At 36.9% G+C, this 288,358-nt stretch overlaps 1 protein-coding gene across 1 annotated transcript; it reads right to left on the reverse strand.

Moving 5' to 3' along the window:
* Nucleotides 1–1,913: 1,913 nt before the first annotated feature.
* Fbn2 (fibrillin 2) lies at nucleotides 1,914–242,478 on the reverse strand. Its single transcript, XM_074076622.1, has 65 exons — nucleotides 241,571–242,478; nucleotides 240,639–240,721; nucleotides 235,837–235,935; nucleotides 233,231–233,326; nucleotides 226,937–227,032; nucleotides 176,357–176,554; nucleotides 163,657–163,782; nucleotides 128,291–128,416; nucleotides 117,656–117,808; nucleotides 116,255–116,488; nucleotides 115,203–115,340; nucleotides 107,121–107,240; nucleotides 106,111–106,236; nucleotides 105,158–105,280; nucleotides 103,608–103,730; nucleotides 96,644–96,796; nucleotides 94,378–94,431; nucleotides 92,651–92,776; nucleotides 90,058–90,183; nucleotides 85,412–85,531; nucleotides 79,590–79,727; nucleotides 78,957–79,007; nucleotides 78,387–78,512; nucleotides 75,038–75,265; nucleotides 74,570–74,695; nucleotides 71,493–71,621; nucleotides 70,604–70,729; nucleotides 68,604–68,729; nucleotides 68,055–68,177; nucleotides 67,778–67,903; nucleotides 67,319–67,444; nucleotides 65,494–65,616; nucleotides 62,983–63,105; nucleotides 61,330–61,455; nucleotides 58,284–58,406; nucleotides 57,582–57,704; nucleotides 49,700–49,861; nucleotides 48,933–49,001; nucleotides 48,361–48,486; nucleotides 47,194–47,319; nucleotides 46,453–46,605; nucleotides 44,169–44,237; nucleotides 43,215–43,340; nucleotides 42,661–42,786; nucleotides 42,089–42,214; nucleotides 40,293–40,409; nucleotides 38,747–38,875; nucleotides 38,224–38,343; nucleotides 35,590–35,715; nucleotides 33,709–33,861; nucleotides 32,863–32,928; nucleotides 32,486–32,611; nucleotides 31,797–31,916; nucleotides 30,705–30,827; nucleotides 30,099–30,230; nucleotides 21,024–21,149; nucleotides 19,510–19,716; nucleotides 18,484–18,609; nucleotides 16,574–16,696; nucleotides 14,597–14,713; nucleotides 13,414–13,542; nucleotides 11,553–11,672; nucleotides 7,501–7,732; nucleotides 5,786–5,957; nucleotides 1,914–3,866 (listed from the first exon to the last, which is right to left on the reverse strand). Exons 1-65 carry the CDS (start codon nucleotides 241,822–241,824, stop codon nucleotides 3,492–3,494), a joined length of 8,739 nt encoding a protein of 2,912 aa, XP_073932723.1. The 5' UTR covers nucleotides 241,825–242,478; the 3' UTR covers nucleotides 1,914–3,491.
* Nucleotides 242,479–288,358: the final 45,880 nt, after the last annotated feature.

The raw sequence follows: 288,358 nt of genomic DNA on the forward strand, positions 1-288,358 counted from the left end.
AATGTGAGTAGAAGGAGTTAATGTCATTTGAAGACTATTATTATTATTAATACATGTAGACACTGGATTTGGTTTATATTTCAGGGCTTACACTATACTTTACTCTCTGTAAGGTTTTCTATAACTTAGCTAAGGTAATTTTTGAGACAACTGTGAAGTGGCAATGAGAAAGTGGTTCAGAAAACATCACCAGCAGACAGACAGATCAGAAAGACATAAATTAATCATTGTTATCTGTGTTTTTAAAAATAAGAGTCAAAATTAAGCTACTAGAGGTACTTGAGAAGGTTCCTACTGGGAAGTGCTTCTTGAAGTGGTCATTTTCTTCTATTACTTCTTTCATACTCTTTTGTGTAACACTCCTAATGGCTTTTTAATTTTTTGCAATTATATAAAGTATTTTTTATTATTGTGCTGGGGGTTCATTGTGGCATTTACAAAAGTTCTTACAACATATCAAATATATCATAGTTGAATTCACCCCCTCCACCATTCTCCTTTATCCCCCCATTCCTGCAAGTTTCAACAGGTCCCATTTTCCCATATAGTTGTATACACAGTATTTGCACCATATTCACCCTCCTACACCCTTTTCCCACACCCTCCTCCCTCCTACTGGCACCAAACCCCCAGACAGGACTTGTTCTGCCTTCCTATTCTCTGTTTTTCTGAAAAAAAAAAAAGACATTTTTGTTTGCTTAAGATAGCTATACCGGGTTTCCCTTGTGACATTTCCATGTATAAATGTATTGTAGCCTGACTTGGTTCATCTCTATTTTTCTCCTTTCTACCTTAGTCACTTTTATGGTGATTTCAATAGGTTTAAGATTCTATATGCATTCTGTATAGGAAGTACATCAACCATATTTACATTTTTTACTTCCTTCTTTTACCCTCCTTTTCCTGTTAGTGACCTCCCCTTAGCCTGGCCTCTTTTACATAACATTGTTGTATATGTATTACATATGTCTATACTCCACATATGAGAGAAAACATGCCTAATGGCTTTTAAAAATCTTCAGTATCACGCACCCAATGGCTGGAGTCTCAAGCTTTCTCATGAGCAGGTTAAAGTTAAACTAAGTGTTGTTGCTCAATGTTCAAAGCTAGAGTGGAGTTTGGTTCCAGGTAATTTCATATTACAATGCTCAAGCTGTACCATTAACAGAGGCCAGATGAAGCTGAGGATGCATGTTAACTTTTAAAGAATGCCCGCAAGCAAATACTTTTATTTCACGCAGCTAATTTCTGATTGGAAAGAACAGCATTAAGATCAGTCATAATATTTCCTTTTCTTATTCCTTGGATGAAAAATTTAAGCACACAAATTCTTAAATCATGTATTGAATTAACTTGTAAGACTTGGAAAGGCTTTTGTGTTTAACATGAGGAGAGCTCATGTTAAATAACTTGTTAAATCTGTTCACCTCTCCACTGAGTAAAATAGACAGAGATAAGAAATTTTCCATTGTTTTTGGTGAAGAAGCCATTTGGATTAGGTATGCCTGCTATTCTTTTGCTTTAAAACTTGGGTTCAGGAAAATTTCTACCTCAAAGAAAGAAGGCTCTCTAAAAGAATGCTTCCATGAATGCTATCGAGTGCTCTAAACACTCCCACAAATGTGTGTCCCTGTGGAAGAAGTGAAGAAATTCTTTGAGGTCACTAGGAAGCTGGGTCCCAGAAAGCTTAGTTTACACAGAAGCGAGCATCTCGCTGCATTGCCCAGGTCCTTCTATTTGAATGCAACTTTGAGTGGAATGAATGCTCTGGTTACTTTGTTCCTCATACTTGACAATATTCCTTTACTTTCCTGTTAATATGCCTTGCTCTTCATCTGTCACATTAATACATGTCCCAGTGAGCAAAGACCGCCAGCACCTCCCACAAATGCAACAGGGGTTGTAGTCTCACAAAACTTTCAGCCAGAAAACTACCCCAAAATAAGCTTTATTGCAAGAAAAGTGTCATATTTGATACACAGACCTACAAAAACAAACAAAATCAAAAAACTGTAAGTTTTTCCTCACAAACACTTGATTACAAATTTACACTGTTTCTCTCTCTCTCTCTTTTTTAAAGCTATTAAAAGCAAAACAAAACAAAAAGCCCAAAACACTGGATACAACTGGCTACGAATCTTTGGTCAACACAGGTATGTGAGAGGAACAACCGGGAGTCTGTGTGTGCTTTGGCCATTTCACGTATGAGCTTTGGTCACCGGTCCAGGGTCAGGTTCTTGAGTAGAGAAGAACACGGGGATGTACTTTTATTAGCACCTCCTGGTATGATATAATTTTAAATGACTAAAGCAAACTAAACATCAATTCATTGTACAAACATCTTTCATACACAATAAGCTATGATAAAACGAGGCATATGGTATATAACTACAGTATTAATGAAAATTCTAAAAAAAATGGATTTTAAAAAACAACAACAACATATATTCCTTGGCTGCAATGCATGATTTGTTTGCACATATGGCAATCCTGAAATAGCTTGAACATAATAAATGCACCATTAATCTAAGACAGCACCAAACACCACAGAACGCCAGGTGTTCCTAACTCAAAGGAACGGCAGTTCTTCAGCTGCCTACGGGACCACAAGTATACAGCACACCCTGGATAGGAACAAGGGGTTGTGGGTAGCACATGTGGGTCCTTGAGGTTATGAGAAGGAGATACAGTACAGTTTGGCCTGCAACGCTAATGGTCTCACAAGCAGTCAAGGTATTTTGCTACAGTGGTTGCGCTTCATCTTCCCTTGCCTGGTATATCTGGCGATGTGAAATATTGTCACAATGAGCTGCTCTGGCTTTGATCTCCTTTATGAAGGATCTAACAACATCCGTGTCTTTTAAATTACGATTACACTGCCCATTCAGCTCTTGGAGGCTTTCTTTAAAATAGTCAGGTGGGTACCAGTTGGACGACTGGCAGAAAACCAAAGGAAACATCTCTTGGATCTATTGAAAAATTTTAAAAGCACCTCTAAAAGAAATAGCTCAAATTTATAAATCTAAAGAAAAACAAGCGAGTTTCCCTTTTTGTTTACATAGTTTGTTCATTTCTCCATATATTACTGCATTAAAAATAAATAAACATCTATATTTTTTTAATTAGCAACTATAGCAAAATACCCAAAGTGTGACAGACTGCTAACAGGAAAAAAAAAAGCTCACATTATTTTTGTGCATTTTAGTGCCATATGCTGATCTCTTGAACATTTAGGTTTTTTTTTTAATATATTTAAAAATGAAGTTATATAAAAAATACAGTAACTACGGTTGCCTTTGTACTCAAATCTTTGGCCACACAGAGCCTAAATTATCCCTCCCTGTGAGGGTCAACATTCCAAAGTCTGAGACAGGGAGGAAAGAAACAAAAGTCATCTTTTTTTTCCTCTATGAAATTAGTCATTGATTTTCCAAATGCTTCTGAAAGCTGCCTGTCCTGGGATTTGAGCCTGGAACCAAGTCTGTCAAGGGTTAATATAGCTGAATCTGCAGCCTCATTCTGAGAGCCTCCCCGAGCTCCCCTAGGAGGTAGTCATCCTCATTGCTCTCTTCCAGTTTCTTAAGCTCCTTCTTCCTGTAGAGTGGGATGCTCGTGATTTCCAGTGTGTACATGCCAGGGATGAGCTTCTTCTTGGCTGTGTGCAGGTAGCTGAGGCCGTTCCTCTGGTGGATTCGGAAGATGCCATCATCATTCCCCTGGGAGATGACATAGCGAATGTGGTTGTTGAGGGGCTCAATGGCAGGCATGAGTTCCAGGATGTGCTCTTTGGAGCCAAGGCCAGAGAGGTTGAACTTCATGTTCACGGGGCTGTCCATGTCCACACTTTCTAGGCTGATCTGTTCAACCTGGGGAAGAGCGGGGAAGCACTTGGGATAAGTTTCAACAGCACCAGCAGGGGACAAGAAAGGGATTTATGGCCGGGGGCTACAGCCACAAGGACAGGTTGTGGCTTCCTTCTCCCTTTTCTGCACTGGTAGTGGCTGTGAAAGAGGCTATTGTAAATTCCTGACAGCCTGGAGGAAAGGTCTGTTCCACAGAGGGTGCCCTGTAAACCTTTACACTTCTCAGCCTTAACTCGGTCATTAAAGTTACAGTGCTGAGACTACAAAGGCCTTCACATTTCAAGGACTTCTTTTTTTTTTTTTTTTGATGATGAATAGCATATTTTTATTTATTTATTTTTTGATGAATAGCATATTTTTATGGGATAGTATGCTTATATGATAATTTAAAAAAAAAAGTTTAGGAAATGAATGTAATTTTTTTTCCCCTGGCGTCAAAATGAGAAATGTTACTGTTGTCTGCACCCACAGGAATCTCTGCGTTGAAGACTCTGCTCCATTTTGTACGGAACTGAAACGATGAGCGAGTTCACAGAGCGAGGGATCTGCAGGGTGCTCAGGGCTCCAGTTTGAACCAGCTTTGGTGAAAGTCAGTGAGGCAGCGCCCAGATAATCTAGTCTGACTTGGTCAGAGGGGTGGGAAGTGTAAGAACGCTGTTTAGGTAAGATAGGTCAAAAATCCTAATGCTTGGAAAGGGCACCTGCTAAGTACCGACAAGGTGACAGTGCCCATCAGTGTGCAGGCAGAATGATGTTCCATATACTACAAGGGGAATGTTATATAAACAGAGTGTCTAGACTTGTAATTTTGGGGACTTGATGAATAGTTACTTGTCATAGCAAAGTATCAGTTGGACACCTCAGTGTATTTAAAGTTAATGTAACACTGGCTTATTATTTTAAAACAGAATCAGTTTTTTTTTTTTTTTTTTTTTTGGGCTAAAGAAGTCTGGTTGAATAGATAAGGGAAAGTTTCTCAGGCCCAAAACTGAAGCAAGTTGACAATTTACCCTGTCAATTAGTTGGTGACTAGGTTTTTTTTTTTTTGGTGGAGGACTTTCTCAGTAGTATTAACTGAAAAGAGTGGTGACAGATGACCTCATGCTGTCTCTGATTGTTGATTGTTGGGGAAATGACCAGTATTGCTAACAACTAGTAGGGACCGAACATGTGTGAAGGATATGCCAGGCACCTACATGTTCAAACTCATTAACCCCACCATCAACCTTCAAAATTGAGTAATTTTGTTCTCATTTTTCAGGTGAAGAAACTGAGGAAGAGAGAGGTTAAGTAAACATGCCTGTATAACACAGGTAATTAAGTAGGGAAGGTCCAAGGTAGTCTGTGGGCCTCAGTCGCTTTAACCACTTTGCTAAAATGCTATTAAGAGTGAGGAAAACACCAGAAGCAGGAAATTCTGCTTCAGTTTCTTACAAAATGAAGTTATTTGAAGACAAAATTTTTATGGCAGGAACAACTAATAAATAAGTCACCGAATATGAGAGCTACTGAAAATTAAAATCAGCCTAATCTGTTATACATATATATGTATACATGCATTTATATAGCTATATATATAAAAGAATGGGAAAAACTCAAAATAATTTAATTTTTGAAGTCATTTCAAAAATAATTATTTTCTAAATGGACATCTTATGCCTTCTGGCACAAATCAAAAACTAAAACAAAAGAAAATGATCTGAAATTGTGAATCTTAAAAGTCTTTTCCCCAGGTCTTTGTGTTCTGAGCTATCAATTCAGTTAATTTTAATTTATTGCCTTCCCCATATCGGGTCCCTTAATTTACCCATGAAATTCCCAGATGGGTTTAAGTATACTGAGGCTGACGCTACTAAGCTGCAATGTATGCATGACTTCACGTGGATAAACTTTTGGGGCAAAACAGAGTGAGGTCCTCTCACCTCTGTGGGCTCAGGGTGGTGGACGCTCCTCTTCTGCCTGCCCTCTTTCTTGGTGTAGCCATTGATTTTGCACTCGTAGCATGCTTCCGGGGACAGAGCATTTTCCTCATCTACCTCTGTGTCCAGTGGCAGGTGCTGCCCTTTGTTGAATCCCATTCCTGAGACACAGTGGCTAAATACAGGAAGCAAAGTATTGTTAGACATTATCATCGACGGGACATTTTTCCAGTGGTAGAGCAGACATTTCAGGATGTGGACCCAACAAAGCAAACGCTAAGCTCATAGCCATAAAAACCTAATACTCTTTGCAGCTCTTTCCTTTGACACTCAATATACGAGCCTTCTTCTTGTTTTGAAACAGCAAAATTCTTCTGAGGGTGAGTCCTGGGCTTCCCCAGTTTTCAAACCTAATGAGACGGAAGACCTGTGAGTAGTTTACTCAGAAAGTAAGAACCGACGTGAATTTCCAAAGTGAATGCCAAGAGGTTTCCTTGCTTCATAAGCCTGAAGCTTGTGCTGGAAAAAAGTTCCCTGCTTTAAGAACTGAGATTTCCGAATTCCTGTGTTGGTTAGTGAAGCAGTCGATGAAAAAGGGGATAACTGATTAAGGTACAATATATTCACGGGTGAAATACCAGGGCAAAACCCCACTGAACAATGAACAGATAAACAATGGACAGGTCCTGTTAACGGGAGGATACTAGTGGGAGGGGAAGGATGAATGGGGATGTACTTTATACACATGCTCGGAGATAGAACATTAAAACCTGCAGAAATCATTTGAAGAAGGGGGAAGGGAGATGAGGGAAAGTATGGTGGGGATGAACCTAACCAAGGTGCATTGTAAGCACATATGGAAATGTCACAATGAAACCCCCTGAATGACTAGGATATGCTAACAAAAATGTTTTTAAAAAGTCAATAAATTGGCTCTAAGTGACCTTGGTCTAGACTCAGCTTTTTGTGTTAGTGTGCTTATATACCAACTGTGGACAAAGTGGTCCTATGCCCCTCAGTGCCTGCCTCACACACTGCTCCTTCCCAGGAAGATGACTTTGACTTCTAAATCCCCGTCTTTTATGCTACAGAGCACTGCTGTTTTGAAGGAAGGATGCAAAAGGCCAGAACTCACCCACAAGTGACAAGACTTCAGAAAGTGCAATTGGCTGAAGGAAAGCCAGCCTTGTGGACATGGGCCACACTGAGCAGTGCCTGACAATTAGGACCACGCACTGGGCAACGTAAAAAGCACAGAAACAGAGAAAGAGACAAACTCTGCTTTCAGGGACTACTGGGCTAGCACCTGCCAAAATTTATGGAAGAATTTGGGGCAGTGCCATTTCCACTTCTACCTTTCAACCCAGGTAGCTATGGCAACATCGGAGTTGCATTTTTAAACATGTGCTTGTCTCTGGCTTTGGGTCTGAATGAATCAATTTTGGCCATTACCAGGGGGCAAACAGGGACATCTGTATTAAACATTGAGTCTTAGGCTCACCAAAAAGGAGATAATCCTGTATCACACACACAGTCTGTGGGCCTTCTTGGGGACTTATTCCTGTACCTTAACAGCACAGGTCAACACTTTCACCTCTTGGGCTTTTACACACAGTATTCTTCTCCCTGCAGTGGTAGGCAGCTGAACTCACTGAAAGGAGGAATGGCTTCCCTGTGGGGCTGTATTTCTTGTTGGAAAGGCTAACAGGGAGGCTTACCCCTGTCCTACTCTGTAGTATCCAGGTGGGCAACCACAGAGGTAGCCGCCTTCTGTGTTGGAGCAGCCGTAATTGCATGGGTTCTTGGAGGATGAACACTCGTTCACGTCGTGGCAGGCACTGGAGAACTGGTCAAAGGAGAACCCTGAGGGGCAGGCACACTTGTAACTCCCTAGGGTGTTGTAGCAGGAAGCAGAGCCACAGGCACTGGGGTTGGAGCATTCATTCTCATCTGTTAAGACAAATAAGGAAACTGTTACACAGGGAAGAAGAGCAGGAGTCTCAAAGTACCCATGATTTTATGGGGGAGTTTAGTCCACAATCACATTTATTGTTTTTACTATTAAGGTCTATTTACAAAGCATAGGAAATTTAAAAAATCTCCCAAATTGTGACTTTAAGGTTTTATAAAAACCCTTGCACTGTCTTTTTATATACTGCTTGTGCTGATTTTGAATATGTGGGCAGTCCTTGGGGATAGATATTTGCAGTTTGCCTAATGAATAATTCTTTTATTCTCTTAACAAAAGATTATTTCAAAAACCTCTATATATCTCAGGCAAATCCAGAGAGAGTAGATTAGTAGTTGTCAGGGGCTAGGAGGGGGTGGGAGGAAGGAGAAATGGGTAATGATGGCTATTAGGTATAGGGCTTCTTTTCGGGGGAAGGAGGTAATGAGAATATTCTGGAGCTAGTAATATTCACAGTTGTACACTCTTATGAGAATAAACTAAAAAACCATTTAACTGTAAAAGGATGAATTTGTATGGTATGTGAATTACATTGCAATTTAAAAATGTCTATCTGTATTTGTATCCATTCCTCTAGCGATTCCCCACACCATCATTACTTATGGAAAGCATATATATGAAAATTTTAAACCCTTAAATGAAAACAATGGGAACAAATACTGCTAGATCTACTGAACTAACAACCGAGTACAATTTGAACTGCTTGAGAACCCATTCGATTCCAACTGTGTGTTTGGAGAGAAGTCTGCACCTAGCTATCAGCCAACACATGGTTCTTCCTAGCTGCAGGAGGAAGCCTGTACGATAAATGCCTGACAGCAGGATAATTACAGGTTATACTTTCGGTTGCTGTTATCACAAATTCAAAGCCTGACTGTGCTTTTAACTCTGGAGATGAGAATTTTGTTCTTAGCTGTCTGGCTGATATATAGTATGTGGTTTGACTCCCTTGGGCTTTGTTATAATCTAAATTTCACCCTGGGCACAAATCACATCTGTTCCACAGAATTCTTTCAATTCTTGTGACAGCATATGGAGCACAGAGTGTCTGTTTACTTGTCATATATTAATATGACAAGAGCATATTTCAGCCCATGTGGGGAAACAAGCCATTTGCAAGTAGGTGTGTGCAGGCAGCTCAAAGGCTAGGACAGAGGGAAGGAAGGATGTGCGGTAGCTCTGGGGATTATGCTAGATGCAGATGGGGTCTCGGCAAAGAGGCCCCTCGGACAGGAAATTAAACTTCATTAAGTACAGGACAGAGGTTACTGAAAGGGTAGATGTCGTCGTTAAGCACATTTTATATCATGAGTATAGTTTCAGAATTATATGAGATTCTAAATGTGGACCTTGTAGTCACTGAATACAAAAAATGCTCTATTACCTAATATGTGAAAACTCTTAGCCTTTATTACATGGGGAGAAAATATATATAAATTCTCAGTAACTTGGCTACATGTGACATGAATAACCACAATTTTATTTCTATATACAAAAGACTTGGAATTCTTCCACAAAGTTTCATCTGCTTTTATAATTAGATCTGGCAGTCATATGTAGTATTTCTTTCCTAACAGGGAATTTAAATTAGATTATGATTTAATGACATGATTCCACCATGAATAAATTCAGACATTGCGTTAGGTAGAAGCATTACCAGACAAAACCAAGTAATTGAATAAATTGTATTTAAACATACCAATAATAAGAATATTTTAAATATGTTAATATTTTTGCAAGCACCGTGATATACCTCATATTTATATGCTATAAATGCTTAGCATGGTAAAATTTTATGACCTTAACTAAATACGGTCTTGTTTGAGATGTACTTTGAATTGAATCAAGCCTTGCTAAGCAATGCCTGCGTTATTTTGGAAAGTCTATAGAAAGACTTGGAAGTTACAAGCACTAAATAACAAAGGGTTTGCATATTAAGAAATAATTTTTTCCTTATAGGCAAATGTTAATAATATTCACACATTTTCAATTTTGAATAATTATAATGCTTGTAAATAGTTGAGAATGCTGCCTACATCTATAAAATCTATGTACCAGAAGGTTAAAAACTCACTGTGTTAACTGGTTGGAAACATATTAAAAGTGTTAGTTTGAATTGAAAGTTTATTTTTTCAATATTAACACTTTCAAAGAACTTTTAATTTTTTTGAGTTGCTGGTAGTACTAGTAACAATACAGATTTACAGTTTTGATCATTTCCTAGGAGACTCGGGTAAATGTGTCTGAAATACTTTACATTTTCCCATCAATTGTTGGAATGACTACAGATGCACATACTAGTAGGCACAGATAAAAATGTTTGTGATGTTTCAGTTTGCATTTATCAAATTTCATATTCCTTTGTTAAGTTGTTGCTTTTATTAGTTTTCTGATGGGTTATTTCACTCTATTTCTGCCACATATTTGAGTTAAAACTCCATGTTATGTAGATTCAAGGCAAAGAAGGCAGAGATTTTATTAGAAACCAGTTGGATTCCTTAACCATGCATAGAAGAATCTAGAACTTTTTGAAATAAATCCCTGCTGTGTCAGTCCATGGGCCTGCTGCTTAGAGACAGTCATTGAAGAGCAAGCGTGCAAGCTCACAATTAACACTTGGACTCTGCTTTTTTGTTTTTTTAAAGAGAGGGATTCACTGTGTGGCCTACGCTGGCTTCAAACTCATGATCCTTGGCCTCAGGCTCCTGAGTGCTGTAATTACATGTACCACTATGCTCAGCTTATCTTTAACTTTTTGGTCACTAATTCGTTTCTGCATTTCCTCCCACAAGTATATATCCGTGGTATGACAAAGCATCTGCCTTTGACCAGGCATAAAGCCAACATATAGCTAAAAACTTCACAGGGCTAGTTTGCCTCCTTTGAAATGTATCATGATTTTCTTCTCAGTTCACTACACTGTCATTAGAAATTTCTTTTGAGAAGACCGCAAAGGATAAAATCAGAGTCGTTCGCTTAGTGGCTATATGGTACTATATTTGAATAATGTATTGAGTAATTTTAATCATTACAGGGAAACAGGAAGCATTGTGCCATTCTCTGCAGGACCACTGTTCCCCTTCTGCTTAGCAATGCAGGCTTCCAGCATCAAGACGTGCTGGATGGTGTGTTGATGAAGTACACTTAAATGCAGCCAAGAAATCAGGCATATGCTATGGAAGTCAGCTGGCTACTCAAGTAGAATAATGTTCTCTTTGATGAATTTTTCCTTAAAAAGAGGATCTTCATGATTATTACCAATGCAAGGAACAGAGCTGATGTCCATGTATTTTATTTTATAGCACTTCTGTCTGGAGTTGTCAGTAGTATTTGATATGATTAGTTACCTTTTCTACCTTGAAAACAGGAGAGCACAGATGGACTGTTCCCATTAAGCTGACTGCCTTTAGACTTGTAAGAAGGGAATGGATGCATAATCCTTTAAATCCAAAATCTGAAACTATCAAATTACTGATAAAAACAGCTGACCTTGACAAATGAAGATGATGACTGTCGATATTATCTTCAGAAATTTAAAACTACATCTAGTAGAAATTTAATGATAAAACCACAAGTTGAGTTACCTTTAGGTACTTAAAAACATTTTTTTAATTACAGGTATTTTCAAACATACACAAGTACAGAGCAGACTGCATTTCCGTGCATCAGTCTTAAGTAGTGGTTTGTAAGTTCTAGAGTTCAAAGGCTATATGGAAAGCTCAGCTTTTATTATTTGTTCCATTTTATGCAGAGGTAACTTAAGGTGAGAAGAGCAGGTGCTGTGTAACCAGGAGCACTCACCAACACACTGGTTCCACTGGTAGTGCTGAACATATCCTTGTGGGCAGCCGCACCTGTAGCCTCCCAGGATGTTCTGGCAGCCATGCTGGCATCTGTGGTTTCCATCACATTCATCAACATCTGTGAAAACAATCCCGGAAAATTCTTTATGTCTCCTTTCCTCTACTGTTCTTAAATGCATTCCAAATACAACCTTCAGGGGAACATATAAATAAGACATGGCACACAGGGAGGCTGTGATTTTCTCCCAAGTCACATGGTTACTACTGATGGTGCAGAGTGGCTGTGAGATAAGAACCCACCTCATTGTTATGCTCTTTCACCAGACGTCAGTGCCCTGAATAACAGTTTAATTTCAGTAAATCAAATGTAGCAATGACAAATGTTGTGCATTTTGTACTGATTAACTGCAAATGGCATGATTTATGTGGTAAATCATATAAATATATATACATATATATATATTTGCATGATATATTTCGGTAGATTCAAAAGTGACTCATATATAATCCTCATTTTGGGGAAGAGACAAGCACTACAGGTACCTAAAAAGAATAATGGTACTGTAGGCAAACGCTTTTTTTACCATTCAAGATTAATTAGATGCAAATTCCTTTTAAGTATTTGAATACATTATTTTTAGACAAGATGTGGTATTTTATACATATGGAATAATTTCTTTGTTCATATATGCATACCCTTTTGAAAAGACAACTAAGGCTTTGAAATCTGCCCAAAAAGAGTGAAATAAAATCGGCATGTCTGATGTGTGTGTAACAAATTTACATGGATAATTAACAAATGGTATTTTGTGTGCATGGTCATGAGCTCAACTCACACATGGAAAGCAGATGTAGGTGCAGAATTCTTTCAATGTCTCCATGATTTCAAATATAAAATATTAAAACTGAAAATTCTAAAATAAAAAATTCTGACTAAAAATAAGACATTATGTGAATATATACACACATATATATATATAAAGTCCTGTAATTCTTATAAAGAGCACATTAATACTTTGACTATGTTTCTAGAACTCAAAATCATGTATTTGTAGGAATAATTATTGAAAAGGATAACTAAATCAATAAAAGCATAAATTGCAATACTGTATAAAATGTAAAGGCATCTATATGCTCTCATATTCCTGGACTTGTGTGGTTTGTAGCAGACACCAATCCTAAAACACTTGTTTTATCTGCACCAGCAACTGCAGTGTAAACACTGAAGACCTGTATGAAAATTTACTGACTACAGGCAGATTCTTATTTTGTTCTTGCCTAAATGTTCTTTGGACTTTAAAAGAGGAAATACCTATTGTGGGGAAGACTATAGGAAATGCTCACTGCAGAAAAAGAGAGTGGGGCAGGAGTGTTGGTCAATGTAAAATAGAGTTAGCCATGAGTTTTCCCCAGGGCATTCAAAACATTTCTCTAATTCTCCATGGAAATAAGTCTTCTTTTACACTGAACTTTTACACATTTAAGAATCATATCACAAAAGCCCAATTATCATTATTATTTTCTGGTACATTTGCCCACTACGCTAGACCATGTTCGGCACAGAGTTTCTTTTCAACTCAATTTTTTTTTTAGATCAATGATTAAGTAAATAACTTGTTGATTTTAAAAGTTAATTTGTAATTGCAGAATTTTTGTTTCTAGTTTTCCTCTGTCCCCAAATGATATTTGAAAATTTATGAACAAAAGTCAATTGCTAAATTCTATTTTGTTAAGAAACTCCTTTTCTTTTTTTGAGATGATCTAAATTACTCATTTATATTTATATTTATATACATATATATTTAACTTATATATATGTTACTGTTAGAAGATTAAGGATTTTTGAGCAACTTACTCACCTTCACAGTTCAGTCCAGTGGCGTCAAGGGAGAATCCTCTTTGACATTCACAGCTGAAACTTCCTGGGGTGTTCTGGCAGATCCCCTTTGCGCCACAAAGCGAAGGCTGAGAGCCACATTCATTGTTGTCTAGAAAGTGCCAAGAAGGAGGGGGTCAGGTTTCTCAGTATCATTACATGAATTACATTTCACTACATGAAATAAACCTAAGTATAGAAGCCTACGTTTTCATTATGTGGAAACATCCTGCTAAAGGAGTTTAAGGCAGCATTCAATGTCACAGTAAAGGCAAAGTGCTAAGAAGAAGTATATTTCTAAGGGCTGAAAATAGAACATATTCTAGAGTGACTGAAGACCTAGCTCTAGATAATACAGACTGAAAGTCATATTAATATGTGTTTAACACAAGAAAAGGGGAGAGCACATACAGGAGATATAGAAATAAGTAGAAAATCCAAAACATGAAAGCGTTTGATGTCCCCACTCCAGAAGCGCTAATACAGAAACCTTAAAGCTACAGAGGTTATCATGAGAAGGGGATCAGTAACCAGGGCAAAGATCAGTTAGAGATGAATCAACTTGGGTCATAACACGTGTACACGAAAGCAATGCTAGGAATATTTCTGTATAGCTATCCTCAACTCAACTAGCAAATACTCTTTGTCTTCCGTATTAGGCTTGTCTCTTTTCTTCAACAAAACTAGTGATAAAGGCAGAACAGGACCTGCCTAAAACTGAGGAGGGGAGGAGGGGAAGAGTGGGGGAGGGGGGGAGGGTGGAGAAATGACCCAAACAATGTATGCACATGTGAATAAATGAACAACAACAACAACAACAAAAGATAAAAAAAAAAAAGCCCACTGTGGTCACTAGCAGTTTCCAAATTACTAAAAGCCTTTAATCATATTTTATCTGAACACCACATGACTGTTCTTAGGATGTGAGACAAAGACATTGCTCAAAAAGCATCTGCTGTGTGAATGCTTGGACCATATAGACCTTTTTTCCTTTGGATATTGTTCTAATGAAAAAAATGTATTATTAACAACTTCTTTAGATCACTAATTATAAGGTATTGACTGTAAATATGAGTGTGAAGACATGGTTTAGCTATCATTTTAAATACAACTTTTATGTACCTACCAAGAGTCTGTAAAATTTCCTCATTGTAATTTTGTCTTACCAATGCAAGCTGTGTGATGCTGGGTGAAACCAGGCGGACATTTACAGGTAAACCCCCCCAGGGTGTTGGCACAGAGGAATTGGCAGTTGTGCTGCTTGGTTTGACATTCATCGAGGTCTGAAATTAAAAAGAAGCCCATGGAAACCAGAGCAAAGTTACCTGGTTATGCATCCTTTCTCACAGACTCACAGGAGGTATGCATGTGTCACTGGCACACTTTGTCTAGGTCTTTGCTGGGATCTTTGTTTGCTTTCATATGCATATGATAAGTATGGTGCATGCTTAATAGCATAAATACTATGGGCTACTAGGAGAGGATGGCAAAGGGGGATGCCTAATAAAGATTTCTTAAAATAAGGAACTGAATGGCTAAAACGGCAAGATTCCATTAACTACTCTCAAAGCTAACATCCAAAAGTCATACTTCTCATACTTAATGTGATTTAGTACATGACTAGTCACTTTTTATTAAGGGAGATATTAAATAAAAATAAAGCAGAATCTGAAAATTGATGAAGATCCTAACAAAAACATCTGATCAGATTTTTCAGAACCAAATAAAAACACCATCACTAATATCAGAGGAAGCAAAACCATAACGTCTATAAATTTAGTCATAAATGATATTAATTGTTTGGACTCTTCTAACAGAAAGCCCAAAGTAGATTTTGGTTTGACTGACAGTTACTTTAGGAAAATATATTTAAAATAAGTTTACACATAAGATGTAGGCAAGACTGCATCTTAAAAACTTTAGTTGCATTCATTTAATAAACATGGTTACAAAATGAAATTTACCCCGACCAGTTCTCTAAACAGGTTCAAGAAAATACCAGCTTGCTATTAGTTTATTTATTTTTGTATGTCATGGAAATAAAACCTCATTTTACTGAGATTCTGCATTTAAAAAATTGTCTCAGTCCATTAAGTTCATACTTAGAAGGTTTCTTTTTTTTTTTTTTTTTTTATTCAATTCTTTTATTTCCTTCAATAAAGGTTTGTAGTATAGAAACACTGCACTAATGTGCACACATCCTGGCAAAAGAGCCACATTAAATCTTTATATTGTTCCAGTTTTACAATCTGTACCACCAAAGTAAACACAATTATTAAAAATTTAACTGAATAAAATATTTGTTTATTCCACTCCTAAGTATAACCTAGATGTTATGCTCACATGTTAGAAGAAATATATTTTTAACTAGTGAAAAAAAATACTGCTATTTGGTTAATGAAGGCCAAAGAAAGCAACACCATATTTCAATTATAGGTATATTAGTACATTGGAAAATATGTCTTTATTTTGCCCTATTTTAAGGTCTCTAAGTTTTTATAAAGTTTTAAAGAGTTTTTTGAGACATAATTCCTATTTAAAGTATACAGTCAGTGGTTTTTAATGTATTCACAGAGATGTACAATTGTCAGTCCAACCTAATTTACAACATTCTGTCACCCAAATGTACCTGCCAATTAGCAGTCACTCTCCACTTCCCTAACAAGAAGGTTTCTTATATAATCAAATTTGTGAGTAGAATACTGAATCTAGTTTAATAAGTCAATTTAGCGTAACAATTACTTTTAATACTACTTAAAGAAAAAATTTACACACTCATTTTCATTTTTATGTAGGGAATGTGTAATAAAGACAGATTAGGGCAAGGAAATCTTAGGTAAGCAACAAGAAAAAAATCATATTCTAATCTTTTGTTTCAACTCTTCCCTTACCACCATTTTCTGTTTAATTTTATTTTTAAGCATTTGTGCTGTTTGCTCTAAGAAGCAAATTATTGTGACTTTGTGTTTTACTTCTCTCTGTCTCCTACATCTGGTACAGTTGGCTATGAGTGATGAAACAGTCACGTAGAAGCCACATTTTAATGAAGGTGACACCCATGGTATGGTCCTTGGTAACTTAGTACCTGAATCTGACAGAAGAGAGATAAATGGGGTCACAGTTGCCTGAGCCTCTTCTCTTACCTTTGCATGTCTTTCCATCCTCTTGCAGGACGTACCCCCGTGGACAGGAGCACTGGTAACTCCCCTCCGTGTTCTTGCAGATGAAGTTGCATGGTTTTGGGGACTGGGAACATTCATCGAGGTCTAAGTAAAAGTGATGTGAAGATTAAAATACTGTTTTAAAAAAAACAACCAGCCTCTCTCCTCCCTCCGTATTCTAAGCTCATTACTTTTTGCTTTTCCTCTACAACTTAAAATGGAATACAGCCAGAGAGCAATGGTGCCCACAACATTTTTTTCTAAAGTAACATAGATCATGTAGATCCATCAGTGGATTTGGGATAAATATAATGTCTAGAAAACTTCCTGGTTCAAAAAAAATCCACTAAGTTCTTTAAATTAATGTATGCTGGAAATCATAAACTTAAAAGAGTATCTTGAGAGAGGTACTTCTTGGCACAAGGATGTGGTAGAAGTTCTCTTAATCTCTTTAGCTAAAGCTCCCTAGAGTCTTGTGTGGGATAATAGATATGCCAAATGGAATCTCCCCTCTAGACCCAGTTCTTGCCCAGGACCATCTTGCCCTCAGGCCTAGGAAGGTGACTCTGCAGACTGCATCAGTGTGCTCTCTTGTTCCGTGTCTCCAGCAGGAATGGACTCTGGCTGGCTGAATTATTGGACCAGCTCCTCTCAATGCAGCCTCGGAGCACAACTTCCTCCTTCTGGGTTCCAATCACCTCCCCCTTTTCTTTATTCCCAGGGGTGGTACAGCCTCAGTGTACATCGCTATCTCTTGTGGCCTCTGCACACTCTGCCCAAGCCTTTATAGACAGTCTTCTTGTTAGGCCTTCTTTGAACTGTCCTCATTGGAATGTACCACGTCATTTCAGCTAGTACTGTGCTGACAGCAGACACTGTCCACCTCCTCCACAGAACACATTGGGTTGATGCCCACAGGATGCAGACAGCTCACGATTGACAGCCCATTCCCTGTTCCTGCACCTAGTGAGTCGAATGCTTACGAAGAGTCAGTTTGGTTTTCTTAACTATTTTATGCCTTAGCTTTGTTATTGAAATAGGTAATTTAATGGACAGCATACAAGCTGGTGAAATATGGAGAAAATATTTTTTCTATAATAAAACCTAAGTTAAATACTTTGAAAAGACTCAATAAAGGCCAGTCCCCTCCCTCCCAATTGTCACCGAATAGAGTGAAACAATAAAAAAATTAAACAAGGAAAATAAATTGGAAAATAGTCAAAGGATTCTGTATTGAGACTGCTTTGCAAGTAGAAATTTTAGATGATGCTTAATTGTTACACTTTATGCAAAATCAGTGAAAATGCCTTGTTTATACACACAAACATACAGAGTCACAATAAAAGCACCTTTTCTTCACTAAAAGAATGAGAAATATGCATTTATAAATTTCAAATTAAAGTATAAAATATTGGAGATACATTTTGTAATATTAATGTTTCTTTGATCGAATAGACATTTTTTAAATGAACTGAACAAGTCTCTGTCCCATACAATTAGAACTGTATTATTAAGAACCACATAATGGCTGGCCATGGTGACACATGCCTGTGATACCAGCTACATGGGAGGCCATAGGAGGAGGATGGCCATAGTACAAGGATGGCCCCAGGACAAAATGGGAGACCTTACCTGAAAAATAACTAAAACAAAACAGGCTGGAGGTGTGGTTCAAGTAGTATAGCACCCACCTAGCAAGCATGAGTCCCCAAGTTCAAATCCTGTACCACCAAAAGACAAAATAAAGCCCACAAAACACACAACATTGAGAGGAGAAGCATCATTTTAAGAAAATGTATATTCCAAAGCTCTACAATAAAGACTATGCTGACAGTAAATGACTTGTAGGAAACAGTAGTAGACAAACTCCATTCCCAGCTGCCTCGTCTTACCTACACAAGATGTTCCGCTGATGTCGGAGGTGTAGCCAACCTTGCAGAAGCATCGGAAGGAGCCCATGGTATTGATGCACTGGCCATTGGTGCAGAGGTTTGGCATTACCTTACATTCATCAATATCTGTGGACCAAAGACAAAAAATATAAAGTGAAGCAAAGTTAATTCAAGTGAAAAATGACTAGGGACAAAGAAATTATGGTACTGAGATAACTAAGAGCAATTATTTATAGGTGCTCTGGGGTACCTTTCCATTATTCAAGGAATGCCAATGTAGAGGGAAAGAAAAAATAATCTAAAGTGATGAGGAGACATAAGCAAAACAGACCCGTGGTGAATGTCCTTTTTGCAATCTATGTATGAAATCTTTTTTGTGTGTGTGGTCTAGAAAGCTGTCGTTGCTTTGAAGTTCAATTTGTGATAATTTCCCACAGTTTGGCATCAAATTTACATTCACATTAGACTCTGAAAAACTGCTTGTGTTATCAGTCTTGCAAAGGATAGAGAATATGGGTAGCAATGTTCTTTTTTTAGAACAGTAGTCGGTTGTACAAAAAAATGGAAGCCACTAGTCAATTATGAGACTTGCTAGTTTGGGACCATGTTGCAAACAGAATAAAATCCTACACATTCAAATAAGCACTATTTACTCAAATAAGGCAAGTATAGTTTAGAGGTTTTAACACAGCCTTTGGGATCAGATAGACTTAATCTATTGCTGGGTCCACCATCTTTAAAAGAGTGTGTTCTTGAAAACATTGTTTACTGTTACCTTAGTTTCCTGCTTTGGTGTCTTCATCTGTTAAAACAGGAATAATAAAATCTAACTCTTACGCTTGATATGAAGAATAAATCTTTTATAATTTCTAAAGCATTAGCCAAGAGTACTCTTTTGATTCATACATACAAACACACATACACATATGGGTATTTTCACTGTAAGTATCACTTTTCCACATTTCCTTCAAATGAACTTGAATTAATGAAATTCACTGTTTTGATAAAGTGCATGAAGTTCCTTACCTCTTCCATCAGTGGTGTATCCTGGGCCATGAGGACATATCTTTTTGTATTGGGCAGTTCCAGGAAGTGGGCAGAGCTCACACTGGTGTCCCCAGCCTCGCCCACCATCACAGCAGCATTCTGACTTTGTGACAAGATTGCGACTGCTGGATGCCATCTGACACATTGTTTGCAATACTTCTGCAAAGCAGAGTCCCTGTCGATTGTCTGAAATGGCAAGTAGTAAGAATCAAGGCCTGGGAACAGATACTTCATTATCTTGGCTTTCAAATGAAATAGACAATTGGTGCTTTTGTTCTTAGCAATAATTTTTTTTACAGGGTAAGTATTCTTTTATATAAAGAGTCTACAATTAAAGTTTACAAAGTTTTGTTTGCAGTTACGTTCACATAGTGCTTTCACTACATACAGTTTATTGAATTTATTAAAACAGTGATACATGCGTTTCCCCCTTCAGATCAAGTGATGATGATGACTAAATGGTAATTTTGTCACCATTCCTATAGAAACTAAATGAGCGGAAAGTCATAATAAATTATTTCCCCTTAAATAAGCAAACAAGTGCCAGGATTTGCTTTTGAATAGCAAATTCTAGACTATGTTCTGAGGTTGGTATTTTATTCAATTAATTTCTGATATTTTCTACATCAAAAAGACTGGTCAAACATTTGAACTCAGTAGATTTTTTTTTTTTAGTATAAGTAAAGAGATTCCTGATGTAAATTGGGAAAGTCTTCAATATGGTTTTACAAACCATATTGAAATATGGTTATAAACTATCCTAGTGAAATATGAGCAGAAAATTACACTTTTCTTATAGGTTATTATTAGTAAAGATCTACATTGGAGACAATACACAAAATATATTGTCGCAACTAAAAACTTCCTGTGATTTGATGCAGCTGACATCATGTTGAGAGATGAAATACACTCTCTTTATGCCACGCCACATCAAGGGATGGGCCAAACAGCTTACTGCTCTCCTTTCTGTGTTTGCTTTAAATTTTACTCTACCATACGTATACAGCTGCCATAATTAACTGTAATGGTTACAGTGTATGCATTTAGCATCCATATAATGTCTGCAATAAATGTTTTCCACAAGAAAATATTCTGTAAACCTTTCACTGTTATCACAATATAAAATTAACCTACATCGTATTTCCGTAATGCAGCATTTACTTTGCATTAATATTAGCAGAGCTTACTTCACATTGCAAATATTTTCTTTAGGAATTAAATCATCCCCTGATGTAAGTCTTACTAAAGTCTTATTTTCCACAGGGCTTAATTTATCTTAATTTTGGAAAGCCTATTTAAGGTTGTTATTTACATTACATGTAGATGTTCAGACGAGACACACATGTACAAATACTTCATTTTACTAGATGTGTAACCATTAGGAAGTGGTATGTAGATTACTTGCATTGGAGGATATATGTGGAACTCTGTGATGACATCATAAAACAGATGCTTTATTTACCATGCCAAATACAATTCATGTATCAACTTACCAAGGCACTCAGTGCCTGAGGAACTTGACTGGAATCCTTCATTGCACTCACACCTATAACTTCCAATAATGTTAACACAACGCCCATTTTCACAGATTCCTGGCTTGGTCCTGCATTCATTTTCATCTTTAGAAAACAAACAATATGGAGTTTGTAAGATTACAACTTCCAAGCTGTCTTCTAATGGGTTATATCTTATTTAAAATTTCATGATGGAATTAAAAATGGTCACATGTAGATATTAATTTGTCTTTATTTTTATCTCATCGTTTCAGGTGGTTCTTTCTTAACAGAGTATTTTCTTCCCACTGAACCCTTGTCAGGGAGGGATGGAATTTCACATAGAGTTGAAAAATTGGCCTCCAGAAGGGACGGACTTGCCCCAAGACAACAGACAAGGAGGGGAAGAACTTTGGGGTAAGAGGGTGTCAGTGTATGTGACAGGAGAGAAAAGACCAGGGGCAGAGAGATGGAGGATGTTGAGTAAGGATGATGAGGAGGGAAAGGCTTCACGAGTCAAGGATATGGGACAAGCCCCAAGATTGGCTTTGAGTAAGATCAGAGGAGGAGTTGTGGTCCCTGATGGCAGTTTATGGCAGAGGAAACTGAGATAGCACTGCGCTTTTGGCTGGTGATAAATAAATCTATTAGAACAAAGTTGTTTTATAAAAATTCCCTGTATCTTCACTTACCCTGTTAGATATTTCATAAATTTTATCTCATGTTTTTTTCCCCCAAAGCTATGTTAGGAATGCAAGGGACCTCATAAAAATTTTGTTTTCTTGATAAATTGTTCCTTTCATCTTTATACTTTTTAAGCTTTTAGCCTTTAATTTCCTGACATTTTTCCCCACATGCTTTCTTTTCACTAGCATTTGCCTTGAGTATCTTGTTGCATTTTTTTTATTTTCAACTTACCTCATATTTTGATTTAGGTACATTTCTTGTAAAAAGCATCTAGGCTGAATTTTAGAAGAATTTAAAAACACATTCATCTTTTAACCAGCAATTTCAACTATTTACATCTATCCTGATTTGATTCTTACCTGCCACTCCATGTTTTATGTTTACTTGGCTGCTTCCCCTTTTCTTAGCATTTCTGAGTCAATCTGGTTTCCTATGCTTCCCCTTGTCCCCAGCTCATGTTTGGAAATCACAATGTTCTTTGTATTTTTCTAGTGGTAACCATTAAATAATTTCAACATGCGCTTTTAATGCATATTTTCCTACCAGTGCCAACAGTATCTGTTTCAAAGCTTCCGGCCATAATGAAGGTCTTGGCGTGGATTCACTTCTCTCTGCTGGCGCCAACCGCCATGTTAATGTGATCTAGAAATGTTGACTTACTGTATTTGTAATGTTCCATCAGCATCTATTTGAACTAAATATAATGAAGTTTATTGGCTTATTAGCTCACCACTGCTTTAGAAGTATTATTACTTTCTCTTGGATTATTTTTTTACAAAACACTTTAGCATACACTTTGGTAACTGTTTTAGAGAGGGTATGATGTGAGTGCAAATAAATTCCAAAATGCATTTCTGACGTCTTGTTTTAAGTGTTCTCATACTTAAATTGATTTGATATAGAATTTTAATTCAAAATTATTTTCCCATTGAATATTTTGAACATATTGCTCTGTTGTTTTCTTTTACCCAGTGTTACTGTTCCTTGGTAGAAAAAAAATGCTTTTTCTCTCTGGAAGTTTTAAGAATTTTTACTTTTTTTTTAAGTGTTCGAAATTCACCATGATGTGTCTTGGTATGGATAGTGTGGGTATCTTTTCCCTTTTAGGATAAAAGAAACACTTGTCACTAAAATTTAAAAGTATACACAACTAAGGAGCTAAGTTATAAAAAATCATCTAGTTTACTATTTCTAGGATGTGAGGGTACAAGGTGTGCCATCATGATTGCGTCCCTTCTGTAATGTCATTCTACTGTTATTTTCATTTATACTTTGTCTCAATTATTATTTTTTTTAAAAAAGCGTTCTTGCTGGATATACTGGTTGAGCTCTGAAGTATAATAACTTGAAAGATAACTTGATATGTCTCAAATTCTTTGATTACTTTTGCTTCACGGCCAACCACTGACATGAACTACTGAGAGAAGTTGAAAAAAAAAAAAAGCTTAAGTTTTTCCTTGTTGAAATTTGTAACTTAAATAGGGTATGTCTTGGTGTGATGTTGTACCACCTGTGGAAATTTGATTTCCAGCATCCACTGTCATTAGTTTCTGGACCACACTGGGATTGTCAATTACTGACATTTTCACTATCAACTGATCTTGCCTGTGCTCACCTACCTCTACATCTGTGCTTAATCCAGTGTTGCACAACAGGCTAGAAGAAAATGCTACCATTTTAATTCATGATTCAAGTCTCCAGTGGGTATGTAGTCCTCCCCCAGCAATCCTACTACATTCCCTAGTATGTTCACGTTCCCATTTTCTAAAATGACTTCCATAGCTTTGAGACATGTCAGCCATCATCCTGCCATGAGCTGCCTGCCCATGCCTCACTTTCAGCCTTTTGTCTCTTTCCAACTGTTGAAGCATTGTTGGTTTTCCTCAAAGGCCAGCCCTGACCTTGCACTCTGGATTGCTTTTCAAGATTTCACAAATCTCCCATTTCAAGGAATTATCTCCTTGGCATACATTCTGTAGTAACTTCCAACTTATACAACATTCTCTGAGATGTACATGACTCTTCCAGTTACTGCCACATTTCTTTACTCCCCTCTAGGAAAATACTTCTTGAAAGAAGGATCTAAGCCTGTCACTTCCACTTTGTCATCTCTGTTTCTTTCCTTAACTTATATACTCTATCTGTCCACTGAAATTCCTGAAAAGGTCACCAAATCTTATTGCTACTTCCTTGTCTGTATTGGACTCTTCCTGTCACGGACTCTTACTGTCAGTAACACTATACAAAAGTTACTGCTCCCTAACCACTTGAATAATCTGTTCTTCTAATTCTCAAGACACCACACTGACCTGGAACTTCCTATATTAGAGCACACAGATCTCAGCTACTTCTCCTCTTCCTTCTTTTTCTTCTTTTTTTAACCCTCTATGATCTCTCTCCTAGTGTTCTCATCAAGCTTATGATTTTTTTAAACACTATGTATTTGTCAGTAATTTAAATCTCTGGCTCATAAATACATCTATCTACATGGTAGCACCACTTGGAAAGCTAATACCTATGTGACACTTCACATTCTCAAAGGGAACTTTTATTTTTTTCCTTTCCCTCCCCTCCCTCCTTCCCTTTCTTTTCCTTTCCTCCCTGCCTCCCCCCCACCACACTTTCTTTTCTTGAGATAGGGTCTTGCTATTTTTCCATATTTGCCTGGAACTTGAAATCCTCTTCCCTCACCTTCCTGATGCTGGAATTACAGGTGTGCACCACCACCACATTCAAGTAGAACTTTTACCCTTTTGTGCTCGCTCCAAAGTGAATGTGGTTCTTCAAGTCTTTTCCATATCAGTTAATAGTTGCATCTTCCAATAAGTTATTAAGAAAAACCCTACTCAACGTTTATACCTCTTTTCATTCATCCACCATATGGTCAACCCTCCAGCAATTCCATCTGGTGATAGTCTACAACATGTGTTCTGGCTCTGTGCTCTTCACTCTTTTCCACACTACTATGGCTCTAATCTGAGCCTCTCATTTGAATTATTTTTAAATAGCCACCTGAACGGTATCATTGCTTGTACCTCAATAAAGACAGTGAGAGATGCATAAAATGTAAATTATGCAATTACATTAACTATTATTTAACTGAAATTTTACTATCTGCAAAGCATTGCTCTAAGGATTTTACACAAATGCTTTAATTTAAACATGCCAATGATTCAATGCGATAAGTGTTCTCATTATTTCTATTTGTTTTTACATAAGGAATTTGAGGCACATACTTAACTCAACTTGCCCAAGTCAGAGCTAGTAAGACATGCAACTAGATTTCTCATCTCCACAATCCACCTCCAGGGTCCACACTGAATCACTCTGCCATATGCCCTCAGCATAAAACCAGACTTCACTGTGGATGTGACGCCCTGTCAACCTTTGGGCTTTCCCTTCGTGCCACTCTCCTGCACAAACCAGCTGTGCTGGCTTTCATTTCTACCATAGAGGCTCTCTTTTGCTATTACCGTATTTTTCCTTTCTAGGTCACAGCTCCCGTATCACCTTGTAACAGAAGCTGTCCTTAAAACAGATTCTGAAGTAGCTCCCACGCAATCATGAAATCTTATTTTTCTTATAAGGCTTGCCACTGTACAAAATTATCATGTTGATTTCTTTCTTTCTTTTCCACTTTTTTTTCAGTCCTGGGATTTGAACTCAGGGCCTCGCACTTTCTAGGCAGGTGCTCTATCACTTAAGCCATGCCCCCAGTCTTGGTTTATTTCTTTATTCGTTTGATGCCTGCTTCTCACAGACCAGGACGCAACTGCTGAGAGGGAGGCACTTCTCCTTCAACCTTATTATTGTATCCCCATCACCACAAACAATGTAGGTGTTTAATCAATATAACTCAATCAATGAGAGACTGCGATGTGTTCTCTTAAATATGGATTTAAGTATGTTTATAAGAATTTCTTTCACAAATAAATATATTGGGATATTTTTCTGTCTTGTTTAGTTTTCTTTATGGGAGGAGGACTTCATTTATACACATATTGCAGATTTGTCATTCACTTCTATCATCTTATTGATCCCCTTTCCATATTCACATTTGTGTTTATGTTTTCCATCATTTCTACTTTTTTTTTTTTTGGCAGTACTCAGGTCTTCATGCTTGATATGTGGGTGCTCTACCACATGAGCCACGCCTACAGACCATTTCGACTTTTTATTATTTCTGATGTGACAATGTGACTTGAATTTCTGTGGCAGGTTTATTTCTCTGAGTTTTGCTAGATCATCATTCCTTTATACACACATATATATATTTTTTCTTCTCCTTTTCAACCTCTTCTATCTAACTTTTTATTTAATGATGTTTATTGCAAGTTTTTTTTTTTTTTTCCCCTAAGCTGGATACTGGTGGCTCAAACCTATAATCCTGGATATCTGGGAGGCTGAGATCAGGAGGAACACGGTTCCAGGTCAGCTTGGGCAAAAGTTCACAAGCCCCACATCATCCTACAGCTGGGCACAGGGGTATGTATGGTGGTATGCACCTTTCCAGCCATGGAGAGAAGCCTAAAGTAGGAATATCGCAGTCTAGCCAGTTTGGGCAAAAAGCAAGACCCTCTCTCCAAAATCACCAGATCAAAAAGGGCTGGAGGTGCGGCTCAAGCAGTAGAGAGCCTGCCTAGCAAGTACAAAGCCCTGAATTTAAATCCCAGTACTGCAAAAAAATTTTTTTTAAAAGTGTTTTTTCTAAATCCTCTGTCTTCTGAGGTGGTTGAATCTGTTTTATTTTCTTTTTTATCTGTTTCTCTACTATGTATAATTTAATTGAAGACTTGTATAAGCTATTCATCTTTGAATAATTTTCTCCAGTTCAGATACTTGTTGGAAAATGGCCTAGCAGGTCACAGTGCTGAACTGGTCCTAATCTATGGTTTCAATTCACATTTTTTGTGCAAACACTTTCTCAGCAATTCTGCCATGCTTTCTGTCCTTGCAGCATTACATGCAGGCTTGCAGAAAAGTCAGGAGGTAAGTGTGGCTCTGATTAAAGTTCTTTAAGTCTTAGAATGTCTACGGTTGTGTCTTTCCCTTTTCTCCTTCCTGCCTTACCTTTAGAAGCCTCCATATTTCGATGAGTTTGTGGATCATCAAACAGCATGCCTCCAGCTTCTCTTTCATTTCCCCTTCTCTTGAAAGCTGGGTCTCTATAAAAACACTCCTTCTCTCATTCACCTGTGTCTCTAATCTTCTAATCAAAGATTGCTGACTAGACTTTATAAAATTGGGACAGTCTGCCAAAGTCTAGAAAAGAATATGCTTGGAACATCTGCTTTTGTTTGAAATTTTACATTGTTTGAAAGATGTTCTTCAAAGTTTACAGTTGTGACCATTTCTTTAAATCAAGACAGTCCAGTACTCTGCCTTCCCAATATATTTCTAACATCTTCAAGGTTTGAGAGGGAGATGAAAAAAGACCTTTATCAGCTTTGAAAAAAACCCCCTTCTTTTCCCTTAATTACATTTCAAAAATGTTAGTGGGTCCCAAAGGTATTCATTCAGTTGGCATTTTCATTAAAATTTAATGGTCTTGGTATAATTTTCCACTTGTTAGATATCTTTCTTCATTTATTTGTTTAAGAAATACTGGGTTATAATACATTTCATAGAGACGCTCCCATCTCTGATTAAGTTTACAGTTTTCTTTGTAGAGGTTTCAGATTCCCTGCATAATTTCCTTAGCTTGTAATATTTTAATTGTTTATTGTAATTGACTGTTTTTGAGTAATTTTGTTGGATTCCAATTTCATATGCTTAGCATTTTCATTATTTTATTGTGCCTGTTCTCTTTAATCCTGACATTTGTAAGCACATTTTATTTGTAATAATATTTTGCTATTTTTGTGGAATTTTTAATTGTGAAACATATGTGCATAAAATGAAACTTTTCTACAAAAAGGGGTGTTTAATAGAAGTTTCAGTTATCAGCACGGTATAACGAAAAAGGATGGAATATCAATTCCAGAACTTCCATTTTTTTCTTTTTGAGACAGGGTCTGGCTATGCAGCCCCCACCCCACCCAATCCTAGAAGTTGAAGTTGCCCTGCCTCAGTACTTCCCCTCCTGAGTACTGGAATTATAGGCACGGAGTAACAAACCTGGCCTTAGAACCTAACCCGTGTCTTTTATAGTGCCTTTATTTTTTAAAAAATGAGAACTACAAATGTAAAATGCCTCCCTGGATCTTCCTTTGAGGAGGTAAGTTTATAGGACCTAGAATATTAGGGCTAGAGCAGACAGCTCTCTCCCCAACTCCTTGTTTCAATTATTCAGACTAGATTTCTCACTGTTCATAGTGTGGAAACTGAGGAAAGGAGGACTAAATCACTTTCAAGTCATCTAGCTCATTTATGGTAGTCCCACCCAGACACCTGGGATTTTAATTTCTTGAATCACAACCCCTGCCCTCTTTTCCCAGAAAACACACATAAAAAGGTATTTGCATTATAATAAAAAATTCAATTAATTACAAATACTAGAAAATTTTCATGCATATACAGTAAAACATATTTCTAGGTATTTTAGCCAGATACAATCGGTACTTGCACGAATAAATTTTAAAAAGAGAAAAGTAAATGAAAATGTGTCACATGTAATAAAAAGGCAGGATGGCTAGAAATGTCAATTTCCTCCATTCCATACATGTTAGCATTTGGCCCTGTGCTAGGTTTTGAGACACACATATTATGACTTATGAGTCTAGGTTAATTTCCTGAGGTGACAGATTTCAGAAGAATAGTGCTTTTGAAAAAAATCACTGCATAACTAAATGGTGAATGTAGGACTCTTTTTCACTTTACTAAGCAGTGCATTTGAATGAAGTACTTAACAAGTCAAAATAAACTATGTGCTATAGTTTGAAGGTTGAATGACCCCCAAAGGTCCATATGCTAAAGGCTTGGTCCTCAGGGTAGTGCTACTGGGAGGCAGTGGGACCTTTGTGAGGTACAGCCTGGTGAGGAGGCTCTGAGATGTGCTCCCAAAGGGGATTTCTGGCCCCTTCTTTTCATTGTTTCCTGAGCTATAAGGTGAGTGGTTTTGCCATGACATGCATTCTTGCCATCATGTGTTGACTAAACTCAGGCTCCAAACTATGGGGCCACTGATCACAGCCTGGAACCTCCAGAACTATGAACCAAATAAGCCTTTTCTATTTGTATTTCATTATAATGCCAGGAAGCCGACTAACACATTATGAAATTCACTCATAATTTTCATTGGTTGTTGCATACCTTTTAAAATTAATTTTACATTACACATGTAGTTTAGGAATTCATTCTTTTTTTTTTTTTTTAAAGATTAAAACTGACAACATTAAGTCACTCTAGATTAGTAACTTCTAATCTTAATGTCTTCCCTGGAGGTTAATCCCTTCTACAAATTGGGGTTTCACTTTTTAAACTTTTTCCTGCATATTTACTTGTTTGCACATGAACCTGCAGAAAACATATGCTATTATTTATAATTTCTTTAAAATATGACACATTGTTTATACTGTCTTGTTACAGTATGTTTAGTTATTTCTGTATCAATATATGCACACATTCATCTTACTTCTTTTTACTGCTGTGTATTTCTTTGCATGAATATTCCAGTTTAACTATTCTAGTATGGACATTTAGGTGGTTTCATTTTTCTTCTTTGTTACTACAAACAGCATTGATATGTACATTCTTGTATTTCTTCTCCTGTGGTAGATTCATTTTTTTTTAAGAAGCTTTACTGGGTTATAATTTTGCATGCCATAAAATTCATGCATTTTAAATGTATAATTCAATGGTTTTCAATAAATTACAGTGTTGTGCAACTACCACCACAAAGCAATTCTAGAACATTTGCATTTCCCAAAGGGATCTCCAAGTGTCCACTTGCTGCTACTCCCCATTCTGAGTCTTTATAAATTCATTTTTAAGGATCTTGTTCTTATTTTGATATATATTTTTTTAAAATAGGAAATTGTTAGTAAACTGCAGATGTTTCTCTAAAAATACCTGCAATTTCCTAGGTACGAGAGGCCAGGAAAGAAATAGGAGTTCATCACTTAATGGAGGGGAGGTCATCTGTTCTTAGGTTGATTTTGTCACATGAGCAGAGGTGTTTCAAGGACCATTTCTATGCTTCTATGTTTAATGGTTTAGCTTTTCAGACTCAGGATGATGATGACAAAAAAGGGTAGCACAATCACCACTGCACCATCCCGAGCCTAGTGTTTTGGCATGGGTCCTAACTTGGATGACAGCTAGTTAGAGCACAGCTTTGACACAGCTGGACAAATAGCTGGCCTGAGTTAAGAAGGTTTGGGAAGAGTGCCACACACTTGGCTTGGAGTCAGGGCATTACCTAAGCAGCCACCATCCCTGAGCGCTTACCTACACAGCCTTCTCCATCAGGCCTGCGGGCCATTCCAGGCGGACAGATGCACATGAAGGTGCCGATCAGATTCTTACACACCATGCCTCTCGATTCACAGTCATGCAGCCCCTCAGCACACTCATCCAGGTCTATAAAAACATTTTTAATAGAAACAAAACGAACAAACATAGGAAAACCTCTGAAGCAAGCTATACTTTAGTAATTTTAAGTCATGTCTTTGGTTGTCTAGCTTTTCACATGTTATTTTGTGGTGTGACAGAGAAAGGAGGAGCCCAGTCTTTTTCAACGGTTGGCCATATTCCAGATACATAACAGTTTCAGCATTGGTCCTAATGGTAAGTTCAGGGACAGGCAATCTTTTGCCTTAATAAGAATCCAAGAGTGTGATAACAGTGGGCTCCCTCAACCTATCCTCACACCTTTGACCTAACTGTGCACATCATCAGGTATCTTGTTATCCAGCTATGGAAATCTACTAGAAAAATACTGTCATATTTCCTTTCTAAGACCCTGTAAGAAGCCAGCTGAGAAGTATAAAAGCATTAAAAGATGGTCCTTCATGGCAAAGAAAGTTCTAAATACTCCACTGCCTGTGGTCTTACCTTTACACATCTTTTGGTCTTCCCTGAGGGCATAGCCAATCGGGCATGTGCATTCATAGGATCCAAAGGTGTTCATGCACCGGAAAGCACATAGCAGTGGATTCTGGGCACATTCGTTGATATCTGATCAAAGAAATGGACAGGCATGTGCTTAGCCTATGGCTCTAATTATTTGTTAAAGAAACACTCAGGTATTTATCTTGTGGTCATACAGAAAACAGTAAGAAAATAAAACTTCCGCTTCTGATACACAGAATTTGATTTCTAGAAAACTCATCTCTCCAGTAAATAACTGCTAGAAATGCTGGGAAAAGCCAAAACTACCTGAAGTTGTTAGTGGTGAGTTGAAACTCAGAGCAAACAACTAGCAAGGAGTAATATCCACATTCATTTTTTTCTGAAGTTACTTTGCAGGTGACCATTGTCCTGGCAGCGATAGCACCTGATATCTAAGTCTCTAGTAGAAACTTCCTGAGATTCTGTCCAGAAGAATCAACAGGGAGAACCTGGGGGCAACCAAAGATGCCTAAGAGTGAGGAAAACAGGAAAGGACAGTGCCAGGGAAGAGGGATGCTCTTCTTTTTTTTTTTCTCATATACTCAGCCAGACTGGGTAACTGTACTGTGCACACGTGGGGCAAATCAAGGATGCTATCCACTAAAGCTTCAACAGCACAGCTGCAATCTGAGCCATTACCCTCCACAGTCCTGGGTATCTGCTATTGTGTCTAACCAAGCAAACTGCCTGCTAAGACAAGAACATCAACATTCTGCAGAGTAATACAACGGATTCTGGATTGTATCATACGTAATATCTACACTATAAATTCAAAGTTAATGAATGTACTGAAAAGCCAATCTCAAGGGAAAGGAAAAATCAAAGATGTCAATGTAGAAAGGACCCAGATGCTAGAATTGTCAGACCAGGGTTCAGAGCAGTTCATTGTAACTGTGTTCACTGAGGTAAAGGAACGTATATTTATGATGAATATGGATCATCAGCAGAATATCAGAATGGGGTAAAAGAATGGAACATTTAAAAACTCACTTTATATATGAACGAGAAATAATGCCTAAGACACAGATTACTTGCCTTCGCAATTCATCATGGGCCCTGGCTCAAAGCCTTCATTGCAATTGCATTCAAAACTCCCAATGACATTGGTGCATGTACCATTTCCACAAGGGTTGCCAATTGAACACTCATCAGTATCTGAAAAAGAGCAAGAAAGTGCCACAAAGCTTGGAGAAATTTTAGTGTAAAAGAAACATGCTCAGGAAGACCCACACAGGTCTGCAAGTGTTTCTAGGATCTATGAAGGGCACACTGATCCTTGCACTCTCTCCCCTTCATCCCCAGCTTTGGCTAGCTGGCATTCATGCAGTACAGAGGATCCTGGAGGATTAGTGTGCAATGCTCTGGTGACTCCCAAATGGCCATGCTTTCCCTAAATCCAAAAGAGGAATGATGTCCTCTGCAGCAAGAGCAGGTGTGGAAAGACATAAAGTAAAATGGATCTCACTCCTAATTAGAGGTTTTGGCAATTGTAAGTCTCTAGGGATGTTTGGTTGAAGACAGAGGTTCAGTTATTCTTTCCATGTTAACATAAACCAGGTCCGACTGGAAAATGTAGGATAGGTGAAGAAAGAAATGTTACATTACTTACTCTGGTTTTCTAATCCCACCACCACCCAGGATAACTGAGAGATCTTTTCTGAATAGTCTGAGTATGAGAAATAAGGTAGCAATTTCGAATTGTGTAATGTGGAGCCAATACTCACCCACACATCGCACTCCAGTATAATCAAGGTTGTAGCCCATTGGACATTCACATCGAAAAGATCCATCGGTGTTGATACACTGACCATTTGAGCAAATGCCTGGGCTCTCAAGACACTCATTGACATCTACAATATAAAACTTCCCATGAACCTCTTCATACAAATAGATATGCCAATATTGTTCATATCGAATCAAAATAGATTAATGAAACATGTCAGAGAAATATGTATTTCATACATTGTGATATGATCTTGTACATGCAATACTTGTGACACATAAATATTGTGTATGTACATTCAATATACTGTGTGTAGCATGGTAAAATTAGCAAGATTAATAAAATGTGACTACAGGAATGAAATATATGAAAGCACACCTTCACGGGTATCATGAAGACTAGGGACAGTCCCATGGCCATATGGACACAGATCCTGAAATGCAACTACAGAGAAATGCAGAAGTGTTCCATTAATGAAGAGTACCAAATACCAGAGAACTTAAGAACAAATTAACAGTAGACATGAAATTGTACTCAGTTACTTTTCTTCTGAAAAGCTAAGAAAATCTTTTATTTTCAAGATTTATCTCAAAACCAATATTCAGCATATTTATTTAATTTTCTTGCTTGAATATCTTTTATTTATTGGCATATAATACCTGTATGGGGGATACATTATGACATTTATATACGTGCTTACAACGTATCTTAAGTAGATTCCTCCCTGCCATCATTCTGCTTCATCCCCTTCCCCTTTCTCTTAGAACAATTTCAACAGGTTTTATATTTTCATACATGTATATAAAATACATCCATCATATTTGCCCTCCTTCACTCTCTCCACTTACCCTCCCCCCCCACTGATAATTACCTCAGTACAGGACCTGTTTTACCTTCCCGTCCTTAATTTTTTAAAGTGTATGTTGATTATTCAAGGGGGTTACATGTCATTATTTCACACATGCATGTATTGTACTTTAATCAGATCACCCCCTGTCTATTACTTACTCTTTCTCTATCGCCCTGCTCCCCTATTGTTCAACAGCTTACCGTATATTACATTATACTCTCTTCATACATGGATGCATTGCTAAGTGCTCACTGAACCATTAAAACTTATACATGGGGCAGAAATGTCACCCTCAACATATTCATAGACCGTGTCAAACTGACTCTGTAAACATTCAAACAGTGATGCAAAGGTGCTCACATCATTATTCTTACCTTCATCATCTTTGGGGCACAGCTCACAGGGGTCTCCCCAGCCTTCTCCAGGCATCTTACTGCAGCAGCACTTTGCTTTTGTGGTATTAAAAGCTTTGGGTACAGAACACTTTCCATTTTCAAAATTTGTGAAGCAGAAACTCTGGCGAGTGTCTAATCAAGAAAGTGAATGAAACAGCTCCTTACTAGTCATTTAAACAGGAGGAATAATTTGTATATGACTGTGTTCCTGACAGAGTATTTCTCACAGGCAGAATACATGACACAGATTAGATTCATAGTTAACAGACAGGCCTGGAAATCCTCAGTTGTTCATTTTCATTTATTGAATGAAATTAACCACATGATTTTATTCAATTATTTAAACCATTTAAAACATTTTTATAATGTACTTAGGAAATTTGAGAAATTATGCTCAGAATCAAAATAATTCCTATTCAGTAAATTAAATCACATCAGAAGCAACTCATGTATCAATATACAAAAACTAAAAACAACAAGAAACTACCTAAAAACAAAGTAAAAATGTTGAACCAGGTTAGCAATTTTTCTCTTAGTATAAAGTTAAAAAAAATTACAGGTAGTGTTAATATTGAAAGTACCTTAAAAGTTGTCCATTGGCTATACTTTTGAGACCTCAATTGTGGAGACTGGATTATGAGAAGCCTATGAGAACTGGATATAAGCACAACTGTGACCAGTGTTCTGTGGGCTGAGTTTGGCACAGCCCTAGCTGCAGAAAAGGGCAGGAATAAGATGCAGAGCAGCTGCTTTTCCTAAGATGTTTATGTCAAATAATCTGTAGGCTGAGATTTGGCACAGCCTCAGCTGCAGAAGAGAGCAAGAAAGCAAGATGCAGCTCAGCTGCTTTTCCTAAGTTGTTTAAAGCAGGTTTCTCCTGTTACAATGTTATGCTCCTCCTTGAGAACTGCTGCTCCACCCTCTTTATCACTGGGTATAAAAGACTCACTGAAGGAGGATGTGAGACTTTTGGCTTTTGAATGAAGGGAGGCTTTTTGCCATGGGAGGCTTTGGAAGGGAAAAGGATTGCTGAAGGGAAAATGAATTGCTGAAGGAAAAATGCTGGAGGGAGATTGCTGAAGGGGGAAAATGAATGGCTGAAGGGAAATTGCTGAAGGATTGCTGAAGGGAAAAGAATTGCTGAAGGAGAATTGCTAAAGGGGAACTGCTAGCAAGTCTGAGGGCTGAGATTTTAAGAACACTAAAGAGAACATGGGACAGTGCAAGTCTGAGCACCAAGGCTCTAAGAAAGCTAAAGAGAGAACATGGGACAGTACAAGTCAGGGGGCAAAGTCTTTAAGAGAGATTATGCTAAAGAAAAGCTACGAGAAAATATGGGACAGAGTGAGTCTAAGGAAATAGACTTTAAAGAACAGAAAAGAAGACTTTAAAAGCAAGATTTTAAGGAAAGACTTCAGAAGCAAGATTTTAAAGAACTGTAAAGGAGTAAGGCCTTAAATAATTCCCCATCTGAGTGCGCAACACACCTGACCCCAACTTTCTGTCTGTCTGTCTATCCTGTGTCCTTTCTGCATCTCTTGTAGCTACCAGTTAGCCCCAGTTAGATTCAGTAATAACAAGAGAGCAAGAAAAAGCCCAGTTCACTCTATTTTCATTTTAATTTATTTTTTTGCAGTACTGGTGTTTGAACTCAGCACCTCATGCTTGCTAGGGAGGCACTCTGCCACTTAAGCCATGCCTCCATTCTGAGACCTCTATTTTTAAATCACAGATGATAGATTTACTACAGACATGTACATTCACATGACAAACTGACAAACACTAGTGTGATTGTCATTTACCATCCACCTCCAGGGCTTCTAAGGGTGAGTTATGGCACAGAAGTCACTCCACACTTACCAAAACATCTCCGTCCATTGTCAGACAACACAAAGCCAGGGGGGCAGATGCACTGGAAGCCCCCAGGTGTATTGGTGCAGGAACCAAAAAGGCAAATGTTGGGATCTTCATCACATTCATTTATATCTGCAGAACAGTGGAAGAATGTTTTAATTTAGTCAAATCAATGCACTGTTCAATATCTGAAAATATATATTCATCTGTATAACGAATGTCTGCTAGCTTAACACAGAATAAGCCATCTCGTTACTTATGTGGTTAACTTACAGTTTTAAAATGAACTATTCTTGCTTCAGAAGTCAAAGATTATATCCAATTCCAACCAACTCTGTACCAGAGATCCAAGTCCATCTCTGGCTCTTGCACTTGATCTCTGGAGGTGTATGTCCAGCAGCCTATCTGACACGAACAACTCAGCATCTCACAGACTCAATGTGACCCCGTACATTCTACTCACTGGTCCCCTTCCATGGTGCCTCCCTCTGTAATCCAATGGTGATCCTGAAGTCACCCTACTTCTCCCCCTGACCTCTTAATGCCCATAGGAAAGCAGTATGCGGACTGGCAATTCTACCCCTTAGTACTTTCCAACCTGTCATCAGTTGCCACCTGGACCATGGTAGTCTCTTAACTGGACTTCCATATATTTTCTCTCATCTTCTCTTCATATTGCCACCAGAGTTGCCTTTTAAAAACATGTATCTGGTGATATTTGATAATTTGTGCTTATGGAAGATACACCATGAGAAGGTTATCATCAAATAAAGATACCTTCCCAGTGATTTTTGGCCATTTATTCATCAGAAACATTTATTTAATGGGTTATTGTAGCTAAATGGATAATTATTATGTCTCTGGGCACATCAAATGTGAGCTCCCTGATGACATGACATAGTGCTCTCGTTCACGTCGTGCCCTCAGCTCCTAGCATGGTTTTGGGCACATATTCTCAATTTACGCTTGCAGAATTTTAATGAATGAGCCATATCACATACCATCTAAAAACCTGAAAAAGCAAAAACTCAGGCAATGTCTCCACACTACCGTCAGGCTGCGGGACTAAGTTCAGTCTTCTAAGCCAGTGTTGCCCATATTTTAAACAGCCTTTTCTGTTCTCTTGCATCATTGATTAGTAAATTCCCACCCAACAGTTAAGAGTGATCCAGAATGCCACCCACCCTTTGTGATGGGCTTCCCTGGCATGCCACCCTCTCACAACTACCTAATACAGTATTTGTCACATTGCCTCTTAAGGATGCCTATACAAAATGTGTTTTCTCACAAAATATGTCTCTCCAATTAGGTAAGAAGTTTCCTGAAGGAAAAGACTGTATTTTCATATTTCTAGCACCTGCAAAGGTGCCACATGTTCACTTTTTCAGATGCACATAAGTTGCATGATTAACAATGATTTAAAAAAGGAATTTTAATCCCTAAAATTTAATAAACTGTTAACTAAATCATGGATGCAGGTACTTTCATCAAGACAAAAAGCCAAGACTGTGACACAAAGTAGCATACTCATTTCTCTTTCCATCCTTAATGACTAACATACTGTTAGTGTTCCATACAGAGATGAACCATGGCACAAGGAAGAATCAAGATTAAATATGATAAGAAAAGTGGTGGACAGATAGGATCTTCAACACTTCAAGAAACTTCTTACTAAGATGATTCTAGTATGATTATTATTTTAAATATTGAATAAATATTAAATAAATATTAAATATTGATAATCTTATATTAAGCTACGAAGATCAGAATGACTAGGGATATCCATAATATCTAATTATATGGCCTGAAACATAATTAGGTTCTATGAAGTAAATGACTTCTTTCATTTTATAACTCCTTTGAGTGTAAACAGCAGAGCTATGTCTTTAGATGGAATCTTGCCAAGGGTGGTAGAATTAAACCCCGCCCCCCCAAAAAAAAACCCAGATCACTCAAAGGCAAAAAATCCTTAGCAATTCTCTTAGATTAGAAAACCACACTCATATTCTGGTGCTGCTGAATTTCAACAAGGCTGTAAAAAATAATTTGTATAAAAGTGAAATAAAATGAACTGTAAAAAGGTCAGCCTTCATCATGTCCACCAGACAATTCTGGGACCAACTTTTGATGTGGTTTACAGTGTTCGTGTGTGCTGGAAGAGTTTCAACTGCAAAACATCTGTTATGACAAATGGATTAATATTTTCTGTTTTGACATGAGGCCTTCCCACGGAAAAAAATGTCTCAACGGAATTGTCAAGATTTTTCTGCTTCACATTTCTAGGACCCTAGACACCTTTAATAACTGTTTTAAAATTGGGTGCCAAAGATTACAGTTTTTGTAGACACTCTTTAAATTCAGTCGAAAGTCTGTTGACATTTGGAAAAAAGATTAGCAAATGATGAAAATTCCTTGACTAGCATAAGATTTCTGTTAATGAAAAGCCCTACATCTCTAAGTTTTTTATTCCTACCACTCTACCATCAAGTCATTTCTGATGGTTCAATAAAACAGATGCAGGCAGCTTTATGCTTAATTCCTTAGGTCAGCAAGCTTAAAGGGGCTGAGACTCAATGTATTTCCACAGAGTCTTATATTGCACAACTTGTGGACTGCACAGTGAATGAAGGTGAGCCTTACCAATGCAGTTCTCACTTCTTACTTCGTACCCTGGGGGACAGATGCATCTGAAAGATCCTTCCAAATTCTGACAGGTCCCAGGAGAACAGGAGCCAGGAAGGGCAACACACTCATTAGTATCTTTAGAGAGAAAGAGGGGAGAAAATAATTTAAACAAGAGATAACCATTGCACAAATTCATCTGAATGATATTAACATGATTTCAACTCCAGCCTTCTGGTCCACTGGGTCTCCATGGCCAAGTATTTCCTGAGATTCCTCTGACTTCTTGGATATCTCTTATTTGGTAAGTTGCTAATTCTCTCGATTTGTTTCCTGGGCCTACTTTTATTGAGACATGGATAGCTCCAAGCTCTGTTTCCAATAAAAACACTGCCTCAGCTCTCAACAGTTGGCTAATACCTTAGACCAAAATTTCCCCATCCCAGGTTATCTTGGTGATGTGAATGACTTCCTAAGTGTTTGTGTAGAGATTCACATTATTACACAAAACTCCACAAAGACAATTCATTTAGATTCTTACCTATACAGTTTTTGCCATCTGGAGTAAGTTCATAACCTTCGTTACATAAACACTTGAAAGAGCCAATTTCATTAAAACACCGTCCGTTTCTGCACACTTGACCAAAAAAGGAGCTGCACTCATCTATGTCTGAAAGCAAACAGGAGTTAGTTTTTTAGACAGAGCTCTTAACCATACAGCATTTCACTAGATGAAACTTAAAACATACTTATTGGCACACATTTATAAAACCTTACACAAAATTCCTCAGCAGCACAGAAAAATGATAATCCTATCATATGGATTATATAACAATAAGGTCACACAAATCTCCACCGGATTTCAACTACAGGGTGTATTTTTTTGTCCTAATGTAACTCATAAATTTGCAACCAGATAAAAGTTGAAGGTCTATAAGATGATGCTTCCGCATTTATTCCAATTGAAAAAATATTTATTTTCCCAGAGGCAAGGGGAATACATGGGATTTAATGTAATTGGCTAGTCTGCAGATCTTTTACCTGGAGATAATGACAGTATTAGAGAACAAAGTGAATATATTAAATACAGAAAAATCAACTTTATTAAGCTCTAGAGTTGCTGACATAGTAAAGATTTTCTTTTCAGTTAAGGATTGGATTCATTACATTTGAGTAATTTCCTGGATGATTTAAAGACAGTACTTTGATCAGAGCTTTGGCCGTGTCTCTCAGTTTTCCCTTCCTGTACATGGAGTCTGAAGAACTATAGTCAAGAAGATATGAGTTGAAGAAAGTGCCCAATTAGCTGCAAAACGTTTTCACAATTGCAGAATTTTGAGAAATAAGTTAAACATTGGGTTAAATCAGGAGGTGGGGTTGAGCTGTGATGGTCCCATAATGGTAGAAAAAAACTTGAATTACTTCCACATACCTTGGCATGTTATGGTGTATGTGGTGAACAAGGAATACACATTTGTTGTCATTTTTCTGATTATTTCTTCCACCCACTTCAGAACCCTCTCTCACTCACTAATCCATCCCTATGTTACACTGGCATGTTATGTGAGCCAAAGGCTAAAATCCTGAACTATGCATCAGAGACATCTAAAAACCTAGACACAATCAACTATTTTTGTGGGAAAAGGCAACCAAGCCTCAAAAGCTGAGGGAAAAGGAAATTCCAAGACACAGACATGTTTTTAAATGGGAGGCTGCTGGTATCTGAATGGAAGTCAAGAATGGACATGTATGAGATACTTGTAATAATACTGAAACAATAAAGAATCTTTCCAATCTTATTTACAGAACAAAAATAACCCAAACCATAAATCAGCCCCAATATGTACCAGCATCTGAATGGACTTTTGCCCTGACTCAATTGGTTCAATGACAAAAGTGCTCAAAACCAACACAGGCTCTTGTGATTTAGGCCCATAAATAGGTTCCGTTAACTAGAAATCTGTCAGTGATGGTGAGTATCTTCTAGCATGAATCTTCAATTTTAATAACAAAATTTGTTCTAGGTCTTTGGTTTTATTTATTCTTTTATTTTAGTATATGGTAGAGAAACAAAATAAAGGACTTACCTAGGCAATCATTATTATGAGTGAGCTCGAATCCTGGGTAGCACAGGCAGTTGTAGGATCCCACGGTGTTTTTACATGTTCCATTTCCGCACGGATGTCGCTCACACTCATCGACATCTAAAAAGAAGCAATGGCTCCAAATAATTCAACTCTTACTAGAAAAAAAAGGCTTCTGACTTTTTGCATTTTTTACCAACTACTAAGTTACTTAGATTTTTCCAAGCACAGTACTAGGGACCCATATTCATTTGAAGAAAAGAAGTATGAGGTAAAGGAAAATAAAAATTACAAAATTATGAGAAACACATCAGCACATACAATGCTTAGAACTATCTGAAGCAAATATCCCCTTGGCAGAGAGGTTTTAATGAACACATCTGAGATTAATTGTAAGTAAACTGAAATTATGAAATAGTAAGACAATTTGTTCTATTAAGTACTGTACATACTTGCCCAGAAATTTATATACCTTAATTTGATCAGGAAAACAAAGGTGAACTTGAGCTTTAATTTTATGAAGTAGTGGAATCCAAATTGGAGTTTATTCAGAATTCAGTATTATTAACCTCCCAAAACACTGAAGTAAGAAAATACTTAGAAAGGTCATCCATCAGACAAGCAAGCACTCTCTGGACTGTGAGTTCTAGGCTGCTGTAACTCTGTGGTACAGAGTGAAGGCACTGACTATTCTTTAGGAAGGAAACTCAAATGTAAAGGAGGTCTGATCGAGGAGCCTGACGCTTTCCATAGAAGAATTGGGAACAGAAGGAGAGATCGGAGCAGATTTTCCCCATATCGTTTTCTGTATCATAAATCCTACATATTTTTTTGTAAATCATATTTCCCAGGGAGCATACAAGGAGAATCACATGGAAGTCCATGCAGATGGGACCAGTGTCTGTTTGTTCCTTTGCACAAGCTATCAGCTAGAGAATCCCCCTCTCTTTATGGGAGAGTCTGTAGTGGTGAGGGGGCAGTTTTAGGAGGTCATGTGCACATGTCAGAGGCAGTCTCCACATCCTCCTTGTAGCATGTCACGAAGGAAAGCAATTCTGCAGCACTGAAACCTGATTTCAATACTCAACCTGGACAGTACCTTGACTACTAAAAGAGTCAGTGCACAACCCTAGCTTTTCCCACACTGCAAACAAGCTAATTATAAATAGCCAAGTTTTAAATTTAACTTTCCTCCTCCAAGTGCAAAACACAGAGATGGTACTCCTTGGCAACTGCTGACATTCGATTTCCGGAGTTTCGTTTGGTCCCAGCCTCAAGGCACCCAGTCCATCTGCCTTTGCAAACTTAGGAATCATCAGCTCAGGGCTGCTTCTTGAATGTGACTGTCACTTGAGTGGCCATTATGGTAGCTACTGGTGGTTTTTAAAGAGTTGGGCTGTATTTGCTTCTACAATTATTTTAGGAGATAAAACACAAAGGCTGAATCTTAAATTATTCAATAATATATGCAAAAAGTGAGCGTGTATTCATATATGCTAATACTGTGACTCTTACTGCTCCCTTTCCTTCCCAATTGCTATCTGGATGGGGAGCACAGAAGGGTCAGGGGCAGCTGGTGTTGTGGTGAGTCCCAGGGTGCACATGAATGTCTTCTGGGGGGAAAGCCCTAGAATCACTGAACTGAAGAACACACTGTGGCATGTCCCTGCTTGCAAAGTTTGCACAGAATAAAGGCTTAAGTAGAGGCATAGGCATTGCTGATAGCATTATAATGGAACCATCAAATATCCTTTGGTCTCAAGCCAACTTCATTCCCTGGAACTGAATGTCCTTCTTACCCATGCACATGGTCTGGTCGTGAGAGGCCTTGAAGCCATTGTGGCAGATGCACTGGTAACTTCCTTGCAAGTCAACACACAGGCCATGACTGCAAACATTAGGAATTTCTAAACATTCGTTGCGATCTGAAACGACAGCAACAAAAAAGTGAAACACATGTTACACGTATCTGATTTTTATTAAGATTCCTTCATTTTTCACAGATGCGTTTCTCTAACCTGCTATTAATTATTACAGACAGGCTGAAAATGAACCATAACAATAGTTAAATCAAAATAAGTAAGGCTTTCAACTATCCAAGCCTCAGTTTTCAATCATGCAATTTTTAAGGTTGATTGGTATCTCAAGGATACTTTTTAACCCAGGGAAATTCACTGACAGGACCTCTTTTCTTAACAAAATAATTTAAAAGTTATGGTGAAATAGGTTCACTATAAATGAATAGATTGAGTTAGACAATCTTTTGAAAAACATTCTTGAAGATGTATTTTGGGTAGGAAAGCCTAGACTCCCTTTCAATGTAGGAAATCTAAACAATTCTGTGCTCAGTGAAAGTCAGTCTGTCGCTTACCTACACAGGCCCCGTTGGGCGAAAGCTTGAAGCCCGTGGCACATTCGCAGCGGTAACTGCCTGGGCTGTTGATGCAGTCTGCGTTTCGCTGGCAGAGGTTGTCACCATTGCTGCATTCGTCAATGTCTGAAAGAGCAAAATGACTCCTTTTTAAAGTCTTTTGTTATTGTTTTAGGGTTATACTTGCTTCACCACTTTGATGATCTTAATTAACTACAGAAGGCCAGGTGTGGTGGTGTATGCCTGTAATCTCTGTTATTTGGGAGGCAGAGGTAGGCAGATCACTGTCTGAAGCTGGCCTGGACAAAAGCACCAGACGTCGTCTATAAAACAAACTAAGTGCAGAAAGGACGGTGGGCATGGCAAAAGTGATAAGAGTGCTTGCCCTCAAGCAAGAGGCCCTAAGTCCACTCCTCAGTACTGCCAAATAGAGAAAAAAAGAAAAAAAAAAACTGCAGAAGAATTAGTATAAAAAAAAAAGGAGGACAGTCTAAAAACTACTTATGTATACCAAACTCTTTTTGAATGAAGGGATAATATATTATTCAGATTACCTTCACAGACCAAGAGCAGATCATTGTAACTGAATCCCGTGGGACATTCACAGCGGAAACTGCCGATTTGGTTAATGCACACGCCGTTTGCACAAATGCCTGGAATCTCTTTACATTCATCAATGTCTGAAATCGAACAGATTTGGTAAAATATATGTGGTTCTACTTAATGTGTTTACCATATAACCTCAAACAATTGCTATGTATATCCTGGAATGGGAATATACATTTGGTGTTACAAAAATCAAATACATATTGGCATAAATGGTTTTGTGGTTTTATGAAGACATAGAGACCATAAAACAGATTAGTGCCTCTAAGCAGCAGGGGGAAATTGATGGGGCTGATAAAATAAACCAAGTGATGTTAGGGTTAATGTGGCAAATCAGCTTCTTAGGGAATCTAGCAAACCTTTGAGCTGTATGTCAGGACACCCAAATTGCTGCCGTTTATCCGATGAAGAGACCTATGTTCCCTTTATTTTATATTCTGCTACATATATATTAAATAATGGAGACTTAAAAGTATAGTGCTTTAATGAGGACTTAAAATTAGATTGTTTACTACCTTGAGGAAGAAAAGTAGAGTGAGCAATAGAAAGTATATTCAGAAGGAAGTAATTTATATGAAATAGTAATTATGCAAATTCACAATTAGATGAATAGAAAGGCATAATATAAAATCTATTATGTACCTTGAAGATAGTAATGAGCAGTTGAAATAAACTGGATTATTTAAGTCATGCAACATAATACCCATGACAAGGAAAACTTGTGTTTTTCATGATATGCGTGAAATCTTGAGATGGTCACATAACTATCAAAACTCAGTCACCAGGCCACACTGACGGAAAATGCCATTAACACTTCCTGTTAATAATCCACTTTCTTGAGTGGATTTTTGTAAAATGTGTCATATATACATGTATGCACACACAATGGGGAAAAAACTCACCAACAGCTTTTCCTGTGTGAATGTCAAAGGTGAATCCAGGAATATTTCCACATATGGCTTTAAAATCAGCTTTAAAATGTGAACAAAAGAATGCACTCTTAACATTCTCAAACTCATTCAAGCTAACATTTCCATATTATTATTTTCACAAACAAATGCATTTTATATTATTTGCAACCAGACATTTTAATTTCAATTACATTTACTTGATAGCAATGCCAGCTTATACAGAGTAGACTTCTCCACCAGTATTGCTTTGTCCACCATTAACTAGTTCTGCCCATTTTCCTGAAAATGACATAATTTCATTCTTCTTTATGGCTAAGTAATACTCCACTGTGTATATATACCATATCTTCTTTATGCATTCATTCATTGATGGGTACCTAGGTTGATTCCATAGCTTGGCTACTGTGAATACTGGCACGATTAACACAGGTGTGTGGGGATCTCTATCGTGTACTGACTTGGATAGGTACATCCCTAGGAGTGTTATGGCTGGATCATATAGCAGTTCTACTTTTAATTTTTTGAGGGACCTCCATACTGATTTTCATAGTGGCTGTACAAATTTACATTCCCACCAATTGTGTATAAGGGTTCTTTTTTCTCTGCATCCTCACCAGCACTTTTTTTTTTCTTGATGATTGCCATTCTTACTGGGGAAAGATGGGATCTCAATGCAGTTTCGATTTCTCTGATAGCTAGGGATGTTGAATTTTCTCATGTAGTTATTGGCCATTTGTACTTTTTTGTTTGACAGTCATCTACTCAGTTTCATTGATTGGATTATTTGCTTTTTTCTGCTTAGTTTTTTCAGTTCTTTATATGGTCTAGATATTGATCTCCTGTTGGATGAATATCTGGCAAAGACATTCTCCCATCCCATAAACTATCTATTTGCTCTGGTAATCATTTTTTGGGGTGAAAAAAAATTTAAATTTTGATGCAATCCCATTTTTCTTTTCTTTTCTTTTTTTTTTTTTTTTTTGCTGTAGTGGGAGTTGAACTTTGGGCTTTGTGCTTGCTAGGCAGGCACTCCACCACTTGAGCCACTCTCCAGCCCTTTGTCAATTTTCTGAGCTACTGGAATGTTATTCAAAAAGTCGTTGCCTATGTCCTATGTTCAAGGGCTTTCCCTATGTTTTCGTCTAGTAGTTTCAAAGTTTCAGGTATTACATTAAGGTGTTTGATACATTTTGAATTGATTTTGGTACAGGGTGAGAGACAGGGATCTAGTTTCAGTCTTCTACGTGTGGATATCCCGCTTTCCCAGCATCATTTGTTGAAGACGCTGTCTTTTTTCCAATGCGTGTTGCTGGCTACAGGTGAATGGATTTACTTCTGGGTTCTCTAGTCTAACTATGGAGTTTTAAAATTGAGAATTGTAAAAATGTTTTTACTTAATTTTGTGGAACACTACTGTGGCAAGACAGGCTAAGAAAATATATTTGGTGAGTTTGAGCCACTAAAAAAGGCCCATGTGCCACTTTTCAACACTCCTGTCTTTACATTAATTTCATCATCACATTAATTGAAACATTTAAATACACACAAGTAATATTTGGTAACAAATGTGTAAACACTTTGTTCTTTGTGCTGCTGTTCAACCCTTAATATCTACAGCTATTAAAAACCGCCACTCTCTTGGTCATAAAAGAACCCAAGTAGGCAAAAATTTTAAATAGTTTTTGCTTTTTTCTCTATGATCTTTCACTTTTTCTTTCAAAGAATTTGTGCCTGTGAAAAAAATAATATCCTGAAAAGGTAAATTCTATTTGTACCTAAAAATTTCATGTAAGTCTGAAGGATAGGATGCATAAAGAATACATTGACAGTAAGTTGTTTTTATGTAAAATTTGCTCATCAAATACATTTTTTTTACAAAATGTTCAAGAATGAACAAAAAAAACACCGTTGAATTTGATGGCTATTAAATTATCTGATCAAAATACATACCTTCCATATCTAACACAGTGACATACATCAGTTCCTCCATAAATATTTGTTTGATGAATAAATCAGTAAGTGACTAGCATGGTTTAAGGACTGATGCTATAAACTCTAACTCTAGCAATGGAGCCTATATTCAAGATTTGAAGGCTTACTCAACACATGTCTCAGAAATTAGTGTATGACTCCAAAGGTCACTTGAGAAACTAAACCATATGATGCTCCTAGGCATCTTCAGAACAGAGCACATCTGGCTTTAGTACACATTGACTTGTACTCTGCTGTCATGCATATGTGTGTGTTGCTGACCCAGCCTGAGCTGCGTGCTTACCTGTTCCTGGTGTTGGGCATGGTTCACAAGGTTTGTTCCAGGCTTTGCCAACATTGTATGTGCAACAGCACATCCTCTTTGTCACATTAAAAGGCAACTCATTCTCACAAGTGGTTCCATTATAGCTTCGGTAACAAAAGCTTTTTCTCATGTCTATGTGAAGAAAAAGAAGTCAGCTTCCTAATCATATGGGCAAGCAGTTAATAAGAAGTCCACACACCTGTACACATCAAACGTTCTTGATTAGAAGGACTCTGGAAAATTTCTCTGTCATTTGCATGTATCTTAAAATAACTCTGTAGAGAAATCATTTTTAGATTAACATCTCTCCTGTTTCTATTTTTGTTTGGCACTTTCCTGTTTTTAGATAAGAAATTTCATTTATGATTTTCTTGGGAAACAATGTTAACATATATATTTATTTCTCTACTTTTCAATTGTTTTCAACAATTACTTATCTAAATAAAAAAGCTTTAAGTATTAAACTTTAAATAGTCTCTTGGTTGTAAAATAAGTGCAATTTATATAAATGAAGAATTAGATCTATCTAAGATATGTAACTGCAACATTTAATAAATTCTACAGAGGTACACAGGTCAGAAACTTGAGACACTGTCAGCAGTTTATTATGACATTCTGAAATACTTCATCATTCAGGAAGATTTAATCTCCAAACCTTCTGAACAATAATTTTGAGAAAGTGGAATACATATGAGGTCACCAATGGTGACATTTACTTACCCATGCAGTTGTGGCCTCCATTGACCTGCATGTATTCAGGAGGACAAATACACGTGTAATTTCCCAGGGTGTTGTAGCAGGTCCCAGGTCCACACACGCCAGGATGTGCAAAACACTCATCAATATCTAGAATAGGCAAGAATACCTATGACTTAATAAAGCTATCTTTTGATGAGTTTTTATAATTTAGCTTACTAAACAAAAGATTGTGATTCCCTAGTTCCATATGTGTACAAAATTGAGAAATAAAGAAAACATCCTCAAAATATGCATTTATATGACACAGGTATCTTTCTTCAAAAGAACAAAAAAATTCTATTACTTAAAATATGTAAATCCTGAAAAGAAATCATTCTTAAGTGGCAAAAAATAATGTACCTGGCAACTAACTCCTTCTCTCTCTCTGTGTATAAGTCTACTTTCCTCTTACACCATTTAAATTAAGTTTTAATTCCAACTTTAAACTGAATGCAGTCTTGTTCTTTGTAGTGCTTTCAAATTGGTGTCTGTTCAGAGATTCTAGAAGCAGTGTAGCTGCTAGTTATTTTCCTTATTAAATTAGATTTCTTTCAGAAGCATCTAAAATGTTCCAAAAGAAAAGTTGTAACAAATAATTGTTATATATGTTACTTTTTTTTTTTTAAATGTTCATTCATTCCACAAATATATTAAAACTGTAGTGTAGGCTAGAACTTGCAGTGGTAAAGATGGATGAGATGTGGTCCCAGCCTCGGGAAATCCCTAGTTTAGAGTTGAGACAGATCCTTATAAGTGTAATTAAATGCCATGGCATAAGTGAGGCGACTGAAACCAAAAAGGATCCGCACAACCTTCATCATATCCAATATTTAGAAACTGTTGACAAACATTAACTTAACAGGTAGATTTAAGCCCACCTATTTTTCCTACGCAAAATGTAATTCCATCAACATTTATATTTTCATACTACCCCATTTTATATTGAATTAACTCTCTTATTCATAAAAATAATAGTAAATTATAGCAAATAAACTATAAACTCATCTGTCATCATAGACACTGGCAACACTGAGATGAAATGAAGATACTCTGAACAGTCTCAACAGATCCTTTGACAGAAGTTTGGGATAGGCTGTTTCCCCAGCCATGAGAATCACTCTGTGGTAAAGAGCACAACCATCACCTCACCTTCGCAGATGCGGGTTTCCTCGCTGAGGTAGTAGCCCTGTGGGCACTCGCACTGGAAGCTTCCAAAAGTGTTGATGCAGTTTCCACCTTGGCAGAGGCCTGGTAACTCCTGGCACTCGTCAATGTCTACAAAAGGAGGGGCAGTTCATTTACAACGAACACCATCGTGAAAGACAAGAGTTAGTGTCAGAGCTTTCAAATGCCTGATCTTCTAAGATCTGTGGACTTTCATGCATCTAAATGAATGCCCTTAGGCATGGTTTATTCTAACAATGTTTTTTCTTGGCTTTGTCATAGAACTGCACCATCTTATGAAAAGAGTGACAATAGTAAGAGGGGGGATGAATTAAGCTGGGGGACAATGGTAAACAGAGTTCCTCTACAACATCCTTGCAATGAATCATTACTTCTTGAGAATGGAGTTACTTAACAATCTAGTGATTAATTGCTCATCTGCAATTTTGCTAAATCATCTTGGTGAGATTGCTCCATGCTAGCTTTTGTACTGGCCTTTCTCTAAAATAAATTCCTTACCTTATTCAAGTCTAGGTGACAAACAGCAATGAGCTTACCTTCTAAGATGATTGTGATGGGGTTAGGCCTAAAGCCTTCCCCTCCAGGACACAGGGTGTAATATTCAGCTACAAAACAATGGAAGAGAAGAGGTTGATACCTGTGTGTGAGTGGCTGAGACAACAAGCAAGCCTTTAGCTAATTCCCAGCATAAGGGGGGGTCTACATTTCCCTTAGTGCACATTCAAATACATGTGTAGCAATATACATTACACTTTACTCCAAAAAGGATCATTACTTCATTGACGGTATGCATAACGGAATAACAAGCCACTTGTTTTCAAAGAAAAAAACTACCTCGCAAACAATTCACATCACAGTTTTTTTTGGCTAGTAAATACAAATGGAAAGGCTCTACAGTACAAAGGTTTGGGCTCATGTGTGTATTAGAACATGTTTCAATTTAAGGTAGTCCATGACTGACTTCAGAAATACAGCCCACCTATGAATCTGAACTAATAACCTCTGAGAAGAACCAGGAATGGCCTTCATGCATGATACCGTGGAGAACTGATATCATTCCTACTGGACTGTGGATAAATTAACCTCCCCCCCAACCCATACATCATTGAAAACAATAGGAAGATAAGAACTCAAATTCCTTTTCTATAAAACACTCTTGGCTGGTTTCAGCATAGTCACTGAAGTTGATTTCTTTTTCATTTTTCCTCCAATACCTCCTCTGCACCCCAGCCCAAGGATAAAATGTCAACTTGTTTCTAGATCCCAGAGTTTGTTCCCTTCCTTTTCTCAGCTCCATACTTACTGCTATTGACAGGGGGGCAAGTCTCACAGGGGTTTCCCCAGGCCTTCCCCAGGGAGCAGCAGCAGGAGGAACGACTGACACCAACCCCAATCTCCGTGTTGCAAGACAGACTTCCATCTCCTCGAGGACCAAACTTCAGGTAGCAGTTGCCCACGCGGTTGTCTGCAGGAAAAGATGATTAAAATTCCCCTTGCTATGGTGCTCCCAAGAGAAAAGATACTGAAAGGATGAAATTAAAAATTTTGAGCAAAGGTATGAAAGGTTCATTTTAATTCTTAGTATTCTCTGCAGTGTTGGAAGAGTGTTTTGCTTGCCTGGAGTCAGAACATTTCTAATGATGAGGTGAAGACAGGAAAACTGTCAGAAAGGCTGTAACACTTTTATACTGTAGCTTCATCGAGGAGGAGGTAAAATTGGGTTTGTAAACATCCCTCAAGACATTGAGAATCTACCTTTTCCTCAGTCTGAAGAAAAAAAACCCCACTCCCTGTTTCGTCTCAGGGAGCTTCGTCTCAGAGGAGAGCCTTCCTTGTGGAGAGCTTATGTCCCAACTGCAGCAACAAGGATACACTTCTCCCTTTTATGACAATCCTAAAGGCTGGACCAGACCCGAGGCACTGAAATTGCCGGTTAAATGGAAAAACCAGGAGGCCCCCGGGCCACCAGTCGCTGGCACCCAGAAGGCTTGGGAAGACGCGGACCAGGTGAGCTTCGCGGTACGCGGTACTCCCACAGACAACCCTGGGCCAGAGCAGCATAGCCCCCTTGACAGACCAACCTCCACCAGGGGAAAAAAGAGAAACTGAGTAATAAGCAATAAGAGCAATAAAGACACGCGGAAAAGAGGGTGGGACGACTGAGCGCCAAAGATTGTGGGAAGGGAATCCTTCCCGGGACTGTAAATAAACAAGCCGGCCTGGCCAGAGAGGCTCCGGCAGGAGTGGGGTTGCGCGCCCAGCAACCAGGAGCGGGAAAGCTTGTGAGAGTGGTGGAGGGAGGAAAATTCCACAGGAGAGAGGGGAAGACACACTTCCCACATGAGCTGTAAATAAACACGCAGACCTGAGAAAGCGGGTGCAGTGTCACCTCCCCAGTGTGCTTGGAAAGGGGAAAGCTTGTAGCAGAGGCTCGCGCACAGGAGAAATCTGAGTAAACAAAGCCTGCAGGGCCAGGTGAGTGCTAAGCTCACCCCAGAGATCTGCATAAATAACGCCTCCAGCAACAGCAGGCTGACAGCAGCAGGCAGGCAAGCAACAGCTGCAGATACCATTCACAGAACTGTCTCCAGACTTTTTTTTTTCATTGTCTCCCTACCTTTGATGAGAGAACAACCGAATTACACCTGCAAGCTGAAAAACTTACTGAAACTGTATTGCATTTGAACTTGGGACACTTGGGGTTTTTTTTGTGCGTGTGTGTGTAGTTTTGTTCTACTTTATGCGTCCCCTTTGATGAGACAACTACAGAACAACATCTAAGGCACCATCTCCAGGACTGGAGACTGAAACGGACACCCAAATTATTAAGACTGAAACTTCATTGCATTTGAACTTGGAGGTTTTTTGGTTTTTTAAAATTTTCTATTTTTTCATTTTATTTTAATACATTTTTATATATAGATTTTTCTTTCATTTACTTATTTTTTATTGTTATTCTTATCTTTATTTTTTTGTTTTTGATTTTTAATCTCTGTCTCTCTAATGTCTGTTCAGTTTACTGTCAATTAGTACACTAACACTCCCTGTTTATACCTTTGAAACTTTCCTGTCTGATTCCTTGTTCTGTTTTGTCCTTCCAGTCTGTGTATTTGTTTTTCCCATTTCTTTAACTTCTTGCTTTCCATCTCAGCTCACCCTTCCATTCTAAATATTACCATTGTTATTATTACAAGCTAGAAAATACTTAATTGCACACAGTACAGGGACAGTAACAACACCAAAGACAATGACAGGAAGACAGAAAAAACAGGGAAACCCGTTTCCCCACAGCAAAAAATTAATACAGGAACCAGAGGGGAATGAAGAAACAGGTACTCAGATCGAAGTGCAAGCGAAGGGAATGCGAAATATACTCAACAAAATAATAACGGAAAATTTCCCAAATCTAGAAAAAGATATTCCCATACAGATGCAAGAGGCCTCCAGGACACCAAACAGACCAGATCAAAATAGAACTACCCCACGACATATCATCATTAAAACAACAAGTTCAGAAACTAAGGAAAGAATATTGAAGGCTGTAAGAGAGAAAAAATAAGTAACATACAAAGGTAAACCCATCAAAATCACAGCAGACTTCTCAACAGAAACATTAAAAGCAAGAAGAGCGTGAGGTGAGATCTTCCGGGCACTGAATGAAAATAACTTCAACCTCAGGATACTCTACCCAGCAAAGCTATCATTCAAAATAGATGGAGCAATAAAAGTCTTCCATGATAAGCAGAAACTAAAACAATATGTGAACACAAAGCCAGCACTACAAAAGATTCTGCAAGGGATTCTGCACACAGAGTGTGAAACCCAACTTAACCATGAAAAGACAAGCAACACCAAACCACAGGAAAAGAAAAAGCAAAGACAGTAGAGAGTAACCTCAACTTAGGTACACACAATCAAACCTTCAAACAACTAAGACAACTAAATGACAAGAATCACCACATACCTATCAGTACTAACGCTTAATGTTAATGGACTTAATTCACCCATCAAAAGGCACCACTTGATGAAATGGATTAAAAAGGAATATCCAACAATTTGTTGCTTACAGGAGACCCATCTCACCGACAGAAATAAGCATAGGCTTAGGATGAAAGGCTGGAAGAAGATTTACCAATACAATGGCCCCCCAAAACAGGCAGGAGTAGCAATACTTATCTCAGACAAAGTAGACTTCAAACCTACATTGATCAAACGAGATAAAGAAGGACATTCCATACTAATAAAAGGGGAAATAGACCAAAAGGAAACAATAATTATCAACCTGTATGCACCCAATGTCAATGCACCCAATTTCATCAAACATACCCTGAAAGACCTAAAAGCATATATTAACTCCAACACAGTGGTTGTGGGAGACTTTAACACCCCAATATCATCAATAGATAGGTCATCCAAACAAAAAATCAATAAAGAAATCCTAGATCTAAAATATACAAAAGATCAAATGGACCTAGTTGATGTCTACAGAACATTTCATCCAACTTCTACACAATATACGTTCTTCTCAGCAGCCCATGGAACCTTCTCCAAAATAGATCATATCCTAGGGCACAAAGCAAGCCTCAGCAAATATAAGAAAATAGAAATTATACCGTGCATACTATCTGATCACAATGCAGTAAAAGTAGAACTCAACAACAAAAGTAAAGACAAAAAACATGCAAACAGCTGGAAACTAAATAACTCATTACTTAATGAAGAATGGATCATTGATGAAATAAAAGAGGAAATTAAAAAGTTCCTGGAAGTCAATGAAAATGAAAACACAACCTACCGGAACCTATGGGACACAGCTAAGGCAGTCCTGACAGGAACGTTTATAGCCATGAGTGCATATATTAAAAAGACTGAAAGATCCCAAATCAATGACTTAATGATACATCTCAAACTCCTAGAAAAACAAGAACAAGCAAATCCCAAAACAAACAGAAGGAGAGAAATAATAAAAATAAGAGCTGAAATCAACGAAATACAAACCAAAAAAACCATACAAAGAATTAATGAAACAAAAAGTTGGCTCTTTGAAAAAATAAACAAGATCGATAGACCCCTGGAAAACCTGACTAAAATGAGGAGAGAAAAAACCCAAATTAGTAGAATCAGGAATGCAAAAGGGGAGATAACAACGAACACCATGGAAGTCCAGGAAATCATCAGAGACTACTTTGAGAACCTATATTTAAATACATTTGAAAATCTTAAAGAAATGGACAGATTTCTAGATACATATGATCATCCAAAACTGAACCAAGAGGAAATTAATCACCTGAATAGACCTATAACACAAAATGAAATTGAAGCAGCAATCAAGAGTCTCCCCAAAAAGAAAAGTCCAAGACCTGATGGATTCTCTGCTGAGTTCTATCAGACCTTTAAAGAAGAACTGATACCAACCTTCCTTAAACTGTTCCACGAAATAGAAAGGGAAGGAAAACTGCCAAACACATTTTATGAAGCCAGTATTACACTTATCCCAAAACCAGGCAAAGACACCTCCAAAAAGGAGAACTATAGGCCAATCTCCTTAATGAACATTGATGCAAAAATCCTCAACAAAATAATGGCAAACCAAATTCAACAACACATCAAAAAGATTATTCACCACGACCAAGTAGGCTTCGTCCCAGGGATGCGGGGGTGGTTCAACATACGAATATTGATAAACGTAATAAACCACATTAACAGAAGCAAAGACAAAAACCACTTGATCATCTCAATAGATGCAGAAAAAGCCTTTGATAAGATCCAACACCATTTCATGATAAAAGCTCTAAGAAAACTAGGAATAGAAGGAAAGTACCTCAACATTATAAAAGCTATATATGACAAACTTACAGCCAGCATTATACTCAATGGAGAAAAACTGAAACCATTCCCTCTAAAATCAGGAACCAGACAAGGAAGCCCACTATCCCCACTACTATTCAACATAGTACTGGAATTCCTAGCCAGAGCAATTAGGCAAGAAGAAGGAATAAACGGAATACAAATAGGTAAAGAAACTGTCAAAATATCCCTATTTACAGGTGACATGATCCTATTCCTTAAATACCCAAAAAACTCTACTCAGAAGCTTCTAGACATCATCAATAGCTAGAGCAAGGTAGCAGGATATAAAATCAACATAGAAAAATCATTAGCATTTCTATACACTAATAATGAGCAAACAGAAAAATAATACATGAAAATAATTCCATTTACAATAGCCTGAAAAAAAATCAAATACCTAGGTGTAAACCTAACAAAAGATGTGAAAGACCTCTATAAGGAAAACTATACACTTCTGAAGAAAGAGATTGAGGAAGACTATAGAAAGTGGAGAGATCTCCCATGCTCATGGATTGGTAGAATCAACATAGTAAAAATGTCGATACTCCCAAAAGTAATCTACATGTTTAATGCAATTCCCATCAAAATTCCAATGACATTCATTAAAGAGATTGAAAAATCTACTGTTAAATTTATATGGAAACACAAGAGGCCACGAATAGCCAAGGCAATACTCAGTCAAAAGAACAATGCAGGAGGTATCACAATACCTGACTTCAAACTATATTACAAAGCAGTAGCAATAAAAATAGCATGGTACTGGCACAAAAACAGACATGAAGACCAGTGGAACAGAATAGAGGACCCAGATATGAAGCCACACAACTATAACCAACTTGTCTTTGACAAAGGAGCTAAAAATATACGATGGAGAAATAGCAGCCTCTTCAACAAAAACTGCTGGGAAAACTGGTTAGCAGTCTGCAAAAAACTGAAAGTAGATTCATGTATATCACCGTATACCAAGATTAACTCAAAATGGATCAAGGATCTTAATATCAGACCACAGACTCTAAAGTTGATACAGGAAAGAGTAGGAAATACTCTGGAGTTAGTAGGTATAGGTAAGAACTTTCTCAACGAAACCCCAGCAGCACAGCAACTAAGAGATAGCATAGATAAATGGGACCTCATACAGCTAAAAAGCTTCTGTTCATCAAAAGAAATGGTCTCTAAACTGAAGAGAACACCCACAGAGTGGGAGAAAATATTTGCCAACTATACATCAGACAAAGGACTGATAACCAGAATATACAGGGAACTTAAAAAACTAAATTCTCCCCAAACTAATGAACCAATAAAGAAATGGGCAAGTGAACTAAACAGAACTTTCTCAAAAGAAGAAATTCAAATGGCCAAAAAACACATGAAAAAATGCTCACCATCTGTAGCAATAAAGGAAATGCAAATTAAAATCATGCTAAGATTCCACCTGACCCCTGTTAGAATAGTGGGGACAAAGGAACCCTCTTACACTGTTGGTGGGAATGTAAACTAGTACAACCAATCTGGAAAAAAATTTGGAGGCTACTTAAAAAGCTAGACATTGATCTACCATTTGATCCAGCAATACCACTCTTGGGGATATACCCAAAAGACTGTGACACAGGTTACTCAGAGGCACCTGCACACCCATGTTTATTGCGGCACTATTCACAATAGCCAAGTTATGGAAACAGCCAAGATGCCCCACCACTGACGAATGGATTAAGAAAATGTGGTATCTAGACACAATGGAATTTTATGCAGCCATGAAGAAGAACGAAATGTTATCATTCTCTGGTAAATGGATGGAATTGGACAACATCATTCTGAGTGAGGTTAGCCTGGCCCAAAAGACCAAAAATCGTATGTTCTCTCTCATATGTGGACATTAGATCAAGGGCAAACACAACAAGGGGATTGGACTTTGAGCACATGATAAAAGCAAGAGCACACAAGGGAGAGGTGAGGATAGGTAAGGCACCTAAAAAATTAGCTAGCATTTGTTGCCCTTAACTCAGAGAAACTAAAGCAGACACCTTAAAAGCAACTGAGGCCAATAGGAAAAGGGGACCAGGAACTAGAGAAAAGGGTAGATGAAAAAGAATTAACCTAGAAGGTAACACCCACGCACAGGAAATCAATGTGAGTCAACTCCCTGTATAGCTATCCTTATCTCAACCAGCAAAAACCCTTGTTCCTTCCTATTATTGCTTATACTCTCTCTTCAACAAAATTAGAAATAAGGGCAAAATAGTTTCTGCTGTGTATTGAGGGGGTTGGGGCAGGGGGGGTGAAATGACCCAAGCCTTATATGCACATATTAATAAAAAAAAAAAGAATCAGTTAGGCTTTCTTATTGTTTTATATCTTTTTCTCATTTTTTCATTTTGTGTTTGTTGCTGAATCTTGAATGCAGAGGCGAGTTAACTCGTGGTCCTTCCTGTATTAGATCTGAATTTATTCATCCTTCCTTCCTCTCTGCCTTTTTCTCTCTTTTGTCCTTACTCTCTCTTCCCATCCCTCTTACTTTACTTTGATCCTCCAAACACACTTAATGTTATTAGCTCTAATATGTGTTCTTGCGAAAATACTTTTAATATGTTCATTTTTAATTTTAAATAATGGTGTTTTTGTTCATACACCTCATTTTTATAACCTTTCCTTATTATATGTGCTTTGAGAAAATCCTGTCTATAAAAGAAAAAAAAATGAATTATGATAGCTCAAAAAAAAAAAATCCTGTCTATGAACTCCATGGTCCCCCACTGCCTCTTCTGAAAAAATGTATTCACTTTGCAACCACTGTTTCTGAATCTGTATCATCATAAGCAACACTACACTGAGTATCTTATTCACATCTGTATATGGGTATGTGCATTAATATATTTGGCATATAAAATGAGGTGAGAACTGCTGGCTCATAGTTTGCACATATTTAGCCTTTGATAAAAGTAGCATTGTCATTTAACGTTTGCGTCCAATGGACCCCTTTATGTTTTTAAGAAGTTCAAAAAAAGAATTTACAGGAAAGTAAAATATCAACAACCTTTTTGTAAGAAAAGGTTCTTGTAGTGAGAATTCTTTTAGTAAGAATTTAGTCATAGCTAACTCACATTTCTGTTCCATATTTTGTTGATTTTGAAGATAGTATACCCAAAATGGTCCTCTGAATGCAACTAGTTGCTTTTCAGCTGTCATTCATAAACTTGGAATAATCTAGAGTTTTTAAAGGGATTATTTTCTTTTAAAATTACCTGCAGCAAACATTTACTATAGTTCATTACCAAGAGAGTTGGTAATATTCAACTCAATACAATTCTGTTTGTTCATTTCACATAGTTTTAACTTACCAACACAACCCACGCCAGTGGGGTTCAGCTGAAAATCAGGTGGGCAGTTACACTCATAGCGACCAGGTGTGTTGACACACAGCCCATTGACACAGTTTATGGGATCTGCACACTCATCGATATCTAGAAGCATTTAAAATGCCCATGTTAACAACTTCATTTAACGCATATTTCTGGCCCAAACAATTAGGTGGATTTTTTTCAAGTCAGTGAAGACCATTAGGATGGAGTCAGCACAATGAAAAAAGAACTTAAATTTCTCTATGTATCTAAAACAGCTTCCACAGATCAAGCCTGTGGGATTTATATCAAGACATTTTTTTAAAATTGTTGCGGGTATACCAAAAGGCATTTAACACAGTTAAATATCAATTAAATAAATGTTACAATTCTGAGGAAGAAAAAACTGTCACAATTTGCTTAACTGAAATTATATATATACATATATACATCAAAATATATGCACATATACATAGCTACACAAAAGTGCTTTATTAGTTTCATCAGATATTTAAGTTGGCTATATAAAAATGGATCAATTTCATAGTAAAAAACAAATGTATCAGAATGTAATGTTCTTTTTGAGAAAAATGCATCGTCCAGTACATAGATAACTAAGCAGAAATTTGAGGGCTTTTTACATTTCGCACAGAGTATTCATTTCAAGTAAGAGAACACAATCAAACCCTCAAGTGGCCATACCTGTACAGTTCCCTCCTGTTCTGTCCAATTCGTAACCATCATCACAGATACAGTGAAACATCCCAGGCAAGTTATTACATGTTCCAAAGACACAAATATTTTGGAAGGAGCATTCATCAATATCTGAAGATTTAAAAAATTTATTGTTTATAAAAACATTTAAAAATTTTCATTTAATGTATAAAACTAATGGTGTTTTCTAACTCCCTGGATGTTTATAAGCAGTAAAAGTTTTTCCTTTTCTTTGGCTAGTATAAATGGAAAGCAGCTAATGTTTATTCATGGAACTAAGCTATAAAAGAACTATCATTTTCTTGCTACATAAGCATCCTATGTTTTTTGTGGTAGTGAGGACCAAGCCCAGGGCTTTGTGTATCTTATGCATGTGCTTTACCACTGAGCTTTACTCTTAGACCTCTGTGTCTTATATTTTAACTGTCTAGGGTTGTAATATACTTAAACTAAGAAGTGGTGACTTAAGGCATAAAAAATATAAAAGTTAAACATAAATATGATGGATGGTATGAACTTGTTCAAAGTACATTGTACACATGTATGAAGTTATCAAATGAAATCCCCTCACATTATTTATGTATGCTAATTCAAAAATAAAATAAAATTTTAAAAACCACGAACATAACACAGGAGTCAAATTGTTAGATAAAATTAAAAACAAAACCAATATCCTAATAAATTAGTGTAGATGTTTTATGATTGGTAACTTAAAATATAAAAATATATGATAATTTAAAAGTATTAATGATATCATTAAAACTATTTAAGTTTAACTTTTAAACTGCTTCTTTTCTACTTTGCAATCTGATCTGTTATCACAAAAACAGAAAGAATTCTGTTTCTAATACCATATAATAAGATGGTTCAGTGTTAGCACATTCTCATACGTTTCATTAAAATATCCCTGTTAAAATCTGAAATTCAGGTTGGGCATAATGACTAATACCTGTAAATCCTAGACTGGAAGGACTGCAATTTGAGGCCTGATGGAGCATAAAGTGAGAACTTATCTCCAAAATAACCAACATAAAAAGGGGTGGTGGGGGAGGGTCATAGCTTAAGTGGTGGAGAACCTGCCTAGCAAGCAGGAGGCCTAAGTTCAACTCCCAATAGCCCCCCCGCTCCCAAAAGAAGACATCTGAAATTCAATCTATGGAACTTTTTCATAAGGATTTAGGTTAACAAATGTGAAGTTATTGTTCCTTATTCATGAAAATGAAGGCATACATGTGTATGTACAGCCCTATAGAAAAAGGGGCTTAGATTTATAATGAGATGAGAAGTCATCAAGGAATTAAATTCCTAAATTCAATAGAAACTGTGGATGAATGAGACTTGTGGAAGACAGAACACACAAAAATAAGAAGAAACAGGTAGAATCGCCATTTTGGTATCTTAAATGCTGGTGTTCAGTGGAGCAGAGTGCCTATGTGAGGGTAAGTTACTCATGTGCCATCCTCAGTTGATCTGGCAATGGGAGGGATTTCTCCCCATAGTAGTGACCTGAGAAAACAAGCAAGTGAGGGAATACAGTGAGCAGCAACTCTTCAATGCCACATGGCGGGAGGGTCTGGGAAGAAGTTTTGGAAGAGCTTATGCCACAGTTAAAGGAACAAATTTATGGAAGGGAAATTCTGTCTAGGTATAAAGAACTCATGCTGGCCTCAGTGTTTGGCTACTGCTTGCTTGCTCCTTGTCCAGGTCCTTGCCAAGCTGACGTTGATGATAAATCAAGCAATTCCCTATTGACATTGACTCATATTTTCTACTAATTGGCTTCAGAACTTAGAAGAAGTCAGGGCTGGGGAAAAAAATGAAGCACAGTCTAGTTATCTTGTATAAAATGGATTAGATTCTACTCACTCTAGGTCAACGTAGAAGCAAGAATACCCTCAGTGTCGAATGGGCCTACTTTTCAGCCCCCTTCCTCTTATTCAATCCATATTGGTGGATATTTATGAAAACCTCACGGTGTTTTAGGTGCACATTTTTCTTTACAGCCACTTTGCTTGTTAGAGCAGAGTTAGGTTTTACTTTGAGCCTCCCCAGCTTGTACAGTCTGTGATGTACATGCTAATATTTGCCATTCCTGTTCATGTGATTAGGTACTAGAACAGAAAAGACTGTCATCTGTTTTCATTTGGTTACCTTTGCCCAGCAATTAGCCCGAGTTTATTTTTTCCTTGTTTTTATTTGTTTTGAGGCAGGGTCCCACTATGCAGACTAGGCTGGCCTTGAACTTGTGATTCTCCTGCCTCTGCCTCCTGAGTGCTGAGATTATGGGCACATACCATCACACTTCACTGAGTTTCCAGTATTTTTATAAGTTTTCTGTTTAAGCTCTACGTCATATAGATTGTTTTTACTCTTTTTCTTTCCTTTATATTGTACTCCTTATAACATAACACTTCTAAGGCCCAAACCATATGTAATGGGAATTGAGTCTAATTTGAAGGAAAAGTCCAAGTTCTTTTTCTTGGAAAGATATCACGCTAGACACAAAGTCCCAATTCTAGGAAAGGGGGCTGACGTCATAACTCAGAAGGAGACATTACTCTTCAGCAGAGGTGAAATTCTTAATGAATCCCCTGATGAGGCTTCCAGCCCCAGACATACAGACAGCAAACTCATGCATGAAGGCAAATGCCAAAAACGAGCTACTTTAGATTGTGATAAATATAATAAATAGTGGTGATTTGGGTAGGTAGTAGATCAGATTTTATAAGTTGAATAGTTTTGCCACATGTCATTCATTTAATAATAAAAAGGGAAAAAAAATGGTTAAAAAAAAAAAAGAATAAGCCAAGCTTCCAACTATTGGCTCTTGGCCAGGAAAACTTCATAAGAAGATGAAAGCTGTCTTCATCATTATTCATTCCACAAAATAATCCACGCTTAAATGAATGACTTTTATATGTGTAGCCTGTGCTGTGTATTCTGCTTCCAGGTGGAGCCCGTTCCAGCCCTTTTTGTGGTTTCATTTGCTGTAGTTGATCCAACTTGAAAATGAGTTGGAATGCTGGTGACCCACCTTGGCAGGATCTGCTGTCTGAGGCTGGAGTGAAGCCCATCTCACACTCGCAGCGATATGCACCCGGGACATTCAGGCACTGACCGTTTTCACAGAGATTTACGTTTTCTGCACACTCATCAACATCTGTGGAAGAAGTAAATTACATCTCTATTAAGTTCCAAGTTTCATGACACATTTTTTTCCTTGCTCCTAAACTAAATCAATTTTACCAGCTTGACGTGGTGCTCACTAACATGAAACAAATGAATCACATTCACCTAAATAAGGGAAAACAATCTGATAGCATAGCAAGGTGTTTAGCCTGCACCCTAACAATCAATCATGACATGATTAATGCAGATGTCTCTCACTTTTGTCTTAGTTTTCTTTAATGCCAATTTGATGTGACAGTATTATAAAAACATCATAGAGATAACCTAGAACATTGGAATCAATCGTTAGAAGATGCTTATTCATCTGAAAACATTATAAGCAAATTTATGCCTTCCTTTGTCCAAGTACTTTAAAGAAAATTAGAGACACTACAATTTTATAAAACTATTCCCATCTTAATTATGCAAACAGGCATTACTCATAGACCTTAAAGATGATCTATTTAATCCTATAAAGCAAAAAAGGGCAGAAATCAGTGTTTATTGAGGGCCACACAGTGTGCCAGTTGCCTGCCATGCATTTTTCATTGAGTTCATTGGTCTTGTGTGAGGTTCAGAGGAGGAAAACCTGAGGCTGAGAGCAGCCAAGGGAGCTGTGAGAGTCATGCTGAGCTAGTTGTGTTGGCTGAGCCCTGCTCTGACTACAGATGTGTTTGACACCAAAGTCATGCTCTTTCCTCGATACCACAGTGTGCAGAATGGCCAGGAAAGATGCTTACAAGGCTTAAAAGAAAATGATAAAATTAAATGAGCATGTTTTTCTGAAAGAGGCATCTGAAAAGGATGAGTCTGCATTTTTATATTAATTAGGAAAAATTTAGTGTATTTTTAAATGATTAAAGTGTGTACTAAAATTCAACTGAGAAGCTCTTACCTTATCAAGTGAAAATTACCAATTTGTTTTTGTTCAGCAAGATGATCTAGTCTTATATATGTGTATAATGAGACAATGTTTTATCCTTCAGGTATGTGGAAGAAATAGAAGCTAAATATCAGCTAATATTATGAAAACGTTTTAAGTTCTCTACTTGTATCATTTTGCTTAATCCTTTCAAAACTTCCTGATAAGCTACTTAAACTTCAATAAATGCATGAAATAGCAGTGATTGTACAGATCATAATCCTATGTTAAAAAGATGAATACTTTCCCCTTATCTTCCATTTATTGATTGCCCTGGCAGTAAGCAGCACAGACAAGATTTCAATCCAGGTGGCCTCATCTACACAAAATCTCCTTTTTTACCATTATCTTATGAAGCAGGATGAAGGAGTACACGACAGTAATAAATGGCATTATCTTAAAACTTCCACTAATATTTTGGAAGATCAACTCAGGCTTTTGTGTTCAATGTAAGAGAAAGATGCACATTCACTTGCAGGTCAAGCATAAAAAGAGTGGCAGTTATTTTAGTCTTTTTTAACTACAGCTTTCTTCAAATAAGTATACATAGTATTCCATGACAGCCACATCAGCACACACCTCAAGGCTGTCACTCACCTGAGCAGGTAAAGCCATCTCCAGTGAAACCTTCAGAGCAGGCACACCGGTATGAGCCTGGGGTATTTACACACTGAGCATTGATGCTGCACTGGTGGGTTCCATTAGAACATTCGTCCAGATCTGAATGCCAAGGGAATACAGCAACAAAGATCAGACATGAAAATGGAACATTTAAACACCCAGGATGCTTCTGCCATGCCTTAATTTAAATGTGAACCTGCCAAATGTAATGTGCTTTTTAGTTTATCCACAGCACCAACTCCTTAAGCTCTCAGACCCATAATCCAAAACGTCCATGCCACAAATGTGGTCCAAATGTATGAATTCAAGTGTTTTGAGAATACAAAGAAAACCAGTGTTAGAGTTCATTCTGATGTCTACTGAGGCTGAATTTTATTGCTGGTTCCCTTATCACTGAAAAAAGGATCAATTTTAAAGACACTACTGAATTTCAGAGCAGGAAAACTGGCATAGAGTTTTCAAGATTTTGTACAGGTAAGGAAACTGGGATATGATTCTTGACTTCATGCAGTCCATAGTCAAGAGGAAAAGGCAGATGTTAAGTACAGAAAAAATATTTTTATATGCACCATAAAAGAAATTACAAAGGGGCAATGATAGAACAAAAAGGGCACTGAATCTGGACTGCAGGAATAAGGAAGGACCTAGTGAGAAGGTAATTTTTAATCAATTTTCCAACCCAAAGAATGAGGAAGAGTTAGCTTACTGAACAGAAGTGGGGAAAGCTATTTCTTGCAGAAAGAATAGCATATACAGACATACAGGAGAAACACCTGCTGTGACCAAGACATTAAAGGAGGTCAGAGCGGCAGGAGACAGAGGGTGGTGGAAGATGAAGTGACAAAGATAGCAGAGGCATATGGTAAGGCCTTGTAAGCTATGGAGAGAAAGCTGGGGTTTGCCCTAAGATGCTAATTATGAAAAGATCTGTGGTTTAGGTTTCCTTCTGTTCCTATGTGATGAACAGGTTGCAAGAGGACCAGAGAGAGAATGAACAAACACATAAGGGTTCATTTTTAGTACCAAGAGATAGATAGAAATAGAGGAGATAGAGGTAGAGAACAAGACTGCTGATTGGTTTAGACTAGGCAGGGGAATGAAGATGGAAGGGACAGGATGGATTAGAATGACAGTGGGAGCACAGATTCCTGGACATTGTAATATCTCTTATATTGGAGGCAGGCAGTCTTGGAATGAATGGCTGGCCAGACTGACAGATGGAAAAGAAACAGATAAAATGGACGCTAAAAGACAGAAAACAGGAGACATAAGGAACCAGAGAAATGGGAATGAGGACATGGCTGGAAAGTTATTAAGATGAATGCTACAGAGATGGCTAGACTAGAAGTAGGTTGCTCATAAAATTAATGAAGCTATCATAGGATGTTACGTAGCAAAGTTATTTGGCAACTGTGATAATGTCCATTCTATAGTGGCTTGTAAACATGTGACAGGTGTAAAACAGATGGATAGGAAAGTATACTCAAATTAACTTACACTAATAGTATGTAAGAGATGGTAAGGCTGTTTTTAATCCTTACTGCAGGCTTATCAGATTTTAGTGAGAAATCATCACAGGGAGGTCAGTTCAGCTGGCTTTTCTATTTTAAATTGACCTGGATAATTCTTACCAGTTGGAAAAATGCTTTATTGTCAAGGGGTGTAAAACACTGAGCATTATTAAACAGCACTGTGAATGACACCAAGGGTATAATCCATTCCTGGCCACACAGCGTAGAAGACTTATAATCAGACTCCAGCTTGAGGACCTGGGAAGACATCCTTCCCCACTCTCCCTTCTTCAAATCTGGCCTCTTGGAATCCAAAACAACACTCAGATTTGTCTCTAAGAAGAATTCTGTTTTCCAGTGAGCTGATATTAATTGCTAACTATAGGCTTGAGTCCATAGTGAGAAAGTCTTTCCATTTCCTCCATTTATTTCACTTTGTTGTGTTTATTTTTATTTACTTTATTTTGGTTTTGGTGGTACTGGGGTTTGGACTCAGGGCCTTACACTTGCTGGGCAGGCATTTTACCACTTGAGCCACACCCCAGCCTCCTCCCTCTGTTCTACTTTATTTTTTGGATAGGTTCTCACATTTTTGTGCAAGGCTGGCCTTAGACCTTGATCCTCCTACTTATGCTTCCCTATAGTTGTGGACCACTATGCCTGGCTGTCACTAGGTTTTAAATCTCACTGATTACTCTATAAAAAGAGTGGAAAAACATTAGTCATTTTCTATCATACAGCTGTTTGGATCACTGGTTGCATGTGAAATACTTTTTTTTACTGAACACAATATATGAAAAAGCAGATGCCAAGGTATCCTGTTGTAATTTGACCTTTAAGGCTAACAGAAACTCTTAGGCAGAAGACATCCTTTGAGTTACAAGAGGATAATGGAAAGTGGAGAGCATGTGGGAGAACAACTGTGCAGAGAAGAGAAGAGCCTTCAGGAATGCATGCCGCTCCTCAGCAAACTCACCAATACATTTGATGCCATTCCCCACCCAGCCTTCTCTGCAGCTACACTTGAAGCTTCCTGGGATGTTCAGACAAGAGGCGTGCATGTCACAGTTGTGGGCACCAATTTCACACTCGTCCACATCTGAGAAACCAGAGTTAATATCAAAGAGATAAAACACAAGCTAATTAATTCTACTTCCAAGTATATTTTTAAAAAGGTAAAAGGTTAAATACAGAGCAACACAGAGAAAACATTAACATCACTTTTGTTTTGAACTTTTTAGACTCCAATAAGATATGAGGATCATGGCTCACACCAAGCAAACCCTTCCCTAGGAGAAATTATCAGACCCTTCTTGGTAGGAATGAGCTGACGCAGGGGTTGTCTCTGCAGGTGTGAGTGCAAAGGCCCAGACAAAACAAAATGGAGAGGACATCAGAGTCTAAGCGTGAAGAGGAAAACAGACTCTGCTATTCCCTTCTACATGTTTTCATGAAGATAAAAACAAGCCTGACTTTTCAATGAGAAAGTAGTTATTCATTCTCTTTAAAGTTATATAATGATTTATCTTTTAAAAAAATCAACTGTAATTTTTACTTACAGAGTTTTTGTAAGCTATCATTTAGGTGTGTATTTTTGTTTTTTATATTTATTTAAGAATATTTAATATTCCTTAGGGAATGGCCAGATGCTTTTACCAGTATTGTGTGTATGTGCATATATATATTACATATATACAATTGTATGTCACACACAGGACCACATACCACCTAACAACAACCTGGTCAATGGCAGACCCTATGGATGACAGTGGTCCCATAAAATGACATAGCCTAATGATGCAGCTGGTAACAAAGTTATCTTAGTTTGTATCCTCATACTCTATTGTCTATTGCCCAATGACACATTTCTCAGAATGTACCCCAATTATAAAGCAATGCATGATTGTGTGTGTGTATTTTGCAGATTTGGTTCTGCAAAGCTTTCTAGAATGTGAGCACCTTTCTGTTCAGTTTACTGATTCCACGTTCCAGCTTCTGAAATGACACATGCACACACTGCTGGCTTCCTTTCACCTCTGCTAGTGAGTCAACATGATCATTAGAGCCACTCTCATGACCTGCCCGTTTCCTGGAGGGAAAGCTTAAAGCTTGCTTGCAGCCTAAGCCTCACTGCCTACTTGGAGCAAAATACCATACAGGGCTCTTATACTGAGAATTGAGAAGCATCTAGCCCAAACCTTGACCTTGGCACTTTCTGGTCCTACTTGTATGCAAAGGGTTAAAATCAATTACTGAAGAAAAGAAAAGAGATAAAGTGAACAAAGAAAGTAGAGAGAGAAACCTGAAAAGGACAACTGAGCTAAGAGAAGAGAAGACGAAAGCAATGAAAAGTGAAGAATAAAGAAGGGAAGAAAAATGGGGGTAAGGAAGAGTGGGAAAGTGTCTAAACAGAACTTAAGACTAATCTTTTCAACTGCAAGAGCACATGACAACTGAGATCTGTCCAGGTCTTTCGGTAATTCTTTATGCCTTCGCTGGGGCAGCAGTCAGGCTACAAAAGTAAATGCCACTGCAAGAGCCACCAGAAGCCTGGCAGCAGCAGATTCTGCCCTATTGCCTTCCTTTGTGTTTGGACCCTCAGCCAGGTCTGGGGTGGGTGGTCAGGCAGTGGGTACAACAGAGATGAGCCAAATATATCAAATAGGCTTCAGGTCAGTCATTACACACACAGTCACAGCCTGGCTGTGGGAAATGGTCTAAAAGAGGCAAGGGAATGATGATGCTGGATTGACCTTTGAACCTAACAAGCTGAAACCTAGAGGACAAAGCTTGAATCCTACCTGTGCATCCCGTGGTTCCTTTCTTCACTGAATATCCCAGCTGGCAGTGGCAAATGAAGGATCCCTTGGTGTTCTCACATTCCCCGAACATGCAGATGTTCGAATTTAAGTCACACTCATTCACATCTAGAAAATTCATTTTCAAGATGTTGGTTAGCATGTGTTCATCATTGTAATTTAAAAGCTATTTTTTAACCGAACAGCAGAAGACTGAAATCCACATTATTCAATATTAAAATATAATCCACTTGCAAGACCAGTATTACAGAAAAATATACTATTTGTCTTTAAGAATTTTTTTCCAATAAGTTTTCCTTTTTCAGATCTTACTGCTTTAGTAAAATGGCTCTACTTTTTAAAGGAACAACTGGAAAACCCTTTCTCTTTTCATGTTTGTGTGTGTGAATTTGGGTGTGCATCTGTGTGAGTAAGGATTGGTCCCCTGCTTAAGACACCCACCAATGCATGTTTTCATGTCCATCGAAGCCATGAAGCCATCATAACAGAGACAGCGATACTCTCCAGGAATGTTGGTACATTGGCCACCGTCACAGATATCAGGATTGTTTTCACATTCATCAATATCTGGTGACACAAAGTTAATATCAAAGAAAACCAAATAAACAAGATGTCTTTCACCAGTCTCAAATATATTTTCTCCATTCAGTTCTATTCTACAATCTCTCATGCCACATTTGTAAGATCAAATTATTTCTGTGTGTTTTCTTTTCTGTACCTGCACAGGATCTCCCATCTGGCATCAGGGCATAACCTTCACTGCAGCTGCATTCGTAGCTTCCTTCTGAATTGGTGCACTGGGTGTCACAGCCGCCATTCATTATCATACACTCATCAATATCTGTGAAAACAACACTGCAAATATATTCTGTGCCAGGTCTACTTCCTTAAATTTTTTCTCCTTTTTAAACAGATATAAGTAACTTTAGATTTTTCTCCCTACTATTTGTAATGGCTTAGCACTAGTCTTCCATTAATCTTTCTTAGCTCTTTTTCACTTCCTTTTAGATAGCATTCCATTGATCTTTAGTACTTGAAGATTAAAGAACTCAGAAATACAGTAACTATGGCATTCAGAGCATTTTCTACAATAAGACCAATGACTTCCCTGGAAAACCTACAGACTGTGGCACCCTGGAATTCTGTCCCCATTCTTAGATTCATTTTTAGGACAAAGAAATCCCATAGACTTTCACAGATATTGACTGCCAAAATTTTTTTAGATGATATGAGAGCTATGAGTTATAGACCTGCTTGGTCCCCTCACCTGTACAGCCCTGGCGGTCTGGCGTGGCCTGGTATCCAGGATTGCAAGAACACTGATAGGTTCCAATCATGTTCACACATTTTCCATTCCTACAGAGATTGTCACTCAAGGAGCACTCGTTAATATCTACAAAAGATAAACAGAATTGATGCTTTATGTACAAGCCAAACCACTAAAACCACCAAGAAAGGTATTCACTGGAGCAAAGTTCTCCAAAGGGGTGTGTGTACTTCAGGGGAAGTAAGATATCTAGGGTGTTTTAAGAAAATGCTGGAATCTCTACATCTATTTATTTCTAACTACAATATAGCTATATAGTAGAATTTCTACAATTATGGAGCTGTTCTCTAGCTATGCTGGCTAATATATAGCCACAGGTGCTACTGAGTCCTCAAAACAGGGATAGTGTTAACTATGGAAATTTTACTGTTATTTAATTTTCATGAAAATTACACAGCCATATGTGATTAGTAATTACCATTAGACCACACAAATACAGCACATGCCAGAAATGAAGCTTAGTACTATCTAATTTGTGAATTTACTGTGACATGCTTGCCTGGTCTTCATTAGCTGGTCAAATGTTGTCTGCTTAAACTATCTTCAGGGAAGATGCTGGTTCCAGAAAACAGAGGCATGACAGTAAGACCTACACTTGTTTATTTGTTATCATCATGTGTCTGGATATGTAGATCGACAGATTATATTGTTTATTTTAAAATAAAGTAACCCTCATAAAAAGGGCAGGCGCCTTAAAAAACTTAGGCAAAGAGATGTGGAATAAATTAGTACTAACATTGCAATCACAAAAGAACAGCAAGAAAATGGTACAGTGACCCACTGCTTTTTTGCAAGCTACTTGTCGGACACAGTATCAGTTAAAAACAATGACAACAGACAGTAATCAGATGTAACAGGAAAGTCATTCTGGCTTCTCAAAATTACCAAGAAGAGTATGCAATATGGACTTATGCTTATGATCAATAAATATGTATTTTATGTTGTATAGAAATATACTTTATATTATACATTGTACCTTTAGGGGGTACTTTTTCAGCTATGAGATCCATGAAAATTAAGTAACAAAATAAATGGAACTTGGAACAGATTCCTGAATCACTATATCACAATATGTCCAACCATGAATAAATGTTCTGTAATTACCAGTGTGGAAAAGGTTTTATACTACTCTTAAAGTAAAAAAAAAATTTAAAAGTTTTTAATTCATCCTTTTAAAATGTCTGTTTTAATTGCTTAAGATTCACCTCATATATTAGCACAGCAATATATATGGCTTGTAAGAAAATACATGTGTATTGGAGAGGTGTGCTCAAATTATTTCTAAAATAGAGTATGTAATTTAATCTGATTTATTTGCTTTGAGTTTCAAGAATGAGTCCCCATGAAGAAAATATTTTATGGCCACATCAAAGTTTGAAAGCCAGCACAATGGAACACAGTGAACTCTGAGGGTGTCTTTGCATTTATGAAAACAATGGAATGTTCAAAGACCAGCCCTTAGTGCCCTTCTGCCCCCCTGACATCCCTACTGAGCTCAAGGCCAGGGAAGAGACCATATCACATATGAGTAGAGTTGTGAGCAGACACAGGGTATAGGGAAGGCTCTGTCTGAGTGGATAAGCAAGATGTTGGGCACAGGATGCACAGTGCACATGTGGACAACCAGGGAGCAGTCCTGAGCAGCTTACCCCTTCATCCTGCCCGGAGGGTGGGACTACATGGCCTTGCACAGAGTCCTTCACACAGGGACCAGTAATTGTGCTTGCAAAGAAGAGGAGGCTAACCAGATTAATACCAGCTCATTAATATATGGTAGAAGTGCCCTGTGAACACAGCCTGAATCCAGATGGAGGAAATCCAAATGTCCAGCTTATAATAAGATAGATTTCATGTGCCCCAGAGCAAAACAGTTGTAGGAAGTGAGTCCTAATCTTTACCCATTGTCCCCCCCGGGATTATGTGCTGAGGAGACAACTCACCCACACAGTCCTCGCGTGATGGTGATAGCTCGTGTCCCAGTGGGCAGTCACACTGAAAGCTGCCCTCAGTGTTCACACAGGTGCCACCCCTACAAAGGAGAGGGTTACGTTCACATTCGTCAATGTCTGAAAGGTAAAAACGTGAGAGCCATTAAAGAACTCTGAGGAAAAAACATACACACATACAGCATGGGAGAAAATATTATCTGGGGTAAGCGTGTGACTCCCAATGCAAGAGATACGCTTAATCAGAGATGAGTTAAGCTCTCCTCATTTTATCAGTAAGAAATTTGCAAAAAATCTACTTTTAATGATAGTAAGTTCTGGAGAAATTTACTTCTATGAAACAAGCAGATTTACAAGAGGTAATGATAGATGATATTTGCTTTATATTGCCATATGCCCAAGACACGTTGATGTCAGTTATTCTGGCGTATGTATCTCTAATCAAATGTACAAGAAAAAAAATCTTAGACTCGTAACTGACTCCATTTTGTGAGATGAATCCTCTAAGGTACTGAAACAGTGACCTAAAAGTTTGGAAATACCCTAAAGGTTCATAACAGCACACAAATAAGGGACATATCACAGGATTAGCATTGACAAAACCCAAATCTTGGGGTCACATCATAAGGTCATCCATTAAACTCAATAGTTTCTGTGCTGATTCTATAATAAACAGAATCCAGTCTCATTAAGGCACTTGAGGTTGGGGCTCCCAAGAGTTATGTGGGAATAGATTTCCTGTGTGACATTTAAACTTCAAACCTCTTCTCTCTCTTGCCATGGCACCCCAACAAGCATACTGTTCACCCCTCTGAGAGGAGATGCCAATGAGCCTGTGCTAAACTGGTTTTAGGGGTGACCAGGAAGGGCTGCCCATGCTTACCCATGCAATTCTTCATCATCATGAAACCACTTTCGTAGCCTTCGAAGCACTCACACTCAAAGCTGCCAGGTGTATTGACACAGACCCCACTGCCACAGAGGTCAGGAGAGATCCTGCACTCGTCGATGTCTAATCCCCAGGTTTGAAAGAAATAAAAACACAGAATGAGATGAGAAGGCATTACAGGCCAGACAGGTGGATGTGGCCTTGCACATGAGGGTGCCACACACTGAAATGGGGCAATCAGTGGCTAAATAGAGGGATGTGTTTCAGGAGATCAGGTCCAAGGGGACCAGGCCTTAGGCACATTCCTTTCCCCAACTGCCAAAACTGTCATGGCCAACGGGCAGGTGGTACCTCTTTACCTTTAAGAATTCTGGAATTGTGGATTTCTCTTTGTGGCTTAGACATAGTGATAGAAGGATGAACCAAGCAACTGTGATCTGGACCCAATGAGGCAGGTGGCAAATGTGGAGGCAGTGCGTCCATGGGATAATGCCCAAGTGTGACCAGGAGGCACTGCTGCACTAGCCCAGGGTAGGTGCTTGTGAGGATGGAGCTGCTGCTCTGTGCAGGAGTGGCTGGCAGAAGAGACAGGCAGCTTCAGAGGCCAATGAAGCCAACCAACTCAAGCCAGGGAGCAGACATACATGGCAAGGCCTGGCAGTAGGTCCCAGTTTATGTTTTTGTATTACATTCAGATGTGAAGCACTTACTGATCTAATTTAAAAAAAAAAAAAAGGAAAAATGATTTGATTCTGGTTTGCTATAAAATAAGAATCTTGATAGCAGCATCTGTACTCTCAAAAAGAGTTTACTGAGAAATCTCCCATGCCTCTAACTAGGATTTTTTTCAACAGAGAAGTCAGATCTCTAGAAAATATGTTTATAGAACATAACTCATTTAAAAAATTTATTTTCGCCATGGAAAAAGTTGCTTCTGCCACCGTCTCTTGATGTATTTAAATTTGAAGTTCTTCTGTCATAAGATTTAGTTAAGAATAACTTTTGTGTGCTCTCTTGAGGGTCTTGGTCTCTGAATTCTTCCAACTTTTATTTATTTCTCTAATTATAAGTATTTTCTTTAAAAAATCTCATTTATACAATAAAGCAGCTAACAATATGTGCATAAATGCTCTGACTTTTTACGTGCCAGTATCTGATAACTGGTGGTTAAGAGCCAGAAGAACATAGAATAAGCTCTTTGGGGGAACACGGGCAATTTTTGGCTAATGTGATGTGGTGGATGCTTCTCATGGTAGAATGAATGGACCAGAACTAAATGCCTGTGTAAACCCCCAGGCTGTCACCTAGGTTTAAGGCTTTGAGAAAATCATTCAACTTGTCTGTACCTAACTTTTCTTATCTGTAGTCGAACCCACCTTTAGTATTAAAGGGAATTCACATTTGTTAAGTGCAAAGAATAGCACCTCATAGGAAATGTCTCAAAAAGTGTTGCATATGTGTTAATCACACTCTGGTAAGAGTTGGTGTTTTGGAGAAGGTGGCTTTCGAATGGTCTTAAGAGGACTGTGTGGAAATTCTAACTTTAAAGATATGAAATAAATGGAGAGGCAAGGTACAAAAGTATATAGATGACTAGGAATGATGCATCTCAGAGTGGCTGCTTGCTGAAGCTGACGAAGTGAGCAGGACAGAATGAACCCAATTACCAAGGGCACCAAGCGTGGGTAGATGATTGCCTTATGTGCAGTGAAGGATGGGAGCCAGTATTTCCCATTATTTCATATTGGATCCAGTATTTCATATTGGATCACAGAACAATGCACTGCTACTAACAAATATCTCTTCTATAGTTGGAGGAAAGTACTTAAGACACTATGTCACACCAAAACAAGATGTGGGGCTAGAACTGGAAAAACCCCCATCTGTTTTATCTAGGATCAGGATTTCCTGACTCAGTGCAAAGTGTTTTCTGTTTGTTTGTTTTAGATACATAGCTAAGATCTACTTAAGGATGAAGACTCTAATTGGTTGTAAAAATGAAGGATTCGGTTGTGGAAGCCCAATGGATTGAGGGAGTCCACAACGTGGCAAATACTGTGATATATTGGCCAGGAACTCCATCCCTTGCCTCTCAGCTTTGGGGAACATTGTGGCAGAAGGCCTTCTTCAGGTAGTACCTCAGCAGAGAGAACCTTATCCACAGTCAGACCCTTCTCTGTTCAGCTCAAGAAGAGAAGGTAAAGAGAATATGTACCAAGAAAAAGATTTTCTTAACTTTTCAAAGGTGTTTCTTAGGATATGCATGTGTTTGAATAGGATGAGAAAAGTCAAAATTGCAGAATAATGGCTGGTTAGAGAGGGGTAAGAAGGAAAACAGAATGATAGCTGGAGGGAGGGAAAATTTCAAGGAGAATATAAATAAGAGTTCTGAAGATAAGATCTTGTAGATACAGTTCAAGCATTTGGAATAATTTACTATGTTATTTAATAGAAAAATTTGCAGTTTCATGAAAGCTAAAGGGAATGTAAAGAGTACTGCTCCACAATAAGGAGAAGTCACAACAACCCTGTTATAAACTTAAAAACTTTTCATAATGTACTATTGAAGTTTATAAAACTGTCATGGATTTAGTGGCTGTATTCTTTAGTCCTCATATATTTTGCAAATCATCTTTTATGTCATTCCTATATGTTAAGCAAATAGTATTTTTTGTGCTATTTTGAAAATCTCTTACAAACTATTTGGAGAGCTGGTTTAAGTTTAAGAAGAACTATAAAAAGTTACATGTTCTTAGTGAGAAGATGGACTTTTTTTTGTGGTCCTGAGGCTTAAACTCAGTGCCTTACGCTTGCTAGGCAGGTGCTCTACCATTTAAGCCACTCTGCCAGCCCTGTTTTGCACTGGATATTTTTGAGATAGGCTCTCATAAACTGTTTGCCTGGGCTGGCTTCGAACTGTGATTGTCCTGATCTCTGCCTCTTGAGTAGCTAGGATTACAGGCGTGAGTCATCATTGCCCAGCAGATAAGATGGGCTTTGAAGGCAGTATATTCAAACAGCAAAGGAAAGAGAGTTAAAGTTTACCAAATAACACAGAAGAACAATCTCACCTGTGCAGTTTCTTTCCTCCATGTCCAGTGCAAAGCCACTATTGCAACGACACTTGAAGCTTCCAATTGTATTTCTGCACTTCCCATAGGTGCACATTCCAGGAAAGGCTTTGCATTCATTGATATCTAAAAGCGGAACAAAGTTGGGATGTGGAGCTGGTTGATAAAAATGAGTAGGTCTATCACCTTAAGCTAAAAATTGATCATAATGAAAAATAACATACCCAATTAAACAGGAGAGCTATCAAATTTTGAAATGCCAAATGAAAAGATTCCCTTGTGAAACAGATTCTTTGTCATAAATAAAGAGCACTGGTTCCTTTAGCTCTAGCTGTACTTCAGTACTATTTTCTAAGGGTAATTTTTACTCTTAGACTACATGATTGCCCACAAATATGTGCTTAAAGAAAAATCAATTCTCGTAGACCACAGTGGGTGTAGAGAGACCAGGGCGTTGCTGGCAGTTACCTTTGTAGAATGGCCGTCCAGTGAGAACATCCCGTCTGTTAGCAAAGCCAGGTCCTCGGGGGCACAGAGTCTCATACTCCTTGGTACCAGGTTTGGGACATTCTTCACACTCAGTGCCCCAAGCTGCCCCAACGGCACAGCAGCAGGCATCCATGCGGAACTTGCCAGGAACAGGGTGGATGCACTCATCTTCATCCCACTTCAAGTAGCACTGCTCCATGCGGACATCTACATGGAGAGTGGAGTTGCAGTTTGAAAATAGTTGAAATATTCATTGAACATTCATACACTGAGTGTCTGTTTAGCACCAGCATAATGACGGGCCCTAGAGATTCACTGGATAATGAGACACACAGTCCCTGACCTCCTGGAATGGACTCCATAATAGTAAGTCCTTTAAGAAGTGCAAAAGTGGGTTCCTCTTCAGCATTACTTAATTTGCACAAGAAACTTTGAAGGAGTAAAGGTCTCCTAGAGGCATGACTTTTTCATGTTACAATCTATGATGATTACTTTGTATTTTTCTCATCAGAAAGGGTAAGATAATTTTAATGACAGATTCTTCTTATTCACCAAATTTCCTAAAATGGCTTTTAAGTAGCCATGTCAGAAACTAGTCATCAACAGGATACCGTCACTTGCAATCTATTGGCAATTTGGTACAACCATTAAAATATATCTTTTTTGAACTTGGGAACTACTGAGCAAAGGGAGAGAGATCCCTGATGAAAATGTAAACTTAAACAAGTAAATAACTTCATTAGGTTAGTTACTGTCAATACTGATTCTACCAAATTCTTAACCAAAGGCATCATCCACTTTCACAACTGTCTGTAACTGAGTTACCTGCACTTCCAAGTGTTGTAATTAAAAAGTTCTATTTTCATAAAAATAGTAACTATAGCAAATTTTCATTTTGATTTAGTAGACAGAATGTAGTTAATCACAGTAGGCAGCTCTGCCTTATAGAGCTACACAAACACCAAGTAAAGTCACATCCTGCAGTGTGAAGTGTGACAGTACCCGATGAGATCATTGTCACAAGGTTCCCAAGAGTTATCAGTTGCGGCCAGCTCCATCCAACACTGGCACTAGGGATGTAAGGATCTTCAATAGAAGGGTAAGTATGGGTGGACTGAGAACTCTGGCCTGATTCCCTCTGTTTCTAAGGTCACAGAAGTAATTTGCTCAAGAAGTTATTCTGGGATAAATTGGGGGCACAAAGATATTTGAACTAAGTCTGTAAAAATTATGATAGCCTAGAAGAGTAATCCCATGTCTTTATTATGGAGATTTATATCAATATTTATTTTACATCAAGAATCAAAACAATTAGCACATGGGTCACATAAGACCTGTAAACACTGTAGCTTGCACAGAAATTTAAATATCGATCTGGGAACCTTTGTGCTCTGAAGTTTGCTGTATTCCCCACTTCTCCCCAGTGTCACTTCACTCATTTATATTACCTACCTGGTTGCTGTGAGCATTTGAGATCTCTGATGTACATGAAGTTCTATTAGAGCAATGTATAACTACTTTTGTTCTCAGAATATTTTACACTTTCATTTGTCAATGTCTTCTTGAAACATTTTCACATCTTCAGATAGAATGAATCAATGTAGCATAAATTTGAGTAGTGACAAAAACATTTAACTAAGTATAAGAATGAAGAATCCAATATATCATTTAAAAATATTATGAAGGCTTTGATTTTGAGTGATGTTATTAGAAATTGATTTTGCTGACAGATAATTTGCAATTGATATGTATCATTTATTATATCCTTTGGTTAGTAAAGGCAACTTGATTTCATTAATCATTTTTTTAAATTTTATTGTTTATATGTGCATACAAGGCTTGGTTCATTTCTCCCCCCCACCCCCACCCCCTCCCTTACCACCCACTCCGCCTCCTCCCTGTCCCCCCCTCAATACCCAGCAGAAACTATTTCGCCCTTATTTCTAATTTTGTTGTAGAGAGAGTATAAGCAATAATAGGAAGGAACAAGGGTTTTTGCTGGTTGAGATAAGGATAGCTATACAGGGCATTGACTCACATTGATTTCCTGTGCGTGTGTGTTACATTCTAGGTTAATTCTTTTTGATCTCACCTTTTCTCTAGTTCCTGGTCCCCTTTTCCTATTGGCCTCAGTTGCTTTTAAGGTATCTGCTTTAGTTTCTCTGCATTAAGGGCAACAAATGCCAGCTAATTTTTTAGGTGTCTTACCTATCCTCACCCCTCCCTTGTGTGCTCTCGCTTTTATCATTGACTTTTCTGATGCTTTCATTTCATTTTTCTCGAGATACTTTATTTTTTCTGAACATTGAAGCCAATTTTAAGACAATTTAAAATATTTAAAAACCTGAAAATAATTTTTTATTTTTATACTTTGTATATAATGTCTTCTAAACAATTTCACTTGAATTTATAGTCATGCTTTCTATCCAAATTTAAATATACTGCCAAAATTAACTTAAAATGTAATTTATGCTTATTGTAGGAATTAAATTGTGTGGTATTACAGACTTGTTTTACTAATTACTAAAAAAAAATCACTGATAAGTTTAAATACTTTAAAAAATGTTGAATAATACCTATCTACCCTTTTAAATTTCAAATACAAACCTATGTAAACATTTTTTTTCAAACAAAAAAACCCTATTCCACACCTTATTGGAAAAAAATCTCTTTAAATGAAAAACTTATTTGCATACAATAAGAAACTAATAGAAGTACCCTTTTCCATCATTAAATTCCAGTTCAGTCAAAAAAGGATAAAGAATAAGAACAAATCATCATCCTGTAGTTTAGTGTTGAAAAAGAGATTCCTCACTTTAGACATTTAGAAAATAAAACTTTAAGAAAACTTAAAGTCTACAAATGGTAAAGGAAGGCCCAGGATCAGTCAATGATTTCGAATAGAAACAACCTAATTTTGTCCCAAACTGGAGAAGTCCAAAGGGTACCGCAGCAATGAGCTGGTCGATGCCAACTTTTCAAGTCCGAGTTTCCCAATTTTCTTCTGTATTCAATTCACTATGTGCATAGTTTTCTCATCCTACCAACTCAGGTGAAAAACTGAACTTGCCTCCAGTATCTGATTAAAAAACTAAACTTAAAAGATAGGTTTGGGGTGGTACTAACTTTCCGTAACCTCTTTTACTTAAGTGCATTTGCTTTTAAAATATCCTCAGGTGATTTCACCCCTAAGGTGTCTTTTTCCTCCAAAATTTCAAGCTGGATTTTCTGAGTAGAGACTCAGTGGTTTTGGACTGGCCACTGTCCAAAGGACAAGAAAGTTGATGGCTGGTTCCATGCATAAAACACATGAGGGTGTGAAACTTACCCAAACACACACGGCCAGTCCCATCCAAAGTAAGGCCTTCAGAGCACTCACAGTGAAAAGATCCTTTGCTGTTGACACAGCGTCCATTTGGACAAACGCCAGGAAACACCTCACACTCATTAACATCTGCAGGGAAGTAGGGCGAGCAGAGGGACAAGGATGTTACAAATAGAAAAGGCAGGTGTAGTCTCACTTCCTGTACAGCACATCCAATCTGCAATAGAATGTGTACTATTACTTGAGTTCAATAAAAATATTTCACAACTCAGCCCCAGCTGTGAAAACGACTGCGGACTTGCCTGTCTATAAAATGCCCAGACATGCTCCTCTGCCAGCTGTTCTGTGCCTTGAAGGCTGGCGAAATCTTTAAAAGGTTTCCCTAACTGTATAAAAGGGAGAAATAAGAAACTCTAAGCTGTTTCCTAAGCAAATTATGCTAAAGAATTTGTTGGTTAGTATTTTAATTGAAATTTCAAGGTTTTGAAATAATGAAAAGCTCCAAAGTTTGTGAGTGAGTACTAATCTTATATTCTGCTCTAAAGACACAACATCATCCAAGAATATACTCACCTTCACAAGTAACACCCTTAATCCTGGCAAATCCTCTCTGGCAAGCTGCATCTGTACCAAAAACAGGACACATTTTTTGCTTCATTGCAAAGACAAGACATCCGTCTTAAGATCTAGAAACAGTGTAACGGAATTATAAATTGTGGGCAGGGTTTTAGAGGCTGAGGACTCTAGCTGACCCCTCAATTCAGAAAATTACATGACTTGTTGTAGTCATTCTATCACTGTTGAGTTATATTGGGATTTTTCCTGCAATTCTTTTTTGCTCTCATATGGACAACTGAATTACAAATAAACAAAGACTCAAGGGAAGGAATCACCGTGTCCTACTGGGGTAAATGCAAAGGAGGACCCTGGAGGATACAGACAGACAGCTTGCTTAGCAGCTAGATTTGAGCTAACTGCCTTGTTGTGTAAAATGTTCAGAAGACCTGCTTATAGCAAAAGGAAAAATCAAACACAAACATTTCAGGAGGAGTAAGTTCAGCTGGGAAGGACAGGATTTTTGGAGATCGATGAGCTTAAGGTCTTTGTCGCTGAGGGAATGCATGCTGAGAAGAACTCTCATTGAGGGACCAAGCAGCTGTCAGATGAGCAGCCCAGAAGGCCCCAGACATGGGGCATGGCACTTACCCAGGTCACAGCGCTCACAGGGGCTTCCCCAGGCAGCTCCCAGTGTAGCACAGCACTCAGATTTCAGGGTGGCTCCGTTAATGTTCACCTCACAGCGGTTATCCTGGATGTTGAGCCAACACGTCCCTTTCAGGCTGTCTGAAAAGGAATAAGAAAGGTAGGCAAGCTCTTATCTCTGAAGAAAATGAAATTCCTCTGTGTATTCCAAAGACATTTGTTACAGAATTAAAAAACAAGAGAGAATAATTTTGTAAAAGTTTTAACAGCATACTCCTTTGAACACACTTAAATGTACACGTATTTAAGAATGGTGTATTAATTCACATAAATCAAATATTATACCACATACACATCCTCATGTGATATGACAATCAACAGATTTATATCTCCTGATATTCTACAGAGGAGGAGACATCATTGCCCAAGATTTCATGCTGGTATTTAGAAACAAGGTGTGTTACCATAATAATACCATTACATGCATGGAAAATATTCATAAGATTTATTGTTTGTGATAAATGCTGTGATAGTTAAGATTTTACCAAATAAAGTCCCTCAGTTTTATTTTCTCCCAAATTTCCCCAGCAAACAGGCCACAGCTAATCTATGCTCTGTTTTACAGAAGCCAGTATTTTCTCAGTTGAAGACAATTATTTGATGAATAATTTGGAAGAAAAAAAACTCTACAAAACAAAGAAGAAAATAAAATAACCTATAAAACCACCACTCAGACATCTCTGGGGTTAATTCCTCATGCATTTTTCTTTCAGACATTTTTCTATGCATACATATATACACAGATTCATCTTTAGTTCAAAAAGTAATACATGCTTATGGAAACGGAAAAATAAAAAGAAGATATAAAAATGACCTGTAATCTGACCATTTAGAGGTAACACTTCCAATGTTTTCAAGTATGTCTCCACAGCAAATTTAATTTACTCCTTTTAAACAGTAGAATGTCCCGGAAAATACGATATACTTCTAAATTTTTACTTCATGTGCATTAAGAGGAATAATGAGCAGCTTGTAAATCTTTTGGTGGCATAATAGTTTTTCAAATGAACAAACAATAAGTGATGTTTAAAAAACTGATTATATTATTTATTATACTACATTATTTTATTGAATTAATTTATTTATTTTGGTGACACTGGGGATAGAACTCAGGGTTCCATGTTTGTTGGCAGGTACTCTACTCCTTGAGTCACGTCTCTAGCCTCTTTTCCCTAATGCTTTTTTATTTGGGTGGTAATGGAATTTGAACTCAGGGCCTCACACTTGCTAGGCAGGTACTCGTACCACTTGAGCCACTCCGCTAACCCCCATGATTATTTTTAAGATAAGAGACTTGCTTCTTGCTCAGGCTGCTGGGGTGACAGGAATGAACCACCGTGTATTGAGATAGGGTCTTCCAAACTTTTTGCTTCAGTTGGCCTAGAACCACAAATCCCCAATCTCAGCTAGGAGTATAGGCATTAGCCACTGGCTCCCCACTTAAGTAACCGATTTTAAAGCAGTGATAATGGATCCAATCCATGGAAAATTACTAATTGGTTATACAAATTACATGTGACGTTTTCTTTGCAAAATTGTAGTTCTTAGTTAAGTGTGTAAGAGCGTGCAGTCCTGAAATCTGCATGTTGACAGGCTCCTTGGGTGATTCTTATGCATGTAATATGAAAAACACAATTAACAAAACCTTCATATCATATTGTGGCACACAGCTCAAAAAACAAAAAGGTGTATTCCTGTAGAATTTATTTCAACAGTGAAAACAAAAAAAATAAGTTCCACAAACCCAGAAAAGGAACTGATGAAGCTGGTAGGCCTCTGAAGGGAGAAGTAGTGATTTCTGATTCCCTACAGAGCACAGCAGCAAAAAAAGGGGAAGTTGTTACAGCCTAAGCCCTCTGAGACAGAGATTAAAAGAAAGCAACAACACTTTCCTTGACAGGGTACAAATTTACAGGGCAAGGGTGTGGGAGAGCTGGACAGTCACTTTGCTTTTACCTCTGGCTGGAATGTTCGGTTTGTGTAAAACTGTATACATATGGACATCACCATTTGCGTCAGGTTGCAAACTGCAGGCTTTTTGCAGGTTGCACCTGAACAAGCCATAGCACAGAAGAAACAGAAACTCATGTAAGACTTGTGAATTTAGTTGGTCTTTTTATGACCCAAACTACCTACTGATTTATCACGCTGGCTTTGGTCATTTAAAGTAAGATAAACTGTAACAGGAATTGCTAATATTGACTACTAAGCTAGTGACAGGCACCATTCTAAAGGCTTCCCACCTATTTATTTATTCATTAAAATGACCCTGTGAGATGTGTACAATTTTCAGATGAGAAAACAGAGACACATGAAAATCAACTAGTTTACCTAAGGTCAATCAGCTACTGCTGTGTTAACCTCAAGAGTCCAACCTTTGAAGTTTGATTCTAGGCCTTCACTCCATAAAACCATGCTCTTTTAGGTTAGTATTGCACCAGCACTTAAAAATTACAATCCCTTTATAACCATCCCCTCTCAGCTTCTCTCTGATTTTTGTATATATAAACATGCGTGCATGCATGTATACACACACACATACACACACACACACACACACACACACACACAATATACAAACATAGACATCTGGCCAGGGATTACTTAAAGACTCTGAGAAAAAAAAGAGATAAAGTGGAGTTAACACCTTGAGGGTGTGATGAAGAGAGACTTATTTTATCCAGGATGATTACAGAAGTCCTGGCTTATGATGTGATATTAGAATAGAAACAGAAAGAGAACAATCCTGGGTGAGGAGCACTCTAGTCACAGAGGTCAAGTACAGTGGACTTTGGATAGGTGCATGCTGAACATGTAGGAGCAAGAAGTAGGTCAGTGTGGCTCAACTGAGAGGGCCAGAGGCAAAGCAGTGGGAGACAAAGACACAGCAGGAATGAATTCACGAGGGCAACACAGGCTTTGGTAGGATTCTAGCTCTTGCTTTGAGTGAATGGATAAGCCAAGTGGTTTACAGCCAGGGTTTCCAGACAAGGAAAGACATCTGCTCACTTAAGTTTTAAAAGAATTATGTTGTGGTTATATGGAAAGTAGACTGCAGGGTGGCAAATATGGGGAAAAAAGGTAAGTTGGTGGGTATGATATTAAGCAAGAAGAGAAATAATGGAGACTTGGAATGGGGGTTGGTAAGAAATAGCTGAAATATGGATAAACTTGAAGTGTAGTCATCAATAGGTTTTACTGATGGATTCACTGTATGGTTTGGGAAGAAGGCATAGAGGACAAGGCCAAGGATTTGGGGAGTAACAACTGGAAGAATGGGGTTTGCATTTGCTAATGTGAAAGTGTTTCTAGGAAACACACATTCAAGCCAGAAGACAGAAATTTAGTTTTAGACAAATTACTTTGAGATGTCTATGAGACATCCAAGTGGAGACAACTGAAGACAAGTCTGAAATTAGTGGAGAGGTTCAAGGTGAAGTCATAAATTTGAAAGTGATTATAGAGCTCATCCAAGGATGAGTACACAGAGAAGCAGAGATACATGGACTGACAGGTAGAATACTTAAGGTTGGAGGGTAGGAGGATAAAGAAAGACTCAGCAAAGGAAATGGAAAAAAATGGGCCAGAAAAGTAGAAGGATAAGAAGATAGCTGTGCTTGGGAGTACTCAAGGAAAAACTTTTTGAGAAAAGAGTGGGTGAAGGATTGAACAACACTGCTAATAAAGTCTAAGGTGCGGACTAAGAATAGATCATAGGATGTGACGGCAGGGAAATCACTGTTCTTCTCATGTCTGTGCCACCTGAGGGAAGAGTGCAGGCCCAAGCCAAAGAAGGATATGGGTCTGAATTACACTGAACCCTTAAAGTAAAGCAGTACAAAGATTTATCAAGTTTACTGTTCTAGTATTAGAACCACTGATAATCCTATTAAAAATATGTTCATGTTGTTTCTATGAGTATTTCAGACTTTTGATTTTTCTACTAGAATTATCTTTTTAATGAAAACAACAGAGAAAAATGATATCCAAAATTTTAAAATATTAGGTAAATTTCTTTCTGAGTAGTTGTAAGCTGGGATGAATGAAAACATGTATCACAATGGCTAGGAAAAATATGGTGGTGTTTAGTTGTTGGCAATTGGAAGAATGACATAATGACTTGGGAATAAAAATCTTTGTTTTATTAGTAACTATATGGAGAAAAGGCCAAAGTAGTAGAAGTCTATATGATGAAGTGAAAACTAACATATCTTTGATGCTCAAGTGGCACACAGATTTAGCTTTCTGAGACACTAATTGACTAATGCTGAGTTCATTTCCTTTGCATAATAAAATGACTCCATCTCAGTTGGAAATTGTGCCTTAGCAAAAATATTTCTGCTTTATAGATCCAACCCATGCCCCCCCCTCAACACCTGGAATTCTATTAAAAAAAAAAAAGTACTGCCCTAGGCAGAAAGCAGTGTATTCCTAATATGGAGAACTAAGCGAGACTCAAATTCCAGCAGCTGTACCTCCCTGGGAAAGGAAGAGTTGGAGTTTCCAAAGAAATTTTCATTGATAATTTTAGTCTTGGTCATTTCTAGTCATGTAACAAATAGGTACTGTAGCATACAACTACATATGGTTATAAATATAATCAGATACAATGCCGAAAATAATCCTATCATTGGCAAATATTAAATTGAAAGTTTGTTTTGGCTCAATAATAGACAAACAAAAACCTGCCAGTTTATTTAGCACTATGTGAAGGTGAAATATCTTTGTTACTATTTGGAACATATATTTAGTTCACTTTAAAGGTGGATGCTAGTGAGTGATATGAACTGTGGCGTGCTTAATAGATGTAGCCACTGGCACTAGAACCACAGAAGAGTTACTGGGACAGCTGTTTTCCCTTACACATGTTGAATTTTTCCTTATAGTCATAGATCAGACTATTTTGCTTTGCATACATCCTATCTCATTATCCAGAACTGAGTTGAGACATAAAAAATGACATGAGTGTGAAAGAGGGGCTGTTTGAGGGAAGGCAGCCAGTGGGAAGTAGGAGCAAAAGGAGAGGGTGAATGGTGAATATGATTAGAGTACTTTATATGCATGTACAAAAATAGAAGAATGAAACTCATTAAATACTGTAAAAAAAGGGGGGGAGTCAATAAGAAAGAGTTATACAAGAGGCGAATTAGATCAAAGCACATTATATGTATGTGTGTATGGACACATCACAATGAGTCTCTTTGTACAGTTAATATGTACTAGTGAAAAAAGAACTGAGCTTTTAAGGCATACTAAAAGATGTTAGTTTAGAAGGTTTAGAATCTCCTAGAGATTTCCAAAGGCAAGAAAACATTTCTCTTCCTTAGAGACCATAAATTTGTAATTAAGAAAGGAAAGGAAAAAATAATAAATTCCCTCTATGTGTTTAAAGTTTAAAATCTTCAAATTCTTGTCCTGTTAACTGAACCCAAATTCCATCACATTTTTGTTTATGACAAATGGTTGTTTATAAAAAGTCTGCAATAGGAATTTGATTGTATTGATGCCTAAAGCAGTTTTATATATATCTATATATATATATCTATATATATATATGTTTGTTATGGAAATGCTTATAACTTACAGAATAATATATCCACTTACATTAAAAGAATACTTTCCAGAATCTAACGCAATTTAAAAGGCTGCCTAGTTTATGCTATTAAACTCTACTCCTCTCATGTTCTGTTTTTATTCCAGAAAGGCCTGAGGTGTGTTTATCTTTACAGAGAAACTGAAACATCAGGACAGTGTGTGAATCTCACCAATACAGATCAATCCTGTGGAGCTGAGTTTGCTGCCAGGCGAGCATTCACAGTTGAAAGATCCAAGGTTGTTCCTGCAGGCTCCATTGACACATGGGTTGCTTTCACATTCATTTATATCTACAATCCAGAAGGAAAAGATTCTGTTAGAACTGCCATGCATTTCTGGAAAATATTATTCCAACAAGCTGTGCTATGCCAGAATGTCTGGTAAACTTGGCTCTTGTAATTTTAATATGGATCTACAAGGCATAAAGTGAGTGGGAAATGGAGACATGTATTTTACATCGTCGATACACATCTACATGAGTGGGGACTCAGGACGACTACAGGGAACAGCCTATTTGGAAAAGGTTCAGTATATAAGTTGGCTTAGTTTTCCCCTGTGATGGGATGTAATTCCAGGTGCAACAAGCTGTGCACAAAGGTTGATTGTTTCTTTCACTTATGGTCCCACGAGGCTTTGAAGGCAAAACATAACAATGCTGGCTTTAATTTCAACCCCCCCAGATATAAATCAGAAAATAAAGACTGAAACTTTCTTACCAGGTACAGAATTCTTCTCTAGCTCCTATCCACCTTCCTCTTTATTTTGCCTTTCATATTTACATGTTTAGTCTGGTGCATTTTTTGGACACATGTAATTTTGGTAAAATAAAATTAGAAAAACTAGGGCTGGGGTGTTGCTTAGTGGAAGGACAAAGGCTTAGCATGCCTTATGCCCTGGGCCAATCCTCAGCAGGAAAAAATGAGAAGAACTTGATGAACTATAAGTAAATACATTCAAGTAGACCTTTATAATTATTACTTACATTTACTTTTTAAAGCAACCCATATACCCAAAATCTAAGTAATTCCTGTTGGTGGCCAGAAGCAACTAGAATCACAGTATGCTTATGTTCTCAAGGCGTAACTAAAGAAATTTTCAAGCTTATAAAGTTAAATAATTTAACACTTGAGTTAGCAGAACAGAAATATAAGGTTGAGCTAACATACAAGAGACAATATCAAGAACACTTCTAATATAAATTAAACCACACAGTTTAAATAAGGCCACACAGATGCTTTCTCTACTTGGTTAATTATCTGAAACTGGTCAATATACCTCAAGATGGACTTAACAGTGGAGTTTCTGAGTTCACCAGAACTCTTTTCCCACTTAACATTAATTTGAATTTCATATAAAACACCTTTGTATATTGAAGAAAATATGCAAACATGTAACTAGAAAAATTTAATGCTTACTCTTGAAAGTCTCAATTCAAATATACACTGAACTGATCCCGGATGGGCAGGCTCTACAGTTGATTTTCAAGTCAGTGGGCTTGAAATGCAAATTTAAAAGTCAGTGCAGAAAACAGGTACTGCTACTTGAAAAATTTAAACAACCACCCTGGTACTAATAGAAATTATTTAAGGAAATGTGAAATATATTTTGTTTTCAGATTGTTTGTGATGAAAAAAGCTTAAAAATATAAGAGCATGTTTTACAAATGTAGCACAGATTTGTAATGAAAACATTCTATAATATTGAAATTGTTTCATAAAAAGACAACATAAAAAAGTTAACTAGATAACCATACAGGAAGCAGACAACCAATCTGAAGGTATACCCTATTTAATTAATTTCATTTGTGAAAAACCTACCCCCAAAAGAAAAATGTCAATGCCATAATCTTTAGAAATCATTACTTTAACTTGTGCAATGATGAATTCAAAACCTATAAATACATGCAGTGACAACTACAAATATCAACTATTTAGTTTTCCTTTAAATACAATGTTTTTATGTTATAAATGTCATGGAACCAGGAACTGAAACAGTTCACTGTACATTCCTGGAAGTAAACTTCAAAGCACATCTGGTTTACATTTAACTAGTTATGTCACTGGGAACACAATCTAAACCACAGTGCTTGCTGTAAAAATTTTAACTTTCACAGACTCTCAGAGCTCCAACTGAAAAAAACATAACTTCAATCTGAAATATAGAGGAACTTTCCTCTGTTATTACTGCTATTTATTACATATGTAAAATAGCCTGTTGAAAACATGAATGACAAATAAAATTAGTGGACAGAGCAAATATATATGGAGAAAGCTAAAATCTGCAATGAATCTGCTAATAATTCCCTGTCTAGTCCTGGGAAATTAGTTAAGAAAGAGTAGAACGAATAGGAAGGCTTTAGGCAGACAAATTTACTGCTTGCATGCAATGGTGGAAATAAGGAAGAGACCCAGAGGAAAAAGAGGTGAGTGGCCTTTGGTTCTCTTTTTTGCAAAAATACTTAACAGTGGGCACAAAGTGTAGGAATAACTTATTTGGATAGGTTTCCCATGACATATCATTCTTTATTTCCACTGATGTTGGAAGGGTCGGGTGAAAATATTTCCCTATTATTTCTTCATCATTTACATAACATGAACTTTTTTCTTATGAATGACAGATAAAAACAGTTTTTATGTGAAAGAAAAGGCTCAGGTTTATTAAGAACAAGTACCCTTTGAGCAAAAAAGTATAGCTCACTCTTTCCATCCTCACTGCTACCCAATTTGCTACCAAGAGCCTTAACATTTATGTAATCATCCAACATTACACGGTTAAACACCATTGCCTCTTATTCTTTGTGATTGTTTATTTAAGGGGAGAGTCTTTGACTCTTACCTCCTTGGTAGTTCATCTCTCAGTATCTTTCAACTCCATCTTACTTGTTAAAATAGAAAGGACATACTAGAAACAATCATTAATAATTCAGTGTGCATACCGCACAGAATCAGACACCATCAGCTTAGTTCCCTACTGTGTGTTTCTCTCACAATAACACCAGAGGGTGTCCTCACTGTGGATGGGAAACCAGTCCTAATAGTCAACAGATTCTTCATTAAATCAAGATGATATCTTCAACTGCTCTTGCTTTCAAAGTTTCCTGATATTGATCAGAAGCTTATCCTCCAACAGACCGTAGATAAAATGCATAAAGACAGTGGAGAGAAGAGTCCCAAGTAGGAAAACTAAAAACATTAGGGATCACTTCTCCCACCTCTCCAAAAAAAAACCCATGGCTAGACTGTCTTTTCCAAAGTAGCTTTCTCAGAGCAATTTTGAAGGTTAGTAGGTATTAGAAGTGGGAGTGGGTGTTAGAAAATAGAGACTCTGAATTTAAGTGTATCTGAGAAGCTGAGGTAGTCCAAGAGAGCCCTTGTCGCCTACAGATCCTCCCAACTCTTAAGGAGGCCCCCACTTGTCTGGAGGAAGACCCTTCATGTTCTTCAACTTGGCATGCATGAGCCTTATCCTTGAGGAGTTTCTGCAAAGCTGTGGACAGTGGGGGAAACAATTACCACAGCTAAATTTAGAAAAACAAGATTTCAAGCCAAGGTTTTCTTTATTCTTTCTTTCTTTAGGCTAATTATTGTGTTTCAGTGGTCCCTCCAATTCAATCCAAACTTATAGTTGCACTTTGTAATTGCATTTCATTGACTTCATCTGAGTCATTTGTGTTTTGGCATCTTACTTATTCAATAGTCCTAACTTCTTTCTAGTCACAAGAATGCTTTGAAATTAAGCAGGAAGATGGAGACAGAATGCTAACATCTTTCTTGCACAATATTGCTATTGCAATTTTCTTGGCTGTGGAATCTGTATGACATAAATACTTTAACAGATAAGGAAAGGGCTATTCCATAATAATTAAAGATGAAATCTTTGAAAACATGTTACTATTCGGAAGTGGTAATTGGATTTGAGAATGTTACAGGAGCCTTCTGTGGGCCCACACAGTGAAATCTAAACAGGTTTCTTGCCACAGATTATTCTGAAATATATAACACTTTGATCAAGATATAAAAACACAATCGAATACACTCATCACTCGACCTGTGCATTTAACTCATTCAAGACACTTCTGTTGCAGAGAAAGGGTTGGGCTTTTTGTTTGTTTGTCTTTTGATTTGTGATTTTTGAGACACTCTCACTCTGTAGTTTAGGCTGGCCTCAAACTAACAGTCTTCCTGCCTCCACCTCTTGAGTGCTGGAATTACAGGTGTGCACCCTCACATCCGACAAGGAAGAAGTTTTAAAATGTTGATTTGTGATCTACATACCTAAATAAAATCTTTTAAATTATCAAATGGAAAGGAGAAATTTCTCAAGGCTATAAATTTCATTAAAGTGATCATTTTTACTTTTCCCCAAATATTTTCTGGGGCAAACTTTTGAGTGGATGCCCTACTTCAAAAATAAAATGCCTAAGAAGAGCTGACTTTGTCACTGCAATTGAAGCTCAGAAGTTAATGTGTCACAGTGGTTTAAAGAAGGGTAAAAAAAAGTAAACAAACAAAAACCTGACATTTTATTTCAGCAAGTAAGACAAAATGGCTCCTTCCCTTCTTTTATGTTTTTCTCCTTTCACTTCAAAATGTTTTTTCCCAAGTGTTTGTTGATATTTTATCTGAGTGGAACAAAACACTGTTTATAAACTAGGTTAGATGTATGCTATTTCTGAAATTGACAAATTAGCTGAAAGAGATTATAAAATAAACAAAGTATTGCACAATGCTCTTCTGACTGGTTATCACTGTAGTTAACGTGCATGCATCTTTAGGTGCTCCCTGTTCACAACTATGGCCAGGAAGACAGCCCTTACCTTCACAGGTCTCTGTCTCGGTCCTGAACACATAGCCAGGGGGACATGTGCAACTGTAACTTCCTGGCGTGTTTCGGCAGAGTCCATTGTCACAAAGCAGTCTGTTTACCAAGCACTCATCAATGTCTGGAAGCAACCGTTGAAAGACAGAAGGTAACACATACTTAAACATGTACCACAATTATCAACCATGTTTTACTTTATTTATTTTTCCCCTTGCCCTTCTTTCTGACTTAGTGTCTTTGTACTATAGCACACTCCTTCATTTTAAGCAAAATATATTCAGTTTTATTCATGTGGCACATTCTTATGCTGGAGAATCCTTTTAGGTTCCTTTAAAGTCCCTGCTTTTATATGTTGTAGTTAGAAAGTTTTCATGACTACTTTGTTCTCCTTCATTTGCCTTTTTATCCAAAAATAGGAGCACATTAGATATATTTTAAAGCACTGATAAATAAAGGTTAAACTCATTTGTCTATATGTTTGCTTACATATAATAAAAGTGACCGAAGGTATTTTTTCACTTTTATCTAATTTGAATTGTAAGAAGAATGCATTAAATGGACATTAAACAAAAGATATTCATTAATTTTCCATTAAGCTTTTACCTCAGAAACAGTTAATAATGGACTGTTTATGACATATTTTGTGTATTTCTTTACCTAGGGAAGATCATCTAAATCCTCAGTTCTGAAGCTCACAATAACTTTTATCTTCATATCTACGCCTTGTTTGTGTAAATGTAGTCAATTAGAGAAATAAAAACTGTAGTATAGAGAGTCCTTTTACTTAGCTATATTTTTAGTCTTATAAATAATCATCCCTTATCCAACCTTAAACTGTCACTGTGAAGATGTGGAAAACATTGTACATATTCCCATTATTATTTATATTATTGTTTATGTTTTACTTCATCTTTTCTCCTTTGGATGTTTTGTTTTTCCTCCAATACTGAATCTTGATGTATATTTAAAAATTGCATTAAATTTTAAGGATTGCTATAAATTTTCCTATGATTGTACAAAGTATTATCAAGTGACTGCACCATAATTTTCTTATCCATTTCTCCACACTATGGCTTGAAATGTGTCCCTTATAAAAGACAGATGTTGAAATCCCAGCCCTAGTAGCTCAAAATATGACCTTGTTTAGAATTAGGGTTTTTATAGAAGTAGTTAAGTGAAAATAAGTTCATTAGGGTGGGCTGCTATCCAACGTGTCTGGTGTCCATACAAGTGGGGGAAAACTGGACATAGCAGGCATAGAAGGAAGAGGATGAGAAGATTCATAGGGAGAGGCTGGCCACATGGCATTAGGGATGCTCTACAAGCCAAGGAAGGACAAGGGTGACCAGCAAGCATCAGAAACAGGAGGTGGAAAGGAAGGTTTCTCTTCTAGAGCCATCCGAGAAAACATGGCCCTGCTGACACCTTGATTTTGGACTTCTACTACCTATGAGACAATTATTTCTAGTGTTTTAGGCATCACAGTTTTGGGTACTTTGTTATTATATCCCTAGCAAACTAAAACACCCTGTTTTACTGAAATTTGGCTCCATTTTCATTTTTAAATCTGGGTGCAGTGTGTGAATGCTCACTGAATGTTCCTGTTTTTAGTAGGGTACCCATGTTCTCATCTAGATTTGGAAATTGCTTTGCTAATCTGGAAATGACTTTCTTTCTGGTGAATAAAAGCTCCCTTGGTTTGCAGATTTTTAGAAATGTTTAATAATCTTTGACTGGTGACCCCCTCCTAGTATCAAAATCTATTGTAAGTACATAATACTAATATAGTTTTATAACTCCATCTCTATGGAAGTCTTCAACTCAATATCAAAATGGACATGTTCAATAATAAAAATCATTGCCAGAAACAGAAAATCATGTTTTTGTCCTAACCACAACCATTAACACTTGGCTATAAAATACATCGGGGATAAGTTGTAAAAATTACCAAGTATAATTGATAGATTGAATAACTTTCACTTTGTACCAGTGAACTCAAGTACTCTATGGGAAAACCTAGATTCTTCCCAGATTCTTCAGTATGTGAGCCAATGAAACATAGCAAACCTTCTCATTCCCCGTTCCTTTGTTTTGTTTTGTTAAGTATTAATCACACACAAGTTTTTCAAACTTTCTGTAATAATTTTTTTTAAAAATTCCTTTTTTAAAAAGGAATACTTCAGTTATTATGTTTAGCTATTTGTAGTACCTAGTTGCTTCCCTATAAAGTTAAAGTTTCTTTAACATGGAATATTTTATTTTCCTGAGTTACTGTTACCCATAGTGCTTGTTAGTTTTTGAAGTCCATTCTTAGAGGAAAAAGTACAAGATTAAGATATATACAGAAAACGAAAGGCCAATAATTTAGTATGTATTCATTCATTTCGGAAAATATTTTAACTAGTAAGTACCCCTAAGAAGTTTAACTTGAATAATGTTTGATTTCTAATATTTTGTGTCAATGTGTACTACAAAGGAAACAAGAAAAACTGTAAGATTTAGTTATTTCTTTATATTTTTATTTCTCTTCTTTCCCATGGGATTAAACTATAAGAAAAGCTCTTGTATACACATGACAAATAACTTACCAATGCAGTTTCTTCCAGAGGCATCTGGTTCATAGCCACTATTGCAATTACAACGATAACTGCCTCTTAAGTTCTCACAAATCCCATTGGCACATATATCAGGATCCAAAGCACACTCATTGATATCTGCATTAAATGTAGAAAATTCAATACCCACAGACATTTTATTGTTTGTGAATAAATGCAGGTCTGATAAAAAGCATTCAACATATGAAGTGTTTAACTCTGCAAACCCACAGTTTTCCTGCTTTCAGAAGGGAAAAGGAAATAAAGTAAGAAGTAAGAAAATAAAACTGAGGGATACAGGACATTTCACTGGTAAGTCAAAAGAAAAATGAAAGGAGCTGGCAGACATACAAAGAATTAATCCACATAATATGTCTGTATTTATGATAAAATTAATAAAGCAAATTTATAGCCTGTTGGCTCAAAATCCAAAGGAAAACTCACTTGATAGGTATTATAGATATCTAATTAAAAGACTGAGATTTATTGGAGTGGCCTATATAATTTTATGGTCCCTGAAGGCACAGGATATTTCTGTTTTATTATCATTCTTTCTGTAGTTAACTGAGTAATATGATACTTAATAAGTGTTTCTCATCATTGAAGAGTTGAAATGAATGGAGAGGACACTTTAAACATGGATGATTCAGAACATAATGCTTTATAACAACCTATGATCATGACTACTATACTTTGTCACCCACGGGTAGAGGCACTTGAGCACAACAGAGTAGTTTCTAACAGGCTGCTGGCTCTACTGGGGAGGCCATATTGCCAGGGAATACTACCAATAAAAAAAAAGAGGTCCCCAAATAAAATTTGGTTCACTGTCAAATTTTAACAGTTATTGTTCTCAAGAATTTAGAAAACCTTGTACGGTTAATGCAAGTTAAAAAAAAAAAGATTTAAAAGTCCTTAAATAATCTGGAATTGGTCAGCCTTTTCTTTTTCTATTTTGGAAAAGTATCCTTGTAAGAGTTTCCTTTTTCACTCTGGTTTCAGAATTTCTTTACAGATTTAACAGTACTTCCAATTAATCTATAATGTGACTAAGTCTTCTAAAACATAAAAGTAGAAGAACATATATGTAAAGTACAGATTAAAAGAACCTTACAGTTTTATTTAAAATACAAAGAAAGCAGTCTGTATATACTAAAACATAAAAGAACTTTAAAGTTATAAACACATATGTATTTAAATATTTAAGATTCTATATTGGAGTTTTGTTAGACATAATACTAAATTTAAAATAAAATTTTAATGGATTTTTACTCCTGTACTCAGGTAGAAAATCTTTAGTAGTCTTAGTCACAGTCTTAAACTATTTGGGGACTATATATCCTGAACTTGATCCATATCAAGTATCTCTTGAAGACAGATATTTTTTCTAACCCTATCTGCAGAATTATTTAATATTTTCTCTTTAAGTTGACTCACTGTAACCTCCTCTTCAGCAACCATGGTCATAAAATCATGGGTGTGGTTTGTTAATGACAAAGCACATGTAAGAGGTAAATATTTATTCTAAATGACACCTGGTTAACTGGTTAAAACACCACTTAATGTCATTGAGTTTAGAACCATTTCTCTAGAAGATTATTTACCTTATTATTTTATGCTGGTATATTTCATAGTAAATATAATCATAATTACATTTCGATTAAAAAGCTGTACAATTATGCTATGTAATCACTGTAAGATTGATAATTGGTTAAAATTACCTCTTCCATCCACAGTGATACCTACTCCACTACTACAGAGGCCATGGAATTCAGCTGTGTGATAAAAACAAACAGAAAAATTAAAACCTCTAAATTACATCTATTCCTACACCTGTTCCATATTCCAAAATTACCATTTGGAAGACTTTGTGTGTTAGTTTTTACAATGAAAAGAGAATTACCATTTTCTAGCACATAATTATAAGAATTCCCCAAATCACAGGTAAGTATAAAAAGTAAGTTAAAAATCACTCATAATCGTCATTCTGCATATTATTATTATAATATACTGATATTTTTATCAGTATAAATCTGAAAAGTGTTACAGAAACTGCTTTGTAACTTTGTTTCTTTTTCAATAATAAAATAGTAAGTCAAAACTGACATAACGGTATTTACCACGTGCCTATTACTCTTCTAGAATTCTACTAATAAGTTTTTTAATCTTCCCAACATCACATACTAGATACCATTGTTTCCTTTCTCTTACAAGGAAGAAAAGTGGAAGTCAGAGAAAAGCAGTTACTTGCCCAAAGTCACCGAGGTTGTGAGAGGGGAAGCAGGTCTGACTCCTGGGTGGTCTGTCACAGACATGTCATGACAATGTTCCATTTAATAAAGCATTCAGTATTTTATTCTCAGACATGTGAAGCTTATTCAGTCTCTCACTGCTGAAATCAGTATTTGTGCTACTTTGAGTAACTATAGTAAATAATAGCAAGTTCAATTATGTCACTAGGCTAGTTTCCTGGAAGTAAAACTTCTCAAAGCTTAGGCCTCTTTAGGGTTGACTTCTGTTCCTTCCATCCCTAGACTTCTATCAGCAACGTAATATCTATTGTGTATTCCATCCCTAATTTTAAGAAAAATCATTTGCCTATAACTTTACTGACCTGATAAACCAAAAAAGTCACTTTATTAGATTTCTTTTTAGAGAGAAGGCATCTTTTTATATGGAAATCTACCATTTACACGCTACTTTATGAAATCTTGTTTGTGTACATTGTACTTTTTTTAATAGAAGATTTCCTTATTGACTAATGTAAATTCTTTAAAGTTTAAGGAATGATAGATGAAATATTTTTCCAGTTCGTATGTGTACTTTAGTCTTTGGTGTCTGTTTTGAAAGCCCCTCATCATTACAAAATAATAAAAACTATATATTCCATATGAACGTTATTTTGGAGGTTTAATGTAGTGAACTAACTTGTTTCTTCCAAATCTTATCAACAATAGTTCTCACAGATCTAAAACGCCATTTTTATTATATTCTACATTATATCCAGTTCTGTTTGTAGATTTATTGGTTTGATCTTCTTTTAATGTAGTCTATACCAATTTTTGTCCTGTATCATAATGTGCAGCTTAGTATATTTCAGAGCAAGATCCTCTTCATTACTTTTTTTTTTTTAAAAATATACTGAGTAATTCTCTAGATGTACCAAATAACTTTTCAAAATTTGAACAATCCAATTAGGATTTTTAACAGGATTGCAAACCATTGGACTTGATTGCCTCTCTCCCATTCTCCACATGGGAAGTTCTTAATCATTTTTTTCAAGACCAAACTACATGTACCCCTTCTGTTAGTCTTTCCTAGCTGCTCCAGGCAACTAATTGCTCCTTCCTTTGTGCTCCCTGTCCTTTATGTCCCTTTTAAGGCATTAATCATACTGATTGTAATTTATGTTTATCTGTATATATTCTCACCTATTCTCAACTTTAAGGATAACAGAGACTGTTTATCTTTGAATCCCCACAATACTTACACATATTCAAGAGAGGTGTGGTGAAAGTACGAATGAAACAGAGTCAACCTTATCCACCTACAAGTCTGGAACTACTGATAAGACCAGCTTGACATCATACTGTGTCAAGATTAAATGAATAAAATCAAGTTGTCATGTATTTTTATAACCTTGAAAGTGTGGTAAATTAATGTTATTCTATTTATTTCCACAGTGATACCACAAATCAAGGAAATAGCAGCTGACACATTGATATACCAAGTTTGAGCAACTATTTTAACTGTATTAGCAAATAGACCTTTTTATTCACCATGTTCTCACTTTGTCTAAACAGCCTCTTACACAAACACAAATCAAAGCTCTTTATTAGATGCATCACGTATCAATTTAGAATTGTGTTTTTCTTCTTCAATGTAAAACAATGCCAAAACACTTCAGAACTGATGTACTCTGTGGTCAAACACCTAATTGCGCATATCGATATTCTCATTAAGTGTGAAATTGGCACATGTGTCTACCTGAATTTTTAGCGGGGCATGGTTGGCAGGGCTCTCCAAAGCCATAGTCAGGATTGGCACAGCAGCATTCAGACTTGGTCACTGCACCAGGGAAAGGACGCACACACACTCCCTTCTTGATTCCACCATAACAGGTACTGCGCATATGAGTATCTAATGGAAATAAAAGGACAGTGACTTGAGTACAGTGATAGTGACAAGGAGACTTCAAAACCGAAGGTTAAGCTGCATGCCGGTGGCTTACACCTTGAATCGTAGGTACTAGAGAGGATGAGGTCAGGAGGATGGAGGTTCCAGATCAGCTTGGGAAAAAAGGTTCATAAGACTCCACCTCAACAAAAAATAGCTGGGCGTGGTGACACATAACTGTCATCCCAGTGATATCTGGAAGCATTTAAAGGAAGGACTGTGGTCCAGGCATGATCCTATCTAAAATAACCAGAACCAAAAGGGGTGGAGGAGAGGCTCAAGCAGTAGAGCATATGTCTGTCAAGCGTGAGGCTCTGAGTTCAAATTCCAGAACTCTCCTCTTCCAAAAAAATAAAAGACCCAACACTAGATTGGAAGCTTCTAGAAGGCACCTACCATTTTCTTTTGATTTTTGCATCTTTAGTATCTAATAGTGTTAGGAAATATACAAATATTTGTAGAGTGAGGGAAAGAATGAATGCAAATCAACAACTCTTTTTTAAAAAATTTCCCAAGAAATCTATGTGGCACATAAGTATCCATTATCCCAGGCCTTTCATTGAATCAAGGAAATGTCAACATTTATAAATACCGCTTTGATCTCTAATCACTGGCTGTCCTAGACTCAAGTTGGCATTTACTATTGTTTCTATTTGAGAAGTTCTCATGAAGTTAAACTACCTTGAAGTCACTGACACTGATTAGCCATGAGATTTCTGGCTTTAACTTTCTGAATTGGTAGTCTTTCTCTACAACCCTCAGGATACTACTTGTGACTATGTTTAATCTCAGATTTTTTCAATAAATCCAGTTATAAAAAGAATAACTACCACTCAGTGTCTAACATTGGGCTTAGTTGCTTTGCAGACACGATCTCATGGAACAGTCAAGTCATTGAGTCTATAGCATAGTGGTCACTGCCCACATTTCACAGATGAGGAAGATGAGGCTCAGGGTTATGCAAGTGGCTCTAAGTCCTGGAATCTCCAGTGTCTGTGCTGGAATTCAGATCAAGCCTGTGTGACTTCCAAAGTGCTTTCCCTTTCCACGATGTCAAGCTATATCCCAAAGAAGCACCACCCTCCTTGGTTTTTTCATTCTCAATTATGAAATATGCTATAATTTTATGAGTCAATAAATGGTGAACTATTAAAAAAATGACATCATCATAAAGGCCAGAGAAGCAGTACAGTTTCTAACAGGTGTGTTGATAGGGTAATTTCAACAGTGATAATCCATTATAAATATCTACAGTAATTCATAATTTGTTGGAAATAACTATGTCTATTTATTATGTAAAATGAACCATCCAATGACTTTTTATGTTCTTGGAGAGTTTCTCATTAAAGGAATAAGATTTATGGTTGTGTTAAGCAATGAGATATTTGTATGTTCAAATGGAAGAGGATCATGACATTTACCACCCTGAACCCTGAAGACACTTTCTACTCTTAGACACTTTCTGTTTCTGCTATGGCTGAGTTTGGTTGAGTTTGCTGTGAGTTACTCAATGCAAACAAGAACCTACACAAATAAAACAGAGTTCATGATTTCCATTATGATTTTTGTGAGTTCTTTGAACATTACCAGTTATCTTGGAAGGCATCAGAGAATGGTGAACATTATTTGTTTTCATGTAAGAACATATGTAATGCACAATTTTTAGAAGCAAGAAAATAAGAAGCTTATAGAACCCGCTGGAAAAATAAGACAAATCCATACTTTGTGTTACAGGTTAGCTAAGATGTCCAGAGTATCCAATGCCAGAAGTTCCACAAAAAAGAAAGTAGCATAATTCATGTGTGGGTTCAGATCTACATAGCACTATCTTACATAAATTATTTGACCCTTTCATGACCCACTAAACAGAAATTATAGAATAAATGAGAGTACATTTGTTAAGCATTAAACACAGTTTCTAGGACACACAGAAAATACTCAAAAAACGGTGGCTACCTTCCTTCCTTCCTTCCTCTGTCTTTAACAAGAACAGAAGTGCTTTGGCAGGGAATTATAACAAGGTGTTAAGCTCTATCTTTTGCATGTATTGTCAAATTTAAGCATTCCTTTTCTTTCTCAAAATGAGGTATTTTTGAGGCAAATTTTACACACCACTGGTAAAATATGTATGGATACAAAAAGCTAATTTTATTTTACTCTTCTTTCTTTAGTATTGGTGTTGTTTTATTACTTAAAGCAGCAACTCTTTTTTTTTAATTTTTTTTTTCTTTTATTATTCATATGTGCATACAAGGCTTGGGTCATTTTCCCCCTGCCCCCACCCCCTCCCTTACCACCCACTCTGCCCCCTCCCTCTTCCCCCCATTCCCTCAATACCCAGCAGAAACTATTTTGCCCTTATTTCTGATTTTGTTGTAGAGAGAGTATAAGCAATAATAGGAAGGAACAAGGGTTCTTGCTGGTTGAGATAACGATAGCTATACAGGGAGTTGACTCACATTAATTTCCTGTGCATGTGTGTTACCTTCTATGTTAATTCTTTTGGATCTAACCTTTTCTCTAGTTCCTGGTCCCCTTTTCCTATTGGCCTCAGTTGCTTTTAAGGTATCAAGCAGCAACTCTTAAGACTATACATTAGATATGCCATAATAAAATAATAATAGTAGTTGTTTCCTTATTTTGCTTTTACTATGTGCCAGATACTGTTCAATACTTTTTTCTATAAAGTATTCAATACGAACATGTTTAATGCATGTTAATGAAGAAACAAGGCACAGAGAGGTAATGTATTTTGCCCAAGACCACATAATGCAGTAATATTATTGGACAAGGGTCACACATTAAGGGGAAAATGAGCATGGGAAAAATAGGGAAAGGGAAGGAAAACTAAAACTTGAAAGTAGTTGATGTGCTCCCTGTTGAGGAATGAATAAAGTAACCTTAAATTAGCAGAGGCCACTATGAGAAGGGGACCAAGAAGTAAAGAAGAGATCTGGCAGAGATGAACTAATGTGGGCTGCAATACACAAATGCAAGGAAGCAATGCTAGGAATTTCTCCGTATAGCTATCTTTATCTCAAACTAGCAAAACGCTATGTCTTTCTTATTATCTCTTAAGTTTTCTCTTAAACAAAGCTGGAGAAGAGAGTGGAACAGGTTCTGCCTGGAAGCGAGGCGAGGCACAAACAATGTATACACATGTAAATAAATGTAAAAATGATAAAATAAAAAACAAGAACAAAGGACAGGTAGAGGAGTGAGACTGGCTTCTGGTCACAGTAGTCAGGAAGAAGATGGTGGTTCCATGGATTGGAAAGGGTCACATGAAGAAGGAAAGTGATGAGATACCATGAGTTTAGTGTGTGCTAACCGACTGTTAAAGCATCAGAAGCTGGGTGAAGAGTGCCCCAAAGAAGCAGTTGGCTTTAAATATCTATGAAGACTGGAACTCTAGACACCATCGTAGGAGTGTCACCAATATAAGATCTCCCCTGCCTCCACCTTGTAATCTCTCCTCTGAACATTCTCACTCACTAAAGATCTGAGCTTGAAAGGAAAATTGTAACTGAAAACCCAGTTCTGATTATTAATTACGACATGATAATGGATATTCTAATTTCTAAATTCAGATTGCTTTCATGAATTTTCTTATTATTGAAAAATATTTGTTGAAGTTTTACAATGGCCTGAGTTTTCTGCCTTGCTTAATAGATCAACTGCACACTGAGTAAATTTAAAAATTTACTCAATCCAAAAGGATGGGAAAGATGCAAAACTACAGCTGACTTCACTTGTTTAATATACCGGTTAAAACCATAGCTTAGGGCAGGCATGTGGCAGAATGCTGTATTTCTAGTTACTTGAGAGATGGAGACCAGGAGGGTCACAGGTCAAAGCCAGACCGGTCAAAAATTTGCAAAAGCCCATCCCAACCAATGATGGGCATAATGGTACATGCCTGTTATCACAGTTAGGCGGGGAAACACAAGTAGAATTGCAGTCCAGATTGGCCTGGACATAAAACGAGACTCAATCTCAAAAATAAGCAACACAAAAAGGGTTGGAGGCATGGCTCAAATTGTAAAGAACCTACCTAGCAGGTGCTAGACCCTGAGTTCAGTGCCCCCAGAACCACCAAAAGAAATCATAGCTTAATTTTCTGAAATCCCAAAATCTAGGGAAACAAAAGAAAATGAATAAAGAGGAAATCTAAAATTAAAGTGTTAAATCTAATAAATCATAGCAATGGTTCATTTCTAACATAACAAATGGGTCTCAAAAGTGACAGCAAAGACAGAAGAATGAAGAAAACTTCTAGCATGTTATGGGAACAGCAATATATAATTTCACATCCAAAACAAACAGTTTTTATTTTAAAAAGTTTAAGTCACTGCAATGATGAAAAAGTAGGAAGGGCTTTCCAACAATTTGTCTTGTTTTCCATGTATGACAAGGGAATGAAGTTTTATGTCTGAACAGTGAATACATAACAGTCACTCACATGTCGGTTGCTTGTAAGAAAAATAATTTCCCCTTTCCAAGCTAGGTTTGTTCTCACTGTAGATTTCAAGAGGATCATTTAGGTAAAGGCAAAAAGCAACTATGTATATTGAGGCAAATGAAAATATTTTAGCTCTCTAAGCAGGAAAGAGCTACATTCTTCTAGCTGTTGTATTTGAAATATTCCTGAACAAAGTGCTGACAACCTGTAGGCTGGAATAAATCCAGACTGGATAAAGTGGATGAATTTGAGTGAACAGATTATTTCCATCTGCAGATTCTTCTTTCTTTCTCCCCCTTGCGGATCCAAATGTTTTGTTTCACAGAGGTGCAAGTAAAGTATTAATAACCTTTTCTAAGAATTTCATTTCTCTCAAGTATACTTTCAAGCAAAATTTCTGTTTTACTGCACAAGCTGAAAAATAGAGGGTGCACAACTGCTAATTCATCCTTGATTGCTCATGAACGCACTGTGGACAGAAAACACCATTAATGTATTTTTCACAATGTATTCTGCTCTCGTTATCATTAGAACATATTTTTCGGGTTTTGAACTGCCAACAATATTTCTGTTTTTCTGGCCTTTCATGTTTTCTGATGCTTGATAATTCTGATTCATTTTCATGGAATCCTTTTGACAAATGTTTCCAGGATGAACTCTGAATAGGTCAGAATAAAATACATATTCTCCCTCATTCTCTTCCCTTGCTTCTATAGTCAGTTGAATTGTGGTGGTGAGGAAAAACTAAAAACATTTTCTTAGCTTTTGCTATGAGTCCATGTTCTATGGTATAGGTTATTTACATTTCAACTTTTATTTGGGTAAAATTAAGAATTTACTTAAATATAACTATAATTCCTTTCATGTCTCACTTGTTAGTAATAAAATAAAAATCCATTGTACTTAGAATTCAGTTTTTAAATATTATTGAGGATGCTGGCATAAAAGCCATTTTTTATCCAGCATTTTATTTAAATATTTAATTTTATTTATTTACTTTTTGTGGTACTGGGAGTTGAACTCAGGGCCTTGAGCTTGCCAGGCAGGTGCCCCACCACTGAAGTTGAAGCATGCTCCCAGCTTTCTGACATTTTAAATTGCATCTCATGACAGCCTTTTGAAGGAGGCTGTGTAGGGGGTCTCTGTCCTTTCTTTTTTAAAAATAAAAATAGTTTTATTAAGATATTATTTACAAAAAGCTAAACATTGATCTACCATATGATCCAGCAATACCACTCTTGGGGATATACCCAAAAGACTGTGACACAGGTGACTCCAGAGGCACCTGCACACCCATGTTTACTGTAGCACTATTCACAATAGCCAAGTTATGGAAACAGCCAAGATGCCCCACTACTGATGAATGGATCAAGAAAATGTGGTATCTATACACAATGGAATTTTATGCAGCCATGAAGAAGAATGAAATGTTATCATTCGCTGGTAAATGCATGGAATTGGAGAACATCATTCTGAGTGAGGTTAGCCTGGCCCAAAAGACCAAAAATCGTATGTTCTCCCTCATATGTGGACATTAGATCAAGGGCAAACACAACAATGGGATTGGACTTTGATCACATGATAAAGCCAGTGCACACAAGGGAGATATGAAGATAGGTAAGACACCCAAAAAACTAGCTAGCATTTGTTACCCTCAAATCAGAGAAACTAAAGCAGATACTTTAAAGCAACTGAGGCCAATAGGAAAAGGGGAGCAGGAACTAGAGAAAAGGTTAGATCAGAAGAATTAACCTAGAAGGTAACACCCACGCACAGGAAATCAATGTGAGTCAATGCCCTGTATAGCTATCCTTATATCAACCAGCAAAACCCCTTGTTCCTTCCTATTATTGCTTATACTCTCTCTACAACAAAGTTAGAGGTAAGGGCAAAATAGTTCCTGCCGGGTAGCGAGGGGGTAGGGGGCAGAGCGAGGAGGTGGGGGAAGGGGGAGAAATGACCCAAACATTGCATGCACATATGAGTAAAAAAAACCCAAAAAGATATTATTTACACATTTTAAAATTCACCTATTTAGAAACTACATTTTAATAGTTTTTAGAATATTCAGACAGAATTGGTTTAGAACATTTTCATTATCTCAGAGACATCCCTTAGCCTTCACCTTGCTCTCCCCTCACTCCCATTCCCTCTGCCCTCAGCAGTCACTAGTACACACATCTGCCCCTTCTTTGCCTTTCCTATGAGGGGTAGCATACATTCCTGGTCTTTTGTGACTGACGTCTCTCACTTGGCCAAGTCTCCAATCCTCATGTCTTTGGATAGTGGGCCACTGCAGAGCGCCGCACTTACCAACACACACGCGTCCATCCACAGCCACAGCGAGGCCCGGGGGACAGTCACAGCGGAAGGATCCTTCGTTGTTGACGCAGTGCCCGTTCATGCAGATTCCCGGGGTCTGGCACTCATCAATGTCTGCCCAGAGGGTGACATAAGTCAGGCTGTTACTGAGTAACACGAGTGTGCCTGTTGCCATTGCTCGGTAACTATCAGCCTTCTAACTTGCTACCTTGTAGATGATAACAGATCTGACGTGAAATTTCAACCTTTTCAAACGCCTTTACAGAAAGACCGAGTAAAAGTGGCTTCATGCATTTAGAACAAAAAGGAGCCTCTGACTACATCTTATTATTTGACAACTGTGTTTAATATTGAATAAAATGTAATTCCAATTAGTTAAGCAAAATACATTCTTTGAAAATTATGGTAAACTTTTATAATTTTTTCACAAAATCTTTCACTAACTACAGGTAGATGCTGTTTTGATGTTAATTTGAGCACTGTATAGTAATAAAATAATTTGAAGTATCTCTTCTAATTTTCCATCCATTGAGTTTATCAAGTGTAGCCCAACACTAAAGAGCTTTCTTAAAAGATGAAACAAACTTCAAACACAGAGCTGCTAAGTCATGAACACTTCACAACTTAAGAGTTACCACATAATTTCTTGAAGGCAGAAACTGGTGAGCTCGAAATCATCTTTATATGTATACTTAGGTTTCTTAAGAAATGCTGAGATAACTGTAATACAAGTTTTTCTGGAGACAGAGATCAGGAGGATCACAGTTTAGGGCCAATCCAAGCAGAAAGTTCACAAGGCCCCATCTCAACCAATCAAAAGCTGTGCATGGTGGCATTAGAGAATCCCAGCCACAAAAGAAGCATAAATAAGAGGTTCGCAATTTACACGGGCCTGGGCATAAAAGCAAGACCTTATTCTGAAAATAGCTAAAGCAAATAGGGCTGTATAAACATATTACAGTTTATTTATAAATAAATAATTTCCAAGAGGCCTATATTTTGCTTATTAAAGTTATCACTGGAACTTGGTCTCCAAAATGGTTTCCTACACAAAATAATTAATAAAAGTATTATAATTATGACTTCAATGTAAATCAATGTAAGGTTTTTAGACAATGATATGCCTATAAATGAAACTTAGGTTAGCTTTATGGAAAAGATGTAATGTATATCAATAATGAAAGAATGAAAGAAAACCTACTTCTGGGAACACATAAAAATGACAACTTTGCAAGATTTTTTTCTTACTCTTTTTTATTCAGAAATTATTTCGACATCATCTCCTCCAGACCTTCCACAACAAATCTGTCATTTCCTTAATTTTTCCTATGCCATTATTCCTTTTGTAAAGATATTACTTACTGTTCCTGATTCCAGTGTGTGTTTTTCTAGGAAGCTTTACATACCTGCCTTACTGAATTAGCAAGAGATGTGAATAATATGAAATCCACATGAGCAACCAAAGTAATTCTTGCATGATTCACTCATCTAAAAAGGATGGTTTTAATCATGTCTCTTTCTTATCTCTAAGCCATCCTTACCAGTGCAGTAACGCCCATTTGGAGCCAAGACGAATCCTGGTTTACAAATGCACTTGAAGCTTCCATCTTCATTGATGCACATCCCATTCAAGCACATGTTGGTGGTTGTACATTCATCATGGTCTGCAGAAGACAGAGAGTGACATGGACCACTGACCTGGAGGGAATCAATTTCCTCTCCTTCCGCAATCTCCACTCAAACTCCACTACATACTTGAGCCATGAGCTCATGGATTTTATTTACTTAAGTAAGAATGTCAACTGCATGAGCTCAAATAGTGTGGAGAATTGGAAGAACCTCCAATGTAAGGCAACACAAAGAAAAAGAAATGAGTAAGTATTTTGCTCAGCTGCTGCTGAAACCACATAAAATGTGAGTAGTGTTTATTTTACCCAAAAAGGTAATAGGATTTCAGTGGATGTTTCTTATGTAAGAGGGTATAAAACAATGTAAACTGCAGGTGTAATGGCCTGGGCTCTCATTAGTGAATGAAATATACTCTGCTACTGTGTGAGTAGAACATTCCAGTATTTCCTGACATCATCAGGACCACAGATTTGGAGACTCAACTGCTACATACGCCAAAATTTTTATATTCTCCCAAATTGGGGAGGAGGGGAAAATCTCTCTCTCTCAGTGTTGTAACTCTGACACCTTAAAATGACTTGAACTGATGAAGAATAACTTACTTACAATTAAACACATACCACCAGGACATTTTCAGAAGCGGGAAGTTATTTTCACCATTATAACATCCCCTCCCCCCAAAAAACATCCATCCCCTTGCTTTAATAGTTTTATGTTAAATGCATTTATATTTTACCTATCTAATTTCCCTGAAGAATTGTCACATATGAAGGGTGGAAGTTTTCATGGAAACAGTATATATGGTTTTAAATAAAAATGTATATCCTTTAAAAATCTTTTGCAAAGGAGCAAAAGATTTCCATACCAACACAGTTTTTTCCATCTGTAGTTAATTCAAAGCCAGCATTGCAAATGCACTGGAAACTTCCATCTGTGTTCACGCATCGACCGTTTTTACAAAGGATTCCATTCTGGATGCACTCATCAATGTCTGGGAAGATTAAGGATAGTCAAATATTATTCTTTTATTAAATACTTAGATTAAAACAGTAAGATATAAATGCAGTTTGAAAATACCCAGTTTATTTTTATGTGTAATGTCTAAGCCTAGGCTGCTTCTTCAGCAAAATTTTCGTCTCTCATCAGCTTTGCTTCTTGGATAGGTAGGTGTAAGCAATTTTACAGGCCATATAGTGGCTAAAGAGGGAAAGAAAGAAAAGGAAATGGGGTGTGCAGAGAGCCTAAGAGGGTGGGTAGGGCAGCTGGAATTACTGGTGCAGCTGTTTTTGCCATAGTGGATAAAGAACTTAAAAGTCAGAACAAGATGTTGGGTAAGTGAAAAGCAACTACAGAATTTCTGGATTAAGAGTAATATGATGAAAACTGCTGGAGAAAGCAGATTCAAGCAACTACCCATGGATGAATAGGAAATGAAAAAGAAGACAAGCAAAGTAATCTGGTAAAAGAATTCCAAAATGAACCAGCAGTCAGTGAGGTAGAGTTTGGACGGCGGTAGTGGGTATAGCAATGAGACTGAATCAAGACAAGGCATGATTTGGTGTCAGACTACATGTAGGGTTCAAAGAAAACAGTAGTTGAAAAATCACTCTAAATCTTAAACTCTATTAACCAGAGAAAGGAAGTTGTGATGTAGGGAAGGAAGATAAACTGAAGTTTTTTTGAAACCAGATACCACATTGCTGTGTTATGAGCAAATAGTTTGTATTTAAAGGGAGCGCTCTGAGGACATTATAAAATAAGGCTGTAGCAATGCAATAGTCATTCCGTGTCTTATTTTAAATTTACTTTTAACCTCAACAGTCTTAGTCGTAATATTTCATGGAACATTTTTGCATGTGAGGGTGAGTGCCTTACCAATGCATGCTTGCTTGGTGGGAGTCCTCTGGAATCCAGTATGACATTTACAATAATAGGATCCAGGTGTGTTAACACAATCTCCATTAGTGCAGGGATTTGATGTGCACTCATCAACATCTGTGAGCAGCAAAAGAAACCATTGCAGACATTGCTCCATTTGTAGAAATGTTTGTTTTAAGTACATTAGCCCTCCCAAACTTGAGAGAAGGCCAGTCAGTGGTAATAGTCTAAATAGTGTAGTATTTGTAAATTCATGAAAATTCCTCTCTTCAAATATGTAGAGGTAATTGAGATTTACAGAGATATTGCCAACTGAGGGGTATAGGAAGGTTTGCTTTAATCAAGAAATAATGATTTTTCAGTAGGACTAATGGATTAAAAGTATGGGCCTTAAAAAGAGACAACCACCAAGTGCCAGGAAGCCCATCTTGAGCAATATGGGCACAGTCACAGCTTCAGTCTCTCTCTCTCTCAGCAATGGTGGGGTTTGAACACAGGGTCTTCTGCTTGCTAGGTATGCACTTGACCACTTGAGCCACAAACCCAGCCTTTTTGAGGTGTGATCTCATGTTTTTGCCAGATCACACCTTGAACTGTGTTTCCCTTACCTATGGCCTTTAACATAGTTGGAATTACAGGGACATACCATCATGCCAAGTTTATTGTTTGAGATGAAGTCTTGCCAACTTTTTCCTCCCTTGGCTGGCCTCAAACTACTATCCTCCATATCTCTGCCTTCTAACTAGCCGGGATTTACAGGCATGAGCTTTGTACCCAGCCCTGGTAACAGCCTCTCTAAGTCTTAGTACAGTATCAGAGACCAATGAAAGGTTTTTTTTTTTTGTCTTCTGAAGTTCTTGTTGAATCCAATTGATTTTTTTTTAATGGAAATAAGATTTGACAAAGTAAGGGAACGAGAAGTGGTAAGCCATTAGAACTTTAGTCTTTTCTAGACTGCAGAGGCTTTCTTTTTTTTTTTTTTTTCTTTTATTATTCATATGTGCATACAAGGCTTGGGTCATTTCTCCCCCCTGCCCCCACCCCCTCCCTTACCACCCACTCCGCCCCCTCCCTCTCCCCCCAACCCCCTTAATACCCAGCAGAAACTATTTTGCCCTTATCTCTAATTTTGTTGTAGAGAGAGTATAAGCAATAATAGGAAGGAACAAGGGTTTTTGCTGGTTGAGATAAGGATAGCTATACAGGGAGTTGACTCACATTAATTTCCTGTGCGTGGGTGTTACCTTCTAGGTTAATTCTTTTTGATCTAACCTTTTCTCTAGTTCCTGCTCCCCTTTTCCTATTGGCCTCAGTTGCTTTTAAGGTATCTGCTTTAGTTTCTCTGAGTTAAGGGCAACAAATGCTAGCTAATTTTTTAGGTGTCTTACCTATCCTCACCCCTTCCTTGTGTGCTCTCGCTTTTATCATGTGCTCATAGTCCAATCCCACTGTTGTGTTTGCCCTTGATCTAATGTCCACATATGAGGGAGAACATACGATTTTTGTTCTCTTTGGGCCAGGCTAACCTCACTCAGAATGATGTTCTCCAATTCCATCTATTTACCAGCGAATGATAACATTTCGTTCTCCTTCATGGCTGCATAAAATTCCATTGTGTATAGATACCACATTTTCTTAATCGATTCGTTGGTGGCGGGGCATCTTGGCTGTTTCCATAACTTGGCTATTGTGAATAGTGCCGCAATAAACATGGATGTGCAGGTGCCTCTGGAGTAACAGTCTTTTGGGTATATCCCCAAGAGTGGTATTGCTGGATCAAATGGTAGATCAATGTCTAGCTTTTTAAGTAGCCTCCAAATTTTTTTCCAGATTGGTTGTACTAGTTTACATTCCCACCAACACATGATAAAAGTGAGAGCATTTATATATTTATGTTACATGTTGTCACTGCTACTAGTTTTAAAGAAAGAGATGAATGGATTACAGAATTTCTTTGTTGTTGCTTTCTTTTGAACTAATTGATATATACAACTGTATATTCACTGAGGCTGTTATTCTGTAGTAACAAACATAAGAGAGCAACAAATGAAAACTAATTAAAACAGTCAATTTTTTCATTAATTTTAGATTTCTTTAGGATCTTAACATTGGCACAGTTTTTTTTTTTTAAATGTAAGATGTTTTATGTAAATACTAATTCTGGTCTGAAATGTGATTAAGCCACATTTTCACTAAAGGTTTCCCAAAGTTTGATTAAATGCTGAACGCAGGCACTGCAGAACCAAACAACTGAACAACAAAACAAGCAAATCCCAGTGGAATCATTTGTGCCAAATGTAAGTTTAATTTATCTTTTGTTTGCAATGCTCACTAAGTATTATTGAACGCTGGAACATTAAGAAGCTGGCTAGCTGGTGAGGGCATAGTGATTTACCATTTAGGAACCATTAGCAATGCAATTTTAACTAAATTGAAGAAAACAACAATACAATCATTTCACAGGTTTCCTGTTCTAATAAACTTGCTCCTTTCACAGATGTTCTTAACAGAAGAACTGGGCTGATTTCAAAGGCACCAATCTCATTTATATAAACACTGAGACTGAGTGAAATTGAATCCTTGCTGGTAAAGGGAAAAAAAAAATCCTCATTACAAATAAAAACAACAAAGAATAACAGGATTAAGTACTTTTTAAAATTCATTCAGAGACCCTTTCAGCCCATTAAGACTCACTTACATTTAAACTTTTGGTTGATAACATCAATTCTACTGAGCAAAAGGAATGAAGTAAAATGAGAAAAGAGAGAGTTCAGAGCATTAAAAACATATGTATCATTAATGGTGTTTCACTGTGAAAGTACACCTTCAGGATGCATTGTCAAGCATCATTTTTATTCTTGATGTGCAACTCACTGAAATCTGACCGTTAAAAATTATGTCATAGCTGTATCTTGACAAAGCCTCTACGTGAACACGAGAGGCCCTCACCACTTCAAGTCAACTGTTCCCATTGTGTCACTTTTTGGGACATTTTCTCCCCTTGAGAACCTGCTCCCAAAGCTGCTTGTTGCTAACACAGTATTTCTGGCTATCTGGCATTTCAGCTGTAATTCATGTTTCTTTGCCTAGCCCCTTAGGGACCTCATCAAGGGTCCAGTCTACAGAAGAGATACAATCATTCACTTATTTCTTCATCGGAAATGAAACCAAGTACCAAAAGCTCTTAATGACTTTGCAATGTCATATAACTTTTAGATCCCGCTTGCTGCTTTTTGCTTGTTTTCCAGGAATAAGGATTTTAACTTTTGTTTATCTCAATTTTATTTATATTTTGTAGTCCCAGGGATGGAACCCAGGGCCTTGTACGTGCTAGGAGAGCACTTTATTACTAGCTGTGTCATTGGCCCATTGGCCTCTCAGTAAGGAAGTTTAGGAAGAATCACAAATGACCATTTTCACCTTCTGAAATGAGCATTTCATGTCTCTTCTGTACTCTGATTCTCACATTCCAGCACCTCCAAGAGAATTTTTTTTTTTTTTTTTTGCGGTATTGGGGTTTGAACTCAGGGCCTACACCTTGAGCTACTCCACCAGCCCTATTTTTGTGATGGCTTTTTTCGAGATAGGGTCTCCTGAACTATTTGCCTGGGCTGGCTTTGAACCACAATCCTTCTGATCTCTGCCTCCTGAGTAGCTAGGATTACAGGTGTGAGCCTCTGGCACCTGGCCAAGTGATATTGCTTTGTCTTCTTTATAGAAATGAAAATACTTACTTACTATGATAAGTCAACTTGGACTTTTTCTGTGCTGTCACTGGGGCCTGAGTATTTTAAAGCAAAATTCATGAGATTTTAAGATTCCTAAAATAAAGGAATTGTGAAAAATGTTGACAGCCTGGTTAAATTCCCAAATATTATTGGGGTTAAAGAATTTCCCCTCAAAAATATTTTATATACTAACTTAGAAATGATCATTTTTTAAAAAAATTTTCAAGGGCTCTAAGATTACCTGTGGCCCAAGAGAAGAGAAATTATTTCTTTTTCTCCCAAAATAAAATTATCTGAGTTGTATTAAAACCATTCCTATATGTGCAGGAAAGCAATGTGAGTAAACTCTCTGTATAGCTATCCTTATCTCAACTAGCAAAAACCCTTGGTCCTTCCTATTATTGCTTATACTCTCTCTTCAACAAAAATAAGGGCAAAATAGTTTCTGCCTGGTAGTGAGGGGGTAGTGGGGAGAGAAAGTGAGTGGGGGAAAGGGAGGGGGCAGGGGGGGAAGGGGGTTGAAATGACCCAAACATTGTATGCACATATGAATAAAAGAAATTTAAAAAAAAAGCAAAAAAACATTCCTAACCGTAGTTTGACTTACACAGACACTAGGAGAGTCACAAATTTTAATTTTAGAATAGAATTCTCCAGAAAAGGAGAGAAAACATGATGAATAAATATAATTATTTCAGGACTTAGGAATAATTTTCATAGGAGCAAAATGGACCCAATTCTATTTTCCCTATCTTTGATCTCTGGATAGAACAGCCATTGCCTTTAAGTTAAGCTGCTGCAACAGGCACTTAACAAACAGCAATGGCAGTTAACCATCCTCAAAACACTAGTACAATTGAAGTAGTTACCAGTTTTAATGTAAGCTACTGTAAAGTAAAACTCTAGTCAACTATTCTCTCAGCTTTTTAAATGCTAATTTGTTCTTTATAAGTTGAAAATAATTAAAAGCTGACACTAGAAAGACACTAGGATTGGAAAATATCATGAACTCCTTTTCTGAAAAGTATTCTCCCACACCAAGCTCTGTGTTATAATAGCTAGAACAAAGAAGCCTCAGCTGAATGGTAGACAGAATGAGGAGCTCTGACTGGAGTGTAACTGTCTGCAACAGGATGGGGTAAAATGCAGAACCTGGTTATGTTAACATGTAACTGTGCAGACTCACAATCCCATCAACTGAGTTGATAAGAATGGCGGCAGCTCTTCCCACTGTGGTACTGAGGAAAATCAGTCCTTATAATTTGAAGGCTTCCTTTGTGTGTGTAATTAACTCATCTCTGGTACATCTAGAGTAGTATTATCTATGCATCTATCACCTTCAGGGAGAATTGGGAAAACAGTCATCCCAATCATTTCTGGTAGGTTTAACTCCCTACCAGAACCCTAGTTGAAAAATAACAGGTAATACCAAGACTACAGAGAGAATTTCTGATCCTTAAAGACAGCTCATCTTTACACCAATAGCTCACAAATATGCCCCCCCCCAATAGTATAACTGTTTTGCAATTGAGAATAAGGTGTGCCTGAGTGTAAACAGGAAATAAATGGTGTTTGGTTAGCTTCTGGAAAATACCAAAGTTTGGGCTTAGATTTATTTATTAGTGAGTGTATTGTTCAGTGACACATGAATGGCAACTATTAGACACAGTCAATCAAATTCAGTTTGGTAAATTTTAATCACATATGCATATGAAAGAGGGAACATGCTATGTGTTATGTACTTATCACATTTTCTGGTAAGAAAATCATTTTCAAGTTCTAATAAGCATAAATATATGCGTATTTGTGATGTTTTAAACATAACACCACAACTCAGGCAGTCTATAACTTGCATAGGATCAGGGGAGTCAGCTAAGCCAGGGGTGCTGCAAATGGTTATACACTGGATAACCTAAGGATGGGGAATTTATGTAGACTGTGTGAGTGGCGCCCTGTGTGCAACCTCACACAGGAATCCTGAGCTAAGCTTTCCTTAATTACTCTGGTCGTGTAGTCTTGTACATATTTCGGAATGCTTGTTTTTCTCAACTATTATAGTTAGCTCGTATTTTCTTTTAGAATCTTAGTGCACTTAGATTTTTTCAAAATGACTTGGCAAAATTATGATATTCTCTCTGTGCCTAGCTTCTCTTCTATATTTTTTTAAAAGAAAATCTGAGTCCAAATTTGGTATTTAGGGTGATGCTAGCTATAAAACACACATATGATCATATGATCATATGGTTACACATATGACACTGGGTAACACTATGAATGCTCTTCCTGGAGACACTCATGGTATTTCAGTCAACAACACTGTAATAATGTTAATTTTATCACAGAGATATCAAATAATGTATTTATAGGTCTAGGTTTAATATTACCAATTTTTGCCTAAGTTTCTGGCCAGATAAAACTGGAAACATGGCGGTGTCATTAACATTTGATTATGGAAGTTTAACACTAAGCACAACATTCTAGGGTAAAGCTAGAGATCTGGGAGTCAGTAACATAGAGGTGGCCATCAGAACCATGGAGAGGGATATTGTCACTGGAGGCTAAAGAACAGGAAAAGTGAAATGATCTCAGTAGTACTGCAGATGGAACCCTGTGTACCACGACTGAAGTACGAGTGTCTCCAGGAAAAGCATTTGCACAACTGCTTGAATTGTACTCTAAATTACCAGCTTTTGCACAGAATACTATTTTTGTTTGAAGAATAAACTGACAAACAAATTACAATAATTCTGACTTATGAATTTGACAGACATTTTCTTAAAAACAATAGAATGAGCCTTCACTTTAAGGAAAATAACAGACTATGTGATCCTAATGTTAAAATTGAAGCTTAAAAGTGACAGAATTCAGAAAGAGTACTTATTACTATTGACTTGAATGTTTCCCAATATATAAAAACATTTCTAATGAATGTGATGATGATATTATTAAATGTGAGTTTTTTTGTTTATTTTTGCTTTTGGTTTTGGTTTTGAGACAGTATCTTGCCATTTGGCCCACCTGGCCTTAAACTCTCTATGAATCCCACGCTAAACTCAAACTTGCAATTCTCCCATCTCAGCCTCTCAAGTCCTGGAATTCCAGGTACGAACCACCATGCCTGGTTCAAATGTTTTGTTCTTTTTGTTTGCTTTTGGGTGGTACTAGGGTTTGAACTCAGGGCTTCATGCTTGCGAGTCAGGTGCTCTATCACTTGAGTCACTCCTTCGGCTCTCAAATGTGGTTTTTTGATATTAAATAATGTTATCTTTGGAAAGATCTGTGTAATACAGTGAATCAATATATTTCAAATGATTTAGAGTGTGTTACAAAATCCATTCAAAGCACAAGCTAGACCAATGGACTTACTAGAAAAGCACAAAAAGTTTCTTGGTATGATGTCAGATTCTACACTGCCAGTATACTTTAAGACTCACTGCTTACTGAGTTTTAGTGGAGTATCAAAAAGTATCCACAATTATCTAGAAAGCCTATGAGATATTTCTTCCCTTCCCCAAATACATATATGCTTGGACAAGTTCATTGTATTTTTCAACCAAAATAATATATTACAATAGATAAAATACAGATGAAGATATAAGACTTAAGCTCTTTTTGTTTTAGAAAATATAGGTTTTTTTATAGAAAATACAGTTTCAATAAAAATGTTACTGACATTTATATGTGATGAATATATTTTTGCTATTTTTATTTAGTTTTTGCACTACTGGGAATTAACTCAGGGTTTGTTGTTGTTTTTAAATAATCAATTAATTAGTCAATTTTTTTTTTTTTTGGTGCAAAGGATAGGGTCTTGTATAAGCTGGACAAGTGCTGTATCAATGAGCCATATCCCTGGCCCTTGTTGTTATTTTTAAGTGAATAAGTGTTTTAAGATTTTAATTTTTGATTTTGAATACACTAATTATTAATAGATTTTTTTGGAGTTTGAAGGGTCTGAGACCAAAATATTTGGATATCAGATTTTAGTAGCCTATTTTTATCATGTTTTAAGAAGAATTTTGTTTTCAAAATATTTTCACTGCAGTAAGGATACCTTTTAATCTTTAATTTATATTAAGAGTAAGCATCTCTAAGAAGAAAGGAAAGAGAGAGTCAGAGACAGCAATGGCATTTAGGATGTGAGAGGATAGGAAATCCTTGAGTGACCTAGCTCAGCAAGTAGGTTAAGGGTTGGGGTGGGGTACAGGGAAAAGCATATGCACTGGAGAGACGGCTACAAAGTCAGCTTTATTTCAGAAGATTTTGAAAAAAATCATATTCAGTCCAATTTGTTCTTACAGACTAACAGGTACTAAGAAAACTTAAAAGGATGTCAGAATCCTGAACTCACCTATACAGTCTCCATTTGCATCTTGCTTATAACCCATGTTGCATTCACATCGATAGCTAGAGACAGTAGGTATGCAGCGTCCATTTAAACAAAGGTTAGCATGGTGCTTACAGATGTCTATTGTCTGGTTCAGAATTGCTGTGAAAAATTAAAGCACAGGTAACATTTAATTGCTACAACATGCATTACTTTTCTTAGAGTTGACTTTAAAAAATTATTAAATAAGAAGTTAATCAACTGTACATCAGAAGCCCACATTATTCTATATTTTATTAAATTTTAATATGGAGGATCTAAAAAATATTCTTGAGACACATGGCTGTAAGTTGCATTTAAGTTACACATCTGGAAACTTTGCCCATAATGTCTTCTTAAAATTCCAGGAATGTTCTGCCATACACTTGAGTGCTTTCCATTTCTTTTTCTGTAACTTGCTGAATATTTCGATATAGTAAGTAGGCAATATGCCAAAAAGAATAAATATAACACTGTGGGACATCATTAAATATTATTAGCAAGAGCAGTGCTTTTAAAGAGTGAACTTCAATGTCAAGTGCATGAATGCCAATTCTGGTCAGAGCCAACGGTTCTTTATTTCTTAAGCAACTTAACAATAAAAGGGCAAGGAAAAGAAAGATATGTGCATTACAATGTTTGTACAGGCACAGAGCAGGGCTTACTTTATCTCAGTTGAAAAATGGCTTTGGAAAAGTAATTCAAGAGATACACGAATGGGGCAGTTGAAATTGGTCAAATGAAATACACTGGAACCAAAGCCATGCCTTTTGGTGGAAACATTTGGATCTGAGTAGTAACAGGCTCTTGATTGTATTTTCAAAGCACCTAGGTCACACTTTTTTTTTTTTTCAATTTAGTAGAAAGTTTACAGAACATAAAAATAATATTTTCCTAAATTTAGTACTATTACATTTTAATCCTTGAAGTAGTTTACACACACACACACACACTCACACACACATGCCTTTTGTAAAAGAGTATTATATCACTTGAGGCAGAAAACCAAAGAATGCACAGGAAATGTGACCACTTACTTAGTCCAGTGATGATGGGCCCCTGACCTCCAGCCCCCACTCCAGTTCCCCCAACGCCAGGAGAAAAGCCATTGCTTCCAGGGATGGGAAGGAAGCCTGTCCCTCCTGGGCCATAGCCATTGCCATTGCCATTTGGGATAAAGCCATTCCCCCCAGTGCCTCCAGGTCTGGAACCAGCACTCCCTGGAATTCCTCCCATTGGAAGTCCATCTGTGCACAGTCTGCGATATTCCTCTAGAAAAAAAGAACATTTGGTTAAACACAAATGCATTTCTTTCTGCATAATGAAAGCAGCTGGCATATGGTAACAGAGCATTTTAGTTTACCTGTTTACACAATATGAATAAGCAGGTTATGATCCAGGTAAATGTTTTCAATGCTGGCAGTAGCAGAAAAAGGCACAGTGTTTTAAAATTACCTAAAACCTATATGCCACATTATGTCAATTGAGTTATATAAACAAAGCATCCTTTATATGTGCATTTTTATTTTATGCCTCTAAGTATAACCCATAAAATTCCAGACATAAGTATGAATGCAAGAAGTTTACTTGAACAGGTGAAAAAGCTTTAGCTAATTCATTCTGTATGTTTGGTTTTACTTGAATCCTCATCAGTATTACACCCATACATATTTCTGTCTCTTTTCTTCTCTTTATGGGATTAGGCTTTCATATGATTTTGAAATAATATGTTTTTCTAATGTGTACTTTAATAGTAGACAATATTCATTAATTTAAACAATCTGATCCTTAGTTGTACACATATCAAAGTGAAGAAACAATATAGAAATTGCCTTATTTCCTTACCTATTCATAGAATTCATGTACTTTATAAAGAGAAATAAAATTATTAATTATCTATGACTAGTGAAACCAGAAGATTCCAAGATTATTTACTGGGCACTAACTTTGCTCTTTAAAGTAATTCATGTTATGTATAAGAGGCACTTCTGATTCATGCTAAAGCGATTTTCTATTATAGACTTATTTATAAGGCAGTTAATATAGCAAATTGAATGAAAGATATTAATTTTCAGGTCATGAGAAAGGAAAGAAAATATTTTCAAGCACTGGAACACTATAAGCTGAGGCTATTCCTGAAATACAATCTAAATGAAGGTATTAAAGTTCAGCAAAGATAAAAGGAAACTGAAAAACTAACATTCAAAATACTTTTTAAAAATACTTGGACAAAAACAAGTTGGTTTTCAGAAGTTTGTCTGATACTACAAAATTGGAGATTATCAAAACTGACCCCAAATAAACAACACTATCCCCTCCCCCAGAAAATACTGAAGTCATTGACAATGTTAACAGAATACAAATATGAACTGACTTCAAGGAAAAGGATAATTTTCCCACCACTGTCTGTCCTGAGCAGAACAGTGCCTTCCACTCACCAGAACCTCTGACAGGACAGGCCTCGGGAATGGTCCCAACACCCCAGCAGCGGCCTGGCTCACAGCAGCACTGCGTTTTCGTCATTCTGCCTGGGAGCTCTTGTGCACAGCGACCATTCACCAGACCTGAGAAACATGTGCCTGTTCTCTGATCTGACCATGTAAAAATAAAATAGAACAGATAACAAAATTACCTCAGGTTCTTACATCATTCATCTCACACATTATAGGAGCAAGATATATTATTATGTTATTTAAGAGCTGTCTGATTTTTTTAAATGTAAACATTTATTGCTATAAACATTCTTAAATTCTGGTATCCCACAAATTCTGGTATGTTGAGCTTTCATTTTAATCTACTTCTAGGAATTTTAAATTCCACCCCTTATTTCTTCAGTGACCCACTGATCATTAAAAAGTATATTGTTAAATCTCCATGTATTTTATATTTTCTGTAATTTTGCTTGATGTTGATTGCTAGTTTTACTCCATTGTATTCTCATAAAATAAAAGAAGTTTTTCAGTTTCCTTATATTTGGTGAGTTGTCTTATAAAGTGATTGATTTTGGAAAAGTTTCACAGACTGCTGAGAAGAATTGTGTATTCTGTGGATGTTGGGTGGAATATTCTGTAAATATTAAGTCCATCTGATCTATAGTGTTTAATTCTGAGGTTCCTTTGTTGATTTTTTTGTCTGGATGACTTATCTATGGGTGTGAGTGGGGTATTGAAATTACCCACTATTAATATGTTGGGGTCTATCTGTTCCTCAATGTGCAGTAGTTTTTGTTTTATGAAATTGGGTACCCTAATATCCAATGTGTATATGTTTACAATTGTTATATACTCTTGATGGATTGTTCCCTTTATCATATGAAGTGATCTTCTTTGTCTCTTCCAACTAATTTTGGTTTACACTCTGCTTTGTTGGATCTGAATATAACTACTTTCACATTCCACTTGCTTGGAATATCTTTTTCATTCCTTTTGTTTTTAGCCTGTGTTTATCTTTGCCAGTGAGGTACATATTTTGTAGGCAAGAAGTAGTGGGTATTGTTTTTCAAATCAATCTGCCAGTCTGTGTCATTTCATTGGAGAATTGGCATGGTTAACATTTAGAGTTATGTCAACACCAAGATTAGTAGAAGGAAAGAAATGATAAAAATCAGAGCTGAAATTAATGAAATGAAAAGTAAAAGAATAACACAAAAGATCAGTGAAACAAAGAGTTGGTTCTTTGGAAAGATAAACAAGATTGACAAACCTTTAGCCAAACTTATATTTGTAAATAAAGAGTGTAGGTTAAGTGAATTATGTTACCTAATCTCTTATTATATCTATTAATTTCTTTTTTAATTCCTGTATCTTAATTCATTGCTTTATTCATTTATTCAGCAAACATTCCTTGGGCACCTACCCCACCTCATATTTCAGGAATTCAAAAATGAAAGACATTTAGCAGATATGGGGGCAACCTACAGTGAGAACCCACTTTCAGATAGATCTAAAGTTTTGAGGAAAATGACCAACCCCCAAAACCCCTTCCCCATCTGACCTGCACATGTGTTTTTTGTCTGTCACTGAGATTTTGTGGCTGTTCTGCAACAGATCTGATGGATACAAGTGGTAATTCAGAAAGGTCAATCAGAAGCAACAAGAGAGGGATATATGCATAGAGACTTGACTAAAGTGAGAGCATGAGTGTTGGTGGAATGTGAAGGAAGAACAGCTCAAAAAGAAAGAAGAGGATGTATTTGATTATGTGAAAAGTAAGGGGCCAATATGACTGGAGAAGAAAATGCAAGAAGGAGAGCAGAAGGGCATGAACTCAGAGAGGCAGCAGAGGCCGTTATGTGAGTCCTGTAGACCATCAGGAAAGACTCTGGGATTTGTTATGAGAATTTTTGAATGGTTTCAATTAGAGAAGACAGTGTTTGACATTTTTAAGAAGATCTCTTTGGCTGCTGTGAGAACTGAATATATTGAGAGTAGGAAGATCAATGGAGAGACACTGCAGACATTTTGGGTGAGTGGTAACAGTGACTTTGATGATAGCTGTAGCAGTGAAGATGTTGAAGTAAACAGATGGCAGAACCGTTGAAGACAGGACCAATGAGAACTTGCTTGCATGTGGGGCTTGAGAGAGAGACAGTCTTCCTTAATTTTTGACTGCACAGCTCGGATGGTGATGATCGGGGAGGAGCAGGATTAGAAGACAAAAGATAATGTTCCTCTTTAAAACGATGTTACATTTGGGATGCTGTTTAATTGATCTCAGACTCCAGAGGATAGTGAGAGAAGATACAGTCCTCTGTTGTTGGTGTGTTTTTGTAACTCCAAGCCAAGAGGCTGCAGAAAACATTTTCAAGTACTAGGGGTAACTGAGTAGGTCAAATGCTGATGAGAGGGTAATGCAAGGTGAGAATTCAGAAGGAGCACTGGGTTTACTGTTACTGCTGTGGTGAGGAGTTTGTGAATTATCTTGCAGATTTAGGGTAGACAAGTCACATATTCAAATATGACTGTCATAGATAGACATCACTCTACCAGCTGGGTGAGAATGAATCCTAATGGCAGATAAAGGCTAAAAGACAAGTTATGAAGATAACAAAAGATTGTGCAAAATGCAAAACGTCATAGGGATAAAGTATTAATATCATCTGTAGACTCTGTGAGTTTATAACCGAAACTGCCTTCATTTAAACAATGAAATCTGTGAACTAATTATTCAAGCTTTTTCAAGATACTTCCAAAGACATTTCTATTACCATAAGAAGATGTACAACAACAACAAGGAGCTGCATATCAATGATGCAGATGAAAATTATTAACTGCAAGTAGTTCCATTAATAAAGTCAAAATGAATTGGCTTTAAGATAGTTCATATAAGCCTAGAATGTCTCCTCCTTCCATTTCACCAAAGAAACCTAGTGTGCTCAAAACAAGCAATGAATTTGATGCATGTATGTATATTTAAAGGCACTGAAGGTATTTTAAAAAACTTCAGAGTTGGGCTCGGACAGACTGTACCTGGGAATAAGTTCACAGGTCAGTTTCTATTCCTAAAAATGATGCAGGGAGACACAAGTTCAAAAACACTCATTCTAGGAATGATTTAGTTAATTGTTAGATTTACTTGATTGTTATATTCCAAGAACAGGATGTAAATTAAGATAAGAAAGCTCCAACTCTTAATAACAACAACTAATGCTATGGAACACAGCCAGCACTGCACGGTAAGATGTAAATATGGCCTTCTCAATGCCTCTGCAAAGAGGAGGTTGTAGCATAAGGTTTGTAAACCAAAAACAAAACCCATAGCCTTGGTCAGGAGACCGAGGTTTACATCTAAATATTAACTACTTGATTCTGAAACTAGGTTTAACTCCTCTTAATCACAAAACAGGTTAAGTGGGAGGATGAAATAAAATGATACATGTTCTGCTATTTCCAAGTAGAATGGTGGATTAGATACCTTGAATGTGCTTCTAGAAAAATATTCTGGATAACATAAAAACAAAGAGAAAAAAATCACCCTGCTAGCATGAAAAGAATAAAATATCATCTCCAAATGAGGTGAAAATGGAAATCTTAGGAAAGTGTGCAACTAAGTTTTACCTTTCAGCATTTATTAACCTCTGGAGATGCTGAATTTCAACACTGATAGTTTTATGGTGCTCAGAGCATAGAAGATAAACAGTCCAGAGTCTACATACTGTGGCATGACAGGAAAATCCTCACAAAGTAGGGGCCCCAAGGAGCAATATCCTCAGGATATTTGTAGTATAGTGGAGGAAGCTAAGAAACTTGCCTGTCTCTACATTGAAGCTATGTGGAAAGGGAAAAAAATTTCTCCTAGGACTCTGTGACCACAATCTCTTCTTCACAAAAAAAACTTTGACATCTCAATTCATACTAGGTTTTTGGTCTGAAAAACTTCAAAGAAAGAATATAAAGTAAAATGGTTTTTAGGTACTGATACTCCAAGAAACTTGCAAAAGCCAATATAAGAATAACACAGTATTAATGAAAGTCACAAAGAATTCTGATGAAACTCCAAGAAAAACAAACAATAAAATTAACCAACACATAAAGACACAAGACTCAATGAATAGAAAAACTACCAGAGTAAACAGTATGTCTCAGACATTAGAAAGGCCAGGTCAATTCTGACAAGTATTGATTATTTTAAATTATTAACAATTAGAGATTCATTAACAACTAAATTATAGTTAATATATTTAAAACAGTTAATGTCTGGAGACATGAACAGGGAAAAAGAGGTTATATGTAATGAGAGAACAAACATATAAGATTATATGGTGAAACTGAAAAAACCTAGGGTCATAGTATAATATTTACACAGCTATTTCAATAACTGACGGATAACAACAGACAAAATTCTGTAGGCACAGAGAAATTTGAACAGTACTGCTAACAAATTTGATCTCATATATACATACATATACATATATTCTCTCTATATATTCTGTATACATATACTTGTATATGTATATACAGGTATATATGTATACAGAATATAGATGCCACCAACTGGAGGAATCCATTCTTTTTCAATCCACACGTAAGGCTTATAAAGACTGATTATTTGCTAAGTCATAAGCAAACATTAGAGTATCCCTCTGATCACAATGGATGTAAGCTGGAAATCAATCAGAAAATAATCCATGAAAATTCCATATGGGTCAAATATAGCATCACACTGGGAATAAGATGATATATACAAAGATACCAGGCACAACATAGGAGGTACATGGTAGAAATCCATTTTATATGACTATGAGACTTTGGGGGTCTGCAGTGCTATAGGAAGGTTCAAAAATACATATTTACACTGGACATGACATTCAAGTGAGCAATGCCTTGTGTATGTTAATACTGTAAAATTCACATTGATAGCTATATGCCAATGTGACTAATAAAACAGAACTTCATTCAAAATTATTACTAAATACTCATGCACCTTCTCAAAGATATTAAATTGTCATCATATGGGCATCTGAATAACAGTTTTCTTTTTAACAGGGGTCTCTAAATTTAAAATGTTAATAACCACTGTTCTACAGTTTGAAACCTTCAGGTCAGTCTTTTAATATATACTAGAGGAAACTAAGTTGTAGGTGATAGGGCATAGGAAGCAAGGGAGGATTAGAAAGTCATATTTTTTTAAATAAATTTCACAATTAGTCTCTTAATAACAAGAGGTAGACAACCTACTTCCAATCCCTTGACTCAAAACACTGTAGAAAGAGACACAAACCAGTGTGGTATCTCATAGCTAAAGTCCCTAAAAGGGTGGATTTCAAAGCAAACCAGTACAGTATTACTGTATTATTACAGTATTATTATTGCTTTTTCCTGTGTGTATGTGAAGTTTCATAGTCCTTAGAAAGCAAGGGGTTAAAATATGTGACCATGTGGAAGAATACCTGGAATAAAAAAATGGACATGTGATAGAAATAAAAGCTGTTCAGGAGCATCATTATCTTTCTGAAAAAGAATTATTAGGGACAAGGGCAGACGAAAGACCATAAAAACAGAGCTCTGACTCTTGGTATATGTTTAACTGTGGAAATGGTGTGATGTAAGTATGGAAAACAATTCTGTTCCTCCAATCTCCTATCACCCTGGCTAAATTGCCTGAACAAGGTTTACAAGAGTCTTATTTACAGCTACTCTGCGAAAGAGGAAGCAATTCATCTCCTGTGATTAAAATATAAATCTATCTTCAAACAAAATAATGGTACACTTCATCAGAGTGTGTTTTGTGGCTTGACATTTAGTTTAAACTTGACTTAACAGAACTAATGTTTAATTACACAATGAGATGAAACTTTGGGAATTATACCCTGAAATAAATATGTCTCCTGTTGAATGAGTTTCTGCTCATTACAAATAGAGGGTTCAGCCAGAAAACTCAGAGGAGGTCAGCCCAGGTCAGAGCTCTAGTGATTGTAGGTTCTGTGTAAATAGTGGCCATTGTCTCAGCTGACACTGGATGCCTGCACGGGCCTCTCTGATGGGCTGACTCTCTGATGGGCTGACTCTGGCCTGGGTTCCCCTTGATTAATTCTGCAGATTCGTACTCTCCCTAAAATAGGTTCATGTACACTTTATGTTTACATTACTCAAGAGTAACTGAACTAAGGGCACAGAAAGAAACAACCCCTGTAGCTGCTAGGTTTACTTATTCCTTTAAAACAGGAAAGTATTTCTTCTTCATTGCTTAACCTTGTCTTTCTAGAGTACTCTTTCTTACTTAATTAAAACTTGCATCCCTGTCATATCAATCACTTTTTCTATGATTGTGAAGTTAAAACAAACATGCCACTCAGTATACTGTTTCATGCCTGCCTCAAACTTTTTTGTCTGTATTTTCCACATTGTTTTCAGGCTTTGTTTCCTCAAACATACTTCAGGTTTTAGTTAAATATTTTTAGGTATTTTGGGTTCTTCACATGTTGCATATATGTAACCTGCACCTATGATAACAGTGTGTTGCATACTATATAAACCATTCTGCACCTTGATGTTTTAAAAACACATCATTGCCCTGCTTTGCCATTATATGGTGATCTTCCTTGTTTGTTTTTTTTTTAACACCTCCCCCCACCACATCTTGCCACACCGATTTTCATCTTTGTCCTGCTTAAAAATCTTGATGGGTGACCAGTGTTCTAAGAATCAACCCGGACTTCCTCAAAACAGCAGTTAATCACCAAGCAACAGAATGTTAACTTTAACTTATCCTCTAAGTTTATTTTCAAATTGCCTCTTACTCAGCTCTCTTTCCTGAGAAAGAGAAAAGACATTTTCAGCGCCTAGTATTGCTCCCATGATTCTCCTGCTTTCACACTCCTATTCCTCCCAATCATCTAACTCAAGATTTATTTTTTGGAGATCTACAAACTCCTCCTCCCCCTGTTTCTAATGGCATCTATCATTTAAAAATTATTTAGCAATTAATTCCTCCCTGCCTCAAACATTCTCATGTGCATATTTTTCACAGGATCTTTTCAGGTTTTATTTTCTCAGGAATACTCCAAGGTAATGCTGCACACTGAAACTTGTATGAAGCTCAAGGAAATGCAACAGGACACTGTGGCAATATCACATTGCCACAAGAATTTCTAAATGCTCAAGCTCATTTTCTGAACTTAACTTGCTATTGCCTGGCACTTTGGGTTCCTCTGCTTAGGCTCCCTGCCCATTCTCTGTGCACAGTAGTAGCAGGTACCTTATCCAGAACACAGATTTGCCTCACTGCTGAATGTCAGATCATTACTCACTATTTCTGGCTTCTAATTGTTTTTCTGTGTCCATATTGCACTGTGGACATTAGGTGTTAATAATGCCAAGGAAGCTGGGTGTGGGGGAAGAAGCCTGTAATCTCAGCAATCAGGAGGGAGGGTGAGGTAGGAGGATGGAGATTTCAACGTCAGCCTGGACTACATACCAATTTCCAGCCAATCTGGGCTACATAGTGAGACCCTGGGCTAAAATGTTTCTAGACCCCATCTCAATAAAAAAAAAGCTAGGTGTGGTGGCACACACCTTTCATCTCAGCTACGCAGGAAGCATACATAAGAAAATTCTGTCTAGGCTGATCCAGGCATAAAAGTGAGACCCTAGTCATAAAACACCTAAAGCAAAAAGGGCTGGGGGTGGTTCAAGTGGTCTGAGTTTAAATTTTACTACCACCAAAAAAACTGCTTTTAAAAAAAAGATCATTAGTTATGCTTCAACTTATTTAGGAACTGGCATATGTTAATATTACAGGTTTTTTTTAAAGCTCTTTAATAACATGATTAATACTAGATGAAACTAAATAAAAATTCTGTGTTTTAATTTAGCATACAGTGAAATGGGAAACTATCCAATTTTATAATTAAAATGATCAGTTAAGCTATTCTGTCATATAGAACACCTTCTCTGCACATAAAACAAAAAGGGTCAAGTTTATTGGTACTTTATAACGTGATTTAGACTCGGGATATTTGTGTAACTAGAATGAGGTATAAGTACAACATTCAGCATATGCTACTCTCAGAATAAAGTTGTTAGGTAACACACAGTTTCACACTCAAAAAATGTTTTGACTTCATACAACTCATTGTCATTAGTATGTATGGTATGCAGTTACAAAATAAATAGCAAGAGAATATCCCTTAACAAATGAATAACAAGAGAATATCCATGACATAGAATCTAATCATAAACAAATTCAATCTGAGAAAATATAGACACAGATTTTTTTGAAAATCAAAGTTAAAGATCTCTGACACATTAAAATGTTAGATTTATTTTTTCTTGCATTTGGAAAACACATAATGTAGTTATTCAAAATACTTTAAGATGCTTAATTTTGATATTGGCTTTATAATTTTTGAAAAAATGATTTCTGAAAACCATTCTCTCCTCTTTTGAGGGGAGGAGACTTCCCTCTGTTCCTTAGGCAAAAGAAGTTGACACTGAAATGGATGAGACTTCTGGTTAGCTGTGGACTCAGCTTCTGGAGCTCAAACCACTTTTCACCTTCTGAGCATCCAGGACCATAATTCAGCAACAAGATGCTGAACTCAGGGCCTCATGTTTGCTAGGCTGGAGCGCTACCATTTGAGCCACACCCCCACCCCAAGATGCTGAACAATGCAAAGCAAGTATTAACCAACCGCATCCAGTACTACCTCATTCATTCATTTGCTGTGTTTCATACTCATTCAGAAAAGACTTACTGAGCACAATATGTACATAAGATATTAAATGAGGTCCAAGGTTCATGGCGTTGTATAACGCAGAGCTCATAGTGTGGCCAGTGAGTAAAGCGCAGGGCAAAAAATCCTGAAGCGAGGGAAGTGAAAACATTACGCTTAATTCTGTGCAAGAAGAAAAAGTGGATGAGGTAAGCACAGCTAGAGAAGAGTGATGCCTATTTGAGGCGCAAAGAATGAGCTGAGTTTTAACGAGTACAGATGAGGGGATTCAAGATGCTATAGGCTAAGGGATCTGTGGCCAAAGACATGGAGTATGATCAAGTATGAGTGAGAGGTCTCAGTTGGTTAGAGATGAGTCCTCAATATAGGCTGGGGCCTGGTTCTAAAGCATTTTGAACTTCCAGGTGAAGTTCAAATATATATATATATATATATATGTATATGTATATGTATATATCTAAAATAGAGGCAAGAGATAAAAAACTTATTATAATTGAATGGTAAATCAAGATCTTATACTGAAGAAAAACCTCAGTACATCTTGGGTTCTGTGTAGGTATATCCTCCTTTTTCTCCTCCTTCTAATAACAGTAATAACAATGTAGAATATTCTATTGAACACTTATTAGAAAAAACTAAAGTAGCACGAGATCAGTAACTTGCCTGAGGCCTCACAGCTCTGAGATACTGAGAACAGAGATAGCCAGTGCCTTACCCAGGGGGTGAGTTTCACAAAGGATAGCTGATATTCTTAGTACCAATTGCACTGTTTCTTCCATTATTTCTATTAGTACTCTTCCACTATTGTTTATGACAACATGGTGTTCTGAAGGCAGGGTCTACATCTCTCATGTTCAATGCTGGATGGCACAGCTAGCATAGTGCCTAGGATCTCAGTAGCTTCTGTCATTTAAGTTCAGGCCACAGTCCTTTTATTGGTGGCATGGTTCTTCTAACTTCATTCTTGACTCTGAATTTTCATCTCATCAATCAGTTCACTCGGCACCATCATTAGAACATACAGAGCCCTCAGTTCCTGCCACATTAACTGCCTGGTAGTAATGGGAGACAGTCATAGCCAAAGACTGCTACCTTCTTGTGGACCAAGAAGCTCCTTTCTTTGGGTACTGGATTCATTTCTTTAATTCCTCCAATCCAGGAATCTTTAGTGTTCCTAAAGAGAATTGACCATATTTCTCTGTCTCTTTCTACTTATTGTCAGCTTAAAACTGGAATTGATTAAGCTTCATTTTCAAGAAGAGAAATGTGAGGGTGTCTCACTGTGCTATTATCGTGGATCAAAGGACACTTTGTAACCTCTGGGTTCACAATAAGACAGAAGTCTAAAACTTGTTCTATAATGGATGGACCATGACTGCAAGTACTGTTTCATCTTTCAAAACAAAAAAGACCATACAAGTATAATTGACTTCAATTTGAATATGCTTAAAACACAAAATTAGAGGTATCAATTCCTTTTTTGGTAATAACTATTTTTACTAGAATAAACAAGTTCTAAGTAAATAAGATGTTGACTATATACATGATTCATAGCAACAAAAACCCTTTAATTACTATATTCTGTCTCCCAAAGCATATTTTAAAAATCTTTCTCATGTTTTTGAGTCTGTAATGTTAGGCAAGAGCAAGGTCATGAGGAAGTCTTTCTTTGTTTCCCAAATGGTTTTGACAACATAAAACAAGCCCATATGGCTGCTGAAACTGAAGTCTGCAGAGAACCGGGCCTATCAGTCCCTCGGCAGTGGTACCCTTCGCTTTTAAACAAGTCTTTCAGCCCTTTTCATAATGGTTTTACAGTCACTGCCATCTTTATACCTGTTTGGGCTGCTCTGTCACTATAAAGAAGCAGTGTATTGCCCCTTCAAAATGCAAGACTTACCGATGCATCGAGAGCCATCTGTTGAGGTTACATATCCACGTGGGCAAACACAAAAATAGCTTCCCACGGTGTTGGAACATTCACCAGTTTCACATATCCCAGGAATGACGCTGCACTCATCGATGTCTAAACAAGGGCAGAAGGAGAAGATAATTGAGAAAGGCCTTCATTAAATAAAGGGATTTTTCAAAAAAAAAAAAAAAAGACAGAGTATGAGAGCACTCATGCTTGATTAGGTCAGATCATATAACTCTGAAGATACTCTTGTTTCAGGTCCTACAGAATTTCTCACACATATCTATGGGAACTGAGATGAGAGTAACCTCCCATGGCAGTAAACCAAGGCCAAGGAAAGCAAAACTCTATATCCTTTTTCCCCCCCAAATGCAATTTAAATTGGAAATAAGTAAAGATGTCAATGTTTTAGTTTCCATGCTATGTCAACTAGGGAATTACCCTACAAGAGCCTTTCAAGAAACACATACACTATTACCTTTTAAAATGTGGAATAATTATGTTTGCAAACTTACGGCTAATTTTCACACTAATATTTGAACTAATGGAGAGTGGCAAATATTTTTTTTTCCTATTTGGCTTTAGGATGTGGTTTTGTACTTACATTTGAATATGGGTATATTAGACATTCTGGGAATAACTTCAATTTTAAAAATACAGAAACATGGCAAAGGCAAAACTTGGGAGGTACTGGGAAGGGTCCAGTTTTCCTATTGTACCTCCCTGCCTCATCCATTCAGCTTCCTCAATACTGGGAATAGTCTGTTTCCTTTCTCATTAATGAAAGGTCTGCTTTCTTTTAAATTTTCCCTAAAGCACAAAACTTGACCACTCATATAAGCTTTCATGTATTTCTCTTCTAATTCAGAGAGGTGGAAAGTCAAACAAAGCTGCAGTTAGGTGCACTGGGAGCTAATTGCTAATACTTTTAAAAGGAAATGAGCCATTGTGAGAAAATCCAGCCAGGGATGCAGGGTCGCTGGCAGTCCTTATAAAGGAACAGGGGTAGCAAAGACCAGTGAATAGAGGGAACAATTATAAAAGCCACAAACATGGGTAATTACTTAATAGTCAAAGTAAATGGGCTCCTAGCTTCTTTTTAGTTTTTTTTTTCCCTCTTTAGTTGTACATATTCTTTTAGAATGTATCAATTTTAAGGTAAAAAATATAATTACATTCTTATTGTAAATGCAAGGGAAAAAAGTAAACTTCACAGTTTTTTTAAAAAAGTGGTTATTCATGTCTTTTTTCTTTCATACTCTATTGGTCTATTCATAATTTTTTCCCATTTTCTCTGACAAGTCACTACTACCTACAAGTTCTATCAAGGACTAGTTACATGCTTGTATGCCTGCTTGGCATGTTCTTCTTTTTTTGTTTTTTTTTAAGTTATGAGGTTCAGACTTTCTTTAAAATAAATCTTCATCTGAGGCCCAACAGTTAGCTGCTGAAGGCACAGAGGAGCAAATCCAAATCTACCAATTCCTAATGAGGTCAGAATTCTAACAAAAATTGACTACATGAGTAACAAATGTGTCATTTTGTAAAAAACTGACTGCCAGATGTAATCCAACAAAATGAATCCATGCAGGAAAAACTAGGATTTGTTGCATCTGTAGTGCTTTCTCAATGCAGTGCATCTTAATACAGCGAACCTGGATTTAGTACAGAGATGAAACTAGAACATACATATCGAAATCATCAATAAACTGATCAGTCTCCTCTGGATGAGGAAGACAACAAAGAACAGTACAAAGCAGAGCACAAGTGAAGGACAGAAACTTGCCTCCTTATTCTCTTCAGATCTGTATTGAACCAACAATGCAGGTGTTTGTGTAGCCTAGGATTGATGCAAAGCCTTAAAAATCAGGAGAACTCAAGTCCTTCACCTACTCGATAACTTTTATGTCCAGGCATTTCCTTTAATAATAAAGAACTGCTTTGTGCCCTAGTCCTACATTCTACACACCCTCCTGACAACAAAAAGGGTAGAAAATTGACAGATGTTTTACATTTTGTTTGTTAGGGAAGAAATGTTTGGGACAGAAAAGAACACATGGAGTGATATGAAACTTGTTTTTTTTTTTTTTGTTAAATACTTTATTGTACAAAATCTTTATGTATTTAAAATTAAATAGGAATCTTAAAAGGTTAACTTTAAAATAATTAGATATAAAAGATTTCCAGTAAGGTAAAGATTCTATATTAAAAATTGGAATTCTTTTCAATAATTTTGGGCTATTCCCCCCAAATTTTAAGAATTAAAAAGGTCTAGGTGCTTTAAAAAAACTGATCAAAACATCCTGCATTTTAATGTAGTCATGTCCAAGGTTTATCCATCAATATAAATTTAGCATTAACATTTATGTTCAAAAGACTGCATGTGTCAGCTCTCTTGTATATTGTTTCTTCAAGACCATTTTCATAATCAGATTTAGAAGTAGTATCTTCACAAATATAAACCACAAATTGCCTCAGTATAAACAATCATGCCTAGGGGTGACAAGTTCATTCATGGGAAAAGATAAGTTCTTAACAATGTAATTGATTTCATCCATGTTCTCTACACCTAATGTGCTTCCACCCACCTTCTCTTGAAAGATTTTTTTTTTTTTTTTTTTTTTTTAGTTTTTATCAGTTTGGAGGTTTGGTCTGAAAATATCAGAAAAACTGACCCAAACTGACATAAACCAGAAATTTAATAGCTTTCACATCTGGAAGTCTAAAAGTAGCATAGACCTGAGGATTGGCTTAAAGTCATGTCCCCTGCTCAGTTTCTCTGAGACACGCTCAATAATGTCCTGCTCTGTGTTTTGACTTTATTCTTAGGCTGCCTTCCCTGATGGGGCACAATGCCACAGCAAGTTTGGGTTAGACCTGTGGAACATGAGGTGGAAAAGCTGCTATCTTTCTAGTGGATCTATTTTAAGAGGAAGACAGCTTTTTCTCAGACACCAATGCACATCTTCCCTTTCATTCTAATGTCTTGAATTGGATCATGTGGCAATTTCTGAATGATTCTTAAGCCAGGAGAATGTGCTGATTGGCTTGGGCTTGAAATCCTGAACCAATTACTGAGGCAGGTGGAATAAAACTAGCTTTAAACTACTAAAGAACAAAAAGCACAATGGGGCAAGTGAGCCTGAAAACAGGACACAGTGCAGGGACAATAAGCTTAGCTAGTAAGGCATATACCAAATCTTATAGTGTCATTCCAGGCATGTTGGCTTCTATTCTTTTTTTAAAATTTATTATCCTATTGTGGTTGTACTGGGGGTACACAGTGACATTTACAAAAGTTCTTACAATATATCACTCCCGCCATCATTCTCTTTTATCCCCCTCTCCTCCCATTCCTGGAATGGCTTTTATCCTTAAGGAGATGGCTGCTGTCTAGGAAGGAGTTGAAATTAAAGAAGAGTATTAATAAGTAAATCAATATTTTAGAAAGACAGCCCAATATTTAATGTGGATATATAATATGATAGAGAGACTGAAGTTAGGCTTCATGAGAAAGAGAACATGTTCAAGAGATAATTAGGAGAACAAGAGCTCGGTCACTGGAAAGGTCATCTCAGACTTCTGCTAGAAGTAGATGATGAAGTACTGTTAACAGAGTGGAAGAACCCATTTTGAAATTGAAAGTTTGGACATTGTGAACCTGAGAAACAGTAATCTTTACTGTTAAAAATCAGAGTATAAGACACAGCAAAGAAGTCAGTTCTGAAGGTATACCTTTGTAGATGATCACTAAGTAAATGGATCGCATTTGATGTTGTAGAAATAGGTAAGATTTCTCAAGAAGATACATAAAAGAAAAGAATTGGATTAACGATGGACTCAAGAGAACCATCAACATGTAAGGGAAATTTAGCAAGGAGACTGGGAAGTTAAGACCACAGAGGTAAGAGGAAGAGTATGATGAATGGAGACAGAGGACGAGCCCTGCAGAAAAAAAGGGAGTTGTCAGGTATGTCATGGAAGGTAACAAGAGGGACTGGAAAGCATTCGGTGATTTGAAGAATCAGAACACAGATTTTTAAAAATAAAAAACTAGATCTAAAATAAACCATCTGATAGATTTCTGAGTCCCAAACCACAAAACCTCGTATGTGTCAACCAATGTTTAGATTTATTATAAATCTTACTCTCAGCAGGATAGGGCCAATTCGTATAGGTATATGTCACAAATGAAAGAAGTCCATGTAACACTTATGTTGCAGAGAACTTGGTACAAATAGAAAAAGAAATTTTGTTTTAAAAAGTGTTCTTAGAAGATCTTTCCATCAATGCTAAGGAACTATACATACTAGGTCTATTCTGAATAATTTTTTTGATACAGAAAGAAATAACTATACTTCTGCTAATATGGTGAACTTCTATTTATTAATATATATTGATTGATGCTAGGAAAATTCATGAACTGAAATGTTAAATGCAATTAATTTGTCCTTTAAGGCTTTTATGAGGACAGTAGGCAATATTGATATGATAAAATAAGTTGTAATGGAATTTGCTTTCCTTTTTTCAGATTTTGAAAGCATGCTGTATATCAAGTATATTTGGAATTTTATTATGTATTTTTAAACAGATTTACTGAGATATAATTCATATATAATTTACCTAAAGTATAAATTTTAATTGTTTTTAGTATATTCCAGGGCTGTACAATCATCATTATGACCTAATTTTAGAATATTTTCACCACCTTCCCCAAGAGTGATTTAGCAATCACTCATTAGTCCTACCCCATTCCAAGCCCCAGTGACCACTAATGTAGTTTCTGTCTATGTACATTTTCCTGTTCTGGACATGCCATATGAATGAGGTCATAAAACATATGGACTTTTGTAATTTCCTGCTTCCATTTAGCTTAACAGTTGCCAGGTTTGTCCATGCTGTGACATGTACCCATACCTTATTCTTTCTACTTCCTGAATATATACACAACAGCTTACCATTGTGAGTTGATGAGTATTTGTGTTATTTCCATGTTTTGGCTGCTATAAATAAAGTTGCTGTGAACACTCAAGTATTAGTTTTGTGTGGACGTTTGTTCTCACCTCTCCAGGGTATACACCTGGAAGCAGAACTGCTGAATCATGCAGTAGCAATTCTGTGTAACTTGCTGGGGAACTGACAAGTTATTTTCAAGGTAGCTGTAACTCCTAACAATGTATGAAGCTTCAAGTTTCTCCACATCATCACCAACATTTATTATTATTTTTATTTTCTTTTTTTATAGAAATGTGAAATGGTATCACATTGGTGTCCATTTCTGTAATGACTAATGGTATTGAGCACATTTTCAGGAGCTCACTGGCTTTTTTGGTATCTGTGGGTCTGTAGCTCCAAGGACATCACTGTGAAGAAGACCCATGCATTCTCAGGTTGCAGAGTTCATACTGCATGTAGATGCTTTGTTTCACTTTTTCCCCAAAGCATCACCCGACTTCCAACTAAAGACATGTGGCTTTCAACATAAAGCCTTTCAACAAACCTCAAATTTTCCCTCTATCGCTCAAATTAAACACATTCTCTTTTACCTGCTTTGGGAGCACCATTTGCTCTTTGGGAGACAGATTTTCACAAAATTAAGGGCAAGGAACCACTCAGATGATCACAAGGATTTAAATACAGCTGATGACAGCATGGGGCTGACCAAGAGCTTTGTCTGCACAAATGCGTGTGGGAATTTAAAACTTTTGTTTTCGAATTTTCTTTTGATTTTTTATTTTTTCTGTGACACTGGGGTTTGAACTCAGGGTCTCATGCTTGACAGGCAGGCGGTCTACCACTTGAGCCACTCCACCAGTCCTCTTTTGTGATGGGGTTTTTTGAGACTGGAGTTTGAACTCAGGACCTCACAGTTGCTAGGCAGGTGCTCTACCACTTGAGCCACTACTCCAGTCCTGATTTTTAAAAACTTAATTGTTTTTGACTGCACTTAAGCCAAAACTACATGTAACAAACCCATTAATAAGGTGACCTATTTGTATTTTCTTTGCACAAGTATCTATTCAATTTTCTTGCCCATTTTTAAATTGTCTTTTTTTTCTAATAAGTTGTAAGAATTCTTTATATATATATATATATATATATATTTTCCACATAAGATATATGATTTACATTTCAATCCCCATGTAAACTGTTTTCAGTTTCTGCAAAAAAGAATACTGGGATTTTGACAAGGATTGTGTTATATCTGTAGATTTGGGAAGTACTGCCATTTTTACAATATTAAGTCTTCTGGCCTATAAACATGGACTATATTTACATTTATTTACATCTTCAATTTATTTTAATAAGATTTTAGTTTTCAGTGTATGAATTTATAATTCCTCTTAAATGTAAGTATTTTATTATTTTCAATTCTATTATAAATGGAATTCTTTTCTTAATTTCATTTTCAGAATGTTCACTGTCAGTATATAGAAATAAAACTTGTTTTTGCATATTGATCTTGAACTGCAACCTTGTTGAACTAACTTATTGGTTCTCATAGCTTTTGAGTATGCTGTATTCACGTTAGTGGATACCTTGTTCACTTCAGTTGATACCTTATCCCCACCAGCAAACTGAGATACAGAAGTCCTCTCTTATCTGTGGTTCCTCTTTCCCTGGCTTTAGTTACCTATGTTGAAACATGGCTAAAGATATTAAATGGAAAATTCCACAGGTAAATAATTCATAAACTTTAAATTGTGTGTGACTTTGAGTAGTGTGATGATATTTTGCACACTGCTTGGGATGTGAACCATCTCTTTGTTTGGCATTTCCACACTACATATATTTACCACTACCTTCCCTGTTAGTCACTTTGTAGCCTTTCTGTTCAAGAAGCCCTCACTTTGCTTAATAATAGCTCTGGAGTCAATGTGTATTGTACCTAATTACTATGCCTAATTTATAAATTACTCTATCATAGCTATTCATATATAAGAAAACATTATATATGTACATATAAATATATGTAGGGTTTGATATCTGTCTGTCTATCTATCTATCTATGGTTTGATACTAACTGTGGTTTCAGCTATCCACTGAAGATCTTGGAATGCATGCCTTGCAGATAAAGGGAAACAATTGCAGTTTTGCTTCTTCCTTTCAGCGTAGATGGCTTTTCTTCTTACCTACTTTCTCTGCTAGAGCCTTCTAGTCTTTTGAATAGAAGTGGTGCATGTGGACATCTGTCTTGTTCCTCATCTTAGGGGAGCCATTAATTCTTTCAGCATTCAGTGTGATGTTATCTATAGATTCTCTTACATGCTCTTCTTTATCAAGTTTTCTATTCCTAATTTTTAAGTGATTTGTATAATGGTTTTTCAAATGCTTTTCTTGCATCTACTGTGATGATCATGGATTTACACTTAATTCTAATCATGAGACATATTGTTTGGTCGATTTTCAAATGCTGAAACAATCTTGCATCCCTGAGGTAGATCTCAATTGATAATGATATGTAATCTCTTTTTTTATAGAGCTAGATTTGATAATTAACAATGAAATGTAATGCTTTTGTATATAGGGTGAATTTTCTTTTTTTTTTTTTGGTGACACTGGGGTTTGAACTCAGGGCCTCATGCTTGACAGGCAGGCATTTTATCACTTGAGCCACTCCACCAGTGGCTCAAATTTTAAAATAATTTCCAGGTATTTTAAATAATTGGTACTTAAAAAATGTATTTTGCCAGTCAAATACAGAAAAATCTGCCACGACCCTTACTTGACCTTTCTGAAAGCCTTGCCCTCCCGTGTCATGTCATTATTGCTGTTTTTTTTTTCATGCTATAGCTTTTTAACTAAATTCAGCTTTCAAACTCAATCTGAATCTTACTGGTTACATTGTTATTACAGCCATGAAAGCTAATATATTAGTTTCACCAGGTCAACTAGTAAGATCAACTATACATCTTACTTATGGGAAGGTTGGCAAATATAGTACCTAGAATATTCTTTTGAATTTTTTCCACACACCATAATCAAAAGATTATTTTTAAATCAAAGATGGGAATGATAGTTATACTGTAGCAGGGAGGAGGATCAGAAGAGAAACAGACTAGTGTTCTGATAATGTAGCAGGGGGAATGAATGACAAAGCAGAGGGATAAAATTTAAAGAACTGAAACATAAAGAAGGTCACATAGCACTGGGGAAATAAAATAGCCAATAAAGTCACATGCAGCTATATATGGTTGAACTTTGCTTTTTACTTCTGTAACCTGCTTGCAAGGGTATGTAAGGTGAGACTTCTTTGTTCTCAGCGCTCAGCCTTTGGACATGAGTCCGCTGAGTCTGTGCCAGCACAACAAAATGTTGCTTCCTGCTAAACTGCTCAGTGTCCCATATCTCAGCTTGAGATTCCTGCAACAATATCATTGCTAAATTATCAGTGTCTTATCTTTAGCTCTAGTTGTTTACTAGCTTTAGTTATTGTTATAGCATATATATTATGAAAGAAGGTTGGATCAGATTGAATTTTTTTTGAAGTTTTTACATGGATTTATTTTAGTATAACAGGATAAAGTAGGGAGAAGTAGGGGAAGAAAGGAGAAACATTTTCTGTTTCCCATGCTGGAAATTAGAGTAAAGATTCCTCAGATTCAAGTTTAAACAGAGAATCTAATTTATTGATGATAATTAATAAATTATGTCTATAAGGGATATAATTCTCAAATAATTTATTCTAAATAAAAGAAAAAATAAATAATAACTATGACCTTCATTCTTTAAAATTCCCAACTCTCTTTTTAAATGAAAAATAATCAAGTATTGCCTGGGTATGTACTGTTCATTCATGAACTCAATGAGTAATTACTGATTAAAGAGCTTTGATTTGTCACACACCAAGTATCAATTACACCCAATCTGTAACCTCAAGGTATTTATCATCTTTAAGTAGAGATATAAAACAAAGCACAATATGCCTTATTATACTAGAGAAGGTCAGCGATATTGTATAGCAATATGCTGGTTGAGCAACAATTATGAGCATCAGCAAAAGTTCTTGGTGGACACACTTAGTGAGAAAGGACTCTAAAGAATAAGGCAGAACTACAACACGTAGAGGAAGGAGTGTGGTGTTCTTACAGACAGAGGAAATACTAAGAGCTGACGTATGGAGGTAGCCAATTAAAAGGCATGGATGAAAAATGAACAGTTTTCTATAAGCTGAGGTCATTTATTTAGAAGATGGAACTAGAAACTGAAGTGAAAGACCTAGAATAGCATTCTCAGGAATTTGCCATTGTTTTGGAGGCAATGAGGAGCAACTGAATTATTAAGCAGGCTGAGAGAATGATCAGAATTTCACTGTTGGCAAAGATATCTTCCAATATTGATAAATACATCTGGGTTATGTTAAGAATGGGATTAAGGGCAGTGGAGGTGATGACTTGCCCCAAGCTTCAGGTAATGAGAATGGGACTAAGAGAAAAAAGGATAAATACAAGGATATGATGACAGTAAAGTGAGAATAAGAGAGACAACAAGTTTCCATTGTTGAGCTGATAGTGATAAAATCAGTAAAAAGAAAATGACACTGTGGTGAAGGAAGTCAACAAGAAATAATGAGAGGAGACTAAAGAGATGGAGAAGAGGTTCTGGGTTAATGGGTTTAGGGTAGTCTTAGTTGTAGGTAAAGAGGAAAGGCCTGAAAAGAGTTATGAGTTAGAAAAAGCACTAATTAGCAAAAAGAGTTCAAAGCTGCCTGGAATGATAGGATTAAGTGCAAAGCTAAGCCATTTTTCTCTGGAAAAAAATGGGAAGACACTTCATCAAAAGCAGAGATAGAGTTAAATAGAGGACAGATGTCACAAAACTTAAATGTGTTTAAGAATCACCTGAACAATCTATTAACCATTCAGATTTTGACTTTTCAATCAAGACACGTTAGTATTCTACTCTCCTTTTGTTCCAAACACATACCACTGACAAAAAGACATGCGAAAAGACAGCATCAAGAATGACCCATCTGGTTTCAAAATACAGGATGACCATTTCTTTGGAACAGAAGCAAAATTGCAAAGCAGTGAGCTGAGCTGAGTCTGAGGGTTTGCTGGATTCCTCCTCCAGAGGCTGGCTGTGGTGGCCAGGAGACCAGGTCTACAGTTGAGAACAATATGGTGTTGACAAGTGCAGTGGCAAGAATAGAACAGGGTAGAAAGAGAACACAGAGGAGAGATAATCCAGGAAAGACTTCCATGAGAAAGTGAAGGTAAAATGAAGCAGGGAAGCAGGCTAAGAACAGGTAGGAAATTGAATGGAATACTGATTTTCAAGCAGAGGAAAGCGCATGCACTCACAAAGAGAAGGCAAGAGCAATTTATTTGATGAAGTAAATAAATGTGTCTGAATCAATCTATGTAAAGACATGAGGCTAGGAAGGTAGGACAGATTGATTATGCATGAATTTTATTCTAAAACAAAGGATTCAAACAAGGGAGTGACATGTCCAGAATTATAATCTAGAAAGATGCACTGTGGCTGCACCTTTGATAACAGATTATAATGGCAGATGGAAAAGGTAGCGAGACCTGAAAGAAAGCTGCCTCAGCAAGCCAGCAGAAACAATGGTGGTAATGGTTGGGTATTACTTTCATGTCACTGTGACCAAATATATAGAGAACAACTTAAGAGAGGAAAGATTTATTCTGGGTTATAGTTTCAGAAGGTTCAGTCCATGTTTGGTTGGCACCATGCACCTGGACAGAACATCATGGCAGCATGAGTGTGAACAAGGGAGATTCTTTATCTCATGGGGGACAGGACACACCCAGAGAGAAAGGGACCAGGAACTAGGTATAACCTTCAAAGGCACACCTCCAGGGACCCACTTCCTCCAGCTGGAATCTACTTCTCAAAGTTTCCATCACCTTCCCAAATAGCACCTCCAGCTAGGGACCAAGAATTCAACATGAGTCTGTGAGGGACATTTCATATTCAGACCATAACACACAGAAGTAGATGAATGCAAATCAGATTTAAGAAGTAGAATCCATTCATATGACTTGGTAATAAAAATGATTTGAGAGAGAATTCCAAGATGGCGGCTAGAGGTAGGAAGCAGAAAGTGACCCTCCTATAGTGAAATCTTGGAGAGACGCTGGAGACACACTTTGCAGGCATAATCACCGAGAAAAGGCATAACTTTGACTCCTCCACATCTCCAGCCAGCGCAGAGAATCTCCACTTCACGTTAAACGGAGAACCGAGGAGGCCCCCGGGGCCGCCAGTGGCCGGCGCCCATAAGGCGTGGGAAGACGCGGACCAGGTGAGCTTCGCGGTACCGCGGTTCCCCCACAGACAAGCCTGGGCCAGAGCAGCATAGCCCCCTGGACAGACTGACCTCCACCCGGGAAAAAAAGAGAAACTGAGTACTAAGCAATAAGAACAGTTAAGACACGCTGGAAAGAGGGTGGGGCGCCCTGAGCGCTGAAGACTGGGGGAAGGGAATCCTTCCCGGGACTGTAAATAAACGAGCCGGGCGGGCCGGAGAGGCTCTGGCGGGAGCGGGGCTCGCCCAGCAACCAGGAGCGGGGACGCTTGTGAGAGGAGGGAAGACCCACTTCCCACGTGAACTGTAAATAAACACGCAGGCCTGACAACGCGGGGCAGTGGCACCTTTCCCAGTGCTTGGAAAGGGAAAAGCCTGTAGCAGAGGCCACCGCACAGGAGAACTCTGAGCAAACAAAGCCTGTGGGACCAGGTGAGTGCTAAGCTCACCCCAGAGATCTGCATAAATAACGCCGCCAGCTACAGGCTGAGAGCAGCAGGCAGGCAAACCACAGTTGCAGATACCACTCTCAGAACTGCCTCCAGACGCTTTTTTTTTCTTTTTCTCCCTACCTTTGATGAGAGAACAACCGAATTACACCTGCAAGCCGAAAAACTTACTGAAACTGTATTGCATTTGAACTGGGGACACTTGGTGGGGCTTTTTTTTTTCTTCTGTGTGTGTGTGAGTGTAGTTTTGTTATACTTTATGCATCCCCTTTGATGAGACAACTACAGAACAACATCTGAGGCACCAACTCCAGGACTGGAGATTGAGACGGACATCCAAATTATTAAGACTGAAATTGCATTGCATATAAACTTGGAAGTTTTTTGGTTTTTTGTTTTTTTTTGTTTTTTTTTAATTTTCTATTTTCCATTTTATTTTAATTCATTTTTATAAATAGATATTACTTTCATATACTTATTTTTTATTTTTTTATCTTTGATTTTCAATCCTCTCTCTGTCACTCTATTGTCTGTTCAGCTTACTGTCGATTAGTACACTAACACTCCCTGTTTATACCTTTGAAACTCTCTTGTCTGATACCTTGTTCTGCTTTCTCCCTCTTGTCTGTATATTTGTTTTCCCCTTTTCTTTAACTTCTTGCTTTCCATCTCAGCTCACTCTTCCATTCCCAACAACACCAAGGACAATGACAGGAAGACAGAAAAAACAAGGAAACCAGTTTCCCCACAGCAAAAAATTAGTACAGGAACCAAAGGGGAATGAAGAGAACAGAAACTCAGAGCCAGACTCCAACAAAATGAAGATAAACTATGCCAAAGGACCCAATGAAGCCTACAAGAATAATTTAAAAGAAGACATACTACAAGTACTCAATGAGAATTTTATAGAGATGATACTGGATAGGGTCAACCAAAATGTACAGGAGACACTCAAGAAATTCCAAGACAATAAAAATAGAGAATTTGAAAAAGCAAAAGAAGAAATAAAGGAAACCATAGAAGCACTGTATAAACACCAAAATGAAAGAGAGAACACAATGAATAAATGGATAAATGAACTCAGGACAAAAATAGACAACAATAAAGAAGAAAACAGCCAGGATATGGAAAACCTCAGAAAAAAGAACGAAACAGAACTGCAAAACAAAACGGAAGGCCAATCCAGCAGAATAGAACAAACAGAAGACAGAATCTCAGAACTTGAAGATGAAATGGTAATTAAAGGAAAAACTGAAGAACTACTAATTAAACAACTCAAGACCTGTGAAAAGAAAATGCAAGAACTCACCGACTCCATCAAAAGACCAAACTTGAGAATCATGGGCATCGAAGAAGGAGAAGAGGTGCAAGCGAAGGGAATGCGTAATATATTCAACAAAATAATAACGGAAAATTTCCCAAATCTAGAGAAAGATATTCCCATACAAATGCAAGAGGCCTCCAGGACACCAAACAGACCAGATCAAAATAGAACTACTCCACGACATATCATCATTAAAACAAGTTCAGAAACTAAGGAAAGAATATTGAAGGCTGCAAGAGAGAAAAAACAAGTAACATACAAAGGTAAACCCATCAAAATCACAGCAGACTTCTCAACAGAAACATTAAAAGCAAGAAGAGCGTGGGGTGAGATCTTCCGGGCACTGAATGAAAATAACTTCAACCCCAGGATACTCTACCCAGCAAAGCTATCATTCAAAATAGATGGAGCAATAAAAGTCTTCCATGATAAGCAGAAACTAAAACAATATGTGACCACAAAGCCACCATTACAAAAGATTCTGCAAGGGATCCTGCACACAGAAAGTGACACCCAACTTAACCATGAAAAGGCAGGCAGCACCAAACCACAGGATAAGAAAAAGCAAGACAGTAGAGAGTAACATCAAGTTAGGTACACACAATCAAACCTTCAAACAACTAAGATAACTAAATGGCAGGAATCACCACATACCTATCAGTACTAACACTTAATGTTAATGGACTTAATTCACCCATCAAAAGACACCGTTTGACAAAATGGATTAAAAAAGAAGATCCAACAATTTGTTGCTTACAGGAGACTCATCTCACCGACAGAAATAAGCATATGCTTAGGATGAAAGGCTGGAAGAAGATTTACCAAGCCAATGGCCCCCGAAAACAAGCAGGAGTAGCAATACTTATCTCTGACAAAGTAGACTTCAAACCTACATTGATCAAACGAGATAAAGAAGGACATTCCATACTAATAAAAGGGGAAATAGACCAAAAGGAAATAATAATCATCAATCTGTATGCACCCAATGTCAACGCACCCAATTTCATCAAACATACCCTGAAAGACCTAAAAGCATATATAAACGCCAACACAGTGGTTGTGGGAGACTTTAACACTCCATTATCATCAATAGATAGGTCATCCAAACAAAAACTCAATAAAGAAATCCAAGATCTAAAATATGCAATAGATCAAGTGGACCTAGTAGATGTCTACAGAACATTTCATCCAACCTCTACACAATATACATTCTTCTCAGCAGCCCATGGAACCTTCTCCAAAATAGATCATATCCTAGGGCACAAAGCAAGCCTCAGCAAATATAAGAAAATAGAAATAATACCATGCATACTATCTGACCACAATGCAGTAAAAGTAGAACTCAACAACAAAAGTAAAGACAAAAAACATGCAAACAGCTGGAAACTAAATAACTCATTACTTAATGAAGAATGGATCATCGATGCAATAAAAGAGGAAATTAAAAAGTTCCTAGAAGTCAATGAAAATGAAAACACAACCTACCAGAACCTATGGGACACAGCTAAGGCAGTCTTGAGATGAAAGTTTATAGCCATGAGTGCATATATTAAAAAGATTGAAAGATCCCAAATCAATGACCTAATGATACATCTCAAACTCCTAGAAAAACAAGAACAAGCAAATCCCAAAACAAATAGAAGGAGAGAAATAATAAAAATAAGAGCTGAAATCAACGAAATAGAAACCAAAAAAACCATACAAAGAATTAATGAAACAAAAAGTTGGTTCTTTGAAAAAATAAACAAGATCGATAGACCCCTGGCAAACCTGACTAAAATGAGGAGAGAAAAAACCCAAATTAGTAGAATCAGGAATGCAAAAGGGGAGATAACAACAAACACCATGGAAGTCCAGGAAATCATCAGAGACTACTTTGAGAACCTATATTCAAATAAATTTGAAAATCTAAAAGAAATGGACAGATTTCTAGATACATATGATCATCCAAAACTGAACCAAGAGGAAATTAATCACCTGAATAGACCTATAACACAAAATGAAATTGAAGCAGCAATCAAGAGTCTCCCCAAAAAGAAAAGTCCAGGACCTGATGGATTCTCTGCTGAATTCTATCAGACCTTTAAAGAAGAACTGATACCAACCCTCCTTAAACTGTTCCATGAAATAGAAAGGGAAGGAAAACTGCCAAACACATTTTATGAAGCCACTATTACACTTATCCCAAAACTAGGCAAAGACACCTCCAAAAAGGAGAACTATAGGCCAATCTCCTTAATGAACATTGATGCAAAAATCCTCAACAAAATAATGGCAAATCGAATTCAGCAACACATCAAAAAGATTATTCACCACGACCAGGTAGGCTTCATCCCAGGGATGCAGGGGTGGTTCAACATACGAAAATCAATAAACGTAATAAACCACATTAACAGAAGCAAAGACAAAAACCACTTGATCATCTCAATAGATGCAGAAAAAGCCTTTGATAAGATCCAACATCATTTCATGATAAAAACTAGGAATAGAAAGGAAAGTTCCTAGAAAACTAGGAATAGAAGGAAAGTTACTCAACATTATAAAAGCTATAGATGACAAACCTACAGCCAGCATTATACTCAATGGAGAAAAACTGAAACCATTCCCTCTAAAATCAGGAACCAGACAAGGATGCCCATTATCTCCACTCCTATTCAACATAGTACTGGAATTTCTAGCCAGAGCAATTAGGCAAGAAGAAGGAATAAAAGGAATACAAATAGGTAAAGAAACTGTCAAAATATCCCTATTTGCAGACAACATGATCCTATACCTTAAAGACCCAAAAAACTCTACTCAGAAGCTTCTAGACATCATCAATAGCTATAGCAAGGTAGCAGGATATAAAATCAACATAGAAAAATCATTAGCATTTCTATACACTAACAATGAGCAAACGGAAAAAGAATGTATGAAAACAATTCCATTTACAATAGCCTCAAAAAAAATCAAATACCTAGGTGTAAACCTAACAAAAGATGTGAAAGACCTCTACAAGGAAAACTATACACTTCTGAAGAAAGAGATTGAGGAAGACTATAGAAAGTGGAGAGATCTCCCATGCTCATGGATTGGTAGAATCAACATAGTAAAAATGTCTATACTCCCAAAAGTAATCTACATGTTTAATGCAATTCCCATCAAAATTCCAATGACATTCATCAAAGAGATTGAAAAATCTACTGTGAAATTTATATGGAAACACAAGAGGCCACGAATAGCCAAGGCAATACTCAGTCAAAAGAACAATGCAGGAGGTATCACAATACCTGACTTCAAACTATATTACAAAGCAATAATAATAAAAACAGCATGGTACTGGCACAAAAACAGACATGAAGACCAGTGGAACAGAATAGAGGATCCAGATATGAAGCCACACAACTATAAGCAACTTATCTTTGACAAAGGAGCTAAAAATATACGATGGAGAAATAGCAGCCTCTTCAACAAAAACTGCTGGGAAAACTGGTTAGCAGTCTGCAAAAAACTGAAACTAGATCCATGTATATCACCCTATACCAAGATTAACTCAAAATGGATCAAGGATCTTAATATCAGACCCCAAACTCTTAAGTTGATACAAGAAAGAGTAGGAAATACTCTGGAGTTAGTAGGTATAGGTAAGAACTTTCTCAATGAAACCCCAGCAGCACAGCAACTAAGAGATAGCATAGATAAATGGGACCTCATAAAACTAAAAAGCTTCTGTTCATCAAAAGAAATGGTCTCTAAACTGAAGAGAACACCCACAGAGTGGGAGAAAATATTTGCCAACTATACATCAGACAAAGGACTGATAACCAGAATATACAGGGAACTTAAAAAACTAAATTCTCCCAAAACTAATGAACCAATAAAGAAATGGGCAGGTGAACTAAACAGAACTTTCTCAAAAGAAGAAATTCAAATGGCCAGAAAACACATGAAAAAATGCTCACCATCTCTAGCAATAAAGGAAATGCAAATTAAAACCACACTAAGATTCCACCTCACCCCTGTTAGAATAGCCATCATCAGCAACACCACCAACAACAGGTGTTGGTGAGGATGCGGGTAAAAAGGAACCTCTTACACTGTTGGTGGGAATGTAGACTAGTACAACCACTCTGGAAAAAAATTTGGAGGCTACTTAAAAAGCTGGACATCGATCTACCATTTGATCCAGCAATACCACTCTTGGGGATATACCCAAAAGACTGTTACTCCAGAGGCACCTGCACATCCATGTTTATTGCGGCACTATTCACAATAGCCAAGTTATGGAAACAGCCAAGATGCCCCAGCACTGACGAATGGATTAAGAAAATGTGGTATCTATACACAATGGAATTTTATGCAGCCATGAAGAAGAACGAAATGTTATCATTCGCTGGTAAATGGATGGAATTGGAGAACATCATTCTGAGTGAGGTTAGCCTGGCTCAAAAGACCAAAATCGTATGTTCTCCCTCATATGTGGACATTAGATCAAGGGCAAACACAACAAGGGGATTGGACTATGAGCACATGATAAAAGCGAGAGCACACAAGGGAGGGGTGAGGATAGGTAAGACACCTAAAAAACTAGCTAGCATTTGTTGCCCTTAATGCAGAGAAACTAAAGCAGATACCTTAAAGCAATTGAGGCCAATAGGAAAAGGAGACCAGGAACTAGAGAAAAGGTTAGATCAAAAAGAATTAACCTAGAAGGTAACACCCACGCACAGGAAATCAATGTGAGTCAATGCCCTGTATAGCTATCCTTATCTCAACCAGCAAAACCCCTTGTTCCTTCCTATTATTGCTTATACTCTCTCTACAACAAAATTAGAGATAAGGGCAAAATAGTTTCTGCTGGGTATTGAGGGGGGGAGCGGGAGGGGGTGGAGTGGGTGGTAAGGGAGGGGGTGGGGGCAGGGGGGAGAAATAAACCAAGCCTTGTATGCACATATGAATAATAAAAGAAAAATGAAAAAAAAAATGATTTGAGTTGTATATGGGTTTATGACTTGGGCAAAGGAATTAAGGGTATGGCAATCATTGACCTGGAGAACATGGTACGGCACAAGTGGAGTGGGTATGGAACGGCTAGAGACTCGGCTCATGTGTGTTGAATATGGAAAAAGTATGGGAAGTTTTCAGCCTACACATGAGGAAGGTGGGTACAACACAGGTAGGAAAGAAACCAAGAGAGAGACATATGCCATTTGGGGGAACTGATTGCATATAGATGATAGTTTCTGCAGGGGTGCCATGCAAGATTAAGAATAAAACACGTCCAATCCCATTGTTGTGTTTGCCCTTGATCTAATGTCCACATATGAGGGAGAACATACGATTTTTGATCTTTTGGGCCAGGCTAACCTCACTCAGATTGATGTTCTCCAATTCCATCCATTTACCAGCGAATGATAACATTTCGTTCTTCTTCATGGCAGCATAAAATTCCATTGTGTATAGATACCACATTTTCTTAATCCATTCGTCAGTGGTGGGGCATCTTGGCTGTTTCCACCACTATTCACTTGGCTATTGTGAATAGTGCTGCAATAAACATGGGTGTGCAGGTGCCTCTGGAGTCACCTGTGTCACAGTCTTTTGGGTATATCCCCAAGAGTGGTATTGCTGGATCAAATGGTAGATCAATGTCTAGCTTTTTAAGTAGCCTCCAAATTTTTTTCCAGAGTGGTTGTACTAGTTTACATTTCCACAACACATGATAAAAGAGAGAGCACACAAGGGAGGGGTGAGGATAGGTAAGACACCTAAAAAATTAGCTAGCATTTGTTGCCCTTAACGCAGAGAAACTAAAGCAGATACCTTAAAAGCAACTGAGGCCAATAGGAGAAGGGGACCAGGAACTAGAGAAAAGGTTAGATCAAAAAGAATTAACCTAGAAGGTAACACACACGCACAGGAAATCAATGTGAGTCAATGCCCTGTATAGCTATCCTTATCTCAACCAGTAAAAACCTTTGTTCCTTCCTATTATTGCTTATACTCTCTCTACAACAAAATTAGAAATAAGGGCAAAATAGTTTCTGCTGGGTATTGAGGGGATGGGGAAGAGAGGGAAGGGGGCGGAGTGGGTGGTAAGGGAGGGGGTGGGGGCAGGGGGGAGAAATGACCCAAGCCTTGTATGCACATATAAATAATAAAAGAAAAAAAAGAATAAAACACGTCACCGAGTAGCTTTGATAACATTAGATTCACTCAACTGATGAGGCTATTTTCCAGATTGCAGCGGGATCTGGGGTACGTCAGAAGAAAGTAAAGAATGACTATTGATAATTCCAAAGTTTGACATGAAGAGGAAGAGTGAGATCAGTCATGCAAGGGAATGATAGAGGGAAGGAATTTTTTCTTAGGATGATGGAAAACACCAGGGGCTGTACAAAGGATGGATGGAAGCCTGTGCTATCATCTTATATCAATACTTTTATTTTATTTCAGTGGTTTACTATATAGTATGATTGTATTTTCTTTCTTGTTCCTCTATTCTAATGTTATCAGACTAATAAAGTACATTTTAATTAGTCTCTGTAGGCTAACACTAATGGCACTAAAGGAACATTTTGATTAAGAGTTTTTGTTCACTTAGAATGAATAGTAGCATTTTTGAAAAGGCTACCACTATAGCAATTTTGGCCTGAAATCAACACTCCATCTTTCTAAACACTAATTTGGAGCAACTCAGGCATGAAGTAATGGTGGGAGAGGTTTCTAACATTACAGCAACAGCTGAGAAGTTATTTCTATTTTGAATTTCTCCTTCTCTCTCTCTCTCTTTCTCTCTAAGCAGTGTGGTAAGACATGAGAACAAACTTTAAACTTAGAACACAGATTTTCATGACAAATATGACCAATTTATTTGCAAGTTTAAAAATACTGAAGACAACCTAACGATCTTTAAGGGGACACTTCTAACAATGGAGTGGGGAGCTTTTAAAACCATGTATTTCCTCCAATCCTCCCTGCCTTCTACAATGGCCTTTTCTTCTTCTTCTTCTTTTTTTTTTTAGCAGCACTGGGGTTTGAACTCAGGGCCTCATACTTGCTAAGAAGGCACTCCTACCACTTGAGTCATTCCACCAGCTTCGCAATTGCCTTAAAATTTTTTGAAATACAGGGAAGGTAAAATGAAAATCTCCCTTAATGTTGGTTAACAACTAAAATGTCAGCAACATGAAAGTCAGGAAATTCCAAATTAAATTTACTATCACCATTTGGACTTGGCAAACTTGCAAAATTCAGTCCTTTCTGTTGCCATTTTTCTCATTAAGCATCTATACATTAGCACATAATCATAAAACCTTGAGGATTTTTATATGCATTTTGGCATAATGCAGTAAGAAAATTAACTGAAGAAAGTCTGACCTTTTTAAATTTACTCTAATGAATGACACATTAAAAAGTCATTTATTTTGTAACTTCCAAATAAATGACACCAAGTGAAAATGAAATTTACCCTATCTTCCAATCCCAAATTACTATATAAATGAGCATTAAGCTGTTCCTCATACTGACTCCAATAAAAAAAAAATTCAATGAAAACGTGACACTCACTAACCTACATACCACATGCAATTCTTACAAAAATTACTACTCACATTGACAGTGTTGTATCTTCTTGGTTTGGGATGATTTATAAAATCTCTGGCCAAGCTACATTTTTAAAAATTCAGTTTAAATTTAAACTATAACTGTAATTCACTGAGCTGCACAGATATATCTGTGCATATGCATAGAATGAGTTATGTAATCGTGGGTATTTGACTATGGAGGGCTCACTCCCAATGCTCAGCCTCTAAAGTACACAGCTTGACCTTGAGGAGGGGATGAAATTATATAAATCAAAGGAGTCACCCTCTAGCATTCTCTGCGTGAAATGAAAAGTTCTAAATGGCTGCCGGGATGACCTAACAACAATTCCGTGAGTGAATTCATGAGGACCACAGTCTAACTAGGCTAATGGAGACATATTTACAGAATATACATGGATGCCTGTCTTATGGTATAGGACAGAATTGTTGCTTATCCACAGGAAGTCATATGGACAATTCACACAGGCACTGAAACACCTCAGGGGCCTTCATTGAGACTGAGGGGCCTTCATGTTTGGAATTCTCTACTCCTTAAATTACTCAGAGTATTCGCCAGATGAGTTACCTACAGACTTAGTAAATCATGAAGTTAGAAATGTTTTCAATAGTTTCATATTAAGAGAACATATAGTGATAGGTGTTTGTAGTTGCCAGGGTGCAAGAAAAAAACAGCAACTTTATTATTTCTTCCACTACCATTTTGCACATTCTCTCTTGACCAATTCTTTCCAGACCCTGGGAAATCCTAAGTAGTTCCCATAGATATTCCCATAGTTTTCAGAAGAACAGAATGCTTACTCAGATCCAACATTCCCAAAGCTCTAACCTCTCATCAGCAAAAGCTGAGCTTTCCCAGGCTTAGGAGCCTTTAGTGATGCAGGGGCATGTTGACTTCTTTCTTCTATTTTTCTATTTTTTCCTTCTTACCTAGCAGCTATTATAAGCACTTCAAAAGTTTTGCTGATGAAGGGAAAGAATAGGCTGTAGTAGCCAAGATGCCCCACTACTGACAAATGGATAAAGAAAATGTGGTATCTATACACAATGGAATTTTATGCAGCCATGAAGAAGAATGAAATGTTATCATTCACTGGTAAATGGATGGAATTGGAGAACATCATTCTGAGTGAGGTTAGCCTGGCCCAAAAGATCAAAAATCGTATGTTCTCCTTCATATACGGACATTAAATCAAGGGCAAACACAAGGGGATTGAACTTTGATCACATGATAAAAGCGAGAGCACACAAGGGAGAGATGAGGATAGGTAAGACACCTAAAAAATTAGTTAGCATTTGTTGCCCTCAACGCAGAGAAACTAAAGCAGATTCCTTAAAAGCAACTGAGGCCAATAGGAGAAGGGGACCAGGAACTAGAGAAAAGGTTAGATCAAGAAGAATTAACCTAGAAGGTAACACCCACGCACAGGAAATCAATGTGAGTCAACTTCCTGTATAGCTATCCTTATCTCAACTAGCAAAATCCCTTGTTCCTTCCTATTATTGCTTATACTCTCTCTACAACAAAATTAGAGATAAGGGCAAAATAGTTTCTGCCAGGTATGGAGGGGGTGAGGGGAAGAGAGAGGGGATGGGGTGGGTGGTAAGGGAGGGGGTGGGGGCAGGGGGGAGAAATGACCCAAGCATTGTATGCACATATGAATAACTAAAAAAAAAGAATAGGCTGTCGTAACTAGATCACAACATCACAGACTTTCAGTCTCCATTGCTGGTTCTTTCTCAACTACTGCCCCTCTAAACACCCAAGTGTTCTAGGACTCAGAACTTGGGACTTCTTTTCTGTCAAAATGGATCCTTTGGTCAATGTTATCCAGTCTTATATATTTGTAAGATGAAGATTCCCAAATTTAGACTGCCATTTCAGACCTTGCCGTTGAACTTGATCATCCATACAACTATAAACATGTACCTGAATATCTAACAGGTGTCTCAAATTAACCATCCAAAACTGAGCTCTTTGTAACTTTCTGATCCCCTATGTTCTGTCCACAGATGTTCTCCATCTCAGTTAATGGTAACTTCAACTTTTTAGTCCCCCAAACTTTGGAATTACAGGATTCTTTTTTTCCCTATGCCACAACTGATCTGTCAACAAATACTTCTGGCTCAAAATTCAAAACATCTGAAATTCAACTACGTCTCATCATTTTTGCTAATAGCCCCTGGACCAAGTTGCCATCAAGTCTCACTTCAATTATTGTAGTAGCTTCCTCACTGGTCTCCAGGCTTCCACATACATCCCTTTGTTATCTTTTACCACATAGCAGCTAGAATAAACTTTATAAAGGAAGGTACAAATATTAAACTCCTCTGTCTAAAGCCTTGCAATGTCTCCCAACCAGAGACTTTAAAGAACTTGCCATGGCCCAAATCCATCTAAGTATCCTCACTGCTCTTCTCAATGTACACAGATCTCCTAATGTCCTTCAACACCTCAAGTAGGACTCTTCCTAAGGGTCACTGGATTGGCTGGTCCATGTCAGGAATTCTCCTAGTTCACAGCCATGGTTTATTCTTCACTTCTTTCAGGACTTTGTTCAAATAGCACTAGGTTACCAATCGAAAATTTCACACACCAATTGTATAGACTCTTACCTGCTTTGTTTTTCTGATGATTTATCCCTGATGACACAGGTTTTGTTTATTTTCTATCCCTTGTTGTTATAATGTGGCCTTTCTGAGAATAAGGGTTCTGGGCTGTTTTGTTCATTGCTCTGAGAATAAGGGTTCTGGGCTGTTTTGTTCATTGCTCTGAGAATAAGGGTTCTGGGCTGTTTTGTTCATTGCTCTGAGAATAAGGGTTCTGGGTCTAGAAGAATACCAGCAATGAAATTGATACATTTCTGAATGAATGATTCTGGCATTAGTGCCCTCTCTTGTGACAGGTTCAACAATTACTGTACTTACTGTGTTGGGAAATCTCCCAACATCAAGATCACTCGCTTCTCACCAATGACCCTTGGAGTACCTCCTCTACTTGGCTGTTAGAGTTCTTTAATGATCATCTTTTCACACAGACTGGAGGTGAGTGAAGGGCCAAAGAGAGCAGAATAATCTTCCTTTTCCCTTCATCCTTCTTTTCTCTCTCTCCCCACACATATTGCTCACTAGTTATGTACATGTAAAAGACAAGAATTACATATAGCATAGTAATATTCCTAAAAGAAAGACCCAATGACATTCTTCTAACAACCTTCTTAAAGAGGAACAGTTGTAGAATACATTCTACTCACAAGATCCACATACTTTCTGATTCCTGATAGAAATATTGAAATAATAACAATTAACAAATCACTACAAAATAAGGTGTCTATATGCACCAATATAAAGGATTTTTATAAGATATTATATTATACTCCTAAAGGAAACATAAAAATGTCAATTTCCATTTTGAAGCTACAAGGAAAATAAAGATATAGAAGGAATATTTAAAAACTGTAGAATCAAATTTTAAGTAAATACAAAAATACTATCCTTCCTGTTTTTCTTTACTAGTTAATTATGAAAAATATTAGTTCTATCATGGTAAATTAAGAAAAAGATTCAGTATGTGGGAGGAAAATTATGATAATCTGATTTGTGAGTAGCTGCATTCTAGGAGTTTATTACATTGAATTAATTTTCTAAGCCTCCAACTAAATTTTCACAGTATGGTTTTACTAAAATATTGGATGAGAATTTTTTAAGCAAACTTCAAATGTTTTCTACTACAACACATCTTTAAGGACTTCAAATCTGCCATGCTCACAATCAACAAAACAAGAAAGCAACTTCTGGCATTTTTTCCCCAAATATATTTAATGCATTTTTTAGAAAGTTTCATCTCTTGGAATTGTCTACTAATACTTTTTACTATTTTTCTACTAAGGTGTTACCCTTTTTCCTATCTATTCTAAAGGGTTCTTCACTTTAGCCCTTGCCTTTAATATGAGTTGCAAATATTTTCTTCTGTTTGACATTTTTTTTGATGTCCCTTTTGATATTTTTACCATGAAGAAGGTTTTCATTTTTTAAAAAGACTTTATGTAGTTAAATATATCAAATTTTCTTGTATGAATTCTGGATACTGAATACAAAGGAATTCTCATATGTTTTATTATAGTATACTTATTATTTCATCATTTTAAAGTCAGTCTTTGTCATATTCAGCTTACTTCTTTATTGTGCTTTGTATTCATCTTTTAAATATAACATTATGTTTAAAGCACTTTCTCATTTGCCTTTTTGTTTAAAGCAGGATCTATTTATGTCTAAGCCTCCAGTAGCGGAATTTGTTTCTACTTTTTTCTTTTACAAAATTATATTTTAAAAGTTAAGAACAAGACTGGCTGATAGGAGGATCATCCTTTCTTTTCAAGTGCTACATTAATTTATCTTTCTCACGGTACACAGGTAGGTAGACACTTAAAAATACACCTTGGAATAATTGTAATGATCTTGAGAGAATTTTCTGTCTTTTAATTTCAGGAATGACCAGGTTTTCAAATGCAGTGTATAATACAATAGACAAAACTGGAAAGAACAGTAGGATAAGGCTGAGTAGGATGAATAGGAGGTAATAATTGGAGATAAGAAAGACCTAGAAAGAGAACAGTAGAGCTAAATGATCTCAGCCGACTATTCCTTTCCTTTGAAACTTCTTGGCGAAGATAATGGCAATTCTGAGTTCCAGTTTCACAATTCTTTATTTTTATAAGTTAAGTAGCTTTCTAATAATCATAATGATAATAATAATAATAAATTTTACAATGTTATTTCCTAAACTTCAGTCATTTAAAAGCAATACCTCCCTACTTTAAATTCTTGAATCATCTAAACTATTTTTTTACTTAATATATTTCTATATGTGTATTTATTTTTAAATCTTATTATGAACTTTGTTCTAATCAATAAAATTTTCTGCGTTAAAACATTTAATAGATTACAATAATTAAAATAAAGCTTATTTATCCATGAGTCAACTAAAATCATCTAGCCAGTCACTAAGAAAATAGCTGCAGAATTAGATTGAGGCGAGACCATTTGAAGTACAGAGTAAGAAATAGTGAAAATCTAGAATAGAGGGGCAAGTACAGTCTTATTTTTATTACCATTGTTGTTATCTACAGCTTTATTGGAACACAACCTCAATCTTTGCTTAGGTATTGGCTATGGCTAATTTTGTACTACAGTGGCAGTTACATACTTGTGACCATGACAACATACAAAGTCTAAAATATTTACTGTCTGGATATAATCTAGGAGGGCTCTATATTTAAAGTGCCTTAAAAGGGCCTTGAGAGTTGTGCCAATTTAAGGACCTGTAATTGGAAGTCACATAAATCACAGTATTTCTTTAGGGCTGACTAATTTCCTTCAGGCACAGAGCCATGGTAATTTATGATAGCCCCCTCCTTGCTCTCTTATCTTCTCTCTTTTTCCCTTCTCTCCCCATCTCCCTTTCTTTTTCAGTCAACAGAGGTTAAAGATATATCTAAATATTTTAAAACCTGCCCTTTATTTTGTCATGTTTTTTTGGCCTGCATATTTTTTTTCATTTTCACTATAAAACTGCTACTTTACTTAGCAAACAACACTGAAATGTAGTGAGCAATTTCTTAGCTAGCAAAATAAAGCAATTAAATAATTTTTTAAAGTTTAGTAAGCAAAAAGAGATACATTTCAGTTTATAACTTTCCCCCTCTTTAATAGAAAAGTTCACAGTGTTCATCTGATACTTCATTCCAGGGTAGAATAGACTTTTCTGTCATTAACACACATCTAGTTTTATATCTCTGAGAAAGGTTTTTTGGAGGCTCTCGATTTTTCCAGTGATTTCCAGCAGAAACTGAACTGGAAGAATCATGTGAATTACATTACCATGCTTTTCCCCCCATATTTTAAAAAAAGGATTTAAACCTACAATGGCACTGGAGAAACCAGCCCTGATTTCCAACACTTGGGAAAATTTCTCTGAATCCAATAAAGTGCAATTTCCTGACCACTGTCTTATGCTAAATAAATCAAGTCATCTGGGTCTCAAATATCCCTGGCTGTAATTTGTGTAGAACTGGGGCAGATGGAGTTAAAAACAGGCTGAGACCAATGAAAGATTTCCCTAGTTCCACTTTCCCTCTTCATCCTAATAGATAATTTGTCATTGTCTGTTAATATTTTTTATCAGACTAGGCAAATATATGCTGCAGTAGGTCAGTTATGTTATTTAAAAAAATTTTGTTGGCTTTTAAAAGCTTATTTATTGGAATAAGTTTATTTATTGGAATAAGCTAATGTTCTCACTGAAATGATGAAAATCAGAACTCTCAATAACCTTACCTCTCTTTAACAAAAACCCAAGATATTATATTATAATATATGAAATCTTGGAGAGAAAATTACTTAAATTAAAAGGCCAATTTAGTATTAAGGAAAATTAAAATGTGATCTATATATTTCAACTTTTGATTCACAGCCTAACCAAAGCTTTTCTTTAAAACCTAAAGATTAACTTTCATTGAATAATTTTTTTTGGAATATTGTTTTTTAAAGACTTCATGTTGATAATGATGGTGTTACCCACTGTGCTTAAATAAAGAACTCTTTCTCCTCTAGACTTCCACAAAAATGATGTGTGCAGCTTTCCACATAAATTGCTCTTTTTAGGTTGAAATTAGAATGACATCACTTTATTAAGTCCTTGTGGAATACTGCTCTCCACTGACTAAGAACGAGGTCTACTTGAGCTCCTGGCCTGTTTAGGTGGTGTCTAGTTATTTAACACATGTGTTTTAACAGTGGGAGTCATTTGTAGAAGAAACTAAACTTCTTAGAATATGCTAGGAAGTGATAAATACTAGTTTTGCCTTTTTTGTCAGTTCAGGGCTCCTGCTTGTCCTACTTCACGAACCTCCCATCCCCCCATCCCCCATCCCCCCACCCTATCACTTCTTCCTACTGTTCTCTCTTTCTTAGAAGTGACATTTCCACTTAGGATACACAAGAGGGGGCGTCTAAAAGTCTGCCTGATAACACTACTGCTAGTTTGCCCTTCCCAAAAGGTTTACAAAAGCATAAATGCTTTCAGTTTCCACTTTAGATATAATTGCATGTGCACTACTTTTCTAAGCTACTCAGTGCTTTGCGGCCCACATAAGTGCATCATAAAAAGCAGATTCCTCAAAGAACTTATACTATCAATTCACCCAACTACAAGTAACTGTCCTTACTTTTTTGAATAGGTGATATATTCACATGGTTCAAAGTCAAAAACTTAGGTTGGAGAACTCAAGGAGAAGAGTCCTTCCCAGGCCTTTTCCAAACCAGCAAATTTCTAGGATATAAAATGACACAGATTTTATTCTAGGATATAAAATAACAAGATTTTCTAATGTCCTTCCATGGACATTGTATGCATAAACAAGCACACATACATACACATTTTTTAAAATCTTTTTTATGAAAAAGCTTTACAAACTAGCTTTTGTCAGGTCACAATGTATCTTTTATTTATTTTTGTTAGCATATAATAGGTTACAACGGGATACACTGGGACATTTACATATATGCTTACGATATATCTTAATTAGATTCACCCCCCCCCATCTTTCTCCTTCATTCCCTCTTCCCTTTCTTAGAACAATTTCAACAGGTTTCATTATTCTATTTTCATACAAAATACATCTATATATTTGCCCTCATTCACCTTTTCCTTCTGTCTTTCCCCCTTCCCACTGGTACCCGTTCCCTGAAAGGGCCTGTTTTACCTTCCTATCTTCATTTTTAAAGTATATATTGATAGTTCAAGGGGTTTTGCCTTGGCATTTCATACATGTATATATTGTGCTTTAATCAGATTACCTCTCCTCATTACTAACTCTTTTTTCCATCACCCTTCTTTCTTATTATTCAACAGCTTACATACTTTTATGTAATATATGAGGTGTCAACAACCTTTTTAAAACAATGAACCATTTCCCACTGTGTGCATGTTTTGTAATTTAACCAGTACATTTTGCTATTACAAATCAGACAGAAGAAATAACATTAAGTCCATATTTATTAACTATAAGTACACATAGGATAACTTCCTAAACTTAAAATTAGTAGAGTAAGTGGAATATACACTTATAATTTTGATTGTCAAAAACCACTTCTGATATATTATCAAGAATTTATGATCATTTCTATTGTTTTATTACCTCACCAGTTTGCTATTAGAATTTGTATTTTATCAAAGTTTACAGGTTAAAAAAAGGATATTCCAGTTTTGTTTTGTACTTTATTATTCTAAGTAAGGACAAGCATGTTTAAAAATATTTAGTAGTCCATATTATTTCTTTTGTCAACAGTAAATTCACATGCTTGATCATTTTATTAGACAATTTCTTATTGATTTCAATTTTTTTTACATATGAAAAATTTGTCCTTATTTGTATTATGAGCTGCAAATGTTCTTACAGTTTATCTTAAATATTTTATTCTTGCTAAGTGTTTTTTTCTCTTATAACCATGGAATTTATTTTATTTTATGTAGTTGGATTTATCAATCTCATCTTCTAGTTTTCAGGTTAGGCTGGCAACACTTCAAGGTATGCCTTCTTAGGTCTAAGGCTACATAAAATTTTTCATCATTACTTCTAACACCACTATGTTTTTTTTGATATTTATATTCTTCATTCCTTTGAGATTTATCTTACTATAAGATGTGACATGTGGATCTAAGTTTGTTTTCAAATGATATCTGATCATCTCAACTTCACTTGTCATATACTTTGTCTTTTTCCCTATTGAGTATCATATGTTTGGGTTATATTTACTAGAATTTCTATTTGTGCCTTTGAACTGTCTATTATATACTCTACTATTGGTATTTAATTATTTTAACTTTTTACCATGTTTTAGTATATAGAATGGCTAGTTCTTACCATGTTTTAGTGTCTAGAAGGGCTAGTTCTTATCTTTAAAAATCAGTGTCTTGTATTTCCATGGAATAGTAAGGAATACTTGGTTATTTTGAAACTACTTCTTTAGACTATTTCTATTGACTTGCTTCTATGAACAACGATGGGATTAGCTCAGTTCCACTTCCTCAATCATTCTTTTGTTTTCTAAGACCTGCTATCACAATTCTAAAATCTGAGTAAATGGACTAGTTTAGCCCAGTGGCACAGAATAAATTTTCATTTCAATAAGTAGAAAATATGACAAAAATTCATTAACTGAATAGCTAACACATCTGCCAGAGGAGCAGCAGAGCACATTTCAGAGGGAACGCTGGCTTTTTAAAGAACTAGTCCTTGTGAACTAACCTTCCAAAAGGTTCCACGGAAGCCAGCTACTTAAGAGTGCTTAAATTGGACAATCTGGGTAGAAGCTGAGGTGTTGGATTTGTCTGGAGTCAGAGAACTCCAGGCCATGCATCTGTCATCTCTGATGATACAAGAGAAAGTTTTCCCCAACAATGAAGACTGAAGAAAAGACATGGGACTGAAGGTCAAGTTTCCATACTTTTTCCAGTCTTTATTATATCAGGGAGAGAGACAATGCCTTTTCCAACTCTATAGCTAGTGCAAGGATAATTAACATGGATCTAATTCTGGCTTAGCCAGATATTCTAGGGTCCTTCCAGAAAATGCATTGAACCTTAAAGGCAGAATCCAGCTCCTATGGCTGCCACAGTCTCCATGGTTTCTATCTCAGTGGGCCCTTCACTGGACCATGGCCTCCTGGTCATCTGCCTTTGCTGGACCCATAGCCCTGTTCATGAGCAAAAGCTCTGCAGAGAAGTCAGTGGGTTGGAACCTTTGCTCTGTGTTTCTTCCCTATATAATCTTAAGAAAGTTGTTGGCTCTCTGTGCCTGGCTTTTCCCATCTGTTAAAAGGATTGTTAGTAACCAACCTCACACCTCTGTTGTGATAATTAAATAAGCTAGTCTATGTAAAGTATGTTATCTTTTTAGGATTGCCTTGAATATAGTACATGTAGTGAATATTAGCTTTTATCATTGGTGCATATAATCGTCTAAGTTAAAAAAACATAATGTGATATGTGACAGAAGAATAAATTATTTGTAATGGGACAGAAAATAGGTTTGGTAAGGCAGCCCCAAAAGAAAGGGAATATATGTATTTTAACTATAGTTTATAAATTTTGTTTTAAAACTTAAAAGATGATGATTTTCATCATTTCTGAATTGCTAAACCTCAAAAGTTTTATGCTTCTAATATTAACAATCCCCTTACTTCATTGTCCATTTTAATACATAGTTTTCCCTTTGAGAAATAGCCATTGGATTATTTATTTTTAAAATAATATAGTTATGGTAATATGGTAAAAGTAAATACTTTTTACTTTAGTACAGAAAGTTTATTTTCCATGGTTTATCAAAGCTGAGTTGGAACAGCAGCAAGAGACTGTGGCAACAAGTGTTATGCATTTTCTGAACATAAATAAATACATTTTTTTGTCACAAATCTCAAATGACAAAATGCTGTGTAAATGGAACAAAGCTGAAGACTCTTCAGAATAAATTTAAAACAACCGTCTGACATATAAAGAGCCATTGAATGAAAATACTTCAGGACCATGATGCTTTTTTCCTGCATTCCAAATAAGCCAGGAAAGAATGATCAGCTCAGAGAATGTTAAAGAAAGTATAGTCTGGAAGAGGGGGTCGTGCAAGGACACCTGGCATCTACAGTGCTTTATCCATGTGTACTGAATTGCAAATTAACATATTTTACTTGAAGAAAGGAAAAAGCTTGACACTCTTCAGGTATATGATTTGATTTCAGATTGCATTGATGTAGTTTGCTTTCCCTCATTTAAATTAAATAGGATATTTAGATTAATGAATGTCTGAACAGAGTAAGTAACTAGAACAATGTTCTCTTTGGATGTGAAGAAATGGTTTACTCCACTGAAGAATCATTTTGCCTGCCATATGACAGAATTGAGAAATTAGTCTTTTGGAACAAACTGGCCCAGGAGAAATAAGACATGACTTCAGTGGCACTCATCAGGGGTTTTATGGAATTTCGGATACTAACTAATTTTTTTCACTCACACACACATACACACACACACATACACACACATGCACACATGCACAGGGAGACAGAGACCGAAAGAGACAGACATGTAATTTTCCTTCCTTTCTTTCTTTTCCTCCTTCTTTCCTCCCTCCCTCCCTTCCATTTTCTTTCTTTCTTTCTTTTTTTCCAACACCCTCTTTTCTTCCCTCCTTTCCTCTCTCCCTCCCTCACTTCCTTTTTTTTTGAGATTGAGCCTTGCTATATGTTGCCCAGGCTGGCCTGGAACTTTCAATTCTCCTGCTTCAGATTCCGGAGTGCTGAGATTACAGGTGCAAAGCACCATGTTCAGCAATGTGTATTCCTTTCTGCTTTAAGGTCAGATTTATAGCTTAGACAGTAGTCTATATCCAATCCAATCCAAAATCAATATTACAATTGTTTAAATTAATAAGCTAGTTTTGCAATCTCTTGTTAATCATACCACCATTTTCCCTAATCATTCAGACCCTAAATGCTGGCGTTATCTTTCTTAGTTTTGAACAGTCCTAGTAATTTAAAGATTAACAAGATTTCTTTAGAGAATTTTATTACTGTATGAACAGAAATATGAAATTAATAAAAATACGAAGGTCATAATTTTAAAATAAACTTGTCAATACTGCATTTTACATTTACATTGTAACTCACATAAGAAATTAAAATGCCTTGCTTTTGACAGCTGGCCAAAAGTAATTGCTATGTTTATATTTTTATTCAGAATCAACTTTAAATTTACAACATTTTATGCTAACTACATATGACTAAAATTCAAAACATGTCATTAAGTACAGCAACCATTTAGTCTTTCAAGATTCATTGTACTACCAATTACATTAGATAATTTTATGTAAGTAAATACTATTTGCTCTTTTACATAAAGTAATAATATTGCCCAAAGAAAACTAATAATAACCACTTTCAAGACATACCTAAATAAAAATGACTTATGTACAAGGCCTTTGTAAAACCTTTAGATTTCCAATTCTAATCACCACTTATTCCAATCCTGCTATTCTCCACAAGTTCCAAATATTAAATCACATAATTCTTTCTGGGCAGTGGTTAAATAGACTTGGCTGCCTTGGAGGGAAGTAAGGAAAGACACGACTGGATTCAGGGCTCTGGGTGGTGCCTACATTGCATCAATAATCCCCATTCCTAAAGAACATAGATGAATACCAAATAAAGAGCTGCACTGTCTTTCTTCAGTTCTGGCTTGGCTCTGTATGTTGTTTTGGATGAAATGTGATGTAGAAAAGGCTTGCTCCATTTTCAACTAAGAAGAAATCCATTGTTTGATGTGTAATGGAAATGTCACAACCACTATACTCAGTCAGTGGTGCCCTTCTCACCATAATCACATACTGTTTTTGGTCCAAAGTACACCAACCTTGGATCTAGTTTGGAGATTATTCTAGAAGTAAATCATGAGGGGAAGAGAAGTGACAGGTGAGCAATAGAATCAACCCCTCCCCACCAAAATTTAAAAAAACAGGAAAAATACAAAAAGTAGCAAAGAAAAGCAGTATATTTTCTGTAGATCCCTGAATTTTAGGTTCTATTCCTATTCTAATTCAGGAAGTTCAGACAATTTTCCCCATAGTCCAAGTATTTTTCTTAACCTCCAGACTTTGACAATGAGCATTGCACCTAAGTAGCATAAACTCTTTCAGCATTCTTGAAAGCAGTTTTATTTTTTTATTTTTTTTTCATTTTTCTTTTATTATTCATATGTGCATACAAGGCTTGGTTCATTTCTCCCCCCTGCCCCCACCCCCTCCCTTACCACCCACTCCACCCCCTCCCTCTCCCCCCGTCAATACCCAGCAGAAACTATTTTGCCCTTATTTCTAATTTTGTTGTAGAGAGAGTATAAGCAATAATAGGAAGGAAAAAGGGTTTTTGCTGGTTGAGATAAGGATAGCTATACAGGGCATTGACTCACATTGATTTCCTGTGCGTGGGTGTTACCTTCTAGGTTAATTCTTGAAAGCAGTTTTAGAGAAATTTATTTGGTCCTTAAAATAATCAACTACATTTTAATCATCTTCTCTTTATAGAAAGCATGAAATTAACTGGTACTAATATAAAATGAGTAAAATTACAAAGATCAATTTGGATGTGATTATAAATGAACAGGAGCAAATGGAAAATAAAGGATGATACATGCACAGTTGGTTTATGTAATTACAGCCCCTAGTGTTGAAACAATAGCACGTATATCCACACACTACCTCCTATCTAGTAATACAGATCATATTCCTATCTACCTTGTATAATTAAACTTTAGAATTTGCATTTCCATTTTCTTTTCTACAGAGAGGGACTTATCTCTGTCACCGAGCAACAAAAAGCCCCAAATACTGCCATTTAGAAATGAAAAAAGCAAAGGCTTAATTTGAGAAGATGAGAATACTTATGTTGCAACAAAACTAGAATAGTTATACTTCCTTGTATTTTAGAAAGTTATCTTAGATGAATAAATTGATTTAAATAGCATCAGAACTAAACAGATAAAACCATACTTCAATATTCCTACTAGCTTCAAAGCTATTCTAAGTATCCACGACCACTGAAGCTACATTCATTTGGAAGATTCTTCAGCTTAGTAATTTACAGAACATTGAAAGAACTTCATTTCAGCTGGGTGCTGGTGGATCATACCTGTAATCCTAAGTGCTCGGGAGGCTAAGATCTGGAGGATTATGGTTTGAGGCCAGCCAGGGTAAATAGTTTGTGAGACTCCATCTCAACCAATAGTTGGGCATAGTGGTACATGCCCATCATCCCAAGCTTCACAGGAAGCTGATGAGGGGAAAATCCTAGTTCCAGGACTGCCCAGGCAAAAAAATTTTTCAAGACTCCATCTCTACAGAAAAAGTGGGCATGGTGGCATGTTCCTGTCTCCCAGTGAAGGAAGGAAGCCTAAAATAAGAGGATCACAGTCTAGGATGGCCTAGACAAAAAGTGAGATCCTATCTCAAAAACAACTACAGCAAAAAAGGCTGAGGGTATAGCTCAAGCAGTAGAGTGGCTGCCTAGCAAGTGTGAAGCCCTGAGTTCAAACCCTAGTACCACCATTAAAAAACCAAAAAAACTTAATTTCAAAATAATAGCCCATATTTTGTATTCCAGAAAATTATTGATTTATATCTATTCAAGCAAGCTATTTTTTCATACACTATTGTGGAAGCAATTTCCAAAGCCTTCCTGAGTCATTTATGTTTGTTTTTTAATTTGGTGACCAGTCAAGCGACAATATTAGTATAGTATTAAAATATTTCATTTTATCATATATGACATGTGCCAACTGATAACACATCATTTTACACATTATTCTATATTTCACTTGGACTTCTTTTCTCTACCCCAATTTAAAAATGTAAATGGCTGAATTAATTCCATTCTCACTATAACATAGCAATTAAGATAACGAACTAGATGCAATGTGTTGTTGGGTTTCTAAAGCAAGCCCTTTAAAGCTATGATATACAACCAATAGAAAATACTGTGGATTATATCTGTATATTCACATTAAAATGAAGAATGATGATTATGATTGGTAGTCTTCAAGATTTCAAACAAGCCAGGCTATTTTGGATTCAGAGTCAACAATTGGTACTGCTCCCCAAAGTAGAGATACTCACCTTCACATTTCTGAGTGGTTTCACTCTGCTTGTGACCAGCTGGACATCTGCACTCAAAAGAGCCCACTGTGTTGATACAGTTTCCTCCCTGGCATATCCCTGGAATGGCCTGGCATTCATCAACATCTGCAAGAAGAAAACATTTTGAACATAGGCACCACTGACTTTTAGAATATATTTACATGTTTCTTTAATGTGTAGAAGAAACTCAGTTGTTCTCAAGAGAATGGAGTGAGAGGAGTAGAAACTCTTTGAATGTAAATGTTTTATGTTATAGGTCTGATTTTATTTCTTAACTTTTTCTTTTGAAATATTGTTTTTTAGGGTCCACCCATGTTGTTATACAGACAATCTGCTGCTTTATTTGTTAAATATACTTTCTTAGTGTATTTGTTCTCCTGGTGATGGACACCTAGCTTATCCCTATATTCTCAGAACCCTGGGGCATGACACAATGAATGTCCCCAGAAGGATTTCTTTATGGAATCGAATGCCTATGGACTTTGAGGACACAAAGAGATTTCTTTGTCCCTCTTGTATAGACACAGATCAGAATTCCTAGATCACAGGTTGTGCATTACCTAAGCATGAATGAATCCTGTCCCGGGTTCTTCACCATCTGCATCAGCCTTCACACCTCTATGGTTTTTGAGGACTCGTGTTTCCTCCTTCCTGCCAACACATATTACTATCCAATATCCTAATTATCTTTACCCTAACAGCTATCAAGAGATATTAGCTATTATTTTAAGCTTTCATTTCTCTAATTATTATTTACTGTGCTAATTAGATTTTTTATTTTATTGTCTGACAGTTGTGTATTTATATTCCTCATCAACACAAAAGTATGAGGGTTGATGTCCTCATATTTTAAGCTTAAAGCCTTGTTAGCCTCAGATATTGTCTTTATGTTCTTCCTTCTTTATACTGTTTATTAATTCCATCCCTTTATGAACAAAAGTCTTAAATATTGACATAATGAAATTCACAAAGCTATAAGAAAGGCAAAATAAAAAAGTGAGATGGATATTATGATCTATACTTAAAATGAAAAGCACTTGAAATTGGAAATATGTTGATAAATATATATTTCTCTTATTTTTAATAAACTCAAAGGTAATTGTTGCAAACAACAATAATGTATTTTGTCCTATAATATACAGACAAGTAAAAAGTATAAAAGTAGGAGCACTGAATAGAGAAATGGAAGAATCCTATCATTAAGTTATTAAATTATAAATGAAATGGCATAACAACATTTGAAAGTAGATTGCGGTGAGATAAATATGTATAGACAAACACTAAAATATAAACAGAGGTATTGCTGGTAATCCAATAGAGGAGAAAAATTCAAGGAAAACATTGAGTGTATGTTCAATCTAACAGAAGCAGAGAAAGAAAAAGAACAAAGACTAGGTAGGGAAAAGATAAGAAATAGTAAAATACAGATTTAAATTCAGTAGTACTCATAATTACATAAATGTAATTGGTATAAATAATTCAATTTAGTAAACCCAAAACATGAAAGTGTTTGATATCCCCACTCCAGAGGAATTAATACAGAAACCTTAAAGTGACAGAGGTCAACACGAGAAGGGGACCAGGAACCAGTGTAAAGATCAGTTAGAGATGAATCAACTTGGGATGTAACACATTTGTACATGGAAGCAATGCTAGGAATTTCTCTGTATAGCTATCCTTAACTCAACTAGCAAAAATGCTTTGTCTTTCTTATTATGCTTATGTCTTCTCTTCAGCAAAATTAGAGATAAGGACAGAACAGGTTCTGCCTGGAAGAGAGGGAGGGAGGGTGGAGAAAGTGGGGGCAGGGGGTACGGGGGAAAAATGACCCAAAGAATGTATGAACATGTGAATAAATGAATAAAAAAATGATTGGTGGCATTTGCCATTGGAAAAATAAAATTAAAAAATGGTGAGCATTTTCTCATGTGTGTTTTGGCCTTTTGGAGTTCTTCCTTTGAAAAGTTCTGTTTAGTTCAGTTGCCCACTTCTTTCTTGGTTCCCTGATTTTGGGGGAATTTAGTTTTTTGAGCTTCCTGTATATTCTAGTTATCAGTCCCTTGTCTTATGTATAGCTACCAAAGATTTTCTCCCATTTTGTGGGTGTTCTCTTAATTTAGAGACCATTTCTTTTGTTGTGCAGAAGCTTTTTAATTTTATGAAGTCCCATTTGTCTATCCTTTCTCTTAGTTGTTGAGCTGCTGGGGTACTATTGAGGAAGTCCTTGCCTATACTTGTTGCTTCCAGATTGTTCCCTGCTCTTTTCTGTACTAACTTCAAGGATTTGGGTCTGATCTTAAGGTCCTTCATCCACTTTGAGTTGATACTAGTACAGGGTGACAAGCATAGATCTAGTTTCAGTTGTATGCAGGCAGATAACCACTTTTCCCCACAACATTTGTTGAAGAGGCTGTCTTTTCTCCACCATATGGTTTTGGCACCATTGTGAAAAATAAGGTGGGCATAGCTGTGTGGATTCATATCTGGGTCCTCTATTTTGTTCCACTGGTCTTCATATGATGTCAGTCTTCATTTCATAATGATCAAGGAGCCAATTCATTAAGAAGATATTATAATGCTAAATGTGTATTTACTGATTATGAAAGATTGAACCCCTGAAATAAATAGAATTTTAGGATATAGAATTTACAAGAGAAATTAAAATATCTACAATTACTGTGGAAATTTCCATACTCCTCTGTTAATAGAACAAGTAGCTGAAATCAGACAGGCTACATAAGACCTAAACCATACTTTCAATAAGTTTGTCCTAATTGACATCCATAGAACACTTTACATACTTCAGCAGAACACACATTCTTCTCAAGAGTACAAAGAATAACTAGTCAGACAGGCTATATGTAAAAAGGCTTCTTAAATATATGAGGATTAAAATCAGTTCTCTAAACACAACAGAGTTAAAATAGAAATTAATAATGGAAAACAGGTGGAACATCCTCAAATGTTTGGAATTTAAACAATAATAACTTTGAAATAACACATGGATCAAAGAAATCACATGAAAACTAGAACATACTTTGAGCTAAGTAGAAATGAAAATAAACACCGTATCAATATTTGTGGGATGCCTAGAGGTGTACATATAGCATTGAAATGTTTTATTACAAAATGGGAAAAGTCTAAAATCAATGATCTAAGTTTCCAAATTAGTAGATTTAAAAAGAAGTAAAGATTAAATCTCAAGTAAACAGGAGAGAGAAAATAATAATGGAAAAATACAAAACAGACAACGATAGAGAAGGACTAAAAATCTGGCTTTTTGGAAATATAAATAAAACTGACATATCTTTGTCAAGGTAGATCAAGGAAGAAAAGACAAAAAGAATAAATTACCAATATAAAAATGAGAGTGAACACATCAGTATAGATTCTACAAAGATGAAAAGATCAAAGATATTAATGTGGACATTTTGTCACTAAATTCAGTGACTAAGATGAAATGTACAAATTCATCGAAAGGCATATATGAAGTTTTATGTAAGAATAAGTAGATGTTCTGAACAGAATTATATCTACTCCAACAATTTAATTCATGGTTTAACAGCTTCACACAAAGAAAACCTCATGCCAAAGTAGCTTTACTACTGAATTCTACTAAACACTGAAGGAAGAAATGCTACCACTTGCATATGGTTCTCAGAGAAAAAAGAACAGGGGACATTGTCTTACTCATTTTAGTAAGCTCACCACCCTGACACAAAACCAGATAAGACATTAAAGGAAAAGAAGAAAATAGAATAGTATCTCTCAGGGATAGGCACACAAAACTCTTACAAAACTTAGTGTCAACTTTAGCAATTTATAAAAAGGTTAATACATCACAACCAAGAAAAGTTTATCACAAGAATGTGAGGTGGTTTTTATATTCAAACATTAATCAATATAACTCATCATATTAACAAAGAGAAAAAAGCATATCCTAAAATGTGGAAAAAACAAGTGACAGAATTCAGTAAATCAGAAGTACAATAGAAGTTCTTTAATTTGAAAAAAGAGCATGCATGTTAACTATAGTTAATGTATTATAGGAGATTTAAAAAAATCTTTTGTATTAGAGGTTTTGAATTTTCTTCATTCTTTTTTTGTTTCTTTGTTTTTGTTTTGTTTTCTTTGGCAGTGCTAAGATTTGAACTCAGAGCTTTGTGCTTGCTAGGCAAGCCCTGTACCACTTAAGCCATGCCTCTAGTCCTTTGTGCTCTGGTTGTTTTGGTGATAGGGTCTCACTTTTTTCCCAGGCCAGCTTGGACCACAATCCTACTATTTTAGGCATCTCACCATCACTGAGATGACAGGTGTGTGCCATCACACCAAGCTTTTTCTGTTGACATGGGATATTACTAACCTTTTTTTGCCTAGGGTGGCCTTGAACTACAATCCTCTCAAGTAGCTAGAATCACACTGGTGGCAAAAGCCACCAGTGCCCAGGTTCATTTTGTTTTGTTTTGTTTTTTCAGTCAGGGTCTTGGTATAGTGTAGACCAGGCTGGCCTTGTGCACTACCATGCCTGGCAAAATTTTCATCCACACACCCATTCAGAGCATGGTCTGTTTATTTAACAAGAATGAGATTATGTGTTATTCTGCATTTATTTTATTATTATTAAATGGTATGTTGTAAGTACATATCTGTGAAGATATGCCTAGTATTTTTGGTAAGCTCACAAACTTGAGGTACCCTAGTGTATAAATTACAGACTCAAAAAAAACAAAGAACAAAATAAAAACAAGGAGACTCATGCTTATGAGCAGCTTAGCATCCTTACTGTTTCTCATTTTAGATCTGTCTATAAAATTAATTACAATAGTGCAAAGTATTTTATACTGAAATTAAAGTAAATTTCAGTGTCTTTTTAAAGGTTATCTAACCCAACCAAAAATCAACTGGACTAACGTATATGGGAGGAAGTTTATATACCAAAGAACTTATTCAGAACATTTCAAACCTCATTTAAAAATATACCACATTTCCACCTCGTTACAGTGTGCTGTAAAACATCCCCAGAAACTTCTTTTCCTGACAGATAAGTCAAAGAAAGTTTAAGAATGAGGCCAACCTTATAAATTCCTTAATACTATTTATAAAATCTTAGACAACATAATTAGTAGACTCGGTAATTGTTCAAAGTACAAAGTAATCCACATTAGTGTTTTTTGTAATTGCCTAAAATGCATTTTCCTAGAAGGAAAAAAAATCATTTATTTCTGAAGTCTCTCAGACTATGCAGCTATGCAGAATTAGTTTCTTTTAGGTAGATCATGTTAGCAATTAAAATAAAAAAGAGTATTTTAAAGAAGTCATATGGACATAATGAACTGAGTCACAGAAGTACATGCCAGTGCTGTCTATAAAAACAACAAAAAAGGCAAACCCCAGACCTTCAAAGTCCTTAATAAACATCTACAAATCATTTATTTTCCACTACCCAGACTGTGATTTTTTTGTTCATCCCTTTAATTCAGGCACACACATTTTACTTGTCTAAATATTGGATTATTTCAAATCACATATAAAGATTTTGTAGAATAAAATTAAGTCTTGAAACATAAACCTTATATAATCACGTCAGTCCATGTCTATTAACGTAATATATAATGTAACAAAGCAATATTAATTGTAATTTATGAACTCATTCATTCTCCAACTTCTTCACATAAACTTTTTCTAAGAGATCAAAGTTACTTAATACATAAATTAGTGTTAGATGGTATATTATTTTTAGCTCATGCACAAATATGGAAAAAATATTCACATTAGTATAGGCATATAAAAATGGTTCATGTAATAATTTGTATGTGTGTGAGTTAAGGACTAAGGAAATAATTTTATTTGATAATGTGTGCTTTTAACTTTTCCTGTCACCAAATTAGACGCATTTTAAAATGGGAGTTCTTATTGTTGTATTCTTTAAATATTCATGTGCAATACCTCTATTTCCACAAAAGCAAATGTCAGGTTCAAGTACAGCAACTAGCCAGGCTTATCTCTAGCTGAAATCTGGGAAGTAGGAGATTTCTTGGCACCCACTCAATATGGTTTGACTCAGTCAGAATACCTACTCATGTGTGAGACACAGAATTCAAATGTGGAATGAAAAATTATCAGCACAAGCAAATATTGGTAACTTACTACTTACTGGATGCTGATCTTACAATTAAGAAAGCATATGTGTCTGTCTCCCTATCTCAATAAATTCAATTAGCATTTTCCAGATATTGAAGTCAGAAATCTAGGAGACAAGCTTGATATTTCCAAGTCACTTGCCTTCTATCACTCCATTAGCAAGTTCTTACTTTCCATATATCTCAAATCTTCCCTCTACCTTAATGTCAGCCTCCATCACTCATCACATCTACTACTACAGGGACTGTGTAACTGGGTTTCCTGGCTTCCTCTGGGTTCTTTATGCTTGATTGTCTACAGAGCAACCAAGATAAGCCTATTCAAATATAAATCAAGTCAAGCACATGCTATTTCATGGTACAGACACTGTCATACTGTATTCCATCCTATGAGACATTCTAGAGAAGAGTGAGGCCAACTGGGATATTCCCTTATTAAAAAAAACCACACACACACAAAAACACTAGCATATTGTGCCTCAGGATGCTCAGAGGATTCTCATTATATTCTTTTCAACTGAAGTTTTGTACTTTCCAGTCAGCAGATTGAAGCCTTTATCTAATTCAGGAAGTTTTTATGTTATCTTTAAACATTTTTTTCTGTTCCTTTTTTGTAAGTTTTCTTTAGTCTGGCTTTTAGGTTATGTCAACTTTTTCATAATCATTGTTTATTGTTCTCTGACATTTTTATTTGCGTGATTTCCTGTGTCACTGATTTCTTTATTTGTGTTTATGTATATGGCATTAATCTTCAACTTTCCTAGGATGGTGTGGTTCCCACCTTTCATCATTTAAGTTAGAAATTGCTCACTAATGGCTCCTAGTTTCTTTTTTCTTCCCCAGCCTTTCCTTTACCTCCAGGAGTGTCTCTGGACTGGAAGGTTAATAGAGGACATGTAGAAATGGCTTGCCCCTGAAGTTTCTCCTTCTACTTCCCTCTGTTACTGAGGTTGATGTATGTCTCACAGAAACATTCTCCTCCTCTCCAACTGAGCATCTATAACCCTAGCTCTTTGCTCTCAAAAGGTTCATACAAACACAATCTTGAACAGCCTTTCAGGGTGATGGTACTCACAGTATAGAAAACTCACCCTATCCTAACTCTGATATTAATTGGGTATCATAGGATTTTACTTTAGAATCCTAAAGTCGTGTCTATTAATTATTTTCATGATCCTATTGTTGGATTAGAAGAAGGAGAATAACTTGGTATCTCTAAGAATTTTAAGTGATGTTTTTGGATTGTATAAGAGTGATTTGTCAAGCAGGGTTATTTAAAATTAGACTTTATAATCATATAGTTAGCTTCGTTGATGTAGACAACCATGATAAATTTATCTTTACTAATTCATACTAATCAAACAAATCAGATAATAACCAAATTTCCTTTACATTTTGTGCTATGCAGAAGGCCTAAAAATAACTCTTAAGTTATGGCATTGTCTCATCCTATAACTAAGGAGCTAGCCAAGCCTTCCTGTTCCAGCTAATATTAAACTCTACTCTTTCTATATGCAATTAGATGAAAGGAGTTAGGTCAACTCTGCACAAAAATGCCTTATGAAAAGAACGCACACTCGCCTTTGTTTTGCAGGACCCGATTTAGGACCTGTAATGCTATTTCTTCAAGTCTGTGTTCTGTGAACTAGCCAGGCCTGACTATGTGAATTCCTGTGTCCCTCATGTTACCTGGAATGCTGGAGTGCAGCAGAGGCTTCACACTAATCCCTTACTCTCATCAATGACAAAACAGTAAGGGGAGAGCACATAAGGGAGGTATGGGGATAGGTAGAAAACCCAAAACGTGAAAGCTTTTGATGTCCCCACTCCAGAGGAGCTAATACAGTAACCTTAAAGCAACAGAGGTCAACACTAGAAGGGGATCAGGAACCAGTGCAAAGATCAGTTAGAGATGAATCAACATGGGTTGTAACACATTTGTCCATGAAAGCAATGCTAGAAATCTGTGTAGCTATCCTTAACTCAACTAGCAAAAACACTTTGTCTTCCTTATTATGCTTATGTCTTCTCTTCAACAAAATTAGAGATGAGGGCAGAGCAGGTTCTGCCTTGAAGTGAGGGGGAGAGAGAGGGTTAGGGTGGGGGCAGGGGGCAGGGGGGAGAAATGACCCAAACAGTGTATGTACATGTGACTAAATGAATACTAAAAAATAAAAAAATAACAAAAAGAGAAAAAAAATGATAAGAGATGGAACTTAAGAAAATTTCTCCTGCCATATTTTGGTTTTGAAGCATATGAAATGGTATAAAAACTTAATATGTAACTATCAAATAACATAAATTAATAAAATGTCAGTTGTATCCATATAGTTTTTTAAAGATTTTTAAGTGTACCTGTTTGTTTGAAAACAAAAAGGACACAAAACCAAGTATTAATTTTAAATAAAATATAACTCTTTTTTTCTTTTTTTTTTTGGTATTGGGGTTTGAACTCAGGGCCTCACTCTTCCTAGGCAGGTGCTCTACCACTTGGGCCATTCCTCCAGCAAAATACCACTTCTTATTAGAGTAGACTCATGAGTGTAAATGAAAAAAAAAAGAAATTTTAATAAAATAATACATCATGAACGTACATAGCAGTTTATGACAAAAAGTTTGTAAACATTCTTAGAAGAGTTAATGCAACTTTACAAATCTTTAACTCACTTGTTTTTTTAATAAAAATTTTTATTAGGATATATTTATTATACAGTGAAGGGATTCAAAGTGACAACTCTTACCAGACTTATATTGCACATTATTTACCTTTCCCCTATCATCTTAACTCACTTTTTTTATGATAGCTTAAGTTTTTTCTCTATTTGGCAGCACTCATGTTTGAACTCAGGGCTTTGTACTTGCTAGGAAGGCAGGCACTCTATAGCTTGAGCCATGTCTCCAGTCCAGTAGCTTAAATTTTAAAGCCTATATGATCTAATTTTTGTGCAGTACAGAATGGAAGAAAGTGTAAGACTAAACGTAGATGGAGGACAAGGTCTGGAGGACAGGGTGGGAGGACAAGGGTCAGAGTTCACATAGCTCTCAAAATAAAGTGGTCAAGGATTGTCATGACTGATCTCATAGGACCTGAGGAATGTGTACCTTTCTGACACAGCTTATTCAAGCGCAGAATGTCATCACCACAACTGTTAAAAATAAAAGAAATTTACTGATTTCCCCACTGTCTAATTTTTTTCAGTCACATCTTAATTTTGTTGTCCCCATTTTCCAGTTACCCTGTTTATTTACATCATCATATTTTATTCTCGCTTAAGTCAAAAATACGCCAACTAAAACTGCATCAGCTCCAGGATAGCATTATGTTCAGAAATTCAGAAATGTCCTCCCTTGGCTATTATGAACCACGTTTTGGAGCCAATATTTAGCTACTAACAGTTATCATCCACACAGCTGACATTTATTTTTAACTTTATAAACCTTTTCAATTATCCCATAAAAATGATCACTATTATAAAAATAATATGACATGTATGTACTACATTTTAGTATGTTTTCTTTCACGCCCCATCTCTTCCAAATTAATTTGGCACAAGCGTTTGGGAAATAGTTTTAGGAATTTAAAGGGAAAATGAAATCACAGTACGAGTTTAAACTGGGGTTTAAACTCAGTAGTCTAAATATAACCTGAACTGAAGATTAATATTTAATTGAGAACTTTCTGACTATGCCATGACTTTGAAATAAAGCAGACCTTCTCAACTTGCTTTTCCAGACATATTAACCATTGGCACACTTCATCTTGCTCCCATTACTGTGCTAATCCATTAGATTATAAGGCAAATGGAGGCCAAAACTTATCTTTGTGACATAAACAAAATCAAATAAGTCTTCAGACATTACTAAATCCTAAAGGACATTTAGAAAATGTGAGATCAGATGACACTTTAAAAAAAATTGTGCTCTGAAATACCCAGCCTCGTTAACAAAATATTAAAGTAAAAAAGCATGAGCACAAATACAGATGAGGTGAGTCATTAGTTTGGGATATTAAAACCCAAACTCTTTTTCTTTGAAATAGTGAGTTTGGGAAGTACTTCAAACCTAACCCCATTTACTAATTCAGAAGATATTTACTGAGCACCTAGTACATGCCAGGCTCTATTCTAGATCCCATAGAAATGTTAGTGGGCAAAAAGATCTCTGCCCCCATGGAGCTTACATTCTCACTGGGGAGATTACAAACAATGAAAAAAGAAGTGTATTAGAAGATGAAAAGTGATGTAGAATTAAAAAAGTTATTAAATCCAGTCTATATTAACCTACAAAACCTATTTAGTAGAGTATTTTAGTCCATGTAAATTATATAAATTACATGGTATTCTATACAGCAACCTGGGAAATATACAGAGTAATAAACCCTACATAGAATATATTATAGTATATCTTCCTAAAGAAGAAACTGTTGAATACTTCAGGATGGCTATATTATCAGACTAGTATCCACATGAAAAACACAGAATTTTACTACCCATAGTAAACAACAGATTAAAGATGGCATTTAATGCAATCTTTAGCCTTAAGGTTTTATGTGTGATAGTCACTAAAAAATTCATTATAGGTCCACAACTGACATGGCTTTTTATAGGTGATGAAATATAAATTTTATAATGTGCTGAATTACATTGCCATGCCTGGGCATCTCTGTAGTTCTGACTTGAAAAGAGTTTATATTCAGACCAATTTTTAAATACAGTATGAGCATCCTTTAACTAGAATGCTTGAGGCCAGAAGTATTTCAGATTTGGGATGATTTTCAGATGTTGGAACGCTTGCATACACATAAGAGATATCTTATGGCTGGGACCCAAGTCTAAACACAAAACTTATTTATGTTTTTCATTCATCTTATACACAGAGGCTGAAGGTAATTTTTCACAATATTTTTAATGATTATGTTCATTTCAACCTGTTACATGAGCTCAGGTGTTGGATTTTCCATTTGTAGCACTATGTAGGTGCTCAAAAAAAATGTTTTGGATTTTGGATTTTCAGATGAGGGCCACTAAACTTGTGTTACCTTTTATAAAACTTCAAAACTAACAAAACCTTTGGAGGCTACAATCAGGGATACATTTATCAAATTTTCCATAGCACCCATACTTTACTATTCAGTGAGGTAAGGCTGCAGGTGAGCTTCTGAAAACACAGTTCTCAACTGGGGTTTAGGACACTGGACTGCTTTTTACAACATGCCATTAGCTTCATCTTCACTTTTTTATTTTTTGACAGTACTGGGGTTTAAACTCAGGGTCTTGCACTTGCCAGGCGGGTGCCCTACCATTTGAGCCATCCCCTCAGCCCTCTTACTTTCCAAGTTTTTTGTATAGGGCTTGCATTATGCTTGGGCCAGCCTGGAGTTCGGCCCTCCTATTTATGAATCCATGTGCCACCACACCAGCTTTTATTGGCTAAGATGGGGTCTTGAGGTCTTTTTGAGTGGGCTGGCCTCCAACCGTTAATCCTCCCGATCTCCACCTCCAGAGTAGAAAGGATTATAGGCGTAAGCCATGGAGCCCAGCTTCATCTTCACTTCTGACACTGCTTGCTTACATCAATTTAAAAGACTTCAGCTCTAACTTTGCACATGGTTTAGTTATAACAAATAAACCCAACTCATCACACCTCAAATAGGAGTAATATATCTGCGAATAATACAAAAGCCATTGCTATTTTCTTACTGCTACGTAATGTGAAGGCAACTGCCATTTGAGAACTCATTAGAGAGAATGTTTCTAAGCTCTAAAAATGAATTTAATAGATATGACATCAGAGAAGTAGCCAAAGAATGATAAGAATAGTGGTGATTGAAAATTAACTAAGATAATTAATCAGTAAGTATATAACCACTTTGGGTGTCTTGCACTGGAGTTGGTCTGATATGATCTTGAGTGTACACATTATTAGTGTCATGAATAGGGCTGGAGAGTTCCAAGAGATCACATGAAGATAAGATTATAACCAACCTGGGTTATGGGCTCTGAAATAACCTCAGCCAGGTGAGGGAGCACACTGTTTGTCTTTGAAGACTCTTAATAGTTATGCAGATAATAACTATTAATAGTACACTGATATAACACTACAGGGCCAAATTTGGGTGGCTCTGTTGCTTGGGTTCAAGTTCTCATGACTTGAGTAAAACAAGGAGAGAAAGGAAATGTATCTTTTTTGGGTATTTGCATGTGGGTAGTTGGGGAGCAGTTGGGGAGCAGGAGGAGTCAAGCTGTCTGGAGGAAGACACAGAGTGACCAATCTTCTCATATAAAATATTCTAAAATGGACTTTTAAATTTTCTTTAGTTTTCATTTCTCTTTCTTTTCTCCATTAATGTCAAGAGTTGAACCATAGTTATTTATTAGGTAGCTAAAATATAAACTACTCCTGGTTAAGATTGTTCACAAGGCCTTTCTTGAAAATGGGCTTTTTATTCAAGGGTTCCATCCACAGTGTCAAGTCTCCAACTCCAGTCAAAGGAGAGATGGCACGTGGTGATGGTGTACACAAGTAGACAGCAGACTCACCTTGGCATGCTCCAGTGCGGATGTTGGGGATGAAGCCCCTTCGGCAGGGTTGAGGCTGGGCTGGACACATCTCACAAGGATGGCCCCAGGCCCGACCAATGGTGGCACAGCACAGAGTCTTCGTGCAGACAATGCCTGTCAGCTGCCCTTGGCACATCTGGTTGTTGACCTGAGTGAAACATGGACCTGTCCTATAATCTGAAATGTGAGAAAATAAGACAGGTTTTATGGTTATGCACCAATCTTAAACAGTGCCTCCAAACACATAAAACGGAAACTATTCCTTCTGACCTAAGTGTCTAAAGACAAAAGCCCAGAGGGTTTCATTTTGAAAAATTCACAATTTTTCAATCATGAGACGTGCATTAAGAGACTTCAGTGTATTCTGTACTGAGATTGTAAATGGGTGGCTCATGGGCTATATCTGCTACACAGATGTGCTTTCTTGGCTAGAATAATGCTTTTAAAGAATTTAAACTGGTAGCCAACATTATTAAATTGGAAAATTTCACATGAAATTTGTATTTCTGGCTTTTCTTGGAAAAAATGGAAGTTGTGGCCATACTAGGCCCACCACGCAACGTGGCAATGGTTGGCTGAAGTGTGTTTTTCAAGGACCCTCTCCCTTATTCCCAGTCCTCTGTACCATTACTATAACCCCTGTGCCCCGAAGGCATCTGTATTAAGCACTCTTCTTTCTAACAAAGATTTACTTTTAAGACTAGAGTTTAGAAAATCAAAATGAACCAATAAAAATACATGGTTTCCACAACAAAAACATATTTGGGTAGTTTGCTGTCTATAAATATTTATTTGCAATGAGCCGATTTCCATTTCTGTGAAGTCTATTTGGTTCTATGGTCAGCTCAGTCATGGATTCTTTACAGATAAGTTAATACTGTACAATCTCTGTTCTCCAGCAGAGGACCATTGTCCAGTGTTGTTGTGATGATGATTAAATCCTCAGTAAATGTTTGCCATGTAATCTGCAAGGCAGATTCCTCTATGAATACTAAGAGCCCATGTGGTCCTTACATCTCAGAGTGTGTTTCAAGGACCAGCAGTGTCTGCGTCACTTTGTAGCTCATTAAAAATGCAGACAAAAGGCACCACCTCAGGCCCGCTGATCTAGAATCTGCATTTTACCAAGATCTTCAGGAGATCCATGCACATCTTTAATTTTAAGGACTGATTTAATGTTAAACAACTAGCATACGAACTCCCAAGATAAGAAGGTTAGATCATATAAATGTTGCATTATGGTAACACAGCTTAAAAACATATAAAACTTCAAGATTTTTTAATAAAAATGAAGCTTTCTCATATAGAGGAAAAGAATATTTTTAAAAGTTCAATACAAAGAAAACCTAGAATAGGTGAATTTTTGGCAAACTGGATTAACATTCTTTTACTTTGCACAGAACTTCAGTAAAAATAGCTCATTTTAATCCCCTCCATAAGAACAACAGATGTGCTGGTGCAAACTGCATTTCTGAAAATCATGATCTTTGGGGGATAAGTGAAGACACAGTCACTTTAAAAACAAGCATGCTTCTCATACCACGAGTTGCCATGTTATATTTTTTGAAAATCTGATTTTTCTCAGACAACTCATATGTTGCCATTTAAAATAAATATTTGGTTCACAATTTTAAATTATATTAACTTCTGAATGTCAAAAAGTCTATTTTTAATAAAAAGTTATATTTTTAGATTTGTGCATAAATATCTATGTTCCCCTTTATACTTTTAGGATTCCAGGGATGTAGCCTTCCTCTAACTTCATTCTTAAGTAAATCAACTGTTTAGGAGAGTCAGTCTTTCATTTAACTACAATACCTTCTTAAAATTATGCTCTGTGGAGCAGAGAAATATCTGGACGTGGCCAGCTGTTTGTCCTCTGCAAACGACCTTTCTTATTGAAGACATTAATTAAGTCAAGCTTAGACTCTCTTTCCTTTTGTTTACATTTTCCTACTGAAGCTGTGCAGAATATATTTTCTTGTGTGATGGCATTTTGCTTTCTGGTTGGCAGCTAATTACATTAAAGTTTAAACTTACAATCTGACCTATGCGTTCAAGATTTACTAACGTGTATGGTAATAATAATAATAGCTACAATGGGCATGAATGTATGTGGGGATCTGTTTAGGGGGATCAGAGGGAGGGAGGAGGAGGAGGAAAAGAAAGGATACTGAGGGATGAAGGGGATGGAAGTATGCTACAGATACACATGTGAAGTCAGCATAATGAACCCCATAAAACACCAAAAAACGGGAATAGGGAGAGGAAGAATGGAAATATAATGAAAGGGTGAACTCGTTTAAGGTACACTGTATCTGTGTATGGAATTATCATAGTGAAGTCCCCTCATATTATCAACGTATACTAATTCAAAAATAAAAAGGAATTAGCAACATGTGAAAAAACAACAAATACTAGATACTGAAAAGAAACTTAAATTTCCTGATCACATTAAACTACTCAAGGGTCACCCAGCTAGCTCAGTCAGTAGAGTGTAAGACTCTTAATTTCAGGGTCACTGGTTTGAGCCCCACATTAGGCAGAAGTAATTTTTTAGGGCTGGGAGCATGGCTCAAGTGATACAGAGCCTGCCTAGCAACTGTGAGGCCCAGAGTTCAATCCCCAGTCCCACCAATAAATAAACAAGCAAATAGATGAATAAATAAATGTCCTGAGCTCAACTTGTATTTTAATTATGGTTGAGAGTCCTAAAAATACCTTAATTAATTGCTATTGGCGATGCATTCTCTTCATGACAGTGTCACCATGAACAAAATATTACTGTATACATGCTAATAATTCATAGCTAAGGGTGTGAACCAGGTACAGACGGAGAGAGATTGTAACTTAATACACTGGAGCCAGTTGGCAGGAAATATTTTCCTTCATATGATATGACTAAAAAATTTTGTCCAAACATAATCTGTGGAATACAAATATTGCTATTTTGTTTTTCTAATATCTAAGTGAAATGCAGCATGTTAAGTTGTTTTATGTAATTTCACTTTTATTCACATTAATAATCGCTGCAATTAGCAAGCTCATCAAAAGCTTAAGACTATAAGACTCTTCACTGCTTTTTTTTCCCAATAACTTAAGGCAGACTTTACACATCATAAACCCATGTTTTAAGTGCACAGCTGATGATTTTTGATAAATTTATTGAAATGCACAAGCTTCATTACAACCTAGTTTTAGAACATTTTCATCATTCCTGAAACATTCCTTATACCCTTTCCTAGCTCTAGTCCCAGTAAACTAATAGTGTAGTTTCCGTCACTATGAATTTGCCTTTTCTGGACAATTCACATACACGGAGGAGTATAACATGACAGGCTTAGTGTGAAGAATAGCTGCCTATCTAGAGAAGAAAACCCCTTCTGTAACCTGAGGGGAGAAGGCAGCATGCACAGTGATACGGTGATGTAGGCACGTTTGCATGATGGAGGGAAACGAGCAGTGTTCTTTCTAATATTTTCTATTTTCTTTATGAAACAAGAGTGTCAGGTCTGTGAAGTTAACTGAGATGGTACTGAAGACAGCAGAAGAGGGAAGTGAGCTGAGAACTTAGTGATTCTTAGGTGACATCCAATGCCTTCCTATGGTGGATAAACAAGATAAATGTATGGCAGGACCAACAACAAATTTTGTGATTTTTTTTCAGCCACTCTAGGCAAAAAAGCTCACTCAGAAATGAGGGTTCATTCAGGGTTGGAGCTTTATCTGTCATATGTGAAAAAATACAGAATGTCAGGGGAGTTTAGGGTAATGTTAGCATATTTTGAAACTATAGATCATGGAATCTACACTGAGCAAGATGGGAAGCGAGGAAAAGAAAGAAAAGATAGATTAGGAAGTGGAAGAAAGCAATGAGACCAATGGACTCAGTGTTCCCATTAGGCCCTACATGAGATGAGGGAATGGTTATCATGATAATAATATACTAGCTGTCAATACAGCCATAACATTCTTCCTGTGACTGCCAACAGAATGTAATTGTATACAGTTACATAGAAACACACTGAATAACTTAGGAAAGCTTCCCACATATGCCATGAAGTAAATGTCATTCCTTGGAGTTGGCTTTTTTAGAGATCTTTTATGTTGTGACTGCAATTCAAACAATGCCACAAGGTATCCCTTATCAGTTCAATATAGAAAAGAATTGCCTGACCCTAAAAAATATGTGACAAATGTAATACTTTCCATCCATTGCATAAGTTTTAGCCTTAGGCAAGCAGGTATTTCTACTGATGGGATCCAAAGAAATGAAATAGGCAATCAAGTGATCAACTCCTGTGGGAGCTACAGACATAAATGTATACAATGAAGAATTATCCAGTGGGGGATCATCTAAACAATGTACAATATAAGGCTATTTGGAATTGTCACAGTGAATTCCCCCTGTACAACAAATACATCCTAATTAAAAAAAGAAAAATAAATAAATAAATAAATACGTCATAGCATAACTTGAGTCTAAGGAATCTGGCTATGTGAGTTTCTCCTTTGAGCAATGGCTTTTTTGATACTTTATGAATAAGATTCCATGTATCCCATTATGGTTATACTTAAGAATCTAGTGAGTGTGCCAGCTGAAATATCTGGTCACAGATACAAACAGAGCATGCAGAGAAGGCAATTTCCAACATTAGATGAGGTGATTAAAGAGTTTCCTTAAGATTTGCCCTGAATGTCTATAGCTACAGACTTCATTGGGATAAAAACCTTCAGGGTTAAGAAATCTCAAATAACTAATAGTTATCGTCCTTGATGGGTAAGCATCTTTCAACTTCAGGAAATTTTAGAATTAAGCACAGAAATGTTTAAGAGAATTATGATCATTTTATTAATGTTTTCATGCTAGGGAGCCTATCAACATTATGTACCTAAAATGCCTAACAGCATCTGGGCTATTCCATGAAACTGCCTTTTAGCCAGAAGTGAAAATAAACAATAAGTAACCTATGCAGAGTTCTAATTCTTAAGTTAAAATGTCACCATCCTTAAAGAATTAGTTCATTTAAGTGACATCCAAGGTTCTTTAAATTTGTGAGTTCGAGCATTTATACATGCCGTTTTAAATTTATTCGCTTATAAGAGTTATGTGAATACTTGGAAAAATTTCTAAGGTGTACAACTGAAGTATTTAAGAAAGACATCAGAGCTGGCAGAGTGGCTCTAGTGGTAGAACGCCTGCCTAACAAGCATGAGGCTCTGAGTTCAAACCCCAGTACTGCCAGAAAAAGACATTAGATGTATTTAATATGCAAAATAGCTCAGAAGTTATAGAGGTGTTCTTGAGCTAAGTGTGAAAATACAACCAAACACTATTTAAAGTCCTCATAAAATACTTCCTAAAATCTGTTAAGAATGTGGACACTCAGAGACATTTGTATATCCATGTTCACAGCAGCATTAGCTGCAACAATCAAAAGGTGGAAGCTATCCAAGTATCCACTGACAGATGAATGAATAACTAAAATGTGGTAAATTCATACAATGGAATGTTATTCAGCCTTAAAAAGGAAGGAAATTCTGACATATGCTATAATATGGGCATTAGACTGAATGAAATAAGCCAGTCACAAAAGAATAAAAAAGTACCTAATCAAATTCATTGAGACAGAAAGTACAATAGTGGGTGCCAGGAGCTGAGAAGAAGATAATAAGGAGTTGTTATTTAACTGGTAAGGGGATTTTAGTTTTACAAGATGAAAAGTGTTCTCTAAAAGGATGGCTTTGACATTGGTGTCTGTATTTTTAACACCAAAATAAATGTTGAACCTTTTTCATACACAGATTCACCATTAAGGGCACTGACATCCCACGTGTACCACGGTCCACTCCCCTTGTGGTGGATATGTATGTGCTTTTCAATTTAGTATAAGTGCACACAGTGCCACATGAGAAATCGGGAACATACTTTCTGACCACATGTGTTGGCAAGATTTCCTGTAAGTTAAATTACTGGCACTGGAATCAGTGGTCAAGTGTCCAGTTTGAAAACTCTTCAGAACTGCTCTCTGAATAGGCAGCACCAATTTATACTCTCATCAGTAAAGCCGAAGGAATTCTCTTCCTCAAACACTCTCCAACACTGAATAGAGGCAAATAGTCATTTTTATTCATTTCATGGGTGAAAAGTGAGATCTTATTATTCAAATGACAGCAACTCAACACATTTCTTGAAAATTAAGGAAGAAAATTAGCTCCATGGAGAGAACTTTGTAGTATCCCTTTCTATAAATGATAGCCCTGTATCAAGTGCTAAAAACATTTTTATATATGAAGAAATTAAAGGTTAGTGATTAAATAATATGTGGAGAATCAAAGAGGTAGAAACAAATGGAGCTCAGATTCAACTCTGAGATCCATTTCAGCCCAAAGTGCTTGCATGCATTTACCCTGACTCCATGCCCGCTGTGTTCATTCAACCTGAAACGTGGGTTATCTGCATTCTCGGGTTTTGATAATTGTGCTTTCTCCTAACAAATGAAAGCCTTTTGCCATTATAATGAGTACTGTCACTACTCCACAGATGCCTTCTTCTGCCTCCAAGAATAATTTCCTAACTCCCACTCAGCCAGCCCACTTTTTGCTTTTCTTTTGGTTTCTCACCTAAATGAGTCCCCAACTATCCTGTAACATCAGAGAGAACTGATCTCTCTGTGTAGTCAGTGAAAGAAACACTAGAGACTTGCTTCTGCAAATGATGAATAATTACTTTAATTAGCACAGTAACAGCACATTTTATTTCTAATTCTTCAGTGGAATGTTGACTTGGCAAAAAGAACCACTTTCACCTTTCTTTTCAGTCTTTCAAAGGTCAAGGCTACTGCTGACATCAAAGGGCATGTTAAGAATGAAGAGGCAGGACCAGTAATTAGGTGCTGGCCAATGATGCAAACAAAATTGCTAACTTTGATGTCACGTTTCATATGGATGAAAGCCATCAGAGTTGTGGTCCTAAAATTCATGGCCTATATATTTGAAGTGAACTCTCTGAAGAGCAAAACCAATTAACGTATGTTAAGATTAACAAAAAATGCTGAAGATTAAGAGCTAAATAAGATTATTTATGCAGAAGGATACTCTCACTTTGGAAAAAAGGGAGTTGAAGAGGCAAAAATATTTTGATATGAGTTAATAAGGGGGGCCAGAGATATAAAGGATTAAAACAAAGATGGATCATACGCATCACATCAACAAAGTACCAAACCATATGGTATCAAAGAAAAATGTACAATAAAGTAGTCTTGATTGTATTCCAGGGAAAGGCAATATGTGCTACAAAATATGTACCCATTATCAAAGTCAGACACAGAGCCAATGGAAAAATGATCTTTTATATCCCTTGATCCAAACACAATAAAGTTACAAGACTGAATTATGGAGACTATGAATAAAATTTTGAATACAATTAGCTGGCATAGAGTTTTTATAATAATATGTATTTGGTGTATTATTTTCTTATAGAAATTTCTATCCATTTCAATGCTGCCTGAGTGATGTAAGCTATCAAGTACATGCTTCTGAACCAATCAAATCTAACAATTACACCTTTTTCCAGAGACTGTGATTCTGTCTTGATACAGGACTTCCAGAATCATATCCTAGTAGATGAACTAAGAGTCTCTTGAGAAGATAGAAAAATCCCAAGTGATTAACTCCTGGGGGTTTCATTATCTAGGAGTTTCAGGGATATGCTGAAAGTGCAAAAAAGCAGATCTTAAGAGACCTTGCCCCTTTTATTCACTGCATAAAGAACAGGTGATGGTCAACTCATCCAGCAGGCACTGGTGGCTGTTTATCCTGAAGAGGTGAGTTATTCCTGGCTCTTATGATTGGAACCTTAAACACCAGCACCAAGAGAGGCTCAAGAGCAAAGGCATCCCCATGCATCATCTCTACAGAAAGGCCACACTGTAACACCAGTTCAGTACAACAAAAATGACCATACATTACACAGTCTTACAACTGTAATCACCAGAGAAGCTCATATAGCCTGACTAGCATTGGTAGTGAGAAAACTGACCTCAGGAAGAAACAAATAAAACTTAAAAGACTAAAGCCTTTTTTCTTTTTTTTGCTTTAGGAAAGTGAACCATTTCAATATTCAGAGACAAAAAGAACAGAAGAGGAGATGGTCATTACTTCAAGATAAATTAATTGTTTGGAAGATTAGATGTAAGAAAAAGCTTATAACATAAAGTGAAATTTCTAAGAAGTGAATGTTGTAAGAAGCAGCTAAGACTCAAGATATATAGCTAAGAGACTGGAATGTGAGTAACATGAATTCTAAAGTAAAAACACACAAAAATAAAAAACACAAATAGAAAAGTAATCAAGAAATAGTAATAAAAATTTTCTACACTTAGCCTCAGTAAATACAAGAAAATAGAAATTATACCATGCATTCTATCTGATCACAATGCATTAAAACAAGAACTCAACAACAAAAATAAAGACAAAAAACATGCAAACAGCTGGAAACTGAACAACTCATTGCTTAATGAACAATGGGTCATTGATGAAATAAAAGAGGAAATTAAAAGGTTCCTGGAAGTCAATGAAAATGAAAATATGACCTACTGGAACTTATGGGACACATCAAAAGCTGTCCTGAGAGGAAAGTTTATAGCCATGAGTGCGCATATTAAAAAGACTGAAAGATCTCAAATCAATGACTTAATGATACACCTCAAACTCCTAGAAAAACAAGAACAAGAAAATCCCAAAACAAATAGAAGGAGAGAAATAATAAAAATAAGAGCTGAAATCAATGAAATAGAAACCAAAAAAACATACAAAGAATTAATGAAACAAAAAGTTGGTTCTTTGAAAAAATAAACAAGATCGATAGACCCCTGGAAAACCTGACTAAAATGAGGAAAGAAAAAACGCAGATCAGTAAAATCAGGAATGCAAAAGGGGAAATAACAACAAACACCATGGAAGTCCAGGAAATCATCAGAGACTACTTTGAGAACCTATATTCTAATAAATTTGAAAATCTTGAAGAAATGGAAAGATTTCTAGATACTTATGATCATTCAAAACTGAACCAAGAGGACATTAATCATTTGAATAGATCTATAACACAAAATGAAATTGAAGCAGCAATCAAGAGTCTTCCCAAAAAGAAAAGTCCAGGACCTGATGGATTCTCTGCTGAATTCTATCAGACTTTTAAAAAAGAACTAATACCAACCCTCCTTAAACTGTTCCATGAAATAGAAAGGGAAGGAAAACTGCCTAACACATTTTATGAAGCCAGTATTTCACTTATCCCAAAACCAGGCAAAGACACCTCCAAAAAGGAGAAGTATAGGCCAATCTCCTTAATGAACATTGATGCAAAAATCCTCAATAAAATAATGGCAAACTGAATTCAACAACAAATCAAAAAGATCATTAACCACAACCAAGTAGGCTTCATCCCAGGAATGCAGGGGTGGTTCAACATATGCAAATCAATAAATGTAATATACCACATTAACAGAAGCAAAGACAAAAACCACTTGATCATCTCAATAGATGCAGAAAAAGCCTTTGATAAGATCCAACATCATTTCATGATAAAAGCTCTAAGAAAATTAGGAATAGAAGGAAAGTACCTCAACATTATAAAAGCTGTATATGACAAACCTACAGCCAGCATTATACTTAACAGTGAAAAACTGAAACCATTCCCTCTAAAATCAGGAAAGAGACAAGGATGCCCACTATCCCCACTCCTATTCAACATAGTACTAGAATTCCTACCAGAGCAATAAGGCAAAAAGATGGAATAAAAGGAATACAAATAGGTAAAGAAACTGTCAAAATATCCCTATTTGCAGATGATATGATCCTGTACCTTAAAGACCCAAAAAACTACTCAAAAGCTCCTAGACACCATCAGCATGGATTGGTAGAATCAACATAGTAAAAATGTCTATACTACCAAAAGCAATCTACATGTTTAATGCAACTCTCATCAAAATCCCAATGACATTCACCAAAGAGATTGAAAAATCTACCTTTAGATTTACTTGGAAACACAAGAGGCCACAAATAGCCAAGGCAATACTCAGCAAAAAGAACAACACTGGAGGTATCACAATACCTGACTTCAAACTATATTACAAAGCAATAACAATAAAAACAGCATGGTACTGGCACAAAAACATACATGAAGACCAGTGGAACAAAATAGAGGACCCAGATATGAAGCCACACAACTATAACCAACTTATCTTTGACAAAGGAGCTAAAAATATACGATGGAGAAAAAGCAGCCTCTTCAACAAAAACTGCTGGGAAAACTGGTTCGGAGTCTGCAAAAAAACTGAAATTAGATCCATGTATATCACCCTATACCAATATTAACTCAAAATGGATCAAGGACCTTAATATAAGACCCCAAACTCTAAAGTTGGTACAGGAAAGAGTAGGAAATACTTTGGAGCTAATAGGGATAGGCAAGGACTTTCTCAATGGCACCCCAGCAGCCCAGCAACTAAGAGATAGCATAGATAAATGGGACTTCATAAAACTAAAAAGCTTCTGCTCAACAAAAGAAATGGTCTCTAAACTGAAGAGAACACCCACAGAGTGGGAGAAAATATTTGCCAGCTACACATCAGACAAAGGACTGATAACCAGAATATATAGGGAACTCAAAAAACTAAATTCTCCCAATTTGAACCAATGAAGAAATGGGCAAGTGAACTAAACAGAACTTTCTCAAAAGAAGAAATTCAAATGGCCAAAAAACACATGAAAAAATGCTCACCATCTCTAACAATAAAGGAAATGCAAATCAAAACCACATTAAGATTCCACCTCACCCCTGTTAGAATAGTCATCATTACAAATACCACCAACAACAGCTGTTGGCGAGGATGTGGGGAAAAAATAACCCTCTTACGCTGCTGGTGGGAATGCAAGCTAGTGCACAACTCTTGAAAAAAATTTGTAGGCTACTTAAAAATCTGAACATAGATCTGCCATATGATCCAGCAATACCATTCTTGGGGATATACTCAAAAGAATGTGACACAGGTTACTACAGAGGCACTTGCACACCCATGTTTATTGCAGCACTATTCACAATAGCCAAGTTATGGAAACAGCCAAGATGCCCCACTATCAATGAATGGATTAAGAAAATGTGGTATTTATACACAATGGAATACTACTCGGCCATGAAGAAGAATGAAATCTTATCATTTGCAGGTAAATGGATGGAACTGGAGAACATCATCCTGAGCGAGATTAGCCAGGCCCAGAAGACCAAAAATTGTATGTTCTCCCTCATATGTGGACATTAGATCAAGGGCAAACACAACAAGGGGATTGGATTTTGATCACATGATGAGGCAAGAGCACACAAGGGAGGTATAAGATAGGCCAGAAACCCCCCCAAAAAACAAGATAGTATTTGATGTCCTCAGTACAAAGGAACTAATGCAGAAACTTTAAAGCAACAGAGGCCAATAGGAGAAGAGGACCAGAAACTAGAGAAAAGATTAGTTCAAGATGAATTAATTTTGAATGTTAACACATATGTACAGGAAAGCAATGCGAGTAAACTCCCTGTATAGCTATCCTTATCTCAACTAGCAAAAACCCTTGGTCCTTCCTATTATTGCTTATACTCTCTCTTCAACAAAATTAGAGATAAAGGCAAAATAGTTTGTCTGATAGCAAGGAGGTAGAGAGGGAGAGGGAGGGGGTGGGGACAAGGGAGAAATGACCCAAACATTGTATGCACATATGAATAAAAGAAATAAAAATTTTTTTTCTGCACTAAAAAATAAAAATAAAACAGTTTTCCATGTTCAGGTTTAAATGGCCCATAATGGGCACTGGTGATCATCTATCCTAATGAAGTATGGACATAAGTAATGAAACAATACACTAAAAGAAAGAGACTCATGCCTACCCAACTCTGTTATCACTAGTGGAAAATCTGAAATTTCATTTTCTATATAGAAAGCCAAGAATAGTGGGTGATATACTTTCCATATAAGAATGAATACAGAATATTTAAACATTCTGAAATCACCATAAGAAGTAGACTCAAGTAAAAGGAGAAAAATAGAGGAGATGAACCAATTTGGTTAATATGTATATGGAAATGTCATAAGGAAACTCCTTGTAGAGCTATCTTAAACAAACAAAAATGCCCCCTCCTTTTTTTTTCCAAAAAATGGGGAATAAGAAGGTAAAACAGGTCCCGTCTGGGGTTGGCATGAATGTGGTGGGAAGGAAGATATAAGGAAAGGGTGCAGGAGACTGAATGTAGTGAAAATAATATGTATTCATATATGAAAATGGAAAAATGAGACACAAAATCATTCCAGGAATAAGGGGAGAGGGAGACAAAGAAGAATGATGAAGAGTGTGAATTCAACTATGATATATTATAAAAACTTTTGTAAATGTCACAATGTACCCCCAATATAACAATAATACAATAAAAAATTTTTAAAAATAAGATTTAAAATGTAAGAAAAAGAGCCTCATGAAATCTCTGAACCTTTGAACTGTAAGACTAAAAGATAAAAGAGAAAAAAATCTTTCCATTTCTAGAGAGAATAAATAAATAGGCTACCTTCAAAGAAGATGAAATAGACTAGCATTATTTTAATTTGTAGCATGTAGAGGTTAAATACACTGAAATGACATTTTGGTTAAATTTGTAAATTTTGAGAAAGGAAACAAAAGAGCAGTACAATAAGATAAATAATAGCCTGAAATAATAGTTTTGGGAAATGGGAGATGGGGGACTATTTGCCTTACTGAAGACTTAGAAATAAATCATTCCTATGATCTCAGTAGTGGAGCAGAAGGAGTGAAATAAGTTGTCTTGATGTAAGAAAAATAAGTATCATTTAATTTAGATGTTATAAAAAAGTTGTAGTAGAGGAATGGAGGTTTCAGTATAATGGTGAAGGATAGGAAGGTAACCATTAGTTTAATGAAGACCATGGCAGAACTTTTTGATTTATGAAAAGGGGCAGCGGAAATAGAGGAATCAAATGCAATACAAAAACAAAAATTGCTAACAAAGGTGAAAACAGAAAAAACACAAAAGATAGTAACTGGTAATATATAAAATACATTGACGGGAATGAAGCCAAACACATTAAATTTACAAAATTTATGAATAAGCTTAGTTTTTAATCAAACTAATCATGGTTAGATCTGATTAAAGTAACAAAATTGAGCTCATCTGTTTATATGAAAATGATCAAAATGAAATGACAAAGAAGATGGGGAAATAAACATAAGGGCAAAGGAAATGATGAAATCCAATTTATTTTATGTATGTGTAGAAGTAGCAATAATCAATATGACGTAGATTGGAATTCAAAGACAAAAGCATTAACTGAAGGGCTGTAGATATAGTTCAGTGGTAAAGCATTTGTTAACATGCACAAGGCCCTGAATTTAACCCCAAGCAACACACACACACACAGACACACACACGCAGACACACACACACACACACACACACAAACACACACACAGCATTAACCAACTCTAAAAGAATATTACATGAGGCTGAAAATGAAAGGATATAAAAAAGATGTGAGATTCATATACTAAAAGGTACAGTGAAATACAATAGAGCAAAAGTTTCTAGAAATACAAGGAGAGAATGTTTCAAATATGATAAAGAAAATAATCAAACAAACAAAAATACAATGAAAATTTTGCCTTCATAGATGGATTTACAATTTCATACCATATAAACTGAGAAAAATATTTTTTTGTTTTCATAGAATATTTACTGAGATGATCAAATATTTCATCATAAGCACCATTATTTCAATGAGATTCACTAGATCCCTACAATTTCTGTTTCATCTTCTGGAAACTTTGCAGTGTTTGTATAGTAGGATTTTAGGTAATGTGGCTGATGACTTACCACCAGACAAGAACATCTTGTGCTCTTTTACAAAAGGGATCACAAGCAATTTTAAAACTGTAGAATCTGTCTGTAATATGAAATTGACCATTTTAGAGAAATAACTTTTAGCATTTATAAAATTTCACACCAATGTGGTTTGCCATCCTATATAGTTGTGTGGTCCAAAATGGTAGCCACTAGCCACAGGCAGCTTCCTCAATTTAAACTTAAAATCTAAATTACATAAAATAAACATTCAGTTCCTAGCCACATGCAAGGTGCTCAGAAGCCACATAGTGGTTAGTGGTTACTGTATTGGACAGCACAAAGAATATTTCCAGCATCCCAGAAAGTTCTATGAATGTACACTGGAGTAGCTGTCTCCCAACACCATAGAGAAATGCAGAGTTATACAGCCCTTGGTACTGAGGCAATGGTTATTTGAGAGTTATGTTTGAAACTAGGTGGATTCAGATAGAAACTGCAATGAAATTCAAAGGAACTCTGGAATTGTAAGTTGGCTGTCATCAAAAAATACCTAACAAAAAATGTTTTGGAGTTAAAAAACAGTTTTTACAAGAACTTTTCATTATTATTGCTTGTGTACATGTATGTGAAGATAGGCAGAGCATGCATGTGTAACAACCATGAAGTATTCCTATTGCACTAAATCTGTACAATTGCCTTACTTTGTTGGCAAGAACATCTTTCCTTGAAAAATGAAAGACCAAGCTTAAGACAGGTTAAACAGTTTTTCCCAAAGCCATGTATTTGCTACATAAGTGAGGCAGTTTTTATGACAATTGTGTCTATCAACAAAGTTCATGTTTTTAATTATACTCTGCCTCTCCCAGTAGCAGCGATCATCATGGCACAGAGGTTCTGTGTTTGATCAACAGTTATTGTTCTGAATTAAACGCACGTTTTTGTAGGACTTGTTTTTGTTTCAGTTTTTGGCGGTACTGGGGTATAAACTCAGAGACTTGTGCTTGCTAGGCAGGAGGTCTGTCTTTTGAGCCATGTCCCCAGTCCAAGAGTAGCTCAGGCTGGTCTAGAACTGGTAATTCTTCTGCCTCATTGATTACCAACATGTGCCACCATGACCACTAAATGCACTTTTTTGCATGCATTTATTCCTTTCCAGAATAAGGACTGTAAGCACCTTACTCTATTGATAAATTAGCTTGGTTTACTGAATGCTTCAGTGGTTGCTTTGATATACCTTCAAAGAGCCACCATGTCTCAGATTGCTGAATGCCTGCCTGGATTTTGAGTGTCCATTGCTGTTAGAATGCAAATCCTTTGCAGCTATGGTACTTCTCTTTCAGCAGGTACTCCACGGCATCACAGCCCAGCACACGTCAAGCTGCTATCAGCACCTTAGCTGCTGTTCTCTGAGTGGGCAGAATATAAATAAGCATTACTTCAGTGCTGAGAAAGGTTGCATTTGTTGGTGTAGGACTCCAGAAAATGCTAGCCAAGTGTCCAAGAAGGCAGACACACTATCTACAGAAGATAAATTTGTACTGCTCAGTAAAATTCCAATTTAATCTGCAATGTTAGGTAGTTGCTAGCAGTCTTTGTTGCTTGCTTCCCCATAAGTATCTAGCCCACCCTGGATGAGGCATTTAAAAGTATTTTAAGAACTATAAAGGATTATTTAAATTTTAATTATTTTCAGTAATAATTTTAGGGATCATGAGATTCATAGATAAGGAAATAAAATTCCAGAAAGTTTCAGCAACTGGCCTCAAGGGCAAAGGATTTGATGTAATAGCTTAGGACTCCTGACTCATTCTCCTGCACTGTCCAACACAGAATGGTAACTGGAAGTCTACAACTGATGGGATCTAAAGTGTAAAGAGTCTGTCAGGACAAATACACCTGCTAAGCTGAGATCCAGAAATATGGTTTAATTCAGCATTTAATAAAATGTGGTCAATGGAATGCCAGTTCCACAGAAAATTAAGAGTATTATGTCAAAAAAAGATTATATGTTCAAATATATTAGAAAATAGAGTATAGCTGAGGAAAGAGGAATCTTTTCGCACGTTTGTAGAACTAATGTACTCATGTGCGTTATTAACTGCTGGGAGGAGGCTATCGTAAGCAGTCTTCAAAAGTCATTTATGCATAAAATGTTTTTGTTCACTAGCATTGCTGAGGACAATGGTGAGGTGAAACACATTTTGGCGAACCTTATCTGACTTCATTGGCATGTGACTCCCTTGTTATATCCTCCAATGTGCCTGCCTGACGTGAATTTAATGAAACAAAACTTCCTATGTGACTGACTTTCTTCCAGATGACATCACTACTGCTATAAATTCTGTGGAGAATGTGGTGGGAAGCCTGGGACATGACTGGGACACTGTGACTCCTAGCAGTCCCCAAATGACCCTAAACTGCTGATAGTACTGAAAATAGGTGTAAGTGATCGTAGGTCAGAGTTTTCTGTGCTTCCTCACACTGTTTTTTATACACCAGTGGTCACCTCTATTCATTTAAGGCCTACAATCTGATGTCCCATAATTGGCAATGGAAGGCCTACAGTTCCATATTCCTGTGCAGCAATGTGTCAGCAATGCAGGGCAGAGGAATGTGGCACGCATGTATCACATTCACATATATGCTGTAGAGTCCATTTATAGAGTGACACGCTATCACTATTGTAGATTTAGTACATGTTAACTTTTCTAGTCACCAAAATGCCACCATGAAATAGGTACTAGCTTTATGCCTACTTCAGAAATGAGGACACTCAGGTACAGTGAGATTAGGTAACTTGCTGGAGGTTACGAATGTAAAAAGTATCTGAATCAGAAGTAATTCACACAATTACCTTTCTTAAGTCTCAACTTGAAGCTGTCAATAATACTTGATGTGAGACATCTATGTTTATTCCACATGGTATTGACAGTTTGAAGCAGTTTATCTGCGTTCTGGGAACCTCAGCAAGGTGTCACATTTTGTGGCATTATAATGAAGCATAATGACAGTGACTGAGAGCAGAGGGTAACAGTCAGAAAATTTTGGATTCACAAGCAGAGCCTGAACTTCACCTGCTAATCTGCTATGGTCTTGAAAAAGTTTGTTTAACTCAGTTTCCTCATCTGTAAAATGAATATTACGTATGAGAGAACTTTACTTACGGTATATGTGGATGCATGTATGTAATGAGATAAAACCATGTGCTGAGCCCAATGTCTGTCTTTTAATAAATGCTCAAACCCTGGTTGATGTTCTAATTATATTATGGTGTTAATAAACTAGCATTTTGAGGCATTCAAGTTTACAAAACAATTTCATATACTTTATTTCATTAGGCCATGACAGTGACATTGTAAGATGAAGGATGGGAGAGAGGTAGAAAAGTCTAAGCAAACCTCACTGCGGCTTTGATCCTCATAATTATATATGGGTAAAATGTTCTTGATTGTGAAAGCTGGAAGAAACCACTTAAATGGATAGCAGGATCCTTCCAAGAAATAATGTACTTCCTTACAGAGTTAGTTTCTCTATTTTTCAAACTTCCTCTTTCCCAAAGATCTGTTTGGAATCAAAGCCAGGTTTCACAGCCTGAAAATTAATACTGTGAAGCCAGAAATAGATAATTTTGCAAAGAGAAATACCAGACCCACATAATTTTTACTTGGGGAAAAAAAATCTCCCTTTCCACTTTGCCAGAAAGTACAATGGACAAGTGTAAAGGCATCTGTCTATTTCTGTGGTCTGGAAGAAAGAGCACCCCTTCTGATTCATGACTTTAGTCTACTCCAGTAATAAGGTGTTGCCATCCATTCTGATTAGCCCTGGCAGTATCTGGTTTTCAGATTATCTACCTATAGCCTGTCTCCTTGCCAGGAGACTATGCCTTGTGCCACTGACAGTGGGCCCTAGGTAGGAAGGAATTACTACAGAACACAATGACGTTGCTAGTGTCTGAGCTTATGGGAGAGGCTCTGACAGACTAACAAACCTTAAAGAAAACCCCATTTGGATGTCCACGTGTTTCCAAAGTTCACTAACATTTCAGATAGACAAAAACATCCTGATGCTCAACCAAAATTTAAAATTTCCAACTAGATGTTTGCTCAGTTGAGTATGTTTCTGTCCTCAAAAATTAAAAGAGCATGAGTCTTATTATTTTATATTATCTATATATCTTGTCTTTCATTAATAAAGGAAAGCAAACTTGAAATTGTCTACTGGAAAAAAAAACTTCTTTGAATTTCTCTAAATATATTCACACATTCCATATTAGAATTTTTCGTATGTAAAGATTGCACCTATCAGGTTTCTACTCAGTAAGCAGATCACTCCAATTTCTAGGCAATTGCAGACAGCTTATCTGAATATATAGACAAGAAACAGTAAGTCCCATAGGACTTAAGTAAGCATACATTTAGGGGCAAACTCAAATGTTATTTATTGGGAAGGCTCCATTTCAATTGCTGGAAGTTTGAATAGTTGAGATCGACAGGACTGTTCTTACATTTTTCCCAGTAGTGTTTCATTGTAAAGCTGTATTCTCCACAAAAAAGGGATTTATAGATGTAAAATCCTACTCAAAGTATCTCATGAGCTAAGTAGAGAAAATGCAGATATGCTTGGCCTGTTCTACATCCAAACCTCCTCGCCATTGGGGTGAAATTTCCATTGCATGAGTCTTTGTGGGAGGAACTAATTCAAAGCCATGCATTTGGAAATTTTTCCCAGCAGGAAGAGGACAATGGAGTCTGTGAAGGACTAAGGAGTGAGGACTGTGGCATGGTTTCTGTCAGCAGATTCCCTCTGATCTCACATATTCTCTGAGCTTGTTTCTCAACAAGCTCAACTCAATACCATTCCTTTCATTATTTTTAATTCAATGAGCCCAACTTGATTTATGAGGTTTTATGGCAAAATAGCCTCCTAGCTGAAGCAGGTAGTATCCTATGCACAATGGGTTTTTAAAATTTTAAATGTTAGTTAGAACTTGAGGACTCCATGTAATTTTTTCCACTTGTCTACTTTATGGGTAGAGGGTAGAGTTCGAGGGCAACAGTCATTGTTTGCATGTGTCTGAGTTTAGATTAGAATATTAATAGCATTCTATGTCAGAATACTTTTTTTGGTAGTACTGGGATTTGAACTCAGGGTCTTATGCTTGCTGGGTAGGAGCTCTACTACTTGAGTCATGCTTGTAGTCCCTTTTGCTTTACTGATTTTTCAGATAGGGTGTTACACATATGCCTAGGTCTGTGTGGAACACAGTCCTCCTATTTACATGTCCCACATAGCTGAGATGGCATGCACTCACCACCATATGCCTGAAGAGTTGGGCTTTTGCAAACTTTTCTGCCTAGGCTGGCCTCAAACTGTGAGCCTTCCAATCTCTGCCTCCCAAGCAGCTAGGATTACATGAGTGAGCCACCATGTCCATTATTTTAAGTTTCAATGTTTTCATCTTCCCCACATCACCTCTGATATTAAGATGTTTAAAGAGACTTAGCCTTTACAAATGTACACATGCTTGCTGAGTACAGATTCTTTGAAATCATTATGATGTGAAACAATGTTCTTATCTCTTCATATTAACTCACAAAGCTCACCAGACATGAGCTTTCCAAAAGATAAGAACAAGGGTTGATAGGAATAAAAAGGGCTTTATGAAAGGTGACACCCAATGAGAATGCATACTAGCTGAAAATGAGTGACAGTCTTTTGGACAAATTCCTGGGGTTGGCGACTTTTAAACTTATCTTGGAAGAGGCTGACAGTCCAAATGCAATCTGTTACATTTGAGACAGTAGATTGTGGAAAGCTTAGAGTTTGCCCATTTTCAAATTCTGAATTTCCACTAACTCTATGTTAAAATCTTAATGAAATACGCAGGACAGGTAAGTCTGTAAGAGACATAAAATGTAATGACTTTGAACCCATAAAAGTATTCCAAGCACTGAAAAATGGGTTGTTTGGGGGGAACACGTCAGGGAATTTTAATATTATATATGAAATGATGGTTCTTAAAACATTTTAAGTGATAATAGCTAGGAAAAATTTTAAGTATGTAGTAATTCTTTTCAAAAACAATATATCCTTTCTAGAGCAGACAACTCTGGTTGCCAGTTGAGGTTACTTAACAGTATTTCAATCCTGCAATTGTGTCTGACTTGAGAGGTATGATGTAACACTTTCCACCTCATATGCAATGGAAGCTATGTTGACTGGGCTGTCTAACATGCTTCCAGAAATTGAACTACATATGGAAAGGACAGGGCAGAGATGGGAGTAAAACTAATTGTTTAATGTAGAAGTCCATTCGTTTAAAAAATTCTTCATAGAATTATACAGCTTTTTTTCATGCTATTATATTATTCCTGCTTCAATACATTTCACTCATTTTCTCATTCTCTCTCTGAGTAATAACACTGATAACTAAATCCTTAAAAGATGTTATGTGAAAACTAAATAGACCAATGGTAACACGTATTTTAACACCTAGAAGTTAGATATTTATTTTTAAGCAAAATTGTAAGAGATCAGTAAAAAGTATTTAGTTAAAAGTAGTATCTTTTGTATAAAAAAAAAAATCACCATTACCAAAACTTCAATGGCCAGCAACAGGACTGGAAGTGGAGCCCAATGGTAGAATGCTTGCCTAGCAGGCACAAGGCCCTGGGTTTGATCCCAATACTGTAGAAAAACCCAAGAGAAATTAAATATACCACCACCAGTTCATAATAATGGCTACTTCTGAAAAAGGAAGGGGAATTAGGAATGAAAAAAATATAAGGATTTCTGATTTATCTGTTAAGTTTTGTTTCTTTTAAAATACAGAGGGCCGAAGGCAAGAGTGATTTGAAGGCATTTTCTTTAAAGTTTGTTGTCTTTATATTTGAGTGGTAAGCACATAAAGGATTTCTTGAAATGTACTTCATTATATTCCAGGTTTAAAAATTACCCCAAGTGTTATATGTAAGACCACTTTTTTCATTAAGAACAGAGATTTCCTTAAAAACTGACTGATCAGGGAGAATTATGTCTTATTTTTCAGAACTGAATCAAAGTTATCATTTAAGTATAGGATTTATTTGGGGGCATTTTTCAGAGTTTTACTGACAGACATCACACACACCCCTTACTAATGCCCATATATATTTAGAATGCGGTTATCTATTCTCTTTCCCTATAATTTTAATCTTTTGGCCTCTGTATCTTCTAGGTGTTATCACAGACTATCACAGACAAGTCAAATCACAGAAGAAACAAACCACAGTTGTTATTACAAACCAGTAGACTTAACACTAAATAAAAGCCTTCCCCCTAAAGTAGTGAATTTTTGCTGAAGGAATGAATGCTTCACTTTATTTAATTTAAAATAACATGTTAGATGCTTTATAAATTTTGAAACATAGCCAATATGCTTATTCAAAGAAATTCCAATATGACAATAAAATATTAAATGCACAACAATTTCTTATAATGCATGCAAAAGTTCAAAGTTTGAATATCCATATGACATAAACTGTGAATTTAGCATTCAGGATTAAAACACCTCAATTTAGAGAACCTTGATTTCTTGATCTATCATAAAAATAATTTTAGATAACCTCAGATATAGTTCATATCAATAGTGTAACAGTGAAGACTAAAAGTTACCCAAAGTCACAGGAGTTATAAAAATGATATTTCACTCAAGTTGTAAAGAACACATATATGAAGCAAGGGTCCTCACTTTCCTGCTGACAATTTAATAAATGTTTCAGTCGTATTTACGACTATTTCATTTCCCACATATCTTTTGTTGCCAGGATAAAACTTTAGAAGTTCATGCTTCAATAAACCCAGACTCAAGAATCTATTACAAAAATGAATTTGAAGCTGGCCTCCACCAAAGTCCTAAATCTTCTTGCTCCATAGCCAGGCTGTCAAGGGCTGAGTTGCTGCACTAACAGTCTTTGTCAGCTGCTTGTGCCAAGAACTACACATCAGTCATGGACTGGTGAGCTGTTTTTCATGATTTCTTTTTAAAAGTCATGTAAATCTTATTTACATATCCCTTCATTTAAAACCTTGTTTTATTTCTATTCTATATAGAAAATTTTAATGTATTCAGCTAATGCTTGTCTCTTATCTTAATAAAATCAAAAACCTGGTTTTCTGACAAATGTATGTGTATGTCATAAATTCAAGAATAGCAGCAAGATATTTTCAAAATGGAAATAATAAGTATTCTCTATAATTATAAAAATATTAACAATTATAAAGTACTTACATGTGCTGAGTACTTTTCTACCTGCTTCATGAAAAAGTAATTTATTTACTCCTGTGGTGAAGTAGGTGTAATTATTATACTCAATGGGCACCTGTGGGAACAGGTGCACTCAGAGGTCAGGTGCTCTGTCCAAAGCAATATAGAAGCTTTTAAAACTCTGTGTGTGTGATTACTGATTAGTTACAATGTGTAACCAGTTCGATGCAGTACACAGTGTATTAGGAGGAATACAGATTTTGGAGTCAGACAGACCTGAGTTCAAATCTCCATATTATCATTACAAGCTGCCTGATATTAATTTAGCGAAATAATTCATGGAACCAGCCCTAACATAGAAGGTGCTCATTAAAAGACAGGTACTGGTAGCTAGGAGTGGTGGTGCATTCCTGTAATCCCAGGATTTGGGGGATGAGGCAGGTGGATCAGGAGTTCGAGGCTACCACGAGCAACCATATAGGACCCTGGGCTGAGATATTAGCTCAGCGGTAAGGAGTCAGCACAGTGTTTGACACATGGTATGAGTTCAACAAATGCTTAATAAATGTTGAAAGCTACAAACTAAATAAGTCTTTTTTTTCCTTTTTTGTGTGTGTGGGGCTACAGGGTTTGAACTCAGGCCTATACCTTGAGCAACTCCACCAGCCCTTTTTTGTGATGGGTTTTTTACAAGATAGGGTCGTCTCTGGAAATATTTACCTGAGCTGGGGTCCTCCTGATCTCTGCCTCCTGAGTAGCTAGGATTACAGGTGTGAGCCACCAGCCTTTTGATTTATTGTGCATTAATAATATGAGGAAGTGTCACTGGAATAATTCTATACCTGTATAGAGTACCTTGAACAAGTTCTGCCCTTTCAAAAATTAGTCACTTTTGCTGCTAATATAAATGCACATTTTTATGAACAATAAACAACAAAATTTCTACTTTTTTAATTAGTAGCTCCTATGAAACTAATCAGGCTACTTAACAACTCTGGGGGGAAGGGTACTAGGATTTTGACTCAGAGCCTTAAGTTTGCTCAAGCCTTGGCTCTATCACTTGAGCCAAGTCCCCAGTCCCCTCCTCCTTTTTTCTTATTTTTCAGGTAGGGTTTCACTTTTTTGCCCCAGGTTGGTCAGACCAGTCCTCCTACTGAAGACCTCCCATGTAGCCAGTACTAAAGGTACAAGCCACCACCTCAACCTCCTTTTTGGCTGAGATGCACTCTCACTAACTTTTTGCCTGGGCTGGCCTCAAACCATGATCCTCTTGATCGCTGTCTCCAAAGCAGATGGGATTTACAGGTGTGAGCCACTGTACTCAGCTGTCAATTTCTTTTATTTATTTATTTATTTATTTATTATTTCTTAACCACCAGTGATGCTGAAATCTTGAAATACATGTTTTCATTCATGTACAGAATGCCCCTGAGTTTGTTCTAATCTACTTTCAAATAACTGTGATTTTATCTAACACTCAGGGAAAAAAATCATCATATGTAATTTTTCCACATACCTAGCTCAGGTTTAGTGAACATGGTATCTATGTAAAAAAAACCCAAAACATCTTTTTTGAGCTATTCCCTTTCTGTCACAACCCCTGAAAACAAATAGCATAATCATTTTTATCTAAGACCTTCAAGTTGTCCTCAATCATGTTCCAATTTGAGTAAAATTTCTCCTTCCTAACATCAGTTAATGGAATTGAGATTCATGCCTAAATGAGTTACCTCTCTCCTCACCTCACCTCGTCAAAGTCACAAATGCTCAGATTAAAATGCATTTATTTAGAGAAAATAATGTTAATGAATACTCACTCTACTTTCTCCCAAAACTCTTCTTTCTCTTCTTTGAATATAATTTTATCAACCACTATAACCCAAGTGTTCACCTTCATTAAGAAAGGATGAAGTCTTTTGCTCAGAGCCAAGAATCAGTTCCTTTTTCAATACCCAATAGCTGACTGTTTTTGAAAGTCAGAAGGGAAGTGGCCATCTAGGTAATAAGCACAATTGAGGAGGCCTCTGAATTAGAATCTGGCTATTCTGCACTGAGAGGGAGTCACATAACTGCTATGGAACTCTTCCATGACATCAGAGATCTTTACTTCACATTTAATAAACACAGTGAAAGTTTTGCTAAAGCCTAAGTGGTTATTGGTATATGGGGAAAATTAGTAGATTGGATGGAACCTTAATTTAAACTCAAATTAAAGTGAAAAAGATCAATATTCAGTGTAAAATCACATGACAAAGAATGCAAAGAAGCAATAAAAATAAATTTACATTAAGCAAACATTTCCCTCAGTGGGTGCTAAATGGATGACTTTCACCATCTTCACTAGTAAAAGTCTGGGGATATAAAGATAAAGTATGGGCACTGGCTTAATGAGCTCACAGTCTGCAAAAGAAAGCCCATGAACAAACACAAAACTGTTGAGAGCCAGGTATGCACAGTAAGTACAAAGAGAAAGTAAGAGCAAGGACTGTCTCAGCCCTGGCACATAGTGTAGTCACAAAGACCTTCACTGGCAACTCCAATAGACAAAGCATCAAGAACAAAGGCACGGGGTGCACATGGAGGGCTGGGAAAACAAAATTAGTTCACGGGGGCTGAAATGGTGTGCGTGCTGGGGACAAAGAAGTTGAGAAATTTTCCAGTTGAGAAGAAAAGGTAATAATAATGACATGAGCAAAAAGTATTGAGCACGCAATATATTTCAGACATCAGATAAGCACATGGCATGCGCTATACCACTGAAACGTCACAAATCCCCAACTGCTTATTTTCCTCATTTACAATCTAAGGTTCAGAAACACTCGTGGGGTACAATCTTTCATGAAGGCCTTTTAAGAAATGAGGACTTTATCATTTTTTTAGGTTGGAACTTTAGAAAATTCCTTAGCTTGGCAGTATGTATAAAAAGGAATTTCTAAAAGCTATAAGATAATGGAGGAAGGATGGCTGGATGCCTATTAAAATAGTCAAGAAAAGAGAAAGGGGCCTGAGTTAAGATATTAACATCACACTGAGGAGAAGGGTATGCATGTGCGTGATATTTTCAAAGTCGAATGGACAAGACATAGTGACAGATCTATTACGTGTGTGGAGTGAGAACTGTCAAGCATTACTATGAGGTATGCAGCTTGGACGACTGGGTGAAACCTTACACAAGGAATATAGAGAGAAAACCGGAGTTCTAGGGAAAGACATGTCCTACTCAAGGTGTCAGTGGGATACCTTTTTGTTCAGTGAGTAATAGCAAATATGGTCCTGGGACTCACAGATTTCAAAGGAGTGGATGAAATGTGAAACTTAGGTATCACATGAAACTGTAATTAAAGGGGGAACAATGATATTTAAAAGGCAAAGAGATGTTTTCTTTAAAAAGATGTCAAATAGAAAGCTGATGAATGAAAAAATTAAATAAAAATGTTGAACACAGAGAAAATTTAAAGGAAGAAAACAGAAGCAAGAGAAACTTTGCTAACCTGGTCCCCAGTGAAACAATCATTACTGTTTAAAAAAAAATACTTAAAGAGAACCATTTTAGGTCTGTGGATACTGTCCTTTGGTCATAAAAAGCAAGTTAATACTTATCTAAGAAGATCTATTAAATCTCAGAAGTAACAGCAAGGACATATCACTGGAGCCACAATTTGCTTCCTCCTTCCCCACCTGCCAGCTCAGTGTGGTGGGAGCTCCAGTCCGAGCAAGAATAGCCAAGAAAATGGTTCTTTTCTCCCTCTTCCTTCTCAGTTAAGAGGTGTCCTATCTCCCCGGGAAGGCAGTCGGCCAGTACTTAGTCCCCTCAGCTTTATGTAGCAAATTCCAAGGAAGTGCAGCTGAGAAGCAAGGGAGCCCTTTCGTTACCTATCCCACTTGTACACTGGAGGCTTTATCCCAGGTGCAGCTGGCCAAAAATATCAGGCTCCTGGCTGCCATTGTAACAGCAAACTTGTAGGGCTGAGATTCCAAATGAGAACAGACAAGCCAAGAAAATAAGAAGTGATTGGCACTGCCCAGCATGCTACCCAAAAAGTGATATCACTCTAAGACAGACCACTTCTCCATCTCCAATGCAGAGCAGTGACTCAGAGATTTTTGCTTGGAGGGAAAGTCAGGTCATAAGAACAGAGAGCTCTGAAGTATTCCCCAAAGGAACTGACTTTATTTATTTTTCTTTTATTCACATTTGCATACAATGTTTGGGTCATTTCTCCCCCCTTCCCCCTCACCGCCTCCCTTTCCCCCCCTACCCCCTCCCTACCAGGCAAAAACTATTTTTCCCTTATCTCAAATTTTGTTGAAGAGAGAGTATAAGCAATAATAGGAAGGACCAAGGGTTTTTGCTAGTTGAGATAAGGATAGCTATACAGGGAGTTGACTCGCATTGATTTCCTGTACATGTGTGTTACTTTCTAAATTAATTCTTCTAGAGCTAAACTTTTCTCAAGTTCCTGGTTCCCTTCTCCTATTGGCCTCTGTCACTTTAAAGTATCTGCATTAGTTTCTCTGCATTGAGGGCAACAAATGCTATCTAGTTTTTTGGGTGTCTTACTTATCCTCATACCTCCCCTGTGTGCTCTCACTTGATCATGTGATCAAAGTCCAATCCCCTTGTTGTGTTTATCCTTGGAGGTAGAACATATGATTTTTGGTCTTTGGGGCCAGGCTAACCTCGCTCAGGTTGATGTTCTCCAGTTCCATCCATTTACTTGCAAATGATAAGATTTCATTCTTCTTCATGGCTGCATAAAATTCCATTGTGTATAAATACCACATTTTCTTAATCCACTCATCAGTGGTGGGGCATCTTGGCTGTTTCCATAACTTGGCTATTGTGAATAGTGCTGCAATAAACATGGGTGTGCAAGTGCCTCTGGAGTAACCTGAGTCACATTCTTTTGGGATATCCCCAAGAGTGGTATTACTGGATCATATGTTAGATCTATGTTTAGATTTTTAAGAAGCCTCCAAAATTTTTTCCAGAGTGGTTGTACTAGTTTGCATTCCCACCAGCAGTGCATAAGGGTTCCTTTTTCCCCACATCCTCGCCAACACCTGTTGTTAGTGGTGTTGCTAATGATGGCTATTCTAACAGGGGTGAGGTAGAATCTTAGTGTGGTTTTAATTTGCATTTCCTTAATGTCTAGAGATGGTGAGCATTTTTTCATGTGTTTTTTGGCCATTTGAATTTCTTCTTTTGAGAAAGTTCTGTTTAGTTCGCTTGCCCATTTTTAATTGGTTCATTAATTTTGGGAGAATTTAGTATTTTGAGTTCCCTATATATTCTTGTTATCAGTTCTTTGTCTGATGTGTAGCTGGCAAATATTTTCTCCCACTCTGTGGGTGTTCTCTTCAGTTTAGAGACCATTTCTTTGTTGAGCAGAAGCTTTTTAGTTTTATGAAGTCCCATTTGTCTATGCTATCTCTTAGTTGCTGAACTGCTGGGGTTCCATTGAGAAAGTCCTTGCCAATACTGTTAGTTCCAGAGTATTTCCTACTCTTTTCTGTACCAACTTTAGAGTTTGGGTCTGATATTAAGATCCTTGATCCAGTTTGAGTTAATATTGGTATAGGGTGATATACATGGATCTAGTTTCAGTTTTTTGCAGACTGCTAACCAGTTTTCCCAGCAGTTTTTGTTGAAGAGGCTGTCTTTTCTCCATCGTATATTTTTAGCACCTTTGTCAAAGACAAGTTGGTTATAGTTGTGTAGCTTCATATCTGGGTCCTCTATTCTGTTCCACTGGTCTTCATGTCTGTTTTTGTGCCAGTACCATGCTGTTTTTATTGTTATTGCTTTGTAATATAGTTTGAAGTCAGGTATTGTGATACCTCCAGCATTGTTCTTTTTATTGAGTATTGCCTTGGCTATTCGTGGCCTTTTGTGTTTCCATATAAATTTCACGGTAGAATTTTCAATCTCTTTAATGAATGTCATTGGGATTTTGATGGGAATTGCATTAAACATGTAGATTGCTTTTGAGAGTGTAGACATTTTTACTATGTTGATTCTACCAATCCATGAGCATGGGAAATCTCTCCACTTTTTATAGTCTTCCCTAATCTCTTTCTTCAAAAGTTTATAGTTTTCCTTATAGAGATCATTCACATCATTTGTTAAGTTTATACCTAGGTATCAAAGGAACTGACTTTAAATGAAACAACATAAAGTAGGGAAATTCAGACCTAAGAATGGTCCAGAAAATGTTGATTTTTGATGGTAAGCAATTAAGTGGAAGCTGGTGGTTCTATGAATAGGGCAATGAGCTAAGCCATAGGCCACTTAGTTAATCAGACAGAACTACAAAAAGACACAGCTCAGAAATCTTCCTAGGGCGAGGACAAACCTCAAAGACCGGACAAAAAAAATTTCTCCTGAAAAGAGGTCTGAATTTAATTGGATCAACCTGTGGAGCAATTTTTGCCCTGAGACATTATTTAAAAATACAATGAAGCAATGAGCCGGCAGTTAGCACAGCCCAACAATAAGTGTGACACCAACAGAAGCAGACAGTTCAACTGAGATCAGGGAAAGGGAGAGCCAAAGGCAGCCTGTTACAGCCACTGTCAGAAAGGTGACTGAATGTGCTCTCTGAAGCAACAGGTGAGAAGATTTTCCAGTGCAGAGGAAATATTCATTCAGAAACTCCATCCCAATCACTAAGCAAACCAAGTGAACAAATAGCATCACGCCCCTGCAGTGGAACAAGACTTGCAACAGTATATTACTTTAAATGTGTAGTTTTCAACAAACAGTTAAGAGACATGAAGAAAAGACAAAGCGTGACTATTGTATACAGAAAAAAAAGCAAGGAATAGAAAGGTCCTGTGAAAGACTTCAAAATGGACATTATGAGTATGTTTCAGAGTCTAAAGGAAATCATGCTGGAAAGCAAAGTATGATGACAATATCTTATCAAAGTGAGAACTTAGTCCATAGTGAGGCAGAAATTATAAACAAGAGCCAAGTGGAAATTCTAGAGTTGGAAAATACAAGAATCAAGATGAAAAATTCACTGCAGGGGACGAGGAAGAGATTTGACACAGGAATCAGTGAATTTTTTGGTGACAGATTGAGACAGATTATGCCATTTGGAGAGCACAGTAAAAAAAAAAGAAAGAGAAAGAAATGATTTGAAGTGAACAGAGCCTCAGAGAAATGTATGGTATCATTAAGTACATAAAAGTATGTGCAATGGGAGTGCCAGAGGGAAAGGTGGAAAAAAGAGAGAAAAAAATACTCAAATGGCAGAAGCACAGTATTAGTGATGATGAAATACAGTGTTAATCTATACCTCCAAGAAGTTTAACCAACTCCAAGTAAAACAGATTCAAAGAGATCCAAACTTAGGCATTCAGTGAAAATGTGAAAGCAGAAAGCGAAAACACTCACACTTGAAGGAACTCCACTGCTAAACAAGTGATAACAGAAAATTTAAGGTTGGAAAAAGAAGACCAAACTAAACCTAAAGCAGCCAGAAAGAAGGAAATAAAAATTATTAGAGCAGAAATTAATGAAATAGAAAAATAAGAGGGAAAAAACCCCCCAAAATTGTCTTCTAGACTAAAACAAAAAGAAAGAATATCCAAATTACCAACATTGGGAGTGAAAGAGAACATTTACTTATGATTTTACTAAAATAAAAATGATCATGAAGTAATGCTATAAGCATGAACAACAGTACACCAGCAAATGAAATTTAGAAAAAGGATGGATTTCTAGACAGATACAAAATGCTAAAAATGACTCCAGAGAAGTTAGAAAATCAAACTGGAGGTATAGTAAATAAGGGAACCAAAATTAAGAATCCCAAAACTACTCACAAAGACCTAGGCTCAGAGAGCTTTACAGGTTAATTCTACCAAACATTTAAATAAGAATTAATACCAATTTTCACAAACTTTTAAGGAAATTTTAAGACTCATTCTATGAGGCCACAATTGCAGTAACATTAAAAGCAGACAAAGATATCACATGAAAAGAACTACAGACCAATACTCCTTATGGATATAGATGCAAAAATCTTCAACAAATATTACCAAAAAAATTTCAGCAACATATACAAAGGATCATATTCCATGACCAATTAAGATTAATATAAGGAATTAAGGTTGGCTCAACTTATGGGAATTAATCATTGTAATACAACATATCTACAAAAGACAAAATATAGTCATCTCAATAGACACAGAAAAAGCATTTTACAAAACCCCAACATCTTTCATGATGAAAATACTCAAAAACCTAGGGTTAGAAGGGAACTTTCAACCTAATAAAGGATATCTACAAAAAACCTACAGAAAATATCAGACATAACATTGAAAGAATAAATGATTTCTTCCTAAGACTAGAATAAGACAAGGATATATACTTTTACCAGTCTTGCTCAACATGATACTGAAGGCTTTAGCTATGGGAACAGGGCAAGAAAAGGAAATAAAAGGCATTTATACTGGAAGAAAAGAAGTGAAGCTATATTTATTTGTGGATTATACATTCATGTACACGTGTCTGCATGTTTCATCAAAAAACTATTTGAATTAAAGTTGCAAGGACACAATTGCATTTCTATACACTAGCAATGGATGATTGAGGTGAAGTTAAGAAAATAATTTCACGTACAGTAACATCAAAAAAAGTAAGATACTTAGGAATAACTTTGACAAAAGAAATGCCAAAATTTATACTCTGAAATATACAGAACACTGTGGAAAGACTTTTTAAATGCAAATAAATGAGAAAACATTCACTGAAAGAAAGAAACAGGAAAACAACAAATTAAACAGTCACTTAAGTCTGTGGAACATCCCTTCCTAAGTGTTTTCAACAAATGTGAGCAAGGAGGGGAAAGAGAATCTTTGCTTTGAGTTTTGCTATTGCTAGCTGGATGCCTATGAGTTCCAGGACAGTCTAATGACATGTCAACATCTTAATAACAGGCACCAGATTTAAGAAAGCTTAACACATGATCTGTGAGTGTGCCATGGATGAGTATGCTCAAGAAATCCAGGTCCTCATAGATTTCTGGACCAATGGGTCACTATGAATTGTCAGCTCAATTTCCTAGATCTGGTCTGGTAATCTCCACAAATCTAATCACAAATTAAAGGAGAAAAAAAGTCATAGGAGAAAACCACTCTGAACTTCTATATAGTATTTAAATACCTACTATGTTTAGGGTTTGCTTTAGTATTATTGTAACAGGCAATAAAGTAGCCTGATGCATCCAGAATCACTTGATAAAAGGAAAGGGGTATTGCAGCCTCTGGGCAATACAATCATTTTGATTTCTATTTATTGTGACAAATTTCCAAAAAAGGCTGAACTTTTTCTAAACTCTAGCAGTGTCTTTGGGCTAGAGAGAAGGTTGAGGCCATATTAAAGATCCTTTATAATGTGATTTTTAAGATAATTAACATAACACCTCCAGATACCATTTAATTGAATTACTAGATGGATTTGTTTCATAATTTTAGTCATTAAATCACAGGAAAAACTCAGTAGGCATTTATATCATGCAAGTCATCAATCTTTTAAATATGTCAGAGACTACCTCATCAAGTGAGTTCCAACTTAGAGCCCTTTTTCCTAGGCTAGTCTCTGGCACCTATCTGGCACTAGGAAGAGGAAAAAACAAAACAGAAAAAGAAGTGCTAGCCCATTGTGCTGAGTGGTACAGTGGGAAATCAGAGAAAGGCAGGAGAGGCGAGGCATGAATACAGTAGTGGGAATGCAGAGAGCAGGAGAGATTTGTCTCCTTTGAGGACTCTAGGAAGGAGTTATCTCATAAACTCAATATGAGGTGACCCCTTCAGAGCAGTGCCTGTACAGCCCCACAGGGACCTGAAAATTACTGGAGGGTCTGATTAAGTGTGTTGCAACATCCCACATATTCTCATGGTCACATCTAACAAAGAATTGGGGGAGGGCGGCTTAAACATCTCAATGCAGAATCATGGGTTTAATTAGTGACTGTGAGACTTTCCACTGGGATTCCCCAAGTACATTCCTCCCTTCCTCATCTCCTTGAACATTTTCATTTCAGCTGTTATTCAGTCTTGCTTGGTTCTGGTTCTAGGTTTTTAACTTCAAGTGCTCTCTGCCCCAAAAATGATGGTGAGTATTCCTTAACACCAACCACACTCTCTGAACTGCCTTTTTATCAAACAGCTTTTCAGATACTACCTCCTTCACAAATCATTTTTATGCTTGCTTGTGTTTTTTGTTTGCTTGTTTCGAGACAATTTCACTATGTAGTCCATGCTGGCCCCGGTCTTGCTCTCCTCTTGCCTTAGCCTCCCAAGTGCTAGATGTGAGCCACCATGCTTGACTTAACCAATCACTGTTGACAAATTACAAGAAAACAAGTTCCTCTGACCTCACTCAAACTATAGTTACTTAAAGCAAAATTCTATAATGTTTTATATATACATAAGTACATATATATTCATATATATATATACATATAACTGTAGTCAACACAGCATAATCTTATATCACTAGAAAAAGTATAGCTTTAGCAAGTTTGCTTTGAATGAGTGGGATTTTGCTTTCTTAAAAAAACTAAAGTTTGTACATATGATTTTTATGGTATATTTGGATTATTTCTAAGTTTACAATAGTAACCAAACCAAGATTTAGTCATTCTAAGGATTGCTGGCTCAATTTTACTCCCTGCAGAAGTATGTACTTCTGATTGAGGTCACTGGGATTTAAAAACAGGAGATACAGAGAAAAATTTTAAGATAAATTAGACTATTTGCAAGTCCAATTTTGCCACATCAGGGAGAGGCAAAATCTATTTTAATAGCATAATTCAAAACATTATATATCTCTTCAAAATAATCCAGAAGTAAATTTTATCCAGAATGGCTCCATTTGGGATTCTATTTAATAAGAAAGTTGATTATTAGAAAAAAATCTTGGATAAATTTCAATAAATGACTGCTTAAGCTCATTTAATTATAAATATATCCTGGGAAATTTTTGAGGGATCTCAGACTAAACTAGTATTTCAAAAACTTTACTTCACTTTACAGTGGAATTGCTTTAGGGATCTTAAAAATGATGCTGGCTGAGCTTAGGCCCTGTTGCTCTGGAGAATCTTAGGTTAGCTGAGTGTGAGGATTTTCTAAACCTCCCTGGTATATACAGTCCTGGTGGAAAAAAATTTGCATTTGAACACTGAAACCCTGTATCTCCAGGGGTTGGACACAGGAATCGATACTTTTGACACAAGTAGCCAGGTGATTCATAGGATTAAGAACGATAGGTAGATACTGAGGTAGCCAATGGGTCTCAGTTTTCAAACAAGATATTACTTAAATGTGGATCTGCTCAAGAACATGGCAAGTTGTTAAATTCTAATTAAAGCCTTTCCTAAGACATTGAGAACTTAATTCTTTTTTAAAGACAAAACACTGTTTTTCAAGATTTAGAATGTGCCTCATATGCTATTTCTAAATCAGAGGAAGACATTCACAAACATGCAGCTCTGCTCATATGGAAGAAGTTTACGAGCATTAAGCCATGATATTCAGTGTGGTCATGGGAAAGAGTCTTTAATCCACAGAAGATGAGGCTCCCATAGAATTAGTGTTTCTTTGTTCAACAATATGTACTTAATAAACTGCTATAATCTTATTTGCAAATAGCAGCTGTATTATCACAAATCATATCAAATTCTATTAGAAGCACCTATACTTGTGTGCTCTAAGATAGATTTCCATGTCAAAAATTTCAAATGTGGCCAGGCACAGTAGCTCAAGTCTGTAATCATAGCTACTTGAGGTGGAGATCAGGAGGATCATGGTTTAGGCGAGCCTGGGCAAAAAAGCAAAGGGACTATATTGGAAAAATAATGAACACAGAAAAGGCTGGAGGCATGACTAACGTGGCAGACCACCTGCCTAATAAGTGCAAGGCCCTGAGTTCAATCTCCCAGTACTGCCAAAACAGAAAAAAAATCAAATGTGATATCATCTTTCTAGAAATTACAGCAAATTGAAACCATATCATAAAATTTCTCTTTTCCACAGGTAATATAAATAGCATCCACAAAAAAAAGATGAAAGCTATCAACAGTAACAGAAATTTACCATCATTCAGTACCTAAAAAAGATAATAGGCACAAACTCCTGTCATCCTATTTGAAAAAATGGCAGGCAAGGATATAAGGAATGAGGGCTATTAGTCAAAATCCTGAAAAATCTCACCAATTCTCTCTGGAGAGCTGAGCTTGACTTTAACTTATGAAGTTAGGGAAGATTGGTAGGAGTAAAATTCCCTGCCTTCTAACGTAGCATCTCATCAGAAGCAAAAAAATAAAACAACCAGAAAGACTTAGCCATTGTGATCTTTAGCAGATGGAAGGAAGTTAGACAGTGAAGACAAAATAGTCATCACCACACAGGGTCAATTATCCCCAGCATTGATCAGGAGGAGAGGATAAAGATAAACAAGGAACAAAAGGAAGAAGGATTCTCAGGGGAGCAGAAAGTTGGGCTGAAGCTCCTTACAACCAAAAGAGTAAGGAAGGGATAAAGCTGGGGAATGATGGGTCAAGTGAGGAAATGAACCAAATATGATTTCTGACAGCAGAGGTGTTTCCAGGTATTATACTTGAAATGGGAGGAATCTCTGAAAAGACAAGACTCCCAGCACCAGATAGATTGATCGCAATGTAAGAAATACAAAAGACAGAAAGTACAGAGCTCAGATTCTTGCACAAAGCTACCAAAATCCCAGCTGAGGCCTTCCTTTCCTCTTGCGGACTCAGAACTTGAAGTGCCTAAAATACCTGGTTCTCAAACAGAAGCTAGGGAAGGAAAAAAAAATGCTTAGGTAATATGTGAAGAGAGAAAGAAAAATTCACCTACATCTAATTAGTGTCAATAGAATCTTTGGATAGAGTTGCCCATTTTAAGCTAGAGGAAGAAAAAACAGACTGGGATAAGAATTATGTAGTATATTGTAATTAGGTTTTTTTTCCCTAAGGTACAAAACAGATAAAGAAAATAAGAATATTCCATTCTGGAAAAAAACATAATCAGGAAACAATGCATTACAGAAATTATCTGTTAAGAGCTACATAAGAAAGTGAATTAATAAAAGAGTGAAAGCTAGGTGATAAAATGAAAGAGTGAAATACAAAGGAAACTTCTAAACCAAAGAAATACACTGAAGGCAAAAGAAAAATACCTCACATAATTATAAAATCATTACATAAACTGGCAAAAACAACAAAACAAACACAGATAAAAAGAATTACTAATAAAGATCCAAACAAATAAAAAGCAGATAACAGATCAAGTCTAACAATGAAAAAATCAATATACTTGAAATAGAGAACTTAAAAATGAAGCAGAAAAATTACCTGAAGATATAACAAAAGAAAATTTCCTTATATTTATAAATTTAAAACATCATTCCAGATCGAATGATAACATCTTTTTCACTAAAGGTGAGATGATATACATAATTATAAAGTCAGAATTCTTCAGACACCCAGGGAAAAAACCAACAAGTGACACAGAAGAAAAAATTCAGGCTTCTTCATAGTATATTCGATACTAGAAACTAATGGGATTATACCGACAGAAATACTGGGCAGGGGGATAAGTCTTTGAAATTAAACCATCCAATTTAGAATTCAAATATAAGGCAACAGGTCAACATTCTCCACAATGAGAAAGCACTCATGAGCACATCCTAGAAAAAAGCACTTAATAATAAAATCTAACCACTGAATAGTTGTGGAAAAAAGCAGCAATAAAGGACTTCATTTATGCTAGAGAGACAACAGAAATTGTATATATTGAAATGTTGATAAATGAAGAAATGGTGATCGACATATATTAATTAGACTTTAAAGTTTTAAACAAAAATAAGTTAGAAAGAAATATGTATACTACTGAAAATAACAGATATATCTAAAATTTTTGCACAATTTCTTTTTCAGTACTGGGGCTTGAACTTGGGGCCTTGCATTTGATAGACAAGTGCACCACCATTTGAGCCATGCCTCCAGTTCTCACTAATTGTGTAAGGACAAGAGTCCCCAATAAACAAATATAGGCAGGCAGAAAATTTCTCTTTCTTTCATGCTATGATACTTTGTTCAACATAAATTTAGTTATTTACTTCTTTAGAGGAAGTGCCTAGTATGACTAGAACTAATACAAAATATGTTCCTATTATTTTTCTAATCCTATTTCCTGGTTCCCTGTCCAAGCATCCCTTAAGAAACTCATAATGATTATGTAGACAATAATTAGTGACAATGTTTTCTCCGTGTCCCCAAGAGTGGGCACAAATGGTTCAGAAAGTGTCCCTCATTGGTTTTCCCTAGCTGCAATTAATGCAGATTGAACTCTAGTAGATCAAGCAAGCATAATGGACTAGTGCACTCTCCTAGAAAGACCTGATTGCATTGTATTTATTATGATATTAACATACATCTTCAGAGACACACAGTTCCCATTAACAAGACTCTGCCCCTTTACCCACCACACAGTAGTTACTTTTTCAAGGAGTTAAGAACTAGAATTTATTCATATTGCAAATCTGTATGGAACTACCAACACAAAGTTCTATGGAAGATGTTAAATTCAGAGTATGTCTCCCTATGAGCAGATAAAAAAACACATGGTCAGAGGCATTAATCTCAAAAGCTAAGTCAATTTTCACAAAAAGAGGAAACGCTTGCATTATTCAGTTTTTAAGAGCTTTACTAAGACATCATCAACCTACAACAAAATGCACATATTTGAGCGTACAATATATTTTTACATATTTTAAGCCCATCACTGCAACCTAAATAAGGAACAGTCACCATGTCCAAAAGTTTCCTCTTGCTTATTCTTTTTTTTCTGTTGTTTTGTTTTTAGGTAGAGCTGTAATAAATTTCTTTTGCGAACAAAAATTTAACTGAAAAGCCACACATAGATTTGACCTCCAACCTACTCCTGAACCTGAATGCCACTCTTGCTGATTCTTAACTGCTTCATCCTGCCCGTCCATATCTCACCATCTGTAGGCAACCACTTATTCACCAGTTGTCATATATATTAGTTTGAATGATATAGCATTACATAAAAAACAAAATCATAATATACATATTCTTTTTTATCTGGCTTTCATTTACCATAAATACTTTGAGGTTCATCCATACTGCATGCAATTGTTATCAATTCAATAATCCATTATTTTTATGAACAAGAAGCCTCCTACTGTATGAATATGTGATTTGCTCACCGAGTCACCTGCTGATGGACATCTGGGTTGTTTACAAATTGGGATAATTACAAATAAAACTCCTCTGAATATATGCTTTCATTTAGTTAGAACAAATAACTAGGAGTAAAATATCAAAATCATATAGGTATGTGTTCAGATTTTCAAGAAACGAACAAAATTGTTTTCCAACGTGGCTATACCATTTACTTTTTCACTAGAAGGTACTAAGGTTCCAGTACAGCAATATCTCTATTGATTTTAATTTACATTTTTCATAATGACGACTGATGATGAACATATGTTTATGTGCTTATTTGCCATTTATTTATCTTCTTTGGCAAAGTGTTTGTACAAACCTTTGACTGTTTTTGACTGGGTGTTTTTCCTCTTTTTGATATTTCTTTAATATATTCTGGGTTACAAGTCTTTAACCAGATAATTTTCAAATATTTTCACTAGTTCATGGTGTGACTCTTTATTCCTTTACTAATGTCTTTGAAAGAGCAGAGATTTTTCATTTTGATGAAATCCAGTTTGCCAATTCTTATAATGGGGTCATGCTCTTGTATTATGTGATGATCAAGTGTCATGGCTTTTCACTCGGGTCAATCATCCACTTTACTTAATTTTCATATTTGGTGGGAACTATGGGTCAAAGTTAATTTTTTGCATATCTGTATCCAATTGTTTCTGTACTACTTGTTGAAAACTCCACCGAATTATCATTGTACCTGGGTTGATAATCAGTGATCCATCCACAGAGGTATGAGCTTGGTTTCTGGGTTATCTTTAGGGCAAACTCTCTCGATTACTACAGCTTGATAATAAATCTTGAAATCAGGTAGTGTAAATGCCCTAACTTTGTTTGTTTTCAAATCTGCTTTGGCTATTGTAGATAATTTGAATTTTCATATTACATTACTTTTTCCAAACTTTTGCTATGATTTTGATGAGACTCATGAATCAATAGATCAATTTAGGAAGATCAGACATTCCATTAACATTGAGGCTCCCGGTCAATTCACATAGTATATTTACAATGCTGTAAGTGGCATTAACTTTAATTTAGCTTCTCAACTGGTCACCACTAAATACAGAAATAGATTTAACGCATCGCTTCTGTATACTACGACCTTGCTAAATCTCCTTGTGAGTCCTAGTGTTGGGGTGTGTGTGTGTGTGTGTGTGTGTGAAGTCCATCAGACTTTCTTATAGACAATAATGTTGTCTACAAAGAAGACAGTTTTACTTCTTCCTTTCCAATATGTTTTACATTTCTTTATTTAGCTTATTGCCTAATTAGAAGCAGAATACAATGGTCAGCAGAAGGGTTCATAGTGGCCATCCTCGCTTTGTTACTGATGTTAAGGTGAAAGCGTCGGCTTCTCGTCCTTACGTGTGGTGTCTGCTGAGGTCTTTTGGAAACACTCTTGCACATGCTGAGAAATCCCAATCTCTAGTTTGTTGACTGTTTTATGAATGGGTTTTGGATTTTGTTAGATTCATTTTCTGTACCTACTTAGATAATCATACGAGTATTTTAATTCGATAACCTGAATTACACTCATTCTAATGTTATAAAATAAACCTCTATAGGTTGTAAGATATAATCTTAACAGATTGCTCTTATACTTTGATAAAATGTTTTTGAGGCATTGTGAGCAATGTGTCTCTTTTTTCTTGAAATTTCTTTCTTGTTTTGGTATCCCGGTCATATTGCTTGACAGAAGTTGGGAAGTTTTAATTTCTGCCTGACTTTCTAGAAAAGTCTCCAACAATTGGTGTTTAAATGTCAAACAGGTCAAGCAGATTTGTTTTCTGGTATCTTCATTGACTTCCTATCAACTTTCAGCAAGGATTAAGAACAGGGTATTGAAAATTGGGATTTGTTTATCCCTCCTTGTAGCTGTTTTTATAACATGCATTTTGAAACTGTGTTATTAGGTTGTGAATACTTAGAATTATTATATACTTATTATTACCTTATTTATCATAACGAAATTACCCTCTTTATGCCTGATGCTATTTCTTTGCTCTGATGTCTGCTTTAGCTGTTAGCCTGGCCACTCCAGCTTTCTTATAATTAGTATGTCAGCAATTTTTCTCATCCCTTTAACTTTAATCTAATAGTGTCTTTTATTTAAAATGCATTTCATATAGGCAGCATATCACTGGATATTGCTTTTTTATCATATTCAAAAGTCTACACCTTTTCATTGGAGTGTTGGGATCATTTACATTTAATGCAATTATTGATTTGGCTAGGTATAAGAATCTTATTTATAAAGATTCTTATTTGTATCTGATAATACTTTTCTTCTGCTTGAAAGTTTGCCTCTAACATTTTTTACAAGGTTGGGTGGTAGTGACAAAGTTTCCATTTTTGTGTATTAGAAAGCAGTTCTATTTGCCTTCATTTAAAAAAAAGACATTATACTCTAAAAATATTGTTCCACTATAATCTTTCCTGCACAGTTTCTTACATTCTTACATTTTCCTCTCTATATAAATTTGTCTTTTTCCTTTGGCTGCTCTTCAGATTGTCTCTGTATCCCAGCTTTTGAGCAATTTGATTATGATGTCCCTTGACACAATTTTCTTAATGTTTCATGGGTCTTCTTGGTTCTGCCAGGTTATTGTGTTGATCAGTTAGGAAATTTATTATTATTATTCAAATGTAATTTGTCTTCCATCCATTCCTTTTGATAAATCCAATTATATGTATTTAATTGGGTAGAAATTTTAAGGAGTTCAACGATGCTCTTCTACATTTTAAGTCTTTTATCTCTATCCTTCCTTTTGGGAGAAGCAGAGGTACTGGGAGTTGAAGTCAGGGTCTCACACTTGCTAAGCAGATGCTTTACCACTTATTAAGCCACACCCCTGCCCTTCTTGCTTTGGTTATTTTTGAGATAGGACCTTAAGTTCATTCCCAGGCTCCTATTTATGCTTCTCACATAGCTGGGCTGACAAAAATATGCCATATGCCACTATGACCAGCTTTTATTGGTTGAGATGGGGGGGGTGTCTCCTGAACTTTTTAACCCAGCGGACATTGAACTATAAGCCTCTTCATCTGCTTCTCCTGAGTAGCTGAGATTACACACTTGAGACACTGCACCCAGTGTGCATTTCCTATTTAATAGTTTCTATTGCTATGTCTTCAGATTCACTGATCTTTTCATCTACAATGCTACATTTGATATTAATTCCATCCACAGAATTTTCACCTCAGACATTGTAGTTTTTCATGTCTAAATGTTTAATTTGATTTCCACATATCTACTTAACATTTTGAATCTTTTCTCTAGATTTATGGACATATGGAACAGTCTTAAAACATTGTTTCAATTTTCTATTCTACTAATTCTAACATCTCTATCAGCTCTGGGTAGATTTTGATTAAATTTTCATTATGATCATCCCTTCCTCACAGAAAAATCTTGAGTGTTAATAATTGATTAGATGTCATCTACTGTGAGTTTTATCTTACTGTATACTTGGAAAGTTGTAGTCTTGCAATTTTTGTAGTCTTATAATCAGAAACTTTGATCTTGAATGTTTGATCCTTTCAAATATTGCCTTGAATATTTATCAACCAGGACCAAAACAATAGCTTATACCCAATTATTCTCTATATTAAGGCAGGACTTTTTTGAGTATTCAAAATTAGTACCCCACAAATGTTTTTCTATAAACTGACTAGAGGGGAATTGTGTATTCTCAGAATGTTGTTCCTTCTAATCCTGTTGAGTTGTTCCTTCTGTAGCCCCAGGATGATTCCTCACATCCATGTACTGATCAGTACCTCCAGAAAACTTGAGAGAGACCCTCTGTACATCCCTGATTCTCTACACACACCCTAGCTATCGACATATATACCTGACTCTTCTCCTGTTATTTGTCTCTTAGAACTCTAGACAGCTAGAGTCTCCCTGGAATCCCAGCTCCATCTCTTCAACTTATGGAGTCTGTTAGGTTGTGTGTGGGTTTTCCCTCACTATAGTGCAACCTGGAAAAACTTTCTCAAGTAGCAAGCTGGGAAAATCAGATGGCTTACATTGTTCATTTTCTTTCTCTTGTGGGTCCTACATTTCCTTGCTTGGAGCATAGTCAGCTTTGCATTGCTGTAACAAAATACCTTAGAAAATCAACTTAATTTGGGGTCACAGTTTCAGAGGTTTCAGTCCATGTCACTTGGTTCCATTGTTTTGGTGTTTGTAGTGAGGCCACACATCATACCAGGAAGTCTGTGGTGGAGCAAAACTGCTAGTCTCTTAGCAGCCAGGAAGCAGAAAGAGCTTGTTTTTATAACAAGCCTCACCTCTCAAATCCATTAAGCTATGAATCTATAAGTGGATTCATCCATTGATCAAATCAGAACCTTCATAATCCAATTACCTCCCAAAGGGTCCACCTGCGAACATTGTTGCAATGGTGACTAAGTCTCCAATGCATGAGCTTTTGGGGTAACATTTAAGACCCAAACCATAACACTAGGTGTCCAATATTTTGAAAACTATTGCCTCATATATCCTCTGTTTTTTTTTGTCTTTTTAGACAGAAGCAATAATGTAGATTTTGCTAGTCTATCTTGGCTAGTCTACCCAATCAACATCTCAATTTATTTTGAGCATTACAATGTTTGAAAAAACTACTTTAGCTCATATACAAAAAGAAACCCTGGATATATGAATTCAGAATTATAATCTGAAATTTGTACACCAAAAAGATTTGTCTATTCCATATGACAAAAGAATAAAAAAATAACAAGCCATCCCTTTCATTCAATTGTCATTGTGTATCATGCTATCCTTACTCATACTGAACACAACAGACATAATAGTTTTAAAGAGAGAAAATATATTACTTTTTTATGTTGTGCTTCATCTGAAGTTGTGTTTATGTTCATGGGTTCTGAGGTTATATCTGCTGTGTTCAAATTCTGCTTTTTTCATTTATTAACTGAGTAAAATTGAGCAAATTGCTTTATTTCCTATGCCCCAATTTTAAAATCTGTAGTATGTTTAAAAATGCTACCTTTGTGGTATCATAAGAATGAAACTCCAAAGTATTTCTCATACCACTGTTCAGTAAGTGTTATTTCTCCTTAATATTACATAATTTTCCATTTCATATTTATGCTAATAATCTAATTTATGCACACATAAAATTATGATCTCAGTGAGTACATTATACAAATTTAATACATTGATTGCTATGCTCCAGCTGACATAAATGAACTCTCATAAGTGCTCTCTCTGCCTTGTATCTTTCCAGTCTCCATTCCGTCTTTCACTCCAGATTAACTTCCATAGAGAACTACCTTCTTTCAAGTCTAGAAGTCATTCAAAACCCCTCCCTCCAATGCAGACTAAATAGAAAGCAGCCTTTTGACTCTAACCCTCAACTTTGCTTACTAAGGTTCAAGTTTACTCTTCCAGCCTTATCCTCTACTTGCTCCTTTCACTGGCATTAAGGCTACACTAGATGAACACTCAAGAACCTTTACTATTCCTGCACTTTTTTCATCTTGTTTCTATTTGGAATCCCTGTGACTATGCAGTTGCATCTATGGTGTGGCCTCACTTACACTGTACTAAATAGCGTGCAGGAAGCACAAAGGCAACTAAAGGCAAAAATCTCTGCTCCTCAGAGGCTCATAGTCAAGTAGACAAGCAGTCATAGCACAATGATAAAGATTTATTCTATGGAAAGAAATAAATGGCAGATAACTTCTTAAAAAGGAATATGATACCAGAAAAATAAGGTGGGGATAGGGAGCGCTAAAAGCATGAAAAACAGGGTCAAAGTAGAATCTCATACTTCAATCATGTAGCAGCTAGTTAGTGATAATGACATATGATGTTTCTCAGTCAATCTGTACTATTACAGCAAAACCCACAGAAGCTAAAGCAATGAAGCTGGCACTATTTACAACTCATCCATCCTCAACTGAGACAGTCCCAGGAATCCTGAAGCAATCTCCCTCATGTATAAAGATAATTTTTAACAAAGACATGTATATTATGTCTTGGTTTTAGTTTTTATTATTATAGCTTATCATTTATTGAGCACTTGTTCTATGCCAGACACTAGTTAGGCACTTTATTTCTTATTTAATTCTCCTATTATGAATTTGAATCTCTCTCTCTCTCTTTTTTTTCTTTGGTGGGACTGGGGTTTGAACTCAGAGCTTTGTGCTTGCAGAGCAGGCACTTTACCACTTGAACCACACCTCCAGTCCATTTTGCTCTGGTTATTTTTTGGAGATGGGGATCTTGCAAGCTATTTGCCCAGAATGGCCTCAAACTTCAATCCTCCCAATCTACTTCCCAAGTACTGAGGATTACAGGCATGAGCCACTGGCGCCTGGCTTAAATTTCTCATAAAATACCCTATTTATTCTAAGTCCTTAAGCTCAATTAAAACAGCATTAAAGCTCACTTGGATTAGTTCATAAAATCCCTTTCTTTTGTACCATTTGAGATTCTATTTGTTAATATTCCATTTGAATAGGCAGCTACCACATGTATCTTTTTGATAACTGGGGAGTTCTATTAAAAAGATGCTAAAACCAATGATCATTTGTTGGGTGCTAGGCATTATACTATTGTCATCTAATTCTCACAAAAATATTCAAGGTTTACATAATAAATACATATTATCAGTGTAAAAACAGGTAACAGAGAGGCTAACCAGGGTCACATAGATCTTAATGTTAACATCTGATTTTCTGACCATACCCTGCGTGTTCCTCAACACAACAACAAATAACCAAAGTAGGTGCCAACCATATGGCAGGCACCTGGTGCTGGTTAGTATATGCCTGCTGTTCACACTCATTGCTTTTAGTCTTCCCAATGACTACGAAACAATTACAGACCCACAATTATTTATCTGAACTCCTTGAAACAGATATCATTTAGGAATCTGTGATGTTTGGGAATTTAGAAACACATGGTATATATTACATAATTCCTATCAATACATACTCACACTAAGTCATGTATAACATTTCATTACATTTAATTCGCAGGAGTGTGTGTGAGTTAACATCTAGTATCTCCTAACCTTGTTGAAATAGGAATACATTTGTGCAGATGCATAAAAATAAAATATCTGAATGTTTTCTATTTCAGGGTTTCTGTCTATATAGGTAGATAAACTAAAAGTAAAACATATATATAAGTATGTATTTTATAGATGTGTGTGTATGTGTGTATATATGCTTAGAACTTAAATAAATGAAAATGTTCACTGCTTTAGTTCAAACAAAGATAAAACATAAGAGTCTAAAGGGTTGCCAAAATGTTCAGTCTTATTCTGCAGACCTAAACAGACAGTCTCAAGCTAAGGACTGAAGTGGAAGCCCTAGCCTCTCCCAGATGAATCAATGAATGACTTGATTTTCTCCCAAACTTAAGATCTTTCTTTATATAACCAAGCAGCCCCATTCCTTGTTTAGCATTGCATTCTCCCTTTTCTATCATCCTCTGTTTTCTTCTTCTCTTCTTTTTCTTCCACTTCTCACTGCTTTTTCTTTCCCTTGTCTTCTTAAAGGCATTCAAGATAAGGATGTCATCTGAGCTAGTGCCAAGACGTTAGGTTCCCACAGATCTTCCAGTATTTCTCTGATGCCCATTTAAGGCTAAGTTTAGCTTAGAGAGTGCAAGGTTATAAAATGTTCTTCTTAATGGCCTTACAAGTGCAGAAATGTGTGTGCTCACTTGTGGGCACGTGTGAGTTTAAAATTTACAGTTGGTAATCTCGCTTTTTTTCTCTGTCTCTCTCTCTCTGTAATTTTCATTCTATTAATCTTTAGAGTGCAAGAAAAAGGGATACATTTTATTTCTATATAACAAATGCAGGCTTATTGACTATAGTAATTGTAATTAATTATGGAATTTAAATAACGTTGGCATAAGAGTCAGTCATAGCATAGTTTACAGTATCAGTACAGGAGTCAGTCTGACACTGTTTTCCCACTGTAGTGAACTATGGTTTTCTTTCATTCTACATTCATTTAGCTGACAAGAAGTCTGTTCTAATTCACTCTAGTCAGGAAGCATTTCGGGACTCTCTACTGTTCCTACTCCTATTATGGTATTTTCTGTGTCACAGTGCATCTTCATATTTACAGTAGATGATTAGTTCTGATTTTTAAATAGACAATTTGCTTCTCATTAACAGGGAAAATACATTATTTTCCTTATAAACTCAAGTTCCAAGTACTTAATATGTAGCAAATTCTTAAGTATTGGGTTAACATAAACAAATGCTGTTTAGTTATCTTCTTGTATATCCTATTTTTATGGTTAAAAAGGTAAAAAGAAATAAAATACCAAAAACAGCAGAAGAAAAAGTATAGATATAAGATTTGGGAGTGGGAAAGACTTTCCAAACACAATAGTAAAGGAATAATTCATAAAAAGTCTTTCTACAGGAAAGCAAACAGAACATATCAAAGACTTTTACGTTTTTATACTCAATGACTCGGCAATTACGCTTCCAGTATATATTCGAAGAATGTAACCCAGGACACACTTCTATCTACAGAGATTTTTATCACATACAACTAACAAACAGCAGAACAATGAAAGAGACCCCGATCCTAAATGTCAAATGATGAAAATTATGATTGGGGCAAGTGGCTATGATGTAGTAGTTACGGTTAAGGTCTCAAATCAGATTGTTTGATATCCTACTCCTTCTTTCATAACTTCACTTCTGCAAGTTTGACAAGAGCAGAGCTTCCTCATCTGTGATCTTGAGAATTAACTTTATAAACACTGTAGGATCACTGAACAGAACACTGATATCTCACTCTTTCATTACTAAAATATACAATGCAGCCATTAAAATTCACAATCTATTTAATAATGCCAATGGAGAAACAAGAGATACTATACGTACAGCAGGAAAAAAAAATACTCAAAGTGTATTCTTCAAAATGTCACTAATAATCCTGAGTGGAAGAATTATGCATAATCGCATTTTATTTTTATCTGGTTTTAAATTTCTAAATTATTTTATAATAAACATGTATTACTTTTAATGAGAAAATTATAATGGATTTTTTAGTTAAGATATTGCTTAGACGTTTCTTCAAATCTACTGCATACAGTTACCTGAATAACATAAGCTTGTTCCTTTACCTTATGTTCCCTATATTCCTGTCATAATATCAATTTGCTATATTATTAGAATATCTGTAGGCTGTACAAATGTACCCTGCATACTTCTTAATAAACTCAAAGTCTGTAGAACTGACAAAGATTAACAAGTGCATCAGCTATTTCTGGAAAAACTTGGGTCTGGTCCCAAGTTTTAAGTCCCAAAATTTAAGAAAATTCCAACTTTCTATTCCTGTTCTTAGAAAACCTGGATAGACTCTAATAAGATTTAGTGGCTGTCACCATTACTTTACTGCCTGAAATGTTTTGAGTTGAACAAACATGCACAGAATAATTCAGAACTCTAATAGTAAGACTTCAAGTTAAGTGGTAGCCTGTGGTTGACTCCTCTTAGGGAAGTCGCCACCATCACTTTCCCATTGAATTAGCTAACAAGGGATGTGCTGAACTTACAGTAAAGCTCAGACTGGGCAGCAGCATAACAACAGAGATGCTGGCCATGAAATTAGCACAAGATGGGCTGAGCGAGTGAGTGAGCGAGCACCGTGTGAGACCAGTGACTGCTCTGCACGCTCGGTGTGTACAGCTGCATGATTTTAAGAAAGGTGCCCCTCAGTCAAGTCAATCCATTCTCATTTTACCTTCAGGTCTGAAAGCTTAGATTTTATAAACTCTAACATTTATACCTTGATCTCACGATTTTTTTCATTGCAGATGCAGATTAACAAAAGGATTTTTTTTCCTTGAAAATGTTGATAGATTAACAAAGTAATTCTCTAGCCCTTTTTTTTTAAAAAGTATTTTCCTATATTTTGTTTATTTTCCAAGTGCTGGAAATATGTACACTTTAAAGGAAATGTCACTAGCTATCAGAATTTTTACAGAATTTATACACTTTTCTAAGGAAGACATATTTACATGGTAAAAATAATATGTACTAGTAATTTATGTACAACCAAAAGGGTCTAAGATATATTTCTAACAGATGGTCACTATAGAAGCTCCAGAGAAAAATCAATTATGAAATAAGTTTCACTTAAGTGAAGGAATTTAAAAGAGGGGCTTGGGCAGGCCATTTGTGTGATCAAGTAATCATTTTATTTTGTCTGGAAATTCTTTAGACAAACTCACTTATTTCTTGTTTGCCTCCTCCAAGCTTCTGTTGATAAGTAAGTAATAAAGGAGACTTTAAATATTAGGGAGAAAAACCAAATCTGGCTATCTAATGCTGATTCTATTTCTATTCTTATCTCAGGTGTACATTAAATGCATTTTTTCAATGCCATCTTAGAGAAAGAAGCAAAAATAATTGAATACTTTTATGTGCTTTGGACACAGCTGGACTGGAGGCATTTTATAATCAGCATGTGGCCACAAGAACTCTTTTTTTGTGGGGGGGAGGAATGCTAAGTATAAAAGGTCATTGTGCATATCAGCAAGAGTGAGAAGAAAACTCCAAAGAGTTTCAGCTTACCCAGCTCCAAGACTCAAGTGAAATACCACAATCATGCCAGTCATTAGTTACCACTCAGTCTCTGTCTCCAGTCCGGAAACCAGTCTGCCAGAACCCAGATAGCTGGAAAAGCAGCCATGCTTTATCAAACAACTGATCCCAAGAGGCCAGTGGAAAGGAAAATCATATGTGTTCTTCATTAAGAAGGAAAAATGTCCCTAATTTTACAAAGCTCTCTTTTCCCTTAGATAATAAAGAACATATACTTTGCAATAATTTTTTTTAAAATAAGATGAACTTTATGTGTTGGCAGGGCACATGAGCCTATTGACTAAATGCAACATAAAATTGAGTTTATTCATTTTGTATTTATGTAGATACAATATTTCTTAAGAAAATTTATGAATTCTAGTTTTATTAGGATTAGGTATTACACATTTTAGAAATTTAACTAAAACTGTCTGTCTTAAAAATACTGAAGTTCATGCTTGCAATCAAAGAGTAAAAATGACTGCTTCTTTGAAATTTCAGAACTTCCATATGAAGGGCAATAATTAAAAGGCTTCAGAAACTCACATTTAAAAAAATATTTTTAAAATCAATTCATTGACTAAGTAATTTTATAATTTCTTCAGAAAGCATGCTACTGTGCTTGTGAAATATATGTAAGTCTTTATTGGATTCTTAAAATTTAGTAAGGACTAACATATCTAGTGAATGAATAGCTGCTGAAGAGTAATGATGTAATGCCTGGAAGACTGAGTCGAAACTCCCCACCCTATTTCTTTGCCAGTTAGGAACTGGAGAGGAAATCTATTCCAGGATGAAAGACTTGCAAAGTTTACATGACTTCCAGAAAAATGAGCATCATCTCCACCAGTTTTGATATGTTTGAATTTTTAATTTAAGTACCTTCCATTCTACAGTGTTTAAGTAAACTCAGCATCAACTAGGAAATTTTTGTTATTCCATTCTGAACAATTTATCTTTTTATGCTAACATTTCATAATTAATTTTTCTTTCCCAAATAAAAGCATCTGGTAAAGACTTTAAAATTCATCTTAAGAATAACTATATAAACTCTGTCATTGGAGGAATGCAGTTCAGTCCCAAGAAATCTCAATTACATTGGGAACAGCATAAATATCTTGATATGTATACACATACAAGAGTATGTCAAAAGGCTTCGTACATCTTACTTTTCCAACTTTACTATATAATTTCAATTTCTCAATTTCTTCTCAAGATTTAATATGAATACCAAGATAAAGTTTTTTTCTGGATAATGAGGACAATTTTTGAAATGTAAGATTTCTTTAGAATTCAAAGTCTCTCTCTTATATATAAGCCATTATCAAAAATTTACCCATAATAGTTCATCAACATAACTCTGTACACTCTAGTTTCATGGTAAAGTTAAAGCTATATAACTTCAGGTGCTATGGTAAGCCCTGGGAAAATTAATTTGAGGATGTATGTAATAATGTTATTATGTAACATTGTACATAGTATCTTTGTTTAAGCTTATTTTTACTCATATGCTAAATACTTACTGTATTTTCCAAAATTTAACTTCTTTGATATGCCGTGGTGACCCTTGCCATCAGGACATAATTACTAGGTCTCTTAGTGCATTAATGCTGGAAATTTTCAGCAGCCTTGGTCACAAGTTTAATTACCATTCAAATCATGACAAGCTGCTTTTATATTGTTTACTGAATATCTACAAAGTAGACAATTCAGGATGCTTACCTAGGGCATCCACTCTTCTCTCCCTTTTCCTGCCCAAATGAAGTTCTGCTGGGTTCAAATACCCAACCATCCTTTCCATATGGCTTTGGGAAAGCTTACATCATCTTCTGCCACAAGATGGTTCCTGTTAAGTCTACATCAAACATACTAACAACTTTCTTTTCATGGACTATTTTTAAAACCTAAGATTAAGCCAATATGCTTGAAGTATCTCTGGAGACAATGACTGGCCCACAGTTAGAAGGAGGCATTCTCTCTGTGAATATGAACTGTTAGTAACTGCTGACAGACATTTTATAAGCCACAAAAACTCCAGGATTGGGCAAAACCAAACAAAAAGGAGGAGAGTGCCAAGAGAAATGAAGTAATAGAGTAAAAGCCGTGATCACATCCTACCTGAAGCCCCGTAGCTCTGGACTTTTTGGTATGAAATGTAATGTTTCCCTATTGCTTAGAGAAATTTATATCAGATTTTGTGGGGGTTTTTTCAGTCAAGGACATTCTGACACAATTATTTAACAGACGTGATATTCCCAATAGTGACTCTAATATGAAAAGCGCACTTTTAGAATTCACCACGGTCACTCACTTAAAATCACCCTAGAGCTACTGCCACTTAGCTTGCCTTCCAAACTGAGGTCACCACAGTGGAAAACCCTGAGAACGCTTCTGCTATTAGTTATGTCCTACACTCTTACCATTCAAATTCTTGACATAATCAAAAAGTAAAAATAGCATTTCATTAGGAGAATTTTCATTGAATAACAAAAAAGTAATACTTTTTAAAATAGAGTCCTTCCATGTAAGTTTCTCACTTCTCGTTACCTCTTTCGCATTGTGGACCAGTGAATCCATAAACACAAGCACAGCGGTTGGGTCCGATACAACGCCCACCATTCTGACATCCATTTTCACAGACAGCTGCACACAAAACACAAAAAAGCAGCATTAGCAGTAAATCTCCAAGCACAATAGAGTTGTGTAGTGATACTGCCAATAAAGGATCTTTCATTAAATCACATCTCTAAAATGCAAGTTACGATTCACATCGTGCACGGAAGTAAATACATTTAATTATATGTTAAGACGAAAGTCAACACAATTCATGTAAATCAGATTGCTGGCATTTGGAACACTTTCGGCTTGTTTGGTTTTGTTTTTGTTCATGTTCTTTCGATCAAACTCACAAAGACTGGCTGGCTCTGATGTTCAGAGTAAGAATATCACTATTTAATCTTCTATTTTTATTCCACCAGCCCTATGATCTATCTTCTCATAGGTAAAGAAGTCAATAAAATGTGGGAAAAGAAAGGAAAAAGGAGTCAGCCTCTAGGTAGCAGCATGAGAAAAAAGGAGGGGAAAATGTGATTCAGAAAAACAAAGAAGATACCACAATAAAGAGAAAAAGCAAAAATCAGAAAAGGGAGCCTGGGACAGAGCAGTGGGTTAGAACTAAAGCAGGAAAGGTAAAACTAACATGAAAAGCAGGGGAAAATACAATCTACTTTGGCTATAAAATGTCAAGAGAAGTAACAAATATGTAATCATGGAAGAAAAGAAAGGGAAAAACACTGTATCAACACACTAAGTTTTCTCACATAAAATGAATCAACAGTCCATATTATTTCAAATACAGTGGTCCCTTGGTTTCTATGGGGCTTGGTTCCAGTACCACTGAAGATACCAAAATTTGTGGATGCTCAAGCCCCTTATATAAAATGTTGTAGTATTTCCATATGATCTACACACATCCTCAAGAGATTATTTATAATGCCTACTACAATGCATATGCTATATAAATAGCTTTATATTGTATTGTTCAGAGAATAATGATAACCAAAAGAAGTCTGTACATATCCACTACAGGCACAATTTTTTTCAAGTATTTTTAATTGTAATGATACGCTCACAGAGCACATTCTCTTTCACTCCTTTATACTTGTGACCTGGGAGACTAGGATTCGGGATTGGAGTTCAGGAGAAACCCAAGAGGCAGAACTGAATCTCAGTCACTCCCTCATTCCTATGGCACCTCTCCAGAATAGCTCAGCTGAGCAACCAAGACACAGGACACAGGAGTCTCCTAAATGATCACAGCCTGGAATCTTTGAAAGGATCTGTCTCCAGATCCGTCCTGAGGACAGCTGAATTCAAGAATCATGTTTTCTTTGGAAGAAATTACTGGTACAAGAATTTGTCTTCCATCCCACCCATCCTGTTGAATGGAAATACTCATCCTCACAGATGAATGAAAGGATTATGTCCTATGACTTGTACCCAAAAAACGAGCTTAAAAACACTAATTATTTTAAATGGTAACGAGGGGCAAAATTTCATTTATGTGCACTTCAATGTGGCACATAGCAAAAATGAGAAGCTCAATAAATAGACTGATATTTTAAAATGCAATCGTGCTGTTTCTTCTCGATCAAAACAATTGAACTAGGTTACTCATCATCACCCAGAGCGCAGAGTGAATTCTGTACTGCTGACAGTAGCAGAGCCAACATGCATTTGAAAGCAAGAGGTTTCTTCATCTGAGAGCATCACTGTGCCAGTGATCACTTTGATCACTTTGATCAAAGTCCTGAGACTGTATGCCTCTGCACAGGTCCATCTCCCTAAGAACCACACCTTCTGCTTCTTCACCTGCCCTATGCTGAGTTCTCTCTGGCACTTCTGATTCATCATCATCTTGTAATGTGGGGTAGGCAGAAAATCAGATGAGTAAATGTAAAGGATAAGGAAAAGGGAATAAACGCCATGAAGTGTGAGAAAGATGAGAGTGGACAGGAATGCTGGAAAGAGTGAGTAATTCTACAGAAACAATTGCCAGGACTTGAATGTTGCAAGTGTTCAAGAGATATACTATAAAAGGGTAACTAACTGCATATGATTAATAAAAATGTGAAGAATTTTCTTTAACATTTCCTGCAATGCAATAATTTTAATGAAAGTCACTTTCCCAGATGTATTCTCTAAGCACTAAACTGGCCCTTTAAAAAAACACAAATGGGGGAACACAGTCCACCACTGACTGGGACTCTCACGTGGGTAAGCAGAAGACGGGATGCCTTCTCTAAGGACTCTCCAAAACAGATTTTAAACTGAAGGGGACTGGGCTGGTAAACCGTGGGCTTCTCTCAGAAAGATCTGGCCCTGACCCATGACAGGTTAAACCCAATCTAACCCCTCTGGGTTAGACTAACAATAACTCCTTTCTCAACAAATTTGTTTTAGAGTGTGGAGAATGTAGTTAGTATTCACAAAAAATATTTATCTTAACAGGTGACATGGGTTTATTGTAATTTTAAATGAATTAATAAATACAAACTTTTGAAGATTCCTCATTTTCAATTTCTAATACTGTAAATATTAAGGATCTTGTGAACAGAAAGGTTGAGACCCACTGATACAGCCACTTGCTTATATTCCTGTTGATCATGTGAGACAAACAGTTCTTTTGCCTTTGAATCCCCATCACTATTCAATATAATACAGAAACTAAATGAAATCTGGCACCATTGTCAAAATTCCATTGCACTTTTTCCACCACTTTGCAGGGCAGACAGAGACAGTGATCAGATAATGAATTATGCTCTGATATTCCCAGCTCTCTCCCAATACAACACCCCTCTGATTCTCAGCATCCCACTTTGTAAAACAGATATAATCATTCCTAGCCCACTGTAGTGTGACGATTAAATAAAACTGTAAGCTGGGAACACCAACTCACAACCGCAGTCCTAGCTAGCTGGGACAGACATCAAGAGAATCGCAGCTTGAGGCCAGCCAAGGAAAAACATTTGCCAGACCCCTATCTCAATCAAAAAAAGCTGGGCATGATGGTATACACCTATCATTCCTGCTGGGCAGGATCACAGTCCAGGCCAGCCCAGTCATACATGTGAGTGCCTATCTCAAAAATAAACGAAAAGGCATGACTCCGGTGGCAGAGTGCCTGCGTGGCAAGTGCAAGGTCTTGAGTTCAACCCCAAGTACTGCCAAATAAATGAATAATAAAATAAACAAATAGTGAGTAAAATAAAACTGTATAAAAAACAAAAGGCACAGGGGCTGTACATTTTAGCTTTCCTGTATTCTTAATTGCCTACTTTTTTTTTTTTACTACAGAACATTTGTATGGAAAAGACGACTTGTTCTGCATCATCCGACCATTACACTAAAGAGACAGTGAAGGAAGTAAAGCAGGAAATACAGAAGGAAGGAGAAACAAAAAAGACATGAATTTCCTTCTTTTGCATGAGTTATGATTAAAGGTATTTTGTAAAATAATATTTCTACAATAAAACTTCACAGAAATAGTAATTTCCACTGGAGTTAGAAAGAAATTTGAATATGCCTACATTTCTACTGTGGAAGGAATGCTGACCACCCAGGAAGAAGAAAATGCTTATGCACAGTATGGGAGTGATACAAAAGGCAGGGAGGGAGGACATACTAAAGATGGAAGTATGAGCTGCTTTCTTCGCTGCCACCACAGTCTGGGGCCAGGAGAAGGCTGCTGTTTGACATCAGCCAGCCTGTGGAACAGAACGCTGGTCACGTACTGGAGCAGCTGGATATTTAAAGAACACTGTTATCAGCAGACACTTATCCAGCACCTACTCTGTGCTAGTAAAATGACAGGTACACATTTTTATAAGATGGATTCTTCTGTATGACTCCACAGAGTACAAACACTTGGGTAAGAGTCAAGTGCAAAATTATGATTGTGACATTTACACAAACACATCAGATAAAAACAGCATTTTAAACCAGTGGACAGAGACAAAAATGTACTACTCTGACACAGGACAAGATAAATCTTTATTATTAGTGCTGCCTTCTTTTTTTTTTCCAGTCCCTCACACTTTTCCAGTTTCTTCCTGTTGTCTACTGTTTCTCACTCCTCTTTGCTGGCTTCTTTTCTTCTTCCCATCTCAAAATGTTGAGCTAAACCACTGTTCTTTCCACTGTCCACAACTTCCTATTGATCCTCAGCTAGGCTTATGATTAATATTATCTATATAAAAATTCAATCTACATGCTCCCAACCAAATTTATGTGTCTCTTTGTGCCCTCTATCCTAAGGTATTTCCACGTGGAAATCTAACAGACTTCTATAAAACTAACAAATACAAAACAAAATTCTTATTCACTCCTACCCACCAGACCCTACCCACTCTCTATTCAGCTGTTCCCATATAATGAAATGACATTACCCTTCAGCCAGGCTCCACCAAAACCCTCTAGTTGTCATTTGTGGTCTTTTTAACTTTTTTTACCCTTCACACCTGGTCAGCAGTACACACTGCCTTCCATCAACTCTACTCTCAAACACATGCTTTGTCTACCCACTTACCAGATCTTCAATAACCACAGCTACAGGGCAGTTCCCCAGCATCACTGCAGTAGCCTTCTCATTGGCCTTTTTGTTTTGCTCTACCGCTCCCCACAATCCAGTCTCAATACAGCAGCCAGAGTGACTTTTTAATAATGTTAATTAAGTCACATCACATAACTATCAGAACGACTTCCAATCACATTTAGGGTATATCCAAAACCCTTTCCTTGGCTTATAAGGCTACACCTTCCTCTCCAAACTCATTTCCTTCCATTGTCCCTTGTTCCCACTTCACATTAGCTACATGGAGTCTGTTCTCTACAGGTTCCTTGAATTTGCTTTTCCTTCTGCCTAGAACTTTTCCTGTGCCCAGAAGCACAAATACAGGTCCGTGTGCAAATAAATGCCACCTTCTCAGAGATCTCCAGTGTCAAATAGCAGAGAACTGTTAATCCTGACTCAGGATTTCTCTCCCTCACCCCGCTTTCTTATCTGGACCTTCTCATTATCAAATTTTGCATTAGGTGTTCATCCACTCATTTATTTGTCAACTATCTTCTATACTGAGATGTAACCTCTGTGCGGCCAGGCACCATTACGCTTATTCACAAATGTACTCCCAGCATCTCGCATACAGCAAGGCACACAATAATTGCTCAACATTACTGAATGAAAGGAAAGAATGCTTTCTGGAGTGCTGTCTACATTTCTGGAAAGCAGCTAAACTGTTCAAATGTTTTATAACCCTCGTTTTAGCAAATATTTTATTTCCAGGACTTTTCTAGATTTACGAGCTGAAAACTGTCTTCTCCTTCACTCTCAACACTGTAACACCCTTTCTATATAAGACAACTTAGAAAAAAAGTGTTTTCCTTAAGTCATTTCTTAAGTGGCTGTCTGTAAGTTATCATGCCTTCACGTTATTTGCTCACTAATAAATCATGTTAGTTACGTGTTTCACTTTTACCATGTGCTCTGTTGGCCCTGAGATAGAGAACAGACAAGAGGACCTCACCCCATGGGACATTCAAAGAACAAAGGTTCAGGTGTTTGTTGTTTTCTGATCCAGTGCCTTTCATAATCCCCTGAAAGCATCTATAAAGTGTGACCTGGGGCAGAGATCATCAAAGGACTCATCAAAAAGGGAAAGTACTTCCCATCTCTTAGCTTCCTGTTTCTGTGTGAGAAGCAAAAATAAGGTGTACACCTAGAGTTTGTTCTGAACAACCTTCAGGAAAATATGAATATATCCAAGGGTGTCCAAGATAAGTACAACAGCTGAGTTCAGGCTCAAAATGGCTAGCTCCAAGACAGATTTGAGAGCTACTCTGAAAGACTGGTTAGGGCCATGCTCTTCTCCCTGGTGATTCTCCTATGGTTAATTTTGAAATACTTTTAAAAATTGTTTAGATGGGGGCAGGTAAGGAAAAAGCTCTAGAGAGTTTTCCAGGAAACATCACCACTTTTCAGGAAAGTGTGTATGTTTTATGAAGATGGATAAAAGAAAACAAGGAAATACTTGTAATATGTGTCATACTTGATGAAGCACTAGTGGTACTCAACAACATCTACAACCTAAAGCACGTCAATTCTAAAAGAAATGGAAAAACTCTCCTAAGCTAAAACTTAGAAAGCCAGATATAAAATATGCTTACTACAAAAACTATTTCTTCAAAGGAACATAAGTTTTACAAGACCTTAAATTTTGACTAAATATAAAGTACCAACTAAATAAAATTATTTGTGGTAAAGTCAATTCTAAAGTTCCTTACGTTGGCCACAATAAGTTCCAATATATCCCTTCTGGCACTGGCAGTGGTCATCTGTACAGGTCCCACCATTCATGCATCTCACACTGCACTGCTGAACTATAAAAAAACAACACAAAAAATATACAAACCTTAGTCACCAAAATTACAGTGTATGTGAGATTATAGAAATTATAATCTACATGTCTAATCTGATGACAAATATGTTCTACAGATGTAAATGGTATGATCCAACACATATTTATCCACTATTTGCCATAGGTGTGCACCCAGGCATACTGTGGTATACATGTTACTCAGTACACAGTTAAACTTATTACACTTTCAGTGCTAAATAAAGTCACTATAGGGAGCATACTTTGTAGAATGCAGGAGGCATGTCTTGCATTTGGGGTCAGTCCTCACAGAACCTGCACTCCAGTAAGGAGACAGATGAAACCCAAGTTAAAAATACTGCCAAGTAATTGCAGGTTGTGATAAACTGTCTGAGGAAAACTATTATGGAGAACAATGCCTAGAGTGGAGGAGGAGTGGAGGAGGAACTTAGACACAGGAACCACACAAGACTGTCTGTTATGACATGTGCACTGAACTCTGAAGGATGAGACTCAACCAGGCATGGGAAGTACCAGGGAGAAACTTCAGGGGAGAAGAACCAGCAAATCAAAAGACCTCAGGATGGAAAAGGTTTTCTTCTGAAGAACTGGAGATACATGTGGTTAAAAAGAGGCTGATGGGGAAGAGATCTTGTAGTGCCGAGCAGAGGCCAGCAGGAAAATACAAGGTCTCCTCAGTCACAGAAGCGTTTTCATGATATCCCACATACAAATGGGAGTAATTGAAAAGATTTTGCAATGAGAGAGGTAAGTAACATGATTTATATTTATCTAGCCGTTATGCAGAGAATAGATTTGAAGAGGCCAGGCAGGTGGGAGTCTAGATGGGAGTCTAGGTGGGAGATGAGGACAGCTTGAACCACACACAAGGTAGCAATGGAGGTGGTAAGGAAAAGACGGAGCTGAGATATATTTGCTAGTAGAACCTACAGTACATACTGAAAGAGTTGTGTGGAGAAAAAAAAGAAGTAGTTGCTGAAGCATTTGATGAGGGCTGCGGCCATGTGCTGAGGCAGGAAGAGCTGTGGAAGTAGGCTGTGGTCAGTAATTAATCAAGACTTTCAAGAAGGAAGTGATAAATACTGCTAAAAGCTTCAGCAAAGTCAAGTGGGATGAACACTGGAAGGGTTAGAAAGGTTCCTGATGGAAAGGAATTGAATATTGTCAAAGGTCAAATGAATGCATGGATTCCCTACTAAAGTATATGCCATAAACTAAGAGTGGACCAGTGAATGGTCACTACCCAGGTAGAAAAAGTTAAGAAGGTGAATTTCAAAACTTCTCTGGTATTGTGACTTTTTGCCAATGGCAGATTGGTTTTCTTGAGATAACCAAGAATTGAGGAATGAAGATATGAGCAAGGGTATGTTGCAGGCAACTGAACAAGGAGGAATTGGTTCAGTGAAGTACAGGAGGAAATAAATGTGCTGGTCAGGGTGGTCAAAAAAGTCTTCCTGCATTTGCATGATAGGTTTCAAAAAGCTGGGAAAATGCAGACAGTATTCAAAGTACGTGAAACCAGAGCTTTCATCAGAAATTTCATCAGAAGACAATGACATTTGTTGTATGAACCTTAAACCTTATTCCTGAGTCAGACCAACTCTATATTACCTTTGTTTAATGAAAATTTGTAGACAGAACTATTAAAATATAACAACTTCCCATTTGTTTGAGGCAGATTTAAAGCATTTACTTAATTAATGAACAATTAAATAAACAGTATTTGCTTCTGTTTTGTTCTAATGTTACCTTAAAAACTTGCCTTAAAGATTAATCTTCATAGACCCAACATTTTCTAAGTAGGTCATGAAAAACACAATCTTAGCCCAATTTTGCAGTTATCTTAGCAAGCTGTTGTGAGTTAATGTATAAAGCAAAAATAATTAATTATGTATACATTAATATATTAATGGTACGCAATAAGAATCTGTTTTCTTCTAAATTCTCTTCTCCTTCCCCCACAGTTAACCCACAAAATAGGATATGGTCTGCAACAGCTAAACAAAGACAAGAAATACAGTCTAGAGTTTGAGACCACAGGCTTAGGCATCAGAATATATAGATTAAATTCTATGTTATTTTGAGTAGGTAACTTAACTTATGTTTGTCTCATTTTCCTACTGTCAAAACAGAATCAAAACAGTATCTCTTAATATTGATATAAGCATTGAATAATTAATACAGTCAAACACCTAGAGCAGTATCTGGCACATAATAAAAACGCAGTAAATTACAGCCATTACTCAATATGGCTTCTCTACTGCACTGCATAGATACACAGCTCCTGGACAAGAATTAAAGCATTTTTCTTACTGAAAACTATTACCCATTTGAGGCAACCACCAACCCACCAAAGGTCTTTATTTCAAAAATTAATACAGAGTTTGTGGGGAAAATAATCACCAATTTGTATCTCCTTTAAAGAGGACATTTAGCATTTACACAAAAACTTAAAGAAAACATAGTCAATAAGGTCACATATAAGAAACATACTTGATTTTGCTCCACAGGTTGGTGATATCTGGCCACTGGAACAAGTACACATATTAGGGCGGGAACAAAATCCATCTCCACAGCTATTTCTACAAATTGCTGTAAAAAGCATAGTAAGAGAGTGAATGAATAACATCATAACAAACTACATTTTGCAAATAAGAGCTATGTATGGCTGAAAAACTAAGATATAAAACATGTAATGTAAAATGACTGACTTTAGATATCTAACAAAATTACCTATTGTAGACATGAGAATGAAGTTTTACAAGTATCCTTATGATAATGTGCAAACAAATGAAGCTACTTCAATTTCCATTGATACTAACTCTTCAACTTGCCTATCAATACAAGCCACTATTTTAAGTCCAGAATTTTAAATGCAGAATTCACCAAGAGAAGCAGCCTTGGTTCTAGGGAACTGGGAGTGCTGAGGAAACCTGAAGATACAGTACACCCTTAGAAAACACAGTCCAATGTATAAAGGACCTTCACAGAAAACAAATGTGAAAGTGGCTGAGCCAGAGACTCCAGAACCAATGACTTGATCAAACCTCAGGGGTTTCATGCACATTCCTTCCTGGCTGGTATCTGACCTGCTCCATCATTAATCTTTGTTCCCGTTAATAACTCCCTCTCTCCTTCCTCTAGCTTTTCTTCTTACATATTGTCCCTACAACTTAGCTTATTCCTGCTGCTCAGAAAAGCTACTGAGACATTCTGATGGGAGGAGAATCAAAGCCTCCTGCAGATGTGACCTCCAACAGACACAAGGGTCACCACAGCTGAGGATATTAGGCTCACTGACACAGCACATACCACAGATACTCAAAACCTGTAGTCGAGTGCCTTCAAATGGGAAATCTCTCCCAAATTTAGAGTCAGCTCATTGAGGAGTTGAAAGATTTATCTCTTTACCCCCAAAAGAGTTCTCTCTTTGAGCACAAAGGCTGTGTGTTTTAATGCTCCATGCCTGAATACATGAAAACACAGAGAGGAGGGTCTGGAAGTACACTGCAGCAAGTTGTAAATACTTACGCCTATGTGCGTATGTTTTGTTTTTGCTAGAGCGGGTCTCACAGTTTTCAAAGAGATCTGGGACCACAATAATTTAAAGGACATGTCCTATAGAAGCAAACTAAGTCAGTTATTGGTGTCCTCTAAATTGCCTTTGACATCCACACAATATGACTAGCATCTTCATTAGTATTCCTTATAAATGAAAATAACTTGAAGAATCATGGTGTGAAGATAAAATATTTTAAGCAAGAATATGGTTCCCCACCATATGTGTTGGCTAATACTTTTTAAATTGTACTAGTTTTGAATCACCAGTAACTTTTTGATGACAAATTCTCATTGAAATACTATTTTATTTCAGAGACCCCTTCCTGTCCAGCAGGTAGGTAGTTATTCTAGCCTTAAGTGATTTCCAAAATGACCCCACCCAAGTCTTAAACCCAATGAGAAGCTGAGAATGGACATCTTCAGACTGTTAGTTACCAGTTATGACCACAGGAGTATTTACTGTGCATGTGTGAGTCAGAGAGAAACAAGAGTGATTAGGCCCTAACTCTCCACACCCATTTCAGATTATGATATGCCTCACCTAAATATTTGACCCTCTCACAATCACTAAAACCATGAGACTCAGAAATATTGGAAGGAGAGGGAAAGAGGATATTGGCTAAGACTTCAGTGATGCTAGGAGGAGGTGCATGACCAGGTAGAGAGGATATGGTACATGAGAGGTCTGAGGTCAAGTTCTCACTCTGCTGCTGACTCACTGTGAATTCAGGAAAAACTCACAGGTGCTCTGTATTATGTTTTCTCACTGGAAACATAAAAGAGGTATATTGGAGTGTTCTGGTATCAAATGCTATGAATCTAGTCCAATCCAATCCTGTTTTTGTTACACTAATCACAATGTTGTTTGTAGCATAATTTTTCAATAAATATATGAATAGGCAACTCTTCCATTGCTTCATATTTTAACAAGATTTAAAAAAAACAATGCAGTGAGAAAGTCGACTCCATCCTTTTGAAAACAAACTTGCAAGTGCTTCAGTGATCTTTTTGAGTCACAATAAAGAACAAGACACAGTCAAATAGTTTCTAGTATTTGAAGAAATGCATTTTTTTTTTTTTTTGCAGCATTGGTGTTTGAACTCAGGTCCTCACACTTGCTAGGCAGGCGTTCTACCATTCTGCCAGCTCTATATTTTGCTTTTAATACATTCTTCTCATTATGAAATCTGGTCAAAGTCAAATGGATTAAAATTGATCATTTTTTAAAGTTTAAATTGATCACTTTTAAAAGATGGTCATTTTAATATCTTTCTACATAGAGGGAATGCTGAAGTATTAATGTATCCAAAAATTAATCTTTGGTCCTCATTTTCTATTTATATTTTACTAACTTTTTGTAAATTGCCTTCAAGATTTCCTTTGCTGGAATGCTGAGATATAAGTAAATTAAATAAATACAAATCTTATTATCAGGAAAGACTGGAATTAAAAATTCTTGATTTTAAATTTACAAGGTTTTAATTTCATTATTTTCCCCATATGTTATCCTTTGAAATGTCAACGTAATTGAATTACTGAATTTAATGCAGTTTGTGAAAAGTTAAAGTTAGGTGAGACTCATACAGTAATACATCCTTCCTCTATTTTGTGCACTAATTTTGTGCACAAAGTACTCTCAGGTGCTTCAATTACTTTGTTAATGTGCTTATAATAAATATTTTTGCAGGTATTTCTTGATGCAAATGTCATCAATATTTCTTAGCAATACAAAGATAATTTCAAGGTTTATGCTTTTTATATATTTCTGATACATGTAAATCCCAATGTATGTCATAAGAACTTAAATATTTCAAGTAGTAGAAATGAAGGCTGCAACAGTCACTTTTACTCTGAGACTTTCTCTTTTTTTTTGTGTGTGTGTTACTGGGGCTTGAACTCAGGGCCTTCACTTTGAGCCACTCCACCAGCCTTTTATGTGAAGGGTTTTTCAAGACAGGGTCTCGTGGAACTATTTGCTCTGGCTGGATTCAAACCATGATCCTCCTGATCACTGCCTCTTGAGTAGCTAGGGTTATAGGCCTGAGCCATGGGTGCCCAGCTACTCTGAGACTTTCAAAACTGATACTCTAAACAAGCAGAGGGACAATGTTACTCAAAGACCAAAAGTATTTAAAGCTGACACTCAGTGAGCCATGCATACTATTTCTACTGCAAGTACTCTGGCCGGCTGTGCTCTCTGGAATTCCCATTCCACACTGATCCAATAAAATCTGACTTTACAGATTTTCAACACATACCATAAACCAATCCCTTCTCCTAGGCTGTTCTCCAACTCAATAATGGCAGCCACAATCATTACATTTAGTGACTCAGATTTTCCAAAGGGCCCAAGTCACTCCTGACTAGCATGGCAGGTGTGCGGTGAGTGACATTAGCTATTTCAGGATTCTAGAAAACCATGGAAGTGTAAGGCAACCAAGGTAATGCCCTACTGGCCTGAAAGAGTAAGTGCAGCTTCCACAAATGCCTCACGTACAATCTGTGTTGGAGAGGAGAGAAAGCGACACTCTTTCTTTCTTTTTAATAAATGTGGAGGCTTATAATTGGAGGATTTATTTGAAATATTTATAGATCACCTAAAAGAATATAGTTGTTGTTTCATATTTTTGTCTCATTACAAAAGACTGTGGGATTTTGTGTTAAAAACTAGAAAAAAATAGTCTTTAGGACACTTGAGATTTCTTTCCTTTTTAAAAACTGCCCAGAAATAGCATTAAGAGTCCATATCTAACCCACAAAACCAATAAATACAGAGTTAGAAATGCCACTACATCCACATTTTCCTTCGGCTAGTGTGGCTTTTTCTCTGTTCACAGTTGCATAATTATCTGCTCCCTGGAAAACATCAAGGTCAACCTAAAGTCAAGACTGGCTCTAAGTGAATGTCCTGCCTGTGATAGCTGGCTTTCCTCCAGACTAGACAAATGTGGTTGTCCTATATAAACACATAGGAAAAGACCCATCACATGTCAAGTCACAAATCCACAGCCCTGTGGAATAAGCACTGCAGAGGGCTTGATCATGTGGGTGGGAAATAACGGATGTGCTCTTCAAGTAGAACTTGGAAAACTAAATAAAATAACCAAAACTTTAAAAGTCAGATACACAGAATATTTCCAGATCTAACATTCTCACTTGAGAAATCTATACACTATGAGATTTGGGATCTGGAGATCCTAAATTTAAATGCCTCACTGCACTCCAAGTCAAGCCTCTTGGATGAGTTCTCTCTTTAAAAACTTTTGTTAACTTGGGTCAATTCAAAGTCCATGAGATTATTTGCTATGAGGCTGTTGAAATGAAACCAGAGATAATAAAGTGGTTTGTGTAAATGCCTAAGAAAGCTTGATCTTCAGAAACCCTAAACCTCAGCAGCATCTGAAGTCTTATCTAGACTTTTTAAAAAAGAAAAAGTGTCTGTGAGTTACCTAGAGAATTGCTGTTACACAATTCCCCTTCAGTTTGCATTAATTGACCCAAAAAGATTTTCCACAAAGCCTCTTTAAAACCTTTATCCTTCTTGCCCTTCAAGGAAGTCTGTAAGTAAAGTCTGAACTGACTTGCAAACTGGTAGCTTCTTCCCTACCACTGCAACTGGATGTTGGGATTATCACTGCTATACGGCCAATGGATTGTAAATGCAACCATGTGTCCAAAACACTGCATGCAAGGTGGGCCTTGATATGGGACGCTCCAGGCCTAGCCGAACTCACGGACAATACACTGGTTTCCTCCAGGGAGTGTCTTCCATCCGGGACAGCAATAGGAGTGGAACCTGGAGCCGCACACGTTGGGCCTGCAAGGGACAAGCACAGTCACACACACTGTAGGGCTGGGTGCTGCAACACAGAAGTGTTTTTCTAAGCAAAGCCCCCAGCAAGTAGATTTCAGGGCAACAAACAAATCAAAACACTTCAAATTCATGGGGTTTGGGAAGCAGATGTGGAAGTATGTGGGCTAGAAGCAGGAATGGGGGAGGGTCCCAGAGCTCTAAACAGTCCCTTTCATGTGTCCTGCCTTGCTTGCCTTTTTAAAAGGAGAAAGGAAACATGAAAACATATAATTTGCTACTATTCTAGCCTCCGGATGCAGAGAACAAAGGGAACATTGCGTTTCAAAATCCTTGCTCTCCTTCCCAAATCCATTCCTCCTTGATCAACTGTTACTTTGGCCCCAAGTGTCAAAGAAGGCACGTCGAAAGGTGGAGCGCTAGGGCTGATTAGAGAACCAACTGTAAGCCCCGCACACGTCCTCAAACAAAAGGCTGCGGAGCGGCGCCCCCGACGGTGGGGAACAGGCAAAGTCCACTGGCCCCAGCGCAGGCGGACCCAGGCCCACTTTTTGCCTGACATCCGCAATCTTTTCTAGCACCACAAACCTTGCACATGCTCTGTGATCCGCACCTGGGGGTCCCCTGTCCCATTCCCCGCCCAACCCCCGCCCTACGGGCTAAGGTGCGGGATTGCTGAGGAAAAGGGAGAGACACTCCGGGGGTTCTCGGGGTCTTGTAGTCTCTTGGTGAAGGAGCCTGCGTCTGCAGCCACCAGAACCAAAGTTATGAAGGGGATGGGATGGAAAGGAGCCAAGCCGCGGTCCCCCCAAAAAAACCCAGCCACCCCGGGCGCAGGGACGCCTGTCCACCTACCCTCGTAGTATGTCTTGCTGTCCTCGCCTGCGGACGCGGCTAGCTGCTGCGGTGCCCTCCTCCCGGTACTCGGGCGCCACGAACCCGCTTTCGGAACCCGCAGCTGCCTGCCGGACCTGTTGCGGCGGTGGCTGGGTTCGAAGCGGCTTAGGTGCAGGAGGCTGAGGCTGGCCGGCTGCGCCCTGCGCCCAGAGCGCCACGCAGCCTAGCCACAAGAAGTAGGGCTGGACACACAGCGGTCTCCGTCTCCCCATCGCCGGGGCCGAGAGCGCGCGGACGGAAGCCCGCGGAGAGGGAGCGATCAAAGACAAAATCTGCGCGGCCAGAAAAAACTCAGGTACTAACAAGCCTTTCGTCCGCTCCCAGGACTCCCTTGGGCTCCTATTCTGCTATAGCGGGAGCCTAGGACCGATCTCTGGCCCCTGGCTGCGGGAGACGCAGGGCGCGGGGCTCGGACTCTAGCGCAGTGGGCGGCGAGGCGCGGTGGCAATGCAGCCGGCAGCCCCGCGCGGTCCACGTTGCATCCCCCGGGCCACGGCCCCGAGCGACTCCAGGACCGCCAGCGGGTGGGGGCGGGAAATTACAAAAGTAACCCGAGCAGCCGCGGCGTAAAGTTACAAAGAAAGCGGACCTCACAAGGAAGAGGGAAAAAAAGAAAAAAGAAAAAAAAATGGCTTGCACGCAGTGGTTCAGCTGATTCCCGTGCGCTCCGGGCACAGATCTTGGAAAAGTTGCAAAAGTCACCAGAAAGAAGCAGGCAAGCAAACAAAACTTGCCCCCAAAAGAAGAGGAGGTTCTCCTCGGGGCTCGCTTGGAGTCCCACCGGGCAGCGACGGGCGGGCGGCGGCTGCAGAGCCTGGCGGAGGTGCGCGGGGCCGGGGCGAGCAGCGGGCTAGAGGGAGGGCAGGAGGCTGGACGCTGGGGAAGATGCAGCGGAGGAGGGCGCGGCGCGGGGGTTTTAGAGCCCCGGCGGGGCGCGGGGCGGGACGGCGGGCGGCGGCTGTCAGTGGGGGCCGGGGCGCAGCAGTCCACACGTGGAGCGCAGCCGGGACCCAGGGGCCCGAGGCGTAGAGTAGGCGGGGACAGGGTTAGGGGCGATCGGTTGGAGAGGAACGAGGGGAACGAGGGACTGGGGGAGGGGAGGAGTCAGGAAGGGGGGCAGGGCGGAGGAAGGGGAGAGGACCCAGATTGCGGAGAAGGGGGGCGAGCCTGAGAGGAAAGCCGGGGCTGGAAGAAGGACTTGGAAAGAGGGATTGGCGAGCCCGGGTGCGAGAGGAAATGAGGGGGGATGGGGGGAGAGGTTAGGGCGAGGAGAGAAGTGGGAAAGGGGAGGGAAGTGCGGGGGCCGAGAGGAGGGGGCCAGGGGGCCGGCTGGAGGGGGTGAGGCGCTAGGCGGCTTGGCTTCCCGTCCCCCCCAATTGGCGGCTCGCTCTGTTTTGACTGCCTGTACAAAGCGAGCAGACGGCGGGGGAGGGGGCGGTTCGGGATTGGATTTGGGGAAAGAGTTAGAAGCAGCCCCTTCCCCTTCTCCGCCCTCCCGTGTCCCGCGGACCATGGACTGGGGTCTGTGTCCAAGCGCACCGGGCTCGGCGACTCTACAGTTGAACTTCCAAGCAGGACAGAGGCCGAAGGATTGAAGATGAAAACCTGAGAAGTGGTTCTTTTGCGGGGACCAAGAGCTGGAGCTGGACACAGACCCAAGGTGGGGGGATTCGCAGCAAGCCAGGAATAGAGAGGTTCATGCTAGAGTTGACTGCAGCCTCAATTCCAGGAGGCCAGGCCTCCCGTAGTTCTACCACACCGCCCCACAGGGGACGGCGTCAGTCTGCAGGACCGGCAGAGGGGCTGGGTGTCCAGCTGCAAGTGCGTCCCCAGCCTCCAAGATCGGCTCACGCGGCCCCAGGGAGCCTAGGCAGTGCTCTGGCGCCGCGGTCCCAGGGAGCTGCAGGGGATCTGCCTCGAGTGACCCTGTCAGGACTCAGCCAGAGTTCGCATCCAGGGAGGGGTTAGAGACCCTGAACTTTTGTTGTTCTTAGAGCTTGGGGTCCCCGCGGCGGCCTGGTGGTAAATGGGGATTGGCTTTAGTTTCTGGCTTGGACTCCAGATTAATGATTAAACCCTGGCTATGCGTGCAACCCTCCTTTAACTTCAGCGTGTCTCTGCGCCCACCTAGTCCTGGCTTTCAGTCAATGGAATTTCATAATTAAGAAAAAGTCAAACGTCTCTGAAAACTAGGAATGACCATTCAAGTACAGTTTGGGAAATGGTAAAGAACAGTGTCTGGATTATTTAAATCTAGAGAGCCATACTTTAACTCTTTCTCTCTCTCTCCCTCTCCTTTCTCTCTCTCTCTCTCTCTCTCTCTCTCTCTTCATATATATATATATATATATATATATATATATATACACACACACTCACACACAAACACACTATTTGATAAGTCTCACAAAATTGGCACAGCTCCCTTCTTTTTTTCTTCAATGTAGTCATAGCCATAGCTGGCAGACAAAACTCAGGATAGTAGCCCTTCTTAGAATAGTCTCATAAAGCAGGAGAAAAAGGAGTTACATAATTTCATGGGGGCATCAATTTATTGCAATTAGAGCAGTCAGAGGCATTTTTCCTATACTTTGATTCAAACAAATATTCATTTTAACTAAAAGAGCTAAATAAAAACACCTCTTGGGCTAAAGCATTTTAATTACACAGTTAAAACATGCTATGATTTTTCGTTTACTACCTAGTGCTTTATGATTCATCTCTACCTATTACACGAAATCCAAATGTGATAAAATCTCAGGTGCCTATTCCTTTTAACCCAGTAATACCACTTTTAGGAATCTATACAAAAATACTTGGGAAAATATGAAATAATGGATTCTTTAGACTGTTCATTGAAGTACTGTTTGCAATAGCAAGACTAGAAGGATAAACATCTGAACAATGAAGAGCTGACTGAATATGGTTTAATTCATTCTGTGGAATACAATACAATCATAGAAATGAGTGATGGGGACTCTCCCCTCCTATAAGTGATATGTAGCAGTGATAGTTTTTTTTTAAAAGGTGCCAACAGAAAAGGCAGTAGGTTAACAGGACCAGAGGGAGAGGAGAACAGTGAGTTACCTTGCATGGGTAGAAAGTTTCTATTTAGAATAATAACGAGTTCTGGAAGTGGATAGTGGTGATAGTTGCACAATGGTGAGAATGTACTTAATGCTACTGAATTGTAGGTACACTTAACAATGGATAAAGTGTAAATTTATGTCGATTTTTACAATAATTTTATAAATGCAAGAGGTAGGATTTTGTATATTGTATAATGCCTTGTTGTGTTATGCATTTGGGGTTATCTTAATAGAAGTATAAACTAAATCCCATAAAAAATGGTTATTACTTAGGGGAAGAGGAGAATGTAAGAGGAATGATGATGGAAGCTAGACCTTTAAAAATATGTCTAGTTTTACAGTTCTAATTTGAAACCATGTATGTAAATAAATGAAACTGTCACTTGATAGTTTAGCCACAAAATGAGCAATTACTTGAAATGTTATTTAAACATATTTGAATTGTACATCTTTAGTAAAGTCTAAGCAGAATGAAATGAAAAAGTTTGAAATTTCATTTGGTGGTAATAATGTGTATAAGAAAGAGAGAAAAAGGGAAAACAAAGCAGAGACCTAGAAATACTGACAGCTCACCAACAATAAACACCCTTTGTGACTAGACTGTGGTCCCTAAATACCATTTGTGGTAAAAGGAATCAGTACTCCTTGGGTAAATGATTGATTCAAGATGTGGACCAGGAAATGTTTAAGGTTAGTCTGTATTATCTTGTTATTACCAAAGTAAGAAAATTACCACTCTACTAGTCCTGTGTCAAAGGAAATCAGAGCTAACTTGAAATAGGTCTTTCAGTGTAAAGATGAAGGAACTTGAGCATCAAGAAGAAAATAATGGCAAATTTGACCAAACACATGAAATGTGAAAATATTTAAGAGTTCCAAACAATACTCCAAATAGTTAATTGATCACTTTTGGAGGTTATAGCTGATTATTTAAAAAGTACTGATAAAATAATAAAACATTCTACTTTTACTGAACAGACTCAGAGAAAATATTTCTTTTGAAAATGATAGAATTGAGGTGGGGGGTTTTTCAAATATTACTGAAATAGTAGACCCAGAAATAGTTACCGATGAAGGTTAAAACCATGAGGTCAGATGTTCTCAACTGAGGGCCATTTTCTCCCCAGTGGGTATTTGGCAATATCTGTGGACATTTTTTTGATTGTCACAGACAGTGTCAAGTGGGGTTGTGAGAGGTCAAAAGGTGCTGCTAAACATCCTAGAATGCTCAGGGCCATCTCCCATTACAAAGTACTACCTTTACCACTTTCAATATCAATGCACAAACTGCATTTTGTTTGAGCAGCCCTGCACTGAGTGAAAGTTCATGGGAAGCTTTTTAATGAACCATTCAAGCTGTTACCACCAGAACCTATTGAGAAATGAGCCTCTAAAAGTGATGCAACTGCACATTATGTGTATATTTGTGTGGTACAATAGGAGAGATACAAAACCACCATGAATTATTTTAGTCAAAAAATACTGAATCCGGCTGGATATGTTGGTACATGCTTGTAATTCCTAGTATTAGGGAAGGAGAGGCAGGAGGATTGCAAGTTCAAGGCCAGCCTGGACTACACAGTGAGAACCTGTCTATAAATAAATAAGTAAATATATAATTAAAATAAATAAAATTTGATCCTCAGTGTAACCATGCCTCTACATTCAACTCCCAGTTTCCAGGAATTATGGGGCAGGGCCATGAGACGTATATGATATGTCAACAATATAATCAACTACACTTAGAATGTGGGGTACTTAGACTAAGTTTCTTCAATAAATGATAGGAGAAAAGGATAGAGAAGAAAACTGTTTTTGTCCAGCAACCAAAAATAATGTTCGTATCTTCTCTGGGATTTTGACATGAAGAAAATGACATTTTTACAATCAGGAGGAAATTGAAGGCAGTTTATTAGGTAGTAACAATTTATTTTCTATTTTGGGGGGACAGCAATTGTCTCATGGCTATATTTTTAAATAATAAACTTACTAGTATTATACTGACTAAAGATTATATGGATGAAGTATGATGCTTGGGATTTGATTTAAGATAAAGAAAATCAAAGGCTGGGTTCTAAAGAGACGGATCGATAGAATTTTTTTCTAGTCCTCTTGTTAAATACACATAGCTAAACACACTGGAGAAAGAGAAGACCCAATGTGCATAAGAGGATAGGAAATAGTGGTGAGAAGGCAGCCTGGCATGTGGCCTCAGGACCTGAGGGTGACTTAGAGGTGGTCACCTCCTCATGTATGTATCCCTTTCTGGGTGCTAGAGAAGCTGGCAACCTAGAAATGCCAACTGGTACAGACCAAGGAAAAACCCCAAGAAAACCAGCTAGCTCTAGCAAAAGAATAAGAAACCTTTCAAACAATAACTGTTTTACAAGTTAAACATCAAAGAAAATCTGTGGTTATCTCCACCAACAAAGGCCAAGTAGGGAGCCTAGACTTTCATCTACTCTGGGATGTAGTAAGTTGGCCCTTACCTGCTTCTAAATAGAGGCAGAGAAAGCTGAGGCCAAGAGGGAAGCTCAGACTTATCCCCCTGTGCAAGAATGATATCAGCCCAAGGAGAATCTGGAATTCTTCCTTGTAGTAGTCAGTGTCCCCAGAGAAACAGAACCAATAAAACATATAACTATATATGAAGGGATTTGCTAGGGGAGCAGCTCATGTGATCACAGAGGCTGAAAAGCCCCATTAGGCTGTCCTTCAAACTGGAAAGCCAGAGAAGTCAGTAGCATGGCTGAGTTCCTGAAGCCAGAAGCCTCAGAACCAGGGAGGCTGACAGCACAGCCTCTAGTTGGAGATTGAAGGCTAGAGAGAAAGCCATCATACAAGTCCCAGACAACTAAGGCTGAAAATCCAAAGTCTATTGCCCAAGGACAGCCACAGGAGAAATGTACCCTGCTCCCGAAAGAGGAGCCAGAAGCAAGGTTCCCCTTTCCTCTGCCTCCTGTCCCTTAGGTCCACAGCCAATCGAATGGTGTCCGCTCTCATTGAGGGTGAATCTTTCTCAATATGCCCTTAATCTTTGGAAAGACCTCATACATGCACTGGTTTCCTAGGCATCCAGGTCAAGTTGGCATTCAAAATTAACTCTCCCACACCCGGACTTACAGTAATAAGGTGTCCCTATCCTCTAAGATATGGTCTGAGGAGATACTGTAGAGGAGCAGGATTTTTACCACTGCCCAGTAATAATGAGGCCATCACCCTCCATGTGTCATGGTAAGGCCTGGGGAGCAGTAATGAGGTGCCAACCACCCTCAGCTAGAGGGGTACAGAAGAGTTAAGGTGAAGAGCCTGTGCTCCCACCCTTGTCCTGCAATGCCAACGTGATCCTCTCCCCAAGGGTGCCAACAGAGGCTGAGTGTGGAACTTGGACTCCCACTGTTATCAGCATACTGTTTTTAGAAGATCTTACTCCTTGCATTCCAAGTGGAAGAATCCAAGCAGAACTCATGGATGGTGTGAGGTAGAATAGCTTTATTGAGGGAAGGGGAGTCACCTGTTCTGCCAGGTAAGGGAGAGGAGAAGGACCAGGGTCTCTTGGTAGGTTGTTTTTATACCTCGGATATGGGGAGACAATTTGTCATCACCTGGCTCCTCTTGCCTGTGGACTAGGGGGAGGGGCCATTGAGTGAAGAGGAGGGGCAGTCCTGTACTATCCCTAACCTCACCTGCCTCACCACCACCATCTTGCAGTAACAAGGCAGCACTGCCTCCATCTCCCACCCTCTCCACCCATGCAGGGTCAGAAAGGCTGCTAAAACAGACAACTGAAATACGGTCTAATGTCACACAGCATAAAGGCCAAGATTCAACTGAAAACTCCTCACATATCAAGACCCAGAAAAACCCAACTCCACATATATATATACCAGCACAAGATGACAGAGATGTCAGAATTATCTGACAATGTTCTTAAAGTAGCCATGATAAAAATGTCTCAGTAAATACCTGTGAACATGCTTGAAACAAATGAGAACAAACAAACAAACAAACAAACAAAACTGATAGAAAGCACCAGCAAAGAAATAGAAAGTATAAGGAAGAACCAAATGGAAACTTCAGAACTGAAAAATACAATTATTAAAGTGACTAAGCATCATGGCTTTATAGCAAAGTGAAGAGGACAGCAGAATCCATGAACTTGAAGATAGAATAGAATTGCTGAAATTGAAAAAACTAGAGAAAAGATACTGCAAAATCATCAAGCCTGAGACTATAAAAAAAAAAATAACATTCAGTTTTCAGAACCTCAAAAGAAGAGGAGAAGGTAGAGGTTGCTTAAAACTTACTTGAAGAAATAATGGTTGAAAGTTCCCCATATTTGACAATAGACATAAACATGTAGATTCACAAAGCCTATTAGAGAATAAATCCAAAGGAGACCACACCAAGACTCATCACAAAGTTATAAAAACAAAGGACAAGAATATATTGAGAGCCAAACACAGTGGCTCACACCTAAAATCCCAGCTACTCAGGAGGTGATGATTACAAAGATCTGCAATCACAGATTGCAGTTCAAGTTAAGTTCAGGCTGACCAGGAGACCCCATCTCAACAAACTAGCCAGGAATGGTGGTTCACGGCTGTGATCCCAGCTATGTGTGAGGCATAGGTAGGAGGATCAATGTCCACTAACACTCTGAACAAAAGTGAAACCTTACTTGAATGTTGCCCTTAATGCAGAGAAGCTAAAGCAGATACCTTAAAAGCAACTGAGGCCAATAGGAGAAGGGACCAGGAACTAGAGAAAAGGTTAGATCAAAAAGAATTAACCTAGAAGGTAACACACAAGCACAGGAAATTAATGTGAGTCAACTCCTTGTATAGCTATCCTTATCTCAACCAGCAAAAACTCTTGTTCCTTCCTATTATTGCTTATACTCTCTCTTCAACAAAATTAGAGATAAGGGCAAAATAGTTTCTGCTGGGTATTGAGGGGGTGGGGGTGAGAGGGAGGGGGTGGAGTGGGTGGTAAGGGAGGGGGTGGGGGCAGCGGGGAGAAAAGACCCAAGCATTGTATGCACATATGAATAATAAAACAATAAAAATAAATAAATAAATAAAAAGGTTGGAAGTGTGGCTCAGTGGTAGAGGGGCTACTTACCAAACACAAGGTCCTGTACCACTACACACACACACACACACACACACACACACACACACACATATATATATATATATATATATATACTATATATATAAATATACAGTATATACAATATACAATAAATATTTTTATATAATACACACACACACACATATATATATATAAAATACAATAAGAGGAATGGCACTTTACCTGTAGGGGAAAAGTGAGTGAAATGATCAGAAACCATGGAAGACAGAAGGAATTGCCAGTCATAATTTTATACCCAGTAAAAATATCCTTCAGGTAGTACAGGGAAGAAGACATTTTCAGATGAAGAAAAAGAAAAGGAATTTGTCTTCAGCAGATGTACCAAAGTAATGGCTAAAGCAAATTCTCTAAGCAGAAATTAAATAACAGAAGGAATACTGAAACTTTGAGAAAGAAGGAATAATCTCAGACTATAAATATGGGAAAATAGGTGTGAATATTGGTGAAATATGTTTAAATTCTCTTGATTTTTCTAAATTATGCTTGATGATTTAAACAAAATTATAACATTGTCTCATGCTTTCCTCAATGTATGTATAGGAAATATTTAAGAAAATCCCCTAATAAACAGAGGAGGGTAAAGGCACCTACAGGAAGGTAAGGTTACCACGTGGGTAAGATGTTGCTATGCGTACAGGGATAAAGGTGAGCACAGGGAGAGCATTGTGGTGAGAGAATTGTTCTCTAACTGCCTGGTGCTGCTTACCCAAATCTGCACATAAATAAAATGACACACAGTACAATTCACACTCATTGTGCTGATGTCAGTTCCTGGTTTGTATGTTGTTTGTGAAGAGAAGTAACCATTGGGAAAAACTGGTCGATGATCAAATAGGATCTCTCTGCTCTTTCTTTGCAACTTTCTGTAAACTTAGCTTTTTAAAAATTATTTTAATAGCAAATTTTTAAAAATTTACTCAACCTCACCCATCTCCTATCAACATGAAATGGAGATAATTTCATCCCAGGGGATTTAAAAAAGGAAGTTACAAAAAATTAGCTAGCATTTGTTGTCCTTAACACAGAGAAACTAAAGCAGATACCTTAAAAGCAACTGAGGCCAATAGGAAAAGGGGACCAGGAACTAGAGAAAAGGTTAGATCAAAAAGAATTAACCTAGAAGGTAACACCCACGCACAGGAAATTAATGTGAGTCAACTCCCTGTTTGGCTATCCTTATCTCAACCAGCAAAAACACTTGTTCCTTCCTATTATTGCTTATACTCTCTCTTCAACAAAATTAGAGATAAGGGCAAAATAGTTTCTGCTGGGTATTGAGGGGGTGGGGGGGAGAGGGAGGGGGTGGAGTGGGTGGTAAGGGAGGGGGTGGGGGCAGGGGGAGAAATGACCCAAGCCTTGTATGCACATATGAATAATAAAACAATTTAAAAAAAGGAAGTACTTGCTGAAATGAAGTGACAAGGTGTTGGTAATTGTTAAAACTGTGCACAGCCCTCTACCAGATCCAGCTAGCAGAAGATACCTGAACTGAACACTGCCACCATTGAACTAGATTTAGTTGAATTTTACAAAATGCATCATCAAATAGTGCCAGAATACACATTCTTCTCAAGATTATGTAGAATGTCCTCCAGGATAGACACCCATGGCCATAAAACTACACCTTACCAAAATGTAAGTGAAAGAATAGGAATCATATATGATATACTTATTTTTAGACCACAATACAAGTAAACTAGAAACCAACTAACAGAAAGGTGGAAAATACCAAAGTATCTGGAGATAAGACAAAACACTTCTAAAAACTACACATAAAAAATAAGAATATATTGAACCAAATGAAAAATGGAAACTCATTAGAGTATATGGGTACAATGAAAGCAGTACTTAGAGGGAAATTTGAATGCACATAGTAGAGAAGAAGGAATTTTTATTAACATTGATGATCTAATTCCATATTAGGAAACTAGAAAAAGAGTAAAATATATTTAAAGTAAATAGATGAAAAGAAACAAAAATTATAGCAGATATCAATGAAATTGAAAACAGGAAAATCAATACAACCAATTGATAAACTACAGTCAAGTTAACCAATTTTTATTTTTAATAAAAATTGTTAATAATGTAAATAAGCTGGGTACCATTGACTCACAACTCTAATCCTACCTACTTGGGAGGCTAAGATCAGGAGGATCGAGGTCTGAGGCCAGCCTGGGCAAATAGTTTGCAAGAACCCATCTCCAAAATAATGAGAGCAAAATGGAATAAAGGTGTGGCTCAAGAGTTTGAGTGCCTGCTTTGCAAGTGAGAAGCCCTGAATTCAAATCCCAGTCCCACCCCCCCCAAAAATTCGATGAAAATAACGTAAGTGAATAACATAAATGAACCATCACTACTTATCCATGTACATAAAGAAGATAAAAAAGGAATAGTATAAACAACTATGCTATAAATTAAATGAAATGGGCGAATGAATGGCTTGAAAGACCAACTACCAGTACTCACACTGGGATGACAGGTAGTCTGAAGAGTTGTACATCTGTTAAAGAAATTGAATCAATAATTAGCAATTCTCCAATAGGCCTGGATGGTTTCAATGGCGTTGCAAATCCACCGAACTTTTAACAATTTCCTTCAACATTTAAAAGATAAACAATGTCAGCGTTCTAGAAAATAGAAGCAGAAGGAACATTTTGACTCATTCTTTGACAGCAGCATTCCTCTAATATCAAAACCAGAGACATTACAAGAAAAGAAAATTATCGACCTATCTCTTTATGATAGCTAATGTCTAGTTATCTTGAAGTATATTCATGTAACAGTGTAACAGTGTGTGTATGTCTGGAAATCATCTATTTCTTTACATAGCATTGCCTTTTGTGAATGTTCTGTAAGAGTTTGAAAAGAGAAGCGTGTACAGCTTTCTATGATCTAGATTCTGGGACAGCTGCTGCTGAGTCTACTGATTATATCATTCATATTCTATTGTTGTGTAGCTAATCTCTCATAAATGTATAGAGGGAAATTAAAATCTGCTCGCACTGTGCTTCTGTCCATATGTTGTTTCCTGCAGTCTATGTGTTCTTTTACTACAAGCATGCACATTTATGGTAGCTATATTTTCAGTGTAACTTCTGTTCCTTATACTCATAAAGTATGCCTCTATCTTGGGTATCACTGGCTTTAAATTTAGTCTTTGTGATACTGATATTTATGTCTCAATTTGTGCTTGCTGTTATTGCATCTTTTTGCTCTAGGTGCTTCTTGTGTATTCAACATATTGTTCAGTTTGTTTTTATCCAAAACTGTTGAGTGTGTGAAACATTGTAAGTACATTGGCTGTCACAAACATGATTGGTTTTAATTTTTCAACCAATTATATATGTATATAGATTGTTTTAATGGTTTTTTTTTTGCCTTTCTGTACAAGGATTATCTTGCCATTACTTTGGTTTAGTATATGAAGTGAATGTTTTTGTCTCATAATTTGGAATTATAATAAATATTATAATTATAATTTGAAATTATAAATTTCTATTTAGATGTTGCTATGGAAACATTTGTCAGTATATATTTTTTTATCCTGCCATAACTTCTTATTATAACAGCCTTACACAGCATTTTTGATGTTTTCAATGAAAGACCAGATAATTAGCATATTACATTTTTTCCTACCTTTTTTTACTTTCTCGCTTTCTGATTTTTTGTTGTTGTTATGATATTCTTAGTTCTGATCATTGGTATTATAACAGAAAAACAACATACTTACACTCCCGTTTGTTAATTTATTGACTTATAACTAAGTTATTGACATAACTAAGAAAGGTAAGATGGATACAAAAGGAATTCCTCCAAATTTTGGTTTGTTTTATTGTTATTTTCACAACTTATAATTTACCAATGCAACATTTCCCTTCTCTAATGATGCATCCTATGACAGTTTATTCCTTGTTATATATCTTTTTCTTTTTTGGTTGTGGGGATCAAATGACACATACTACACCGCCTGCTCTACCACTGAGGTACATCTCTAGCCTCTCTTATAATATATTTAAAATTGACCCCATAACTTTATGCTTTCTTATATCATTTCTTTCTTACTTGAGCAAAATATTTTCATGATGTCATTGCTTTTTTTCCCATCAAAAATGGTTAGCTGTTACATATACGTGGTTTATTATGTTGCTTAAAAGCTATTACAAATTCCTATTATTTAAGCATATCTCTTGTTTGAGAATGTCTGTTGCCTTTTTAAGTGAATAATTGTCCAGCTGGGTATAAGGTGTAATACCGTGGTGTAACATGTGCATTTCATTAGGCATTTGGAGATTAGTACCACATTTTCTGATGGCATTGAGTTTAACTGTGGATCAGTATGTGATCAAACTGGTTTGCCTCTTCCTCCCACCCCCACACACCACCTGTTTTTTTTTTCCTCCCTGGAAGATGCCATTATTATTTTTGAAGTTTTATGACTTTATCCAAGACATGTTTCAGTATATATCACCACTTACAATTTTATTCCTGGAATATAGTGTATTTAGTCTATAGATTCAATTCTTACTATTTTCAGGAAAAATGTTTTTGTTTTACCTTTGAATATCTTTTCAATTCTGTATGTTGACTTCCTTACTTCTATGACACAAGATATCTTTGCCTTGTTCTATTTGTTCTCCACTTACTTTAACTTCCCTGTCTTTTCCATCTATGTTGGATGTAGTTATCTCAAAACTTCTTTCTTTTTTTGGCAATTTGCTTATCAGTGAAGTCTATACTTGCCAAATTTAGGTGAGGTTTCATTTGACCTGCTTTTGCTTCTTAATTTATATTTTAAGTTTTTGGCTGTAAAGTTTTCCTTTTCATTTAATTCTATTGTTTATTCTCTCTCTCTCTCTCTCTCTCTCTCTCTCTCTCTCTCTCTCTCAGATTCTCTACTTCTACTAGGTTTTCATTATCTGCTTTACAACAAACATTTCCTAGGCAAATTTCATGTGTTTCTTCTCTTCTAGTTAAGATTTGTCATCTGTAGCATGTTACTAGTAACTTATGCAATATCCATTCTTACCTATTTACTTAGTCTTAACCACTCATTTTTTTAAGTAGAGTAATATACCTAGCTAAACCTTCCAGATTCATATAAGATAATGTTGGTTTTCTTCTTAGTTTTGAGCCAGCACAAGGACATTTAAATTAAAAATTCCCATATTCTTCTTTGTGCAGGTGCAACTTTTCATTTGTTTGTTTTTAGCAGTTTGAACTCATGGGGTTTGAACTCATGTCCTTGTGCTTACAAGGCAGATGCTCTACCACTTGAGCCATGCTTCTATCCCTGCAGGTGGACCTTCTCTGTTTTGGTTTGCATTTTGCTATGCTTCAATGTCTTATATAATTTTTAAATGCTTTTCACTCACATTTCTTGCCAACTGTGTGTGTATGTTGGGGATAGGGTGGTTTAGACTAGGAATTATATTTTACTACAAAGAATGAAGATGAGTGCATTCAAGGTAAGCACCCCACCCCACTCCCCATTTTGAGTTGCACATTTCGAATTGCATGGCATGCAGTTCTGCTCTTTCCTGTGATTTAATCTGGGGTACATTGACTGTTTTGTTCCTTTTTGTTATTCTGTCATTAAGGTTGGGGGTAGGGAGAGTTTCAGATGCTTTTATTCTACCATCTTAACTTGGAAATCTGTAGGAATACTTTAAACAAATTTTAATCAAAGTAATACAAACAAATGGTCACAAATCAAATCATGCAAAAATATTGTGTTAAGAAACAACTCAGCTCAGCTCCAGGGTGATTTAACCCAAAAGTTAAGCCCTGGAGGCATTTTTTTCCTTTTCATTGTGAATGAAGGAAAATTTACATACTGCAAAATGCATCTATCTTAAGTTTACACTTTAGTGAGCTGTGACAATTGCCCACTGCCCTGTAACCTCTTCTATTAAAATTGAGAACATTTTCACCACCATAGAAAGATCCCTATGAACTTCCCAGTGGAGCCCATTCCCATCCCATCCCCACTGCAGAGAAAATCACTGGTTTTCCTTCACTATAGTTTATTTGTCTACTGCAGAACTTCACATAAGTTGAATCATATAGTATGTATCTTCGAGATTCTTCCATTTAGCATAAAAATTTTGCAAATCATATTGTAGCATATATCAGTTTATTCCTTTATATCGCTATAAAGTAGTCCATGAGTCTGTTTTGTATTAATGTGTATTTAACTGACAATAGTAGTTGTATATATTTATGGGATACATGTGACATTTCAACCATTATATTACTGTATGTATTTTATTCCCAGGGTGCAGCTACTATGTATTTTCTTAACAGTGTTTTTGGATGAGCAGAAGACTTAAATTATCATGATATGTAAGTCTATCTTTTCTTTTTTATTTTATGTATAATGAATCCTAGCTATCATAGCTATCTTGTGTTTTCTTCCTAAAGATTTTTGTTTTTTATAATTGTATCTATGATACATTTCAAGTCAATTTTGTGTATAATGTAAGGAATTGGCCTAAGCTCATTTGTCTATGTGTGTGTTTAGTCAATTCCATCTGTGTTTATTAAAAAAGACTTTCCATTCTACGTTGAATGACTTGGACACTTTTGTCAGAGATCAACACCCCATTGTTTGTATTACTGTAGCCTTATATCTTGAAAGCAATAAGTAAGAGTTCCTTTTTTTTTCTTTTAAAATCCTCTTGACTACTATAGGTCTATTAAATTGCACTTAAATTTTATCAAATTCTACACAAAAGCCCACTGGGACTTGGGTTGGGATTACATTGAATTTGTGGATCAAGTTTAGAAGAATGGACTAAGAATGGACTATCTATCTTAAGACTTTCAGTCAAAAGCTATGGACATGTAACATCTATTAATTTAAGTCTTCATTAATTTCACTCAGTAATATAATTTTCAATGTAGAGCTCTTGAACATATTTTGTTAAGTTTACCTTAGGTATTTTTTGTTTTTTGATACAATTGAAAGTGGCATTATTCATTCTATTTCCCAACTATTATTATTTAATGTGGTCAGTTTTATGTGTTAATTTGGCCATTATTATTAAATCAATCACTAATCTAGGCATTGCAATGGAGATGTTTTATAGACTTGATTAAGATCTGCAACCTTTTTCAGTAGAGGAGCTTACCCTCGCTTATTCTGGGTGATCCAATCAGTTTGAAGGCCTTAAGAATAGAACCAAAGATTCCCTAAAGAAGAAATTCTACCTGTCTACTCTAGCTTCAGTTCCTGTGCAAGAGTTTTCAATCTGCCTTCCTGACATCCCACCCCATGGATTTTATAATTACCTACCCAGCCTAGTATTGCATGGATGTCAACTCCTTGCAATAAATTTGCTTAAGTACATTCTACTACTTCTGTTTCTCTGGAGAAATACTGAGACACTTAAAAGTAAAAATGATTTTTTTAATATTGATCCTGCAAACCTTCTAAACTTACTTAATAGTGCTAGCAGATTTTTTTGTAAATATTCATGATTTTTATACCTCTACAGTCCTATCACCTGCAGTAAAAGACAATTTATTTTCTTCCTTTTCAATCTGATGGTTTTTATTTATTCTCTATCTTTCACTATAATCAAATTAAATGTCTCCTTTATATCTAATAGTAATTGTTGTCTTGAAATCTACTTATTTAATAATAAAACTACTCTAGGTTTCTTAAGATTAATTTTTACATCATATACATTTTGCATTTGTAACTTTTAAGCTAGTTGAGTCTTTATATGTAATATTAATTTCTTATAAATAGCATGTAGCTAGTTTTTTTAAACAGTCACTCTTTTAACTGAAGTGATTAGTAAATTTTAACTTTATGTAAATATTTACTATAATTATTGATAAAGTAAGGAAGGTCTCAGTTTCAAATATATATTTTCTCTTACATCGGTTCTTTGGTTTTATTGCCTTTTTTCTTCTTTTTCTCAGATTATTTGAGTCTTTTAGTATTCTATTTCCTTTATCTAATAGCTTATTAGCTACAGCCATGGCTCTTTGTATTCACTTTGGGTGATTGCTACAGACATTATTATAGGGATCGTTAGCATATTATAATCCCTGTCATATGAATTATTTTTCTCTATGTGAAAAACATAAGAACCTTTGTGCAGTGTTGTGGTTAGTTCATGCTGTTATAATAAAGTAGCACAGACTAGTAGTTTATAAACAGCAAAATCAAGGCTCCAGAAGATTGCATGTCTACTGAAGGTAGCTCTATACTTTATAGATGGCACCTTTTGCTGTGTCCTCACATGGAACAAAGGGCTAAGGCCATGTGTCATTGTGTGACAGAAGAGCTAGCAGGGATAGGCAGCCCTCTGATGCTTCTTTTATGACATATTAATTCTTTTCATGAAAATAATCACTTCCCAGTAGTCTCCACTTCTCAGTGCCACCATAGTGAGAATTAAGTTCCAATGGGAATTTTGGAGGAACACAAACATTCAAATCATAGTAAACGATATATTGTAAAAGGTGATTTGCCAAGGGTCTTGAGTGTCCTGCATAGTTCTGCTAAGTATGGCAAGAATGTTAGACCCTGTCTACTCTTTTCCTGGGTTGTGTTTGCAACAAGCAACATTGAGGGATAAGATAACATTTTTCCTTCCTCAGAATGATTAGGACTGCTTCTGAATGCTAAAAGCATGAAATCTCTCTAGCTCTATGACACAGCTGTGATACCTACCCACTGTCTGTACAGAAGTCTGGGCCTCTTTGCTTTGCTGCCAGAAGACTTGAGAGAAAGGAGAATCAATGCTAGCTTTTTAACTTGAAATGGGTGAAAATCCCAGACTCTTCACAGTTCCTGGCTCAGTACAGTCCTGCTTATTCCCTATTGTCCTTTGTGTTATTGTCATATACTTTTCTTCTACATAAGTTATAAAGCCCTTAGCATATTATTTTATTTAAACAGTAAATAATCTTTTAAAATGTAAGACACGTGAACGTTTATATATATATATTTTCATATTTACTGTTTCTTCATTCCTTAGGTGTTCTTGCTCTTTTTACCCTTGTATGACATGGGCCTTGCATAAAGAGAAAGTGCTTTCTGGGATCTTTGTAGGGACATAGTGTCAGGCGGGTAGGACACACTTCATAAATCCACTCTAGCCCTTCTAAATCTCAGTCTGAATTCTTTCCTCTGTATTTTACCAAGGAATTTCTGGCATCTGAACTTTGTCTAGCAATGACTACCATTGGGAATCTATGGTTTTGTTTATAAGTACAGCAATCAACTACAGCCACTGTGTCCCCTCCAAACTGAAGACTAAATTCCATTTCTGGGATTCACATACATTTATCAAGATGTGATTAGGAGGTGAATTTAATTGACATTGTCTGCAATCTTCATGGTCAAATCATTGCCTGCCATAGCACTGTGGCTTTAAGAGATAAGAGATAGTTTTAGCAAAGTTATAGACATTCCTTGGGTTTTAATTTTGCCTTTGAGAACTTAGAGATTTGGTCAAGATTTGCCCTTCTTTTAACATATCTGAGGTCCTCTGAAGCAGGAGACTGTTTAGAAGCTTTTGAAATCTTCAGGCCCTCCCCACTGTTCATTTGCAGATACAATGAGTTTCACCAAAGCCTTGTCTTCAACAGGCTTTCATTAACAAGTAAACAACATAGACAATTATAGAATAAGCTAGGAGTCTTAGATACAGACAGAAGCAACTGAATATCCTGAGCAGGAGGGAAATCTATTAGAAATAAACTAGACAGCTCACAAATTTGATAGAAATTAGAGGTAAAATCTCAAGAAGCAAGCAGTGTCAAGTATGAAGAATGGCCAGTTTTTTTTTTTCTAAGCAGGAATAATAATTTTATTATCCGTAGATATTATTGCTGCTACCCTATAAATGTCTTAGTCTAGCCTCTTCAACTTTACCTCATTGGCTTCTGATTCAAAGTCCTGGAGAGCAGTGTTCAATGGCAAAATTTAAATAATCCTAGAGGAGCATTTATCTATTTGTCTTCCACATTTAAAAGTGGAGAAGTGAGTCCTACTAATACTGCACACAATGAGGAGTATTTCCTAAAGAAAGAACAGATTGGATAATGAACAGCCAAAAGCAAACAAACAGAAATATAAATAAGCCAAACTTTCTATTAGGACCTGAAATTGTGAACATGTATTTATTCTGAACTGATAATCATTTGGTAAAATTTCTAGCCAAGACATCTAAGTTTTGGTCTGCTTCCTCCTCCTTTTTAAAACTGCTCTTTTGTTTTTTGTTAGTCAGTGTGCTGGTGAGGATTCATGGCAATGAGATTCTCATGCCTTTGCTGGTGAACTGGCATTTTTCTTTTGCTTTCTTTCAGAAAATATGATGACCTTCTTGATTCTTTGGAGATCTGAAATTTCATAAGCAGGGGTCTTTTGTCATTCATCAGGCCAAGCTTTCATGGACACTACTTGTAGAAGGAGTGGAGTTCTTCAGTTCTTTGATTATTTACTTCCCTCCATTGTTTCCGTTCCACTTTTCTGAAACCCCAGGGATTCAAATATTCAAATGTTTCATCTTCTGGAAGTTCCATATTTAAGGTTTCTGAATCTTCTCTTCTATGGATAAACCCTCTCTTCCTCTTCACACTTGTGACTTTATCCCTTTTTGTGTTTTTTTCAGTCAAATCAAGGGAAAGATGAGAAGCAAATTGTTTTTCTTTGTCTTCCTATAAAAAGTTGCATTTACATTAATGTTAATCAGCTTATTCAGTATTTGATAAAAATACTTTCCTGTTTGACTTATCTTTTATATATGTCATGTTTTCTTTTGTACATACAGAAGCTTTTAAAGAATTTTTTCTGCCACATGTTTCTTTAAAACTTAGAAAGCATTTCTCCAACTAGAAATTTGATATTTATTTTGATTTTCTTCTATTTTTTCCACATTCTGCATGTAATAATTATTCTGATATTTGGTGGGCTCAGTGGCCAGTGTCTAGCAGCCATACATCTATCACCCCTTCTTAATGGTTTGTGTTTTTTTTAGAACATATTTTATATGTATTGGGGTCTAATTCCTTTCTGTATCTTCTATTCTGTCCTTCTGTCTAGATGTATCACTCTACTGCACTATTTTAATCCCTTTGGATTTATAAGCAGATGGAGTCGATTCTTCTGACACGAGTTCCTTGGCACCCATCTTTAGGGGAGGCTAGCTGTTTGTCTATTCCACACCTCATGAAGTCTAGGGTTGTATATGAGCCAGTGCTCTCCTTGGTCTTATTGCCACTGTCAAGAGCTCCTTTTTAGCTCCTTTGAGGCTTGTGCCATTTGACCATACCCTCCACTCTTTCTCATTATCACATTCCCGTTTCTCCTCACTCCCCATCAATCTCTTCAGTTCTACTGATGCCATGATTCTCACAGAGCAATGTGTATGCCAAAAATGCATTGGCTCTGGCCTGCTGAGTCCTGGCTTTATGGTTCCTAGACTTCTTCATTTCCAGTCATCATCATATCCATTCAATCTCAGCTGCTCACTCCATGGCCACACATTGCTCTGAAACGACTTAGTCCCATACAACGTTCTGTAGTGATGAAACTGTTCTGAATCTGTATAAGTTCACCTTCTTGTTGTCAACATACAAAACAAAAAAACAGAGCTGGGCAACTGTGACACATGTCTATAACCCTAGCTGCTTGGGAGGCTGAGATGAGGAAGATCGCAGTTCTAGGCTAGCACAGACAAGAAAAAGGTTGTGAGACCCCATTTCAGTGGGAAAAAGCTGGGCATAGTGGTGTGTTCCTGTCATCTAGCAATGGAGGTAAGCCTTAAAATAGGAGAATGGTGGTCAATGCCACCCTGGGCAAAAAGTGAGACCCTATCTCCAAAATAACCAGAGCAAAAAGGGCTGGGGGCATGTCTCAAGCAATAGAGCACTTGCCTCCCAAGTGCAGAGTGCTGAATTCAAACTCCATACCACCAGAAATGAAAAAAAGAAAAAAAGGTGGGAGGGATTCTCTTAATCTTTGTGTGTCCTTCTGATTACTGTGATATATTTTTTGACTCCTTCTACTATCCCTATTTCCCCTTGCCTTATTTATACATTTATTTATCAACTGACAATCAAGTTATTAAAATAATGAATTTAAATATCTGCAATGATAACCTGGTTCAGTCCTGGAAGTAACAGTGGAAATAATCTGCTTAAGGTCTGAAGGACTATCTGAGGGCATGAGTCACTCCAGGATCTTAATCCAGAAGCCATCCCAAAGGTTAGCATCTTCACCACAAGGTATCTTCTTGCCACATTCTTAAAGTTCTGGACTGTATCCAAACCTGTCTCTTCCCATGGAGGGCTTTTCCTTTGTGCCTCTACTCAAATCACAGTTCACTTTCTCTCTTCCACTTGGTATTTTCAACTTCTAAGGGTATGTTTAATACTTGCCAGTACTACTGCTAGTCTTCCTTTTAATTGTCTTTTCTTCCAAGTTGTCTTTGTGACCTCAGCATGAATTAAGTTATAAAAGAACTCGTTGCCAAAAGTGGTTTGAAGCTGAATGTGGTGGCTTACTCCTGAAATCCCAGCTAAACAGGAGGCTAATGGCTCAAAGCCAGCCCAGGCAAAAAGTTAGCAAGATCCCACCTCAATCAATAGCCGGGTGTGGTGCTACACACCTGTGGTCCCAGCTGTGCAGGAGGCATAAATTGAGAATTACATCCAGCTGGCCCCCACAAAAATGCAACTAAATTAAAAAGACTAGGAGCTTGATTCAAGCAGCAGAACACCTGCCTAGCATGCACAAAGCCCTTAGTTCAAACTCCAGTACTGCCAAAAAACCAAAGGTGGCTTAAAGTTTGGCAAGGTGATGCACACCTAAAATCCCAAGTACATGTGAGGTATAGGTAGAAAGATCACGGTCTGACATCATGGTCAAAAAAATGCAAGACACTATCCAAGAAATAACTAAAGACAGAAAAGGGCTAGGAGTGTGTCTCCAGTAGTAGAGTGCTTGCCTAGCTAGTGTGAGGTTCTGAGCTCAAACTTCAGTACCAGCAAAAATAGCAATAATGATAATAAAACACTGAAGAGGAACTGCTACTGGACTTGGTTCTTAGCTGTAGACAATGGAGTTCACTGTGCTTATTTTAGCAATAAGATGTTTACTAAAGGATAGGAGAACACATACAAAATCACTGGGAAGACTGGAGGAGAGGAGGCTCTGCCTCTGGAAAACACTCCAGTGTTCTTCAAAGCTTTTGCCACTACTGCCTCCAGAAGGTGCTACCTCTACTGCTACCTCCTGAAGAGATACTCCATTCTGCCAGTTCCTTAGCAGTTCTGTTCCTCCTATGGGTGTATTTGATTGCAGAAATGAAGTTCTGTTTCTTTATGCTTGAGGCAAAAGAATTTGAGAGAGGCAGTTTTGTTTCTATATCAGTGAGGCAAGATTCACAAGACAGGACACCATCAAAATCTAGAGAAGTTTAAAATACAATGGGCAGTCACAAATGACAAATGTCCACTCTGGAGAAGATGGGAAGGCATTATTTGCCAGGGTTTGTTTCCTTGTGATTGCTCTTGACTCTTTCCTCCTCTATGTGCTCTCACTTTCCTGTGGAAGGCTTCAGGAGGAGCACTGCAGTGTTGTCAATGACTCTTTGAAAGCATATTTGGTTTTAGGCACTGTTCTGCCCAGTGGAGTTAAGAGTCTTCCCCAGGAAGGGCCAGCAGTTTTCATTTTCTCCAAAGCATCTAGTAAAATATGCAGCCTCTCAACTGGGCCACAGAACCTTTCTTGAGACATCACTCAGGTAAGTAGGAGGGAGGATCTGATTGATTTAAGGCAATCATGGGCCACTGCTTGCCTGGGAGAAGGGACTTTCCTCTGTAGCACATAAGACATTTGTGGAAGAGAAGAAAATAACACAGAGAAAATGAATGTTAAGTGACTCCAAGGAGTAAAAATCTTCTGTATTTGTTGTGGATGAACTTGAGAATTGCACTGATGTGTTAGTCTGTTTTCTGTTACTATAACAAAACATCTCAGCTTGGCACTTACAAAGAAAGGAGGTTTATTTAGCTCATAGTTTTTGGAGGCCAAAAGTACAAACAGGACAACATCAGTTTTGGCAAGAGTCTTCTTGGTTGCATCATATCCTGCTGCATGGCATCAGAATGACACATTACAAAGCAGGAAACCAGAGATAGGATGGGGAGGAGCTAGTCTCCTGGCCTCCCACTAGGCCCCACCTTTTAAAGGTCCCAGCACCTCTTCACACAGCTACCCTGTGACCAAGCTTCTAATGCGTGAACCTTTGGGGACACAAATCATATCCAAGTCACAACAACAGACAGCCATATTTGAATAAAGAATTTATTCTTGCCATCCAGAATGAGAGATAAAGCTCTACTTGTTATTCTCTTGTGCTCATAAGTCTTAAGGTATCTTTCACATATATTTCCTAATAAGATTTCTGCAAGATAATTTCTATGTTGTTTTGTAAAAATGATTTCCTAACAATATTTTCTTTTAAATATGTAATAGTGCCAACTTGTTTTTACTAAATCAAATAATGTTTATGTGTAAATAATTTTATAAGTCCTATTTATTTATAAAAGATACTGACAAAAGGGTATATATTCTGTATTTAGTTTTTATTAACGTTGCCAAAATTATTTTGTCATTTTATTTCTAAAAAAGTAGTTTTTAAATTTTTCACATATTATTGAAATAGTACTAACATCCCGAACAACTTATAGGAAGGCATTATAGTTTATTTATTTAATTACCCTGATGTAATTCTACATTTTAATGAGGATTTAAAAAGTAATGGTGATCATCAAATTAAAGACCTTTTGGGGTTGGAAGAGTAGCTCAGTGTGGAGATCTTGCCTACCATGCATGAGGCCCTGGATTTGATCCTTAATATCACAGAAAAAGAACACAATCTTTTCAATTTTATATAATTTAAATGGTCATATATGAAAAGATGTCTGAATATATAATATTCTTCCATCTGGAATTTAAATTATGCTAAATAGGAATATAGTCATTGTTATTCTAAGTATTTACATATTAGATTTTAATTTCTTTTTTTTTTTCAAGAGGAATGGGAACTTACAGAAATAAAAGAGAGAGTGGTGTCATTTTGAACTTTTTTTTCTTTTCATTTTTCTTTTATTATTCATATGTGCATACAAGGCTTGGTTCATTTCTCCCCCCTGCCCCCACCCCCTCCCTTACCACCCACTCTGCCCCCTCCCTCTCCCCCCCTCAATACCCAGCAGAAACTATTTTGCCCTTATTTCTAATTTTGTTGTAGAGAGAGTATAAGCAATAATAGGAAGGAACAAGGGTTTTTACTGGTTGAGATAAGGATAGCTATACAGGGCATTGACTCACATTGATTTCCTGTGCGTGGGTGTTACCTTCTAGGTTAATTCTTTTTGATCTAACCTTTTCTCTAGTACCTGTTCCCCTTTTCCTATTGGTCTCAGTTGCTTTAAGGTATCTGCTTTAGTTTCTCTGCGTTAAGGGCAACAAATGCTAGCTAGTTTTTTAGGTGTCTTACCTATCCTCACCCCTCCCTTGTGTGCTCTCGCTTTTATCATGTGCTCATAGTCCAATCCTCTTGTTGTGTTTGTCCTTGATCTAATGTCCACATATGAGAGAGAACATACGATTTTTGGTGTTTTGGGCCAGGCTAACCTCACTCAGAATGATGTTCTCCAATTCCATCCATTTACCAGCGAATGATAACATTTCGTTCTTCTTCATGGCTGCATAAAATTCCATTGTGTATAGATACCACATTTTCTTAATCCATTCGTCAGTGGTGGGGCATCTTGGCTGTTTCCATAACTTGGCTATTGTGAATAGTGCCACAATAAACATGGATGTGCAGGTGCCTCTGGAGTAACAGTCTTTTGGGTATATCCCCAAGAGTGGTGTTGCTGGATCAAATGGTAGATCGATGTCCAGCTTTTTAAGTAGCCTCCAAATTTTTTTCCAGAGTGGTTGTACTAGTCTACATTCCCACCAACAGTGTAAGAGGGTTCCTTTTTCCCCGCATCCTCGCCAACACCTGTTGGTGGTGGTGTTGCTGATGATGGCTATTCTAACAGGGGTGAGGTGGAATCTTAGTGTGGTTTTAATTTGCATTTCCTTTATTGCTAGAGATGGTGAGCATTTTTTCATGTGTTTTCTGGCCATTTGAATGTCTTCTTTTGAGAAAGTTCTGTTTAGTTCATGAAACCTTTTTTGAGTCTCTTCTTAAATCCGGTAGGACAAAAATAAAAATTTAAAGGATACATTAATTTTTTCAATATTGATATATAACATTGCTTTAACTTTTGTATTACTGACACATTCATCATGAAAATGCCTATTTTCCACTTTCTAAGTCATCTAATTTATTTAAAGAAACCAAAACTTTGTCTTATGAAAAAACTTTAAAATACCAAAGCAACTTTTATATTCTTTTTACCTTTATATGCTTTTTCCAAACCAGTTTTTGGCTCTTACATTGGCACTACATGCAGGAATTTGGTTTAATTTTTTCCCCAAAACCATTTAAATATAACCAATAAAAACTCCATTATGGTTATAAGCTCCATTTGTTCTACCAAACAAGAACCAATGAATAAGTGAGTCTTTGCTTCCCTGTATTCCAAAGGAATTTATGACTGTTCAATAAAGAATATATCCTGAACAAGCCTTAAAGTATATGCAAGTTTTGATAAGTTATTGAGACACTGTACCTTTATTTGTTTCTTAAAATTAGAATTTATTATGGATTTGTTTGGACTTTTTCACAACTCACACTTTCTTTTATTTCAGTCTCCTTTTCCTTTATTTCTCTGCAATAGTGGAAGTTTCTTATGAAAGCGGAGTCCTGCAGTTTCAAATTTCTCATCTTCAAACTATATTAGGCAATTTATGGGGTCAGTTTTTAAAACCAATTGCAATAGTACATTTAAGATTCTTGGAGGAGTCCAGCCTTTATAAATAAGATTTTCCTGTTCCAATATAGAATGGCTCTCTGCTTACTATGAAAAGAAATGTAAGCCACGCACGCTGTTAAAGTAAGTTCATTCTACAGGAAATTGTTCTTGAAAGTCTGCCATTTTTGAATATATAAATCAGGTAAAATTCCTTTTCTATAAATTCTCCTTGTATTTATATTTACATCTTCTCAGTGCCTTTATCACTAAGCTGATATTTTTGCTTTATTGACAATTTTTTAAAGTTTAATTCTCTTATTAGAGTTTCGAAAGAAAGCATAGACCTGGCTGGTGCCTTTAATGTTCACCAGATTTATTTATTTTATCACTGAGAAAATGTCCCTGAGTCATTTTGACCTTCTTTCATGTGAAGACTTCTTTCTATGACCTTGGAATTGATGTAAAAATAAGGCATAATTGATGTCACAAGAGTCAAACTTAGTGCTTCTCTGCTCTTTCTCTCTTCAGCCTAGAGATACTGTTTTGCAGAATTTCAAGTTTCTTAATTCTCTATTTGTTGGACTTATTTCAAATTCACTTTACCTCCAAACTGGATATTCTACCTCGCCTCCTCAGTGAACCTCGTGCTGTGATATAGCCCACCTTTATATATAACCAGCTTAAACAAGTCATATTACCTCTAGCTCAGAAACAATATGTTGCCTTCTACTGCTTCTAAAATAAAATCCTAACTTTTGGGGGGGCAGTACTGGGATTTGAACTCAGGAACACTTGCTAGGGAGTTACTCCACCACTGGAGCCTTGCCTCTAGCTCTTTTTTACTCTGGTTATTTTGGTGATAGGATCTGACATTTTGCCCAAGCCAGCCTGGACACCATCCTTCTATTTTAGGCTTCCTTCCCTCCATCACTGGGATGGCTTGGCTTAATCTGGTAGAACTGTAAATTCTTATATTTCAAGGTACTAACTACCACATCTCATATTTGATAATTCCCTACTCCTGTCAAACTAATCAGATTTTTCTCTACTCCTATACACTGTTCAAGTATAGTCATTATCATATTAATCACTAACACAGATTTCTACAGTCATGCTATCATCAGCCTGTCTCTAAACTTTTGTACGTGTTACTTTACCTATAATATAGGTAAAATCCCAGAGAACTTTTCTTTTCTTTTTAGGAAAGTAGACATAAAATGTATATCCACTCTACTCTGCTTTCTTTAGGTTAGCTCTTCTGCTACATATGTTCTACTGTCCTAAGCACTAAAACATAATATTATTTCCTTGAACTATAATTAGTTTGCACTTGCTTATGGATTACTTTATATGAATGTTTATATGAATAGTGGCCTTCTGATGCAATAGAATCAAACTTTACATTTTTAATAAGTGAAAAAAAGAAGTAAACAAGCCCTTGGGAGTTAAAAATATTAACGGCATGAGAGATTTCTCAGTGCAACCACATAAGAAAGACCTGCAGTTCAGAGTTGAAAGTCTAATAGCATGAGCAATGAAGCAAGTGTGATCTGTCTTAACTATATTTACACATTCATGAAATGTAAGCTTGGATCATGTAGAGTCCATAAATTAAATAGCAAAAGAGGATTCCAAGATGAAATCATTTTACTACATAGGAAAGTTTAATTTATCAACTTTGAATCCCAGAAAACTGTCTTTTTAGTTTTCAGAATACATTGCTTGTTTTGGTGTTTAGCCCAATGAAAGAGATCTCAAGAGATCATATTTTCTAAGTGAATGCAAACATGAAGCAACGTGATGGTCTGGGGTTTATATTTAAACAAGTTTGCATTATCCTTGTTTAATTATGTTACCCGTAATGTTGACAAGCCATATTTTTATTAAAGAAAAAAAGCTCGTCTCAGAAGCACGGAAACTAGAAGGGGAGTCACATGAATCTATAGAATCAGCTCTGCTAATTCTACACAGATGTCTTAGTGCATTCCTGTAAATTTTCAGACTGAAAAGGAAATGTTAGTTACACCCTTTCCTTTTAGAGCCTAGGGTAAAATATTCACATATTGTACATATGTTTTACTCACAGAAAAAAAAAGACAAAAAAGTAAGTAAAGATCATTTGGGACTTAGTCCTTTCTTGTTAATATAAAACAACAAGTGTATTTAAAAGGCAGCACACAATTCCTGTGCAGACATCAATCCCCATATTTCAAAATGTAATTTGTGTCTTTAAATAGTGGTTGTGGAAAAACAATGTACTGAATAATATAGGGTCATATGATTATGTTTCCTGTAACCACAGGAGAATGGATGTGATGTTCATTACAGACACTGACAAGGGTAAAGACATCGCCAGAAGTTGTTGCACAATGACTGGCACAGTACGGATGCATTACTTGAGTCATTGGCTGGTGTCTCTGTTTTTCAGATGATATTCTCAATGGGCTAGTAGACCCATAAACAGGTAGACCAGTGGACCCAAGGAACTTGGTCTCGTGTTAAAAGAATCTTTAGTATTTTGCAAGAGAGGCAAATGCATACCATGGGTGCTGATCTTTCCCTTCTAGCATACTTCTCACAAAGCCTGAACTTGATTCTCAAATATTACTCAATGGCTAACCGTTACTCAAGCAGAAATAGCATAGGATATGAAGACTGACTGAGGTTCAAAAAAAGCTAAGAAACTGGTCAGCAATCACTTGGCTCAAATGTGTCAGAATAAAACCTAATTCTCTAAATTTAGGCTTAATGACTTACATGTTTCCCTAGTAATCATTGTAGTCAACTGGTATCTGAAGGCAACTGAAACCTGGCATTTCATGCCATGGGGAAATTTATCAAGCAGATTTGGGACCATGAATAAAGCTGAAATTGGAGCCTGTTATCAGAAACTAGAATATTTTTCAAGGAAGGTAGGACTTGTGAGGGCAGAGGACTCTGAGTCATGATTTTAAAGCATTTCAGGGACCTGTAGGTGGCAAGTCTTAGAAGAGGAGCAATGAACTGGGGCTTACAGGATCTGCTCTTAGGACTTTCTTAAGGACCTATGTGATATCCCAATGTCTAAAGATGATGCATCTGAAGCTGGAAGAGATGCTTGTTTTCAAGGTCTTTCTGGTTAAAAAGTTTCTCGACAGGAAAGAGATTCGTTGTATACTTTTTTTTTTTTCATATTATAAATTTTTTATTTGTTCACATAGAAAGGAACCAAAGAGCTAGTTGATTGCAAACTCTTCTATATATATTTAACCCAAGGTTATATTTCAATCATAATTTGACAAAATCAGGCTATGAAATAAGTGCTTGATTACTGAAGTTGTTCATGTTATTAGGAGCAAGTATAGTTCTTACATGAATGTTTGTTGCATGAAAAACCAAAGTAAAACAGCAACATCTATTGGAACCTCAATTGTTCACCTGTGACATGACTGAATCTTCATTCAATCTGATGATAGTTCTCAAATACTATTTGAGGGACAGGACTTCCTTCAATTAGTTTTCCTATTCACAACATATAGTTACTAATAAACATTTCTAAATTTAATTTGCAGTAACATTTTCTCCATCACTTCTTTGTTGTTTTGAGACAGGGTTTTGCTGTGTAGCTGAGGCTGGCATGGCACTTGCAATCCTGCCTTAGCATGTGTAACACCATGTGTGACTTTTCACTACTCTTTTTTTTTTTTCATTTTTCTTTTATTATTCATATGTGCATACAAGGCTTGGTTCATTTCTCCCCCCTGCCCCCACCCCCTCCCTTACCACCCACTCCACCCCCTCCCGCTACCCCCCTCAATACCCAGCAGAAACTATTTTGCCCTTATCTCTAATTTTGTTGTAGAGAGAGTATAAGCAATAATAGGAAGGAACAAGGGGTTTTGCTGGTTGAGATAAGGATAGCTATACAGGGCATTGACTCACATTGATTTCCTGTGCGTGGGTGTTACCTTCTAGGTTAATTCTTTTTGATCTAACCTTTTCTCTAGTTCCTGGTCCCCTTTTCCTATTGGCCTCAGTTGCTTTAAGGTGTCTGCTTTAGTGTATACTTGAGTTTAGATTGGAGAGGCACTGGCAGCAAGCCTGTAACAAGGTGCTGAGAACAGTTTCAGAAGTTGAGATCAGCTAGAATAGGTTAATATGGGAATGACTTGTGGGTCAATATTGCTTATAAACCCATAACAGATGTGACCAGCCAATAGCGCTCTCAGTTATTAGTTGCCACCTGGCTGACTCAGAGAGGCTACAGGCTGTGGGTTCATGACTCAGAGTCATGAACCTCTTAGAGCGCAAGGTGTTGGAGGGGACTTGGAATTGGTTAGCTCCTCACTGCCAGTCTGAGGCCCCTACCAGAGACCACACCCTTGACATTACTGAGAGCTTGGTGTTTTTGTATAAAGAATATACCTGTAGAAGACCTAGTTTGGAAAGGACATATCTACAATCAAACTCTGGACTTGGGAGTTTGAAGCATCCTGTCATTTGTTTTAGTTTGGCAAGAAGTTAGAGTAAGCGTGAGATGAATTTTATGTACAGTACATTTGCCATCTTTCTACACTCACAAGAGTCAGAAATGTGGAGGAAAGGTACTCCCTAACACTGCATATAGCATTAGGAGGTGTTAAAGCCTTGAAGCCTTGAGGAGGTGTTAAGATGTTAGACTCAAGAGTGAAACAGGGAACCATCTGGATGCTCTGCCTCTGTTGTTCATCTCTAAAGACAGACAGTAATATCAACAGATCCAGAAATAGCCATACACTCCACCCTGTAGGAGATCATGAGGCTCGGAGGGCAAGCAGAGCCTCAGTGGGGAAGAACTTAGGTCCACAAGAAAATACTGCAATCTCCTTAGCCAAGAAGAAGCTAGTAAAATACTTGAGTTTTCCATAGATGAGCCTTGTGTTGTGCAAATTGAAATCAGCATGCAGAGTGCCTTCTGAGAAAAGGAATATGGGGAAGGACCTGGAGAGGCTAGAGATAGAGATGTGACAGGTGGTTGGACTGTAGAGCTTAGGGAGGACACTGCATCAGTCCTGTATCAGTGGTTCTGGCAGGAAACAGATCGCACTTTCAAATCAGAGCAAAAGAGTTTAATAAAAGGGCATTAATCAAGATGTTGGCTAGTATGGAGGAAAATCATAATAGAGTACAGAGTCTCTGCATTTAGTAATAAAAAGGCATAATTTCTTTCCTAGATGTAAAGGGAAAGGACTGGTTACCAAAACCTGGACCCAGTAAGGCCTTTTGATGAAAGAGCTCAATTTCAAAGGGGTGATACGTCCATGCTGGGGTAAAGACAACACAGAGCAACCCTGAGGGCAGTGGCTGAGGGAACTCAGTCTCTTACCCTGCTGTACACTCCTGCTGTGGCAGGATAGCTCAGTCAGAGACACAGGGCACCAAAGCTTTTGGGGAGCAAGTTGATTAAGCATATTGGCAGTGACTGTATGGATTCACATCCAAAGGCCGAGCCCTGAGAACAAAGGGGGCTCTCCTTATGTGCCATTTAGAATGGGATGCAGAAATGTGGGGTATGGCTTGTCCCATGCATGGTCACATACTATTTCATTGGCCATTTTAACCTCTGAGGCAAGGTGACCTTTCTCTGGTCTCACCCCAGGTATTATGTGACATTCCTCAAATTTGTTTTCTTTGTTTGTTTCACTGATGCACTCATTGTCTCTCTTTATCTCCTTTCCCTCTCCCTGCCTTCCTGTCACATTCCCTCCTTTGATGCTCAGACCCACCTCTGGGTCAAAGAGCATCATCTTGATCTAGAGGTTTATATTTCCACAGCATCATTACATGGCCAAGAGTTGTCTCCCCAGCACATGTACTTATCATGTGACATAAATTTTCTCCCAGGCCAGGCCTGCACAGGTGTTTCCAATACTCTGAGGTTGATAGAAGGAGTTTTTAGCTATTATGGCACACACATCAAAGTATATAGATATTGGCCTTTTGAGGTTGTAAACCTATGTTTGGCTAATAAGCTCTCCAGTGCTGGTGAAGCTTTGGACCTCTAGTCATTGCTCTCCAGGGTGATAGATGGGGTTAAAACAGGTACACTGACCATCATGACAGCACACTGAGTAGGAAGTGTGGTTGTGTATGTATATGGTTGTGTATGCATGACCCAACAACTGTGCTTACACAAGAATAATAAGAATGGAACACCAGAGTTTTGGTAATAACACTTCCTGCTTGGGTAGTGTGCATACATAAGTCACAGTCCTAGGCCTGGGGGTCCCCAGGTGGAGAGCTGACTAAGATTAGCAAGAAGAGAACATGAAAGTGACTCATCCTCAAAGGTGAGATAGGAGACTCCTCAAACTTCCACCATGAATAGACTAGTCAGCTTCTGGAGTGACTAGAGCAGGGCTAATGTCTTGTCATTCATGGTTTCTGCTGTCTCCTGGGAAGCAGGGTCCTGCCAAGGAAGGGTGCAGCTATTTCAGAGGGTGATCTTGCATGGTGAGGCTGGGTCAGGGATGCACTCCCACCTGAGGGAAGCTGGCTTCACTCAGCTGTGGTGAATGCAGGGAACAATCTTTGCTACCTTAACTGCAGTGGGGGTGGCTAAAGCAACAGCAAAAGGGCCCCTCAGTGGGGCTTCAGCAGTTGAACATTCCATTCCTTTACACAAACAGCATACCCTGGGAGTTGTGAGGCTAACAGGGGAGTCTCTCTTTTACCCAATCATTGAGAAAGTCAACCTGAGGGCCTGCATCTGCTTCCCTTTCCAAGGTTGGAGGTGAAGGGTGGAAGGTGGTGGGGTCTTCTCAGGATCCCCTGCTAATATGGGTTTCTCTGACTTTTTACATTTTTCCCCTGTACTTGGGGGCTACTGCCACCCTGGCTACAATGACCCTACATGCTTTCTCTAGGTAGAGCTTTAACCACATGGGCTAACTGAGGACTGCATCCTGCCAGCAATCTATGTAAGGAAACTGATCTGGTTGTTCAGGTTCCCCTACAACCACTTCAAAAACTCTATCAACTAAGACCTTATCTATGATCCCTCCAAGGGCCATCCTACACTAAAAGCAGGCCAGTCTATTTCACAGAAGGTCCTAAACTTCTCAGGAGTCAGCTTGACTCTGTAATCTCCATCAAATCCCTCCTCCTACTCCTCCTGTTACCAGATGTCAAGATAGAGACAGAAATAGAAGGGATGAGGGCTGTGGAGAGCAGGTAAGGGGTCCTCCTTTCTTGGACACAGGGGAAAACAAATAACAACTTCGTCCTTCTCCAGCTGCTCTTCTCACAATGACAGGCACCTCTTAGCTGTAGTGAGACCATAGAAACCTCAGAATGGAGCCCCAAATAGGCCCTACACCACAGACTATATGAGGATTGCCACAGAACCACAGATCAGGACTCCACACTTGCTTTGCAGCTGGGTCATGTCTCAGGCTCGCACTTTCACCCACTCTCACATAGCACAGTTCTTCCACCCTGCTCCCTGAACCTGAGAGACATGGCTTCACCCCAAAAGGGGATTACTCAGGTGTCTCTGGGAGTTGATCAGACTCCTTTTCTGCCTCCTGAGGCAGGCCTCATTTTGAACCTGGGTTCATACCAATCTGATGAGCAGGACTCCCAAGTTGGTTCCTGAGCCTTTCCAGTTTCCTTTGTGTGACTGAAACTCACCTCCTCTGTTTGCCAGGAGAGAGGCTCCCTCCCCAACATGTCTGGTGGCATGGTCACATATTATTTCACTGGCCATTTTAACCTCTGGGGTGAGGAGACCCTTCTCTGGTCTCCCCCTAGGTGTTACATGACATTCCTAAAGTTCAGTTTTGTTCGTTTGTTTGTTTCACTGTTGCACTCATTATCTCCCTTCCCCCTCCCTGCCTTTCTGCCACAGTGCTGGAACTTACCATAGGCCTTGTGGCATAGAAGTTCAATGCAGCAGTCAATGCATGTCAGCCTACTAAGGTACAGACAGAGAAGGGTGGATTTGATAGGATCTGAGGGGAGTTAGACGACATCAGCACTGATCTTTGAAGATGCTTAGAAAGTGTTGCTACATGGTGGGGATGTAAACCACTGCTCCATGTCTCCATTAAAATGTCAGTAAAATATCAACCTTACTTATCAGCATTTCTTAGAAATGCTTGTGTGTGTGTGTGTGCATGTGTGTGTACACACCTATTAGATAACATTTTTATGAACTTAAACTTAAGGCAGGTGGCACATGAGGTTTAGGCAATGAACTTCAACCAAATTTAATTACCAATATTTGAGAGATATTTAGATAACTGTGTTTCTTTTTAAGAAATATGAGGAAATTATGCTCCCTTTTGACTTATTCTTTTTTTCCCTTTTGTAGTACTGGAGTTTGAACTCAGGGCCTCACATTTGCTAGGCAAGTGTTCTACCACTTGAGCCACTCCACCAGCCCTTGACTTATTCTTAAAGAAGGTCAGTATAATTAGAAAATGCTAGAATGTTCTCCCTATCAGTGGTAAAAAGGAAAAGCATTAAGTTGTGGCCCATGGACTGTACAGGTTCTTGGTTTCATGACTAGAGTGCTTCACAGCTAGGTCTCAGCCACAAAGTGCATTGCACAGAGGAGGCACTTGATTTATTGAACCAAAATAAGCAAATATATGAATGAATAAATGGAAAGGTTAATGACTCAAGCTAGTGCCTGCTTCTTACAAACTAAGCTGGGGGAGTTATATGCCCTTCTCTAGAAGCAGAAGGCCTCTTTCCTGTTGTTTTCCTCTTTTTTGTTTCTCTTATCCCATTTCAAGGATATGGAGAGTTAAGTGACCATCCAGTGGTTAGTCCTCATGACTCTAGCCAGGTACAGACAGGAGAGGTTCTCCCTTCTAGACTCTCAGAGGTCCAGGAAAATGCATCTTACTACTAGGAAGGCTGTTGTCTTCCTCTTTCTCAATGAATCCACTTCCTGTCAAAAAATAGCACTTTGAAAAAACTCACTATTTGTTTAGAAAAGGGAGCCCTTTTGTTGTACACAGAGGTGGATAACAAAGGGGAAGCCTTTGTGAAGACTTTTCTGTAGAGTCCAATTTTCTGCCATCTTACTATATTTCAATCCAATAATAGCACACAGACTATACCTGAAATAGCGACAGTTTGTCTTTATTTAGAACTATTTCCAATGATGTTATACTTTCTTAACATCCAGTACTTGCCTATAAAACATACTAAATCTTTGAATACATTTTGATAACAGCTTTTCCACTATTTCTGCATTTTTTCCACCATTGCTTTTTCATTGTCAATACAGATGTCTCTATACTTTTGCCAATTTATTTGATGATGTGTTTAAAACTGATCTAAGCACTTAACAATCCATTCTCCTGTTGTTTTTGTGTCAAATGCATTATGAAGCAATAAATCAACTTAGGCAAACTTGTTATACAATCTGCAAACATCCTTACTCTTTACCCCATGAACTATAGAGATTTCATATATTTGCCTAAGGACTAATTTTTCAAGTATGTTTAGACTGCACTGCTCCTGGGACTGACAGCAGATGATATTGCTAATTATGTTTTTCTGTGCCTACTCATCCCTTATACTCACTGACTTATTAACTCTTACTGTTCAATAAACTCATTTTAAAGGCATGCCATTCTCTTTCATGTGCAATGTTATAACTTATTTTCAGACATCTTTAAATACATTATTAGTATTAGATCAAATGGTAAGTTAAAATTTTGCTTGCATAAATATCTTTTAGTTTCATTAATCTGTTCCTCTACATAAACCTTCTGAGACATACCTTAACAAGACCTCACAAAAATTATTCCATATTTTCATCTTCAACAACTTTTCCTTGAAAAGCAACAATCTCACCAACTCCTCCTGACTGTGGGACTGAAAGTATGAGGTTTGCTTCATCCTTTGTACAACTTCACTCTACCCACAGAAAATGCAAAATGATCCTTCAGATATGACTTAGTCACTAGTGAATGTACCTCAAAGTGACTAACTTGGCTTTCAAAGTACAAAGAGACAGGGCATTTTTACCTCTAACCTATAAAAACCCTGACCTATAAAACTCCTATCCTCACAAGAAGAAAAATGATCAATAAACTGAAAACCAGACTTTCCTTAGATTCCTAAAAGAGTTCCTTAGAAAACCAAAGTCACAGACAAAACTGTCACTGTGAAATATAAAGAGACAAAGTGAATACAAAAAAATCATAGTCAAGATCAAATAATGTACATGCATGTAAGTAAATGTAAAAATGATAAAATAAAATTTAAAAAAAAGCTGCTCAGAAAAAGAATTGATAGAACTACAAAGAAAAATAGACAAATCCACTACTATAGTTGAAGAATCCAACACTTCTTTTCTTTCCAGCAGCCAGAATATCAGTAAGAATACAGTTGAACTGAATAGCACTGTTAATCAACTGTATCTAACTGACATCTATAGAATATGTTGCTCAATAACAGAAAAATAAATTTTTTTTCTTAAACTTGGAACATTCAACTTGGAACTGCCAGCAAAATAAATAGCATTCTGGACCAGAAACCTTAACAAATGTAAAACAATAGAAATCATACCAAGTTGGTTTATAGACCACAGTATAATTAAAATAGAAACTCATAACAAAAAGATAGCTGGAAAATACTAGCATGTTTGGAGACTAAGTGACATAATTCTAAATGACACATGAGGTAAAGAAGTCTCAGTAGATATTAAATAATACTTTGAACTAAATAAAACAGAAAAAAGTAGAATTAATCAACATTTGAAGAGTACCATGAGAGCAGTCCATTGGGGGAAATTTATAGCATTGAATGCAAATTAAAGTTTGCAAATGAAATACAAATGAATGCAAATGAAATTAAGATCATCCTTTCTGATCCTATGGACATAGGACTGCACACTTATTAGACAGCTAAAATCCAGTAAAATTGACAATACCAAAAGTTGGCAAGGATACAGAGCAACAGGAATTCTCATTCATTATGTTGGGGTTGCAAAATGACACAGTTGTTTTAGAAGATAGGTTGACAATTCTTACGAAGCTAAGTACAGTCTTACTATATGATCCAGCAGTTGTGCTCTTAGGTATTTACCCAATTGGCTGAAGATTTATGTCTATGCAAATGCCTATATATGAACATTTAGAGAGGATTTATTAATCATGGTCCAAAACCGGAAGCAAATAAGATATCCTTCAGTAGATGAAAGGAGAAATGGCAGCACATTCATACAATGGAATATTTAATAATCAAAGGAAACAAGCTTTCAAGTCACAAAAAATATGGAAGAAACTTAAATGCTTAATACAAAATGAAAGAAGCAAGTCTGAAAAGGCTATAAACATACATATTCCAGTTTTTTGACTTTTTAAAATACAGTATCTTGCTTTGTAGCCCAAACTGTTTTCTGAGTCACTATGTAGCTCAGGCTAGCCTTCACTTCACAATCCTACCTTTCAAGTGCTGGTATGCGCTATCACACCTGGCTCAGTTTTAGGACATTTTTTTAAAAAGCAAAGCTGTAAAAGCATTAGAAATGTCAGTAGATGCCAGGATTCTGGGTAAGGTGGTTGGAAGGGATAAGTAGGTGAAAAATTGGATTTTTTAGGGTGGTAGAACAATACTACATAATACTTTAATGGTGGATACATGACATTATGTATTTGCCAAAGCCACCAGAAACTCGCAATGCAAAGACTGAACTTTGATGAGTATAATTTTTTAAAAATTGTTTAGGAATTCAGGGATCTCAGGAATAAATGCAGATGGTGAAAAAATAATCACACTGTATAACAAGTATATGAAACAACTCCACTGATATAAGTGGAGGAAAAGGTGCTGACCTAAGTAATTGAAAATGAATGACATCTGTTAGACTAACCACAAAAGGAGCTACACAAAGTACTGTTCTCTAGCTAATAGTGTATTCTGTTTTATCATAGGTATAGATTGTCAGTTCTGATATTGCTATGCACATCTACTAGAATTAAACAAATAAAAAAATGAATGGTATATGGAGGTAACCAGTTTTCTTATCTTTGGGATAAGCAAAAGGAGGAATCTATTCATGTGGTAATAATTGGGCAATGGAAACATCCGTAATAATTCCTGTTTAACATAATATGGGTAAAGATGGTTACATACAGAAACATAGTTACATGTATATACATGAATTAGTATACATATATACATTTCTTTGCTCTGTTACTTGAAAAGGCCTAAAAAGAGATAACACCAATAAGGTATTAATAACCAGTCTAAATTTTTTTGGTAAAGCAAGATCTTATTTCTAATCCAATTATACTTCTTGAAGAAATTGCTACTTCTAGGACTGGGGAAGGAAACATGTAACATGGATCTGAAGCATGTTCTAGTGTCAAAAATAGTGAAGTGTTCAAAACAAATAACACTCGAATGAACCTATACATACTGATGAAGTGCTGTAAAGAACACAGGAGACGATTAAAAGAGCTTCCAATGGACAAAGTTGAAAATTTTGAGCAAAAAGTAAATCAAATATTATTGGACTGTAGCCCAAAGTATAAAATAAACATCATTGTCCATGTGTATATAAATAAATTATTGAATAAATTAATAAAGAGAAGGGAGACCTTAATTTTCCCATGCCAAAGAATTTCAACAAATTAAGTAGTTCTTCAAAGCATCTGTGGTTGTCAGTACTTCATATATGTAGTTCTTCAAATTAAGTAGTTCTTCAATAAATACCTGGTGCTTAGATATGTACTTTGTACAGTGATTTCTTTCCAAAGAGCACAGTATGAAAAGTGTGTGTGAGTATGTGTGTGGAAACTATAGTAAAGATACCTGACAAACACTGTTTCAGTCAGACAATCAAGGTCAACATTAATAGTCATAAATCATTTCAATGTTATGTAATCTTGACATGATATGATGAAAAAGTTACTTTAGTTCTGTGACCTGGTTTCTTCAAACCCTTAACTGACCCCAGTTTAATGAGCAAAACATCACGTTCCAATAGAGGTTGTCATCAACATTATTGACCTTAAAACTATCAGTTATCAAAAAGAAGGAAAAACTGTCATAATCAAAGGGTAACTCAGAAGACATGATGTAATGTAATTTGGTGTTTTGGAAAAGGATCCTAGGCCAGAAAATGGAAATTAGGTTAAAACTAAAAAATCTGACTAGCTTTAGCTAATATCAGTCACCAAAATTTATTCATCCATTGTAATAAATATTTGTGTACTTATTTGTATGTGTGAGGGAAGGAACATATGGAAATTCTCTATTCTGCCTGCTGTTTTTTTATGAATTTAAAACTGTATTGACAAAATAAGTACACAGAATTTCCCATTTTATACAGCGTAACTTTCAAGTCTGCATTTTAAGATTCCCAGTGTCACTGAAAATCGATTGACATCTTTTAAGCACATATTTACCTTAGGCCTGGGTGTCAGGGCTCTTGTGGTAAGCTTTTGTGTCACTTTCATTTTCCACTGGGCTGGAACCTTGCATTTGTAAGGACTTCCTTGGTCCTTACAAGAGATGGAAATATGCTTATTTAGCAATGAAAAAGTTAGCAGAGTTTTCTGGGATGTTGAAGGCTGGTGGCTTCAGTCATGATTTAACCCAGGAACTTTTTACTATTATTATCAGGAATTACATTATTTTCTCTGTGTCCCATATTCATTGCCCTCTGACTTGATTTCATTCTCAGGCAGAATGTGGCCATTGTTATGCCAAAATTTTCATGGTCTCTAGACTCCCAGTCTGGAATACGAGAGCTATTCTTTCATTATAGGAAGTTCCCAGGAGGAGTTTTTATTAACTCAGCATGGATCAGTTATTCAAATATAAGCCAATCTCTGAGTTTGATCCTGCTCCCTTGGCCAAGCACAGGCCATGTGCCCACCTTTGGACAATTCTCCCTGAACCACTAGACTAAGAAAGAAAAATAAAACTATCCAAAGAAAAAAAAGGGCATTCTATTCCTGAAAGAAGGGAAAAAGGGCTGCAATATGACTTGTGATGAACATTTCTTTATTTATACTTGAGGATTTGAGTCAGGTTGTATGAGTTTGGCTTGGGAAGGGCTAGAGTCTGAGTGGCCAAGGTCAATCATGTGCTTAGATGATTGACCCCCTAATAAGAACCCTGGAGACCAAACCTCAAGAGAGCCTCTGTGGTTGTCAGTACTTCATATATGTTGTTCCAGATTGCTTCTGGGAAATTTAGTCCTTTGTTTGTGATTCCACAGAAACAGAACCACTGGAAATTCGCAACTCATTTCTTCTGTATGCTATCATGTGTCTTTCCTTCACAGTGTTTAATATGTATTTTTTCACTGTAGTCAGTCATAACACTGAATATAATACCCTTTTTAATTCTTGTAAGTCTGTGTAAGAATCAGTGAGCCTTTGGGTGTTTTTGGGACCTTTCATACACAAACATTAAAAAGTTAGGAAATTTTACAGAAAAATCTAAAATTCTGGCTTGTTTTCCCCCAGAAACCAGAAAATCTATAGCCATTCCAGGTTCTTCCAATGACAACAATAGCCTGATATCTTTTTGGGAACTTTCCTTTCTTACATTGAATATAGGTTTTGGGGGCGCTTCATAAATTTATCTCACCTTTGAATGTCCATGTGAAATGATCCTAGCATTATGTCATTTTAGGGCATGTTTGATTTTCTTCATTTCTGTTATTTTTGGCTTTTGCAGGAATAATATACTTCTATGTTATTAAAAGAAAATTTAACATTTAGAAATAGGAAGCTTAGAAATAAACATAATATAGAATATAAGTTCTGTTAAAATAATGTTTTACTTATTAGAATTTATAAGGTAAGTAACAGAGAATGCTATTTTAGCATAGAAATAATAATTGTGTACACATACAAGGGAAAAAGAAATAATTCACAATTATGCCTTCCTTTCTGATTCTGTCAAATATTCTTTCAAATAAGTGAAAAATACTTAAAAGTCCTTTCTTTTACCTCATAACCTTATTATCTTGTTTTCCCTCCATAGATCATTTCTATTAGAAGTTAGTTTGTGACTTTTTTATTCAAGTTTTTAAACTTTTACCACATATGCACATATGGAGGCATATGAATGATACTACCATTTTGTACTTTGAATAATGCTATGTGTGTTATTCAGGAACTTGCTGTATTCTTAATCATTTCTACGATTTATCTATAGATGCAGGAAAATCTAGCTAGTGCACTTTATCTGTAGTCAATTTCAGTGAATGAATACATGATACTTTATGTATCTACTGTCTTGGCAGTGGAATTTTCCACTGGTTAGAATTTTTTTTTGTTAGAGCCAATATTGACAAAGTAATGATTATAGCTAAAAAATTTGACTCATTATCTGATAGATATTTTTCTAAGATATTATTCTAAGACTCCTTATTATCTGCTAGATACTAGTATTTAAAAGAGTTTTTCCTCACAACAAGTCCTAAGAGGTAGATATTATTATTATTTATATTTTTTAAGATAAGGAAGCCAAGTTAGAGAGTGGTTAAATAATTTTCTAAGCTCCCATAGTTGAAAGCAGCAGAGCTAGGATATGAGCCCAGATGTTCTGATCTAGAGCACATATACTTCTCTGTACACACATGCAAGGTTTTCTTGTTGGACTATAAGGTGTGAGACTTTTATCATTCAAGTATCTCCCTAAGTCACTAGAGTTAAAATTGTTCTTTATACTCAATTATTCCTTGCTTGAGTAGAGAACATTTATAAAATATGAACTTTAACATCTACAGACCTATAATTCTAGTCATCTTCCAGGTTTTTTTTAAAGATTTATTTTAGTATAACAAGATAAATTATAGACAAAGGAAGGAGGAGAAAAAGAGAAACATTTCCTGTTCCCCACCCAGGAAATGGGAGCAGAGATTCCCATCTTCCAGTTTTGACCACCAAATATTTCTTAAAACTCTTTTCCCTGGCTCTATTTACCCCAAATTCAATATGTATCTATTGATTATCTTTTTGATGAACAATACACTGTGTTAGATACAGGGAGTATGAAAACAAATAGGGCAGAATTCTTCTGTCTGAGGAGCTTACAGGGGGTTCAGCCACATAAACAGCTAATTAGAATGAAATGTGATAGGTACTGGCGTGGAAGCATAATCACATGCTATGAGAATATACATGACAAAGTATTTATTTTTGCTTTAGGAAGGGTGACGTATGCTGGAAACTGAAAAATGAGTAGGAGTTTCTTAAACCTTGAGGAGAAAGTGAAGATAGTGCGTGAAAGGAGAAACATAAAAAATTGCTTAAAGGTCTGAAAGTTCAGAGCAGTTTCAAGAATTAGCAAGTGGGGCAATTTGAGTGTGGTACAATGGATAACAGGAATTGGGAAAAGGAAAAAAAAAACATATAAATCTCAGAAAGTAAGTTAGCCAAAACTTTGAGAGTGGTTTCTGGAGGTGCAACCAAGAGGAGAGAGAAAAGGAGGCATGGCATACTACCATCTCCCCAGTTTTTTTCTTTCCTTTTTTTTTTTTTTTTTGGACTTACATCTATCCAACTTTACATATGACCCTTTCCCTTAAAGAATTTTTACTGCAATAGCTCTTGAAAACTTATACCACTTTGTTGACAATGATCCCTTTTTTCCAGCATAATGACTTTTTTGCTTTAAAATCCATTAAATCAACATACTATGCAGTTATGTTTCAACATTACTGTTTCAAGCAAAAAAACACACAAGTTTATTTTATACAATAGTTTCTAGCCAAAGGGTATTACATGGAACAAATTTGAAATGCATGCTATATTTAGATGGGCCCCACTGTTTTTGCTTTGTCTAGGTTTGCCAGTGAGAAAGAGGAGTCGTCTAGTACTTTTCATTCTTGTACATCTATACTATTTCTTCACATGGCAAAGCACATATTTTTCTATTCAAGTCTTTTCTCTTTATGTCAAAGCCTTCCATATTAGGTAGTTAGGATTAAAGTCTCAAGGCAAGGAGAATTATCAAGTTCATATGATTCTAATACTGAATGTCTGTTCAGTATTCAAATACCTAACTTTCTACTGCCTTCTAAGGAATGATCCTTCACCCTTTCCATCTCCCCAAGCTTCTCTTCTATCAAGCTTTCTTTCTCTTCCTTCTTTGGAAATATGGTACAACTTTATTACATTGCTTTGTTTACTCACTTTCAAATTAATTTTAAAATAAATTTGTTTTATGATTCAACGGATATAGTACACGTTCAAGGAAACTGATGTAGATTAGTAGGAACACATCTCATGTTTTTTATTTCATAACTTTTCATGTAGTGGCCTTGTTTCCAGGAATAAGGTTAGGCCATTACCAGAAAGAATAGATACATTTGAATTCTACTTAAGACTTCATTTATAAGAGTGCCATTACTAGCCAGGCGCCTGTGGCTCACACTTGTAATCCTAGCTACTCAAGAGGCAGAGATCAGGAGGATCGTGGTTCAAAACCAGCCTGAGCAATAGTTCTTGAGACCCTATGTAGAAAATATCAAACACAAAAAAGGACTGGTGGAGTGGCTCAAGTGATAGAGCACCTGCCTAGCAAATGTGAGTTTACTGAGTTCAAACCCAGTGCCACCAAAAAAGGATAATTTTATGTTTTCTGATGCCAAGAAAAGAATTGTAGTTCAAGCAAAAACAATTATAGTCACCCTGCAGTATCCAAAGAGTTTCAGCACTCTGTGAAAATACCAAAATCAATTATGTTCAAGTTGGCTATGTAAAGTGGTGTGACATTTGCATATTACTTACACACATCTTCTAATATGCTACAAATCATCTCTAGATTACTTATAATATTTAATACAAGTTGAAAACTATGCAAATTTTGTTACATTGTATTGCTTAGTGAATGACAAGAAAAATTTCTGTATATGTTCAGAAGAGACAATTTCCTTCAAATATTTTTAGTCTATGGTTGGTAAGATCCATAGCTATGCAAACAGAAGATACAGACAGTCAATTGTATTTTATTAGAAAAAACCGTTATATTGACTATTTAGTCAAATGAAATGCCAAACAAGTAGTCTTTAAGGAAAAGAGAGTGTGCTGTTGGGCATCTCAGTAGCTACAGATGAAGAACATTTTTAAAATTTGTGCAGCAATCCTTCTCTGCCTTATTCTTGTTCATCTTTGCATCAGATTCAGATTTTAAGAGGGATATTTATGGGACTGTTCCAACACTTTAGTGACTACTCTGATTGGGAGACACTTTCCTAAAAGACAAGTAAGGTTGTTATTAACCAAAGAAATGAGGAGGATGTTCTAATAAAGGAAAGCAACAAATGCCCATCAGATTCTATCAATAGCCCACCAGCATGTGTATACACACACATACACACACACACACACACACACACACGTTTTCCATTTTCCTCTATGTTTAAAAATTTAAAATACCTTCTGTCTAACACAAACTGAAAGATTATCTCAGCACTTTAAAGTAGACTAACTTGATGGTGCTGATTTAATGCATTCGGCTTCAAGTCTGGAAGCTCTAGATGATACATTGCCCTTGTTTCTGCAGCTGATCATAAAAGCTTACAAGCTTTTTGTCTTCTCTTCACAGCTCCTTATATGCGTTGCCCTTATTGTTGTCATTGTTATTTTTCTAACTATCTCTTAAGCAGAGGTTGCCTTCTGGTGACCGTTCACGTGGGACATAAATATTCCTAGCCTTCATTTATTCTGAGAGCTCCATTTGGGCGAACCATTAGCCAGGGCCTATGCATCAGTGTAGAAACTCTTCTCAAGTAATTCTTCTTTTCTGTGAAGAACTAGAAGCTAAGGAGAGATGGAACTCAAAAGTCTGTCTATTGCAAAATTGTCTTTCAGGACAATAGCATTCAATATTAACTGCTAGAGAAAACCATCCCAAAACCAAAACAGTTTTTCATCCTTAATCATTTAGTCAAAAGGAATTGCCAATGCAGCTATTGGTATGGTTTTAGGAAGTCTGTCTTTTAGGTGTTGATGTGGCATTCTTTTATTTGTCCTGACATTACCTCTAAGCTATATCTATCAGTTTCTGTTAGGTGTGATCAAATGACTATGCTCTAGCAAATAGAATGTAGGCAAAAATAGTGGCTGCCATTTTAAGAGCAAGACATTTCAGAAATATTTGTGCTTCATCTGCAGCCTCTTTTCCTCACTGCCACAATGTGGATGTAGAGAATGCCCTACAGTGGCAGAAACAATGACAAGGACTTAGAAGGGAAAGACCATGGATCCACGAATCACTGTGTAGATGAATGCCATCATCTAGGAACATCTACACTGTCATGTGAACAAGAAATCTGATTCTATTGGATCAAATGCACAGTATCTTGGATTATAGGTATTGTGACATTAGTATTAAGCTTCAGAATGAAGAACACAAATGTCTTGCATTTGACATCCATCCCAGAATGTTTTTTACATCATGGATTGTGAGTCATTATAGGGATTCTGCCAGTGGCCAAAGATGTCCAGTTAAGAATACAGTGATAAGCCAGCTGTAAAAGGAGCAATTGGATCCCTTATTGTTCCATTGTTCTCCATTTTGCCTATGATGCTGTAAGCCTCACTCTATCTGACCACAATTGGTTTTGTGGGTTGTTGAAATTAATAGGTAGGACTCAGTATCAAATACTACCTAAAAGGTTTTGGAAATTCTTTTTCTTGTTTCACATAAAGTGAGAAGTACCTCATGTTCCTTTGAAGAAGGCTGAGAGGAAGTCTGGAGAGCTTTTGTGCATTCTTTACAGTAGATCTTTCCCTTAGGCTGTGGACTTTGTCTTCTTTCACAAGCTCCTAAGAATGGGGAATTGATTCAGAGGCCAGTGTGTGCATGGCTCAAGTTAGGTATTGAGACTATCATTGGTCATACAGATCAAATAAATCCTTACCATAATTAAAAAAAATTATTCATTTATTCCCATGTGCATACATTGTTTGGGTCATTTCTCCACCTGCCCCCCTCCACTCCCCTCTCCCCCACCCTTACCATCCTTTAATTATATTTCTTTAGCTTCCACAATTAATAAATTTCAGCTAGAGGATTCTGCATGCCTGACATTCTTAGAACTTACGTGAACCACAATGACCCTATTGTCTGATATGAAAACCATGGATGATATTCTGCTAGTACACGCTGGTGCTTTTCGGTGGCAGTATCCATTTCAGTTCATTGGTGTCTGTGTTTTACCGGTCATGATTTTTTTAACTTTATCCTCTGATAATAAAGATTGATATTGAACCTTTTCCACCATCTGAACTTTGCCAGCCCTGAGTTCCTCTCATGTCTACTAATATCAGAAAACCCAATTATGGAGACTGTAGACTTAACGAGATTGTATGTTTACATCAGAGGATACATATTACCGAAAAGTAAAGTTACATTTCTAACTAACATGATCTTGAAATCTGAGAAATTTATATATGTTATGTTAATTTAAAGTTTATTAAATATTTTAAGTCAGATTATTCAATTAAATACTGCTAAAGAAATTTGTATACAATTCAGGTTTTTAAATAAAAATACAAGATTAATTTTCATCGAAAAGCTCCATTTTCCTTATGTTACTTACAAGAGTTTGTGCAACTTTTAAACAATTGAAATCCTACACTCTTTAATTTTGATTAAAATCTATTATTCCAAGAGGCTGTGAATCAACCACCGTGCCACTCACTCCCAGGTACACATATACTCTACCATTGTGCATAGAGAACAGTTATAGACCCAATTGCAGGTTCAGTAAAAAGGATTTGAAGACATTCCTAGTGCCTCTATTTTCAGCTAAGAAAGGACATTGTCACATGTGGAGACTCAAAGCATGAGGGAAAAATGATGAACTTGAAATTAGAGTTAAATAACTGAAGAGTTTGCTTTGGGAGTCAAAAATGTTTTGGATAGGTAAAATCACTGCAAGCTAGCAATAATCTTCACTTCCACACAGCTGAGAGATCAGGAACTTAAGCTAAACTCCCATCAGGAGCAGGCTCCTGCTGTACATCATGACTTGCCATGCATGCATTTTGAAGCTTTTTGTATCACTCCAGAGCTATTTAGTAAATAAAATTATGTTTTCTGGAGGCATTAAGATGGATATGCAATGGTGAGATTTGAATGAATTTTCTTTTATACTGAGTAATCAGAGAAAATGGAGGGGTGGAGGGGTAGCCAGTGCTCACCAGCTGCAGTACTTAATGTAAAATGTGGTAGAGCCTTACAGAAATGTCGGACTGAGTAACATGTACCAATGCAACATGTAAAATCAAAGACCCTACATGCTGCTTTCTAGTGGTACACAAGAGTGGAAGAAATACCTTAATTTCATCAGATTCTCAAAGAAGGTTAAAGGACTGATATTCCTGATGTTGAAAATTATTCTATGGTTAAAACACCAGTTTTTCAATGTTAGAAAACAAGCACTTGGTATCTATCTTTGGCAGAATAATTTTTTTCACTCTGTGTAGGAAATAGGAACTCTCATATATGAGTACTTGACACAAAATTAGGAATCCACGCTTTTTTTTCCCAGAGATAGTACCTAAAATAGGGAGTCAACTAGACTGTATTATTTTTTCAGTGAATGAAATCTGAATAATTACCATTGTCTTTTCTTATTAAAAAG

Source organism: Castor canadensis, chromosome 6, assembly GCF_047511655.1.
Source record: "Castor canadensis chromosome 6, mCasCan1.hap1v2, whole genome shotgun sequence".
In the NCBI taxonomy this organism is placed as follows: domain Eukaryota; kingdom Metazoa; phylum Chordata; class Mammalia; order Rodentia; family Castoridae; genus Castor; species Castor canadensis.

Bases quoted from the DNA above. Each gene is read 5' to 3' on its own strand.
- Fbn2 (XM_074076622.1), bottom strand. From the start codon at position 241,824: ATGGGGAGACGGAGACCGCTGTGTGTCCAGCCCTACTTCTTGTGGCTA. The intron at 65,617-67,318 runs GTAGGATTCAAG...CTGGTTTCTCAG, and splicing joins AGGAACCACGGGATGCACAG to ATGTGGACGAGTGTGAAATT. The intron at 21,150-30,098 runs GTAAGCGCTCAG...TGTTTTCTAAAG, and splicing joins TGATGGAGAAGGCTGTGTAG to ATGAAAATGAATGCAGGACC.